A 255,032-nucleotide genomic window follows, 5' to 3' on the forward strand; every position below is an offset into this window, starting at 1 on the left:
GAAGTCACGCTTGGTCAGAGATAGAGCAGCAGCATCCCAAGCTTCTTTGATCCACTGGGCAATCAGCAAAAAAGCCTCTTCCCTTCTAGTTTGCCCGTTGGCGTAAACGCATGTGCTGCAGAGTTGAGTGACACGTTCCACTTTTAGTGCATCTACTGTTTAAATGGTGAGTTGCAGCTGGTGTTCATCATTTGCAATGGGCCTGTCATGCCCCCGGGAGTAATGACAAGATCTGTGTATTATCATCCAGGGTAGCCTCGATGCATGACATTCAGTGACACGAAAAAGCATCAACGACCAGCATATGATGTTCCTGAGAGACTCTAATTCTGTGCACCAGGGGTATTCATATTTCACTTTAGCAGGATTTAATATTGCTGTATTTTGATTGCAGGGCGAGGGAAAAAGAAAACTTTCATGCATTTCTTTGTGGTATAGGCACTGTCAAACCAGCAGCATCAACCGGAGAAAGAAAATAAATCAAATAAGAGAAGGGAAAAGACAAGGAGGGAAGGACAATTTTGACTAAAAATGTACAAAAAGCAACCTGCAGTGTTTTACATTTTATATTTCTCTATATATAGGTGCAAAAGCATTCTATGCTCATTTGGGATCAAACCCTTTAGTCGGCTTTACTCACCAGTTTTGTCAATAAAGGGTCCTTTTTAACCACAGCAATGCAGAAGCCTATGCTCATTTTATACAGGGTGATGAGGCAATTTTGACTTTTTGTATGGAAGTCTAGTTGCGTATTTTATTTGGGGGCATATATTTTGAAAATTACCGTATGCTAGGATTTAAATACCATTTTAAAGAACTGAAGAACAATTCAAGAGTACAATGATAATTGGAGTTCTGAGCAACACCACTTTCAGTGCTGCTGCTGAAATACTCCTCACCTGAATCCCTGTGATTAACACAAACTTCAACAGTTAAGTAAATTACATGATTCAAAATGAAAATGCTGCAAACACAATTAATGTAGCCTTTGATGCATTTTACCCACAACCTATGAACACACACTGTGGAATAATGCCTTGGAATTATCAATATACAAGGAACACTGGGATGTGAAATCTGTGTTACTGGCCTTAATTCATTTGGTGCAGGTCTTATTGGCTGAAATTGATAGGTTAAGTGAATTAAGGAATGGATGACTGACGTTACTAACATAGTGTATAATAATTTAATCACTTCTTTGAGGCAGAAAACTATTTATAAAATTAGATCGGCTTCATGTGGGCTAAATGATTAGCTGCAGAATACCATTTTTCCCTGTTAATAAGACTGTATAAAACATACATGGCTCGTGGATTCACAAATGACCGTCCCTCCATCATAAGGTCAGAAGTGGGGATGATCGTTGATGATTGGACAATGTTCAGTACTATTCATGAATCCTCACATAATGAAGCAGTCCATGCCCAAATGCAGCTACACCTGGAGAGTATCCAGCCTTGGGCTGACAAGTCACAAGTAACATTCGCTCCACACAAGTGCCAGGCAATGACCATCCCCAACGAGAGAATCCAACCATCACCCCTAGATATTCAATGGCATCACTATCGCTGAATCCCCCACTATCAACATCCTGAGGGTTACCATTGTCCAGAAACTGAACTGGACTAACCATATAAATACTGTGGCTACAAGAGCATGTCAAAGGCCAGGAATCCTGTGGCGAGTAACTCACCTCCTGACTCCCCAAAGCCTGTTCACCATCTACAAGGCACTAGTCAGGAGTGTGATGGAATAATCCCCACTTGCCTGGACGAATGCAGCTCCTACAACACTCAAGAAACTTGACACTGTCCAGGACAGAGCAGCCAGCTTGATTGGCACCCCATCCGCAAACATTCACTCTCTCCACCACGAATGCACAGTAGCAGCAATGTGTACCATCTACAAGATGCACTTCAAAAACTCACCAAGGCTCCTAAAACAGCACCTTCCAAACCCATGACCAACACCATCTAGAAGAACAAGGGCAGCAGACACATGGGAACACCACCACCTGGAAGGTACCCTCTAAGTCGCTCACCATCCTGACCTGGAAATGTAGCGCCATTTCTTCGCTGTCGCTGAGTCAAAATCCTGGAACTCCCTTTCTAACAGTACTGTGGGCGTACCTACATCACCAGGACTGCAGCGGTTCAAGAAGGCGATTCACCACCACCTTCTCAAGGGCAATTAGGGATGGGCAATAAATGCTGGCCTAACCAGCAAAGCCCATATCCCTTGAATGAATAAAAAAAATGTAAAAATCTTTCTCAGGAGTTTAATTCCATAGTTATTGACAGGATATTTATACCATAAGCCTCAAAATAAAAAAATAGAAGCATTGTGAGCTTCATTTCTCTGAGCAGTGGCCAAGGGTTATGTCACCACTAGCACAATATTTATTTTATGCTTATGCAGTTGTAATAAATCTGTGTTGTTGGTCGGGTGAGATTTACCTCTATCATAGACTCCTAGTAAAAAAGAGCTAGTTGAATCATGTTGAAATGGCTCTGGATATAGTACGAAAGAGATTGAGCAAAGTTTGTAGACTCAATGCTCAGTATGTTCAACTACTGCAGAGCAAAAATCAAGAAAGCCAAAAGAATCCTGAAATACACATTCATTCAAATGTATTTAAAGGCTTCCAACTATTTCACAAGGGAGCGCTAGCCATTTAAATTGAGGCTGCCTTGAAAATCACATTGGATGAGCCTTGGGGGACAAATCAGTGGTGATTTTGTAAAAAAAAAATTGTCTTGCTCTGTTCACACTAAGGTACTAAGATTAAAATAGCCCTATAAATCTTGAAAGGTGTGTTCTTGAAGAAACAAAAATAGAATTACCTGGAAAAACTCAGCAGGTCGGGCAGCATCGGCGGAGAACAAAAGAGTCGACATTTCGAGTCCTCATGACCCTTCAGCGGAACTGAGTAAAGTTAGGAGAGGGGTGAAATATAAGCTGGTTTAAGGTGGTGGTGGGGGGTCGTGGGTGGGGGGGGGGGGGAGGGGTGGAGAGAAGTTGGGGGAGGTGGTGGTTGTAGGGACAAGCAAGCAGTGATAGGAGCAGATAATCAAAAGATGTCACAGACAAAGGAACAAAGACGTGTAAAAGGTGATGACATTATCTAAGAGAATTTGCTAATTAAGAATGGATGGCAGGACACTCAAGGTACAGCTCTAGTGGGGGTGGGGTGGAAAGACTGACAGGGCATTACAGTTATAGATTTAAAAATAATGGAAATAGGTGGGAAAAGAAAAATCTATATAAATTATTGGAAAAAACAAAAGGGAGGGGGAAGAAACGGAAAGGGGGTGGGGATGGGGGAGGGAGTTCAAGATCTAAAGTTGTTGAATTCAATATTCAGTCCGGAAGGCTGTAAAGTGCCTAGTCGGAAGATGAGGTGCTGTTCCTCCAGTTTGTGTTGGGCTTCACTGGAACAATGCAGCAAGCCAAGGACAGATATATGGGCAAGAGAGCAGGGTGGAGTGTTAAAATGGCAAGCGACAGGGAGGTTTGGGTCTTTCTTGCGGACAGACCGCAGGTGTTCTGCAAAGCCGTTGCCCAGTTTACGTTTGGTCTCTCTAATGTAGAGGAGACCGCATTGGGAGCAACGAATGCAGTAGACTAATTTAGGGGAAATGCAAGTGAAATGCTGCTTCACTTGAAAGGAGTGTTTGGGCTCTTGGACGGTGAGGAGAGAGGAAGTGAAGGGGCAGGTGTTGCATCTTCTGCGTGGGCATGGGGAGGTGCTATAGGTGAGGGTTGAGGAGTAGGGGGTGATGGAGGAGTGGACCAGGATGTCCCGGAGGGGACGATCCCTACTGAATACCGCCACGGGGGATGAAGGGAAGATGTGTTTGGTGGTGGCATCATGCTGGAGTTGGCGGAAATGCCGGAGGATGATCCTTTGAATGCGGAGGCTGGTGGGGTGATAAGTGAGGACAAGGGGGACCCTATCATGTTTCTGGGAGGGAGGAGAAGGCATGAGAGCGGATGCACGGGCGATGGGCCAGACACGGTTGAGGGCCCTGTCAACGATCCACCCCCACTAGAGCTGTACCTTGAGTGTCCTGCCATCCATTCTTAATTAGCACATTCTCTTAGATAATATCACCACCTTTTACATGTCTTTGTTCCTTTGTCTGTGATATCTTTTGATTATCTGCTCCTATCACTGTTTGCTTGTCCCTACAACCACACCCCCCCAACCCCACCTTAAACCAGCTTATATTTCACCCCTCTCCTAACTTTACTCAGTTCTGCTGAAGGGTCATGAGGACTCGAAACGTCAACTTTTTTCTTCTCCGCCGATGCTGCCAGACCTGCTGAGTTTTTCCAGGTAATTCTGTGTTTGTTTTGGATTTCCAGCATCCGCAGTAGTTTTTGTTTTTATCTCTGTGCTCTTGAAGAACACTGCCAACAGAAACTATATGAATACAAGATCATAATGCATTGATTGGCCACAAGGGTACATGTATTGGAATTCTCTCTATTTATAACATTTGGATGTCCTGCATTGGTTTTCTGGAGAAGATCATTCATAATCATTGGATGTGTGGTTACATTGCAAGTGGATTTATGAACATCAAAAAGCTGTCATACTTCAAATACCTTGGGGCAAGGAGTTGTAGAGGAGGGACAGTTTGGAGGCATGGTGTCACTGCAGTTATTATCTTCCGTGTATTCAAATCATTATTATTGAGTAATGTAGAGGCATAAATTGCAGCATGTTAGACAACATATCACTGTCTTCTAATGAAAGTTCATTGACCTGAATCATTAACTCTGTTTCTCTCCATCGATGCTGCCTGACCTGCTGAGTATTTCCAGCTTTTTCTGTTTTTATTTCAGATTTCCAGCTACTGCAGTCTGTTAGAAGACATCCCATCCGGAAAATCTTGCAACATGTCTTCCTTTACTCTTTTTGAACTTCCCTAAGATAAATACCTAGGACATGTAGATTATGACTGGTCACTTCATTGTATATCACGTCATGCACTCCACCTGATGTAGGCAATCTCAGATTCAAAAATACTGTTTTGCATTCACCAGTTTGCTATATATCTTAGATACCTAGTTTATCTCAGAACAATGCAGAGATGACCCTAGTTCTGAATCAACAATGGTTTATTTACTGAACTTTAAAACATCTCAAAACTTACAGGAGGTTTGTACAAACATGCCTCTGCAGGGAACTGCAGTCTTTTCTGGAACATTCTCTGATTTCTTCACTCTCAAGCTCCACCTACAGTTTTAACCAATGAAGTACAGTTACAAGATCAGAGAACTGGTTAATATAATCAAACACAGATCAATCAAACGATTAAACATGACATATACCAGTGTAAATTGAATACTCTATAAATAGTAATTGATTTTCACTCTTGTATCTATCAATTGGTCTGAATTAGTGTCTCTTAATGAGGTTCAGAAAACCATATGATCCTGCCTCCAGTAGAGGGCAGTTAGTTGAACCCAGATAAAGTTTGATGCAATCTGTTTCAGCAGCGATTCACTTTTTGAGAGGTAGATTTATTCTTGTATTTTATGACCAGAGCCTTGGCGGTCATTGTTCTGCTTTTTTAATCCATTTCTTGTTTCTTCACTCTCTTTCTGTCCCTCTTCAATTCCATTCACACTCACTCTTATCTCCAGTTCCGCTTGCCTCTCTCTCTCTCTTTCTCTCTGTCTCTGTCTCTCTCTCTCTCCAGTTCCATTCCCCTCTCGATCATTATCAGTACCATTTCCTTCTCCCCTTTTTCCATTCCAACTCAAACACCACTCCCTCCTCTCCATCCAGCTCCACTCTCCCTTTCACTTTCCAGTTGCATTCACCTATCTCTCCAACTCCTTTCACTTTATTCCTTCTTTGCTCTTTCTCCTCTCCTCCCTCTCTTCTTCCTTCTCCAGTTCCTTTTCTCCATCTCTTCAAGTTCTCCATTCCTGTCCAGGGTTCCTGCTCCTACTCACTATCCACAGTTCCTGCTCATAGCCTGTAGCCAGTGTTTCTCCTCCCAGTCACTGTTCATATTACCTGCTCCAAATCTCTAACAATGGTTTCTGCCCCTGAATTCTATGCATAGTTCCTGGTCCTTGTTACTATCCACAGTTCCTGCTTCCGTTCACTATCTAGGGTTCTTGCTCCTGACTATTATCCGGGGTTTTATGTTCCCAGTCATCATCTAGTGAATTTTGCTGGGTATGTGAGCTGTGGGTCAGAAATAATTCAGAGTCAGCTGCAATGCCACCTGTGGTTGAATAGCCTGCTAATTCTTATCAATCCAACTTTAGATTTGCAAGGTCCCAACTGCAGAGCATAGATAACAAAAACCTGTTTCAAACATTAGATATAACAATATTCACAATGAGAATATGGGGATGGGAACATAAGATACATGATGAGATGGGTGTGTGCAGAATTAACTGTACTTAATAAACAGTAATTCTTCTTCTTAGGCAGATCCTTGGGATCGAGGATGACTCGCTTCCACTCCAGTTAAATGGGTCCTGAGATGGCTGATAAGTCCAATGTGTGATCAACAGACTCTGCCACATGTGGGACATGTAATAAGGGGCATTGCAGCACACCTTAGCTCCCCTGAGCTGGAAAAAGGAAGCATTGGCTTAGGTTCTTGTTGGTGATCACAATTCAATAGCTCTTGGTGGAATGAGCATGCACGTTGGGACTAGGGCAGGAAGTGGTTGGGCTTTGCTGCAATAAACTCCGTGATCAAACAACCTACCAACCAGCCAGGGAATAGCCAGAGCTTGTGGGCTGAAAGGAGAGAGGAAAGGAGTGGGAAAGAGTGAAAAACATGGTTCAGCAGTCACAGGGTTAACAGTGGTTGATTTATAAAGACAATACAGTGGTAGGAACTCCTGGAAACTGGCTGCTTATCTGAGTCACTGGTGCTGGCTCTAGAGTTTGTGAAACTCTTGATCCCAGCAAATCGCCCATGTGCTCAAGGGATCCCTGAGTAAGACTGTGGTTGGTAATTGTCTTGAACCCCGGCCTTCATCCTCACCTTGTTCTGGCCACTCACACCAGCACTGGTTAAAAATTATCAGAGCACAAAAGACCCAAAGCAGCCACATCTCACTGTTGGCATGCAGGCGGGGTAAGTGATAAACTGAGCAAGGTTCAAAGTGCAGATCTATCACTTCACACACAGTCACCAGGAGAAACCCGAGATGGTGGAGAAAGTCCCCTAACAAATCACTTGGTAATTCTTGTATTCAGAAACAAATTCCAACAGGGTCTGCATCAAATTAGTTAGCCTGAGGGACTTGTCACTTCCAGCTCAGCTTCAGCCAAATTACTGGGAATCCACTCAATGCGTGATATCTGTGTAAACCCACTGAGGCATTCAAAAGCAAATCCGCAACTACAATTGGCAGCAGAAAGCTTTTCTTTAATCCTCTTTTGAAAGCACCGACCGAGGTTGGAGGATAGGAGGCAATTCGACCTTGTGGAAGGGGCAGACTCAGAGAATCATGACCAAATCTGACCTTGGTTGGGGCAACCTTCATAACAATCAGGAGCAGGAACCACTGGTTGGTTTATCCCATTCCTAGCCTAGGGCTGCTGAAGTGAACTGGAGTGATCCAGCCAAGAGCAGCTAACACAAAAACAGGCTGCTGATCAAAGTTGGCACCTTCTTGGCTGTTAGACTCGATGTCACACCAGAGCTGTACCTACAGACACGGAAAGCTTTTTAAATAGTCGTTAATGTTGGATCTCTTTCTCATTCTGTGTGTACGAGGTATATATCAGAAACAACATTGTTTATGGCAAAACGTAACATCATTCTATTCATAACAAAAACAGAATAACCTGGAAAAACTCAGCAGGTCTGGCAGCATCGGTGGAGAAGAAAAAATTCTTCTATTCATCGCTGTCAGATGACACATTAAAATCATGGAAGTTAAACCCTGTGCTCCAGCCAGAAGTGGCACTCCAAGCTGTCATAGGAACAAGAATAGGCCATTCAGGCACTTGAGCCTCTTCCACCATTCAATTGGATCATGGCTGATCTGAACCTCCACTCAATCAACAGCCTTGGTTTCATAATCCTTAATACCATTACCCAATGAGAATATATCAATCAAGGTTAGAAATAACAGCTTTGTGGGGGAAATAGTTCCAGATTTCATCCCCAATCTCACCTAAGAAGGCTAGTTTGAGCGCCAAAGGCCCTGAACTGTGCAGGCAAGGGTGACTGGCTACAGATCAATGTAGTGGGTGTTAACCACAGGACCAAGGATTCTACCACCAAGAACACCTGCATTCCCTGATTCAGCGATGTTCTGTTGTGGCTGGTTTGAAGCTGACAGCTCAGCATAGCTGATGCATTCCATGCCTAGTGAGGTTGAGCACTTCAGCTCTTGTCTCCTGCTGTCTCCAGATAGGGGGAAGGGGTGGGTTGGGGGTGGTTGCTGGGAGGTTGTGTGGTGAACTCCTGAACACCAGTTAGAATGGAATTTGTTGGAAATGCTTCTGCAGTGATCCAGGCCTCCCTTGGTGCCTCTTCTGCTGTTTGTCCCTAAAACCCCATGCTGTTTCTGAAACATGGTTCTCCCTAGCTATCTGTCACCACAATGAAACTTTTAAGAATAAGACTTTCATTTCTTTAAACCTGCAATAATGAATACAGATTTGGATGAGTGGCCGAAAAATTCATCTTTAGTTACCATTTCCACCAACAGTGGGATTGTAACCTCTGTTCACAATAGATTCTTGATACAATGGGCGCTGCCAGAGCACGTGTGGCTCAGTAAGATGTTTCACTGCATTAAACATGCTATATAAATGCAATCTGATGCCGCTGTTGTCACAATTGCCACTGTACCTCCACTGTTGTTCATCCAGCTCCCTCATACTGTCACTCAGTGTGACCCCTCCCCACCACCCCAGTCAGCACTGTGAGACTCAGTGGCCGGGATTTTCACGATGACGTGAAACCAGTTCACAATCGTCCGCTCAGCCCACCGATGGCGGCCTGCGTTCTCTGCCATTGGACGTCAGAAATCTCACTGTAATACATCATATCATTATTAGGCCTGCCCACCGGAATCGTCCCCCTGCTCGCTGGACCATCCGCCCTCCCCACCCACATGTTTCACAACACCACAGAAGTGACGGGCACCTGGTGGGCTGTACTCGGGACTTCAATATTTGTTTTCCTACCTTCGAGCAGATGACTCGCAGTCATCAGCACCAGGCCTCACAGACAGCACCACATCACTTTTAGGGGGGTTCACATGCAGGTCTCTAACTACCAGAACAGCCATATGTGGGTGGCTTCTCAATGGCTGCAGGGCTAGGGCTTCCTTGGCGAAGGGGGAGGAGTGGCCTCAGGCAAGGGGAGAGGCTGCAGGACGAGAGCTGTACTGGGGAAGAGGGGTATCCCAGGGTGTGTGTGGGGGCACATGTTGGTCTGTGCTTGGCCTCAAGGTGTTGAGGGCTGAGGAGGCTGCCTCCAGAGGAGATGAGGCCAGATGGCGATGTGAGGGTGTGTGTGAGAGAGTGAGTGGTGATGTACCTTGATCTGGCAGTGAGTGAGATGCCAGTGAATATGTGATGGGTTTGAGTGTGTTAGTTTAGAGTGATGAGATGGTTGCCAGACCCTGTCTGCACGGATAAGATCATTCACCCTCTATCTGCATTGGATGGCCAACCTCTTCTGTGCAGCATTGGCACTGATCACCACTGCCACCGCCTCCTAAGTCTAGTTGGTCACACCGCTGACCATCGTGCGGCCAGAGCAGGGTAGAGGACATCAGGGTGGGCCTCCACGGCATCCAAAAGGCGTTCCAGTGATGCGTCACTAAACCTGGGGCTGCAGTCGTTTTGCCTTCATGGACATCTTCCCTGCAGAAGCCATGGGCTGGAAGCACTGAGATTTGTGCGCACAGCTGCACTTTAAATATGGCGCCTGGCGTGATGAAGCGGCGGGTTGATGGCGTGGCGGATGAATGAGAGCTCGCCCGCCATGGAAACGGCGTGTTTGCCAAGAATGCATAACTATGCGGTGAGTTTGGGATGATACGGCGTGAAAACCTACCAATGCAGCCGGCAGGTAAAATGGCATTTTACCTGCCCGCTACCGCACTTAGTGCCAATCTGAGACGATTCTGCCCAGTATCCCCTTTGAGGCAGTACTAATTCTGGGAATTGACAAGTCACCAGCTAGTAATTTTGCAGCCTGCTCACAATTCAAAGTATCTGAGCCATCTCAGCTGTTGCGATGCTTTTATTTACATTATGGGATGTCAGTTCAGGGTCATGCTTAACACACATTATTTAAAAAAGGCCCTATTTCTTTCAATCTTGTTTGAAGGCAAGATAACCTAGCATTGGCTTAATAGAAAGCCAGGGTTAACAGATAAAGTAATAAATGAAGCAGCAGTGATAGTGTTAAACCCATTAGGGATATGGCTGCAGACAGGATAGTTGGACTGAAGGGCTTACATGAGAGGCTTCTGATGTCTGAGATCTTTGCAATCAATGCTCATCCTTTCATTCCACTATTTTTTGTATCTAGTTGAAGCATGTTATTTGTTTTTTTTTTGGCAGGGAATGTAAACTCGTATTAAAATACAGATCACTGGTGCCCCGAAGGCTCAGTAGTGCCTCCAATTCTGGCCTCTTGCACATCCCAGATTTTAATCACCCCATCTTTGGCGGCCATACCCTCAACTCCCAAGAATCTAGGCTCTGAAATCCTCCCCCCTATACTTCGCCGCATTTTTACTTATTGTTCCACCTTCAAGATGCCCCTTAAAAGCTTCCTCCTTGTCCAAGTTTTTGGGAGCCTTTCCTAATACCTCCTCACATGGCTTGGTGTCAAATTTTATTTGATAATAGTTTCTGTGAGATACCTTGAGACATTTTATTGTGTTAAAGGAACTCCATAAATGCATATTGTTGTTGCTGTACATAAATGTATTGCTTGGTGTGACTCTGAGAGATGCAGATCAGCAGGTCCATAACATGGGCTCACAGCTGTGCTGAATTAGACTGTCTCAACCATGGCACGAGCTGGGATGCTAAAACTGGCCTTATTGTACCTTGGCTGAGAAAGGGAGAGATGTGCAGCCAAGGTTTCTGCTTCTGATCACTTTCCACTAACCAGTGTTGGAGTTATTGAGAGTGTCAGGTGATGGTAGGGTGGAGCTGACTATGACACTCCAGTGTTGAATAACTTACTGTCACTGCCCTGGCTGCTTGATTGAAGTTGTGAGGGCATGTTGGTAAAGGGAGAATCTGCATTTGTATAGTGCCTTGAATATACTCTGGATGTTCCAAAGCATTTCACAACCAATTAAGTAATTTTGAAGTGTACTCAGTGATTTAACACTGGGAAACACAGCAGCCAATTTCCATATAGCATGTCCCACAAACAGAACTGAGATAAATGGCTGGATCTTCTGTTTTACTAGTGTTGATTGTTGGATAAATATTGACTGGCATTCAAGGAAAACGCCCTGCTCTTTTTGGAACACTACCATGGGATCTTTTGCATCCATTGCAAGGATAGATGGGACTTTGGCTTAATATCTCATTTAAAAGACAGCACCTCCGGCAGTGCACAGTGCACACTCCAACCCTCAGCACTGTACTGGGAGTGCCAGCCTAGATTGTGTGCTTAAGTCTCTGGAGAGGGTTTTGAACCCACGGCATTCTAGCTCAGAGGCAAGAGTACTGCCATAGAGACAAATTTGGAACTGTACCATAGCAGGAGTCAGCACCTACATAAAAAGCTCGGCGAAAACAAGAGAAAAGATGGAGGATTGTAAAGTGCTTTGCATATAATACAGACTAAAAAATCACTTGCAGTGCTGCCATTGTCAGAAAGTGCATTATTTTATAAGACCAGGAATATTACATCATGTGTTTAACATAATTGACAAAAGAATCTAAGGGGAGGTAAGGAGAAATATTTTTATGCAGAGTTGCTATGACCTGGAGTGCACTGCCTGAAAGGGTGAAGAAAATAGATTTAATTATTATTTTAGAAAGAGAATTTAATAAACTTCAAATGGAAACGTTTGCAGGGCCAGTCGGAAAAGAGTGGGGGAGTGGGACTGATTTGCTAACTCAAAGAACTAAAGCAGGCACGACAGACAAAAGGTCTGCCCCCATTTTGTATCATTCTATGAAATGCAGTAGTCTCAATACTCTTAATATCCCCCTATTACTCGGTGCTGAGATGAAAAAAATAGATGCAGGCCAATAGGCCCACTTTGCCTTGGTTTAGCACTGCCTCACTGTTTCCCCTGGCTTTAAATCTGCGCTGTACCTGAACTTGACATCCTTATGCAATTAAGATTAAAGTTGCCCACTGAATAAACTGGAAGCCCCATACCTACTAGACATTTGAGGAATCCCCAATGTAAGCCTTGGAGCTGGCAGAGTTTGAGTCCATTCCCGTAGTCTCCTAGTGGACTTATGGTGAGAGCTGCTGGAAACGTTCATTCTTTCAAAGCCAGAATGTCTACCTGCTGTTAAATAAACATGGCTGAGTTGACTCAAAGGTGAATTACTAATCATACGGAAGACAGAACCCTTCTTTTGTTTGTGGGAAGGTGGATTCCGAAGGTGCAGCCATTACAGCTGTGGATGCCCTTCTGTTCTTGAGGAGTTTCCCTATAGGTTTCCAATGGCTTCATTTGTTCCTTCGTCATTCTTTTCAAGTGTGACTCAGGAGTTTGCATTAGACCGTGAATGATGCCTCGAGTGTGAAGGTGAATACATGCTTAGATTTTGCATAATAGTTATTTTATCAGGAATAAAATAACTCACCTTTTAACATAACACTGAAGCATACAGATTGCAGCTGCAGAAACTAATAACAAAGCTGATGGCTCTGGAATGGCTGCTGCCCTTTCTAATTCACTGTTATGTGTTGAGCAGCCTGGATGAGGGCCGAAGCCAACAGTGAAGGACACCTTCAATCACATGCACAATGGGCCAAATGGCCTGCTCTGTGCTGTAAGAATCTATGAAAAGAGCAATGGTGGGTAGGTGGGAGGAAAGATAAATCAAAAAGCATTGATTAAATAATAGTGTGTTAAGAGTGTTGTAGGGAGAAACAAGTCAACACAGTGAGGCTGCAGAGATGAGGAAGAATATGTCACTTGTAAACTTGAACTTAGGAGGAATGGTAAGAGAAGTTCAGAGGGGCCCAGATCATGGTGGTGTCAATAAAATGACGAGAGAAAGAAAGGCTGGAATACAGCAAAACCAAGAGAACTTGATGGCAAGAGGTGAAAGAAAGACTGCCCACAAAGTGATGTACTTTATCTTGATCCTTTCCAGAATTCCAGGAGGGCTTAGAGGACATGGGATTCAATTTTTAGTTGGGATTTAGAAGGATGCAAATGATTGTGACAAATGATACTATATGAACAGTTGACAAATTTAAAAATGAATAGGCTAACAGCATTCATACCGTAACAGCATTCCCAGTAATGTCAAGGGATAGACAAAGTAGCAGTAATGGCCAGGATACATACATGGCAAATGGGTTCACAGTAATGTGTAAGTTTTAGAGAAAATTAAGTGTAATATCTAGGATGTATTGAGAGTTAGGAGTTCATTGTAACATCCAGGCTATATGGAGAATTAATAGTAATGGTCAGGACATGGAGAGATCTAAAACCTTGCAGTAATGTTCATGATATATTGAGTTAGTTCACAGTGATATCTCAAATGTCAGTGTTGACCTTGCTGGCCTCCACCCTCCAGAAGCTCCAACTTGTCCATAACACAGCTGCCCATATCTTATCCTGCTGTAAATTCCATTCATCAATCACTCCATCTTCATGAACAAATATTGGATTCTCGCTCCCAATGCCTTACATTTTAAATCTTTATTCTTACTTCAAATCTCTCTGCAGTCTTACTTTGCCCTGCATCGATGATCTCCAGCTGTACACACAGGTGATCTGTTTCTGACTTATTGTACCTTCACTCCTTGAATTTCCTTGCCATTGGTGGTAAAGCTTTCAACTACCTCAGCTCTATTCTCTGGTGCTTCATCATTAATTCCCTCACCTCTCCACTTTCAAAAACCTTTTCCAAAGCTGTAATACCCACCAAGCTCTTCTGCCACCTTTCCTCATCCCCCCTTGGTTCAATGTTCATTCCCCTATTTACCTCTATTGTTATGCGCCTTGGGACATCTTTCTTTCAATACATTAAAGCTGCAAAATCCACACAAGTAGCTGTTGTTATTCAGATTTCCCACTCATATCTAGCCAATAGCCAATCTAGGAAAAATAATGTGACTGGCATAAATGAGGATGTCGAACTTCAAGGAGACTTCACCAATGGAGTCGTAAGCAATTTATCTAAGGCCAGAGGAAATCATGAAGCCAAGAATACCAATAGATGATGGAACCAGGATTGGTGCTATCTGTAGATGAAAGCTGAGAAGGTGTGAGAACAAAACTCCTTACATAACAGCTTCACACACAGACTGCAGTAGTTCAAGCAGATAGCTTGTTGCCAGCTTCTCAAGAGCAACTAGGTATGGACAATAAATGCTGGCCTTGCCAATAATGCCCACATCTCGAAAATAATTTTTTAAAGTTAAAAAAGCTCTTTGAAGGCATGACACATGGTTTTCTTCAAAGGACACGGATCAAGATGCTTTGATTCAGAACTTTGCTCTGTGAGAATTGGAGAGAATGAATGCTGAGTGTGTGTTCTGAAGCAATCTCAGATCTTAGAAAGGAACTTTTCCTAATTGACGCATTTGCTTTCTCTTCCTGGGCCTCATAGCCTTATGGATAAGGTTGCCCAAATCATGAGAAGCCTTTGTAACTTTGGAACTCTCTGCCTCAGAAGGCAGTGGAGACAGGGTCACTGAATATTTTTAAGGCGGAGGTGGATACATTCTTGTTAGGCAAGGGAATCAAAGGTTATCAGGGCTAGATGGGAATGTAGAACTCGAAACACAAAAAGATCAGCCATGATCTTATTGAATGGTGGAGCAGGTTCAAGAGGCCAAATGGCTACTTCTGCTCCTATTTTGTATGTTTGTATCTAAGCCCAAGGAAGGCAGCTATCTTGTGTCTAGATTTCTTGCTGACTGCCCTGAATCTGTTTGAATTTTGAGGTTTAAAAAAGCTATTTACAGTACAAATGAATGTATTTGTTTGTATCAGAACACCAACATCCACTCAGATTAGCAGGTTAAGATATATATAAATCAATCTGAATAGGGTTCAATATTACCTGTGTCTAGTGGATGTACTTCTGTGGCTTACAAAGATAAATAGCTTGGACGTACTTCTGCTGTAGGAGGTTTAGAACAGATCAGGCTGCAAACTTTTTTTGCAATTTATTCATTCATAGGATTCAGGCATCGCTGGATAGCCCAGCATTTATTGCCTCAAATTGCTCTCAAGAAGGGGGTGGTGAGCTGCCTTCTTGAACTGCCGCAGTCCATGTGGTGTAGGTACACCCACAGTGCTGTTAGGAAGGGAGTTCCAGGGTTTTGACCCAGCAACAGTAAAGCAACAGCGATATATTTCCAGGAACAATTATATCGTTCCAATCTCCTGACTAGTCTGCGGTGAGATATTTTCTGGCTTCACTGAGATGGAAACCATCCCACCAGCACCAATGGATTTATCTCTCTTTATCTCAAAATTGCAGTGTGTAACACTGTTCTTCCCCATTCCTTCAGTATGTCTATCCCCCCCCCACCCCCAATTCAATCCTTCAAATAGTCTATACTTCCCAATCTAATTCTTCAATATTTCTTTGCCTCCCAATTTGATCCTTCACTGTGTCAGTCCCTCCCAATACATTCCTTTAGTGTATCTATCTCTCCAAGTTCAATATTGCCATGTGTTTGTTCCCCTCGATTCAATCTTTCATTGTGCCTATCCTTCCATCTACTGCCCTTGAGTCATCTATTTCAGGTATTGGGGAAGAATATGTCACACTGGAACAGTAATGGATGTTCTAATGCAGCTTTATGAAAATGTCTGGGATATTTACTCTGTATCTAACCAGTGCTGACACCTGACCTGGGTGTACATCTCAGGACAGTGGAGAGGGAGCTTTGGTTTGCAACCCATGCAGTACCTGATCTGTTAGTACTTGACGGGGCAGATTTTTAAAATTCATTCATGTGGTGTGGGTGTTGCTGGCTAGGCCAGCATTTATTGCCTATCCCTAATTGCCCTTGAGAAGGCGGAGGTGGGCTGCCTTCTTGAGCCGCTGCAGTCCATGTGATGTAGGTACACCCACAGTGCTGTTAGGGAGAGAGTTCCAGGATTTTGACCCAATGACAATGAAGGAACGGCGACATGTTCCCAAGTCAGAATGGTGAGTGGAGGGGACCTGCCAGGTGGTGGTGTTCCCATGTGTCTGCTGCCCTTGTCCTTCCAGATGGTAGCAGTCATGGGTTTGGAAGGTGCTGCCTAAGGAACTTGGTGAGTTCCTGCTGTGCATCTCGCAGATGGTACACACTGCTGCCACTGTGCGTTGTGGTGGAGAGAGTGAATGTTTGTGGATGGGGTGCCAATCAAGCAGGCAAGTTATAGTGGGAGGTTTACTCTAAATGTAACCTGTGCTGTACCTGACCTGGGACCTATTGATCAAACAATATAAAAGGAAGCTTTATTATTGAGTAATCTTATTGAAATGTGTAAACTGTTAACTTTCCATTGTGCTGAATGTTGACCTTTGATGTATATTTTCTCTCTCGGAAATTATTTTTAATGAGGAAAGTGTTGGTTTGAAGTGTAACACTGCTGAGTGAACAGGGACTGCAACAATGACCAGTTACAGACTCGCCAGCTTGCAAAGTTCAGCTTTAAGAAGGAAAAGTTTTTCTCTCTCTTGTGGGGACAGAGTTGCTGAAGTTCAGGCTCGTTTCGCGGTGATTGGACAGCTGAGTGCCAGCCCCTCAGTTTTGATTGGGCGCCGGCTTGCCAGTCAGGCTGGGTGTCAGTTTCAGGAGGTGTCATTGGATGAAATCGTTCCGGGGGGATGGGGGGGGGGGGGCTCTCCCCCGCCCCCTCCTCCCCGGCCGCATTGTGGATGCCGGGACCCCCCGGTGCAACACACAAACTCTCCAGGTGACTCAGGCTGCCGGAGGTCTCTGGGACCGGGTGACTGCGGCAGGATGGAGCGGCGGCTCGGGGCACTGCTGGCGGCCGGGGTTGTGCTGGGGCTGCTGAAGGAGATCGCTGGCTTGGTCCCGCTGAGCGACTTTTACCCCTTCGGGCTGGAACACGGGGACACGGTCAATGCCAAAGTGGATGATGGAGGATCGGGGCTGGTGGAGATCTCGCTCAGATTTCCATTCTTCGGGGAGAGGCACTCCGGGCTTTACGTGAGTCTCACATGTTTCACTGCCAGCTTCTTAAGCCGCTCATTTCTCCACCTCTCTCCTTCAGTTATAACCCATGGCTGGCATACGATGCCAGTCCCTGCACCCCCTGGCACAATCCCTTCCCCGCAGGCAGCCAGCTGAGCTGTCAACCCAACCCTACCATCTATAGGCAAGTGTCCATCAACCCCCACAGCCCCTCTCCAAAGGACCCCATCAGTGTTCAGAATCTGCACCTCCCTGCCCTACTCTCCACACTCGATCATCCCTGGAGCCTGGGCACACTGCCTGCCCCTTTGCACACCAGTCCACTGTGCACATCGTTTGTCTTTCATTGCAGCACTCCTGTCTCTAGCTGTCCACTGGGCAGTCACCTGCCCTTTGCTGTGTGTGAAGCAATGCATAGACTCCAGCATAAACGAGGTGCTCCATCCACCAGTATTATGCACCAAACCATCTACCTGCCAGTTATTAGAGACTGGGCATCCTGTCTGCTCATTATTATGCACTGGATGCTCTATCTTTTACCCTAGTTACTCTTCCTACCCCTTACTATATTCTGGGCTTTTTGCCTTTTCACATTATTATACACTGGACATGCTACTTGCCCAATATTGTACACCAAGCACTCTGCAAAGTATTATACACTGTGTGCTCGACTTACCCATTCTTATATACTGAGCGTTCCACCAGCTCAACATACACTAGGCAATCTGCCTGTCCATTATTGTCTCCCGGGTACTCTAAATGATCATTATTATACATTGGGCATTTGGCCAATTATTATCAATTTGGTACTCTGCCTATTTGTTATTAAATACTAGATTCTCAGCTGTTCATCAGGTCTGCCTATTTGTATATATATCCTGGGGCACTTTACTTTCCCTGTATCATACACTGGACACACTGCCTGCTCATAATTACGCTCTGCCCTCCACTTGCCAATTATTTTATGCTGGGTTCTCTGCTGTTCATTATTATACCCTAAAAACCTCTTTCTCTCCTTTCCATCCTTTCCCTCAGTGCTTCACTAGCTACTGGTCAGTGTTATACTGTTAGGATTAGAATATGCTAAACTCTACGCTTGTATTGTAAGAACTCAATTCACAGGCCACTCAGGCTGTTTCTGTATATGCCAGAGTTAACCCATGGGTTGGGAATGTTCCTTCGAGGAACAGATAAGCGAATTAATGGACCACATGGATTTACAGACTGGAGGCGAGTGTATAACCATCCAGCCCAAAGCAAATGGTAGTAGAATGGTAATGTATTGCTAGCTTCAACAACAACTTGCATTTATATAGCACCATTAACATAGCAAAATATCCCAAGGTACTTAACAAGAACATTGTCAGTAATGTTTTATTTTTATCATCTGAGCCACACAAGGAGATAACCAAAATGGTCAAAAGAGGTAGATTTTACAGAACACCTTAAAGGAGAAGAGAGAGGTAGAGACAGAGAGGTTGAGGGAGGAAATTCCAGAGCATTTAAAAGCACAGCCACCAACGGTAAGTGAAAAAAATCCAGGATCCTCAAGATGCCCAAATTGGAGGAGCACAGGGATTTGAAAGCTTGCAGGGCTGGGAGATGTTGGAGATAGGGAGGGGGCAAGGTCATGTGTTGATCTGAAAACAAGGGACAAGGACTTTAAAATCGAGTGTTGTCAGACGGGAAGCCATTGTAAGTCAGCAAGCACAGGAGTGATGAGGGAGTAAGAATTGGTGCGAGTTAGGATACAGGCAGCAGAGTTTTGGATGAACACCAGTTTATTTCGGCTGGAAAATGGGAGGCTGGCCAGAGAGAATTGGAAGCATCAGTCTAGAGATAACAAAGACACAGCTGAGGTGTTCCAGCAACAGATGAGCTGAGTAGGGTCGGAGTGGGACAATGCTGTGGAGGTGAAGCAGGTGAGTGGTGATGAGACAAATATGTGATTTCAAGCTCTTCTTTGGAGTCATACACCAAAACCAAGGTTTCAAACAGTCTGGCTCAGTTTCAGACAGTTGCCAAAGAAAGGAATGGGGACAATGGTTCGGAATGGAGACAATGGCTCCAGCCTTTCCAATATTTAGTTGGAAAAAATTCCTGTTTATCCGACATTGGATGTTGGACAAATGGGGTGACCGATCAGAGTCAGTGGACAGATCCGGGAGCTGATGGTGAGGTAGAGCTGGGTGTCATCAGCACATGTGTGTAATCTAATGTGTTTTTGGATGATGCCACTGAGGGGCAGCGTGTGGATATGAAATAGAAGGGGTCATTGCAACATGCGTGTTTTTCAACTGTGTCCCATGACAGCACACGAGCTAGTAAATTAGTGGTTGCTCTGTTTCAGTGACTTGAGAATATATTTGATGTATTATGAATGTTTGCAATGGCAGAGAAATGCCTTTCACTTTTGTATGTATACTGGTTCCTGACTATTACTGGGAAATGGTTTTCCATATTGTGGGTGTTGCTGAGGCACAATGGTGACTAGAGAACATATTCCCTACCACGTGCACCCATTGTGTGATATCACAACTGGAGCTGGTGCTACGGAAGCTGGAGACGCTCTGAATGGGGCACGCGGTGCTACCAGGCACTACTGACATGGCAACCCTCACCGCGACAGGCATTCAGGCTGCCCTTCGGAGCGTGCAACAAAAGCATCCCAACTCGCCAGATTGTGATGTCAACAGCTGTTCTGGCTGATTTTATGCACATTTTCCAAACCTGGACCATGTAGGTCCACTGAATGCATTTGCATGTCACACAAAGCTGAACTTGCAGGACCGACGCCCCTCACGGGTGCCATTTATGCCCAACTTCCAGGTGAGGTGATATTGTAAGTTCTGCTTTTGGAAATCGAGTGGAGTGTTTTTGGAAGTGTTGGGATGAACATCTGGATTGGGCAGGAAATGTCGCTGCATCCTCTCAGGGAGGATAGAGGACTTGGCGAACTGTCCACACAAAGGCTGTAACAGGTATGAGAGCTGTCACTGCAGTGCATCTGGGTCTACAGCATGACAGGGAGATGGGTCAGAGACTGAGGAGAGGGGAAGCTCTGTATGGCAGGAGGAGGAAGAGGTGGAGGAGGAGCAGCATACAGGGCACCTCTGCTTCAGACGGGTTGTCTGTGAATGCTTACTGATACCTTAGTTCCCTTAGGGCAGCACCTATTTAACACCATTGCTCCACTATAGCCTACCTTTTCATTCATCTGCAATAGCAACACAGTGCCCTCTTCACCAGAATCATGCAATAAATGCCACCAATAGCCCCTTTTCCATAGCATCTTTATCAAACACACCGAATAATCCAGCAAAACATTTACTAATCATCCTTGTGCATTCCCTTAGCGCCTGTCTTGTAGGTGTCCTTGCCTGTCCTAGTGCTCCAGCACCCGTGACTGCAATATGGCTGGTGGGGAGACTGCTGACATTCATGAGGTGAGAAGGCAGATGGCCTTCATCTGTGGTCCTGGCTTAGAACTACGCCACCCCAGCAGGGGTGGCAGCACTCTGGGATGGCTGGCAGGCAACAGGTAGGGCACTGGCAGAGCAGCTGTGGTGGGAGCATGAATGCTGTTATCCTGGGAAAGGACTGCAGGTTCCTGTTCCACAAGTCACTGCCAATCCTCAGGGCTGACACCTCAACAATCCCTGGTAATCTGCTGAAAGACAGATTGTTGGATTGTTGCCTGCACACTCGTTTGAGCACTGACATCACAGCCATGATGACAGAAGGCTGAGCCTCCATGGCAACAAGCACGGATCTCATGACGTCAGCCTGAGCTTCCACTGCATCGACCACCAGAAGCTGCATCACAACTGGGTCCACAAGTTCGGTCAAGGAGTTGGCTACGCTGGAATGGATAGGCTTCAAGCTCTGCATCATGCCCTGTGCCATGTTGGAGCCAGACTCCTCCATGCTCTCACACAGTGACAGGGCACAGGCTGACCAATGCACCCAGCATCTTGGTGTGCATGTTCATCAGCGTTCTTCAATATACCGCTCCATCAAAGCCCTCAGCTGAGTGCCCTTCAGCAGAACTCATCTGTGACCTCTCCCTCTGGTGAGCTACCACTCAAATTAACCTACCTCCCACCACCCCCCCCCCCCCCCACCCCCCCGCGCAACCAAGTCTGGTTGCAGCCCACTCATTCAGATCCCAATTCTCCGCTGTCCTCTAAAGATTACAGGCTGCCAGCATCTGAGCTAGTGTCAGACCAAGTGACAGTGCTTCTTCATCAGTACTGCGGTGTTGCTCTCACTCTTCTCCCTGAGGCTGCTGGGGCTGGATAGATGGCAGCTCTTGGGTGTCTAAGAGCAGAAAATCAGAAGCGGAAGGTTTGAGTGAGGGAAGCGGAGTGGATTGGAAAGCAAGAGGTCCATTGTCATACTATCACCAGCTTGCATACGACATGCCATATAGCAGGGTGAGGCTAAGGTGGGAGCTGTGAAGAGGCATAATGTTCTCAGCAATGCCAGATGCTGCAGGCTCCGTCACAGCTTGCTCCGTGAAGTGGAGAACAGTCTTCCCTGTAGGAGATACAGGCATCCTTGTCCCAACCAGTTCTGCTCTGCTTCCATCTACTGTGTGCCACCTTGTTCTGTAATTGTTACACTGTGTTTGGATGATACACCTAAAGAGCTGAATGGCTGGAGGCTTGTGGAAGCAGTGGGAGGTGGGTGTGAGACTGGCATCATTAGAATGTGTGTGGATGTACATAGGTATGTAGATGGAGTTTTTGATGATTGCTTGGCCTGAGTCCTGTGTGCTAGGGGTTGCTAATGCTTGAGAGATGGGGGTGTGCTGAATTGAGGAGTGTGAGAGGTTGGGATTGCGGTGGATGGGTGATGTCATGTAAAGATACATTCACTGACCCTGACTAACTGTTTGAGGTCATTGAACTTCTTTCAGCACTGATCACAGATTCTTGGGATCAAACTCCAGACATTCACATCCGTAGCCACCTGATCCCTTTCCCTTGGGCGGGTGTTCCTTGAGGACCTTCTGCCCCCCACCACCCCCACCCCTCACTCCCCATCCCTGGCGGAAATACAACCTCTCTCCTCCTGCTGAACTCCACCACCAAGGCCTCCAAAGGCTCATCTGTGAACTTAGGAGTTCTCTCTCTTCCCTGGTGCTCTGTTTTGTACAGCACTTACTTGCATTCAGTGTCAATACAGCCAGCTGCAGCTCCCTTGCAATGAGGCATCTCCCCTTTAAGAAGGGACAGACTGCCTTTAACAGGAGTCGGCTGGCTGCCCCATGTGATTTCGGCTCTCTGCTGAGTGCACTGGTAACCAACTTTGTGGAGGCAGCTTGAGGCCACACTTCTATCATTTAAATGTGGAGGCTGTTCCAAGTTTGGGTGCTGCCTGTCTTAATGGGACCAGGTGTGGGCAGATTACAATTCGTAAGTCCTGCAACTGAACTTGGGCCTTAACCAGTTCTTATCCTAGGGTGTTTGCAGAGCCCAGCCAGTCTGCTTGTAGGGGAAGCCTGAAGTCACAAAATCAAAATAACACTCCATCAGCAGTCTGGATCCTTATTCCTTTAGGGAAGGAAATCTGCCATCCTTACCTGGTCTGGCCTACATATGACTCGAAATCCACAGCAACATGTTTGACTCTTAAATGCCCTCTGAAATGGCCTAGCAAGCCACTCAGTTCTCAAGGGCAATTAAGGATGGACAATAAATGCTGGCCTAGCCAGAGATGCCCATCTTTGAATAAAAAAATGTTGAAATTCATTTGCCAGTTATGTTCAAGTTTATTAATGTCTTCTTGTAATTTGTTGCAGCCCTCCTCAATGTTAACTGTCCCTCTGAATTTGGTGTCAGCCAGTAATTTAGAATTTGTGTTTTTGATTCCAAAGTCTAAATCTTTGATACAAATTGTGAACAGCAGGGGTCCCAGCAGTGATCCTTGTGGAAACCCACTTCCCGCCTTCCACAATTCTAAATACCCACTCTTTACCCCGACCAGGAATTTTTCACTCAGCGTACAGGAGCGTGAAATAGTGCACGATGGCGTCGGGTGAGTATCCCAACGTCATAGCGCACTCACACGATATTTCGGTCGGCGGGCACACACAAAAGTAGACAGTGCGCCCACTGACAATTTAGAGGGCTATTAAGGCCATTAATGGCGTAATTAGCTGGGATTTCTCACTGCCCGTTCAACTTTACGGTTGGTAGGTGGGCAAATCGGCCAGGCGACCTTTGCATTTTTCAGGAAACCTCATCCAAGGGCGGGATAAGGTTTCCGAGATTAATTTAAAAAAGATAAAAATGTTTGCACACAAATTTCAGCATCCATATGTTTAGGTGACTCGATCTGATGCATGGGCATTTTTTCCGGATTTTAAAATCTGTTTTTATTGCGTTTAAATTCTTCGTCTTCCTGAGGCAGCTCTCTGCCTTCAGGGAGCTTTCCTTCCGCGCTCCCCTGCGCCTGCCCTGACTTCAGCACTCGCCCACATCCCACCCCCACCCTGGCAGCGCTGAGCCTTTCAGCGCACCTTTCACGCTGGCCGGCAGTTAATTGGCCAGCCAGCGCCAAATCACGGTCGGGGGCCGATCGTGGGCGGCAGTCCTTTCCTCAGCCGCTCCCTCCAATCGTAGCTGCCCGCTGACCCGAAAATTCTGCCCCCAATTATCTTTCCATGTTGCAGCCAGCTAATTATCCAACCATTCTGCTAATTGTTTCCTCCTTCCATATGTTCTGAACTTATTCATTACACTAAAATACGTCACATTATCAAAGGCATTTTTGGAAATGTTTGGATTACATCTACTGAACTACAGTTGTCTACTCTCTCTGTTAGCTCTTCAAGGGATTCAATACAATTGGTCAAGCAAAACTTTCCCTTTGGAAATCCATGTTGACGAGGCATTATCATAATTTTGTTTTATACATGTTTTTCTATTTTCTTCTTTATTTTTTTTTTATTCGTTCATGGGATGTGGGCGTCACCGGCTAGGCCAGTGTTTATTGCCCATCCCGAATTGCCCTTCAGAAGGTGGTGGTGAGCTGCCTTCTTGAACCGCTGCTGTCCATGTGGTGTAGGTGCACCCAGAGTGCTGTTAGGGAGGGAGTTCCAGGATTTTGACCCAGCGACAGTGAAGGAACGGCGATATATTTCCAAGTCAGGATAGAGTGTGACTTGGAGGGAAACTTGCTGCCCTGTTCCTTCTAGGTGGTAGAGGTCACGCGTTTGGAAGGTGCTGTCGAAGGAGCCTTTGTGATTTGCTACAGCTCATCTTGTAGATGGTACACACTGCTGCCACTGCGCGTCGGTGGTGGAGGGAGTAAAAATTTGTGGATGAGGTGTCAATCAAGTGGGCTGCTTTTTCCTGGATCAAACTTCTTGAGCGGCACTCATCCAAGCAAGGGGGGAGTTTTCCATCATGCTCCTGACTTGAGCCTTGTAGATGGCTTTGGGGAGTCAGGAGGTGAGTTAGTAGGGACTGTATTATTTTTCCGATCACCGATGTTATACTGACTGGTCTACAGTTCCTTAGATATGCTCTTTCAAACTTCTCAAATATAGATATAGGGCAGAATCACCCGTGCCCTCTGGTGTCGGGTATGTTCGGCTGTGTGAGTGGGCAATATGGCGGAAAGGCTAAAAATCAATTTCACAGCATTCGTCCGCTCAGCTGGTCGATGGTGGGCCACATTCCCCCCATCGGGCATCGGGAGCCTCATTGTAATATATCAGCATATCATTATAAGGCCAACCTGCTGGAATCATCGACCCCCTGCTGGATCGTCCGCCCACGTTGGCGGGAAAACATGCCGGCGCAGAACACGTCTTGACAAATGTGGCGTGCAGAAGTCGGGACTTAGCGCCAGGGCCTTGCTCACATCGCGAATATCCGAGGAGCAGAAGATGCTGGAGCCCGACAGCAACTGGATAGTAGAGAAATGTTCATGCCATGTTGGGTGGATTCTCATGGTCGTGGCTCTGCTGTGAAGCAGCTCATGGAAGTTGGAAAGTCACCGTTGATGCTCACAACGGATGGTGGTCGAGGTGGTGGGAGAGGAAGGGCAAGGATTGGCTGGGAGAGAAAGGTGTTGGGGGGTGGTTGAAGTTGGGATGGGGGGAATGAAGGTGTTGGGCGGATGAGCTTGGAAGGGGGGGATTGAAGGTGTTGGAGAGAATTTGCGAGTGGGGGAAGGGAGTACAGGGGAGGAGAGGGTAATGGGGGAGAAGATGGCAACTGGGCAGGTAGGTGCAAGGTGGGGTGGAAGGTGTAAGGGAAGGAGTGAGGAGAGGGGATGGAGTCCAGAGGGAGGCAGGAGTGAGGAGAGGGGAGGGAATCTGGGGGGTGGAAGGAGAGCAGATAGGGGAGGGATTAAGGATGGAAAAAGAAGTAAGAGTGGAGGAAGGAGTCGGGAAGGGGAAAGGAGTAAAGCTGGAGGAAGAAGTGAGGCCGGATGAAGAGGTAAGGCTGGAGGAAGGAGTTGGGAGTGGGGAAGGACTAAGGGTTGTTGAAGAAGTAAGGGGAAGTAAGGGTGGAGGAAGGGGGAGGGACTAAGCGACAGGGGGATTCTGGGAGGGTGGCAGGACTAATTGTGGGGGAAGAGGATCCAGAGTGGAAGGGATCCTGAGGAGGGAAGGGGTCCAGAGTGGATGATGTGCAGGTGAATGTGCAAGAGAGGGGTCTCATAGGTCCAAATCTGCCTCCTGGGGAGCGAATTGAGGGTGGCTGTGGTATGAGGGAATGGTGAGAATGACCAAGGGCAGAGTGAGGTGGAAGGGTGAGGGTTCGATGGTAGCAGTAGAAGGGACGGCGATGGTGGTTGGTGGGGACTCGGAGGCAGACACGGGGGTGGGAAGGAGGAGATCTGGGAGGTGAATGTGGATGGGGGAGGGATTTTCGGGAAGGAAGGGAACATGCTCGTTCACCTGGACATCCCCAAAAGGAAAAGGGTTGTGGCTGGTAGGTCACGGAGGGGAGGTGGAAGGTGATGCCGGGAGGGGTCATCTGTGATGGGGGAAAGGAGATGGGTGACTGGGGGAGGGGAAAAGGCGGGGGAGCTGACGAGAAAGTGAATCCAGACCATGCTGCCCAAATCAAAAGTGAAATGAGAGTCATGGTGGGCGAGGCCAGTTGCTGTACGAGAGTGTGATCGTTGGGTGGACGGAGTTGCAGGTCAGCTCAGATGGACAAATGAATCTCAACAGACAGCATTCAAAATGCTCAGGAGGTGAGTGTGATAAGTGAAGGATCCGCGTGTGTGGCAGAGTGTTTGCACAAAGCTCCAAAAGGCCCTGCCACAAACACATTTTCCCCTCCAGAATCACTCGTTGACCAGCTGCTCCCTCTGCAGTGACAGAGGATGAGGTTGAGGGGGTCACAGGCAAAGGGGACTCGGAGGGAGAGGACAGCCTCTGAGATTCCTGACTGGACGATCCAGGGGTGTCCAGCTGCAGCTCCTCCTCCCTTTGGGTGCCCAAGGGAAAGAAGCACCTGAAGGAAAGTCGAGGTCCCCATTTCCCTCTCGTGTTGCCACTACAGGAACTCACCCATGGCTCCCACGATGGAGTGCAGGTCTGCACACATCTCTGCATTCTGATGGTCCATGGCATCTGCCATCTTTTCCATGGAGACCTCCGTACACGCACATGTCAGCACAACTGCATCAGAGAGCAGGCAGACGCACTCTTCTGACTTGTGATCCGCTCTGTTGAGGGCTTCCAACAGCTCTGCGTGATGTTCCCCCGCCTTGTGCTGACTCTCCAGGGTGAGTTGGAAGGCCAAATCCAGAGGTTCATCACAGATGCCTCTTCCCCAGCTGTCCTTCAAGTGCCAGGGATCTTGGTTGAACCTGCCTCCTCCCGCTGCGGACATATGTCCATGCGGTGACCACCAGATTGTGAACCTGAGCCTGTTCTAGATCTAGGTCCCACCCGGGTGTGTGTCTCTGCGCTGGTGGAGGGTGTGGGTAAGCGCTGTGACAGGTCTTCCGGGCTGCTTATTCCCAGCCCTTCGCTGGAGGAGGAGTCCTCTTGGCTGCAGATGAGGACATGGATGGAGCCAAGAGACTGGCTGGCCGAGGGTGTTAGTCGCTTGCAGAGCTCCCTGTGAACCAAAGTAGAGATAATGTGCAAGGCAGCAGAGTCAAAAGCAGGCGAGAGAGCACTCACAGTTGCGTTGAGAGAGGGATGATGTGGTCCAGGACCCTCACATGGGTGTTCGCCGCCAACCTCACAGTCATTGCAGGCTGTGTCCACATCCTCACCACTCAAAGTGAGTGAGAGGCCTAATGTGGGCCACTCCACCCCGGGTCCGGGACCTTTCCCTGCTGCTGTGAGCCAGCTTCTCCTGCATGGAAACAGATGGAGAGAGTGTGAGCAGGACACATGGCACTGCGTGGAATGTTTGTGTGGTGAGCGGAGCCATGGACGGGATGAGGATGTGAGCTCAAGAGGATATGAGCCTGATGGAGATGTGAGGGTGCGTGTGAGAGTTAGTGGTGTTGTCCCTTGAGGTGTGAGGTTCCTGTGGATGTGTGATGGGTTTGTGAGCTGAGAGCGATGAGAAGACTAAGTTACTCTGGCGGAACGGGCAAGACCATTCATCCTGCTGCGGCACTGGATGGCTGTCCTCTTTTACAGGGCATTGGCACTGCCACCTCATGCCTTGCTGCTGCCCGTCCTGCAGCCAGAGCAGGAGTAGAGAACATCGTGGTGGGCCTCCAAGGTGTCCAAAAGGCATTCCAGTGACGTGTCATTAAACCTGGGGGCTGCAGTCTTTTTGCCTTCATGGACATCTTCCCTGCATTAGTCATGGGCTGGAAGCACGGAGATGTGTGCACACCGCTGGACTTTAAATATGGCATCCGGTGTGATGAAGCAGTGAGGTGATGGCGTGACAAGTGAACTAGAGCCCGCCTGCCATGGGAATGGCATCTTTCCCGGGAATGCGGTGGACTTGGGATGATACAGCGTGAAAAGCTGCCATTGCGGTTGTTTTACCCACCCGCTACTGCACGTAGTACAAACCTGGGACGATTCCGCCCATAGTCTTAACTATCCACAGGTTGCCTAGTGCAAACCTGGGACGATTCCGCCCATAGTCTTAACTATCCACAGGTTGCCTGGTACTACACCTTTTCCTACAGAGTTATACGATCTGTGTAATACCGGCAGTCCTCAGATTTACCACACAACTGGTTCCTGAAAACAGCGTCGTAAGTTGAAACTTGGTAACCTGGAACCGATTTTCCCACAAGAACAATGTTATAAAGGAGGGATCACGTCCTGAACCAAGGCCCGATACCCGAGTTTCACCAAAATAACCCAGAACTTTGTACTCAATCAACTATAGACAAATAATAGAGAAACCAATTGGGTGCAGAATTTTTCGTCCCATGGGTGTGCGCACTCTCGACTTGATCGGGAGTAAAATAGTGCGCGATGAGGTTGGGTGAGCGTTCCGACGTTATTGCACACTCAGGCGATATTTCGCTCGGCGAGCGTGCGCGGGTGCCAGAGCGGCACCCACCATGAATTAAGCAGCCACTTCAGGCCCCTAACAGTCCAAATCACTGATTTTACGTTGCCCGTGTGATTTTTCTGCTCATTGCAAGGGCAAAACGGGCAGGCGGGCAGCCGACATTTTCACAAACCTCATCTAAGGGCAGGACAAAAAGGTTCAGCAGCATTGCCAGTGTGAGTAGTGAGGAGTTTTGGAGATAGTTTGCAGCTGGTTGCTTGCTGGTACTTGGCAGCTTCATCTCAGTTCGGGGCTTCATTCTTAGCATTGCCAGGCCTCATATTTCAGGACTCATTGCTGTCTGCCAAGCCCCCGGAGGATTCAGACTCTGTGGACCCTTCCCTTACCCTGGAAATGGGGATTATGGTCTCTGCTTGGAGAGGAGGCCTGGTGTCCCAGTGCAGTTTCCAGGGGAAGGGCCTGTGGGAGGAGAGGTGCAGGCACAAGGGGTGCAGGGCCAGCAGGTAGTCCAAGGTGGAAGGGACCGCAAAAGTCGCCACTATCTTGCTGCCAGGGTTTACAGGCGATGATGCAGCCACCTCAACATGTCTGAGGTGCAGTGCTGAAGGAGGCTCCGCCTCTCAAGGGAGAGCCTGACCTCCATTTGCCAGATGATTGGGCCTGAGATAAGCTCTGACTGTGTGGGTGGACACCCCATGCCAGTGGCTCTGAAGGTCAACAGTGGCCCTCAACTTCTATGCCTCTGGCTCTTTCCAAGGGTCAGTGGGGTATCTATGTGGATCCTCCCAATCAGCTGTCCACAGTTGCTTCAAGCTGGTGACAGAAGCTCTGTTCAGGTAGATTCTGACCTTTATTCTTTACCGGACAAGGCCCCCCAGACTGAGTGAGCCAGAGGCTTTGCAGCGATTGCTGGCTTCCTCCGCACCCTGGGTGCCATTGACTGCACACATGTGGCCATCAAGGCGCCAGCAGGTGAGCCCGGTGCCTTTGTCAACAGGAAGGGATTCTACTCCATGAACGTGCAGAAAGTGTGTGACCACAGGATGCAGATTCTGCAAGTTTGTGCAAGGTACCCAGGCAGCTCCCATGACATTTGTATCATGAGACACTCCCAGGTGCCAAGGCTTTTCAGTGCTCCAGCCCGACAGGATGGATGGCTGCTGGGCGACAAGGGCTATCCATTGAAGAGGTGACTCATGATGCCTCTCTGCCACCCAAGAACAGAGGCAGGGAAGCGTTACAATACGAGTCCTACCTCCACAAGGGCGGTGGTAGAGAGGTCTTCTCAAGATGCGCTCCCGATGCCTGGACCGTTCAAGGGGAGCGCTACAATACCCCCAGCAGGTGTCACTGATAGTGGTTGCATGCTGCACTCTCCACAATCTGGCACTAGCAAGGGAGGACACACTGGAGAAAGAGGATCTTGATGCAACTCCACAGGCCACAGATGATGAGTCCAGTAGTGAGTCCAAAGATGTTCAATGCAGTGTTCATGCTTCGCATGGACTCCTCCATCACGGAGACCATGGCACGCAGACCCTCATGGATCTCCGCCAGATCCTCCTGCACATCTCGCTGGACATCCAGCATCTGCTGCCTAATGGACAACTCCAGAGGCTCATCATCAGCCTTCAGACTGAGCATCGTCCTGCGACTGCCAGTGCCCTGGGCATTCTCTGCCTCCGCCTGCACCACAAGCGAGTGTGACATGCCCTCACCAATGTGCACCGAGATACTAGCCGCTGCTCTAATTCCCACGAGTTGTTGGTATCTGCTCTGGTGCCTGCTTCACAGAGCGAGTGTGACGTAGGTGCAAATGATGCCCGATGGTCCTCCGGTGCCAGGGGCGACCTTTCGGGTTCCAGAGAGTGAACGCCTGCTGGTGAACCTAAAAGGGAGAACAAGGACATGTCATTAGTTAAGTCATCACCCTGTCACTGTGCGTGCCAGACACCCTTGTGAGACAACGGAGACCTGCATCATGGTGCCCCTGTCTTCCGATGATCAATGGGGACCCCAGGTTTGAGGCTCCCATCAATGAAGAGACTACACTAGAATGGTTGCACAAGCTGAAGTTCTCACCTCTGTGTACGTCTGGCACCCTCGCCTCTCCACGCCCAGTTGCATGTGGGGCGTGCTGGCTCTCTAGCTCCAGAGCGTCTTGCTTATATCTCAAGAGGATTAGGGGGCTAGCAGGGCTCCGCCAGTCAGCAACCTTTCTATATTGTTGTGGGCCGTTTTCTCCTGAAACAACAGAGGAACATTGATTAGTCCACTCTGTACCTGCAGCTCCATTGCAGCTTGGCCAACCTCAACTGAAGAGCACCTGGTAGGGCACATCCAAGCCATGGCCCTCGAGCCACAAGGCACTCGGTCCAAGCAGCCAGGGCTCACCCCCTTGGCCACTCTGGCATCATTGACAGTTGGCACTCAGACTCTAACACCCCTGAGGTTCACGGGGGGGATGGCCAGACCTTAACACTTCAACACACTGACTCATGTCAATACGGTACTCACCATTCCTGAGCGCAGCAGGTCATTGAAGTGCTTCCGGCACTGCACCCAGGAGTGTTGACTGGCTGTTGACCAGTGCTTCCACCTCCCCCCTTGGTGACCTCCACCTTCCACACCTGGGGACAAGGGTGTCCCTCCTGGCAGCCATCTCCTCCAGGAGAACATCGTGGCACTTGTCAGAGAAGTGGGTGGGGCCGAGTGCCCACCCGACCTGCCCTCCCACCTGCCATGTCCAGCTGCACTCGGGCCCATAGTGTCAGCTCAGGCGACGTCCTCCATGGTAGCCTTCCAGGGGCTGCCTGGGCCACTTTTAAAAGGGCCGCTGGATCGCCATTGGACCCGGCGGCCGACAGGACCCTGTCCCCGTCCTGGCCAGTGCGGAGCCACATTTCACGCTGGGTGGGCCTTAACTGGCCCGCCAGCATGAAATCGCGGTTGGGGCCCGATTGCGGGCAGCTTTCCATTTCACGGCCGCTCCCGAGCCCGCCCGCCGTGCCTGCCCAACAAAGGGAAAATCCTGCCCTATGTTGTAAATAGCAATCATATCGACATAAAAAAATCACATAATCAGCTAAAAATACATATAGAAATATAGTATAGCACTGTAATAGTGACGTCCGAACAGCAACTGAGTATCTTGAGTCAGGGAGATGGCCGGCGCTGAACATCGGTGACATGTATGAACAATTGAACTTGTTTGCTGGTGTGGTGTCATAAAGTCGAAACCAATGTGGGAAAGTCAAAACAGTGTCAATTTATAAACATCGTAAGTGCCGTCCTTTGTAACTCGAGTGTCGTAAAGTCGAGGACTGCCTTTCGTATCTAAGCTGTCTCTTCCCTAGATTCTTTAAAAATGTGCAGATGTAATCTGCCTGGATGAGGAATTTTGTCCTCTTTTTAAAATATTTCTCTTTTTATTTTAAATGCGCTTATGTCATTTCTAATCCCATTTTCTGATATTATGTCCACCTGACATGTCTCCTGGTAAATACTAAAACAAACTAATTATTTTCTGCTATTGGTGCCTGTGGTTTTATCTTGATCATCCCTTACTGACCCTATTCCCATCACAGCCTTCCTTTTTTATTGATGTGCCTGCAAAATATTTCACTATTTTGTTTTATGTTCCTTTATAATTTAATTTCATAGTTCCTCTCTGCCTTTCTAATTTCTTGACTTTACTTCTGATCTCTTTGTATTCTCCCATGTTACGCTGTCCCCTGAAGCCTGTGTACTTAGTGTATGTCCTTTTCCTTACCCTCCATTTTTCCCTTGTGTCTCATTATTGCTTAGTTTGTTATTTTTTTTTAGCAGAGTATATTTTTCTTGGGCTATGTTGAACACCATTTTAAGCACTTCACTTTGCGGTTTGACATAATTGTTTGCCAATATTGTTGTCCATTTTATTTTCTACTCAGGTTCTGAAAATTGACTTTTCTCCAATATAATACTCTGGTTTTTGTCACACTTATATCCTTGCCCATTATCACTCAAACAGTAATATTTTATGCTCGCTGTTATCTAGATGTTCCCCTGCCTTTACCATTATCTGCTCTGGTCTATTCACTACTACTAGATCCAGTCGTGAATCCCCCCTTGTTGGGCTTCTCACATACTGGGTTGGAAAGGAGTCCTATACACATTGGAGGAACTCCATTCCCTTTCCCCTTTACTAACCCCTTCTGACCAATTAATTCCAGAGCAGCTGAAATCCTCCATAATTAGTATTCTGTTTGTTACTTGTTTTCCTAATTTGTTTGCCTAGTTCTTTTTCCACCTCCGTTCCATTATTAGATGGTCTGTAGCCTACACCTATTAATGTGATTGATCCTTTATTTTCTCTATCCACATGCATTCTATTTCTCTTCTAGTGATGGCTGCAATTAGTTTTTTATACTTATGTATAGTAAATACAGCTACTTATGTATAGTAAGTACGGTTGCTCCAACTCCCATTTTTCCCTCTCTATCTTTTCAAAATATGTTATACGGTGCAATGTTTAATTCCCAGTGCTGATTTTACAGTAACTTTGTATCAGTAACCCCAACTATATCTGGATTCATGCTATGAATTATCACCTCCCATTCCCCTGTTTTATTAAGTACAGTATACATTGCTGTACAGACAGGTTAACTCATTTTTAATAGCACTCACTTTACTTTAACCATCTTTTTAGATAATTGTCCTATAAATACTCTTTATTCCATAACAAAAACAGAATTACCTGGAAAAACTCAGCAGGTCTGGCAGCATCGGCGGAGAAGAAAAGAGTTGACGTTTCGAGTCCTCATGACCCTTCAGCAGAACTGAGTAAAGTTAGGAGAGGGGTGAAATATAAGCTGGTTTAAGGTGGGGGGGGGGGGAATTTGGGGTGGGGGGGGTGGTGGTAGTAGGGACAAGCAAGCAGTGATAGGAGCAGATAATCAAAAGATGTCACAGACACAAAGGAACAAAGACGTGTTAAAGGTGGTGATATTATCTAAAAGAATGTGCTAATTAAGAATGGATGGCAGGACACTCAAGGTACAGCTCTAGTGGGGGTGGGGTGGAAAGACTGACAGGGCATTACAAATTTAAAAATAATGGAAATAGGTGGGAAAAGAGAAATCTATATAAATTATTGGAAAAAACAAAAGGGAGGGGGAAGAAACGGAAAGGGGGTGGGGATGGGGGAGGGAGTTCAAGATCTAAAGTTGTTGAATTCAATATTCAGTCCGGAGGGCTGTAAAGTGCCTAGTCGGAAGATGAGGTGCTGTTCCTCCAGTTTGCTCCAGTTTATTCCATGGTGATTTATGTCCCACCTTAGTTTAGAATGTCAAAACTCCCCTTTCCTCTTTTGTTTTGATTCTTGTAGACCCCACCCCACTCCCCTCCCCCCATATTACTAGTTTAAAACCTTTGCAACCTTCCTATTTACCCTTTCCGCGAGGGCACTGTCCCAAACTGGGTAAGGTGGAGCCCGTCCCATTGATTGAGCTCCTTCCTCCACTGTACAGCTCATGTGTGACACAGCCAGTGATAGCTCAAGTCAAGATGCTCAAGTCATAATGTACCACACAGAAGTGAAACCCTCCCTTTTACCCAGTGTCTACAGTACCTGCTGAGGGTGAATGGGCTCACTTTATCTGGAGTTTACTGGGTGCTAAAACTCCATAATTGCTGTCTGATGTTTTAACTGTCCGAAAATGTTAAACATGTTCTTCCCAACCCCGTTGTCACATTTATTTTGCTGTCTATTGGCCACCTAACAGTCCAATCAGATTGCAGAAAAGTGACAGATGACCAATCAATTGTGCAGTAACGGCTGGGCGCTAAGCTCATTCTTCCTCTTTCTTACCCTTGAGGTGAGAAACCGCAAAGAATAATTTAAAAAATGCAGTAACAACAGAGTGGTTCAGTGTTACAGTGCCTGCCCAAGCACCAGCTGTGGTCCAGATACTGTCAGGAGTGAACCTTCCAACCTCCCCTTTCAGTCCAATTCCTGCCAGAACTTGTCTTTAGAACTATAAAAGTCTACAGTCAAAATCATTGTCATGTTTAGATTCAGAGTGTGGAGTTTCAATGAAGCTACAGAAAGTAATTTAGCGAAATTTAGCACATTCCAGTTGTGTAATGGGTGCAATTTTGCACCTAGTAACTGTTTAAAGGAAGACTTACCTCAGCTTAATTTATTTTTTTACAAAGAAAACTAATTTCTTGCATTGTCTGTGATGCCCGAACAAAGGATTACCGGACTTTGATTATCGACCAAAAACCTAAGTCTTGAAAGCTGCAATTTATCTAGTATCCAGTCATTTGGTGAGAGAATTCCAAAGTTCCACTATTCTTTGAGTGAATAAGTGCTCCCTGTTTTCTCTCCTCGACCTTGTTCTAAATTTAGGACTGTGCCTCCTTGTCCTGGATTTCTTAACTAATGGAAGTTGGTTCTCCGTATATACCCTATCAAATTGTTTTAATAGTCATTAGGTAGTACAGAACTTGAGTATTGCTGAAAAAAGAGACATGCTGTCAAAGCTTTTCACCTTGCACTCATCAGGACAGAATCACATGAATACTAAATCTCAAAGAGAACAACAAATTATTCTGCATGAGAAGAGGATGCTGATTGGTTGGCAAGTGGACCCTGATTGATAGAGGCATTGCCATGGAGAATGCACCAGGGAACAGTTAACTGCCAAGCTTTTGTTTAAGTTCAGACCGGGCAGGTTGGCTCTGATTGGAACCCTTTTAAACACCTTGAGCTCCTTTCCCATTTTCCCGTTCTCCAACTCCCCCAGGCATCATTCTCACAATCCCACTCCCCAGTCTTTCTCTCTTTAATCTCCTTAGTCTCCCAATCCTGTTCCCTAGTCTCCCTCTCCTCCCCACACCCTACCTCCCCCCTCCCAACACTCCCTAAGCCTCCATCCCCCAATTGCAGCCTTGTTCTCCTCTGACACCCAGTCCATCTCATCCACCCCAGTCCCAAGTCACTCACTCTTTCCCAGCCCCAGCCCCAATCCCCTATCTCCTAGTTCCTGTTCACCAACTTCCAACCAAACCCTTTGGGTGGAATCTTCCAGTCTGGAGTCTAAGTCCGGGAAGGTCGGCATGATTCCCACTGGGTAGCGGGACAGCTGAACATGTACGATTTTCCAGTGTCCTACTCATTAATTATGCATCCACGAGGAGCTCAGCAAATCTTGTGGCAGGACGTGCAGGGAGTCGCCAGCCCCACTTAAATCATGTGGCCCAAGGTCCTGGCTCCATATTTAAAGGGCACCCGGACAGCCATTCACTCACTGCAGGCCAGGAGCTCCACATTGCTCCTCCAGAGCCCTTGTGGCCTCAGCCTTTACTGGAGAAGTTGGACGATGTGAGCAACCACATCCCGGGACATATGAGGGGACCTCCGGCATTGCCTTTCACTCATCTCGCGATTAGAGCACTGCCCTGTTCAAGCCGATGCTTGCCATTGCAGTGCACCATGTTTGCCAGCATATTAACCTTGAGACCCCACTGATTCTTTCTGCTCAGGCCCTTGCTTCTCCTGGCCCCGTGCCAACTAGTGATGGGCCCTGCATCTCCTCATCTGAATGAGAGCCATTACCAAGGCAGGGCCTTAGTGGATGTGTGAGTGAATTGAAGTGAGATATTTAGTGAGCTTGTCTTTTACAGGTTTCCCTCCATCTCAAAGCCAGCAGGTCAGTTCTAAGCCTTTTGCTTGGCCTCCGTCTAGACATGTTATCCCCATTCTGCCCCATCCAGGTGAAGGAAAACCTGGAGGACCAGAGATGGGTGTTTCTCCTGTTCATACATGACTGCACATGGACACATTGTTCTTTGACCAGGGTGATGAGAGCCATGTGCGAGAAGTCTCCCTCTGACACTTTTCCGCTTGTCTCCACCACCTTCGAGACTCCATAGAGAGACCATTGCCTTGTAGCATGGACAGACTAACCACGTGAACCCTTGTCAGCCATTCATGCAGGAGTGATGGAGGTTTGGAGTCTCGAGTTGGCTCCACCAGCCGTGCCCCATCATCCCTGTCTTTGTTTGCAGCCGATGGCAAATGCCACAGAACGAACGTCAGCTCCACACCTTTCAGGGAACTTGAGGTTATGAGACCCAAGAGTTTAATATGGGCTTCACCATAGAGAGGAGACCACAACTGAGCATGCTGAACATCCAGTTGACTGTGATTGTTCCGTTCTATCACCAGTATCCTGAGTTCACCCTCCAGGACACCACTGTTAACACCACCGATTCTGGCCTCCAAGACACTCCACCCCTTCCCCTTCCCAGACACTGCCTCCCCTTCCCCAATAAGCTTGCATGCTCCCCCTCCACTCACCTCTGTCCCCCTACTGCAGCCTTCACTTGCCTCCCCTGCCCGGCCTTGGCACAGCTTTTGCTGCTGGCACTTAATATGAGTGAACTTATGTCAGGTCCCCAAGAAAGAGAAAGCAACATCTACAAACCTCAAAGTCGTGGATGAGGTGAGGCTCACCAGGTGCATGCCACTCATATACAGTCGTAAAGCTGAAAGTTTTCAATTCTTGCTGGTGGGGAACTTAATTTGGAGGGGGGAGCTTAATTCTGGCGAGGTGGCCTTTTAATGAGCATGCATGAGATGCTAATATATGCAAATGAGATTCCCGCCATTCTTTGTCAGGATGTCCCAACCGCCTTTAACCCGTCTTGAAAGTCAGGAGAACAAAATTCACACTGTTTAATCCTGCCCTCGGAAAACAGATTTTTTGTCTCCCACCAAATTCCTCCACCTGCCACAATTCCTGCTGCTGACCAATACCTCTGGCCCGCTCCCTCCTCCTCTTTCTCTCTCTCACTTTCTCTCTTTTTTCCCCCCTCTCTCTCTTTCTTTTTCTTCTCTCTTTCTCTTTCTCTCTCTCTCTATCTTCTTTCTCTCACCCTTCTCTACCCCCCAGCTCTCTCTGCACCATTCACTGCTATTTTTGGTCATTCCTAAGCAGGGATTGGGTCTCTGCAGTTGGTGGGGAAGGGGTGGGGTGGGAGGTAAAGCAGGGGGCGGGGTAGTGATGGTGGGGGGGTTTTGGCATCACTGAGCCTGAGACTTCTCCGTGGCGGTGGTCAGTGACATCACAGAATGGAGCGGGGGAAGGGGAATGGGATTACCGCTGCTGAAGTGAAGTAAAGGCTTAGCTCTTTGAGGCTGCAATCCACAGAGCCAACGAGATTCATACCCACTTCCTGGAGACCCCAGAGAGAACTGGCAACTCTGTCTATATTGAGTGAAGGCATCTTTAACAATGGTCCAAGATACTTTTCTGAATGCAGCAACATGACATCTGGACATTACTATTGTCCTCAGTTTATCAATCTGTATTGATGAAGAAAACCACAACCAGTTTGTCTGAAATTAGTTTCTTCTCAGAAATGCATGAGTGGTGCCATTGTAACCACTTACATGCTGATTCTAGCAATATAAAAATACAGTTCAATAAGCTGTTCAGCACACATCCATTTTGCCACAGATAATATGAGTGATGTTTTATAATTGGGACAGACAGTATAAATTGGAAATTATACTTGAGGATCGGCCGGTAAAGGAACAGGTGTCTTTGTTTAAGAAATGTAGCAGATACAAAGACCTGATTCTGATTGCTGGAAATCCTTGAAATTGGAAAGTTATTTAAAACTCTTGGCTGTCAGAGCCAAGGTTTAGAGATCCCAGGTGTGTGCAGGGTTATTGCTGGAGTTTAACCACCTAAAACCACACTGTTTGCTGGCTTTGAGCACTGGTAAACTTCCCACTGCTAGTTCACCCTACCCTTTATGTCAGTTAGCCTGGAGGGTTATCGGGAATCAAGTGGGATGAATCCCAGAATCAGTAGCAGATCCATTCATCCAAGTCTAATTAATGTTTGATCATCAGCAATGGCTGGTGTAAGGCAGACTTGCCTGGCCCATTTATCACGTTATGGTTGGCTGCCACATATGGTTGGCAATTTTGCAATGCTGGTGTTATCCTGGAGCCAACTGAAGCCCTACGAGAATTCAATTACCTTCTGCCTGTCAAAAATAAGAGTGTTCTTTCAGAAAAGGGAAAAGAGGGAGATGTACACACACGCACACATGCACACACAGACACACACACACAGAGACACGCACATACGCACACTCAGACACACATGCACACACACACACACAGACACACATACACACCGCACACACAGACACATGCACACATACATGCACATGCACACACACACAGACATGCGCACACATACACACACGCACACACAGACACACACACATACACGCACACACACACAGACACACGCACACAGAGACATGCACATACGCACATGCAGACACACATGCACACACAGACACATGCACACATAGACACACACGCACACACACACACAGACACATGCACACATACACACACGCACACACAGACACACACATACACGCACACACATGCACACACAGACACGCACACACAGACATGCATATACGCACACACAGACACACGTACACGCACACACGCACACACACGTACACAGGCACACGCACACAGAGACATGCACATACGCACACACAGACACACATACACGCACACGCGCACACACACATACACAGGCACACGCACACAGAGACATGCACATACGCACACACAGACACACATGCGCACACACACACACATGCACACATAGACACATGCACACATGCACGCACACGCACACACACACACAGACACATGCACAAGTGCGCACACACACACACCCCATGATGTGTGCGCAGGGAGGGAAAAGAGATCATGTCTGAGGGACTAGTGCTTTTTTCATTTTGAGCTCTCCGAGGGCCCATCAGTGAGAGGCCAGAGTAACAAGGACAGTTCCAGCTTTGAATTCTGACCCTTGCTACACTGGCTGATCACAGTGAAGTTGGCAGTAGGGTCATTAAAACAGAGGTGCTACCCTTGCTACTGTGGAAACAAAACACCATATGAGCCAGTTCCCTCAGAGGAGGAGAGAAAACTGTCACGGGAAATTTAAATAAAGCAATTGGATTTTCACATGCTGACCGACTGGTTTCCCAGAGGGCACAGCATTCTGTGTTACAAACACAATGGTCCCTCCCAGAGGTGGTGGGGCTGGTACCCAGGACTCCTTTTCACTTCAGAGGTCAGGGATCTCTAAGCAGTGAATGGAATGACAGATTTGAAATAGTTCAGCCAAATGGGATAGAATTAACCAGGTGCTGTATTCCATGAACCCTGCAACAGTAATCACTGGACTGAGGCCAAAGGCAGCATTTGCTTTCCAACGAAAACAATCATTGAAGAAATAAAGTGCTGACAAGTTGAGTTAGTGTTTTTTAAACATCCCTTTATATCTATGTGTCTCATTTATCAGTGTGAAATGTAAAGCATTTTATTTTAAACTTGTTGGTTTCCTGACAGAATGTCCCAACATTATCTGACTCTTTGGAATGGTGCAGTGTTATCAGTGCAGTGTCTTGAAGTGCTTAACAGGTAGCAGCACCAATTTATGATGCAGGTTTGAATTGCTCTTCACCAGTGTGCCAGGGCAGTGGAGGGACTTAGAGATAATGAGCCCTGCATTGCCCTTTGTGGCCCTACGGGTAGCTGGTTCAGAGTAGAGCCAGTGAATGAATCGGAGCAGGTTATCCAGTGCCCGCGTGTAGTTGGTGCATGATGTGGAGGAATCCAAGAATGAAGCCAGCTCAGAGCATTATCACAATGGGCACTGTCTTTAATTTGTTTCCTGGAAGGCAGGACTAATGAGTTGAAAATTAAGGACCCCTCACCACAAGATCCAATCCTGTGATAATGTCCAGGTTGTTCTCAGTATTGAAGGCAGTTTAATAAAATATGTTGGCAAGTTTTTTTGTGCAGCAAGGCCACAGAGGAATGTGAAAAGCCTGTTCAGCTTGCCCAAACCTATACATCTCTGTACACAGCCATTTCAGACTATTGCACTTCAATCTCTCTCATGGCATCAGCTCACCTGACTGAATCAGGAATCAGTCTGCATTTGTTATTGAGTGTTTCAGCCAAGTTTGCATTCCCTGCTTTAGTTACAGTTCAGTCCATGTTACTCGTTGCTCCTAAGCTTCCGTTTAACTCAAACCACCTGTTTCTCATTGTATTCCTTGGTCCCCAGTCTAGTTTGGTCCAATACTGCCCCATCAATCCCCTGCTGATTGTGAAATTGTGGTTTGTGTTCACAACATTCACAAGCAACTACAAAAATCAACTCATAGGCTTGTCATTGAAATAATTATGTCCCTAAACTGCGGGTCTCTGAAGCCTGATCCCTGGGGTTTGGGTGGGAATGGGGGTGCCAGCCTAATAGCAATGCAGGGAGAAGGAAGAGTGCATAGGATGGTACATCTGGAGGACAAGAGAAAACAAGAAGAAAGATCAGAAGAGCACTGATTCTAAAAGTAAAAACAAAATGCTGAAAAAACATTGTAAACAGAAAAGACAGATTAACACTGGATCCCCGGCATTCTGTGAGCACCAGTTCTAATTGTGATTTAAAATGGACAGAGTTACACAGATTTAAAAATTGTTGGTTCCCTGACAGAACATCCCATGATCAATTTAGCCTTTTGAATGGTGCAGTCATGCAGTGCATCGGGAGCAACCACGGCTTGGCATCACCATTTGTCAGTTGCAAAGAGGGGTTTGGAAGTGGAGTTGAAGGAGAGGGTGTGTGACTTTCACCATTCTAGTGACTTGATTGGCTACTATAATCTAATTTTTGGAACAAAAGCCATTTTAAAATTTCTACTATTATTGCCAATACTCATTTTCCCCTCAGTGTGGTAGCATAGTGGTTATGTTGCTGCTCTAATCAATTAGTGGCCTCGGACAATGAACTTGAGACATCAGTTCAAACCCCACTATGGTAGTGGGCAATTTAAATTCAGTTAATTAAATAAAACTGGTATGAAAAAGCTAGTGTCGACAGTGATGACCATTACGAGGTTGGATTGCTGTAAAGCCCGACCTGGTTCACTGATATCCTTTTGGAAAGAAAATCTGCTGTCCTTACCCAGTCTGACTTATACGTGACTCCAGGCCCACAGCAATGCGGAATAAAAACAGAAAATCCTGGAAATACTCAGCAAGCCAGACAGCATCTGTGGAGAGAGAAACAGAGTAATGTTTCAGGTCAATGAGCCTTCAGCAGTGCAGTTCACTCCACTTGCCTGTCCTTTGCAGTGGCGTAGCAAGTATTCAGTTGTATTCAAGAAGGCTGCTCACCACCAACTTCTCAAGGACAATTAAGGATGGGTAATAAATGCTAGCCTTGCCCGCCATGCCCACATCTACCAAAAAACTAGCTCTTGGTGCACTGAACCTCTCCTCATCCCTTTGTCAAGCCCATTAGGATGCTGCATTTATTTCTACCTATTATTTACTTTTTGCATATTTTCTTGCCCATGCTTTTCTTTAAATGTTTCCCTTTGACCTCTCTAATCCACCACCCCTGTCTCCATGAAATGTAGCTCTGGTATATCCTGGGTAATTTGCTTATGTGCTGGAGTGAGATTTGAACCCACAACCTTCTGACTCCAAGGGAAGATTGCTACTAAATGAGCCAAGGCTTCAAGTTAGTCTTTGAGCACATTAAAAGGATGCCAGTGTTGCAAACTATTTAAAAATAAATGTTTTGATGGGCTTAAAGCCTTATTCTCATCAAAAAATAGAGTTTTGTCCTTTCAGACATGTCCTGCAATGTTCCAACAGTACTGGAATCATTGTGTACCATAGGATCCCAGCAACAATGGAGCCATGTGGCCCATGGAATCCCAGCATCACATGTTTCACTGCCGACTACCGGCTACCAGCTCAACTACATCCATGTTTACCACCACCTGGAAGTCCCCTCCAAGTCACGCATCATCCCTGACTTGGAAATTCATCACTGTTCCTTCACTGTCGCTGGCTCAAAATCCTGGAACTCTCTTCCTAACAGCACTGTGGGTGTACCTACACCACATGGACTGCAGATATTCAAGAAGGCAGCTCACCGCCACCTTCTCAAGGGCAACTAGGGTTGGGCAATAAATGCTGGCCCAGCCAGCGATGCCCACACCCCATGAATGAATAGTTAAAAAATTCTTAACTAAATCCATGAACTCAATTTTCCATTCCGGGACTGAGTCCTGTGCCGGGGTGGGAATGGGGAGAATTTTCTGCTGTGGAGGCCGGTGGGAATTTGCAGCGTATCACACAATGCTGGCCTAATTAATTATGCAGTCAGGGGTTTCCTAAGGTTTTGCGCAGCAGGACAGGCTGGATGGCTCGCACCCCACCATCATATCCAGGCACCACATTTAGAAGGCTCTCAGGCATCAACTTACCCATCATTGAAGGAGAAGATGCACCTCCTGGAAGGTGCTGAAGTTAGAAGATCCAAGTCATAGATGTTCCACCCAGCCACTGCTGCACACCCACGGTCACTGGAGGCCTCCACCTTCCCTTCTAACCTCCGCATGCTGCTCCAGGCCTTCTTGCAGGTAAGTCCAATATTTGTATGCCATGTTGGTCCAGATGCATCCTGGACTGGCGTGGAAACCCACTTGATGATTGGGCGAGCTGGGGGGGGGGATGATTCCAGCTGGGCCTTCATCTGCCCTCCATTAACGGGATGAAAGATGGCTTCACACCGGCCTCTGGCCCTGACCCGCCGTGAGGGGTGGGGCACACGTTCCTGCCATCATTTTATGCTAGCAGGAAGCTGACTTTTCAGCTCCCCCGTCGCATTGTTTCCCCCCCCCACCGCCTGCGATCAAACCCACCGTGGCGGGGTTCTGGAAAATCCTACCCCATGTTTCTCCTGGGGGCAGGATGTTCGGGTCGTCGGACAGGTGGGCGGGCCCTGGGAGCGGTCAGGAAAGGGCCCACCGCCCGCGATCAGCCCCCCGACCGCGGCGTCATGCTGGCTGGCCAATGAACGGCCAGCCGGTGTGAAAGGTGCGCTGAGAAGCTCAGGGCTGCCGGGGTGGGGGTGGGAGAAGGGCGAGCGCTGAAGTCAGCGCGGGTGCGGGGGGAGTGCGCACTGAAAGCTCCCTGAAGGCAGGGAGCTGCCTCAGGGAGCTGAAGAAATTTAAAATCAGAAATAAAGATTTTGAGAATGTGAAAAACATGTCCCCACATAGGACTCACTCACATGAACAAGGACGTAGTCAAAATGCTGTCCAAACATTTTATTTTTTTTAATTAATGTTGGAAACCTCATTCCGCCTGTGGATGAGGTTTCCTAAAAAATCCAAAGGCCGCCTGGCTGTAAAAGCTTCAAAGTAATTGATTAATGGCCTTAATTAGGCCTCTTAATTGTCGGTGGACCCGTTGCCGACTCTTGCACGTGTCTGCCGATCGAAATATTGCGTGAGTGCGCGATGACGTCGGGACACTCGCCTGCCGTCATCGCTCGCTATTTTATACCTGATCGGGTTGGGCGCGCGCCCGCCCCGTGGGATGTAACATCCTGCCCATGAAGTAGTTCATCCAAATAGCACTAAATGTTAATGCTAGAATTTAGCCCATTTTCTGTTGCTCTATGTATCTTTATGTAATTTTACGCAGTGAGCGTTTAGGATCTGGGATGTATGGGAAAAACCAGTGAAGTGGGGTCAGCTGAGTTTCCCTTACAGAGAATCGGCGTGGGCATGGTGGGCTGAGTAACCCCCTTATGTTCAGTAACCATTCTTTGATTCTTTCATAAAAAGAGTTAAACTCGAAAATAAGATACTGCAGATGCTGGAAATCAGGTCTGGCAGCGTCTTGTGGAGAGAGAAACAGAGTTAACATTTTGAGTCCAATATGACTCTTCTTTGGAACTAGAGTTAAACTCTAGTCTGGCTAGAAACTTGTAACTTTGGTATTTGTCTCTTCCAGTCCAACCACAGAATATATTAAATAATTATTAGCTCCCCTATATTCCATATCCTCCAGTGTTTGATAGATGATAAGCATGTAATTTTTCAGTTCTTTTTTTCCTCAGTTTTTGAGTTTTCATGGCTGAAGACATCCTAATTGCCCTTCTCAGAACCTCTGCCAATACATTAATGCCCTTGAACAAAACACCACACCATATTCCAAATCTGGCATTAGTAATGTGTTGCTAACCATCAAGCACAAGGCTGTCTTTGAGATCAGTCCTGGTTTTTGGGAATATTTACTGGATTGCTTTCATGTTGGGATTGGGTATTGAATCATTCCCAAAGCTGCTCCACTTTCTGGCACATCTTCTCCTCCAGCAACATGGTGAACCAGTGCCACTGTTTAGCTGGTTGGACGGGATGTGGTGGTCGTGCTGTAGTAAATATTTGGTTCCAGTCCAGTTGGCGTCAGAACCTATTGACTGTTGGTAGGATGCCAGCCCAAGGTGCACAAGATCAGGAAACAAGTGAGGAGCGTAAAAAGGCCATTCAGCCCATAAAAGCACATCCCTGCCACACCCTAACTTATACATCGTGGCATCCAACTGCATTTTGAACCATGATACATTGTTTTAATTATTTCCCACAAGTTTTCTTGATATCTGTTTTAAATCAACTCTTCCCTGATTTCTATTTTGGTTCTATTCTCTTTGTTTACTTTGAAGTGATCATCTGTGTTTATCCCTGATTTTTTTTGTATTTTATGTGCACAGCCCATTCCTCTAAATATAGAATTGCTTAATTCAAATTATCGCAAGAATCATTATTTATTATTTCATTATGTATTTTTCTTGCAAAAAATGGCTTTGAATTGTCATAAATTTAATGACTTTGAATTAATAAGAGTGGATTGCACTCCAGTTAAGACCTACACTGTTCTAAATTTCTTCTACATTGTAGAGTTTAACCCCTAACTTTTTCAAAATGCTCATTCATTTTACCTTTGGGGAATTAGTTTTCCTGTCTTCTCTGCACCCTCTTCAGTGGGTTGACTAAAATGGAACACATCTTCGCCAGCCCATTGTGATGTTTTTGCGTAACCTCTGTAACTTGTACGTAAGTCCTAACCCGTGGGGGCACTCTTGTGCCTGAGTCAGAATATTGTGTGGTTCAGGTCCCCCTCCACAAACTTGAACACATAGGCCAGAAATTTCCCTGAATTGCACTGAGTGTAGTGGCAGACATGAAAAAAGACGTTTTACCTGCCGGCCGCAAGGGTGGGCTTTTGTGCCATATCGTCCGCTTCCTGCCTCATTAATTATACAGGCACAGCAAACACGCATATCACAGGCGGGCAGCCTCTGAATTGCCCGCCACACCGTTTCCTCACTCTGGGTGCCGTACCTAAACTGCAGCCACACACACACAGCTCCCAATGCTCGCAGCCCTGAACTGCTCTAGTGAAGAAATGGCCCTGAAAGCCAAGAAGAGTTCAGTGACCTGTCACTGTAATGCCCTTTGGAGGCCTGCGTGATGTCCTCCACCCCCGCTCTAGCTGCAGGTGGTCCAGCAATCTCACCACTCCGGCTTGGGAGGTGGTGGCAGTGGTGGTCAGTGCCAATGCTGCACAGAAGAGATTGGCCAGAGAGTGCAGGAAGAAGATGAATGACCTCATCCATGCTGCCAGGGTAAGTCAACCATCTCATCACTCTAAACTCGCATACCGACTGCTATGGCACAGCAGATGGTAAATGCTGAGCTGCTCAAATCCCAGAGGGAAACTTGAAACAGCTGCCACAACTGTTTTTGCAATTAATATTTTATTTCAAGATGCGTGCCTTTAATTCAGTAGTTATAAGTCCACCGACTCTTAGAGGTTTTTTTACAAAGCTAAATTAAACATTTATTAATAGAAGAAATGGTTTTAAGCACATACGTAGATCTACAAATTACTGCTATAATAACTCCTAAATCCCCTAATTAATCGGACTCCCAGTTACACCTCCATTAAGGCAACAGTAAAACCAAATAAATTTCAACAGGCCCAGGCAAAACACACAATACCCTGGACAGTGATATTCACAGTGAGTTTTCTGATCTTCGGTCCCTGTAGATAGCAACTTAATGCACAGAGGCTGGAAGCTTTTCACATTTGTTAGATCTTAGCATGCCTTCCTCCTTACACATAACTTCATCTCCTTTATACATGTTTCTCCCTTTTGAAGGTAAATCCCATTGTTCCAGTATGTCTTTGCAACTTTACTTTTCTCATAATGTAAATCTTTCATAGTACTCATATTATCAGTAACCTTTGGGAAACAATATGGCTAGGTGTAACATCTTGCCATCTCTTTGAAATTCAAACTAACCTAATGTATCTAAAAATGCAAATGTTCCTCACCCCTCACATTCTAAAACTTCAGCCATGTTTCTGTATTTAGCATTTCAAACCTTTTGATCACACAAAAGCTTCAGACCAGCTGCTTCCAATTCAATTAAATCCCCCACACATATCCACACAGAGAAACTAATCCAAACCCCACTATTAACCCACCTTTACAATAAATCACAATAATATTATTAAAATTATTATATTTTCATGGCACTCACAAGCCCATCACACATTCACTGGCATCTCACTCACTGCCAGCTCAAAGGACATCACCACCCACTCTCTCAAACATACCCTCACATCTCCACCTGACTTCATCTCCTCTGAAGACTGCCTTCTCGGCCCTCACCATCTTGAGGCCCCTTGCACAGATCAAAATTTGCCCCCACACACCCTGGCATACCCCCATTTCCCAGTACAATCCTCACCCTGCAGCCTCTTCCCTTGCCTGGGGCCACTTCTTCCCCTTCCCCAGCCAGCTGGAGGCCAGAGGCTCTGTTGGGCAGGAGGGATCATCCTAGGAGAGAGGCAACACTCTGATGCTGAAATATGGTGTAGCCACACGAGCTAGCAGCCTCTGTCCTCGCTCGAAAAATAACACCTAAAGTTGCTTATTCCTCCCGACCAACGATTTCAGTGAAATGTAACAGAAACTCTTCTCCAATGGAAAAAAAATGCATAAAAGTTTACAAAGAAAACATTAAGGAGCAGCTCATTGACATGTGCTATGCACTCTCCCAGCTGGTACAGCTTGTGGAGTAGATCCTCTGCCAAGAACCCATGTCCAATCTGCTCAGAACAGATGTGCAGTTGTTTTTGCATCGAGCTGTCAATGGATTTACCCGTTCCGGCTTTGCTTTTGGTGTGGTTATTGTGGTTGGGAAGCGGAGGAGATTTGTGTTTCCTGCATGCCAGTGCTGGCCAGCACTGCTCGTACCAACAGATCAAGGCGCACAATGCCATGGTTTACCCTGCTGGGATGTGGCACGGGGAGACACCGAGTCGTCTCTCTCTGAGGGCAATGCGGCACATTTGGAACACCGCCTCCGTTGCTAAACGACGGGAAAATTCCACCGACCAAACCTAATCTGCTTGCTGCAAGTTCTCCTAAGTGCAAAAGTTTAATATTTCTGTCATTAACTGGGGACTGCAAACCCCTGTAGGAATTCTTTGTCCTGCTCCAGGTTTTTCCTGTGCTTGTCCTGAGAGTGCTGTCTCTAGCTGAGTGGACGTCACTGCTTAGTGGCTGCTTTCATGCGTGGGGCAGGATTTGGGGGTGGGGGTGGGTGAAGGGGGATGCTGGAAAGACTGCATAAGAGCTGATAATCACACTCTCCAGTAGGAGGCACTAGACAAGGATGAGTAGGCACCTCAATTGATTTCTTCCCCCCTTCCTTTTTTTGTCTCACCCCCAGGTGCACCGAGGGAAAATACCGAATCCCTTTGTGCCACCCCAGCTAAGACTAAGTAACTCTGCATAGACCAGAGATCGAACATACTGCCTCAGTTCAGTTACCCACTGAGCCATTATGCTAGATGGATGGAGTGAGGGATGGATGGAGTCTATATTAAAAGATTGAAATGAATCTGTAACAATTTAGAAATCAGTGGGAGCAGGTTTGTATGTGAATGTCCCTCTCACTCATGTATGCACATGCTCTCTGTCTCCCTCCATCTCTCTCTCTCTCTCTCCCTCCCTCCCTTTTTCTCTCTCTCACACTCTCTGTGTCTTTGTATTTCACTCTCTCTCTCGTTGTCCCTGTCACACACTCTTGAACTTATTTTATCTTTTGTCTTGTCTCTTCTTCTGTCCCTCTCTCCAGTCTCTCTCACCATCTTGCTCGCACTCTGTCACTCCCTTGTCTATGTGATTGTGCCCACTATGAGTTCAGTTCTGTTCCTCTGCCAGTGCTGACCTTGGTGTTAAAGACAACTCATCTACTGAGATGTATGTGCCTTCTTCCTCATACCAATGCTATGTTAGCTCCACTGCAACTATTGCCAGGATAGTACTGTAGTGGCCATGATGGAGCAAGCAGTCCTGACAGCAGCTGGACTGGAAATCTGGCTCTCCTCTCATTTTCTAATTGTATAACACCTTTAGGCACCGAGTTATCATTAACGCTGGTTTTTATCCATGGTATAGGCTGCGCATGCTGTCTGTCCTCAACGGTTTTGTATCACAGCAGATCAGGGTTAAAGGTCAGCAGCAAAATGGCGGACTTGTGTGGGGCACATCTGTGACGTTTCATAAGTTCATTACGTGTTGCAGAAAAATAAAACAGGCTATCTTCGTTGTTGGAACAATAAAGTTCAGCATGGTTTATCTCAGCGACCAACTGATAAATGAAAGATGACAATTTGCTTCTAATCATTTCTGTGAGCTGAGGCATTCTCAAAAGCCACAGGACTTGTATTCATGGAAAAGTCCGGAAGGTGAAGCTGAATCTTCAGGAGAGGGGCTAGATGACAGTGAGATCAGCTGGTGAATCACAGACTGTACCCTGGAGGGGTGAGGGGTGGGGGGGTGGAGGGGGGAGGGGGGGTTAATCTTCCTTGATTTTTTTTTCATCGTGTCTACTAGGCGATGCACACTGAGAGAAAGTACACAAAATGGGAACTATGAGCGGCACCTTCTATGTTCGACAGGCCAGTAGACTGCCGTCCTATTGAAACAGGTTTTCACACTGGTGCCATGCTAGCCTATTTATACAGTGCAATATAGTGTTTTGCACTATTCCTGTCAGCTAATGTCTTCATACCATCTAGGAAAAGTCAATCCTGTCAGCTATCCTCGCTATATAATGAGACACGGTGTGTACTGGCTTTCACATTGTATGGTGAGAACATTGACTTTGGGCTAAGTCATAGTGCTAATTTCTGAGTAATAGTTACAGCAATATGTAGCTTTCAGTATTAGTACTGCCACTCAGGAATCATTCCCCCCAACACCTTGTCTTCCTGACTATACCCCTATCGACGTTAATCCAGCTCCCTCACACTGTCACTCAGTAACCCTCCCTCTGTCTGCTGTTGAATCCAGTAGCTTGTTAGAATTCATCTTGTTTTTATTCATTCATGGGATGTGGCTATCGCTGGCAAGCCCAGCATTTATTGCCCATCCCTAATTACTCTTGAGAAGAGGTGAGTAGTCTTCTTGACTTATTTAACTCTCTTAATTTAGAATTTGCACTCATTCCTGCTGTCAGGGCCACAAGACAGTGGCACTGAAAGAAGAAGAAAGGATTACATTGACTTTACACTTTTCATAACCCCAGGATGCTCCAAAGCACTTTGCAGCCAATGAAGTATTTTTGAAGTGTAGTCACTGTTGCGATGTAGGAAACACAGCAGCCAAATTGCAAATAGCAATGTGATAATGAGCAGATAATCTGATTTTTATTGAGGGATAACTACTGGGCAGGACACGAGGGAGATCTCAAATAAAAACAGATAATGCTGGAAAAACTCAGCAGATGTGGCAGCATCTGTGGAGAGAGAAATAGAGTTAATGTTTCAAGTCCAATATGATTCTTCTTCAGAGCTGGGGCGATCTCCCCTAATTTTCTTCAAGATTGTGCCATGGGATCTTTTTATCTTTACTTGCGAGGGCAGATGAAGCCTCGGTTTAACATCGCATCTGAAAGACAGCACCTCCAACAGTGTCACACTCCCTCAGGAATGCACTGGAGTGTCATCCTTGATTTTCATGCTCGAGTCTCTGGAATGAAACTTGAAGCCGCAACCTTCTGACTCAGAGGTTAGAGTGCTACCAACTGGCCCATGGCATATGCTAAAGGCACAGTTGACCCTGGGATGTTCATGGAAGCTGTTCCTCAGCTTGACCAGCAGAGTTGCCGCAATGTGTTGAAGCAGACGTTTGGCTAGGTAGACGGAGCTCCAGGCTATGGGTAAAAATGAGGTGATGGTGGTGGGGGGGAAGAAACAAAAACTCTCTGACGGAAGGAAGCGATTGTTTTCTGGCCTGCGATATGAGAGCAAATGCCTGACTATAAAGGTGGCCTGTCACTGTCCCTCCCTGTTCACAGTGTCCTGCTGTATTTGGTGTGTCTTGGCCCAGGCCCAGTCCTTCCCTCTTTCTCCTTCCTGCACATGTTTGAAGTGTTTTCAAGATGTGTTTTTACAAGCAGGGAATTAACATCTTTAAGGGAAGCTTTTCTTGGCTGCAGCAGGCGATTGGAGTTACTACATATTAAGCTTGGTTCAATGGTGTTAACCCTTTACTGGGCTCTATAATTTACTGCAGCACCTCCACAGTGACAGTTGCTCTAAAAATGGCCAGTCTTCCTGGCTGCCTGACTGGCTGCTTTCATTTTAAAATTTATTAAGGGGATGCCTTCCAATAGTCGCAGAGGCTCTGGTCAATAGTAGCAGGGGATGTGGTTAAAGTAGGCAAGGGACCTATGAAGTAAAAAGAGAAAATGCTGGAAATACTCAGCAGGTCAGGCAGCATCATCTGGGGAGAGAAAAACAGAGTTAACGTTTAAGGTCAATGACTTTTCATCAGAACTGAGAAAAGTTCGAAATGTAATAGATTTTGAGCTAGGCTTGTCAACCGTGATTAAATGTATCCCTGGAGGTTTTATCACATGACTTGCCCCCACGCTCCAACCATTGGTTGCCCAACACATCCACCCTTGTGACGTTCTGACTTCCTTTACTAATTGGACTCATTACCCAATTGGATGATGCTTGACTGTCAGCCAAACAGCCTTTCCTCCCCATTTTCAATATCTTTATATCTGGTAAAAAGAAATGTACAAAGAAAATGAAAGTGAAAAAACCCAATCTTTTTCAATGACCCGATGATTTTTCTCCAGGGTTGCTCACAGCAGTGCCCTGGAGATTGGTCTTCGATTCCTGGAGACTCCAGGCCAATCCTAGAGGGTTGGCAACCCTATTTTTAGCAATTGAGAGGGAGAAATGGAACAAAATAGAAGGTCTATAATAGAGGGAGAGCAGGAAAGATCAACTGACAAAAGGTTTCATGGCACCGCTCCCTTTGGCTTTGTACCATGAAACCTTCTGACAACATTTTTTGTTTTTATTTCAGGTTTCCAACATCTGCCGTATTTTGCTTTTACCTTTGGGAATCTACAGAGTTAGGTCACAGATCAGCCACGATCTCATGCAATGACAGGATAGGCTCAAAGAGCCAAATGGTCTACATCTGTTTATATATTCCTATCTAGTCAATGATAGCAGAGGATCTGGTAACTGTTAGCAGGGAATCAGGTCAAAGTAGGCAAGGAATCTGGTCACAAGTGGCAGTCATCTTATGATTGGCAGAAAGGAGGATGAATGCAGGCAAATACTGCTCAGAGAGACAGAGGGATATTGATTGGTGGGTGCAGCAAGTTATTAGTATGGGGGACTATTTATTAATCGGGGTAGGGGTGGTTTCTAGTTAATAGGACAATGAGTGAAATTGCTGAGTAATGGACAGATTCCTTAAAGGGTGTTCTGTGCATTTGTATTTCTTTTGATCACTTGGGGAGAGCAGTCTACTGGAGGATGACCCCATAGTAAGCTGAGTCCTGAGATACAGACTCTCTGTGAAAAACATTGAAAATGTTGGTGATGTTAGCACAGGTTAATGGCGAATTGAACTGTATTTAACTCCCAAGGGATGTGGATAACATCTCTGAGTACAAGCACAGATAAATAGTAGTGGAACAAAATATTAGTTAGGGTTGGATGTCATTCGTGACCTAGTTGCAATCCCAGTTAACACTTAATGCATTTCAGTCAAATGTCATGAGTAGGTTAACCAGAAGCCATCAGAGTCAAAGTCTTTCCCATTGCCAGCTCCGTCTGCTGTTGCCATTCTTCCCAACTCAGCTTTAGGCATCCAAATGGTCTTTTACCAGCTGGGCCCTGTTCTTGCTACTCCTAGTGGTTCTTCCCAAGTTAGTCTCCATTGCTCCTCTTTCTCCCCTCACTGAATCTTTGGTTAGGTGGCATGCACAAACTTTTCATTATGGCATTGCTTCACATTATTTCACAGTAGGTTATAATATTTGGGAAGACGATGGCCTAGTGGTAATTTCACTGGACTAGTAATATAGATGTCCAGGCTAATTCTCTGGGCACACATGGGCTTTGAATCCCACCACAGCATAATTTAAATTCAATTAATTAATAAATCTGACATTGAAAATTAGTATCAGTAATGGTGATAACAAAATTACCTTCGATTGTTGTAAAAACCCATCTGGTAAGAATGTGTGACAGAATGCATCTACAGATGCAGTGAAGATAAATTTGGTGATACTGTGGTTGAACAGCTTTTTTGGGCTCACACATGAAGAATGAGCATTGCTCCAAGGCATAGGAAGACTGATGGCAACTTACAGTTATGTCCCAGCGAGAGTATGTGGTTTCAGGAGAGAAGTGGGTAACAGGATATCGAAATTTATCATTATCCAGCTCAGGTGATGTCCTTTTGACGTTAGGAATGTCAAAATGAGAAGTCCTGCCATTGTCTTAATTTAATTTCAACGAAAAGTAATAACAAATGTTCAGGTGATTTTGTTAAATTGCAGGATAGATTCAGACTATATTAGACCCTCAATCCAGAATCCATGGCAGTTCCTGTTTTATTCCCGCACTACTGCCATCATCACAGGTTCCAGCTGTTGCACAAATAATGCCATTCGTCTACCTGGAAGTATAGTCAAAACATCCCCCTGCATCACTTTAACCCAGTGTCCCCATATCAGTTGAACCCAGTGTCCCTTGTATCAGTTTAACTCTGTGCCCCCTGTATCAGTTTAACCCTATGTCTCCCTGTATCAGTTTAACCCTGTGTCCCCCTGTATAAGTTTAACCCTTTGTCCTGCTGTGTCAGTTTAAACCTGTGTCCTGGTATCAGTTTAACCCCGTTTCACCCTGTATCAATTTAACCCCGTGTCTCCCTGTATCAGTTTAACCCTGTACCCCGTGTAACAGTTAAACCCTGTGTTCCCTGTATCAGCTTAACACTTTGCTCCCTTGTGTCAGTTTAACCCCGTGTCCTCCTGTATCATTTTAACCCTGTGTCCCCCGCATCAGTTTAACCCTGTGCCTCCCAGCATCAATTTAACCCTGTACCCCCTGTAACAGTTAAACCCTGTGTCCCCCTGTATCAGTTTAACACTGTGCCCCATTGTATCAGTTTAACCCCATGTCCTCCTGTATCATTTTAACCTTGTGTCCCCCGCACCAGTTTAACCCTGTGCCCCCTTTTATCAGTTTAACTCTGTGTCTCCCTGTATTAGTTTAACTGTTTTTCCCTCACTGCCAGTCTAACCCCGTGTCCCTTTGTAGCAGTCTAACCCCGTGTCCCTTTGTATCAGTCTAACCCCGTGTCCCTATGTATCAGTTTAACCCTATGTCCCTTTGTATCAGTTTAACGCTGTGTTCCTTTGTATCAGTTTAACGCTGTGTTCCTTTGTATCAGTTTAATGCTGTGTTCCTTTGTATCAGTTTAATGCTGTGTTCCTTTGTATCAGTTTAACGCTGTGTTCCTTTGTATCAGTTTAATGCTGTGTCTCCCTGCATCAGTTTAACCCTGTGTCTCCCTGTATCAGTTTAACCCTCTGCCCCCATATCAGGGTAGCTCTCTGCTCGCCAATATCAGTTGAACCCTGTGTCACCAGTATCAGTTGAACCCCGTATCTCTGTGTAAATGTTTAACCCTGTGTGCTCTAGCATCAGTTTACCCCTGTGTCCCTTTGTATCAGCTTAACCCTGTGTCCCCCTGTATCAGTTTAACCCTGTTTCCTGTATATCAGGTTAATCTTGCTTGCCCCTCTATCAGTTTAACCCTGTTTTCCCCTCTTTTAGTTTACCCCCATGTCCCCCTGTATCAGTTCAACCCGTGTCAGTTTAACCCATTGTGTCCCTGTATCAATTTAACCCTGTGTCCCCTGTATCAGTTTAAACCTGTGTTCCCCTGTATCAGTTTAACCCTGTGCACCCATATCAATTTAACCCTATGTCCTCTTGTATCATTTAACCCTGTGTCCCCTTGCATCAGTTTAACTTTGTGTCCCCCTACATCAATTTAACCCTGTGTCCAACTGTGTCAGTTTAAACCTGTGTCCCCTGTGTTACTTTAATCTTGTGTCCCCTGTATTTGTTCAACCCTGTATCTCCTTGTATTAGTATAACCCTGTGTCCCTTGTATCAGTTTAACCCTTTGTCCCCCTGTGTCGGTTTAACACATTGCCCCCGTATCAGCTTAACCCTGTGTCAGTTTAACGCTGCATCCCCTGTACTTGTTTGACCATGTGGCCCTGTATCAGTTTAACCCTGTGTCTCCCTGTATCAGTTTAACCAGCTTTCCCCCACTGCCAGTCTAACCCTGTGTCCCTTTGTATCAGTTTAACCCTCTGCCCCCATATCAGGGTAGCTCTCTGCCCGCCGGTATCAGTTGAACCTCGTATCTCTGTGTAAATGTTTAACCCTGTGTGCTCCAAAATCAGTTTACCCCAGTGTCCCTTTGTACTAGTTTAAGCCTGTGTCCCCTGTATCAGTTTAACACTGTGTCCACCTAGATCAGTTTAACCCTGTATCCCCTTGTAACAGTTTAACCCTGTGTCTGCCTGCATCAGTTTAACCCTGTGTCCCACTGTGTCAGTTTAAACCTGTGCCCCCATATCAATTTAACCCTGTGTCCCCCTGTATCAATTTAACTCTGTGTCCCCCTGTGTCAGTTTAACGCTGCATCCCCTGTACTTGTTTGACCATGTGGCCCTGTATCAGTTTAACCCTGTGTCTCCCTGTATCAGTTTAACCAGCTTTCCCCCACTGCCAGTCTAACCCTGTGTCCCTTTGTATCAGTTTAACCCTCTGCCCCCATATCAGGGTAGCTCTCTGCCCGCCGGTATCAGTTGAACCTCGTATCTCTGTGTAAATGTTTAACCCTGTGTGCTCCAAAATCAGTTTACCCCAGTGTCCCTTTGTACTAGTTTAAGCCTGTGTCCCCTGTATCAGTTTAACACTGTGTCCACCTAGATCAGTTTAACCCTGTATCCCCTTGTAACAGTTTAACCCTGTGTCTGTCTGCATCAGTTTAACCCTGTGTCCCACTGTGTCAGTTTAAACCTGTGCCCCCATATCAATTTAACCCTGTGTCCCCCTGTATCAATTTAACCCTGTGTCCTCCTGTATCAATTTAACCCTTTGTCCCCCTGTGTCAGTTTAACCCTTTGTCTCCCTGTGTCAGTTTAATGCTGTGTTTCCCTGTATCAGTTTAACCTTGTGTACCCTTGTATCAGTTTAACCCTTTGTCCCTTTGTATCAGTTTAATGCGTGTCTCCCTACATCAGTTTAACCCTGTATCCCGTGTAACAGTTAAACCCTGTGTCCCCCTGTATCAGCTTAACACTTTGCCCCCTTGTATCAGTTTAACCCCGTGTCCTCCTGTATCATTTTAACCCTGTGTCCCCCACATCAGTTTATCCCTGTGCCTCCCAGCATCAATTTAACCCTGTAGCCCCCGAAACAGTTAAACCCTGTGTCCCCCTGTATCAGTTTAACTCTGTGTCCTCCTGTATCATTTTAACTCTGTGTCCCCCTATATGAGTTTAACCTTTTGTCCCCCTGTGTCAGTTTAACCCTGTGTCCTCCTTGTATCAGTTTAACCATGTATCTCCTTCTATTAGTATAACCCTGTGTCCCTTGTATCAGTTTAACCCTTTGTCCCCCGTGTCGATTTAACACTTTGTCTCCTGTGTCAGCTTAACCCTGTGTCCCCCTGTATCAGTTTAACGATGCATCCTGTATTTGTTTGACCATGTGCCCCTGTATCAGTTTAACGCTGTGACTCCCTGCATCAGTTTAACCCCGTATCTCTGTGTAAATGTTTAACCCTGTGTGCTCCAAAATCAGATTACCCCTATGTCCCTTTGTATCAGTTTTACCCTGTGTCCCCCTGTATCAATTTAACCCTGTTTCCTGCATATCAGGTTAATCTTGCTTGCTCCTCTATCAGTTTAACCCTGTTTTCCCCTCTTTTAGTTTATCCCTGTGTCCCCCTGTATCAGTTCAACCCGGGTCAGTTTAACCCATTGTGTCCCTGTATCAGTTTAACCCTGTGTTCCCCTGTATCAGTTTAATCCTGTGTCTCCCTGTATCAGTTTAACCCTGTATTCTCCTGTATCAGTTTAACCTATGTCCTCCTGTGTCAGTTCAACCCTGTGCCCCCATATCAATTTAACCCTGTGTCTCCTTGCATCAGTTTAACCGTGTGTCCCCCTACATCAGTTTAACCGTGTGTCCCCCTACATCAGTTTAACACTGTGTCCTCCTCGATCAGTTTACCCATGTGTCCCCATGTAACAGCTTAACACTGTGTCTGCCCTCAATCAGTTCAACCATGTGCCCCCTGTATCAGTTTTACCCTGTGTCCTCTTGTATCATTTTAGCCCTATGCCCCCTTATATCAGTTTAATCCTGTATCCCCTGTATCAGTTTAACACTGTTTCCCCTCGATCAGTTTAACCATGTGTCCCCCTGTATCAGGTTAACCCTGTGCCCCTATATCAGTTTATCACTGTGGCTCCATATATCAGCTTAACAGAGTGTCTCCCTGCATCAGCTTAACCCAGTGTCCCCTGTAGTGCTTTAACCTTGTATCCCCTGTGTCAGTTTAACCCTGTGCCGCCCTGTATCAGTTTAAACCTGTGCCCCCTTTTATCAGTTTAACCCTGTGTCTGACTGTATCAGTTTAACCCTGTGTCCCCCTGTATCAGTTTAACCCTATGTCCCCATTTATCAGTTTAACCCTGTGTGCTGTCTGTCAGTTTAACCCTGAGTCTCCTTGTATCAGTTCATTTCTGTGGCCTCCTGTATCAGTTTAACCCTTTGTCCCCCTGTGTTAGTTCAACCCTGTGCCCCCTTTATCAATTTAACCCTGTGTCCTCTTGTATCATTTTATCCCTATGCCCCCTTGTATCAGTTCAATCCTGTGTCCCCCTGTATCAGTTTATCACTGTGGCCTCATGTATCAATTTAACCGAGTGTCTCCCTGCAACAGCTTAACAGAGTGTCCCCTGTATTACTTTAACCTTGTATCCCCTGTATCAGTATAACGCTTTTCCCACTGTGTCAGTTTAACTCTGTATCTCCCTCAATCAGTTTAACCCTTTATCCCCCCTATTTGTTTAACCCTGTATCTCCCGTATCAGTTTAATCCTGTGCCCCCCTGCATCAGTTTAAACCTGTGTCCCCATATCAGTTCAACTTTTTGTCCCTGTGTCAGTTTAATGCTGCATCCCCTGTATTTGTTTAGCCATGTGTCCCTGTATCAGTTTGACACTGTGTCTTCCTGTATCAGTTTAACCCTATGTCCCCCCGTGCCTGTTTATACCTGCGCCCCCTGTATCCGTTTTACCCGGTGCCCCCTGTATCAGTTTAACACTGTCTTCCCTAGTATTAGTTGAACTCTGTGTCCAACTGAATCAGTTTAACCCTGTGTCTCCCTGTATCAACCTAAACCTGCTTCCCCCTCTATCAGTCTAACCCTGTGTCCCTCTATTTCAGTTTAACCCTTTTTCCCCTGTGTCAGTTTAACCCTGTGTCCCCTGTATCAGTTTAACAATATGCCCCCTGCATCAGTTTAACCCTTTCTCCCCTTGTATTAGTGTACCCCTGTATCCCTTTGTGTCAGTTTAAACCTTTGTCCCCTCATATAAGTTGAACCCTGGGTCCCCTTGTATCGATTTAACCCTGTTTCCCCCATATCGGCTTAATCCTCTGTGCCCCGCTAACAGTTTAACCCCCCTGTCCTACGTATCAGTTTAACCCTGTGCCCGTGACCCCCCCACCCTGTATCAGTTTAACTTATTGTCTCCTGTATCAGGTTAACACTGTATCCTCCTGAGTAAGTTTAACCCTGTGTCCCCCTGTAAATGTTGAACCCTGTGCCTTCTTTTTTAAAATCATTTTTATCCTGTGTCCCCATATCAGTTTAAACCTATGGGCCCATTTCATTTTAAACCTGTGTCTCCCTGTATCAGTTTATCCATGTGCCCCCTGTATCAGTTAACCCTATGTCTCCCTTTATCAGTTTAACCCTATGTCTCCCTTTATCAGTTTAACCCTGTCTCCCTTTACCAGTTTAACCCTGTGTGCCCCTGATCATTTTATGCATATGCCCCCTGTATCAATTTAACCCTGTGCCTCCCTGTATCAGGTTAAGCCTGTATCCACCTGTATCAGTTTAACCCTGTGCCTCCCTGTATCAGGTTAACCTTGTATCCTCCTGTATCAGTTTAACCCTGTGTCTCCCTGAATCAGGTTAACCCTGTATCCCCCTGTATCAGTTTAACCCTATGCCCCCTATACCTAATTAGCCTTGTATCCCCCTCTATCAGTTTTACTTATAGTGAGAGATATTGGGTCTCTCGTATAAGTTTAACCCTTTGTCTCCCTGTATCATTTTAACCCTGTGTCCTCTTGTATTGGTTTAACCCTGTGTCTCCATTTATAAGTTTAACTCTGTGTCCCTCTGTATCAGTTTAACCCTGATTTTCCCTGTATCAGTTTACCCCTGTGTGCCCTGTATCAGTTAACACCTATGTGCATCCTATCAATTTAACCCATTGTCTCCCTGTATCAGTTTAACCCCATATCCCCTCCAACAGTTTATCCCTGTATCCTCCTGCATCAGTTCAACCCTGTGTCTCGTTGTATCAGCTTAACCCTGTGTCCCCCTGTAGCGTTTCAACCTGTGTCTTCCTGTATCAGTTTAACACTGTGCCCCCTGTATCAGATTAACCCTGCTCCCCCCGTATCAGTTTAACCCTGTGCCCAGTGTCCCCCTTGTCAGTTTATTCCTGTGCGTCCCATTCCAGTTAAAGCTAGTGTCTCCCTATATCAGTTTAACACTGTGTCCCTGGTAACAGTTTAAAACTGTTTCCCCTGCTATCAGTTTAACCCGATGTCACCCTATGTCAATTTATCCCTGTGTTTCCCTGTATCAGTTTAACCCTCTGTTCCCCATATCAGGGTAATCCTGTACCCACGAGTATCTGTTTAACACTGTGTCCCCCTGCATCAGTTTAACACTGTGTCCCCCTGTATCATTTTAACCCTGTGTCCCCCTGTATCATTTTAACCTTGTGTCTCGCTGTATCAGTTCAACCCTGAGTCTTGTTGTGTCAGTTGAACTCTTATCAGTGTAATGCTGTGTCCCCTCTTTCAGTTTGACCCTGTGTCCACTGTATCAATTTAATCCTGTTTCTCCCTGTAGCTGTTTAACCCTCTGTCACCCTGTATCAGTTTAACCCTCAGTTCCCCTCTATCGCTTTAATGCTGTGTCCCCTTGTATGAAATGAGCCCTGTGCCTCCCTGTATTGTGTGCCACAGAAGTGCCAGGCAATGACGACCTCCAACAAGGGGGAATCCAACTATCGCCCCTTGATGTTCAATGGCATTACCATCACTGAATCCCCCATTATCAACATCCTGGGTGTTACCATTGACCAGAAACTGAACTGGACTAGCCATATAAACGCTGTGGCTACAAGAGCTGGTCAGGGGCTAGGAATCCTGCGACGAGTAACTCACCTCCTGACTCCCTAGAGCCGGTCCACCATCTACAAGGCACAAGCCAGGAGTGTGATGGAATACTCCCCACTTGTTTGGATGAGTCCAGCTCCCACAACACTCAAGAAGTTTGACACCATATAGGACAAAGCAGCCCGCTTGATTGGCACCACGTACACAAACATTCACTTTCTCCACCACCAACGCACAGTAGTTGCAGTGTGTACCATCTACAAGGTGCACTGCATGAATTCACCAAGGCTCCTTCAACAGCACCTTCCAAACCCACAACCACTACCATCTAGAAGGACAAGGGCAGCAGAAAGATGCGAACACCACCACCTGGAATATCCCCTCCAAGTCACTCACCACCCTGACTTGGAAATATATCGCCATTCCTTCACTGTCACTGGGTCAAAATCCTGGAACTCCCTTCCTAACAGCACTGTGGGTGTACCTACACCACAATGACTGCAGCGGTTCAAGAAGGCAGCTCACCACCACCTTCTCAAGGGCAACTAGGGGTGGGCAATAAATGCTGGCCCAGCCAGCGAAGCCCATATCCCATGAATGAATATGAAAAAAAATTTTACCCTGTGCCCCTCTGTATCAGTTTAATGCTGTGTATCCTGTATCAGTTTAAATCTATGCGCCCTGTATCAGATTAACCCTGTGTCTCCCTGTATCAGTTGAACACTGTGCCCCTCTGTATCATTTTAACCCTGAGTCCCCCGTATCAGTTTAAACCTGTGTTCCCCTGTTTCAGTTTAGCCCCCTGCCCCCATCTCTGTTTAACCCTGTGTCCTCCTGTATCAGTTTAACCCTGTGACCCCTCTCTCAATTTATGCCTCTGCCCCCCTCTATCAGTTTAACCCCGTGTTCCCCGCTTTCAGTTTAACCTGTGTCCCCCTGTACCAGTTTAACCCTGTTTTCCCCGTATCAGTTTTTCCCTCTGTCTCCCTGTGTGATGTTCACCCTGTGTGACCCTGTATCAATTTAACCCTCTATCTCCCGGTATAAGTTTAACCCTGTGTCCCCTGTATCTATTTAACCCTGTGCGCCCCTGTATCAATTTAACCCTGTATCTCCCGGTATAAGTTTAACCCTGTGCGCCCCTGTATCAATTTAACCCTGTGATCCCTGTATCAATTTAACCCTGTGTCCCCTATATCAGTTTATCACTGTGCCCCCCCATATCAGGTTAACCCTGTGACCCCATGTTTCAGTTTAAACCTGATTCCCCTTCCATCAATTTAACCCTGTGCCCCCTGTATCAGTTTAACCCTGTGCCCCCTGTATCAGTTTAAGCCTATGTCCCCCTGTATCATTTTAACCCTGTCTTTCCCTGTATCAGCTTAACCTTATTTCCCCCCCCCTATCAGTTTAATCCTGTGTGCTCCCCGTATCAGTTTAACCCTCAGTCCCCCTTTATCAGTTTAACCCTGTGTTGCCTACATCAGTTTATCTGTGTGCCCCTGTATCAGTTTAACCCTATGTCTCCCTCTATCAGTTTAACCCTGTGTCTCCCTGTATAGATTTAACCTGGTGTCCACCTGTATCAGTTGAACCCTGTACCTCCCTGTATACATTTAACCCTGTGTCCCTCTGTATCAATTTAACCCCGTGTCCTCCTGTCTCAGTTAAACCCTGTCCCTCCCTGCATTTGTTTACCCCTGTGTCCCCCATCAGTTTAACCCTGTGTTCCCCTGCATCAGTTCAAGCCTGTGCCCCGTGTATTAGTTTAACACTATTTCCCCCATATCAGTTTAACCCTTTGACCCTCGTGTCAGTTTAACCCTCTGCTCCCCTCTATCAGTTCAACCCTTGTCAACCTGTATCAGTTTAACTTGTGTTGCCCTGAAGCACTTTACCCATGCCCCAGTGTATCAGTTTAACCCTGTGTCCCCCTGTATCACTTAATCCCTGTGTCCCCCGTATCAGTTTAACCCTGTGCCCCAGTACCAGTTTAACACTGTGTCTCCCTCTATCAGTTTAAGCTATTTTCCCCGTATCAGTTTGTCCGTTTAAACATATGTGCCCCAAAACAGTTTAACCATGTGTCTTCCTGTGTCAATTTAACCCTGTGTCCTCCTGTATCAGTTTAACTCTGTGTCCCCCTGCACCAGTTTTTCGCTGTGTCCCCATGTATCAGTTTACACCTGTATCCCCTTGTATTAGTTTAATCCTCTGTCCCCCATATCAGTTTAACCCTGTGTCCCCTATATCAGTTTATCCTTGTGCCCCCCATATCAGTTTAATCTAGCGTCTCACCGTAACAGTTTAACCCTGTGTACCCCTGCATCAGTTTACCCCTTTGTCTCGCTGTGTCAGTTTAGCTCCATGTCCCCCTCTAACAGTTTACCACTGTGTCCTCCTGAATCAGTTCAACCCTGTGTCTATTTGCATCAGCTTAACCCTGTGTTACCCTGTAGCATTTTAATCCTGTATCCCCTGTATCAGTTTAACCCTGTGTCCCCATTAACAGTTGAATCCTGTGTCCCCCTGTATCAGTTGAACCCTGTGTCCCCTCTATCAGTTTAACCCTATGTCAGACTATGTCAGTTTATCCCTGTGCTCCCCTGTGTCAGTTTAATCCAGTGTCTCCCTGCATCAGTTTAACTCTCTGCCGCCCATATCAGGGTAATCCTGTGCCCACTCGAATCTGTTTAACATTGTGTCCCCCTTCATCCGTTTAGCCCTGTGTACCCCTGCATCACTTTAATCCTGTGCCCCCCCTATCAGTTTAACCCAGTGGGCTGAATTTTCCCCCCATTAGGAGGGAAGTTGATGGGCAGGCGCATGCGGGCGTGCTTCTGATCGGTGCCCTCGATCAGAGGCGCAGTGCCATTTTACATGGGTGGGCCAATTAAGGCCCGCCCAGCGTGATGTCCACAGGGAAGCACTATGCGCTCCCTGTGCGAGAGGGGGGGATTCCTAAAATCGAGAGTGTGTTCTTTTGCACATGCGCACGAAAGAGCGCACTCATCTCCCTGAGGCTAAGTGCAGCCTCAGGGAGATCGACTCTAAATGTGAAAAAGCTCAAAATAGAAAAATAAAATTTCCCTGACATGTCCCCTCACGTGACAATGTCACATAAGTTGGGACATGTTCATAATTTCCAAAAAAACTTTATTAAAATTTTTCAAACCCTACATGAAACCTCATCCCGCCCGTGGATGAGGTTTCATGTTTTTTCTAGTTCCCACCGGGGCTCCTGGCCTGCCCACCAACCTCAAGGTTGGATGGGCAGGTCCACTAATCACTTTAATTGATCCTGTCAATGGCCTCAATTGGCCATTGGCAGGTCGGTGGGTGTGCAGCTGATTTTGCTGCGCCCCTGCCTTCCTGAAAATTTAAATGGGGCGCAGTGACGTCGGGAATCCTGCCTGACATCACCGCGCATCATTTTACACATCGGCGAGCGGACCCCACCCCCGCTCGCTGACAGTAAAGTCCAACCCTGTGTCTCGTTGTATCAGTTGAACCCTGTGCCCCCCTCTATCAGTTTAATGCTGTGTCCCCTGTGTCAGTTGAACCCTGTGTCAGTTTATCCTTGTGCCCACTGCATCAATTTAATCCAGCGTCTCACAGTATCACTTTAACCTGTGTGCCTCTGCATCAGTTTACTCCTGTGTCCACCTATATAGATTTAACCCAGTGTCCCCATGTATCAGTTTAACCCCATATCCCCCCCTAACAGTTTAACCCTGTATCCTCCTGCATCAGTTCAACCCTGTGGCTCGTTGTATCAACTTAACCCTGTGCCCAGTGCCCCCCTTGTCAGTTTATTCCTGTGCGTCCCATTCCAGTTAAAGCTAGTGTCTCCTTGTATCAGTTTAACACTGTGTCCCTGGTAACAGTTTAAAACTGTTTCCCCTGCTATCAGTTTAACCCGATGTCACCCTATGTCAGTTTATCCCTGTGCTCCCCTGTGTCAGTTAAACCCAGTGACTCCCTGTATCAGTTTAACCCTCTGTTCCCCTGCATCAGTTTAACCCTCTGCCCCCCATATCAGGGTAATCCTGTACCCGCACATATCTGTTTAACCCTGTGTCCCCCTGTATCATTTTAACCCTGTGTCTTGCTGTATCAGTTCAACCCTGTGCCTTGTTGTGTCAGTTGAATTCTGTGCCCTCTATCAGCGTAATGCTGTACTCCCTCTTTCAATTTGACCCTGTGTCCCTCTGTATCAGTTTGATCCTGTGACCCCCCTATATCAGTTTAACCCTGTGACCCCCTCTATCAGTTTATCCCTGTGCCCCCCCGCATCAGTTTATCCCTGTGCCCCACTGTGTCAGTTTAACCCTCTGTTCCCCTCTATCACTTTAACGCTGTGTCCCCTTGTATGAAATGAGCCCTGTGCCTCCCTGTATTGCGTGCCACAGAAGTGCCAGGCAATGATGACCTCCAACAAGGGGGAATCCAACTATCGCCCCTTGATGTTCAATGGCATTACCATCACTGAATCCCCCATTATCAACATCCTGGGGATTACCATTGACCAGAAACTGAACTGGACTAGCCATATAAATACTGTGGCTACAAGAGCAGGTCAGAGGCTAGGAATCGTGTGGCGAGTACCTCACCTCCTGACTCCCTAAAGCCTGTCCACCATCTACAAGGCACAAATCAGGGGTATGATGGAATATTCCCAATTGCTTGGATGAGTCCAGCTCCCACAACACCCAAGACGTTTGACACCATCCAGGACAAAGCAGCCCGCTTGATTGGCACCACGTACACGAACATTCACTTTCTCCACCACCAACGCACAGTAGCAACAGTGTGTAAGATCTACAAGATGCACTGCATGAATTCACCAAGGCTCCTTCAACAGCACCTTCCAAACCCACAACCACTACCACCTAGAAGGACAAGGGCAGCAGATATATGGGAACACCACCACCTGGAATATCCCCTCCAAGTCACTCACCACCCTGACTTGGAAATATATCGCCGTTCCTTCACTGTCGCTGGATCAAAATCCTGGAAAACCCTTCCTAACAGCACTGTGGGTGTACCTACACCACATTGACTGCAGCGGTTCAAGAAGGCAGCTCACCACCACCTTCTCAAGGGCAACTAGGGATGGGCAATAAATGCTGGCCCAGCCAGCGAAGCCCACATCCCATGAATGAATATGAAAAAAAATTACCCTGTGCCCCTCTGTATCAGTTTAATGCTGTGTACCCCATATCAGTTTAAAGCTATGCGCCCTATATCAGTTTAACCCTGTGTCTCCCAGTATCAGTTTGACCCCCTCTATCAGTTTAATCCTTTGTCCCCCTGTGTCTGTTGAACCCTGCGTCCCCCGCTTTCAGTTTAACCCTGTGTCCCCCTGTACCAGTTTAACCCTGTTTCCCCCGTATCAGTTTTTCCCTCTGTCTCCCTGTGTGATGTTAACCCTGTGTCCCCTGTATCAGTTTAGCCCTGTATCTCCTGGTATAAGTTTAACCCTGTGTCTCCCTGTATCAGTTTCACCCTGTGCCCCTCCGTATCAATTTAATCCTGTTTCTCTGCAGCTGTTTAACCCTGTGTCTGCCTGTATCAGTTTAACCATGTGACCCCATGTTCAAGACCATAAGACCGTAAGACATAGGAGCAGAAATTAGGCCATTCGGCCCATCGAGTCTGCTCCGCCATTCAATCATGGCTGATAAGTTTCTCAACCCCATTCTCCCGCCTTCACCCCGTAACCTTTGATCCCCTTACCAATCAAGAACCTATCTATCTCGGTCTTAAATACACTCAATGACCTGGCCTCCACAGCCTTCTGTGGCAATGAATTGCATAGATTCACCACTCTCTGGCTAAAGAAGTTTCTCCTCATCTCTGTTTTAAAAGGTCTTCCCTTTACTCTGAGGCTGTGCCCTCGGGTCCTAGTCTCTCCTACTAATGGAAACATCTTCCCCACATCCACTCTATCCAGGCCTTTCAGTATTCTGTAAGTTTCAATCAGATCCCCCCTCATCCTTCTAAACTCCATCGAGTATAGACCCAGAGTCCTCAAACGTTCCTCATATGTTAAGCCTTCCATTCCTGGGATCGTTCTCGTGAACCTCCTCTGGATCCTCTCCAGGGCCAGAACATCCTTCCTATGATGCAGGGCCCAAAATTGCTCACAATATTCTAAATGTGGTCTGACCAGAGCCTTATAAAGCCTCAGCAGCACATCCCTGCTTTTATATTCTAGTCCTCTCGAAATAAATGCCAACATTGCATTTGCCTTCCTAACTACCGACTCAACCTGCAAGTTAACCTTAAGAGAATCCTGGACTAGGACTCCCAAGTCCCTTTGCACTCCAGATTTCTGAATTCTCTCCCCATTTAGAAAATAGTCCATGCCTCTATTCTTCCTACCAAAGTGCATGACCTCACACTTCCCCACGTTTCAGTTTAAACCTGATTCCCCTTCCATCAGTTTAACCTTGTTTCCCCTGCATCAGCTTAACCCTGTGTCCCCCTGTACGAGTTGAGCCCTGTGCCCACTTCTATCAGTTTTACCCTCTGTCCCCCTGTATCAGTTTAACCCCGGGTGGAATTTCCCCATATTTGCAATAAGTGTGTTAGTGGGCAGGTAAAATGGGGTCCTACCCACAACGAAAATGGCGGGTTTTCACGCAGTATCATCCCCGAACCACCTCATCATTTATTCCCTCCCGCGTGTGGTCTCTCGTTCGCCTGCCCACCATCACCCCGCTGTTGCATCACACCAGCCGCTATCTTTAAAAGGCAGCCACCAGCAAAGCGCTCAATACTGGCAGGATGGCGGCCGCCATGGACATCTTGGTCCAGGACGTCACTCCGTGTGCACTGCGTGTGCTTAACTCCAGCGTTGATGCCATAGTTGGCCTCCAACAGTGTGTATGCGATAAGGGTGCTGGGCAGCTCAATCTCACTCCAGTTACCCCTTCGCCTCATGGAATCAGCCAGGGGCCCTCAGGCACCCAGAGGGAGGAGGATCAGCAGGTGTACTCTCTGGGGCCATCCACCCAGGTGACTCTGGGAGTGACCGGCCCATCCGAATCCCCTCTTCCTGTGACCTCCGCAGCTCCAGCTCCACAGGCCGAGGAGGCTGCCACTGCCACACAGCAGGACCCCGAAAGCAGGCCGGGGCTCTCCAAGTCTCAGCCCTCAGAGGACACCTGCCAAAGTCATCACAGACAGGGTGTCACAGTCAGCAGGCTGCCTCCATCTCTGCTGTGGATGTCCAGGGAGCACCAAGACCAAGTTAGTTTAAAGTAGTTGCACAGCCTGGGCCCGGGTGTTGATTAGTTGTACCTACTGTTCACTATTATTAATAAACTACCAAGAATGTCTCCCTGCCTGTGGTTCCTTGTTCTGATGAGCAGTGTTCGTGTCACTCAGATGTGAAACCTTTCTGCACAAGATAAAGGCAGGTGTCTCAGTCCAGGGCCTCTTCCCTGTGTCTGTGCAGCCTTCAGACCACAGTGATGGTCCAGCCTCACACTCCCTGGACACATTACTGATGCCTGCACCTCGATGGTGCTGGTCATTGCTGCCAGAATGTAGTGGGCAGGTGCCACAGAGTTCCCTCATTCTCTCTGTGTGCTCTCAGCACCTTTAAGGTGGGGCTGACCCCCATCACACCAGCATCTGTGACCAGTGATGCTGTGCACCAGCTCCTGAAGGGCTGAGGTGCTGAAGGCGGACACAACATCAGATGTGTCTAAAGTTTCATGGCTGCGTCTCTGAGCTGGCCCTGATCATGGAGCGCAAGCGAGCTGCCCTCGGCCAGACAGGAGTCAGACATTCTCAGAGAGCATGTGAAGATCTATGGAGTGTCCTCACTGCATGTTGTCATCATCCTCCTGTAATCGAGTGACTATTAGGGTCTCCACTGCACCTTCATGACAGGAGCATTATCACAGTGGGAATTGACGCTGCGATAAGCCAGACTGGAGTCAAACATTCACAACTGCGATGTGAGGATCTACGGGGACACCTCACTGCATGTCGTCAACATCCCCCACAGATCTGGCAGCTATGAGGGCCTCCTGAGTGCACCTGCCTTGTCTAGCCAGTGCGAGGGCCTCATCCCCGTCATTGTCACCATGTGTACCATGGAGAAGATGGCATCCGTGACCTCCTGGATACATTTGTGGGTGGCGGATTGTGAATCCCACAGAGGTCCCTGTGGAGCCCTGAAAGGAGCCACTGGCATAGAAACTGAGCATCGTGGCCACTTTCACAGCCACTGGCAGTGGATGCCCTCCATGCCCCCTTGGCGCCAAGTCCTGCAGTAAGTGGCAGATGTGAGCCACCAGGTCCCTAGACATGTGCAGTCGTCAGCGACACTGGTTCTCAGTCATCTGCAGGAATGGCAGGCGGCGAATATAGACCCTGGGTGTCGCTAGGCACTGACCAGCCACGGCTCACTGTCACTCCTGGGCAGTGTGTGTGGGAGCCCCTGCTGCCCCTTCTTCATGAGGTTGCTGCTCCTGCCTTTGCACGGCCAGGTGCCTCAGTCACTCTCTCCCCCGTCTTCCACGGTCTCTGTAGGCCATCAGGCAAACAGCTAGGTCACCAGGATCCATCATCCTGCAGCATGAAAGGGAGAGAGACGTGGTTATCATGGCTGTACTTAGCACCTTTCCTGGCCCTGTGTGACCGCCCCTTAATGCTTCCCAGAGAGTGCTGGTCACCCCTCGGATGGCCAGAGATGAGTGCGCTGCATGGCTGCCCTGTCAGCCTGTGACATGGGGGACACTGGTCCAGACCAGGATGCTGAGGTTGCAAAGGGCTGTGAGCACCTCCAGCAGTGACTGCTACATGGCCAGCGATAGCGAGGAGATTGTACAACGTGTGCAGTCCAACTGCTCCACGGTCCAATAAAGTGGTGGCGGACTCGAAGTCTGTGCCGGGAGGGTGGGGGGTTGTAGGGGGCTGGGGGGATGGTGTGGGTAAGGTGTGGAGCACTTGGTGGCCCTTTGGTGCCTCCGTGTTGCTTGCATGGGTGGGCAGGCTAGGAGCCCGACCCCAATCATATCACTGTGGCTGCGCCTGATCTGTCTCAGTTGCAGAGACATGGTCAGTTTATACAGTGTCCCTAATGTGTGGCCACTGCCCTCGCTTACCCTCCCCCCACCTCGATTGCCTGTGCGCGGGATGCAGCGCCAGGGCAGCACTTGACCCCCCACCCCACTGACAACAGTTGCCTCCGAGGCTGGTCAGCACTTGTCCCCAGACACCATCCACTCCCCCTCCTCAGCAGTCGCCTCTGGGGCCAGGTATCAGTTTCCACCCCCCTCCCCCACACCCGGTGTCCCTGAGGCCTGTAAATAACGGGTGAGCTGTGGTGAACGCTGCTGCCCCTTCACCTCAGTTCCCCCAGAGTGAAGGCCGCCAAGTGCGCGTTGCCTGCAAGTTGTTGTGAGACACGTCAGTGTTGCTGTCCCACTGATGTGGACAGACAATACCGTCGGGTTCCAAGAGCCTGGCGGGATGGCCCTTTAATTATATGCTAATGTTTTACAATTAGCACCTCGTCAACCGATGGCGGGAAACGCAGCCCTCCGTCAGCAGGCTGAGCGACCCATCGCGACCTGTCCTCACACCGCCGTGAAGCAGGTCGCGCCATATTTTCCGTGTTCACCACCTATCACGCCCGCCACCAGCTTCCCGTTTCCCCCTCTGTCAGTTTAACCCTGTGCCCCCTGTATCAGTTTAACCCTGTGCCCCCCCGTATCAGTTTAACCCTGTGCCCCCTGTATCAGTTTAACACTGTGCCCCCCCGTATCAGTTTAACCCTGTGCCCCCCGTATCAGTTTAACCCTGTGCCCCCTGTATCAGTTTAACCCTGTGCCCCCCCCGTATCAGTTTAACCCTGTGCCCCCCCCGTATCAGTTTAACCCTGTGCCCCCTGTATCAGTTTAACCCTGTGCCCCCTGTATCAGTTTAACCCTGTGCCCCCCGTATCAGTTTAACCCTGTGCCCCCTGTATCAGTTTAACCCTGTGCCCCCTGTATCAGTTTAACCCTGTGCCCCCCCCGTAACAGTTTAACACTGTGCCCCCCCCGTATCAGTTTAACCCTGTGCCCCCTGTATCAGTTTAACCCTGTGCCCCCTGTATCAGTTTAACCCTGTGCCCCCCCGTATCAGTTTAACACTGTGCCCCCCCCGTATCAGTTTAACCCTGTGCCCCCTGTATCAGTTTAACCCTGTGCCCCCTGTATCAGTTTAACCCTGTGCCCCCTGTATCAGTTTCACCCTGTGCCCCCTGTATCAGTTTAACCCTGTGCCCCCGTATCAGTTTAACCCTGTGCCCCCTGTATCAGTTTAACCCTGTGCCCCCTGTATCAGTTTCACCCTGTGCCCCCTGTATCAGTTTAACCCTGTGCCCCCTGTATCAGTTTAACCCTGTGCCCCCTGTATCAGTTTCACCCTGTGCCCCCTGTATCAGTTTAACCCTGTGCCCCCTGTATCAGTTTCACCCTGTGCCCCCTGTATCAGTTTAACCCTGTGCCCCCTGTATCAGTTTCACCCTGTGCCCCCTGTATCAGTTTAACCCTGTGCCCCCTGTATCAGTTTCACCCTGTGCCCCCTGTATCTGTTTAACCCTGTGCCCCTGTGTATCATTTTAAAACTGTGTCCCGGTTTCCTGTGTGTCAGTGTCTGTCTGTATAGCGCAATTCCTTTGTTGCTCCTGAGCTGACTCTGATGAATCCGTGTTTGGTTCCAGCCGGTAGTTTGCCGGTAGTTTGCCGGTTTACTTGGTCCCACACAGACTCCTTGCTTGGCCATTCAGTGCACAGCAAGCAGCCCTGGTGTTGCAGTGCCATCTGGTGGTGGCAGATCCATTCCTCGTACAAGAAAGACATTTTCATGATCACATTGCTGTTTGTGGGGTCTTGCTGTGTGCAAATTGGCTCCCGCATTTCTTACCATACAACAGTGACTGCTTTTCAAAAGTACTTCATTGGCTCTAAAGGGCTTTGCAACATCCCGAGGTCGTAAAAGGTGCTATGCAAATACAAGTCTTTCTTTCTTTTAACTGCCCCCTAGGGTCTGAATGATCCCTTATTCTGTGATGACCCGATGCAGAGACTAGAAACCATGAAGTCAGCAAGCTCGCCCTTTAACATGAACACATGAGAACTAGGAGTAGGCCATTCGGCCCCTCGATCCTGCTCTGCCATTCGGTAAGATCAAGGCTGATCCGAATGTGGTCTCAGCTCCACTTTCCTGTCTGCCCTGACTCCCTTGTTAATCATAAAACTATCTAACTCAGCCTTGAATGTATTGAATGACTCTGCTGCCTCTGCTCTCTAGGCAAGCAGATTCCAAAGACCAACGACACCCCAGAGAGAAAAAAAATCCCTCCTTATCTCAGTCTTAAATGGGAAACACCACATTTTTAAACTGTGTCCCTTAGTTCTGGATTCCCCCACAAGGGAAATGGCCTCTCAGCATCTACTCTGTCAAGTCCCTTCAGGATCTTACACATGTCAATAAGATCACCTCTCTTTCTGCTAACCTCCAATGTTCGGCCCAACTGCTCAACATTTCCTCATAAGCTAACTCCTTCATCCCGGGAATCAGTTGGTGAGCTGCTTCTAATGCAATATATCCTTTCTTAGGTACGGTGACCAAAACTGTACACAGAACTCCAGATGCAACCTCATTTAGGCTCTGTGCAGCTGTAACAACACTTGCCTACTTCCCTACATTCCCCGTGCAGAATAGGCTGAAACTCTGATCAGTGAAAGGTGACCTTCCCACTCTAGACGTTTGCTGGAAGTGATGGTTATGTTGAGAGCTATGATGCGTTTCAATGCTGCACTTACACTGATGGATCTCCTACAGTAATGATGAATTCTACAGTAGAACAATTGTTTAGATTGAAAGCAAGACTTCTTGACCCCCCGCCCCCAGTCCAGCTTCCGGCCCTCACCGCACAGGCTGAACTCTGATCGGAAGCTAGTCTCATACTTTCCTTCCAAGAACAGCAAGACTGACCACAGAAGGTTGTGCCCTTTTCTCAGCATCATTTCTTGACCTTCGCTTCAACTTGTCCATTGGTTGCCTTTTGAGTTTCTCTGAGGCAGCTCCCCATGCTGAACCCATCCAGGGGCTGTTAGCAAAGAAAGAGCTGTTGATAAACGGAAGTGGCAGGTCTGCAGATGTTTCTCTGAATTTGTTTCTTCCCCTCCCCCTCCCCCTCCCCCACCCCCACCGCCTCAACTCCCCTAACTCTATCATTGTTGAGGAGGAGCCTGGCCAGTACCTTGGCTTTAATCCAGAACTCTGAAGAATGCTGAGGCCACCCATAGAGGAAGCTGTTCAGCCAGAAAGTCAGCTCAGCTCCGGGGCCTGGACACTTCCAAGTCAGTTATGCCAGTGAGACCAGACGGACCGATGTTATTGGTGGGAGGCAATCTCTCATCTGAAAGGCTCACAAACTAAATTAAGATGTAATTCTCTCAAATCTTGCTGAACGTAAATTTATTAAATAATTTAATTCTGGTTTGTACTGACCCTGGAGTTACTGTCTCCTTTAGCACTCATTAAAGATTGAACATCCCTGATTTTAATTGCCCCACCATGGGTGGCCATGCCTTGAGCTGGTGGAGTTTAAATTCGATGAATTCATAAAAATGCGGAATTAAAAGCTAGTCTCAGTAATGGTAAGCATGATTGTTGTAAAAACCCACCTGGTTCACTAATGCCCTTTAGGGAAGGAAATCTGCCACCCTTCTCCAATCTGGCCTTAACTGCCTTGTGAAATGACCTAGCATGCCACTCAGCTCAAGGGCAATTAGGGATGGGCAACAAATGCTGGCCTTGCCAGTGACACCCACATCCCATAGATTAAAAAAATCCTCTCCATCTCTCTTTTTCTCTTTCCTCCTTTAGGATACTTCTTAAAACATACCTTTTTGACCAAGCTTTTAGTGATCTGCCTTAATATCTCCTTATCTGACTCGATGGTGCCGAATTTTGATTTTTATAGTGCTCGTGTGCAGCGCTTTGGGACATTTTACAATGTCAAAGGCCCTATATCAATACAAGTAGTTGTTGTTTTTGTGGACTGGCGTTGCTTCTTACTACCTGTGTTTGGTTTAGATTCAGGATGCTGAAGCCAGTACAATGGTGTGGTATGGCTTGCCATCAAAAAACTACCCCAAAAAATGTTGTACGAAGATTGTCCTTCTGAGACCCCACCAACTTGCTATAATACTCACCCAGACAGGCCATGTTAGTGTAGGTCGACAGGCTTGACCAACGGCTCCGTTCTGTTTTTGCTCCTACCGCTCTGAGCCCCACTCCAAATAAGTGGCAATAAGAACAACGCAGCAACACTCTGGAATCAAGTACTGCAGTGAAGAGGCCACCTTGGCTTTCCTGACTGACACTTCCTGATATTTGGCCTACACAGCAATCGTTAGTTGGTTCTTGCTCTGGAACTCCGATGAAAACTCCTGAAGGTATTGTGAGTTTTCAAGAAAGTACGTTTCTGAATTGTGACAATGGATTTCCTAATGGAAATGTCTCAATTGCTGTCTAGCTAGTCCCCACCACTTAAATGGAGGCCACTTAGCACAGGCAGCCATCTATATCAGATAAATGGTACTGACAGTTTGCTAATTAGCTAGTTACAAATGCAGTGCTGATAACATATTGCAATTTTGCAAGTTCAACAGTTATTTACTCATACCTACTGATTTAAAAATCTCTACTGATTTCACCCAAAGTTAGACCTTCAAAAAAAAGAAAGACTTGCACTTATTTAGTGCCTTTCAAGACCACAGGATGCCCCAAATCATTTTACAATGGAGTAATGTTGAAGTGTATTCATTGTTGTAATGCAGGAAATGCAGCAGCCAGTTTACACATAGCAATGTCCACAAACAACAACATGATACTGACCAGGTAATATTTTTATTTGTGATGTATATTAGCCAGGACACCAGGGAGAACTCCCCTGCTCTTCCTCAAAATTGTGCCAATGAATCTCTTATGTCTACCTGAGGGAGCAGACTCAGGAGTGAGAGTGCTACCAACTGAGTTATGGCTGATTGAAGCTATTCTATCAACCGTTCACATCTGGTTAACATGCGATTGCCACAAAAACAACAACTTGCATTTATATTGTGCTGTTACACATAAAATATTCCACAGCACTTTCCTTCGTGATGAGATTCTGGATGTAACCGTGAACAATGAGGAGAGCTGGTTGCTAAACAGCAATTTCCTTTTTTTAAATATATGTTGGTTACTTAGCTTTTTGATTTTTCTATCCAGCAAGCCAATCACAGTAACACCAGCAAGTCCATTAAAAGTGGTGAGTGTGGCACTCTGAAGTAGGGGGAGGATGAAGATACAGAAGAGTCTAGATTGACGGCTCCTGGAGTAAGACATCATAAAAGACGTTTGCTTCCTCGATATCAACACTTGGTCCACACAGTTTACAAATCTTAAAATCCTTAATTGTCAGGATCTCAGAGGCTGTGCATCCCCCTGGTGGCTAATGTGAAGCCAGCTATTAGCTGAAGTTCAATAGCCCACTTACACAAGTATTGTTCTAATGCAATGAAATTGATCAGTGCCTTGACTTTTCTTTGCCACTAGCTCTTTCCAGGCAGCCTCAAGTGACCTTATCACAATAGACACAAAGCAGCTCGCCATTGTATAAAGAGATCGGTGACAGTTTATCACCTACCCTGTGGAATTTGCAAAAGGGGAGATTAATTTGATTCTTCAGTTCATTATCCAGTTACTTAGTACAACAAATTTCCTGGAGGAAAATGAAATCGGTAAACCCTCATCAGTTAAGAGACTAAACGCTAAGAAGTCCCCCCGGGCCAAGCGACATTGCTTTGGGTATTGAAGGAAGACAGTGAGGATATTTTGTGGTGAATTTGCTGCAGTCATGAGCTGTACTAAGGACTAGGTCAGAGGAGTCCATGTGGATAGTTATATCTTATGAAGAAGTAATATTTTGGGGTTTAGGGAGTGATGGGCATCATCCTTGGAGGATGTTGCTAATAAAGTTGATAATATAACACTCTGTGAAGCTTGCTGAGGCTTTCTAATCACTTCCTCCTTTCTCCAGGAAGCTAAACATAATATTTCTTCCTCACACCAGGTGAATAATAATGGGATTATATCATTCCTGAAAGAAGTTTCCCAGTTCACTCCAGTGGCATTTCCAATCTCTAATGATCGACGAGTGGTGGCGGCGTTCTGGGCAGATGTGGACAACCGCCGGGCTGGTGACGTCTTCTACAGGGAGACTAAAGACCCTGCTATACTTCAGAGCACAACTGACGATATCAGGAGGTACTTCCCGGAGCTTGAGGAATTCAGCACCCAGTGGGCACTTGTGGCCACTTGGCATAAAGTGACGTTTTTTGGAGGAAGTTCGTTTTCACCGGTAGGGGTTGATCTATCTAGCCTTTGATAGCATATATGCTTTGAATTCTTTATTCATTATCTGTAGTGTGAGGTGCTGCTGCTAACCAACAGCATGGTTAGGTTACCTGTCTCAGAATCTTGCTCACGTACCTTCACCCACCTCCTCATGAGCACAATGCCTGACTAACCTTGTGTGAGTTGCCATGGCTCACCAATCGCCAACAGCCGATCCTCGTTTAGGAGTACCTGCCAATGACACACAAAGTCTTGACAGCAGCTTGTGACCTGTGGGATAGTGGTGTTCAGTGTCTAACTTTGTGGGATATCGACTTTCCCCGTGGGATATCGGTGTTCCCTGTGTGACCGTAAGTGATTTCGGTGTTCAGGCTGTGACCCTGTGGGATATCAGTGTTCAGTGCCTAACCCTGTGGGATATCGGTGTTCAGTGTGTGACCCTGTGGGATATCGGTGTTCCATGTGTGACCTTGTGGGACATTGGTGCTAGTGTGAGATCCTGTGGGATATCGATGTTCAGTGTCCAAACCTGTGCTATATCGATGTTCCCTGTGGGATATCGGTGTTCAGTGTGTGGCCCTGTGGGATATCGGTGTTCAGTGTCTGATCCTGTGGGATATTGGTGTTAGTGTGTGACCCTGTGGGATATTGGTGTTCAGCGTGTGACCCTGAGGGATATCAATGTTCAGTATGTGACTGTGGGATATTGGTGTTCAGCGTGTGACCCTGTGGGATATCAATGTTCAGTATGTGACTGTGTGATATTGGTGTTCAGTGTGTGACCCGTGGGATGTCGGTGTTAGTGTGTGACCCTGTGGGATATTGGCATTAGTGCGTGACGCTGTGGGATATCGGTGTTCCCTGATTGACCTTATGGGATATCAGTGTTCAGTGTGCGACCCTGTAGGTTATTGGTGTTAGTGTGTGATCATGCGGGATATCGATGTTCAGCATATCACCCTGTGGGATATTGGTGTTAGCGTGTGACCCTGTGGGATATTGGTGTTAGTGTGTGACCCTGTGGGATATCGATGTTCCCTGTGTGACCGTGTGGGATGTCGGTGTTCAGTGTCTGAACCTGTGGGATATCTGTGTTCCCTGTCTTACCCTGTGGGATATCAGTGTTCAGTGTGTGACCCTGTGGGTTATTGGTGTTAGTGTGTGAGCCTGTGGGATATTGGTGTTCAGGGTCCGATCTTGTGGGATTACGGTGTTCCCTGCATGACCCTGTTGGATCTCGGTGTTCCCTGTGTGACCCTGTGGGATATTGCTGTCACTGTGTGATGCTGTGGGGTAACGATATTCAGTGTCTTAGCCTGTGGTATATCGGTGTTTCCTGTGGGATATTGGTGTTCAGTGTGCAACCCTGTGTGATAACCGTTTTCAGTGTGTGAACCAGAGGGATGTCAGTGTTCAGTGTGTGAGACTGTGGGATATTGGTTTTCCCCTGTGTGACCCTGTGGGATATTGGTGTCCCTGTGTGATCCTGTGGGATATTGGTGGTCTCTGTGTGATACTGTGGGATATCAATGTTCCCTGTGTGACCCTTGGAATATTGGTGTTCAGTGTCTGACCCTGTGGGATGTCGTTGTTCAGTGTGTCACCCTGTGAGATCTCAGTATTCCCTGTGTGACCCTGTGGGATGTCGATGTTTAGTGTGTAACACTCTGGAATATTGGTTTTCAGTGTGTGACCCTGTGGGATGTCGGTGTTCCCTGGGTGACCTTATGGGATATCAGTGTTCAGTGTGCGACCCTGTGGGATATTAATATTAGTGTGTGATCACGTGGGATATCAGTGTTCAGTGTGTGACCCCGTGGGCTGTTGGTGTTAGTGTGTGACCCTGTAGGATATTGGTGTTCAGTGTGTGACTGTGGGATATTGGTCTTCAGTGCCTGGCCCTGTGGGCTATTAGTGTTTGTGTGTGATCCTGTGGGATATCGGTGTTCCCTGTGTGACCCTGTGGGATATCAGTGCTTGTGTGATCCTGTGGGATATTGGTATTAGTGTGTGACCCTGTGGGATATAGGTGTTCCCCGCCTGACCCTGTGGGATATTGGTTTTCAGTGTCTGACCCTGTGGGATATCAGTGTTCCCGGTGTGACCCTGTGGGATATCGGTGTTTAGCATGTGACGATGTGGGATATCAATGCTCAGTGTGGGACAGTGTGGGATATCGGTGCTATTGTGTGACTCTGTGGGATATTTGTGTTAGCGTGTAACACTGTGGAATATCCCTGTTCCCTGTGTGACCATGTGGGATATAGGTTTTCCCTGCGTGACCATGTGGGATATAGGTTTTCCCTGTGTGACACTGTGGGATATCAGTGTTCTCTGTGTGACCTTTGGGATATTGGTGTTCGGGGTCTGACCCTGTGGGATGTCGTTGTTCAGTGTGTCACCCTGTGGGATATTGGTGTTCGGTGTGTTAATATGGATATTGGTGTTCGACCATAAGACATAGGAGCAGAAATTAGGCCATTCGGCCCATCGAGTCTGCTCCGCCATTCAATCATGGCTGATAGGTTTCTCAACCCCATTCTCCCGCCTTCTTCCCGTAACCTTTGATCCCCTTACCAATCAAGAACCGATCGATCTCGGTCTTAAATACACTCAATGACCTGGCCTCCACAGCCTTCTGTGGCAATGAATTCCATAGATTCACCACTCTCTGGCTAAAGAAGTTTCTCCTCATCTCTGTTCTAAAAGGTCTTCCCTTTACTCTGAGGCTGTGCCCTCGGGTCCTAGTCTCTCCTACTAATGGAAACATCTTCCCCACGTCCACTCTATCCAGGCCTTTCAGTATTCTGTAAGTTTCAATCAGATCCCCCCTCATCCTTCTAAACTCCATCGAGTATAGACCCAGAGTCCTCAAACGTTCCTCATATGTTAAGCCTTTCATTCCTGGGATCATTCTCGTGAACCTCCTCTGGACCCTCTCCAGGGCCAGCACATCCTTCCTGAGATGCAGGGCCCAAAATTGCTCACAATATTCTAAATGTGGTCTGACCAGAGCCTTATAAAGCCTCAGCAGCACATCCCTGCTTTTATATTCTAGTCCTCTCGAAATAAATGCCAACATTGCATTTGCCTTCCTAACTACCGACTCAACCTGCAAGTTAACCTTAAGAGAATCCTGGACTAGGACTCCCATGTCCCTTTGCACTCCAGATTTCTGAATTCTCTCCCCATTTAGAAAATAGTCCATGCCTCTATTCTTCCTACCAAAGTGCATGACCTCACACTTCCCCATGTTGTATTCCATCTGCCACTTCTTTGCCCATTCTCCTAACCTGTCCAAATCCTTCTGCAGCCTCCCCGCCTCCTCAATACTACCTGTCCCTCCACCTATCTTTGTATCATCTGCAAACTTAACCAGGATGCCCTCAGTTCCTTCATCTAGATCATTAATGTATAAAGTGAAAAGTTGTGGTCCCAACACTGACCCCTGCGGAACTCCACTAGTCACCGGCCGCCATCCTGAGAAGGACCCCCTTACCCCTACTCTCTGCCTCCTGCCAGACAGCCAATCTTCTATCCATGCTAGTACCTTGCCTGTAACACCATGGGCTCTTTTCAGTTTGTGTTCAGTTTGTTTGTGGGATATCGATGTTCAGTGTGTGACCCTGTGGGATATCGGAGTTCAGTTCGTGACCCTGTGGGATATTGGTGTTGTGTGTGACCATGTGGAATATTGTTCTTAGTGTGCCACCCTGTGGGATATTGGTGTTCCCTGTGTGATCGTGGGAAATCGTTGTTCAGCATCTGATCCTGTGGGATGTCGGTGTTCAGTGTGTAACATGCTGGAACATTGGTGTTCAGTGTGTGACCCCGAGGGATAACGGTGTTCAGTGTGTGACTGTGGGATATTGGTGTTCAGTGTGTGACTGCGGGATATTGGTGTTCAGTGCCTGACCCTATGGGCTATTGGTGTTAGTGTATGATCCTGTGGGATATCGAGGTTCAGTGTCTGAGCCGGTGGGATATCAATGCTAGTGTGGTCCTGTGGGATATTGGTGTTAGTGTTTGACACTGTGGGATATCTGTGTTAGTGTGTGAACCTGTGGGATATCGGTGTTCAGTGCCTGACCCTGTTGAATATTGGTTTTCAGTGTATGACACTGTGGGACATCAGTGTTCCCTGTGTGATCCTGAGGGATATCAGTGTTAGTGTGTGACCCTGTGTGGCATTGGTGTTTAGCTTGTGACTATGTGGGATATCGGCATTTAGCGTGTAACTATGTGGGATATCGGTGTTCAGCATGGGACCCTGTGGGATATTGGTGCTAGTGTGTGATCCTGTGGGATATTTGTGTTAGTGTGTGACACTGTGGGATATCGGTGTTCCCTGTGTGACCGTGTGGGACATTGGTACTAGTGTGTAACCCTGAGGGATACATATGTTCAGTGTGTGACCCCGTGGGATGTCAGTGTTAGTGCATGACCCTGTGGGATATCGATGTTCCATGTGTGACCATGTGGGATACCGGTGTTCAGTGTCTGAACCTGTGGGATATCTGTGTTCCGTGTCTTACCCTGTGGGATATCAGTGTTCAGTGTGTGACCCTGTGGGTAATTGGTGTTAGTGTGTGAGCCTGTGGGATATTGGTTCTAGTGTGTGACACTGTGGGATATTGGCACTAGTGTGTGACCCTGTAGGATATTGGTGTTAGTGTGAACCTGTGGGATATCGATGTTCAGTGTGTGACCCCATGGGATGTCGTTGTTAGTGTGTGACCCTGTGGGATATTGATGTTCAGTGATGACCCTGTGGGATATTAGTGTTCTCTGTATGACCCTGTGGGATATTAGTGTTCTCTGTATGACCCTGTGGGATATTGGTGTTCTCTGTGTGACCCTGTGGGATATTGGTGTTCTCTGTGTGACCCTGTGGGATATTGGTGTTCTCTGTGTGACCCTGTGGGATATTGGTGTTCAGTGTCTGACCCTGTGGGATATTGGTGTTCAGGGCCTGATCTTGTGGGATAGCAGTGTTCCCTGCATGACCCTGTGGGATATCGGTATTCCCTGGGTGGCTCTGTGGGATATTGGTGTTCAGTGTCTCACCCTGTGGGATAACAGTGTTCCCTGTGTGACCCTGAGAGATATTGCAGTCAGTGTGTGATGCTGTGGAATATCGATGTTCAGTGTCTTAACCTGTGGTATATCGGTGTTTCCTTTGGGATATTGTTTTTTCGTGTGCGACCCTGTGCGATACGATTTTCAGTGTGTGAGCCAAAGGGATATCGGGGTTCAGTGTGTGACACTGTGGGATATTGGTGTTCCCTGTGTGACCTTGTGGGATATCGGTGTTCAGTGTGTGACCCTGTGGGATATTGGTTTTCCCTGTGTGACACTGTGGGATATTGGTGTTCCCTGTGTGACCTTGTGGGATATCGGTGTTCAGTGTGTGACCCTGTGGGATATTGGTTTTCCCTGTGTGACCCTGTGGGATAACAGTGTTCCAGGTGTGACACTGTGGGATATTGGTGTTCCTTGTATGACCCTTGGGATATTGGTGTTCAGTATCTGACCATGTGGGATATCGATGTTCAGTGTGTTAACATGAATATTGGTGTTCTGCTTGTGTTTGTGGGATATCGATGTTCAGTGTGTGACCGTGGGGTATCGGTGTTCCCTGTGTGACCCTGTGGGACGTTGATGTTTTGTGTGTGACCCTGTGCAATATCGGAGTTCAGTATATGACTGTGTGGGATATTGGTGTTATGTGTGACCGTGTGGAATATTGTTGTTAGTGTGTCACCCTATGGGATCTCGGTGTTCCCTGTGTAACCCTGTGGGATGTCAGTGTTCAGTGTCTGACCCTGTGGGATATCGGTGTTCAGTGTGTGACTGTGGGATATTGGTGTTCAGTGCCTGACCCTATGGGCTATTGGTTTTAGTGTGTGATCCTATGGGATATCAAGGTTCAATGTCTGACCCTGTGAGATATCGGTGTTCCCGTGTGACTCTGTGGGATATCAGTGCTAGTGTGATCCTGTGGGATATTGGTGTTAGTATTTGACACTATGGGATATCTGTGTTAGTGTGTGAACCTGTGGGATATCGGTGTTCAGTGCCTGACCCTGTTTAATATTGGTTTTCAGTGTATGACCCTAAGGGATATCAGTGTTGGTGTGTGACCCTGTGGGGCACTGGTGTTCAGTGTCTGACCCTGTTGAATATTGGTTTTCAGTGTATGACCCTGTAGGACATCAGTGTTCCCTGTGTGACCCTGTTGTATATTGGCGTTCGGCATGTGACTATGTGGGCTACCGGTGTTCAGTGTGTGACCCTGTTTAATATCGGTACTAGTATGTAACCCTGTGGGCTACCAGTGTTCAGTGTGTGACCCTGTTTAATATCGGTACTAGTATGTAACCCTGTGGGCTACCAGTGTTCAGTGTGTGACCCTGTTTGATATCGGTACTAGTGTGTAACCCTGTGGGATATCAGTGTTCCCTTTGTGACCTTGTGGGATATTGATGTTCCCTGTCTAATGCTGTGGGATATCAGGTTTTCCTGTGTGACCCTGTGGTATATCGGTGTTCCCTGTGAGATATCGGCGTTTAGCATATGACTACGTGGGATGCCGGTGTGATATTGGTACTAGTGTGTGACCCTGTGGGATATTAGTGTTCCCTGTGTGACCCTATGGGATATCAGTGTTCAGTATCTGGTCCTGTGGGATATCAACGTACATTGTCTGAACCTGTGGGATATCGGAGGACCCTGTGGGATATTGGTGTTAGTGTGTGACCCTGTGGGATATTGGTGTTAGTGTGTGACCCTGTGGGATATTGGTGTTAGTGTGTGACCCTGTGGGATATTGGTGTTAGTGTGTGACCCTGTGGGATATCGATGATCTATGTGTCCCTCTGGAGCATCTGTGTACACTGTGTGACTGTGGGGGATATCACTGTCCATTGTGAGATCGTGAATATTGCTGTTCATTGTGTGACTGTGGGATATCGGTGTTCCCTGTCTGACCCTGTGGGATAACGGTGTTTAGTGCCTAACTCTTTGGAATATCGGTGTCCAGTGTGTGGCCCTGTGGGACATCGATGATCCCTGTATGACCCTGTGGGATATCAGTGTTCAGTGTCTGACTGTGAGGGATATCGGTTTTCAGTGTATGACTGTGGGATATCGGTGTTCAATTTGTGACCCTGCTGGATATCAGTGTTCCCCGTGTGAACCTGTGGGATATCTGTGTTCATCATGTGGCCGTGTGGGTTATCATTGCTCATTGTGTGACCCTGTGGGATATTGGTGTTCAGTGCCTAACCCTGTGGGCCATTGGTGTTAGTGTGTATCCCTGTGGGATATCGGTGTTTAGTGTGTAACCCTGTGGGCCATTGGTGTTAGTGTGTGACCCTGTTGGATATCGGTATTCAGTGTGTGACCCTGTGAGACACCGGCGTTCAGTGAGTAACCATGTTGGATATCCGTGCTCAGTTTGGGACCCCATGGGATATCGGTGTTCAGTTTGTGACCCTGTGGGATATCAATGTTCCCTGCGTGACTCTGTGGGATATTGGTGCTAGTGTATGACCCTCTGCGATATTGGTGTACCCTGTGTGACCCTCTTGGATATCTGTGTTCAGTGTCTAACCCCCTGCGTGTTGGTGTTCAGTGTGTGACCCTGTGCGATAGTGGAGTTCACTGTGTGACCCTCTGGGATATTGGTGTTCAGTGTCTGATCCTCTGGGACGTCAGTGTTCTGTGTCTGACCCTGTGGATATCACTATTCAGTGCGTGACCATGTGGGGGTATCCGTGTTCAGTTTGTGACACTGTGGGATATCGGTGTTCAGTGTGTGATCCTGTGGGACATCGATGATCCCTGTATGACCCTGTGGAATATCAGTGTTCAGTGTCTGACCCTGTGGGACATCGATGATCCCTGTATGACCCTGTGGGATATCAGTGTTCAGTGTCTGACCACGTGGGATATTGGTGTTCAGTGTGTGTGACTGTGGGATATCAGTTTTCAGTGTGTGACTGTGGGATATCGGTGCTCAATTTGTGATCCTGTGGGATATCAGTGTTCTCCGTGTGAACCTGTGGGATATCTGTGTTCAGCACGTGACCGTGTGGGATATCATTGTTCATTGTGTGACTCTGTGGGATATTGGTGTTCAGTGCCTAACCCTGTGGGCCACCCTGTGGGCCATTGGTATTAGTGTATATCCCTATGGGATATTGGTGTTAGTATGTGACCCTGTTGGATATCGGTATTCAGTGTGTGACCCTGTGAGACACCGGCATTCAGTGTGTGACCGTGTTGGATATCCGTGCTCAGTTTGTGACCCTGTGGGGTATCGATATTCCCTGCGTGACCCTGTGGGTTATCGGTGTTCAGCGTGTGACCCTGTATGATTTTGGTGTTAGTGTGTGACCCTGTTGGATATCGGTGTACCCTGTGAAATGCTCCTGAACATCTGTGTTCAGTGTCCAACACTGTAGGATATCAGTGTTCAGTGTAGTGACCCTTTGTGATACCGGTGTTCAGTGTGTGACCGTGTGGGATATTGGTGTTGTATGTGACCCTCTGGGATGTCGGTGTTCAGTGTCTGACCCTGTGGGATATCAGTACTCTGTGCCTGACCCTGTGGATATCACTGGTCTGTGTGTAACCGTGTAGGATATCCGTGTTCGATGTGTGACCCTATGGTATATCAGTCTTCAGAGTCTGACCCTGTGGAATGTCCATGTTCAGTATGTGACCCTGTGGGATATTGGTATTAGTGTGTGACCCTGTTGGATATCGGTGCACCCTGTGTGACCCACTTGGATAACTGTGTTCAGTGTTTAACCCTGTGGAATAGCGGTGTTCAGTGTGTAACCATGCTTGATATCAGTGTTCAGTGTGTGACCCTGAGGGATATCAGTGTTCAGTGTCCGACCCTGCAGGATATCGGTGTTCCCTGTGTGACCCTGTGGGATATTGGTGTCCAGTGTATAGCCATGCTTGATATCGGTGCTCTGTGTCTGACCCTGTGGATATCACTATTCAGTGTGTGACCATGTGGGGGTATCCGTGTTCAGTTTGTGACACTGTGGGATATTGATGTTCAATGTGTGACCCTGTGGGACATCGATGATCCCTGTATGACCCTGTGGGATATCAGTGTTCAGTGTCTGACCACGTGGGATATTGGTGTTCAGTGTGTGAACGTGGGATATCAGTTTTCAGTGTGTGACTGTGGGATATCGGTGTTCAATTTGTGACCCTGTGGGATATCAGTGTTCCCCGTGTGAACCTGTGGGATATCTGTGTTCAGCACGTGACCGTGTGGGATATCATTGTTCATTGGGTGACTCTGTGGGATATTGGTGTTCAGTGCCTAACCCTGTGGGCCATTGGTGTTAGTGTGTATCCCTGTGGGATATTGGTGTTCAGTGTCTGACCCTGTTGGATATTGGTGCTAGTGTGTGATCTGTGGGATATCTGTGTTCACTGTGTGACCCTGTGGGTGAGCAGTGCTAGTGTGTGACCGTGTGGGATATTGGTGTTTTTGTATGCCCCTGTGGGTTAACAATGTTCACTGTGGAGCCCTGTGGGACATTGGTATAAGCGTGTGCCGCTCTGGGTTATCGGTATTCAGTATCTGACCCTGTAACACACGGGCGTTCAGTGTGTGACTGTGTGGGATATCCGTGCTCAGTTTGTGACCCTGTGGGATATTGATGTTCCCTGCGTGACCCTGTGGGATATTGGTGTTAGTGTGTGACCCTTTGGATATTGGTGCACCCTGTGTGACCCATTTGGATAACTGTGTTCAGTGTTTAACCCTGTGGGATAGCGCTGTTCAGTGTGTAACCATGCTTGATATCGGTGTTCAGTGTCCGACCCTGCAGGATATCGGTGTTCCCTGTGTGACCCTGTGGGATATTGGTGTCCAGTGTATAGCCATGCTTGATATCGGTGTTTTGTGTCTGACCCTGTGGATATCACTATTCAGTGTGTGACCGTGTATCTGTGTTCAGTTTGTGACACTGTGCAATATCGGTGTTCAGTGTATGACCCTGTGGGACATTGATGATCCCTGTATGACCCTGTGGGATATCAGTAACCATGTGGGACATTGGTGTAAGCGTGTGCTGCTCTGGGATACCGGTATTCAGTGTGTGACCCTGTGAGACACCGGCATTCAGTGTGTGACCGTGTGGGACATCCGTGCTCAGTTTGGGACCCTGTGGGATATCGATGTTTCCTGCGGGATATTGGTGTTCAGTTTGTTACGCTGTGGGATATCGATGTTCCCTTCATGACCCTGTGGGATATTGGTGTACCCTGTGTGACCCTCTTGGATATCAGTGTTCAGTGTCTGACTCTGTGGGACATCGGTGTTCTGTGTCTGTACCTGTGGATATCACTGTTCAGTGTGTGACTGTGTGGGATATTGGTGTTCAGCGTGTGACAGTGGGATAATGGTGTTCCGTGTTTGACCCTGTGGGATATCAGTGTTCCCTGTGTGATCCTGTGGGATATCAGTGTTCAGTGTTTGACTGTGTGGGTTATTGGTGTTCAGGGTGTGAACCTGAGGAATAATGATATTCAGTTCCTGACCCTATGGGGTATTGGTGTTAATGTGTGTGCCTGTGGGATACCTGTGTTCAGTGTCTGATCCTGTTGGATGTCAGTGCTAGCATGTGACCGTGTGGGATATCCATGTTCAGCTTGGGACCCTGTGGGATATCGATGTTCCCTGCGTGACCCTGTGTGATATCGGTGTTCAGCGTGTGACCCTGTGTGATTTTGGTGTTAGTGTGTGATCCTGTTGGATATCGGTGTTCAGTGTGTGACCATGTGTGATATCGGTGTTCAGTGTGTGACCCTGAGGGATATTGGTGTTCAGTGTCCGACCCTGTAGGATATCGGAGATCCTTGTGTGACCCTGTGGATATCACTGTTCAGCGTGTGACCGTGTGGGTATATCCATGTTCAGTTTGTGACCCTGTTGGATATCAGTGTTCCCTGTGTGGCTCCTGGGATATCGGTGTTCAGTGTCTGACCTGTGGGATATCGGTGTTCCCTGTGTGACCCTCTGGGATATTGGTGTTCTGTGTCTGACCCTGTGGATATCATTGTTCTGTGTGTGACTGTGTGGGATATTGGTGTTCAGCGTGTGACAGTGGGATATCGGTGTTCCATGTTTGACCCTGTGGGATATCAGTTGTCCCTGTGACCCTGTGGGATATCAGTGTTCAGAGTTTGACAGTGTGGGATATTGGTGTTCAGTGTGTGACCCTGAGGGATATCGGTGTTCAGTGTCTGACCCTGTGGGATATCAGTGTTCAGTGTCTGACTGTGAGGGATATTGGTGTTCAGTGTGTGACTGTGGGATATCGGTGCTCAATTTGTGACCCTGTGGGATATCAGTGTTCTCCGTGTGAACCTGTGGGATATCTGTGTTCAGCATGTGACCGTGTGGGATATTATTGTTCATTGTGTGACCTTGTGGGATATTGGTGTTCAGTGCCTAACCCTGTGGGCCACCCTGTGGGCCATTGGTGTTAGTGTATATCCCTATGGGATATTGGTGTTAGTATGTGACCCTGTTGGATATCGGTATTCAGTGTGTGACCCTGTGAGACACTGGCGTTCAGTGTGTGACCATGTTGGATATCCATGCTCAGTTTGTGAGCCTGTGGGATATCGATATTCCCTGCGTGACCCTGTGGGATATCAGTGTTCAGTTTGTGACCCTGTGGAATATCAATGTTCACTCCATGACCCTGTGGGGTATCGGTGTTCAGCCTGTGACCCTGTGGCACATCGATGTTCCCTGCGTGACCTGTGGGTTATCGGTGTTCAGCGTGTGACCCTGTATGATTTTGGTGTTAATGTGTGACCCTGTTGGATATTGGTGTTTAGTGTGTGACTCTGTGGGATATTGGTGTTAGTGTGTGACCCTGTTGGATATCGGTGTTCAGTGTGTGACCCTGTGGGATATCGTTGCTTAGTGTGTAACTCTGTGGGATATTGGAGTTAGTGTGTGACCCTGTTGGATATTGGTGATCAGTGTGTGACCCTGTGGGATATCGTTGCTTAGTGTGTGACCCTGTGGGATATTGGTTTTAGTGTGTGACCCTGTTGGATATCGGTGTACCCTGTGAAATGCTCCTGGACATCTGTGTTCAGTGTCCAACACTGTAGGATATTGGTGTTCAGTGTGTGACCGTGTGGGATATTGGTGTGTGTGACCCTCTGGGATGTCGGTGTTCAGTGTCTGACCCTGTGGGATATCAGTACTCTGTGCCTGACCCTGTGGATATCACTGGTCTGTGTGTGACCGTGTAGGATATCCGTGTTCAGTGTGTGACCCTATGGTATATCAGTCTTCAGAGTCTGACCCTGTGGAATGTCCATGTTCAGTGTGTGACCCTGTGGGATATTGGTGTTAGTGTGTGACCCTGTTGGATATCGGTGCACCCTGTGTGACCCACTTGGATAACTGTGTTCAGTGTTTAACCCTGTGGGATAGCGGTGTTCAGTGTGTAACCATGCTTGATATCAGTGTTCAGTGTCCGACCCTGCAGGATATCGGTGTTCCCTGTGTGACCCTGTGGGATATTGGTGTCCAGTGTATAGCCATGCTTGATATCGGTGCTCTGTGTCTGACCCTGTGGATATCACTATTCAGTGTGTGACCATGTGGGGGTATCCGTGTTCAGTTTGTGACACTGTGGGATATTAGTGTTCAATGTATGACCCTGTGGGACATCAATGATCCCTGTATGACCCTGTGGGATATCAGTGTTCAGTGTCTGACCACGTGGGATATTGGTGTTCAGTGTGTGAACGTGGGATATCAGTTTTCAGTGTGTGACTGTGGGATATCGGTGTTCAATTTGTGACCCTGTGGGAAATCAGTGTTCCCCGTGTGAACCTGTGGGATATCTGTGTTCAACACGTGACCGTGTGGGATATCATTGTTCATTGTGTGACCCTGTGGGATATTGGTGTTCAGTGCCTAACCCTGTGGGCCATTGGTGTTAGTGTGTATCCCTGTGGGATATTGGTGTTCAGTGTCTGACCCTGTTGGATATTGGTGCTAGTGTGTGATCTGTGGGATATCTGTGTTCACTGTGTGACCCTGTGGGTGAGCAGTGCTAGTGTGTGACCGTGTGGGATATTGGTGTTTTTGTGTGCCCCTGTGGGTTAACAATGTTCACTGTGGAGCCCTGTAGGACATTGGTGTAAGCATGTGCCGCTCTGGGTTATCGGTATTTAGTATGTGACCCTGTAACACACCGGCGTTCAGTGTGTGACCGTGTGGGATATCCGTGCTCAGTGTGTGACCCTGTGGGATATCAATGTTCCCTGCGTGACCCTGTGGGAAATTGGTGTTAGTGTGTGACCCTTTGGATATCGGTGTTTAGTGAGTGACTCTGTGGGATGTTTGTGTTAGTGTGTGACCCTGTTGGATATTGGTGCACCCTGTGTGACCCATTTGGATATCTGTGTTCAGTGTTTAACCCTGTAGGATAGCGGTGCTCAGTGTGTAACCATGCTTTATATCGGTGTTCAGTGCCCGACCCTGCAGGATATCGGTGTTCCCTGTGTGACCCTGTGGGATATTGGTGTCCAGTGTATAGCCATGCTATATATCGGTGTTTTGTGTCTGACCCTGTAGATATCACTATTCAGTGTGTGACACTGTGGGACATCGATGATCCCTGTATGACCCTGTGGGATATCAGTAACCATGTGGGACATTGGTGTAAGTGTGTGCTGCTCTGGGATACCGGTATTCAGTGTGTGACCCTGTGAGACACCGGCATTCAGTGTGTGACATCCATGCTCAGTTTGGGACCCTGTGGGATATCAATGTTTCCTGTGTGACCCTGCGGGATATCGGTGTTCAGTTTGTGACCCTGTGGGATATCGATGTTCCCTTCATGACCCTGTGGGATATTGGTGTACCCTGTGTGACCCTCTTGGATATCAGTGTTCAGTGTCTGACCCTGTGGGACATCGGTGTTCTGTGTCTGTACCTGTGGATATCACTGTTCAGTGTGTGACTGTGTGGGATATTGGTGTTCAGCGTGTGACAGTGGGATAATGGTGTTCCGTGTTTGACCCTGTGGGATATCAGTGTTCCCTGTGTGATCCTGTGGGATATCAGTGTTCAGTGTCTGACCCTGTGGGATATCGGTGTTCCGTGTGTGACCCTCTGGGATACAGGTGTTCTGTGTCTGACCCTGTGGATATCAGTGTTCATTGTGTGACCATGTGGGATATTGGTGTTCAGCGTATGAGTGTGGCATATTGGTGTTCAGTGTTTGACCCTGTGGGATATCAGTGTTCAGTGTCTGACCATCTAGGATACTGGTTTTCAGTATGTGACTGTGGGCTATCAGTTTTCAGTTTGTGACCCTGTGGAATATCAGTGTTCTCCGTGTGAACCTGTGGGATATCCCTGTTCAGCTGTGACTGTGTTGGATATCAGTGTTCAGTGTGTGACCGTGTGGGATATCCATGTTCAGTTTGGGACCCTGTGGGAAATTGTTGTGACCGTGTGGGATATCGATGTTCCCTATGTGACCCTGTGGGATATCGGTGTTCAGTGTATGACCCTGTGTGATATTGGTGCTTGTGTGTGCCCCTGTGGGATATTTGTGTAAGCGTGTGACCCTGTTGGATATCTGTGTTCAGTGTCTAACCCTCTGGGATGTTGGTGTTCAGTGTGTGACCATGTGTGATATCGGTGTTCAGTGTGAGACACTGAGGGATATCGGTGTTCAGTGTCGGACTCTGTAGGATATCGGAGTTCCCTGTGTGACCCTGTGGAATATTGGTATTCAGTGAGTGCCACTGTTGGATATTGGTGTTAGCGTGTAAACCTGTGGGATATCGGTGTTCTCTGTATGACCCTGTGGGATATCGATGTTCCCAGTGTGACCCTGTAGGATATTGGTGTTAGAGTGTGACTGTGTAGGATATCGTTGTTTAGTGTCTAACCCTGTGGGATATTGGTGTTAGTGTGTGACCGTTTGGGATATATGTATTCATGGCCTGACCTTGAGGGTTATTGATGCCAGTGTGAGACCATGGGATATCGGTGTTCCATGTGTGACCCTGTAGGATGTCAGTGTTCCCTGTGTGACCCTGTGGGATATGTTGTTAGTGTGTGATCCTACAGGATATTGTTGTTAGTGTGCGACCCAGAGAGATATCGGTGTTCAATGTGTGATTGTGTGGGTTATCAGTGTTCCTTGTGTCACCATAAGGGATATCGCTATTAAGAGTCTGACCTTGTAAGATATGGGTGTTAAGGCTTTTCACTGTGTGGGATATGGGTGTTCAGTGTGTGACTCTGGGATATTGATGTTCAGGGTGTGACCCTGTGGGTTATCAGTGTTCAATGTGTGACCCAGTGGGGTATCGGTGTTCAGTGTGTGACCCTGTGGGATATCAGTGTTCATTGTGTGAGCCAGTGGAATATCGGTGCTAGTATGTGACCTTGTGGGATATTGGTGTTCAGTGTGTGATTGTGTGGGATATTGGTGTTCAGTGTGTGATTGTGTGGGATATTGGTGTTCAGTGTGTGACCCTGTGGGATATCAGTGTTCCCTGTCTGACTGTGTGGATTATTGGTGTTCCTTGTGTCACCATGTGGGATATCGGTCTTCAGTGTTTGACCCTGTGGGATATCGATGTTAAGAGTCTCAGCTTGTAGGATATCGGTATTCAGAGTGTGACCGTGTAGGATATCGCTATTCCGTGTGTGCCCCCTGGATATTGGTGTTCAGTGTGTGACCCTGTGATTTAACGGTGTTCCCTGTGTGACCGTGTGGGATGTCGATGTTCCGTGTCTGACCGTGTGAGATATTGGTGCTTAGTGTCTGACGCTGCAGGATATCAGTGTTCCCTGTGTGACCATGTCGGTTATTCATCTCCCATGTTTGACCGTGTGGGATATTTGTCTTTAGTGTCTGACTCTGCAGACTGTCGGTGTTCAGTGTGTGACCCTGTGGGATATTGTTGTTCAGTGTCCTGCCCTGTGGGATATCAGTGTTCAACGTGTGACCATGTGGGATATCAGCATTCAGCGTGTGACTGTGGCCTATTTGTGTTCAGCGTGTGACCGTGGGATATCGCTGTTCAGTGTCCTGCTCTGTGGGATATCAGTGTTCAGTGTGTGAAAGAGGGATATTGTTTTTCAGTGTGTGACCTTCAGATATCGGTGTTCAGTTTCTGACCTTGTGGGATACCAGTGCTCTCCGTGTGACCCTTTGGGATATTGGTGTTCAGTCTGTGACGGTGGGATATCGATGTTCAGTGTCTGACACTGTGGGCTATTGGTGTTAGTGTGTGACTCTGTGGGATATCAGTGCTTGTGTGAGATGCTGTGAGATATCAATGTTCTATGTGTGACCCTGTGGGATATTGGAGTTAGTGTGTAACCCGGTGGGATATCAGTGTTCAGTCTGAGAACCTGTGGGATATCGATATTCCATCTTTGGCCTTGTGGGATATTGGTGTTAAAGTGTGACCCTGTGGTATATCTGTGTTGCCTGTTTGACCCTTTGGGATATCAATGTTCAGTGTGTGGCCCTGTGGGATATCAGCTGTCTGTGTCTATCCCTTGGATATCAATGTTCAGTGTGTGACCGTGTGGAATATTAGTGTTCAGCGTGTGACCATGGGATATCATTGTTCAGTGTCCTGGCCTGTGTGATATCAGTGCTCAGTGTTTGACCCTTTGGGATATCAATGTTCAGTGTGTGACTCTGTAGGATATTGGGTTCAGTGAGTAACCCTGTGGGATATCGGTGTTCCTTGTGAGAGCGTGTGGGATGTTGCTGTTCTGTGTCTGACCATGTGGGATATTGGTGTTAGCGTGTAATCCTGTGGGATATCGGTGTTCAGTGTCTGACCATGTGGGATATCGGTGTTCAGAGTGTGACCCTGGTATATTGGGGTTCACTGTGTGACTGCGGGATATGGATATTCAGTGCCTGACCCTATTGGCTATTGGTGTTTATGTGTGATCCTGTGGGATATTGTTGTTCAGTTTCTGCCCCTGGGGGATATCGGTGCTAGCTTGTGACCCTTTGAAATGTCAGTGTTCAGTGTGTGACCCTGTGGGATATCGGTGCCGGTGTGTGACCGTGTGGGATATTGGTGTTCATTGTCTGACACTGTGGGATATCAGCTGTCTGTGTCTATCCCTGTGGATATCAGTGCTTAGTGTGTAATGTGTGGGATGTTAGTGTTCAGTGTGTGACCGTGGCATATTGGTGTTCAGCGTGTGACCATGGGATATCGCTGTTTAGTGTCCTGGCCTTTGGGATATCAGTGCTCTCCATGTGACCCTGTGGGATATTGGTGTTCAGATGTGACCGTTTGAGATATCGGTGTTCAATGTGTGACCATGTGGAATATTGGTGTTCAGACCGTGACTGTGGGCTATCGATGTTCAGTGCCTGACACTGTGGTCTATTGGTGTTAGTGTGTGACCGTGTGGGATATCGGTGCTTGTGTGTGATGCTGTGAGATATTCATGTTCCTTGTGTAATGCAGTGGGATATTGGTATTAGTGGGTGAACCTGTGGGATATCGATATTCCATCTTTGGCCTTGTGGGATATTGGTGTTAATGTGCGACCCTGTGGTTTATCGATGTTTCCTGTGTGACCCTTTGGGATATCAATGTTCAGTGTGCAGCCCTGTGAGATATTGGTGTTCAGTGAGTGACCCTGTGGGTTATCAGTGTTCAGTGTGTCACCGTGTGTGATATATGTGTTCACTGTGTGGCCCTGTGGGTTATCGCTATTCAGTGTCTGGCCCCATGGGACCTTTGTTTTCAGTTTGTTACCATGAGATATTTGTGTTCAGTGTGTTACCGTGGGATATCGGTGCTCAGTGTGCGACCCTGTGGGATATTGGTGCTAGTGTGTGCCAGTGTGGGATATTGGTGTTAGTATGTGACACTGTGGTTTATCGGTGTTCATTGAGTGACCCGTGGAATACCGATGTTCAGTGTGTGACCCTGTGGGTTATCGATGTTCAGTGTGTGACCCTGTGGGTTATCGGTGTTCAGTGAGTGACCCTGTGGAATACCAATGTTCAGTTTGTGACCCTGTTGGATATCAATGTTCCATGTGTGACCTTGTGGGAAATTGTTGTTAATGTCAGAACCTGTGGTATATTGGTGCTTCCTGTGTGATCCTATGGGATATCAATGTTCAGTGTGTGACCCTGTAGGATATTGGGTTCAGTGAGTAACCCTGTGGGATATCGGTGTTCCTTGTGTGAGTGTGTGGGATTTTGCTGTTCTGTGTCTGACCATGTGGGATATTGGTGTTAGCGTGTAATACTGTGGGATATCGGTGTTCAGTGTCTGACCCTGTGGGATATCGGTGTTCAGAGTGTGACCCTGGGATATTGGGATTCATTGTGTGACTGCAGGATATCGGTATTCAGTGTCTGACCCTATTGGCTATTGGTGTTTACGTGTGACCCTGTGGGATATTGTTGTTCAGGTTCTGCCCCTGTAGGATATCGGTGCTAGTTTGTGACCCTTTGAAATGTCAGTGTTCAGTGTGTGACCCTGTGGCACATTGGTGCTAGTTTGTGACCATGTGGGATATTGGTGTTCAATGTCTGACCCTGTGGGATATCAGCTGTCTGTGTCTATCCCTGTGGATATCAGTGCTCAGTGTGTGACTGTGTGGGATGTTAGTGTTCAGTGTGTGACCGTGGCATATTGATGTTCAGCGTGTGACCATGGGATATCGCTGTTCAGTGTCCTGCCCTGTGGAATATAAGTACTCTCCGTGTGACTCTGTGGGCTATCGGTGTTCAGTGTGTGACACTGTGGGATACTGGTGTTCAGTATCTGCCCCTGTGGGATATCAGTTATCAGTGTGTTACCATGGGAAATTGGTGTTCAGTGTGCGACCCTGTGGGATATTGGTGCTAGTGTGTGCCAGTGTGGGATATTGCTGTTAGTGTGTGACCCTGTGGGTTATTGGTGTTCAGTGTGTGACCCTGTGGAATACCAATGTTCGGTGAGTAACCCTGTGGGATGCCAGTGTTCAGTGTGTGACCGTGTAGGATATCAGTGTTGAGTGTGTGACCATGTGGGATATTGGTATTCAGTTTTTGACCCTGTGAGATATCAATGTTCCCTGTATGACCCTGTGGGATATCAGTGGCCAGCGAGTGATGCTGTGGGATATCGGTGTTCAGTGTGTTACCCTGTGGGATATTAGTGTTTGTGTGTGACCCTGTGGGTTATCAGTGTTCATTGTGTGATGCTGTGGGATATTGGTGTTAGCATATAACCCTGTGGATATCGGTGTTCAGTGTATGATCGTGTGGGATATCCATGTTCAGTGTGTGACCCTGTGTAATGTCAGTTTTCAGTGTGTGACACTGTGGGATATCGGTGCTCACTGTGTGGCACTGTGGGATATCGGTGTTCACTGTCTGACCTCCTGGGATATCAGTTATCAGCGTGTTACTGTGGGATACTGGTGTTCACTGTCTGATCCTGTGGGATACCACTTGCAGGTGTTTATCCCTGTGGATGTCAGTGTTCAGTGCATGGCCTTCGGACATCAGTGTTCAGTTTCTGACATTGTGGGATATCAGTGCTCTCCGTGTGACTCTGGGGGATATTGGTGTTCAGCATATGACTGTGTGAGATATCAGTGTTCAGTGTGTGACCTTGTGGGAGATTGGTGTTCTGTGTGTGAATGTGGGCCATCAATGTTCAGTGCCAGACCCTGGTGGCTATTGGTGTTAGTGTGGGATATCGGTGCTAGTGTGTGACGCTGTGGGATATCGATGTTGTGTGTGACCCTGTGGGATATTGGTGTTAGCGTGTAACCCTGTGAGATATCGGTGTTCAGTGTCTGACCCTGTGGGATATCGATGTTCCATGTGTGGCCTTGTGGGATATTGGTTTTAATATGTGACCCTGTGGTATATTGGTGTTGCTGGTGTGACCTTTTGGGATATCAATTTTCATTGTGTGGCCCTGCGGGATATTGTGTTCACGGTGTGACACTGTGCGATTTCGATGTTCATTGTAGGACCATTTGGGATATCGGTTTTCAGTGTGTTACCATGGGATATTACTGTTCAGTATGTGACTGTGGGATATTGGTGTTCAGTGTGGGACCCTGTGGGAGATCAATATTCCCTGTGTGACCCTGTGGGATATTGATGTTCATTGTGTGCCCCAGTGGGATATCAGCATTCACTGTGTGACCCTGTGGGATATCGCTGTTCAGTGTCTGACCCCGTAAGATATTGGTTTTCAGAATGTTACCGTAGGATATTGGTGTTCAATGTGCGACCTTGGGATTACGGTGTTCAGTGTCTTACCCTGTGGGATATTGGTTGTCTGTGTCTGACCCTGTGGATATCAGTGTTCAGTGTGTGACCGTGTGTGATATCAGTGTTCAGTGTGTGACCGTGTGTGATATCAGTGTTCACTGTGTTACCATGGGACATTGGTGTTCAGTGTCTGACTCTGTGAGATATTAGTGCGCCCTGTGAGACCCTGTGGATATCAATGTTCAGTGTCTGACCGTGTGGGATATCGGTGTTTAGTGTGTGACCGTGTGCGATATCGGTGTTCATTGTGTGACCCTGTGGGATATTGGTGTTCATTGTGTGAAGCTGTGGGATATCGGTATTCTGTGTGTGTCCCTATGGGATATCAGGGCTACTGTGTGGCCATGTGGGATATTAGTGTTAGTGTGTGACTCTGTGGGAATATGGTGTTCAACGTGTGACCCTGTGGGATATCGGTTTTCAGTGTGTTACCATGGGGTGTTACCGTGGGATATTGGTGTTCAGTGTGCAAACGTGAGATATCAGCGTTCAGTGTCTGACCCTGTGGGATATCAGTATTCCCTGTGTGACCCTGAGGGATATCAGTGATCATTGTCTGACCATGTGTGTTATCAGTGTTTTGTGTCTGACTGTGTGGGAAACTGATGTTTAGTGTCTGACCCTGTAGAATATCGATGTTCAGTGTGTGATGCTGTGGGATATCAGTGTTCCCTGTGTGACCCTGTGGGATATCAGTGATCATTGTCTGACCATGTGGGAAATCAGTGTTCAGTGTGTGACCATGTGGGTTATCAGTGTTTTGTGTCTGACCGTGTAGGAAACTGATGTTTAGTGTCTGACCCTGTAGAATATCGATGTTCAGTGTGTGATGCTGTGGGATATTGGTGTTCAGTGTGTGACCATGTGGGATATCGGTGTTAAGTGTCTGACCTTTTGGAATATCGATGTTCAGTGTGTGATGCTGTGAGATATTGGTTTTCAGTGTTTGACATTGTGGGCTATCGGTGTTAAGTGTCTGACCTTGTAGGATATCGGTGTTCAGTGTGTGACCCTGTGGGTTATTGATGTTCCCTGTGTGACCCTCTGGGATCTCAGTGTTTATTGTATGACCCTGTGGTATGTCAGTACTAGTGTGTGACCTTTTGGGATGTTGGTGTTAGCGTATAACCCTGTGGGATATCAGTGGTCAGTGCCTGACCTTGTGGGATATTGGTATTCAGTGTGTGACCGTGGCATATCAGTGTTCAGTGGCTGACCCTGTGGGAAATTAGTGTTCTGTGTCTGACCCTGTGGATATCACTGTCCAGTGTGTGACCCTGTGGGAGATCGATATTCCCTGTGGGATATCAGTGATCAATTTCTGACCGTAAGGGAAATCGGTGTTCAATGTGTGACGGCGGGATATTGGTTTTCATTGTGTAACTGTGGGATATCAGTGTTCAGTTTCCGACCCTGTGGGATATCAGTGTTCTCCATGTGACCCCTTGTGATATTGGTGTTCAGCATGTGACCGTGTGGGATATTGGTGTTCAGTATGTGACTGTGGAATGTCGGTGCCAGTGTGTGACCATGTGGGATATTGATGTTAGTGTGTGAACCTGTGGGATATCAGTGTTCATTGTGTAACCCTGTGGGATATTGGTGTTCAGTGCCTGCCCCTCTGGGATATCAATTATCTGTGTGATACTGTGGGATATTGGTGTTCAGTGTGTGACCGTGGGATATCGGTGTTCAGTGTCTGACCCTGTGGGATATCGATGTTCCATGTGTGGCCTTGTGGGATAGTGGTTTCAATGTGTGATCCTGTGGTATATTGGTGTTGCTGGTATGACCCTTTGGGATATCAATGTTCAGTGTGTGGCCATCTGGGACATCAGTGTTCTGTGAGTGAACTGTGAGATATCGTTGTTCAGTGTGTGGCACTGTGGGATATCGATTTTCCCTGTGTGACCATGTGGGATGTTGGTGTTTTGTGTCTGACCGTGTGGGATATTGTTGCTTAAAGCCTGTCCCTGTGGGATATTGGTGTTCAGTGTGTGACCGTGTGGGATATCGGTATTAAGAGTCTGACCTTGTAGGATATCGGTGTTCACTGCCTGGCCCTGTGGGCTATTGATGTTAATGTGTGACCCTGTAGGATATCGGTGTTCAGTGTGTGACCTTGTGGGATATTGATGGTCCCTGTGTGACCCTGTGGGATATTAGTATTCAGTGTGTGGCCCAATGGAAGATCGCCGTTCAGCGTTTGACCATGTGGGATCTTGGAGTTCAGTGTGTAACCCTGTGGGGTATTGGTGTACAGTGTGTGACCCCATGGGGTATTGGTGTTCGCGTGTAACTCTGTGGGATATTGGTATTCCTTCTGTGACCCTGTGGGATATCGGTGTTCAGTGTGTTACCCTGTGGAATATCAGTGTTCAGTGTGTGACCCTGTGGGATATCTGTGTTCAGTGTGTGACCCTGTGGAATATTGGTGTTAGTGTGTGTCCCCATCGATATTGGTGTTCAGTGTCTGACCCTGTTGGATATCGGTGCTAGTGTGTGATCTGTGGGATATCTGTGTTCACTTTGTGTATCTGTGGGATATCGGTGCTCGTGTGTGACCGTGTGGGATATTGGTGTTAGTGTATGCCCATGTGTGATATCGGTGTTCAGTGTATGACCCTGAGGGATATCAGTGTTCCCTGTTTGACCCCGTGGGATATTGGTGTTAGCGTGTGACCCTTAGGGATATCGGTGTTCAGTGTGTGACCCTGTGGGATATTGGTGTTAATGTGTGTCCCCATGGATATTGGTGTTCATTGTCTGACCCTGTTGGATATCGGTGCTAGTGTGTGATCTGTGGGATATCTGTGTTCACTTTGTGTATCTGTGGGATATCGGTGCTTGTGTGTGACCGTGTGGGATATTGGTGTTAGTGTATGACCATGTGCGATATCGGTGTTCAGTGTGTGACTCTGAGGGATATCAGTGTTCCCTGTTTGACCCTGTGGGATATTAGTGTTAGCGTGTGACCCTGAGGGATATCGGTGTTCAGTGTGTGACCCTGGGATATTGCGGATATTGGTGTTAATGTGTGACCCTGTGCGATATTGCTGTTCAGTTTCTGACCCTGTGGGATATTGATGCTAGTGCGTGACCCTTTGGGAGATCAATGTTCAGTGTGTGACCCTGTGGAATATCAGTGTTCAGTGTGTGACCCTGTGGGATATCGATATTCAGTGCCTGACCCTGTGGGCTATTGGTGTTAATGTATGTCCCTGTGGATATTGGTGTTCAGTGTCTGACCCTGTTGGATATCGGTGCTAGTGTGTGATCTGTGGGATATCTGTGTTCACTTTGTGACCCTGTGTGATATTGGTGCCAGTGTGTGACCCTGTGTGATATTGGTGCCAGTGTGTGACCCTGTTGGACATCTGTGTTCAGTGTCTAACCCTGTGGGATGTTGGTGTTCAGCCTGTGACCCTTTGTGATATCGGTGTTCAGTGTGTGACCATGTGGGATATCGGTGATCAGGGTGTGACCTTGTGGATGTCAGTGTTCAGTGTGTGACTCTGTGGGATATTGGAGTTAGCGTGTAAACCTGTGGGATATCGGTGTTCCCTGTCCAACCCTGTGGGATATCGGTGTTCAGTGTGTGACCCTGTGCAATATCGGTACGAGTGTGTGACCATGTGGGATGTTGGTGTTATTGTGTGAGCCTCTGGGATATCGGTGTTCAATGTGTGACCCTGTGCAATATCGGTACGAGTGTGTGACCATGTGGGATGTTGGTGTTATTGTGTGAGCCTATGGGATATTGGTGTTCAATGTGTGACCCTGTGGGATGTTGGTGTTCACTGTGTAACCCTCTGGGATGTCGGTGTTCAGTGTCTGACCCTGTGGGAAATCGTTGTTCTGTGTCTTAACCTGTGGATGTCAGTGTTCAGTCTGTGTCCCTGTGGGAGATCGATAGTCCCTATGTGACCCTGTGGGATATCGCTTTTCACTGTGTGACCCCGTGGGACATTGGTGTTCAGTGTGTGACTGTGGGATATCGATCTTCCGTGTCTGACCCTGTGGGATATTGGTGTTCAGCCTGTGACCCTGTGGGATATTGATGTTCCATGTGTGACCTTGTAGGAAATTGGTGTTAATGTCAGACCCTGCGGTACGTCAGTGCTTCCTGTGTGACCCTATGAGATATCAATGTTCAGCGTGTGACCGTGGGACATCAGTGTTCCATTTCTGACCCTATGGGATATCTGTGTTCGGTGTGTGACCCTGTGGGATATCAATGTTCCCTGTTTGACCCTGTGTCATTTCGGTGTTCACTGTGTAACCCTTTTGGATATCGGTGTTCAGTGTCTGACCGTGTGGGATATCGGGGTTCAGTGTGTGACCCTGTGGGATGTCAGTGCTAGTGTGTGACCCTGTGGGATATCCATGTTCAGTGTCTGACCCTGTGGTGTATCAGTGTTCCCTGTGTGACCCTGTGGGATATCGGTGTCCAGTGTGTGGCTGTGGGATATCAGTGTTCAATGTCTGACCTTATGGGCTAATGGTGTTAGTGTGTGACACTTTGGGACATTGGTGTTCATTGTGTGACCCTGTGGGATATTGGTGTTAATGTGTGACCCTGTGGGATATCGGTGTCCAGTGTGTGGCTGTGGGATATCAGTGTTCAATGTCTGACCTTATGGGCTAATGGTGTTAGTGTGTGACACTTTGGGACATTGGTGTTCATTGTGTGACCCTGTGGGATATTGGTGTTAATGTGTGACCCTGTGGGATATCGGTGTTCAGTGTGTAACTGAATAGGATACCCGTGTTCATTTTGTGACCGTGTGGGATACCGGTGTTCAGTGTGTGACCCTGTGTGATATTGGTGTTAGTGTATGACCCTGTGGGATAATGATGTTAGTGTGTGACCCTACGGGATATTGGTGTTCCCTGTGTGACTCTGTGGGATATCGGTGTTCGGTATGTATCCCTGTGGGATACTGGTGTTTAGTTTGTGACCGTGGGCTATTGGGGTTCAGTGTGTGACTGTGGGATATCAGTGTTCAGTGCCTGACCCTATGATCTATTGGGGTTTGTGAATGACCATGTGGGATATTGGTGTTCAGTTTCTTACGCTGTAGGATAGCGGTGTTCACTGTGTGACTCTGTGGGTTATCGCAGCTAGTGTGTCACCATGTAGGATATGAGTGTTAGTGTCTGACGCTGTGGGATTTTGGTGTTCACTCTGTGGCCCTGTGGGACATCGGTGTTCAGGGTCTGACGCTGTGGGATATTGGTTTTCTGTGTGTTACTGTGGATTATCGGTGTTCAGTTTCTGACCCTATGTGATATACCACAGGGCCATACACTGAACACAGATATCCCACAGGGATATACATTAGTGTGGACCATGTGGGATATTGGTGTTATTGTGTGACCCAGTGTGATATTGGTGTTAGCATGTAATCCTGTTGCTATCGGTGTTCAGTGTGTGACCGTTTGGGATATCCATGTTCAGAGTGTGACTGTGGATATCAGTATTCAGTGTCTGACCCTGTGGGATATCATTGTTCTGTGCCTATCCCTGTGGATATCAGTGTTCCCTGTGTGACCCTGTGGGATATCAGTGTTCAGTGTCTAACCGTGCGGGAAATCATTGTTCAGTAGGTGACCATGGAATATTGGTTTTCAGTGTGTGACCATGCGATATCGGTGTTCAATTTCCGACCCTGTAGGATATCAGTGTTCTCCGTGTGACCCTGTGGGATAAAGGTGTTCAGAAAGTGACCATGTGGGATATCGATGTTCAGTGTGTTACCGTGGGATATTGGTGTTCAGTATGTGACCGTGGGATATTGGTGTTCAGTACAAGAACCTTTGCGATATCGGTGTTCAGTGTCTGACGCTGTGGAATATCTGTTTTCTGTGTGTTACTGTGGGATATCGGTGTGCAGTTTCTGACTCTATGTGATATTGGATGTCTGTGTCTGACCCTGTGGATGTCAGCGCTGAGTGTCTTACCATGTGAGATATCGGTGTTCAGTGAGTGACCATGGGATATTGATGCACGGTTTCTGACCTTGTGGGTGATCTGTGTTCTCCGTGTGATCCTGCGGGATATCGGTGTTCAACATGTGACCCTGTGGGATATCGGTGTTGAGCGTGTGAAACAGTGGGATATTGGTGTTCATTGTGTGACTGCAGGATATCGATGTCCAGTGCTTGACCCTGTGGGCTATTGACATTAGTGTGTGACCCTGTGGGATATTGGTGTTGGGTTGTGACAATGTGTGATATATGTGTTCAGTGCCTGACCCTGTGGGATATTAGTGTTCCCTGTGGGATATTTTGTTAGTGTGTCATCCTGTATGATATTGTTGTTTTTGTGTGACACTGTGGGATATCAGCGTTCAATGTGTGACCCTGTGGGATATCAGTGTGCAATCTGTGACCCTGTGGGATATCTGTGTTCAGTGGGTGACCATGTGCGATATCGGTGTTCAGTGGGTGAACGTGTGCGATATCGCTATTCAGTTTGTGACCCTGCGGGACATCAATGTTCAGTGTGTGATGCTGTGGGATATGGATGTTCCCTGTGTGACCCTGTGGGATATCGGTGTTCAGTGTATGACCCTGTGGAATATCGGTGCTAGTGTGGACCGTGTGGGATATTGGTGTTATTGTGTGACCCAGTGGGATACTGGTGTTCATTGTGTGACCCTGTGTGATATTGGTGTTAGCGTGTAATCCGGTTGATATTGTTCTTCAGTGTGTGACCGTGTGGAATACCCGTGTTCAGTGTGTGACCCTGTGGGATACCAGTTTTCATTTTGTGACACTGCGGGATATTGTTGTTCAGTGTGTGACCCAGTGTGATATTGGTGTTAGTGTGTGACCCTGTGGGATTTTGGGGTTCCCTGCGTGACCCTGTGGGGTATCGGTGTTCAGTGTATATCCATGTGGGATACTGGTGTTTAGTGTATGTCCCTGAGGAACATCGCTGTTCCCTGTCTGACCCTGTGGGATATCGGTGTTCAGTGTGTGACCCTGTGGGATACCCGTGTTCAGTGTGTGACCCTGTGGGATACCGGTGTTCATTTTGTGACCCTGTGGGATATCGTTGTTCCCTGTGTGACCCTGTGGAATACCTGTGTTCAGTGTGTGACCCTGTGGGATATCGGTGTTCCCTGTGTGACCGTGTGGAATACCCGTGTTCAGTGTGTGACCCTGTGGGATATCGTTGTTCAGTGTGTGACCCTGTGTGATATTGGTGTTAGTGTATGACCCTGTGGGATATTGGTGTTAGTGTGTGACCCTGTGGGTTATCAGTGTTTAGTGTGTATCCCTGTGGGATACTGGTGCTTAGCGTATGTCCCTGAGGGAAATTACTGTTCCCTGTCTGACCCTGTGAGATATTGGTGTTCAGTGTGTGACCCTGTGGGATATCGGTGTTCTCTGTGTGAGCGCTTGGGATATCACTCTTCCGTGTCTGACCGTGTGGGATATTGGTGCTTAGTGTCCAACCTTGTGGAGGATATCAGTGTTCAGTGTGTGACCGTGTGAGATATCAGTGTTCCCTGTGTGACTGTGTGGGTTATCGGTGTTCCCTGTTTGACCATATGGGATATTGGTGTTCAGCATGTGACCGTGTGGGATATTGGTGATCAGTGTCAGAACCTATGAGCCATTAGTGTTCATGTGTGATCCTGTGGGATGTCTTTGCTAGTCTGTGACCCTGTTTGATGTCGAGGTTCCGTGTGTGACCCAGTGGGATATTATTGTAAGAGTGTAACCCAGTGGGATATCAGTTTTCAGTCTGTGATCCTTTGTGATATTGATGTTCCATGTGTGACCTTGTGTGATATTCATGTTAATGTGTGACCCTGTAGTAAATTGATGCCACATGTGAGACCCTATGGAATAGCAATGTTCCCTGTGTGACACTGTGGGATATGGGTGCTCAGTATGTGACCCTCTGGATTATCGGTGCTTGTGTGTGACCATTTGGGACACCAATGTTCTCCGTGTGACCCTGTGGGATATTGGTGTTCTGTGTGTGACCATGGGATATTGGTGTTCAGTTTCCTACCCTGTGGGACACCAGTGTGCTCTGTGTGACCCTGTGGGATATCAGTGTTCTCCGTGTGACCCTGTGGGATATCGGTGTTCACTGTGTGACCCTGTGGGATATCAGTGTTCAGTGCCTGACCCTGTGTGATATCAGCTTTCAGTGTGTTACCGTGGGATATTGGCGTTCAGTGTGCGACCATGGGATATCATTATTCAGTGTCCGACCCTTTGGGATATTGGTGTTCTGATTCTGACCCTGAGGATATCAGTGTTCAGTGTGTGATCCTGTGGGAGAACGATGTTCACTGTGTGGCCCTGTGGGATATCAGTTCTCAGTGTATGACACTGTGCGATATCAGTTTTCAGTGAGTTACCTGGGGATATTGCTATTCGGCATGTGACTGTGGGATAACGGTGTTCAGTATCTGACCCTCGGGATATCAGTGTTCCCTGTGTGACTTTGTGGGATATCGGTGTTCAGTGTCTGACCCTGTAGGAGATCAGTGTTCTCCATGTGTTACCTGGGGATATTGGTGTTCAGCGTGTGACTGTGGAATATCGGTGTCCAGTATCTGACCCTCGGAATATCAGTGTTCCCTGTGTGGCCGTGTGGGATATCGATGTCCAGTGCCTGACCCTGTGGGCTATTGGTGTTAGTGTGTGACCTTGTGGGATATCAGTGCTTGTGTGAGACCCTGTGGGATATTGGCATTCAGTGTCTGACCCTGTGGGACATCGTGGTTCCCGTGTGACCCAGTGGGATATCGGTGTTCAGCGTGTGACTGTGTGGGATACCTGTGTTCAGTATGTGACCTTGTGTGATAATCGTGTTAATGTGCGACCCTGTAGTAAATTGGTGCTGCCTGTGAGATTCTATGGGATATCAATGTTCAGTGTGTGACCCTGTGGGATATCAATGTTCAGTGTGTGACCCTGTGGGATATCAATGTTCAGTGTGTGACCCTGTGGAATATCGATGTTCAGTGTGTGACCCTGCGGGATATCAGTGTTCAGTGTGTGACCTGTGGAATATCGGTCTTCAGTATGTGACCATGTGGAATATTGGTGTTCCATGTCTGACCGTGTGGATTATTGGTGTTCCATGTCTGACCGTGTGGATTATTGGTGTTCAGTGTGTGACTGTGGGATATTGGTTTACTGTGTGTGACTGTGGGATATTGGTGTTCAGTTTCAGACCTGTGGGGCATCAGTGTTCTGCGTGTGACCCTTTGGTATATCAGTGTTCTCCGTGTGACCCTGTGGGAGATCGATGTTCCCTGTATGATCCTATGGGATATCAGTGTTCAGTTTCTGACCCTGTCGGATATCGGTTTTTAATGTGTTACCATGGGATATTGGTGTTCAGCATGACAACGTGGGATATCAGTGTTCAGTGTCTGACCCTGTGGGATATCGGTGTTCTGTGCCTCACCCTGTGGGATACCAGTTTTCAGTGTGTGACTGTGGGATATTGCTGTTCACTGTGCCACCATGATATATTGCTGGTCAGTGTCTGACCCTGTGGGATATCAGTGTTCATTGTCTAACCATGTGGGAAATTGGTGTACAGTTTGTGACTGTGGGATATTGGTTTTCAGTTTCCGACCCTGTGGGATATCAGTTTTAAGCATGTGACCGTGTGGGATATCGGTGTTCAGTGTGTGACCCTGTGGGATATTGGTGTTCAGTGTGTGACTGTGGAATATCGATGTCAGCGTCTGACCCTCTGGGCTATTGGTGTTTGTGTGTTCCTGTGGGATAACTGTGCTGTGTGTAACCCTGTGGGATATTGGTGTTCAGTGTGTGACCCTGTGGCATATCGATGTTCCTTGTGGGATATTTGTGTTAATGTGTGACTCTTTGGTACATTGGTGCTGCCTGTGTGACCCCATGGGACATCAATGTTCATTGTGTGACCCTGTGGGATATCAGTTTTCAGTGTGTCACTGTGGGATATTGGTGTTCAGTGTGTGACTGTGGGATACCGGTGTTCAGTGTCAGACTCTGTGGGACATCGGTGTTCTGTGTCTAACCCTGTGGATACTGGCATTCAGTGTGAGACCCTGTGGGATATCATTGTTCACTGTGTGACGCTGTGGGATATCAGTGTTCAGAGTCTGACCGTGTGGGAAATCGGTGTTCAGTGTGTAATCCTGTGGGAGACCGGTGTTCAGTGCCTAACAATGTGCGATATCAGTTTTCAGTGTTTTACCGTCGGAAATTGGTGTTCAGCGTGCAACCATGGGATATCGGTGTTCAGTATCTGACCCTGTGGGATATCAGTGTTCCCTGTTTGACCACGTGGGATTTCTGTGTTCAGTGTCTGACCTTGTGGAAAATTGGTGTTCAGTATGTGACCATGTGATATTGGTGTTCAGTTGCTGACCCTTAGGAGATCAGTGTTCTCTGTGTGACCGTGTGGGATATCAATGTTTAGTGCCTGACCCTGCGGGCTGTTGCTGTTAGTATGTGACCCTATGGGAGATCAGTGTTCTCCGTGTGACCCTGTGGGATATTGGCATTCAGTGTCTGACCCTGTGAGACTTTGTGTTTCCCTTTGTGATCCTGTGGGATATCAGTGTTCAGTGTCTGACCGTGTGGGAAATCATTGTTCAGTAGGTGACTGTGGGATACTGGTTTTCAGTGTGTAACCATACGATATCGGTGTTCTGTGACTGACCCTGTGGATATCAGTGTGCAGTGTGTGACCCTGTGGGATATCGATGTTCCTGTGTGACTCTATGGGATATCAGTTTTCAGTGTGTTACCGTGGGATATTGGTGTTCAGTGTGTGACCGTGGGATATCAGTGTTCACTTAATGACCCTGTGGGATATCGGTGTTCTGTATCTGACACTGTGGGATATCGGTTTTCAGTGTGTTACCGTGGGATATTGCTGTTCAGTGTGCCAGCATGATATATCGCTGTTCAATGTCTGACCCTGTGGGATATCAGTGTTCCTTGCGTGACATTGCGGGATATCGGTGTTCAGTCTGCGACCCTGTGGCATATCGATGTTCCACTTGTGACCTTGTGGGATATTGGTGTTAATGTGTGACCCTGTGGTATATCGGTGCTGCCCGTGTGACCCCATGGGATATTAGTGTTCAGTGTGTGACCCTGTGGGATATTGGTGTTCAGTGCGTGACTGTGGAATATCAATGTTCAGTGTCTGGCCCTCTGGGATATTGGTGTTAGTGTGTGCCCCTGTGGGATAACTGTGCTAGTATGTGACCCTGTAGGATGTTGAACTTCCATGTGTGGCCCTGTGCAAAACTGTTGTTAGTGTGTATCCCTGTGGAATATCAATGTTCAGTCTTTGACCCTGTGGCATATCGATGTTCCACGTGTGACCTTGTGGGATATTGGTGTTAATGTGTGACCCTGTGGTATATCGATGCTGCCTGTGTGACCCCATGGAATATTAGTGTTCAGTGTGTGACTGTGGGATATCGGTGTTCCCTGTGTGACCGCTTGGGATATCGCTCTTCAATGTCAGACCGTGTAGGATATTGGTGCTTAGTGTCTGACCGTGTGGTAGATATCAGTGTTCAGTGTGTGACCGTGTGGGATATCAGTGTTCCCTCCGTGACCATGTGGGATATTGATGTTTAGTGTCTGACCCTGTGAAATATCTGTGTTCAGTGTGTGACCCTGTGGGATATCAGTGTTCAGTGTGTGACCTGTGGAATATTGGGGTTCAGTGTTTCACCCTGTGGGATATTGGTGTTCAGTGTTTCACCCTGTGTGATATTGAAGTTAAGCATCTGACCTTGTTGGAAATTGGTGTTCAGGGTGTGACAGTGTGGGAAATCGGTGTTCAGTGTTTGACTCTGGGATATCGGTGTGTCACCCTGTGTGATGTCAGTGTTCAGTGTGTGACCCTGTGGGATCTGGGTACTCAGTGTGTGACCCTCTGGAATATCGGTGCTAGTGTGTGACCATTTGGGATATTGATGTTCAGTGTGTGACTAGGATATTGGTATTCAGCTCCCGACCCTGTGGGACACCAGTGTTCTCCGTGTGACCCTGTGGGATATCAGAGTTCTCCATGTGTCCCTGTGGGATATCGGAGTTTACTGTGTGACCCTGTGGGATATCAGAGTTCTCCATGTGTCCCTGTGGGATATCGGAGTTTACTGTGTGACCCTGTGGGATATCAGTGTTCAGTGCCTGACCCTGTGCGATATCAGCTTTCAGTGTGTTACCGGGGGATATCGTTGTTCAGTGTCCAACCCTTTGGAATATCGGCGTTCTGCATCTGACCCTGTGGATATCAGTGTTCAGTGTGTGATCCTGTGGGAGATCGATGTTCCCTGTGTGGCCCTGTGTGACCCTGTGGGACATCAGTGATCACTATGTAACCCTGTGGGATAACGTTCTCAGTGCCTCACCCTGTGCGATATCGGTTTTCAGTGTGTTACCTGGGAATATTGCTATTCAGCGTGTGACCGTGGGATATCGGTGTTCAGTATCGGACCCTCGGGATATCAGTGTTCCCTGTGTAACCATGTGGGTTATCCGTGTCAGTGTCTGACCTTGTGGGAAATCGGTGGTCAGTGTGTGACCGTGGGGTATCGGTGTTCAGTATCTGACCCTTGGGATATCAGTGTTCCCTGTGGGTTATCCATGTTCAATGTGTGACCCTGTAGGAGATCAGTGTTCTCCGTGTGGCCGTGTGGGATATCAATGTTCAGTGCCTGACCCTGTGGGATATCAGTGTTCCTCGTGTGACCCTGCGGGATATTGGTGTGCAGTCTGTGACCCTGTGGCATATCGATGTTCCACGTGTGACCTTGTGGGATATTGGTGTTAATGTGTGACCCTGTGGTATATCGGTGCTGCCTGTGTGACCCCATGGGATATTGGTGTTCAGTGTGTGACCCTGTGGATTATCTGTGTTCAGTGTGTGACCGTGGGATATTGGTTTTCATTATGTGACTGTGGGATATCGGTGTTCAGTTTCCGACTCTGTGGGATATCAGTGTTCTGCGTGTGACCCTGTGGGATATCAGTGTTCACTGTGTGACTCTGTAGGATATTGGTGTTCAGTGTGTGACTGTGTGGGATATTGGTGTTCAGTGTGTGACCTTGTGGGACATCGATGTTCAATGTGTGACCCTGTGGCCTATCGATGTTCCACGTGTGACCTTGTGGGATATTGGTGTTAATGTGTGACCCTGTGGTATATCGGTGCTGCCTGTGTGACCCCATGGGATATTGGTGTTCAGTGTGTGAATGTGGGACACCGGTGTTCATCGTCAGACTCTGTGGGATATCGATGTTCAGTGTCTGACCCTGTGGGATATCAGTGTGCCCTGTGTGACCCTGTGGGATATCAGCATTCAGAGTCTGACCGTGTGGGAAATCGGTGTTCAGTGTGTGACCGTGGGATATTGGTTTTCAGTGTGTGACTGTGGGATATCGGTGTTCAGTTTCCAACCCTGTGGGATATCAGTGTTCTGCATGTGACCCTGTGGGATATCAATATTCTGCATGTGACCCTGTGGGATATCATTTTTCACTGTGTGACTCTGTAGGATATTGGTGTTCAGCGTGTGACTGTGTGGGATACCTGTGTTCAATGTGTGACCCTGTGGGATATCGGTGTTCAGTGTGTGACCCTGTGGGACATCGGTGTTCCCTGTGTGACCCCTTGGGATATCAGTGTTCCCCGTGTGACCCTGTGGGATATGGTGTTAATGTGTGACCCTATTGGATATTGGTGTTAGTGTGTGACCGTGTAGAATATCGCTCTTTAGTGTCTGACTCTGCTGGATATTGGTGTTCAGTGTCTACCTTGTGGGATATCAGTGTTCAATATCTGACCCTGTGGGATATTGATGTTAGTGTGTGACCTTTTGGGATATTGGTGTTTGGGGTCTGACCCTGTGGGATATCGGTGTTCCCTGGGTGACCCTGTGGGATATTGGTGTTCAGTGCCTGACCCTGTGGGATATCGGTGTTCCCTGGGTGACCCTGTGGGATATTGGTGTTCAGTGCCTGACCCTGTGGGATATTGGTGTTAGTGTATGACCTTGTGGGATATCGGTGTTTAGTGTGTGACTCTGTGGGATATTGGTGTTAGTCTGTGACCCTGTGGGATATCGGTGTTCAGTGTCTGACTCTGTGGAATATCAGTTTTAGTGTGTGTTGCAGGGTTGTCGAGTCGTACTGTTAATGATAGAGTTGATCTGCAAATACTTCTTAAGGGATGCATTATGTGTATTTACAATATACTCAGCAGCAACTAAACCTGTGCTTTCAACCCCAACTCCATGTCTACACTGGCTGTTGAGATAGCCCACACTACCTTCCTACTGGTTACTACAGATCATATGGTCTTTCATAACAAGTACTATTCTTAAAGGTACATCACACACTAAATAAAACCATAATTACACCTTCCTGCCCGTTTAGCTTGGCTATACATATTATATTTACAGGTACATATTTTTCATGACAACATGATGTTTACACTGTATAAGGAATTTACAAGTTCAGTCTTTCAGGTGGTTTCCTGGTACATATGGAATGTTGCAGCTCCACAGCTTCAGATTCTTTGTCAGGAACCTCCTTTTCTGGAGTTGCCTGAACATCAGGTGCTTCAGTGGGCACTTGCAGTTCTGTATCCTCAACTCTTACAGGAACATCAGACATGTCAGTCCTGGGTTGAGTATCCTCAACAGGAAATGCAGACCCGGTCATGGTCACTGGTGGAAACAAATCTTGGTGATTTGTCTCTCTCTCCCTTCCTTAAATGCTCCACATGTTTATGGATGATCGGGCGTTCCGCCTCCACGTGGTAAGATAGAGGTCCAGTCACCGCACTTTTTTCACCCGGTAATCACTTTGATCCTTCTCCAAAGTTCTTCATGTATACCGGCTCTCCCACGGTAAATTTCCTCTTGCGATTATGCCAGTCATGTCTAGTTTCCTGGCTTCCCTGACTCCTTTCCATCTTCCCATCCAAATCTGGCATTTTTAAGCTCAATCTCGTCCTTAGATGGCATTTCAACAATAACTCCGCAGGTGTGACACCTGGTGTTGTGTGAGGGGTAGTCCTGTAATGATAAAGAAAGTGTGCTAGCTTGGTTGCCAAGGAATCACTCGTTAGCTTTTACATGCCTGCCTTAAGCATTTGAACCATTCTTTCGGCCAGTCCATTTGAGGAAGGGTGGTACGGTGCAGTTTTTACGTGATTGATACCATTAAGGCTGATAAACCATTGAAACTCAGCACTCAAAAATGCCGTGCTGTTATTGGAAAAGACTACTTCTGGTAGTCCATGAATGGCAAAACTCTGATGCAGTTTCTCAATCGTAGCGGCCGACGTTGGTGACTTCACCTCATATACATCCAACCATTCTGAATGGACATCGACAATGAGCGGAAACATTGTTCCCAGGAAAGGTCCAATGTAGTCAATGTATAACCGCACCCACGGTCTACCTGGCCAGTCCCATGGGTGTAACTGAGCTGTCAATGGCAACTTTTGCAGTTGCTGACATTGCCCACAATGCTTTACCATACTCTCTATTTCGCCATCCATTCCTGGCCACCATAGATAGCTGTGTGCTATGACCTTCATTCGGGTAATTCCTGAATTGGAGCTGTGTAGTTCAACTAAAAGAGGCTCCCTTCCCTTTGGTGGAACTATCACTTGTGGACCCCATAATAAGATGCCATCCTGGCTGGTTATTTCATGTCTCCTGTTGAAGTACGGTTTCATTTCAGCAGATTCGGGCTCCTGTGACCGACCCTGCAGCACTTGTTCTCGTACTTGAGATAGGACTTTGCCCCGACTTGTCCAGTCTCTGATCTGTCGAGCATATACCGGCGAGGAATTTAATAAATTTAACAGTAAAACAAGTTCCTGTGGAACTGAGATGTGCTCATCATTTTCTTGTAAAGGCAAACGACTAAGGGCATCGATGTTTGCAATTTGATTGCCAGGCCTATGTAAGAAAGTGTATTTGCATGCTGCCGGAATTAAGGCTCATCGTTGTATTCTTGCTGAGGCTATGAGTGCAATAGCCTTACCCTCACTAAACAATCCTAGCAGTGGTTTGTGGTCTGAAACAATTGCAAAATGGCAGCCGTGTACGTACTGGTGAAATTTCTCGACACCAAAGATGATGGACAGGCTTTCTTTCTCTATCTGCGAGTTTCCCTTTTCCGCTGTGGTGAGCGTTCTTGGTGCATTACCTATTGGCTGTTCCGTGCCGTCATCCATCCGATGAGATAACACTGCACCCACTCCATAGGGAAAAGCATCCTGTCACGACTCACTGGGGATAGTGCGCTTTAATATCAAGTCCCATTGTTCCCTGAGCCATGACAAATGTGAAAAGTTTGACCAAACCACCATATTCCCCAATTCTACCTAACTGTTTAATTTAGGTTAACAGAATACGAGCACCAGATTTGTAAAGTTAATAAGTAAATAACAGTTTATTGAACAAACTGTCATTAACCAGTGACAAAAGAAAGAAATATGAACTGCTAATTTCTAACGCTATAATTTAAAACTCTATCCTCTTCTTAAATCCCTATACACACACATACAAGATACATAAAACACACAAAAACATGGATTTTAAGGGTGGGATTAAACAGGTCAATAGCATCAATTCCGGAGTACAGGAATTGATGCATTGATTTTCATTTCAGTTCTTTGTTGGTGACACGAGGTGGTCTTCCAGCGCATTCAGTCTTTAATTCACTGGTTGAGAACTTGCCTTTCAATATCTCTAACAGTGATTTTCCTCTTTGCCTTTTGACAGGGGGTTTCAGAGAGAGAGCAGGTTATAGAGATATGAGGGAAAAAAAGCCAGCTAGCTATTAATGTGGAATAACTGGAATCTTCCACACACAGGAGAAAGGGGCTTTAGGCCTTGTTCTTTTCAGTCTGGGAGCTATTCTGCTGCACTGCCCTCACACAAAATCTGGTCACCCGGTCAGGAGCCAATTAAAATGTTGTTGCCAGGCAGCTCCCTTAGACCTAGACTCCTTTCCGGCACCATCCTGTCTTTCATGGCACACTCTGTTCCAGGACTGCAACATCTCTCATCCTGTTCCAGTGGGCATATCTTTCAAACTGCAGCCATTGTAATTTTAATCCACAGTCCAACAGAAATAAAAAGATATGTCCCTTACAGTCACATCTCAGCACCAATTCTTTTGTCTGGTCAAAATGCACTAATAGATTGGACGAGTGCAACAATTGCTTCACCTTTATGAATTTTTCTTTCTGGGGCACCTCCCAAGACTAACGTTGGTTCTTTTTGAGGAGAGCGCAGGGGGGCCAGCACTGTAGACAAATTGGTTAAGAACTGACCCATAATAGTTGATCATTCCTAGGATTGATTTGAGCTCAGAGGCTCTTTGTTCTTTGATGCAGCTGCCTCTCTTATGGCTCTCACTTTCTCCTCAACCAGGTGGAGGCCCTGTGAATCTCCTGGTGACCCAAATACATTACCTCCCTCGCTTGGAACGTGTATTTTTCTTCTCTTAGATGCACTTTAGCTTCCAAGAAACGCTTTACGATTTCTTTTAAGTTTGCCAAATGCGCTTTTTCAGTGAATCCTGTCACCAATAGATCGTCTAACTAGACTACAACCTGGGGAAGTCCCTGCAGTAAGCTTTCCATTGTTCTCTGAAAGATGACACAAGCTGAGGAGACACCAAAAGGCAATTGTGCATATTGGTACAACCCTTTGTGGATATTAATTGTGACAAATTCCCGGGAGGTATTATCCAATTCTAGTTGCTGATAAGCATGACTCATGTCAAGCTTTGTGTACATTGCCTCTCCTGCCAGCTTGGCATACAGGTCTTCAGTTTTTGGAATGAGGTGGCTGTCTAGTTTAGCTACTTTATTAACCGTCAGTTTGTAATCTCCACAAATTAGGATGCTTTGGTCGGGTTTAAGGATGGGGAACAATGGGTGCTGCCCATTCTGAGAACTGAACAGCTTGAATAACACCCAGTTTCTCTAGTCTGTTCAGCTCAGTGTCGACTTTTTTTCACAGGGCATATGGCACTAGTCTCACCTTCGTGAAGTGTGGGGTTGCTTCCAGATCCACATGAGTCTTGGCCTACAGGCCCTGGATTTCCCCCAGTTCGTCCTTGAAGATGGTGACGTACTTTCTAAGTAACTCTGGTAGCCCACTTGCTCTCAACTGGAAAATTTCAGTCCATTCTAACTTAATCTCCTTTAACCAATTTTGCTGCAGGAGGCTTGGTCCCTCACCTGCTACCACCATCATGGTTAGCTTTGCCGATTGGCTTCCATAATGGACAGTTACTCTGCTTATGCCTTTTACTTGAATGTCTTCACCTGTATATGTTTTTAGCTGGGCAGCTGTTTGTTCTAAACTTAATTGATGTTCACCATTATTCAAATATCTGAAGATATGTTCCCCAATTACTGTAGCGGAAGCTCCCGTGTCCACTTCCATTCTAACAAGTTTGCCATTTACTTTCACAGTGACAAATATTGGCTCCGTCTTTCTAACTTTCAGATTAAACAACGAGTAAATGTCTGAATTTGTTGTTTCAGGCTGTTCTACATTGTAGATTTCATTGGGCTTCTTCTTTTGTTTACAAGCCTGCTTGAATCTTTCCTTGCACTGCCTCATCATATACCCATTTCTGTGACAATAGTAGTCTTTGATTTTTTTAAACTGCCAATCGCTAAGGTTGATTATTTCCCCCCCTATTAAAATTATTCTTCGATCTCGCTGCTAAGTCATTTTCCTTTATTCTTCCGCTGTTTCCCACTTCTCGGCAGAGTCTCGCTTTTATGTGCCACTTTCAGCTGGGGTTTCCCGCCCGATGTGGAGACAGCATCATTTTGCGCACCCTGTGTTGCTTTTGAATCTCTTACTGTGCTTTCCATGGCCATGGCCAGCACTATCTCTAGTGCCTTCTTGAAATCCAGATTCACTTTGGACAATAATCTTTTCTAAATAGTGTCCTCTTTCACACCACACACTAAACGATATCTAAACATGTCGCTCAGAGTCATACTGAACTCGCAATGTTCCATTAGCTGCTTGAAATTTGCTACATTGCATGTAATTGTCTCACCCGGTGCTCTATTTTGTGGATTAAACCTGAACCTCTGCATTGTGACTGAGGGCTTGTTTTGAAAGTGACCCTTCAAGAGGTCCACTAATTCATCAAAATTATTCGAAGGGGGTAATGGGTGCTGTCAAACTTTGAATCAAGCTGTAGGTTTTGCTCCCACAAGTACTCAAGAGGATTACTCACCTCTTCTCTTCCCCTGTAATCTCATTCACTTGAAAAATAACCTGAGGTGTTCTATATATTGAGACCAATTATCTGCGACTGGATTTTCTCAAATTGTGGCAGTTTGAGAGAGGATAACTCATTCAATTCTAATAGAGCTTGCTACTTACAATCACTGGGCGAGGTACAGTGCCGATTTCTTTCTAACTTGATTTCTTCTGTTCAATCCTGTTTTATCCTCATTGCCAGTTTGTTGTAGGGTGGCCGAGTTGTACTGTTAATGATAGAGTTGATCTGCAGGAACTTCTTAGGTGGAAATGTTAAGTTTATTTACAATATACTCAGCAGCAACTATACGTGTGCTTTCAACTCCAACTCTATCTTGATACTGACTGCTGAGGTAGCCCGTGCTTACTTTTCTATTAGTAATTACAGATCATGTGATCTTTCCTAACAAGTATTATTCATAAAGGTACATTACACACTGAATAAAACCATAATTATTACAATGTGTGACTCTGTGGGGTATTGGTGTTAATGTGTGATCATGTGGGATATCAGTGTTCAGTGTGGGATATTGGTGTTAGTGTGCGATCGTGTGAGATATCAGTGTTCAGTGTGGGACCCTGTGAGATATTGGTGTTAGTGTGCGATCGTGTGGGATATCAGTGTTCAGTGTGGGACCCTGTGGGATATTGGTGTTAGTGTGCGATCGTGTGGGATATCAGTGTTCAGTGTGGGACCCTGTGAGATATTGGTGTTAGTGTGCGATCGTGTGGGATATCAGTGTTCAGTGTGGGACCCTGTGGGATATTGGTGTTAGTGTGCGATCGTGTGGGATATCAGTGTTCAGTGTGGGACCCTGTGGGATATTGGTGTTAGTGTGCGATCGTGTGGGATATCAGTGTTCAGTGTGGGACCCTGTGGGATATTGGTGTTAGTGTGCGATCGTGTGGGATATCAGTGTTCAGTGTGGGACCCTGTGGGATATTGGTGTTAGTGTGCGATTGTGTGGGATATCAGTGTTCAGTGTGGGACCCTGTGGGATATTGGTGTTAGTGTGCGATCGTGTGGGATATCAGTGTTCAGTGTGGGACCCTGTGAGATATTGGTGTTAGTGTGCGATCGTGTGGGATATCAGTGTTCAGTGTGGGACCCTGTGGGATATTGGTGTTAGTGTGCGATCGTGTGAGATATCAGTGTTCAGTGTGGGACCCTGTGGGATATTGGTGTTAGTGTGCGATCGTGTGGGATATCAGTGTTCAGTGTGGGACCCTGTGAGATATTGGTGTTAGTGTGCGATCGTGTGGGATATCAGTGTTCAGTGTGGGACCCTGTGAGATATTGGTGTTAGTGTGCGATCGTGTGGGATATCAGTGTTCAGTGTGGGACCCTGTGAGATATTGGTGTTAGTGTGCGATCGTGTGGGATATCAGTGTTCAGTGTGGGACCCTGTGGGATATTGGTGTTAGTGTGCGATCGTGTGGGATATCAGTGTTCAGTGTGGGACCCTGTGGGATATTGGTGTTAGTGTGCGATCGTGTGGGATATCAGTGTTCAGTGTGGGACCCTGTGGGATATTGGTGTTAGTGTGCGATCGTGTGGGATATCAGTGTTCAGTGTGGGACCCTGTGAGATATTGGTGTTAGTGTGCGATCGTGTGGGATATCAGTGTTCAGTGTGGGACCCTGTGGGATATTGGTGTTAGTGTGCGATCGTGTGGGATATCAGTGTTCAGTGTGGGACCCTGTGGGATATTGGTGTTAGTGTGCGATCGTGTGGGATATCAGTGTTCAGTGTGGGACCCTGTGGGATATCAGTGTTCAGTGTGGGACCCTGTGGGATATCAGTGTTCAGTGTGGGACCCTGTGGGATATCAGTGTTCAGTGTGGGACCCTGTGGGATATCAGTGTTCAGTGTGGGACCCTGTGGGATATCAGTGTTCAGTGTGGGACCCTGTGGGATATCGGTGTTCAGTATGGGACCCTGTGGGATATTGGTGTTCAGTGTGGGACCCTGTGGGATATCGGTGTTCAGTGTGGGACCCTGTGGGATATCAGTGTTCAGTGTGGGACCCTGTGGGATATCAGTGTTCAGTGTGGGACCCTGTGGGATATCAGTGTTCAGTGTGGGACCCTGTGGGATATCAGTGTTCAGTGTGGGACCCTGTGGGATATCAGTGTTCAGTGTGGGACCCTGTGGGATATCAGTGTTCAGTGTGGGACCCTGTGGGATATCAGTGTTCAGTGTGGGACCCTGTGGGATATTGACACCCTGTCACATCCAGCTGCTTTGACAATGGCAAGGTCTTTTCTACTTTCTAGGTTAACACCTTCCAGATTGTCTTGGTCACAGATGGAGAGTTATCCTTCACCATCTTCAACTATGAAAATATCACCTGGACCACGGGGATGCATGCCAGCAGCGGAGGGGATTTTGCTGGCCTGGGTGGCATCGCTGCACAGGTAGAGCCAGTCTGATCACATATGACTTTGGCTAATTATCAATGTGTGTCCTTAGAGAGCTTCTGCTCTCAAGTAATGTTTTTTTTTCCCCAAACCATTTACAGTTAAAACCGGAGTCCAGTAATGGACAGCCACCATACTTACAGCAACAAGAAGATCGCACTTGTACTTGCTGAGTGTCAGACTGGGTAAATGTACCATATGGTGTGTCCCTGAATCAGGGAGAAGAAGAAGATCCCAGGATCAGTCCTTTGTTTGTGTTGAGTTAGCTAATCTCATCCAGTGTATCAATGCAGGGCTACAAATAGCCTCGGAGGAACTCAATCTAGTTAAGGAAGGACAACTCCTATCCACTAATTGTGAACTCCAGAATGCCTGTGGAGACTGGATGAAGATTGAGCTCAATTGCGATGCCTTGAACAATCAAGCAAATTGCAGACCCTCCTTTGAATACCAATATGTCTCAAGTGGTCTCTTCCACTTAAATACCCCTTTGTATATCCCATCTTGTTCCTTCCTCTGATACCCTTGTGTCTGTTGCATGTCCTCAGGCAGGTTTCAACGCTGGAGATGGTAAACGTTACTTCAATATTCCTGGATCACGCACAGACGACATTGTGGATGTCGAGATGACAACCAACGTCGGGATTCCTGGGCGCTGGGTATTCCGAATCCATGATGCACAAGTTGAAGTTGGCGGCTGCAATGATACAGGTAGGGTCACATCCAAATCCAGCATCACCATACCTGGGCAAGTAACAATAGGACAATATCTCCAACGATGGTTCAGCGGCAGCACTCGTGTCTCTGAATCAGAAGGTTGTAGGTTCAAGTTCTACTCCTGTTACTTAAGCACAGAATCTTACCTAACACTCCAGTGTGCTCCTGGCAGAACGTTGCGCTGTGGGAGCTGTTAATCCCGGGCCCCATCTGTATTTTCAAGTGGATGTTAAAGATGCCAGAGCACTATTTTAAGGAAGAGCAGAGAAGTTCTCTGAGGTGTTCAGGCCAATATTTATCCCTCGGCCAACACCATTGCAAACAGATTATCTGGTCACCGTCCCTTCTTGTTTGTTGAGCCTTGATGTGCGCAAATTGGCTGCTGCCTTTCCGACATTACCACAGTTACTTCACCTCAAAAGTCCATCATTGGCTGTGAAGCCTTTTGGGGTGTTTTGAGGTTGTGAAAGGTGCTATATAAATGTAAGTCTTTTTTTTAACCGTTGCTCCCTCCCTGCTCCTGTTTTCTGTCTTTTATACAGCTCCATATAGTGCCTCATGTGAGTGGTCATTCTTGTTGTGTGGGCCCAGGTCTTGGGTGTCACCAAGCGGTGGAAAATATTTGAGGTGACACTCTCAACGTTAGCACCTGATGCTCTCACACATGCGTTATTGGATAGTGACTCCTGGCTAATTCTCTCCATCACATTCCCTCCAACCCCTCCCAACCCAACTCCCCCACTCCACCCACACCTCCACACCCTACTCATGCCCCCACACCCCCAGCCCCCACACCCCCCACCCTGCCCCCACACCCCCTCAACCTCCACCCCCACCCCACACCCCCCACCCTGCCCCAACACACCCACATCACGACCTTACACCCCCCACCCCTACAGCCCCCACAACCACCGCCCACCCCCCCCGCCCCCACTAAACAATCAGCGACGAAGATCACTAAGGACAACTGCAGTTGTCCCCCAGATCTCTGTTTCCAGTGGGTATTATTGCTTTATTATCCTGAATTGGATTGTTTTGTGAGTCAGTTATAAACACCGGAGTTTCAGTCTGCAACACTGAAGTAGATTTATTTATTGTAAATCCCTCTAAGTATGTTATTAATTTAATTTAATTGGCCACTCTAAGCAGCAGTTCCATGACCAACAATGGTTACCTCGCATCCTGCTCGTCTGTAGCAGTATAACTGCTAGGTGCTCAGTGTCCCTGTCCAGAAGCGGGTGAGAATTTGTGAGCTTTGGCAGGTGGGGGCTGGTGATGCTCATGCCAACATGAGCTTCATTTTGCCAGTGCTCACCTTGGCACAAACAACACCAACAGAAGCTGAAATCCACCTCCTCGGGCACACAGTGCAAATGTCTGAGGTCTGGGAAGAGTTCCCTGCAGTCAGCATCATGGTGAAGCAGCCTGGGAAGAGTGCCCTGCAGTCAGCATCATGGTGAAGCAGCCTGGGAAGAGTGTCCTGCAGTCAGTTCTTGTTGAAAATAACAAGAGTGACATCACAAGACAGTGCGAGAGAACAGCGGAGAGAACAGAACCAGTGTGAGTGCGGGGAAGCTTCAAAAAGTGATGTCAGCACAAAGGTGAGAGCTGATTGGTGAGTAGTGGGTAAGTGCTTTTCTCCAGTTTTTCTCCAGTTTAAAATAGATTAAGCTAAGGAAAGGTAAGAGTTCTAGTTCTTATTTAAAGGACATAAATAATTTAATGTTTTTTTACTGTATTTAACTTAATGTAAGGGGTATTTTTTCAACTAGAGGCATGGCAGGGAAGCTCAGTCCCATGTTATGTACCGCCTGCAACATGTGGGAAGACTTAGATTCTCCTTGCGCTCTGACCGACCATGTGTGCAGGAAGTGCCACCAGCTGCAGCTACTTGAGCTCCGAGCTTTGGAGCTTGCGCAGAAGCTGGAGGCACTGAGGTGCATCCGCGAGGCTGAGAGTTTCGTGGATAGCACGTCTTTAGACGTGGTCACCCCACAGCTTACCGAAGTGCAGACGGGAGGGGAATGGGTGACCATCAGTTGCTTGAGAACTGTTTTTCTGTGTTGGAAAACGGTGAGAGTGACGGTTCCTCTGGGGAGTGCAGCCACGCTCATGGCACTGTGAGTGGCTCAGCAGAAGGGAGGGCTTTAGATTTCTGAGACTTTGGGACCATTTCTGGGGGTGGTGGGACCTGTACAAGGCTGACAGGTTGCACCTGAACCGGAATGGGACCAACATCCTTGTGGGGAGGTTTGCTAGTGCTGTTGGAGAGGATTTAAACTAACTTGGCAGGGGGATTGGATCCTAAGAGGAGGTTCAGCAGGGGAAGATGCACAGCCAAAATTAGAAGAGAGAGCAAGTGAATCTGGATGGCATAGAAATTATAGGCCAGTTACGGCACAAGGGAGTTTGGCAAGGTTGGATGGTATTTATTTTAATGCAAGGAGTCTGACGAATAAGGCAGATGAGTTGAGGGCACAAATTAACACATGGAAGTATGATGTCATTGCTGTCACAGAGACATGGCTGAGAGAGGGGCAGGATTGGCAGCTCAATATTCCAGGATATAGGGTCTTCAGGTGAGACAGGGAAGAAGGTAAAAGAGGAGGGGGTATCGCAATATTGATCAAGGAATCAATTACAACAGTAAGGAGGGATGACACCTGAGAAGGCTTCTCAAATGAAGCCATATGAGTAGAGCTTAAAAGCAAAAAAGGAGCAATCACTTTGCTGGGAGTTTACATGAGGCCCCCAAACAGTCAGAGAGAAATAGAAGAGGAGATATGTAGGCGAATTTCAGAGAAAATAATAGGGTAGCAATAGTGGGGGATTTCAACTTCCCCAACATTAACTGGGTTAGTCATAGTGAGATAAGTTTAGAGGGAGCGGAATTCTTAAAATGCATCCAGGAGAGCTTTTTAAATCAGTATGTAGAAGGTCCTGCAAGGGAGGGGGCGGTCCTGGACTAAATTTTAGGGAATGAAGCCGGGCAAGTGGTAGAGGTATCAGTGGGGGAGCATTTTGCAGATAGTGATCATAACTCTGTTAGATTCAAGGTTGTTATGGAAAAGGACAAGGATGAGCCAGAAATCAGAGTTCTAAATTGGGGGAAGGCCGATTTTAATAAGATCAGGTATCATTTGGCCAGAGTGGACTGAGAGCTGCTACCTTTAAACCTGTGTCAGAGCAGTGGGACTCATTCAAGAAGGAAATAGAGAGAGTACAGGGCCAACATATTCCAGTAAAGATAAAGGGCGGGCCCAACAAATCCAGGGAACCCTGGATGTCGAGGAATATACAGGATTGGATAAAGAGAAACAGGGAGGCTTATGGCAGATACCGAGGGCTCAAAGTAGTGGAAGCCCTAGAAGAGTATAGAATGTGTAGGGGGGAACTTAAAAAGGAAATTAGGAGAGCAAAAAGGGGGCATGCAAAAACATTGGCAGGTAAAATAAAGGAAAATCCAAAGTTATTTTCCAAGTGCATTAAAAGTAAGAGGATAACTAGGGAAAGAGTAGGGCCCATTAAGGACCATCGTGGTAATTTGTGTGTGGAGCTGGAAGGCGTAGGTAGGGTTCTAAATGAACACTTTGTGTTGGTGTTCACAAGTGAGAAGAACAACGTGGGTATGGAAATCAGGCAGAAGGACTGTGATATAATTGAAGAAATTAGCATAGAAAGGGAGGAGGTTCTAAGTGGTCTGGCAGGCTTAAAAGTAGATAAATCTCCAGGCCCAGATGAAATGTATCCCAGGCTGTTGAGTGAGGCAAGGGAGGAGATGCAGGGGCGCTGGTAATAATTATCAATACCTCTCTGGCCACAGGAGAAGTGCCAGAGGACTGGAGGACAGCCAATGTGGTACCGTTGTTCAAGAAGGGAGGAAAGGATAAACCAGGGAACTACAGGCCAGTCAGTCTAACCTCAGTGGTGGGAAAACTATTGGATGCAATTCTGAGGGTCAGAATTAATCTACACTTGGAGAGGCAGGGATTAATCAAGGACAGTCAGCGTGGTTTTGTTAAGGGGAGGTCATGTCTGACCAATTTGATTGAATTTTTCGAAGAGGTGACCAGGTGTGTAGATGAGGGCAATGCATTTGACATAGTCCACTTGGACTTCAGCAAGGATTTTGATAAGTTCCCACATAGGAGACTGATAACGAAGGTAAGAGCCCATGGGATCCAAGGCAATTTGGCAAATTGGATCCAGAATTGGCTGAGTGGCAGGAAGCAGAGGGTGATGGTCGAGGGGTGTATTTGTGACTGGATGCCTGTGTCCAGTGGGGTTCCGCAGGGTTCGGTGTTGGGTCCCTTGCTGTTTGTGGCATATATAAACGATTTAGACTTGAATGTAGGAGGGTTGATCAGTAAGTTCGCGAATGACACAAAAATTGGTGGGGTGGTAAATAGTGAGGAGGATAGCCTTAGATTACAGGAGGATATGGACGGGCTGGTCAGATGGGCTGATCAGTGGCAAATGGAATTTAATCCAGATAAGTGTGAGGTGATGCACTTGGGCAGGACAAACAAGGCATGGGAATACACGATGAATGGTAGGACCCTGGGAAGTACCGAGGACCAGAGAGACCTTGGTGTGCATGTCCACCGGTCCCTTAAGGTAGCGGGACAGGTAGATATGGTGGTTAAGAAGGCATATGGGATACTTGCCTTCATCAGCCGAGGCATAGAATATAAGAGCAGGGAGGTTATGCTAGAACTGTATAAAACGCTGGTTAGGCCACAGCCAGAGTACTGCGTCCGGTTCTGGAACCCGCATTATAGGAAGGATGTGATTGCACTACAGAGAGTGCAGAGGAGATTTACCAGGATGTTGCCTGGGCTGGGGAGTTTTAGTTATGAGGAGAGATTGGATAGACTGGGGTTATTTTCCTTGGAGCAGAGGAGATTGAGGGGGGACATGATTGAGGTGTATAAAATTGAGGGGCATAGATAGGATAGATAGGAAGGAACTTTTCCCCTTGGTGGAGGGATCAATAACCAGGGGCATAGATTTAAGGTAAGGGGCAGGAGGTTTAGAGGGGATGTGAGGAAGAATTTTTTCACCCAGAGGGTGGTAGGAATCTGGAACTCGCTGCCTGAAAGGATGGTAGAGGCAGAAACCCTCATAACATTTTAAGAAGTAAATACTTCTAAATAGATGTGCACTTGCGATGCCATGGCATACAAGGCTATGGGCCTAGTGCTGGAAAATGGGATTAGAATAGTTAGGTACCTGTTTGACTGGCGCAGACTCGATGGGTCAAAGGGCCTTTTTCTGTGCTGTAAACCTCTATGACTCTATGACTGTGCTGCGGTCAGATTCCCTGCCATCATTAGAAGAAGGGATTCTAATGCTGTGGGTGCTCTGGTAATATTTGAATGCTGTGTCTCATATTCTAGTGCTGTGGGTTCTCTGGTGCTGTTCTGGTACTGTTCTAACCTCAGTAACTAACCTTTGCACTCTAGCTCACAAAATTATGGGTTCTTGAAGGAGACTAGTTATTTGATTTGTAAATTCAAATCAGACAGCTATCAAAGAATGTGAGACAGCAGATATACAGTTTCCACTCGGGAAGAGCCCTTTAAATTCTGGTGGGGAAGGGAGACCTTCAGACCCCCATTTCAAGGGGTTGCATCTGGCCAGGTCCCAGGAAATTCCATCCATTCCACCATTGGGAAAAGCTTCAGCTGAATCTGCCAAAAGCTCCAGGCGTTTCTGAGGACAAGGTTTTCAATGTCACAGGGATCAATTGCCTTTGAAATGCCTGTATAATACTCCATCAGGATCAGAAAGTAAACCAACCAGCGGCATTCGGACAGCCCAGGAAGGGTTAGTAGTTCCCTTCTTGGAACAGTTTGGTATTGGTCATTGAAGTGACACCCTCCCCCCACCCCAGGATTTGCAATATTGTCGGCAACTTAACTTCCGGCAGCAGTGTAAGTCCAAATGAATTTCTAAATAATAGTCTTCATGTCAAATGGCCCAGCCAACATAAATAAACTTCTTGCTTGTCTTGAAGAGCGTCAATTGGATTCATGTGAGGCACAGGAAGATAAAGTTTGATTTGTTGCTCGTCAACTATTTCTGTATCTAGGATGTAGTATTGTGCCCTGCTATGGCTGTTAACAGTTCTACACTCATAGGCCTCTTAGTTTGAGGTTTCATGGACTGTTAAATTTCTGTTGAGCTCACTGATGAACAAAGGAGCACAGGTGTCACATGCAGGCATTGTGTCAGGAAGTTGTGCAGTTTATTGGATATTGCAGAAGGACAATTTCAGACTCCTGTCAGGTCCAAATCTTTGTTGCTTTAAATTATTTATTAGTTATTTTTTAATTATTTGCACTGTTAGTCTCTGTTTTCCGTCATTTCTATGTAATACTGATTCCTGCAATCACTCAATCAGTTCATATCCATGTGCAGCAAGACCTGGACAACATTCAGGCTTGGGCTGACAAGTGGTAAGTAACATTCATGCCACACAAGTGCCAGACAATGACCATCTCCAACAAAGGAGAATCTAACCATCGCCCCTTGACGTTCAAAGGCATAACCATCCCTGAATCACCCACTGTCAACATCCTGGGGTAACCATTGTCCAGAAACTGAACTAGACTAGCCATATAAATACTGTGGCTACAAGATGAGGCCAGAGGCTAGGAATCCTGCAGTGAGTAACTCACCTCCTGACTCCCCAAAGCCTGTCCACCATCAACAAGGCACAAGTCAGGAGTGTGATGGAATACTCCCCACTTGTCTGGATGGATGCAACTTCAACAACACTCAAGTAGCTCGACACCATCCAGGATAAAGCAGCCCACTTGATTAGTATCCCATCCACCACCTTAAAAGTTCGCTCCCTCCATCATCGATGCATAGTGGCAGCAAAATCCATCTGGTTTAAATATTGCAATGAAGTGAGCTCACTGATGAGTGATGCACTGCAGCAACTCACCAAGGCTTCTTCGACAGCACCGTCCAAACCCTTGACCTGTACCACATAGAAGGACAAGGGCAGCAGACACATGGGAACACCACCACCTGGAATTTCCCCTCCAAGCCACACATCATCCTGACTTGGAAATATGTCGCCGTTCCTTCACTGTTGCTGGGTCAAAATCCTGGAACTCCCTTCCTAACAGCACTATGGGTCTACCTACACCACAAGGACTGCAGCGTTTCAAGAAGGCAGCTCACCACCACCTTCTCAAGGGCAATCAGGAATGGGCAGCAAAACTTGGCCTTCCCAGCGACATCTGAATCTCGTGAAAGAATAAATAAAAATTCACTTGTACTTCTGGACACAGTATAACAAAATAATTACATTGCAGGCAAGGCAACCTGTGCAACTACTGCTGTCAAATACTCTGGTTAAAGAGTAGCCATTATCCTGTGGCACATGCTCCGAATCACAGCCTGTATAAACTTGTAAGTTTTGGATTACAGGGGGCATAGGCCCACTTATGGATCTTCACAGGAAGTTGAATAGGAAGAGTTGGGAGAGAGTTAGAATTTCAACATGAGTATGTCAGAGGAATGGCCCCACTCCATGGGCGGAATTTTCCCACAGCGGGATTTTACAATGCCGTGGAAGTCAATGGAGTTTAAAATTTCTCGCCGCATTTTACAACCCTGTGCTCGCCACGACAGGGCCACAAAATTCCGGCCAATAAGTTGCTAGCGATAGCTACTGTTGTTTCACCTCAAACCTGTCTTTCTACAGCCTTGGTGTGCTTGAATCTGCGGCCCTGTCTGAACGATGGAAGGTGCATTGATGATTGCATTACTGGAAATCCGTCTTATACGTGTTCATGTCGGGCAGGATTCACAGGCCGGAGGTGTCAGATAGGTAATGCATTTTGTTGGAGTGAATAAAGAGTCCCTCTTTTGGGAGGGACTTAGGGAACAGCATGTGGAAGTGTGGACAGATACATTTGGAAGAGTGTGATACAGGATGGGGGAAAAGCACTATGTGGGGAGAAAATGAATAGAACTTCAAGGGCATGACATGGGTTCACAAAATGGAAGATGTGGTGGGGGGGGTGCGAATTGAGATGAGGCTGGGATGGATGGGGTCAGGTGATGGGATGGATGGGGTCAGGTGATGGGATGGATGGGGTCAGGTGATGGGACGGGTGATCTAACAAAATCAGGCAAGTGAGGGGGGATGAGATGGGGTAGATGAGGAGATGAGATGGGGAGGTGGGGAAAATGAGATGGGGAGGTGGGGGAAATGAGCTGTGGGTGGGGAGGATGAGATGGGGGGTTGGGGGATAAGATGGGGAGGTGGGGGAGATGAGAAGTGGAGATGGGGGAAATGAGAAGGGAGGTGAGCGGGGTGAGATGAGGAAGTGGGGAATGAAATGTGGAGGTGGGGGAAATGAGATGGGGGTAGGGAGGATGAGATGGGGTTGGGGAGGATGAGATGGGGAGATGGGGGATGAGGTGGTAAGGTGGGGGGAATGAGGTGGGAAAGTTGGGGGGATGAGATAGGGAGGTGAGGGGAGTGAGATGGGGATGTGGGGAAATGAGATGTGGAGGCGGGGGAAATGAGATGGGGAGTGGGAGGATAAGATGGGGGGAGTGGGGAGATGAGATTGGGAGGTGGGGGGGATGAAATGGGAGGTGAGCGGGGTGAAATGAGGACGTGGGGAATGAGATGTGGAAGTGGGGGAACTGAGATGGGGGTAGGGAGGATGAGATGGGGGGATGAGGTGGGAAGGTGGGGGGAATGAGGTGGGAAAGTGGGGGGATGAGATGGGGAGGTTGGGGGGATCAGATAGGGGTGGATAGGATGAGATGGAAGGGTGGGGATGATGAGATGGGGTAGTGGGGAGATGAGGTGGGGGGGTGAGATGGGGAGGTGAGGGGGGTGAGATTGGGAGTTGGGGGATAAGATGGGGAGAAGGGGATAAGAGATGAGGAGCTGGGGGATGAGATGGGGAGGTGGGGGGATACGATAGGGGTGGATAGGATGAGATGGGAGAGTGGGGAGGATGAGATGGGGGAGTGGGGAGATGAGATGGGGGGTGAGATGGGGAGGTGAGGTGGGTGAGATGGGAAGGTGAAGGGGGGGAATGAAATGGGAGAGGTGAGGGGTATGAGATGGGGTCATGGGAGATAAGTTGGGGAGAAGGGGAGATGAGATGGGAGGTGGGTGGATGAGATGGGGGAGGTTGGGTGATGAGATTGGGTGGGTAGGATGAAATGGGGAGGTGGGGGATGAGAAGGGAAGTGGGAGGATGAAATGGGGGTGGGTAGGATGAGAAGGGGGTGGGTAGGATGAGATGGGAGGGTGGGGAGGTTGAGATGGGGGAGTGGGGAGATGAGGTGGAGGGGTGAGATGGGGGAGGTGGGGGGATGAGGTGGGGCATGGAGGGTAAGATGGGGAGAAGGTGATATGAGATGAGGAGGTGGGGGATGAGATGGGGATGTGGAGGGATAAGATAGGGGTGGATAGGATGAGATGGGAGAGCGGGGAGGATGAGATGGGGGAGTGGGGTGATGAGATGGGGGAGGTGTGAGATGGGGAGGTGAGGGGGGTGAGATGGGGGAGGTGGGGTAATGAGATGGGAGTGGTGAGGGGGATGAGATGGGGGCATGGGAGATAAGATGGGGAGATGAGATGGGAGGTGGGGAAGGTGAGATGGGAGGTGGGTGGATGAGATGGGGGATGTTGGGTGATGAGATGGGGTGTGGGGGGTTGAGATGGGAGCTGGGGGATGAAATGGGGAGGTGGGGATGAGATGAGAGGTGGGGGGATGAGATGGGGGTGGGGAGGATGAGATGGGGGTGGGGATGATGAGATGGGGAAGTGGGGGGATGAAGTGGGGAGGTGAGGGGAGTTAGATGGGCAGGTCGTGGGGTAAGATGGGGAGGTGGGGATGAGATGAGAGGTGGGGATGAGATGGGGAGGTTGGGTGATGAGATGGGGGTGGGGAGGTTGGGTGATGAGATGGGGTGTGGGGGGTTGAGATGGGAGGTGGGGGGAATGAGATGGGGAGGTGGGGTGATGAGGTGGGGAGGTGAGGGGGATTAGATGGGCAGGTCATGGGGTGAGATGGGTAGGTGGAGGGTTGAGGTGAGGAGTTGAGTTGGGTGGGTGAAATGGGCAGGTGGGGGGGTTGAGATGAGGGGGTGAGGAGGGGGTGAAGTGGGGAGGTGGGAGTGATGTGGGAGGTGGGGGGATGAGATGGAGTAGTGTGTATGAGGTGGGTGGGGAGGATGGGATGGGGGTTGGGGAGATGAGATGGGGGAGGTGGAGGGTGAGATGGGGGAGGTGGGGGGGTGAGATGGGGAGGTTGGGGGTGAGATGGGGAGGTTGGGGGCGAGATTGGGAGGTGGGGGCTGAAATGTGGGAGGTGGGGGGGATGAGATGTGGAGGTGGGGGTGAGGTGGGGTTGGGGGATGAGATGGGGGAAGGTGGATCAGGTGGGAAGGCAGGAAGAGATGGGGGAGGTTGGTGGATGAGATGGAGTGTGGGGGTTGAGATAGGAGGTGGGGGGATGATATGGGGAGGTGGGGTATGATATGGGGGGTGGGGAGAATGAGATGGGAGGTGGGGGGGATGATATGGGGAGGTGGGGTATGATATTGGGGGTGGGGTGGATGTGATGGGGTTGGGGGTTATGAGATGGGGGGATGAGATGAGGGACAGAGGGAGGGTGGGGAGGATGAGATGGCGAGGTGGGGGTGAGATTGGGAGGTGGGGGGTTTAGATGAGGGAGGTGTGGGGTTGAGATGGGGGTGGGGAGGATGAGACGGGGGTGGGGAGGATGAGACGGGGAGTGGGGGGATGAGGTGGGGGTGATGTGGGAAGGTGGAGGGGTGAGCTGGGAGGTGGGGGATGAGATGGAGGTGGGGAGGATGGGATGGGGGTTGGGGAGATGAGATGCGGAGGTGGGGGGTGAGATGGGGGAGGTGCAGGGGATGAGATGGGGGTGGAGAGGATGAGACAGGGGTGGGGAGGATGAGACGGGGGTGGGGAGGATGAGATGGGGTGGGGAGGATGAGACGGGGGTGGGGAGGATGAGACGGGGGTGGGGAGGATGAGACGGGGGTGGGGAGGATGAGACGGGGGTGGGGAGGATGAGATGGGGGTGGAGAGGATGAGACAGGGGTGGGGAGGATGAGACGGGGGTGGGGAGGATGAGACGGGGGTGGGGAGGATGAGATGGGGGTGGGGAGGATGAGATGGGGGTGGGGAGGATGAGATGGGAGTGGAGAGGATGAGACAGGGGTGGGGAGGATGAGACGGAGGTGGGGAGGATGGGATGGAGGTTGGGGAGATGAGATGCAGAGGTGGGGGGTGAGATGGGGAGGTTGGGGGATGAGATGAGGGAGCTGCGGGGGATGAGATGGGGGTGGGGAGGATGAGACGGGGTGGGGAGGATGAGACAGGGGTGGGGAGGATGAAACGGGGGTGGGGAGGATGAGACGGGGGTGGGGAGGATGAGATGGGGGTGGGGAGGATGAGACGGGGGTGGGGAGGATGAGACGGGGGTGGGGAGGATGAGATGGGGGTGGGGAGGATGAGATGGGGAGGTGGGGGGATGAGGTGGGGAGGTGAGGGGCTTAGATGGTCATGTCGTGGGGTGAGGTGGGGGGTGAGGTGGGGGGGCGGGTGAGGAGGGGGGATGAAGTTGGGAGGTGGGGATGATGTGGGAAGGTGGAGGGATGAGCTGGGGAGGTGGGGGGATGAGATGGAGGAAGGGGTATGAAATAGGGATGGGGAGGATGGGATGGGAGTTGGGGAGATGAGATGGGGGAGGTGGGGGGTGAGTTGCGGAGGTTGGGGGGTGAGATGGGGAGGTTGGGGGGTGTGATGTAGGAGGTGGGGGGGAGAGATTTGGGAGGTGGGGGGATGAGATTGGGAGGTGAGGTTGGAAGGTTGGGGGGTGAAATGTGGGTGGTGGGGGGAATGAGATGGGGAGATGGGGTGGTGAGATAGGATAAGGATGGATCAGGTGGGAAGATGGGGGAAGAGATGTGGGGGCGAGGGGATGAGATGCGGGCTGGGAGGATGAGATGGGGGCTGGGAGGATGAGATGGGGGCTGGGGGGATGAGATGGGGGCTGGGGGGATGAGATGGGGGCTGGGGGGATGAGATGTGGGGGTGAGGGGATGAGATGGGGGCTGGGGGGATGAGATGTGGGGGTGAGGGGATGAGATGGGGGGCTGGGGGATGAGGTGGGGATGTGGAAGGATGAGATGGGGGAGGTCGGGGCAAGATGAGATAGGGAGGTGTGAGGGGATGAGATGAAGAGGTGGGGGAAATGAGATGGGGAGGTGGAGAGATGAGGTGGGGGCAGTGGGGGGATGAGATGGGGGAGATGGGGAGGTGAGATGGGGGAGATGGGGAGGTGAGATGGGGGAGATGGGGAGGTGAGATGGGGGAGGTGGGGAGGTGAGATGGAGAATTGGGGGGTTGACATGGGGAGGCAGTGGGTGTGATGGGGAATTGGGGGGGATGAGATGGTGATGTGGGGAAGATATGATGGGCGAGGTGGGGAAATGAGATGGGGATGTGGGGGCGTGGTTGAGATGGGGAGATGGGGGGATATGGGGTGGGGAGATGAGATGGGGAGGTGGGGGGCGGCGTTGAGATGGGGAGATGGGGGGATATGGGGTGGGGAGATGAGATGGGGAGGTGTGGGGGGATGAGATGGGGATGAGTTTAACATTTGTTTTGGTGGGAGGCGGAGCTGATTGTGTTTGTCATATGAGGGAATCTGTCTGACCTGCGCCAAACCCTTGGATAGGGGTCGCCATGGCAGTCATGTTGCTGCACTAAGTCAGTGTTCACTTACTGAGAAGCACCTGTCCGATGCAGGTGAATGGGCTGCACAGCAGTCAATGGTCCCCTGACTTCTCATTTGTTTTCCAGATGTCGATGAATGCTCCTCGTATCCTTGTCGCAATGGGGGGACCTGCAGAGATGGACAGAATGCCTTCACTTGTCAGTGCCCTGCTGGGTTTACAGGAATGCTCTGTGAAACAGGTTCTGATTGGTTTTATATTCCTCTAGTTTGTCTAACACTGACCACATTGTACCAATGTCAGTTTAAAAGTTGAGCGCAACTCTGTTTAAGAATGCATGGGTTCTCCTGCAGTTACAGTGAGACTCATATGCTGATACCTCACTTAGACGGGCAATTATCCTTTTGAATACCAGTTGATTGACAGCCAAGTATTTAACAATGATTGCAGCATCCATCGCGCCAATAATCTGCTGCTCTTGTTGGTACCCATTTTAAAGGGAGCGAGTTTTATTGTTTTAATCTCTGAAGAGGGGTCAGTTGTCTTTTTTTAAAAAAAGAGACCTGTCATTCTAGAGTTAAACCCCCTTCATTGACACTGTTAGAGCTTTCTTTTCAGCCAGTGTCTGTCAAATGCTAGTCATGGGCACAGTTAACATCCAAATGCCCCATGAAATTATTGAGCTGTATGCAGAGATGGACATTGATTCAGTTGAAAGGAAGGATTGGGAAGGATGGCAACATGTTGAGTCTAGCCATAATTACATAGTGATAGGATGTGGGCAGTGCCTCAATGTTGTTACATGGTATATTGATAACCATTCCATTCTCTAATCACTCCATCTCAACACAACTGCTGGGAACAAACCAGATGCATCTCTGAACCCTCTACTACCTCTGTGTTGGCAGACTGCTTACTAACGATGAGCTGCTGTTTTATCCAACCAAATATTGGAAAGACCAGAGCCATCTTCTTTCTTCAACAAGCTCAGTACCCTGGCCAATGGCCACCCTTCTCCCAAGTCACTGTCTCAGGCTGAACCAGCCTGTTCACAAACTCAGCTTCCGATTCAACCCTGAGCTTCCAATCCCATTTCAGCTCCATCACAAAAACCATCTACTTCCACATCTACAACATCACCTATTTCCATCTCATCTGCGATTGAAACCCTCATCAATGCCTTTGCCACCTCCAAATTCATCCATTTCAATGATCCCCTGGTCCCATCTTCCATAAATAACAGCCTGACACTTTGCTGACCATGCCCTACCCTGCACCAATTCTCACTCATCACCCTTGTTCACTACCTTGCATTGGCTGGCAGTTCCCTTATGATCTCCTTCAGCCCTCCATCCTCCACCTTGAACTCTCTGACACTGATCCAGGAAAGTTATGCATCCTCCTTCCACTTTCACTCAACCAGTGGTGGATGTGCCTTCAGCCATCTTGAGCCTACAGTCTGGAGATACCTCTCTGCCTCTACACTCGCCTCCTTCTTTCAAACCTGTTTTAAATTCCATCTCTTTGACCAAGCTTTTGGCCCACCCCTTCTAATGCCTCCTTCTTTGACTTGGTGTCAATAAGTTAATGCTGTCTTTGGGAAGGGCAATGGGACATTTTTTGTGTGTTAAAGCTGCTATATAAGTGCAAGTTGCTCATGGTGGCTACAATACTGGAGCTTGTTTGTCCGACTTCCATCTCAACGGCGGCTGTACAGAAGCGAAAACAGAGAGAAAGTGGAGGAAATGATCAAGTTGGGCCTCTTGGTTGTTTATTCTCTTGTTGGTTTTCCCCAGTCTTTCTCTTCTCCTGCCCCTCTTCTGTCAGGCGTCGTATCCTCACTAATTTAAGAGGCAGGCTGCTAGATTGTCTGTAAATGTGGTCAACAGAGACACTGCCTCCAATTTCCTCCTGCCTACCATAAGTGGTGGGGATACGGCTGTGATTAATAATTTGGCCTTTGATGGCTGTGGAGCATCAAACATCCCACTCACTACAAAAATATTCATGGCTTTATTTTAATTGTGAAAGAGATAAGTTTGCCCCCCCCGTCTCCAGGGTAAACATCGTTAAAAAACGCATGCATGCCTCATCCTTGTTCTCTCTATTGTCCAGACATTGATGACTGTGTGCTGAATGAATGTCAGAACGAAGCCACCTGTATCGATGGGATTGATACATACAGCTGCGAGTGTGTTCTTGGGTTTATTGGAAAGCACTGTGAAATTGGTGAGTATTACAGAGTAACACTGAGGATGGGGGTCACAGAGTAACACTGAGGGCAGGGTCACAGAGTAACACTGAGGATGGGGGTCACAGAACAATACTGAAGTCAGGGGTCACAGAGTAGCACTGAGGATGGAGTCACAGAGTAACACTGAGGACGGGGTCACAGAGTAACACTGAGGGCAGGGTCACTGAGTAACACTGAGGATGGGGGCCACAGAACAATACTGAAGTCAGGGGTCACAGAGTAGCACTGAGGATGGAGTCACAGAGTAACACTGAGGACAGGGTCATAGAGTAACACTGAGGATGGCGGTCACAGGGTAACACTGAGGATAGGAGCCACAGAGTATCACTGAGGACGGGGTCACAGAGTAACACTGAAGTCAGGGGTCACAGAGTAACACTGAGGATGGGTTCACAGAGTAACACTGAGAATGGGGTCACAGAGTAACACTGAGGATAAGGGTCACAGAGTAACACTGAGGATAGGGGTCACAGAGTAACACTGAAGTCAGGGGTCACAGAGTAACGCTGAAGTCAGGGGTCACAGAGTAACACTGAGGATGGAGTCACAGAGTAACACTGAGGACGGGGTCACAGAGTAACACTGAGGGCAGGGTCACTGAATAACACTGAGGATGGGGGTCACAGAACAATACTGAAGTCAGGGGTCACAGAGTAGCACTGAGGATGGAGTCACAGAGTAACACTGAGGACGGGGTCATAGAGTAACACTGAGGATGGCGGTCACAGGGTAACACTGAGGATAGGAGCCACAGAGTATCACTGAGGACGGGGTCACAGAGTAACACTGAAGTCAGGGGTCACAGAGTAACACTGAGGATGGGGTCACAGAGTAACACTGAGAATGGGGTCACAGAGTAACACTGAGGATAAGGGTCACAGAGTAACACTGAGGATAGGGGTCACAGAGTAACACTGAAGTCAGGGGTCACAGAGTAACGCTGAAGTCAGGGGTCACAGAGTAACACTGAGGATGGGGTCACAGAGTAACACTGAGGATGGGGGTCCCAGAGTTACACTGAGGACAGATTTACAGAATAACAGTGAGAATGGGATCACAGAGTAACGCTGGCCAGTATATTTTGGAGTAATGTTGAACAGAATATTACCTGACTAAAACTGAGCACCAGGATCAGAGTGCTACAGAGTAGCAGTGAGCGGAATATTACTGACTAAAACTGAGCTGGTGGGTGGGGAGGGTGATCAGAGTTGGGGTAGGAGGTACTACAGAGTGTTACCCCAAGCAGAGGGTTAGACAGCAGAACTGTGAGTGGGGCCAGAGTGCTAGAAAGTAATGCGAAGGAGGGATCAGAATAACATTTAGGTGGATCACAGTATCGTAGAGTAATGTCATTAGATGGATCCAAACAGTAGAGAGTAATGCAGAGTTTGGTCATAGGATAATATTGAGATGGGGCAAATTAACAAAGGAATGGATCATGTAACACTGAGATGTGTAAGTCCATTGCAGAGTAAAACTGAAGTTGCACTCAGCGTTGACTAGGATGACCTGCTTTCTGCAGTGAGGTGTAATTGCTTTAACTACTGTTATGACTTCCAATTACAGCTGAGTCCTTATGTAAAACGAAAGAGTGTCTAAATGGTGGTGTGTGCGACACAGACAATGGAACTGCAGTGTGTATCTGTCAGAAGGGCTACACTGGGGATAACTGTGAAAATGGTAAGCTTCTCTCCCCTTGTCCTTCTCTGTTAAGATTTCTATTCTCAGTTATTTTTCTGTCTGTTCTCATTGTCAATTCTCTTTCAGTGGCTCTGCATCTTGAAAGAACAAAAATGCTTATATTTCTATTGTGCCTGTCACGATCTCAGAATATCTCAAAGCATTTTACAGCCAATGAAGAACTTTTGAAGCATTGTCAATGTTTAAAGTAGGACATGCGGCAGCCAATTTGAGCATAGCAAGTTCCCACAAACAGAAATGTGACAATGAGAGATCACCGTGTATGTGTGATAAATGTTAGCCAGGTTACCAGGGAAAACTTTCCTGCTTTTCTTCAAATACCGACCATTGTGATTTTTTTTTAGCATCCACCTGAAAGAACCGACAGGATTTTAGTTTAACATCTGATCACTTTTACCACCTACCGTGCAGCATCCCTCCGTACCACACAAGTGTGACAATCTAAGCATCTGGAGTGGAAGTTAATCCCAGAATCATCTGATTTAGAGATAAGAGTACTTCCACTGAGCTGACACTTTTCTGTTTGATCTCCCCCTCCCTTTCTCTCTGTCAGTGGCTTTATCTCATTGTCTATCTCAGGCTCAATCTTTCATTTGTTTTTTTTTGTGTGTGCCTATTTGCTTTGTTATCACAAAATTGTGGGGGGGTAATTCTTAACATCCTCACCCCCAGGCAATGACCAGACAGAACAGATTTCCCACTCAATGTAAAATCCACCAAATCTCTCCTTCATTGAAACCAATGAGATCAACACTTTACAGCCTTCTGGGCTGAATATTGAATTCAACAACTTTAGATCTTAAACTCCCCCTCCCCCCATCCCCACCCCGTTTCTTCCCCCTCCCCACCCGCCTTTTTTTTCAATAATTTATATAGATTCTTCTTTCCCCACCTATTTCCATTATTTTTAAATCTAAAACTAAAACCTTTAGTCTTTCCACCCCACCCCCACTAGAGCTGTACTTTGAATATCCTGTCTTGCATTCTTAATTAGCACTTTTCTCAGACAAAGACCACCACCTTCAACACCTCTTTGACCCTTTTGTCTCTGACATCTTTTGATTATCTGCTCACACCACACCCTCAATGTGTCTCTTCCCCCCCACCCACCTTAAACCAATTTATATTTCTCCCTTGTTGAAACTATGCTTCAGTTCTGCTGAAGGGCCATGAGGGCTCGAAACGTTGACTGATTTCTTCTCCACCGATGCTGCCAGACTTGCTGAGTTTTTCCAGGTAATTCTGTTTTTATTTTGTTTGAGATCAACATCAGTTGGTTCCATTAGTCACAGCCCAGGTGGCGAAGGTGAAAGTTACCCAAGCTTCCCATCTCTCTCTCTCTCTCTCTCTCTCCTCTTTCTCACTGTCAGTCTCTCCATTTATTTCTTTCTCACATGCTCTGTGTTATTTTTTTGTCTGTCAATGTAATTTTTTACTGCAAGTCTCTCTTCCACTGTTTCCTTGCAAAGGAATATTGCAAGCTTTCCACAGCTAAGCCAAAAGGCATTTGCCAGTCCCTTAAATTGTTTTGATATTGATATGGATCTGAGTGTTAGAAGCGTTTAGGAGGGATGCAAACTGCACTGTGCAGTGAAAGATACTCTGCTCAGAGCAGAAGCAAAGTCCATTTTCTGTCAAAGCCAAGTCCTGAGTTTAATTTTAGGAGTGATCTGAGGGGACAGTGCAGAGGGAACTGCACTCTGTATGTAACCCATGCTGTACCTGCTTGGAAAATGTTTGATGGGACATTGTAGAGGGAGCATTATTCTGTATATACCAAGTATTATACCAGCCCAGGAAGTGTTCGATGGGACAATGCAGAGGTATCTTTATTCTGTATTGGCCCATGACGTACTTGCTCTTGGAGCGTTTGCTGGGATAGTGTAGAGAGAGCTTTATTCTGTATTTAGCCTATGCTGTGACTTTGCTGGGAATGCTTGATGGAAAAACATAGAGGGAGCTTTATTCTGTATCTAACGCATGCTGTCCCTGCCCAGAGAATGTTTGATGGGACACAATAGAGGGAGCAGTATGCTGTATCCAACCCATGCTATAACTGCCCTGAGAGGGTTTGATGGAACAGTGTAGAGGGAATTTTACCTGATATCTAGCCCACGTTGACCCTAACCTGGGAGCGTTCAATGGGAGAGTGTAAATGGTGCTTTACTTTGTATCTAAGCCACACTGTACCTGCCCTGCGAGTGTTTAATGGATCAATGCAAAGAGAACCTTACTGTGTATCTGACCCACATTGTGGCTCTGCTCAGACTGTTTGTTGGGACAGCATAGAGAGAGATTTACTCTGTGCCTCACTCTCATTATTCCTGCCTTGGGAGCGTTTGAAGGACAGTGTAAAGGGAGGAACCTTCAGTCTGTATCTAACTAATTTTGTACTTGCCCTGGGAGTGCCTGAAGGACAGTGCAGCTCTGTGGAAACATACTCCTTTTCTAGGACTACCTTGTCCCTGGTAACACTAGCTCTCAGTTTCATTGACCATGAAGTAGACATGTGAGACTTTCTCTCTCAAAGTTAATTCCAGTTGTCCCAAGAGCCACTCTGAGATATTTCTCTTCCAACTAGACATTATAATATAGCCGGGGTGGGGGCCCAAGTGGATCTGCTGGCGCACAGCACAGACATTTGTCATGAATACGTATAGTTATGGAGTGGTTTTAATGCAAGGGGATCTTGCTGTTGAGATTCAGGTCCTTACGATGCTGTTTCCTCTATGCTAGAAACTAACAAGTGTGACTCCAGCCCATGCCTGAATGGAGGCGAGTGTATCGACCTGCTCAATAATTACACATGTCTGTGTCCTCAGTCATATACAGGAAAACACTGCGAAGCAGGTAAGAGAAAACATCTGATAGTGATATGGAATTCACTGTGGCAGTGGTTGGGCTTCAGTGGCTAGGTTTCTGATAGGCATCATGTGCCAAGTTTGTAGTCAATATCACTTGCCACCTAGCAACTACCCCTTAAATCTGGTTGCAGGTCTAACAATGCCAGGGGGTTTGCAAACTGGTTTCACACGTTGTTATGACACAGCAGTTGGTAAAGGCTGAGTTGTTTAAATCCCAGAGGGAAACTTGAACAACTGTTATAACCTATATTTTCAATTGGTATGTTTCAGATGCAGCTCTGAATCCAGAAATTGAACCACCAAGCCTAGAGGTTTTTTATGTAAACTAAATTAAACAAGAAATTAAACACATACACGTCTACAAATTACTACCATAATAACTTTTAAACAAATCCCCAAATTAATCACTCCCAGGTAAATCTTCACCAAGGCAACAATAACCCATAGGGCTTTAAACAGACACCAGGCAAAACACATTTTATCTCATGAATTTGAAATGAGGTCCCTTGCAATTTGGTTCCTTTGCAGTTATAGGGCTTACAAGCTGCTTAGATCTTACAAGCCTCTGACCTGCACATACAAAACTCCTTTCTGTTTATACCTAGCCTTCCCTTTGAACATAAGTTCTCATTGAATCACTAGGTCTTTTGAACTCCACCTCTTCTAACAATAAAACCCCTTTCATAGCGCCAACTCTATTAGTAATATAAACGCATTGCTTGGTGTCTCCTAGCTAGGTGCAAGATTTTACTCCCTTCTTTTGAATGGTTTATTCAACAAATGCAAATGCACTCTTTACCTCCTAAGCTTATATTTATCTACTTAACACCTCAAATTACTATACATCAAAGCACCCAAGACTAGCTGATTTTAATCTAATTAATCCACACACAGATCCCATTACAAGTCCAATTTAAAAATAATGTCCAATAACATTATACACATTAATATCTCTTCATGACAACATCATGAAGCCAATTTTTGGCCTTCGTGCCATATTGTCCACTCATGCCGCCGAACATGCCTAGCACCAGCGGGCACAGAAAGTTCCGCCCAATATCTTGTCACAACAGGGAAGCTTGTAACAGGCAATGTTCTGCCCAGTAGTCACAAAATCACAGAATTTTAATGGCACAGAAGGAGACCATTCATCCCATCGTGTCTGCAATGGCTCGCCAAATGAACATTATGACCTGGTGCCATTGCCCTGCCTTTTTCCCGTAGCCCTGCACATTATTTCTATTCAAATAATAATCTAGGCCCTCTTGAATGCTTGACTGAACCTGCCTCCATCGCATTTCCAGGCAGTGCATTCCAGACCTGCACAGCTTGTTGTGTGAAAAAGTTTTTCCTCACGTCACATTTACTTCTTTTGCAAATCACTTTAAATCTGTGCCCTCTCATTCTTGATCCTTTTACGAGCGGGAACAGCTTCTCCCTATCTACTCTGTCCAGTCCCTTCATGATTTTGAACATCTCTATCAAATCTCCTCTCAGCCTTCTTCTCTCCAAAGAGAACAGTCCCAACCTCTCCAATCTATTCTCATAGCTGAAGCTTCTCATCCCTGGAACCATTCTTGTAAACCTCTGCTGCACTCTCTGCAATATATTCACATCCTTCCTATAATATGGTGCCCAGAACTGTACACAGTATTCCAGCTGAGGTCTAACGAGTGTCTTATATAAATTCATCATAACCTCCCTGCTCTTGTACTCTATGCCCCTACTAATAAAGCCCAGGATACTATGTGCTTTATTAACTGCTCTCCATCTGTCCTGCCACCTTCAATGATTTATGCACATACATACACAGGTCTTTCTGTTCCTGCACCCCCTTCAAAATTTCACCCCTTATTTTATATTGTCTGCCCATGTTCTTCCCACCAAAATGCATCACCTCACACTTCTCTGCATTGAACTTCATCTGCCACCTACCTGCCCACTTGTCTATGTCATTTTGAAGTTTTACACTGTCCTTCTCGCAGTTCACAACACTCTCAAACTTCATATCATCTGCAAACTTTGAAATTGTCCCCTGCACACCAAGATCTAGATCATTAATATATATCAGGAAAAACAAGGGTCCCAATACCGACCCCTGGGGAACTCCACTACAAACCTTCCTCCAGCCCAAAAAATATCCATTGACCATTACTCTCTGCTTTTTATTTTTCAGTTAATTTTGTATCCATGTTGCTACTGTCCCTTTTATTCCATGGGCAATAACTTTCCTCACAAGCCTGTTGTGTGACACTGTGTCAAATGCCTTTTGAAAGTCCATGTACAGCATATCAACAGCATTACCCTCATCAACCTTTTCTGTTACCTCTTCAAAAAACTCTAGCAAGTTAGTTAAACGCGATTTCCCCTTTAGAAATCGATATGCAAAATAATATCCATCAGGATTTTATTCTGAACAACTGACACCCGGAATGTCATTCCCTATATTGTGCACAGAGATGTTATCCCCAATAGTATACATAAAGGCTGTTACTTGTTATTGCATGTTACTGGGGAGAGGTGATGGCACAGTGGTAATGTCATTGGGCTAGTAACCCAGAGACCTAGAGTAATGCTCTGGGGATTCGGGCGCGAACACCACCACAGCAGATGGTAGAATGTAAATTCAATAAAAATCTGGAATTGACCATTGTCAATTGTTGTAAAAACCTATCTGGTTCACTGATGTCCTTTAGAGAAGGAAATGTGGCGTCCTTGTCTGCTCTACATGTGACTCCAGACCTCACTATAATATACACAGGAACTGTTACTTACTAAAATATGCACAGAGGCTGCTCCTTTCTAGAACATATGCATGGATTGCTATTACCATCACCACCCAAATGTCACCATTGTATAGCCTTGTAGTATTATTTTTATTCATTCGTGGGATGTGTGCACCGCTGGCTAGGCCAGCATTTATTGCTCATCCCTTATGGATTGTGGTGAGCTGCCTTCTTGAACCACTGCAGTCCTTGCGGCATAGATACACCTATAGTGCTGTTAGGGAGCGAGTTCTAGGATTTTGACCCAGCGACAGTGAAGGAACCGCGATATATTTCCAAGTCAGGATGGTGAGTGGCTTGGAGGGGAACTTTCAGGTGGTGGTGTTCCAATGTATCTGCTGCCCTTGTCCTTCTAGATGGTAGCACCAGTGGATTTGAAAGGTGCTGCCTAAGGAGCCTTGGTATTCTGCAATGCATCTTGTAGGTGGTACACACTGCTGCCACTGTTCACCGGTGGTGGAGGGAGTGAATGTTTGTGGAAGGGGTGATAGTCAAGCGGGGCTGCTATATTCTGGATGGTGTCAAGCTTCTTGAGTGTTGTAAATAACAGCTTCTGTGTATATTATAGTAAATAACAGCCCTTGTGTATTTTATAGTAAATAACAACTGCTGTGTGCATTATAGTAAACGACAGCTCCTGTGTATATTATAGTAAACAACAGCTCTTGTGTACATTACAGAAAATAACAGCTATGTGTATATTATTGTGAATAACAGCCCCAGTGAATGGTATAGTGAATATACAGCCTTTGTGTATTATAGTGAATAACAGCCATGTGTATAGCGAGTAACAACTCTTGCATATATTAGAGTAAAGAACAGCTCATGTGTATTTTAGAGTTAATAACAGGCCCTGTGTATCTTAAAGTTAATAACAGCACTCCTTTGTATAATATAGTAAATAACAGCCCCTGTGTACATTATAGTAAATAACAGGCCCTGTGTATATTAAAGTTAATAACAGCACTCCTTTGTATAATATAGTAAATAACAGCCCCTGTGTACATTATAGTAAATAACAGGCCCTGTGTATATTAGAGTTAATAACAGCTCATGTATATGTTATAATAGATAACAGCCTCTGTGCATATTATAGTAAATAACAACTCCTGTATATATTATAGAGAATAACGGCCCCCTATGTGCATTATAGTAATTAACAGCCCCTGTGTGTAATATGCTGAGTAACAGTCCCTTTGAATATTATGATGAATAACAGCCACTGTGTATATTGTCATGAGTAATAGTCCCTGTGTACATGATGGTGAGTAATAGCCCCTGTGTATATTGTACAGTCCCTTTGAATATTATGATGTATAATAGCAGCTGTGTATGTTGTGCTGAGTAACAGTCCCTGTGTATTTTAGAGAGAATGGTATACATTTCATTCAGTGGCAAATCTTGTATATATGATACAGGATAGCAGCTTACAGATGTAGAATATGTTACTGTGCCTTTAAGGCTGTCCCATCTGTTGTAGTACTGATTGAGTTGTGCTGGTTAATGGGGCCTGGTTTTGTGGTCTCTTCCCATGTCCACTTATCAAAACCACTTGGAATAATACAGTTGGATTTGGTTCTAATTGGAAGATCCTGTTGCGTGACTTTTCTTTATGCTTTCTCCAAAGGTGGGCCCACAGTCCCAAGCGTCTGTCAGTCAAGTCCATGTCAGAATGGGGGAATGTGCAAAGAGAATAATGATGACTACCTCTGCGACTGTCCTGAAGGATTTACAGGCCGTGACTGTGAGAATGGTATGTGTGAACCTTTTCTTGTACTCACATGTGGTAAAAGAAGTCTGGGATTGCCTTTAATAAGATTGTATGTTCAGCTGTTTATGCTACTCACAGAGTGTATCTTGAAATTTCAGCTATTCTCAATGGATTTACATTGAGTAACCCCTTGAATCTGTAATTGAACCCAACTGCTCTACAGGAACACCCGTAGTGCAATTTTAATCAACGGGTGGGAATCGGAATGTTTTCCAATCAAATCTGAAGTCAGGCAAGGCTGGTCTTTCCCTAGTCCTGTTTCTGTGCTCAATCGGATCTTTTGCCGACTCCATCAGGAAGGATGTGGGCATAATAGGGATGAAAATCCAAGGCAGCGGAGGCCCTCACATCAAAGCCTGCCTGTACATGGATGACGTCGCCATCTTATGCTCAGATCCACTGTCAGTCAGCAGACTGATAAGCATCTGCGACCATTCAGGAGCCAGAGTAGATCGCAGCAAAAGCTAGGCCATGATCTTTGGGAACTGGGCTGATCGATCTTTGTCACCTTCGTGGTTGAGTCAGACTACCTGAAGGTTCTGGAGATGTGCTTTTTTTATATATTCATTTCCAGAATGTGGGTGTCGCTGGCTGGGCCAGTATTTATTGCCCACCTCTAATTGCCCTTGAGAAGGTGATGGTGAGCTGCCTTCTTGAACCGCTGCAGTCCATGTGGTGTAGGTACACCACAGTGCTGTTAGGAAGGGAGTTCCAGGATTTTGACCCAGCGACAGTGAAGGAACGGCGATATATTTTCAAGTCAGGATGGTGAGTGGCTTGGAGGGGAAATTCCAGGTGGTGGTGTATCAAGACCTCAGGATCATTTAGCTGGAGTTAAACAGAAATTGAACATGTGGGAGTGATGCTCCCTCTCCATTATGGGTAAGAATCTGGTCATCAGGTGTGAGGTGCCCTCGGTGCTGCTGTACGTGCCGCAGATCTTGGCCATATCCTGCTCCCCGCCACAGCAATCACCAGAAACATCTTCCTGCTTATCTAGGGATCTGTACCATGTCCGCAGGGACACACTGTTCAAATCTCCAGATAAAGGGTGGAAAAACATACCTTAATGTCACTATTAATCCGATGGCCACATTTGTGTGCAGATGTATCAAGCTTTGTGTAGCCCTTCAGTACGCAAAGACCAGGAGCTAGATTTTCTCATGGGCTTCAGGACCCTGATACCAAGACCAAATGGGGGTCTCGAGCCTGTACTTGTTGGAGGCACACCTTCTGGCATAATCTTCCTGGAGGCAGCCTGCTAATTGGCCACCATCATGGCCAATACGGTCAGCAGGAGGGGTCCTGATGATGCCAGCCCAATCAGAGAGCTAACAGCTCTGCAGCCTCAACAGCCCCAGTGGGAGAGGTGGGCGCTGCAGAGGAAGGTTGGAAACTGTGAGGGCACCTCAACACGGAGGCAACCTTGGAGGTGTGTATTTAAATAAAAAATTATGAAGGGCAAAATCATTAGGACCCTCGGAGAGGAGGGGAAATCACTCTGGGTGGATCACTTGAACCGTGAGTGTGGCCTGTGATACCCTCAGGCCCCTCTTTGGGATTTGGAGCCTCCAGCTCTGGCAGCCTACCTGGCTGCCATAAGGAGACCATCACCACTGAAAAGGCAGCCTCCACACACGGTGGGGGTGTCTCCACCAATGGCAAAATGTCAGCTAATTCGTCCCTGATTGGGGCCGATCATACACCCAGTCCACCTGTGGGAAAGTTCCCCAGTGGCAGAAATGCATTGGGGGAGCCACGCTGACACTGCCCCTCACCCTTTTCCTGCCTCCCCCCCACCCACCACCTCCCTACTCACCCACTGCCTCCAAACCCGCCATCAAAGGGCTGGAAAAATTCATCCCGAATTGTCACTACGTGCTGAGGTCCTGTCTGTCCCTAGTGATGTGGGGGATGGGTCTAATCACGATGCTGTGGAAGACTCCACTCAGTTAGAATGTACCATGCCACCTGTCCCTCGTGGGAAAATTTGCACACTAAGAAAAAGACCTTTGACTACAAGTCAAATCAGTACATTGTCTGCACGTAACTTTCTCGCAACTTATTAAAACATTTTCTCTTTCTTTGCCAACAGAGGTTCTCCAGCCCTGTAATGCCCACCATCAGTGCCCGCACGGGGCCTCCTGCACTGAATACGGAGGGACCTACCGCTGTATCTGCCCGCAAGGACCCAGTGGGAAAGACTGTGAGTCATGTACGATCTATTACACAGCTGAGAGAATTGGCAAATACACACAGCACTGAGTAATAGACCAGAGGGACAGGGAGAAGGGGACAATGACACCAATAATTGGATTAACATCAATTGGATTAACATCAATGCTGATACAGTCAGGGGTTACTGAATGATGAGGTGTCAGCTGTGGCTCAGTTCATAGCACCCTCACCTTTGAATCAGAAGGTTGTGGGTTCATGTCCCACTCCCGGAAACCAAGAACTGTGAATGTACTCGAAAGAGTTACATGCGATCTGTTGATAACTCGAAAGAGTTACTGAGTGATAGTGTGAGGGAGCTGGATTAAGACCAGTAGAGATACAGTCAGTAACACAGGGCACTAGGGAGAGGGGTTGCTGAGTGACTATGTGAGGGAATGGATTAACATCAAGAGATACCGTCAGCACAAAGTGCTGGGGAGGTGGGTTACCGAGTTATAGTGTGAGGGAGCTGGATTAGCATCAGTAGGCAACAGATACCTCACAGTTTGTCATGGCTACTTTGACAACGCCTTCCAAATCCACAGGCTCTACCACCCTTAAAGAATAAGGACATCAAGCATATGGGAACACCACCACCTGTAAGTTCCCCTCCAAGCCACTCACCATCCTGACATGGAAATATATCGCCGTTCCTTCACTGTCACTGGGTCAAAATCCTGGAACTGCCTACCTAACAGCACTGTGGGTGTACCTACAGGACATGGTGCAAGAAAGCAGCTCACTACCACCTTCTCAAGGGCAATCAGAGATGGGCAATAAATGCTGGCCTAGCCTGCGATGCCCACATCCCATGAAACCATTTTTAAAATTCAACTCTGTTAAATACAGCTCAGTAGCTTTTCCATTCACAATAATTAGTACAGTGTCCCAACTGCTTTAGAATTAAAACCATGCACTAACCCTACAATGTATTTACTTTCCAGTTCACATCTCTAAGTTGAGGTTTGAACTGAAGCAGGTTTATTACAAGTTAATGGAAAATGATACAGGTGCAGATTCTGACAAACCAGAAACACTTTCCACAGTCCGGCAATATTTCCTTCTTTTCTGAATATTTTCTCCTATTCCTGCCCAAGTACAGTTCATGGGCTGTGCAGCCCTGATGCCTTGCATTGCACCAGCCAGTTGCCAATTCTTTCTTATGCAAGCCTGGATTGTAACACCCTAAAACTTACGACACCGCTCCCAGCACGGAGTCTCAATGGTGCGAGTGCAGATCGGAGAATTGTTCATGGGGCAGTGATTCTATGGGAGAAAAATGGAACAGGAGAGGGGCTGTACAACAGCAGAAGGTCCATTTATTTTTAAATAGGATTTTCCTTACAGAATGAGAGGGTGGTGAATATTATATTCTTGTCCAAACAGGAAGAAATAGCTTCAGTAATTAGAAATCAGTTACCCATATGACAATAGCAATGCAGCTCTCAAGAACATAAGAAGGGATAAGGTTAAGGCAGTAATTAGACAGATAGCGGAGCGACTCAACATAGGTTTGTATGAAGGCAGGATTTAGTTTTAGTTTGACAAGCTTACATAGGAGAATAGCTGAAGATGTAAATTTCTGATATGTTACCAGTAGGTAACACGACTGAGTGGATGTCTCAAAGTGTTTTGCAATCAATGAAGTATTTTTTGAAGTATAGTAACTGTTGTAATGTAGGAAATGCAGCTGCTAATTTGCGCACAGCAAGCTCCCACAAACAGCAATGTGACCAGATAATCTGTTCTTTGTGATGTTGATTATGGGGTAAATATTGGCCACGCACCGGGGGTAACTCTCCTGCTCGTCTTCAAAATGGTGCCTTGGGATCCTTTACATTCACTGAAGCAGGCAGATAGGCCACCATTTAATATCTTTCTTTTTATTCATTCATGGGATGTGGGCATCGCTGGCCAGGCAAGCATTTATTACCCATCCCTAATTGCCCTTGAGAAGGTGGTGGTGAGCTGCCTTGAACTGCTGCAGTTCATGTGGTGTAGGTACACCCACAGTGCTGTTAGGGAGGGAGTTCCAGGATTTTGCCCCAGCGACAGTGAAGGAATGGTGATATATTTCCAAGTCAGGATGGCTTGGAGAGGAACTTCCAGTTGGTGGTGTTCCCATGTATCTGCTGCCCTTGTCGTTCTAGATGGTAGCAGTTGTGGGTTTGGAAGGTGCTGCCTAAGGAGCCTTGGTGAGCTCTTGTCGTGCATCTTGTAGATGGTACACGCTGCTGCTACTGTGCACCGGTGGTGGAGGGAGTGAATGATTGTGGATGGGGTGCCAGTCAAGCGGGCTGTTTTGTCCTGGACAGTGTCAAGCTTTTTGAGTGTTGTTGGAGCTGCACTCACCCAGGCAAGTGGAAAGTATTCAATCATACTCCTGACTTGTGCCTTGTAGATGGTGGACAGGCTTTGAGGAGTCAGGAGGTCAGTTACTCGCCACAGGACTCCTAGCTTCTGACCTGCTCTTGTAGTCACAGTATTTATATGGATATTCCAGTTCAGTTTCTGGTCAAAGGTAACCCCCAGGAGGTTGCTAGTGGGGGATTCAGCAGCGGTAACGCCATTGAATGTCATGGGGTGATGGTTAGGTTCTCTCTTGTTGGAGATGGTCATTGCCTGGCACTTGTGTGGTACGATTGTTACCTAACTCTAGTCAGCCCAAACCTGGATATTGTCCAGGTCTTGCCGCGTTTGGACATGGACTGCTTCAGTATCTGAAGAGTCGCGAATGGTTCTGAACGTTATGCAATCATCAGCGAACATCCCCACTTTTGACTTGATGAAGGAAGGAAGGTCATTGATGAAGCAGCTGAAGATGGTTGGGCCAAGGACACTATCCTGAGGAACTCCTGCAGTTATGTCTGGAACTGAGATGATTGACCTTCAACAACCATAACCATTTTCCTTTGTGCTAGGTATGACTCCAACCAGTGGAAAGTTTTGCTAGGGCTCCCTAATGCCACACTCAGTCAAATGCAGCCTTGATGTCAAGGTCAGTCACTCTCACCTCACCTCTGGAGTTCAACTCTTTTGTCCATGCTTGAAACAAGGCTGTAATGAGGTCAGGAGCTGAGCGACCCTGGTGGAACCCAAACTGAGCATCAATGAGCAGGTTATTGCTAAGCAAGTGCCAGTTAATAGTACTGTTGGTGATCCCTTCCATCCCTTTATTGATGATCGAGAGTAGATTGATGGGATGGTAATTAGCCGGGTTGGGTTTATCTTGCTTTTTTTTTTGTACAGGACATACCTGGGCAATTTTCCACATTGCTGGGTAGATGCCAGTGTTGTAGTTATGCTGGAATGGCTTGGCTTGGGGCATGGCAAATTCTGGAGCACAGATCTTCAGTACTTTGCTGGAATATTGTCAGGCCCCATAGCCTTTGCAGTATCCAGTGACTACAGCCATTTCTTGATATCATGTGGAGTGAATTGAACTGGCACCTGTGATGCTGGGGACTTCCGAAGGAGGCCAAGATGGATCATCCACTCGGCACTTCTGGCCGAAGGTTGTTGCAAATGCTTCAGCCTTATCTTGTGTGCTGGGCTCCCCCATCATTGAGGATGGGGATATTGTGGAGCATCCTCCTCCAGTGAGTTGTTTGATTCACGACTGGATTTTGCAGGACTGGAGAGCATAGATCTGATCCATTGGTTGCGGAATCGCTTAGCTCTGTCCATCTCTTGCTGCTTATGCTGTTTGGCATGTAAGTAGCCCTGTGTTATAGCTTCAGGTTGACCATTCACCATTTTTAGGTATGCCTGGTGTTGCTCCTGGCATGCCCTCCTGCACTCTTTACTGAACCAGGGTTGATCCCCTGGCTTAATGGTAATGGTAGAGTGGGGGATATGCTGGGCCATGAGGTTACAGATTGTGTTCGAATACAATTCTGCTGCTGCTGCTGCCCCACAGCGCCTCATAGATGCCCAGTCTTGAGTTGCTAGATCTGTTCAAAATCTATCCCATTTAGCGTGTGGTAGTGCCACACAACACAATGGAGGGTATCCTCAATGTGAAGACGGGACTTTGTCTCTGCAAGGATTTTGTGCTGGGCACTCCTACTGATACTTGTCATGGAGATGCATCTGCGGCAGGCAGGTTGGTGAGGATGAGGTCAGGTATGTTTTTCCCTTTTGTTGGTTCCCTCACTGCCTGCTACAGACCCAGTCTAGCAGCTATGTCCCTTAGAACTTGGCCAGCTCGGTCAGTAGTGGTGCTACTGACCCACTCATGGTGATGGGCATTGAAGTCCCCCACCCAGAGTACACTCCACACCCTTGCCACCCTCAGTGCTTCCTCCAAGTGGTGTTCAACATGGAGGAGCACTGATGCATCAGCTAAGGTGTGGGGTGGGGCATGTGGTAATCAGGAGGCTTCTTTGCCCATGTTTGATCTAGTCCCATGAGACCTCATGGGGTCCGGAATCAATGTTGAGAACTCTGAGGGCAACTGCCTCCCGACTGTATAACACTGTGCCGCCACTTCTGCTGGATATGCCCTGCCAGTGGGATGGAGGCATCTGCTGTGGTGGAATTCGAACCCGGGCCCCGAGCATTACCCTGGGTCTCTGGATTACTAGTCTAGTGACAATACCACTACGCCACTGCCTCCGGCAGTTCAGTGCTCCATCAGAACTGGCTGTACTTCAGGTTGAGTTCTTCCAACTCAGCTTTGATGCAAACATTTTCTGATTGTATCTCTGCTTTTTCTTGCTCCACCTAGCACAGGACTTTGTCGTTCACTACCAGTTCTGGAGACATGTCCACATCTTCAAAAAGGAAATCATTTGGGATTTCTGGCTCAGGCTTCCCATATAGATATACTACTGAGGCTTCTGAAGAGTTCTTTGCCTCTCTGGTGTCCTCATGTGGTTTGTTCAAGCGTTTTCTTTAGCCTTTTCATCATTTTGCTGGTGGGTTTTTATGCCTCTTCTTAAGCTCTGAACTCTCCTCAACTTGAAGATTAAAATATTCATCAAAGGCTATTAAAAGTTCCCCGAGCTGGTTTCAGATTCATCAATGCCTTGCATGAGGGCAAAGTGATTCGCAAGATCACCAAACCAGTTAAAAAAACACATTCATCTGATTTTCCTCTGATTTTTCACTGAGCCTGAGCTACACAATTAACGTGAGAAGTTGCTTCTCAGGAATGCCAAATGTCCTGTTGAATTTGGCCCTGGGGTTGTCCCAAATTGATCTGATGAGTTGGATTTTTGATCCATGTTGAAGACTTAAAAAATGTGGGTACAGCTTTAAGAGCTTAGAGGCTTCCAAGATGGCTTCACCGTTCACTGCAGAACAATGGATTGCCCACGCTTGCCGGTTTTGGCAGTGGCACGCGTCAGAAAGAAGAATTTTCAACAATGTCTGCCTATGTGCCGACTTGATTGAATCAGCGATGTAGCATTGTGAGTAATGAGACGGTTAAATAAACCGCAAGCTTGCTGTTCAAGGACCCGGACGGTCACAAGGTTCCCGAGAGTTGAGCAAGTTAATTATGAACTTGTTCTTTTCAATCCAGCTGGGAGGCCACATGTTGAGGCTCAGAGTCGGGGGTCGGGATTAGCGACAGGCTTTGTTCAAACAGCGCTTCTGACTGAATTAGTTAAAGGGCTTCTCAGGACAGGCTGCAGCCTGGAAGAGAAAAGGGCTTAGCTCATCCTTGCAGGCAATGAACTCTGCTTGCGGAAGCTGGGCTTCCAAGGAAGATTGTGTGGAGTCTTCTGAAGCAATAAAACTTCTGCCCTTAACTTCCAGGCCCTTCTCTCTGGAGTTTTATCGGGTGAATTTTCTCAGCAACTGTAGCTTCAGTTGGGAGCTTCTTTCAGTCCAGAATACGTTGAAAACATCCTTTTCCTTAGCCTTTCAGCATTTCTTAGAGGATGAGGGCTTTTGGACCAGAGCTGCCACCATGTTGGGATGGTGTTGGTTGCAGAATGTGTTTGTTAAAGTAATCTTCATAGTCCTCTAAATATTAACAGCAATTTCTTATTAACTACATGTACAACTATACATTAAAGGGTACAGGTATGGAGCTATCTCCACTCTAGGTCTTAACTCTGGCCAACACTACACTGTCCCTAGGTCTAGGTCATGTGCCTTCTTACATCAGTCTGTGGGTGGTACTGAAATCAGTCCCACATTAACCCTGTATGTACCAGACCCTTCTACTACATAACCCTCCAGGAATTTTCGTGTTCATCTATTTCTGGCTTTCTGAGCATCTCCGATTTGAATCACTCCTCCATTGGTGGCTGTGCCTTCAGCTGCCTAGACCCTAAGCTCTGGAATTCCCTTCCTAAACCTCTCTGACACTGTATCTCTCCTCCCCTTTAAGATGCTTCTTAAAATCTACCTCTTTGACCCAGCTTTTGGCCATCTGTCCTAAGATTGCCTTACGTCACTCAATTTCAAATATTGTTTCATAACACTTTAAAGGAGTCACATAAATGAAGTTGTTGTTGTTAACCCCTTGCCATTACTCCAGTGGAAGCTCAGCAGAAACTCTGGAAAAGACGCACAAGTTACAATGGAATTTGGGAAACCACCAAAGAAAAATCCAATTCTCTGATTTTTAACTGTTAATTAGGAATATTAAGTGTTGCTGAAAAAAGAGACAGCATCATGTCCTGATGAGTGCAAAACAAAAAGCTTCAACATTGCTGTAAGATGAGACATGTCAAAGCTTTTTGTTTTGTACTCAACAGAACCCTGACGATGTCTCTTTTTTCAGCAACAGGAATATTAAGTTAATTTTAACCTAGCAGGAAATACATGTGACTTCCAGCTTTTTGCAGAGTATAGGTTCTTGTATTCAAGACAGGAGGAGTAATGCAGGCATTACCCATTACATTATTAAGCAATCTTAGCGTAAAGAAGCACTGCGTGTGATTGAGTCAAACCTTTTCTATTGTCACAGAAGCATAGCAACAGAAAATAGACACGACAGCAGGAATTCTCAGTAATTTTAAAGTATTATGAGAGATTATGGTCTGAAGTTTATGTTGGTTGGACGGGTGTGATCGGGTGTGAAGTCGCACGAGATGACATTGGCCTGAAGTCATCCTGCGCTTGCGCGATATTTCGCTCGGTGGGCATGCTTCCAGGCCTGCTGACAATTAAGAGGGCAATTAAGCCCATTAATGGTGCAATTGTCTGTTACTTTTCGTAGCCTGTCCAACTTTACGGTTGGCGGACGGGCGAATCGGCCAGGCGGCCTTTACATTTTTCATCAAACTTCATCCAAGGGCGGGATGAGGTTTTCGTCGTTAAATAAAAGTAAAATAAAGATCTGTGGGCAGCATTTTTGAAATCTATATGTTCAGGTGCCTGATTGAGATGCGTGGGCGTTTTTATTTTCCCTGATTTTTGAAACTTTATTTCATGGTTTTCGGGCCTGCAGCTCCCTGGGGCAGCTCCCTGCCTTCAGGGAGCTTTCCCCCAGCGCCCCCGCCCCCGCCTGCATTGACGTCATCGCCCGCCCGCCCCCCCCGCCCCCACCCCGGCAGGGCTGAGCTTTTCGGCGCGCGCTTCATGCTGGCTGCCCATGAATTGGCCAGCCGGTTCGAAATCGCGGGCTGGAGGTCTGTTTCCCGGGTGATTCTGGGCCCTCCGGTCGCGCCCACCCGCTGTGCTGAAAATTCAGGCCATTGGAGGGAAATTTCCCCTCGTTCGGGGTGGGGGGGGGAGGGGGGGTCCGCGCTGCCATTTTACTTATCGCCCGAGGGAGATAAGTTTTAAGTTTTAAAACTTAACCTTAAGGTTGGGGATGGGCAGCTTTTTTCAATAGGTTTAGTTAGTTAATTAATGGCCTTAACAGGCCTTTGACAGCTGAGTCGGCTGCGCACCCGCTGAACTGAAAATCTAAATGACGCAAGGTGACGTCAGGACGCACGCTCGACGTCCACCCCCCCCCCCCACCCCACCCCCCCGTCATTTTATGCCTCGGCGAGCAGACCCCATCCCCACTCGCTGAGCCGAAGATTCAGCCCCACGTGTTTGGAATCTCCTGAAAATTCAATAAAAGGAATCACATAGCTGCACTACCCATGATATCCTCCTGGTGGCGATGCTGAGCTTCAGGAATCATCATGTTCAACAGTGCTGCCAACTGGTAAACTAGCGGTACTACAACTTCGAATGGAAATTTGCAGTTTGTAGCTATTTGATCTGTGAGAAATGACAGACTTGCATTCATATAGCACCTTTTATGACCTCAGGCCATCCCAAAGCACATTGCAGCCACTGAGGTACTTTTGAAGGTAGTCACTGGTGTAATGTAAGAAATGCAGCAGCCATTTGCAGACAAGCAAGTTCCCTCAAACACCAACGTGAAAGCAACCAGATAATATGTTTCAGTGATGCTGCATGAGGCATAAATCTGAGGCAGGAAATCAGGGAGAACGCCACTGCTGTTCTTTGGAATAATGCCGTGAGATTGTTTATGTCCATCTAAAAGCTCAGAAAGAACCTTGGTTTAACTCCTCCTCCAAAAGGCGGCATCTTTGACAATGCAGCACTCCCTCAGTGCAGCACTGAAGTGTCAGTCTCAATTATGTACTTAAATGGCCGTATTGGGACTTGAATCCATAACCTCCTGACTTAGAGGTGAGAGCGCTACTGTGCCATGGCTGTTGAGTATTTTACTTGTCTATTGTAATGTGAATGTGTATTTATTTTAAGTTCCAATCACTTGGCCCCATACTGTGGGATTCAGATGTAATGTTGGCACCATTAGTGTCTGTCACAGTCGCACGCACTGATTGGGGAAACCACCATCACACCCTATTCACACCAGGTCATGGGTACATCTTAATCTTCATCTCAGCATTCTGTTCACAGCAGAATCACTAAGGGTCTCTTTCTTGCTTCCAGTGATGCCGTCCCCCTGTGACTCGGACCCTTGTCAGAGAGGAGGGACTTGCAATGAACAGGATGGCTCCTACACCTGTCAGTGCCCACCGGGCTTCAGTGGGCAGCGCTGTGAAAAAGGTCTGTTTTTACTCATCTTTTCATCTCTTCCTGAAGCTACAGAGTAAACTGCAGCCCTTTCCCACTGCCATGCCCTGTATAAACCTGTCCGGTCACTCACACTCAGCCCTATACAGACTGTGGTCCACAATGTCCAATACATTAACCAGTTTTTATTCCAACACTACCTTCGTGGCAGTGTTCTTAAAATTTCTAGCAGGCACAGCTGAAAATAACCCAGAACTGGACAATAATTCAGCACTAAATTGATAACATTGGCAGAGAGAAGAGATAGATCATTGACATGGGACATCGCAGTTTTATACTGCGATAGTAAGGGCACTGTTCTGAGATAGAGATGTGGTCTGTCTCTGTGGCAACATAGAGGAACTTTTATTTTAGATTTTCTCTACACTTAGTTGGCCCTGGGAGTTCTCGATAGGTCAATGCAGAGAGATCTTTACCTTGCATACTGCATCTGACCTAGGAGAGATTTGATGGGATAATGCAGAAAAATATTATATTCTGTAGCTAACCCATGCAATATCTGGCCAGCAAACGCTTAAAGGGCAGTATAAAGCAAATTTTGTTCTGTACCTAACCCATATTGTATCTAAGCTGGGAGTGTTTGATGATACAGTGTAGTGGTAGTTTTACTCTGTTTCTAGCCCATGCTGTGCTTGTATGATGGGATAGTGTAGAGGGAAGTTTACTCTGTTCCTGACCCTTACTGTATCTGACCTAGGAATGTTTGATTGGTCAGTCAGGGAGAGTTCGACTCTGTTCCTGACTGTGCCTGACCTGGTAATGTTTGGGGTTGGCATTGGGAGCATTAGGAGAGGTTTATTTTACCCATTCAACTCAAGAACTCAACTGACAGGTACGATACATATCCCAAAGAACCAATTAAGTGAAAGGAAACAGTCCTGCTACTGTGAAAATCCATTTTATTTCCCTTTACACCCTGTGGAGAATCCCAGGCAGATCCCACCCACACACTGGCATGTTCGAAATGAGAGGAAGTCATCTGCAAATAAAATAATTTTTTTCTCCATTCTCTCAGAAAGACTCCGCTCCTGTGCGTCCAATCCATGTCGCAATGGTGGAACCTGCAAAGAAGCTCATGGAACTTACCAGTGCATCTGCCTGTATCGTTTCACTGGCAAGAACTGTGAGACTGGTATGTCCAGAAGACAATGTAAAGAGGGCCCAGTCGCCAGATGGGTATGCAGTAACATGGGCTTAAAGGGGTCCCATTGTGGAATATGTGCGCAGTAAAATAAAGAGAGCCCCACAGTGAAATGTATGTGAAGTAAAGGTTTGTCTTTCCAGGAGAATGGTACACTAGTGATACAATTTCAGAGGGTTTCTCTACCAAGACAGTCACAGCAGCTTCAGTTGGATATGGCTGGAATTTTCACTCTGAAATTAGTATGCCAGTAGAACTGGGTAATTCATTGATCGTTACATTCAACAACGCAATGAAACACTAAAAAAGGTGTGCATCATTGTAGGTTAATAACACTGGTATATGGAGGCTCTTACCCGATAATTGTGTCTGATTGTCTGTTTATTCCTGTCTGACTGTGACCGTTTTTCATCGGTTCGTTTGTAACAGAGTTTTGTCCTATTCTTCCCTGTGTAGGTAAGCCAGACCCATGTTCATCAAGCCCATGCCAGAACGGTGGCACCTGCTTCCATTATATTGGTAAATACAAGTGTGAATGCCCTAGAGGATTCACCGGACGGCACTGTGACACAGGTATACTGACCACAGTCAATGCAAAAGTACAGCAACACAATGCCCTGTAATGTAACATTTCCCATTATGCAGAATCTCGCTAGATCAACCCCATTGACTCCAATTGGATGGAATTCCACTTGGCCAAATCCCTTCCCATTTATTACTTTTGTACAGGATCCCATTCCAAAAATTCTAAATTAGGACTAAATTCCTTCCCACCGATTCATTGTTAGAATCCCAAAGGACCAAGGGCTGGATTTTACTTACTGCACATCCCTGGCCGCCTGTCAGAAAAGGCGGTCATGATATTACACTGGGGGTGGCCTCAACAAGCTCAGCGTGGGACTTCCGCCTGTCAATGGAAGGAAGTTCCACCATCAAGAGCTGCCAGCCAATCAGATTGGCTGGGAGCTCTACCCATCTCATCAGCGCCAGAACTCAGTAGTGGGCACTGCTGGGACTGCAGACAGGTCCACAAAGAAGACAGCAATGGATCCCAGGCTCAGGTAAGTCTGGGCTTTTTGGGTGGGGAGGGATCGGGCACCCTAGGAGAGGAGGGGGTTGGGGGCTCTGGATACCAGTGGGGGAGGCACAAAGGTGGGGTACTGTCTTGGGTGGGGTTGCCCCCAATGCTCACAGGGCACCCCCCCAAAGGCACCCCCTCCATCCTTCCTGCTTTTTCACTAGAGCTGGTAAAAAATACTAGCCTGCCCACTCTTGCCCGCCTTCATCTGCCAACTGCATTATGGCATGGGCAGCATAATACTCGTGTCAGTTGGCTCGTTAACAAGCTCAGTGGCCGGTTAATGAGTTTTTAAAGAAATGACAGGTGAGCTGCCAATTTCAATGCCCACCCGACTACCGTATCTTAGGAAACCTGCGTGTTGATGTTGGTTTCACGACCTGATGTCATCAGGCCAGATTTTACACATGTGCGAAATGCACATGACCAGCTGTCTCGATTTGCAAGTGCAAAAATCCTGGCTCAAATCTCTTCTAATTGACTCTCACTGTTAAAATTCCATAGACCAATCCTTTCCCATTGGCCCTCACTGTATAGTATCCCAGTAGACTAAATCCCTCCTTCTCGAGTGTTTTGTTTATAATTCCAATAGGCCAACCCTTCCCAGTCACTCTAAACCTATAGAATCCACTAGATTTTCCACTTAACTCTCATTGCATCAAATCTCAGGAGGCCAAACAATTAATTCACCATGTTTTTAGAGGCCAGACAAGAATATCATGTTGAAACATGAATTTAGTTAAAGTGCCACTTGTGGCTTACGCTTACCAGAAGTATTCCAAGGGCCCCACAGTCAAAATATGTCAGTCTTCATTATTAGTTAGATTCTACCCTTTGGATCCAGTGCAATTTTTGTACTTTGCTGCGGCAGATCTGCTCAGGGAGATTATCCTCCAGCACAATATCAGCCAGCACCAGAAAGGCAATAGCCATAGCCCTAATATCAGTGTGGTAGGTTTTATTTCTTCATGATGTTGCTGGAAGTTTCTGCTGGTGTCTCAGCAATGGGGGACTTGGGAATATTGGGCCGGATTTTGCGGTTAGTGACGAACTAAGAGCGTTCGCTGCTGACCATGAAGTCAGTCTCACTGAGAGGTCCAGTCACCTCCCTGGTAAGAACTTAGCTCTCTCACCGTGCAATGGTACTGCAAGGTGATTGCACTGTTTTACACTGAGAATTCACAATATGGAGCAATCAAGCACATTCAAGGGTTTTCAATCAGCCAACCAGGAAACAAAAAACACTAAAATGAAATCACTTAACAATTTTTCTTAGAGCAATTTAAAGATTGGGGCATCCACATGAGGCTGGATTTAACGCTGTCCCCGCCGACAGGGTTTGAAGGCTGGGGGGCTTGTTAAATCCAGCAGGCTGCCTGCCCGCTGCCTACCTGCCTGCCTCTGTCAAATGAGGCCCTTAAGTGAGCAATTAACGTCCACTTATGGGTCTTATCCTGCTGCCACCAGAATTTGATCGACAGCGGGTGGGACCCACATCAAATGCCAACTTAGGAGGTTTCCCTGCACTGGCTGGTAGCGGGCAGGGAGGGAGTCCCTCCTTAACAGGGCCCTTGGGCCCATTGGAGACCCCGCCCCACTCCAAGCTTTCCTTTCCCATGGCATCTCAAACTCCATGCCCCCAGCCCCCTTGCCCAGGCCTACCAGCTTGGCACTGACCAGACCCCAAACACTTACCTAAATCCTACCGCACGCCTCTGTCCTGAAGCGCTGGGGAGCTGCTGGCCTCTTGTCAGCCGGCAGCTCTCTGAGGAGGGACTTCTTGATACCAGAAGGGCTGAAGTCCCGCCTCCAGCCTATTAATGACCAACCGTCTGTGGGGCAGCTGCTGTTCCTCTTGGCGGGTTCACCCCCAGCTTTGTGGCTGGTGGGTGGGGAGCCTGGTATAATGCAGCCCATGCAGTGAAGATAGAAGCTAACTCATTCTGCCAAAACATTTTTGTTAAAAAATTCTTTGCTCAAAAAACCTACTAATGAGCACTAATGAATAATTTAGCCGAATTCTTTGGTTATAAAATGCTGAGATAATCCTCAGATATGTGGCCAGTTTCCACATGTACATTGATCAATTGCGTCAATTTACTTCAGCACCTCCTCTCTTCATTCCTTCACCACCTTTGTACCATCAAACCGCTCATCCAGGGGGGTAATTTTAACCTAACCATTGCCCCCATCCCCCAACGTTCACCCCCCACCGATGGGAAACTGACAAGATCGGATCAGACTGATTGTAAAACAGATCCAATCCTGTCAATTTCCCTCTGGCGGGGTTATGTTCTAACTTACCCAATCTCCAGCAGTAAATGAGCCATGGTTTTCTCCGGCTGATCATTGAGAAGACCAAGGGGAGGATTTTTCCCTCGGCGGGGGCAAGCGGGAGCGGCCGGGAAGCTGACCGCTGCCCGTGATCGGGGCCGGACCGCAATTTCACGCTGGTGCGCCAATTAAGGCTTGCCCAGTGTGAAACGTGTGCAGCTGCGCTCAGTGCTGTCTGTGTGGGGGGAGGAGAGTGAGCGCAAAATTCGCAGGTGCGCATTTGATAAGCTCCCTGAGGCACAGTGCTGCCTCTGGGAGATGAATATTTTGAAACATCAGAAATAAAGATTTAAAAAATGTTATAAAACATGTCCCCTCATGTGACTACATGAGCAGGGACATGTTATAAATGAAATTTAAAAATGGTTATTTTATTTTTATTTGCTGTTGGAAACCTCATCCTTGCCCGTGGATGAGGTTTCCTAAAAAATATAACAGTCACTTGGCCTTTTCGCCTGCCCACCAACTGGAAGGTTGGACGAGAAGCGAAAAGTTTCTTTCACTTATGACTTTAATGGCCTTAATAGGCCTTTTAATTGTCAGCGGGCGCGCTGCTGACCGAAATATCACGTGGGTATGCGATGACATCGGGACGCTCACCCGACATCATTTTACATTCAGTCGGGTTGGGCGCTTACCCCGACGGCCGAGCTAAATATTCTCCCCCAAACGTCGTGTCCTTTGGTCCCTGATGTAAACCATTGCCAACAACTCCATTATCTTCACAGGCTACTCTCTCAAGTTGGGACCTCAGCGTCCCATTAGATCCTGAACTCCCCCTCCCCTTCCATCAGAAAGACTGCCAACTTCTATTCCATTTCATCACCTGCCTTCAGCCCTTCCTCTGCCCATTTGAACTGAGACCCTCGTCTGTCACCTAAAGTCCTGTCCTCACTCTCCATCAAATTCATCTTATCGAAAATCGCTGCCCTTGTACCAGGACCAAGCCCTATTCGCCCCAGTCTACACTCCTCTCCTATGTTGGCTCTCACTCTCCTAAACCTCAAATTTTAAATTCTCATCTTGTGTTCAGATTTGTACGTGGCCCTCCCTATTTTTGTGCCGTGCTTGCAGACCTTCCCCTAGACTGAATAGTGACTTTATTGTCATGAAGTTGTTTCTGTCAGAGACCCAGCTCAGTGTTTGAAGGCCATATGCCCACTCCATTCACCTTTCTGCTTCAAAACCAGTGCATCCTGTCTCTTTAGAGGTGGACTGTGGGATCCCCAGTGAAGTGAAACACGCTGAGGTGCTCATCTCTTCGACCAAGTACGGCTCAGTCGCTCAGTACGTTTGTGAAGCTGGATACACAGTGCAGCCAAGTACAGGCGAGAGTACCTGTCGATTGGATGGAAGATGGAGTGAAGCACCAACCTGCGAGGGTGAGTGAAACAGACATACCACAGCCACGATGGGTATTCCCCCTGAAAATACATTCAGCTGTCCGGAAATTATGGAGTGGCAGATAGCTGGATGTGAGTTACAGGCTGCAATCGAATCGAGGGATTTGAATAGTTTATGCATTGAGTAAGGGATACCGGGGAGTAAGTTATGGGCTGGAATTAAATCCAGGAGTTCAGGTAGTTTAAATGTAGAATAATGGATGCCCGGGAGTGAGTTACAGGTTGAGATCTAACTGAGCGGCTCAGATGGCTTATATATGGAATACTGGATACCCAGGAGTGAATCTAATCATGGGGTCTTGATCTCTCCATCCCAATCCCTTGAGAATTTTGGACTTTCTGTTACAGGTGCCATGTACACATTACAGTCATTAGTTTTCTCAACTCCTGCTTTGCCCACCTCTACCTAAACAATTTCTAAACATACTAGGCAGTCATTTGTCAGCAGTGTCTACTGTCATATATTTTTGCCTATTTATACCTCTATTAAAGCAGCAATCTGACTTTGCCTACTTTTTACGTTACTGAAGAATGGATTTTCAAGAATTTTGACTTTGTTTGTGTCACCTTTTTCTTGCCCTTTTACCCTGACTCTTTACCCGCTTTCTTCATCTCTAGTACATTTACCAAAGTGATGGGGAGTTTACTGGGTTGTATGCCACCCATGCGTTTATCAGGCTCTGCAGGGCTCACATTAGTTTATTGGGCTTTACAGGGTTGACACGGCAGTACTGGGTCGAGGGGGTGCCCAAGAGTTCTTGGGTTTTGTGAGATGCAAGGGAAAGATTGGACATAAGAGCAGAGAAAATAGGAGAAGGAGTAGGCTATTCACCCGTCAAGCCTGCTTCACCATTCAGAAGAATCATACTGATCTTCTACCTCAACTCTACCTTCCTGCACTATCTTCATGTCCCCTGATTCCCTTTGTACCCAAAACTCTTTCACCCTCTGACTGGAATATAGTCAGCTGAGCAGCCAGAGCTCCCTGGGGTGGAGAATTCCAAAGATTCACAACCCTTTGAGTGAAGAAATTTCTGTTCATCTCAATCTCAAACGGCCGACCCCATAATCTGAGACTGTGAGCTTGTGTTCTAGATTCACCAGCTAGCAGAAGCATTTTCTCAGCGTCTACCCTGTCAAGTCCATTAAGAGTTTTAAATGTTTCAAATTGATCCCTATATATAAAGCCAAGTAAATTCAATCTCTTTATAGCAATCAACCTCGTGAACTTTTGCCACACTCCCTCTCAGGCAAGTGTATCCTCCCTTAAGGGAGAAGACCAAAACTCTAAACAGTATTCTAGGTCTGGTTTCAATAAGGCCCTATATCACTGTAGTAGGACTTCTTTACTTTTATACTCCAATCCTTTTCTAATAAAGGATGACATACCATTTGTCTTTCTAACTGCTTGCTGTACCTCTATGCTATATTTCTGTGATTTGTGTACGAGGACACTGAGATCCCTCTAAATATCAATGTTTGCCAGTCCCTCAAGATTTTAACAATACTCTACTTTTCTATTTTTTTCCTACTAAAGTGGATAACTTCACATTTCTCCACATGATATTCCATCTGCTACCTTGTTGCCTACGCATTTAACCTGTCTAAATGTTTTTGAAGCCTCGTTGCATCCTCTTCACAGCTTGTTTTCCCACCTAACTCTGTATCATCAGCATTGGATACCTCTCTTTAGGTCCCCTCACCTAATTCACTAATAAAGACTGTAAATAGTTGAGGCCAAAGCACTGATCCTTGAGGTACGAGGCTAGCTACAGCCCACCCGTGCAGAACTGACCTATTTATTCCTACCCTCTGTCTTTTATTCCTTAACCAATCCTCAATCCATGCTGATATATTATTCCCAATTCCATGAGCCCTAATTTGGTGTAATAAACTTTTTTGTGACAACTTACCAAATGATTTTTGAAAATGCAGGCATACCGCACCCATTTGTCAGCCCTCCCCTGCCCTGCTAGTTACAACTGAAAGGCCTGAATTTTTTTGTTCGTTGGACAAGCGGGCCTGGAAGCGGACGGGAAATGGGCTTCTGGCCACAATCGGCCCGGGACTGTGATTTCACGCTGGCTGGTCAGGCAACGTGAAACACGCACTGAAATGCTCAGCGCTGCTGGGGTGGGGACAGGAAGAGGGCGGATGCTGATGTAACTGAGGGTGCGGGTGAATGCTTTGAGAGAGTTCCCTGAAGGCAGGCAGCTGCCCCAGGGAGCTGCAGACCTCCACAGACTAAAGGACAGGACAAAAATGCTGCAAAATATGGCCAAGCAGCACAATCAAGCACCTGAAAGCATATCTCATACAAAACCAGTCCCCAGATATCTCTTTTTATTTTATTTCCCCACGGAGATTTGATCCGGCTCTGGACCGAGGAGGTTTGAACAAAAATGTGAATGCCGCCTGGGAGAATGGCCCCGTCCGCCAAGCGTAAATGTGGACGGGCCGCGTAAAATCTCTGTTGATTGCATCGTTAATGGGCTTAATTGCCCACTTAATTGTCGGCGGGCGCACTACCAACTGTGGCGCGTGCCCGCCGAGCAGAATAACACACGAGTGCGCGATGACATCGGGTCACTCGCCCAACATCACACTATTTCACAGCACTTCGGATTGGGTACGAGTCCACCCCCCGGGACATAAACTTCTGGCCAAAATATTCTAACGGGTTTTGGAAACATGATTTCCTTTTTCTATCAATCCATATTGATTCTGCCTAATCATTCTATAATTTTCTTGCCTATTCATACTATAATTTTCTAAGCGGCCTGTTACCACATGGCTAACAATAGATTTGAGCATTTTCCCTACTGCTGATGTCAGGTCAACTGGCCTTTGGTTCCTGTTTCCTCTCTCCTTGCTTTCTTGAATTTGAGGGAGATGGTGACATCGTGTAACGTCACTGGACTAGTAATTTGGGGTTATGGGTTCAAATCCCACCACAGTAGCTGGTGGAGTTTAAATTCAATTAATAAAAAACGAAAGTCTGGAATTGAAAGCTAGTCTCAATAATGGCGACTGTGAAACTATCGTTGATTGTCGTACAAACCCATCTGATTCACTAATGTCTCTTGTGGGAAGGAAATCTGCCCATCCTTACCTGACCTGACCTACAGGTGATTCCAGACCAACAGCCAAGTGGTTGACTCCCAACTGCCCTCTGAAATGACCAAGCAAGCCACTCAGTTCAAGGGCAATTAGGGATGGGCAACAAATGTTGGCCTTGCCAGTGACATCCACGCCCCATGAGCAAGTAAATTTTTTAAAAAGCATGGTCACATTTGCTACTTTTTAATCCACAAGGACTGTTTTAGGGAGTTCTGGAAGATCAAAACCACTATCTCTGCAGTCTTAAAACTGTAGCCCATCAAGTCCAGGGGATTTCTCAACCTTTACTCCTATTAATTTCTCCAGTACTATTTCTTTACTAATGCTAATTTCTTTGAGGTTCTCATTCTCACTAGATCCTTGTTTCCCCCACTACTTTTCGATTTTTTTTTTACTTTTACCGTGAAGACCCAAAGGCCTGAATTTTCGCTCCCATAACAGGAGCGCAGAGTCGAGAAAATCCCTGACCACACAAACTTCACTCAGGAGAAAGTGCCTCAGATGGTCAGATTTTCATTCCAGGGGGAGGGAAGATGTTAATGGGAGTTGGACCTACTGCCCCTGGAAACAGTGCGGAGGCAGCCACAGGGGCTGCAGTGTGTTGAGATGGGCTGTGCGAAAGGCCTGCCTCGGTGTTCTGGGACTTGTAAGATAAAGATTAAAACAAAAAACAACCCTCTAGCTCTCATCCCTGACACACTGTCACCACCTCACCTCCACCACACACACCCCATGCCCCGTCCATGTCAGCTCAAGCCTCCACCAACCCGTCATGGCTCTTCATACCCCTATGTCAATCTACCCGCCCCCTAGGCCCTTTATAGCTCCTATGCCAATTTAATGGCAGCTCATGCCAACCCATGCCCCCATCCACCACCCTTTTCCCTTACACCTTCCATGCCAACTCACCCAATATCTACCATGAGCAGACCTCAGAACTTTAATTTAGTTCATCTCAGCATGGGTCCAAATGCCTATAGATAACTTCACTCTCATGGATAAAAACTAACTCTCATTGATAATAATTCATTCAATACATTTAACTTCCTTCAACTAATGAATCTCTTATAAAAGCTAACATTTCATTCAAGTACTTAATCCCTTATAAAAACAAGCATTTATATTCATAGCTTCACATCAAAGACTTGGAACTGTAAATCAAGCTGTGAACTTTTTTTTTATTCATTACAAGATATTGGCTTCGCTGGCTACACCTCATGGTGATAAAGATAGGTTGTGAAATCAGTCATGCAGCACAAATCCTATATTGATAACCCTCAGGCTTAAGTCAACAGACAGAGTGAATTAAAAAGCACTTTTTTTAAACTGCAGTCTGTTTTCTTTTTCAAAATTTTAAAAGACAGGGGATTTAAATGCCTTGACTGCTTGACAGTTCCAATGAGTTTATCTACTTTTTACGCTCATTCATGCCAACTTTTAACAATCCCAAAGAGTACTTGACCTCTCCCAAAGGGTCCTGTTTCTCCCAAAGAAGTCCCTGGACCTAACAAAAAAGGTACCCTACCTCTCCAAAATTGTACCCTACCACTCCAAAGAACTTTGGTGGGTATCTACTTCAGGGGCAGGACTTCCAGATTCGAGGCTCCAGCACCATCTTGGCTATGCTGGAGATCCTCTCCGTTTTGCGAAAATTGAGGCCAAAGTATTTGTTAGTATCTGTGCCATTTCTTTATTCCCCATCATAATTTAACCTCTGCCTCTCCTGGATACACATTTACTTTCACTAATCTCTTCCTATTTAGATACCTGTAGAAACTTGTACAAGGTGGTTTTATGCCTCTTGCTCCTTTACTCACATATTCTCTTTTCTCTTTCCTTATTAATTTCTTGGTCCTCCTTTTGTTGAATTTTAAAATCCTCCCAATCTTCAAGCTTATTACTCTCCTTGACAACATCATAAGCATCTTCCTTTAATCTAACATAAACCTTAACTTCTCTTGTTAGTTATGGTTAGACCACTTTTCCCATGGAGTTTTTATTCCATAAGGGAATGTGTATTTGACATAAGTTATGACTTAATTCTTTAAATGTATGCCACTTCTACCATCATCATTTTAACAGTTCCCCAATTGACTTTAGCCATCTAGCCTCACGCCGACATTGTTCAAATTTAGGGGCTGGAATTCCGCCCCGCCCCCCACCCAGTGTGGCGGGTTTCCCCGAGGTGGGGCCAGCGAGCCATTGAAATCTCCGTTTTACATCAGCGGGACCGGAAGATTCCATCAGCGCGAGAAGAGCTGGAACATTCCAGCCAAAATCTTAGTTTCTGACTTTAGGAGATCACTTTCAAACTCATTGGGCTGTAACTTCCTCAGAGTGGCAATCAGCGTGGGATTGCCACTCCGTGCCCCATTACTTAGATTAAATTTATTTTGTGCCTGTCTCACTCGACCTTACAATTCAGGCTGAGTGAGATCCAGGCAACGCAATGGTCCCCGAGGCCCAGCACTGCAGCCCAGCAGAGTTGAATTGACGAAGGACACGCCCCCTTTTTTACAGCACTAGCTGCCATAAACCAGGTAAGTTACAAGGCCCATTGAAATTGACAGGCCAGGGAGAAAGTAAGTATGTAGGGTAAGTGGATAGGATTTGGGCAATGGGGGCGATTGGAGGTCCGGGGGAGGGGGGAATCGGCGGTCGGGGAGGTGGGAGTGGGGGGAATCGGCGGGCCGGTGGGGATCAGAGATCATCGGGGGTGGGATCAAAGGCTGGTGGGGGGATCGGCGGCCAGGGGGCGGTCGGGGTGGGTCGTACCTCGGGGTGGCGGAGGGGTGTCGGACCTTGGTGGGGAGTGAGGGGTATGACCTTGCGGGGGGGGTGGGGGTCAGACCGCAAAGGAGTTGGGGGTTCAGACCTGCAGGGGGTGGATCAGAACTTCGGGGGCGGTGGGTAGGAGAGGGGAGGGAGTCAGTCCTCGGGGGGGTAGTTGGGTGGGTTGGACTGGGGCGGCGGGGGGGGTGGTGGTGGCGGTGGTTGTTGGGTGAGGGGGTGGGGTGTTGGGGGAGTCTGACCTTGGCGGGGGAGGGAAGGGGGTTTCAGACCCCAGGGGTGGGGTGGAGGGGTTGGGGTGGGTGGCTGTTAGGAGGGTCGGAGGTTAGTGTGGGGTTCAGGCCTGGTCGGTTCAGAGGCCTGTGTGTGAGTGGGTATTGGGTCTGATTGGACCTTCACAGAGGCTCGGGGTGATGGTCAGACCTCATTGGGTAGAGGTGGGGAAAGGTTGGAGGTCAGGAGGATTGGGACGGTTTGGGGGTCTGGGGTGTTGTTGGGCCTGTGGGGGTGGGGTGTGTTCAGGTGAGGTCGGACCTGTGGGGGCTGGGGTCACGTCAGGCGGTTTGAGTCCAGTGGAGGGGGTTGTCGGGCCTGCAGAATGGGTAGGTTAGGTTGGGTAAGGGGCCTTGAGTCAGGTCAGGCATGTGGGGGGTTGGGTTGGGCGGGGGGGGGAGGTGGGAGTGGGGGAGTCCCATGCCCGTGGGTGAATTCCCTTGGGGGGGGTGGGTGGGGGGGTTCGGGGGTTGGGTTACGGTGTGGTTAGCTGGGGTTTGGGAGGAGTTCCCTGGCGAGGTCCGGGGCGTGGGAAGAGTCCCCTGGGGGGGTCGGGGATGTGGGGGTAGTCCTGTCGGGGTGGTGGTGGGAGGGGTGGGGGGTGCGGTCTGGGTCTTTACAATAGTTACCCAGAAGTTAGAAGAGGTTTTAATTCTTCTAACTTTCTCTGGGTAACTATTTGTGTAACACATCTGGAACCATTCGAAGTTTGCAATTTAAATCGCATTTTTCGGATCGTCCCCAGTGCAGGGCAGATGCCCCGAGGAAGTTGACGCTTCTGGGCAATTGCTGTGCAAACCTTACCTGAGAAGTTCCAAGAAGGTTTCCCCAGTGCATCTTTGGGGTAACCCCCCCCACCCCAGTTTGACGCTGGGGAGCTCTGAAGTTACAGCCCAATATAAAATTCTATCATATTATGTTCGCTCTTCCTTAAAATTATTAACTAACCCTTTCTCACTGCACAATATTAAATCTAGAATAGCCTGTCCCCTAGTTGATTCCTTGATTTACTGATCCAGAAAACTACCCCATACACATTCCACAAACTCATCTTCCACACGATTTCTGCAAATTTGGTTTGCCCAACCTATTTTGAGATTAAATTCGCCCATGTTTACTAGATTACTATTGTTACATACACCTCTAATTTCTTGACTTATACTCTTCCTGACATTACAGCTCCTTCCGCCTATGTTTTCTGCACCTTATTGACTCTTAGCTCTACCCAAACTGATTCTACAGCTTGATTCTCTGATTCGAATATAATGCCTTTAGCTTTAACTTTTTCCTATTTTTCCCTGATGTCGCCTTGGTCACTAATGCCTCTATTATCATTATTAAGCTCTGGGTCCTTCCTGACCCAATCTCCTTATTTTGACCCTAATCATGACTCTCTTCAACAGCCTTGACATTTCTCTGACTGCTTTTAATTTTACCCATACTCACACAGGCTGCACTTGCAGAGCCAGACCACTTGCACTGCCATTCCTATATAACCTTGTTTCATTTTTTCGATGTATTTAATCAATTTAACCAAGTGCAGTGATGCCCCAAACAGTCAAATAGCATATCAAAATCCATTGTTTGCACCACTCGGCTGAAATGCTGAAGGCAATCAGCATGACATAGTGGAATGCCAGCAACAGTCATGGTTTTCCAAAGAATGGAGAAGGTTGGAAAGTATAAATGCTGTTAACATTTAAGCTCTCCGGGCGGGATTTTCCAGCCCCACCCGCCGCCAGGATTGCCCAGCCCCGTCGAAAATCAATGGACTTTTGGCTGTCCCGCCGTCCCCCTTCCCTGCAGCCTGTCCCGCCATGGCGGGGCCGGAAATTCCCGGCCTCTGCCCTCAAATACCAATGAATGTTCCTCACACCCTGTTTGAGTGGCAGGGTGTGTAGGGGTGAGATTAACACCTTTGTGTGCAAGTGTCAGAAAGCGTACGCTGGATCAGTTTGTCAGTTAGACAAGAGGAGACAAGAGGCTGCAGTCAAAGAACCAAAGAATTGGCCAGCTTTCGGGTGATTAAAACACATCAATTCTGCTTGATAATCTTTTTTAACTATTTGCAATATTTCATGACAGGACCTGATGATGAAGTAAGTGAGACACAGGGTAAAGCCTTTTCTGCATTGTTTCAACAAGTATTACTGGGTAAATCATAATACAGGTTACGTACAGAATAAAACTCCCCCTACAGTGCCCCGCTGAACACTCAGAGGGTTAGACATAGCACACGTTAGATACAGAGTAAAACATCATCCACACTTCTGTAAACAGTGTTTCCGAGCATGGGGGTTAAATTTTATTATAATACATTGTAATTTGGGAGGAACCTATGATGTCAGTTTAATGTCAACTGAAAAATCAGATGGAGCACTAAATGAATAGAAATCTGGCATAATTTTCCCAATCAGCTACATTCATTCCTTTACCTTATCAGATCCAATTAGATTTTAATATGCAACCTATTGATTAATATTAGAATTACAAATCAGCACGATTCCATTTATATCTATGAGTTTGCAGTCTGCCTCACTCTATGTGATTGGAATTCACGCTTCACACATTTTCCCAGTGTGCCAGCACTGATAATGGTTAAGTAATGCTGTATTTCTCTGTGTTGTTCTGCCAGTTGTGAATCCCTGCCTTCTAAGCCCCTGTGGTGCTCGTGGTTTCTGTCGCACTGTAAATGAATCATACATCTGCACTTGCAAAGTCGGATACTCAGGAAAACACTGCGATGCAGGTAAGGGGAAAACACTCACCATAGAACCATTTAGACAGGTACAAGCCAAGCAGGAGTGTTAGAATGTTGGTACAAAGGAGTGGAGCTGGGAGTGATGGATAATCAGTACAGGAGTGAGAGGAGGTGGGAATGATAGACAATCAATACAGGGGTGAGAGGAGGTGGGAGTGACACACCATGAGTACAGGCATGAGAGGGGGTGGCAATGATAGACAATCAGTACAGACATGAGGGAAGATGGGAGTGATGGACAATCAGTACAGGCATGAGAGAAGATGGGAGTGACGGACAGCCAGTACAGGCGTGAGAGGCGGCAGTAGCGACAGGCAATGAGTACAAGCATGAGAGGAGCTGGCAGTGACAGACTTTATTGTAAAGCCAGGCAGGTCGAAGCATGAACTTGTCAAAGACCTGCCCAATTTTTTTCTTGAAATTTGCTGTGCCTGGATGATCCAGTACACCCGGCTGCAAACTGAGGCAAATCTTCTCCATTATCTCTTTCAAAAAGGAGCTGGATATAAATCTGATTGGGAGAGAATTACAGGCTATATGGATAGAGTAGTGTTCAGTCGGAATTGCTAACTAGCCACACATGAGGCTACGGTGACATCATTTTAGTCCCAGGCACTAATTTTAGTAGAAAATGCATCACACACACTTGCACAACACAGACATGTATAATGTGGATATTTATCTTACAAAAATCTACCAGCATTCAGTAACCAAAAGAAGTAAAGCATTCACAACAATCGAAAAATTTGCTGACTCAGCCTTTTACCCTATCAGATAACCAACAGGAGCATAAAAGGGTTAAAGTTCAAATACATAGGCCATGTGAATAGGAGCATTATAATCATGTGCCCAATCACCTCTCCATTATTATTTTTTCATTAATCATAAACGTAATTAGGCACATGTGTCTAGTGACTAAAGTATTGGACAACACTGGGACGCTGTGTGTGGAACATGTGGTGTTGTGGTTGGAGAGATGAAGGGTAGAACTGCAGCAGGCCAAGGTTGAATAGCGGAGAACGAACATGGATGAATGTTAAGAGCTTTGCTTAAATAGCTTTGGGAATCAGGAATAGTTATACAGCACACAGTGAAGCGATGCAGCTTGTAAGGAAGAACAAGGAGAGGATATATAAAATAAATGGGACAATGTTAAAGGTTGGAGGGAAGAAACAGAAAGAGAGAAAGACTAGAAAAGACCTCAGGATATCCTGAAATGCTTTACAGCCAATTAAGTACTTTTGAAATGTAGACAGCGTTGTAATGTAGGAAACGTGGCAGCCAATATGTGCACAGCAAGCTCCCAACGTCACCATTATGATAATTGCCAGACAATCTGTTTTTGTGATGTTGTTTGAGCATCCACACCCACTGTGCTGTTAGGGAGGGAGTTCCAGGATCTTGACCCAGCGGCAGTGAAGGAATGGTGATATATTTCCAAGCCAGGATGGTGAGTAGCTTGGAGGGGAACTTCCAGTTGGTGGTGTTCTCAGCTGTCTGCCGTTTTGTTAGAGAAAATAAGGAGAAACTGTTTCCATAGGCAGAAGGGTTGTTCAGGTCATTAACAAAAGAATTAAAGGAGAATCGAGGAGACCTGTTTTTAAACGCAGTTATGATCTGCAGTGGACTGCTTGAAAGGGTGATGGAAACATGTTCAAATTATAATTTTCAAAAAGGAATTGGATATATCCTCAAAAAGGAAAGAATTTGCAGGACTTGTGGGGAAAGAATAGGATGGCAGAACTAATTGGATAGCTCATTGAAACAGGCATGATGGGCTGAATGGTCTCCTGTGTTGTAAAATACTATGAACAATACCACAGGAAATTAAATGGGTGAGATAGAGCCCCTGGCGAGGTAGATTGCACACGGGCTTTGGAAAATTAAATACATGGTGCAATGTCTATGTTAGGGTAGAGCTGTGGATGGGCTGTGGAAGAAGGTTAAATGAGAAGGTCGAATCTATAATGGGGCAGATTGTACACGGCCTGTAAAAGGAGATTAAGTGGAAGGCAGGGCCTCTGTTGGGGTGGAGTGTGAATGGGCTGCAGAATAAATGGGGCTGTTACAACAAATCGCTTTTACTCCTTCAGTACTTTGCTCCCCTCTCGATGGAAGTGGCAGCAGGGTGCAGGTCACGGCAGAGCTGTAGAGGAAATGTAAATGAGTGACTGCTGTTGGCTTGTTCTCAGCGAGCACTGCCATTCTGCTCATCCCTCTTCCATTTTGTTTCCCAGAACTTGCTCCACCAGCAGCACTGAAGGTGGAAAAATCAGAAGGTACTGAGATTGAAATCTCGTGGCTTGCCCCCGGGATCGACAGTGCACAGGAGCTGATCGATGGCTTTGCGGTAACGTACACGTCCTACGATGGGAAAGTGCGCAAGACTGATTTTGTCGACAAAAGTAGATCACGGCACCAGCTGAGGCCATTATCCCCAGGCAGACTTTACAACATCTCTATTTTCTCAGTCAAACGTAACGCCAATCAGAATGACATCAGCAAGCCCGCTGTGCTCCTTGTGTGGACAAGTACGTATGGTTCATTCCACACTGTGTCTCCACATTCCTTCATTATTCCTCTTTCTCCCAACAAATCCAATCACTACCATTTTCACCCATTGGTAACTTCGGACAAACTTCTAGTTTGTCTTTCCTCTGGCCTGTCCCTTTAAGAGAATAGGCACAAGCCACAGGATGTTTTGCATTTTGCAAGCTCCTTTTATGTGCAATGGCATTTTGTAATTATATGTCAGATTGACACACACCATCCTTTTTCACAGGCTTCTGATACTGACTGGCTGGCTGACTTAGTACCTTTTATTGAAGAAAGAGTTTCATTCATGCTATGCCTTTCATGGCTTCAGAATACCCTGACGCGCTTTACAGCAGTGCTTTCGAATTGTAATCACTGTTTTAATATTTAAAAATTAATATTTAAAATTTAATATTTAATAACTGTTGCTGCCAAGTGGCTCACAGCAAGGTTCCACAAACTGAGACATGATGACCAGGTAGTCTGTTTCAATGATTTTGGTTGAGAGGTAAATATTACTCAGCACAATGGGGAGAACTGCTCTAATCTTCTTCAAAATCGTGCCATGGGATCATTTATTTGCAGGTAAATGGGAAGACTGGAGCTTGCATCTCTTACAAAAGCCGCACTTCTGACAGTGCAACATTTCCCCAGTGCTCAGCTTACACATTCAACTCTCTAGATTGGGACGTGAATCCATGGCCTCCCGCTTCAGAGGCAGAGTGCTACCAACTGAGCTGCAGCAAGTACATTCCAACCTGTAAAGTTCCCTAACAAAAAAAAAATTTTGATTTGACCTGAACCTACATTTACTTAACAAATAAACTTTTATGCCTTAAAGATACACTGTGTATTACATGATTTTGCATCCCTGTCCTGGTAAAACATATTTGACATAGCGGGCTCAATTTTTGTGGATTTGGGGCAACTCTGAAGACCTTTAAAAAAGATGGGTGGAACCCAGATGCAGAAGTCCTGCTCCCATTTCTGACAGATCCTATTTTTGCTGGCAGGGGTAAGGGGATGGAGCACGAATCACACAGAAGGGAAATAGGGACTCAACAGGGCCATTTGATCTTAGTGCAGAGTTCAAACATTGGCTGTTCCAAGCACCTTAACCTGCAGGGTAGAAGTCACAAATTGATGGAATAGACATGAACATTTTTGAAGGGCATTTAAGATCTGTTTAAGTGTCATGGTCTGAAGTTTTTTCAACCCTCTGGTCTTTAAATATGAAAAAAGGCTTAAACTGTCAGTTAGAGTTAAAAAAAAACCCTGTTTTGATTGACAGGCCATCTAGTGTAGGTCTGGTTAGAAGAAAGTATTAGCATCTGTTCATGAAGTTTCATGGAGGCCTTGTTTACATTTCCCAATGATAAGTATTTATGTCATTGTGAATGCTTGGTTGAATTTCAAAAGCTATTGTCATCTCAGCATGTGCTTCTGAGTTCATAGTTTGATTCACATTTTAAAGAGGCAATTAAAGGATTAAAAGCAAAAAACTGCGGATGCTGGAAATCCAAAACAAAAGCAAAAATACCTGGAAAAACTCAGCAGGTCTGGCAGCATCTGCGGAGAGGAACACAGTTAACGTTTCGAGTCCGAATGACTCTTCATCAGAACTAAGGAAAAATAGAAGAGAGGTGAAATATAAGCTGGTTTAAGGGGGGGTGGGACAAGTAGAGCTGGATAGAGGGCCAGTGATAGGTGGAGATAACCAAAAGATGTCACAGACAAAAGAACAAAGAGGTGTTGAAGGTGGTGATATTATCTAAGGAATGTGCTAATTAAGGGTAGAAAGCAGAACAAGCAAGGTACAGATAGCCCTAGTGGGGGTGGGGTGGGGTGAAGGAATCGAAAAAGGCTAAAAGGTAGAGATAAAACAATGGATGGAAATACATTTAAAAATAATGGAAATAGGTGGGGAAAAAAAAATCTATATAAATTATTGGGCAAAAAAGGGGGGCGGATCGGAAAGGGGGTGGGGATGGAGGAGAGAGTTCATGATCTAAAATTGTTGAACTCAATATTCAGTCCGGAAGGCTGTAAAGTGCCTAATCGGAAGATGAGGTGCTGTTCCTCCAGTTTGCGTTGAGCTTCACTGGAACAATGCAGCAAGCCAAGGACGGACATGTGGGCATGAGAGCAGGGTGGAGTGTTGAAATGGCAAGTGACAGGGAGGTCTGGGTCATGCTTGTGGACAGACCGAAGGTGTTCTGCAAAGCGGTCACCCAGTCTGCGTTTGGTCTCTCCAATGTAGAGGAAACCGCATTGGGAGCAACGAATACAGTAGACTAAATTAAGTGAAGTGTAGGTGAAATGCTGCTTCACTTGAAAGGAGTGTTTGGGCCCTTGGACGGTGAGGAGAGGGGAAGTAAAGGGGCAGGTGTTGCACCTTCTGCAGTTGCATGGGAAGGTGCCGTGGGAGGGGGTTGAGGTGTAGGGGGTGATGGAGGAGTGGACCAGGGTGTCCCGGAGGGAATGATCCCTGCGGAATGCCGCGGGGGTGGAGGGGGGCGGGGTGAAGGGAAGATGCATTTGGTAAAATTAAAGGATTAGTTGTCTTTGATGTTAATACTGCACAAATCAGATCCCAGAGTAAAACCTGGCTTGATAGATCCTAACTTTATTTTTTAGAAAACTGTGGAGGTCAGATACTGAACAAATTCTCAAGAGTCTGCTGGCGTACTTTTAACACAAGGAATAAAACTTTTATTAAACAAGAAAAATGAACTATATTACACTAGACAAAAAATATTGGAAAGATTTCAATACAAACACCAGAAAATGATTCAAACTCACATGATTCCTTTTATCCCAGCATTACCTTTACAGACACAAAACCCCAGTGAAGATTTACCACTATCTCAATGCCAAGACTTTTTGCTTGGGCTGGCCCAGTTGCAAACGGTTTTTCTTCTGGTAGACTTCTGAGCATTCATTAGATGCTTTTTCCTTAGCTTGTATCTCCCCCTGAGACACCCAAATACTGCTATTCAAAGTCATTATTAGTTCAACTTCAGAACAAACACATGAGTTCCTTAAACTCGGTTCCCCAGCAATCATGCATGGTTTCTTACTAGACAGCTTAGAACTTCTGCCTCCACTCTCTGACATACACACACTGACTGAAATGTCCTTTTGTCTTTCCCTGTGTCTCTGTGTGTTCCTGGACCCCAGTTGCTAGGCAACAGCACAGCTTTTTCTAAGTTAAACTTAAAGTTATACATTGTTCCTAACAATGTGTGGCTGAATAAAAGTTTGTTTTTATTAGAGATTAACCACTTGAGAAGATTTAAAAGCTTTGAATGGATTTCATGAATGGGAGCTTTTTTTTAATACCAAATGTGTATGAGGGAGTGCTGTATTAGATTGTTAGACTTTTTTTTCATCTCCATGTGGTGCCTGAGGTCTGCCCATGGTGAATAGGCTATGGAGGCAGCATGTAGGGTAAGAGGGGGTATGGGGAGTGCGTACATGGGGGCATGAGTTGACATGGAGGTGGCATGAGTTGGCATGAAGGGTCATGAGGGGTGGGAGGGGTGAGGGTTAGAGGGCCTAACAGCTTCTAAACCAAATGGGATGAAGCCCCTTGGAACAGAGGAGGGCCTTCTACCAGCCCGCCTTGGCACTCCCCCGCCCCCAAGGCCGCCTATGATCTGCTTCCGGGATCAACAGGCCCAGATCTATCTTGCCTGAGCCTCCCTGGAGTGAAAATTAAGTCCAACTGGGCCTTTTAAACTGAGCAAATCAGTAATGAAATTCTAGCCCCACGTGTGCAATGGCATGGGAGATCAGCCCAAGTATGCTTATAAAAACAATACATCTTCCACAGATTTGGTCCATCATATCCAGATGTCGCACTTTATTCATCAATATTAAAAGAGATGGAAAGCCAGTCATTTAATGCTGCCAGCCTCCGACCCAAAGCCTGAAACATACAAGTATTTTCCAATCTGCACAATACCACAAAACTAAACCCTAAAGCGCTGTTTACTTTAAAACAGTTATATTATTTGTGGCTTTCAATAGACGCAGCTTCACTGTAACAGAATATATTGTTCATTATATAATATAAACTGTTTCTATTAAATGACATATGATCCAACTGGCTGCAAGCTTCACCATGAGAGATTCACTAATGCATTTGTGTAATTGTGGTGCTGTGTCAGCTTGGGAGCAAGTTCAAGTCCATACCTGGAACACTGCCAAGGCCACAAATGATCAAATCTAAGCCTCATGTTTAATGGCAAATATTTGTCTGAAACTAATTTTCTCTGCTGTCTTAATGCATAACAGAATACACAAAATGCAGCTTGTCATGTTCATGGGACACACCCCTGTTAATTCAGTGAACATCCATCGGGCAAAGGAAGAAGCTGGAGCCAGTCTGTCTTCAACATAGGTTATTCACAAAACTCAGCAGAACAAAAGTCCAGACTACTTTTCCCTTCCACATAGGTTCCCCACACTGGTTCTCATCCATGTGCCCTAACCTTTCCTCAATTAATATCAATTGCTCTTAATCACAACCAGACCATGCACGCAATTGTCATCACATTTGCAACATTAGCACACCCTATGTTTCGATTCTAGGGGATTTTCTCAATATGTAAATGTAAATCATTAGGTATTGAGGAACATTATACTGAGGGCCAGTAAATATCTCTGTGGGATACTGGTTTCCTCAATTATTATGTTTTGCTGGGTATGTGTGTTCATGAGGGACAATCTTTGAAGGGTCTGTTTTATTCCCAAAGACAAAGTTGCTTTTAAAGTCGACAAATACAACCACAACAACTTGTATTTATAAAGTGCCTTTAACATAATAAAGAATCACAAGGCATTTAACTGGAGTGCTTTCCAACAAAATTTGACACTAAGCCACGTGAAATAATGAGGAGGTGGACCAAAGGCTTAGATAGCACAATAGATTTTAAGGAGCATCTTAAAGGAGAAAAGAAAGTCCGAGAGGTTTAGGAAGGCAATTCTAGAATTTAAGGCCTTGGCAGCTGAAGGCAAGGTCACCATTGGTGGAGTGATTCAAACCGGGTATGCTCATGAGGCCAGGATTGGAGGAGTGAAGGTATCTCGAGAGGCTGTGGGACTGGAGGAGCAAGGCCACGAAGAGATTTGAAATTAAGGATGGGAATTTTAAAGTTGAGGCATTGCTTAACCAGGAGCCGGTGTAGGTCAGTGAGCACAGAGGTGATAAGTGAACAGGATTTGGTGCAGGTTATGTCACAGGCAGAGTTTTGGTTGACCTCAAGTTTTGGAGGATAGAACATGAGAGGCTGGCCAGGAGTGAATTGGAATAGTCACTAACTCTAGTGCTAACAAAGGCATGGATGAGGTTTTCAGCAGACGATGAGCTGAAGCAGGGGCGGAGTTGGACAATTTTAGGAAATAGGCAGTCTTAGTGATGGCGTGAATATGTGGAAGAAAACTCATCTTATGGCATCAACATTGCATACCATCTGCTTCAGACTCGGACAGTTGCCAGGGAGGAGAATGGAGTTGGCGGTTAGGGAGTGGAGTTTCTGGCAGCGGACTGAAGGCAATGGCTTTGGTCTTCCCAATATTTAGTTGGTGGAAACTTCTGCTCATCCAGCATCAGATATCAGACAAGCACTGACACCTTTAGAGATGGTGAAGAGGTGATTGTGAGGAACAGCTGGATGTCATCAACATACATATGAAACTAATGCTGTGTTTTTAGATTATGTTGCCAAGGAACAGCATGTAGATGAGCAATTGGAGAGGGCCAAGGATTGATTCTTGGGGGACCCAAGAGGTAATGGTGCATCTCAGCAAGAGAAGCTTTAACTGGATAATAACGGAAGGAGACATGTGCAGCCACATACCTAGACCATGGTAGAGAGGCATTGGAGGAGGATGGCGCAATCGACCATGCCAAAGGCTGCAGACCAGTTGAGAAGGATGAGGAGGGATAGTTTACCTTTGTCACAGTCACATAGGATGACAATTGTATCCTTGATAAGAACCATTTTGGGCAGGGGTGGAAACCTGATTGGAGGAATTCAAGCGCAGAGTTCTGGGAAAGATGAGCACAGATTTTGGAGGGGACAACACATTCAAGGACTTTGGCCATGAAAGGGAGGTTGGATTTGGCTTGTTTGCAAGGATGGTGAGGTCAAGGGTTAGTTTTTGAAGAAAGGGCTAATGACAGCAGATCGGAAGCAGAAGCAGACGGTACCTGAGGAAAGAGAACGTTAACAATATCAGCCAGGAGGGGAAGTTTGGCAGTCAGCTGTTTAGTGGGAATAGGATCGATGGAGCAGGAGGTTGGTTTCATGGACAAGTTGAGTTCGGCAAGGGCATGAGGGGAGATAGGAGAGAAACTAGGCTTAAGGTCTAGGGTGGGAGAGAGCTTTAGATGGAATCTTGAAATCTTCTTTGGATTCTTTGACAAGCCTCTAAACAGAAGTTCACAATTTGGGGCTCTGTGATATTTGACCTCACATAATTTACTTTAAATGACTCACTCAAAAGCTAATGATAAGAACCACAGAGAACTCCCTTTTCTTGCCTCGTAGTTGTCTGTGCCTTTTTGTTTCTCATATTTGCCTACAGTTAAATCTGACCAAAGATTTTAACTTGTATGCATTGGTCTGGCTACTGTATGCCTTAAAATTTGATGGGAGGGAGTGGTGGACACCTCAATTAAAGAGACATTATTATTCCCACAATTAGAGGGAGAGCCAGTGTTGAGGCAAAACTGAAACCTTAAGCTCCATCTGTTGTTTCTCCCTTCTCCACCCCTCTTCTCACAGTTTGGGATTTCTGAGACCAATTTTTAAAATATTCTTTCATAGGATGTGAGTGTCGCTGGCGAGGTCAGTATTTGTTGTCCATCCCTGATTGCCCTTGAACTGAGTGGCTTGCCACACCATTTCACAGGGCAATTAAGAGTCAACCACATTGCTGTGAGTCTGGAGTCACATGTAGGTCAGATCAGGTAAGGTGAACAAATTTCCTTCCCTAAAGGACATTGGTAAACCAAATGAGTTTTTACACCAATTGATGGTAGTTTCGTGGTTACTATCACTGAGACCAATTTTCAATTCCAGATTTATTAATTGAATTTAAATTCCACCAGCTGCCGTGGTGGGATTTGAACCCTTGTCCCCAGTGCATTAGCCTGGGCCTCTGGATTACTACTCCAGTGAAATTGCTGTCATCGAATGCATGGTAGCCACGTTAACTGTTAACCTCTCTTTATCTTTCAGATGCTGACTGGCCCTGCTGTGTATCTCCATTTTTCTGTTTCTAATTCACTGTGATTCATTCCTACCTCCTGTGCTGCTCCATCCCATCAGTACCTCCACAGGGGTAGCCTGAATCGGGGTTGGGGGAGTGGGGGGTGGTGGGGTGGGGGGGGTGCGGCGTAATGCCCCTTATGGTGTAAGGCTCCAAGTGATGGTGATTTCTCTTCTTCCCTCCAGAACCTGGTCCTGTTGGAAACCTGTCAGTGGCAAATGTCACTGCCTCCAGCATATCCCTCAACTGGTCTTTGCACAGCTCAAAACATTCGATTATCAGCGCTATCCGGCTTTCTCTGAAGTCTCCTGACTTAGCTGGAGAAATGACAGTTCTGCTGGCTCCGAACCTCACGCACTACACCTTTCGGTAAGTAATGAACCTTCACTTCCCATCAACGTGTCCCTGCCCCACTAATTTCACCCGCCGCCCCCATAATCAGGCTGAGGGGAGTATTCACTGGTGTAATATTTCCCCCAGCTCCAGTTGTCAGTGAGGTATATTTCCACAAATGTAATCATAATTAACAAGCAACTACTGCCCAATGGGGACTCTCTTCATCAGCCTTAACCGGGACTAGGCTTTGGATTCTGCAGTTGAACACAGTGTCCCAGAGCTCTTGGTGGTTGGAGGTAGGGGGGGCAGTGGGGGTTTGTGAAGTGAGAGTATCAGTGGGATAGCAGGAGGGGGGAATTAGCCATGGTTCTCATTGCTGATTAATGTCCAGTGACGTTGGCTGGACACGAGGCTGGATTTTACCAGTCCTTTAGAGGTGAGCTGGGAGGCAGGGGGGGCTCACAAAATAGTGAAGCAAGGCAGGGGTGGGAGTGGCCATTATCTTCTTGCTGCCCTGGCATTCTGCCAGCAGCAGGGAAGCTGGAGCATGGCCCTTCCGCCCTGAAGCCAGCCATTTTAGTGTCCAGTTAGGGGCTTCTTCCCATTGGCAGTGGCATTTTATCAGTGGTGGGTAGCCCCTCCCCCAAATGGGAGACTGGCTGATGAACCCTGTCGGCCTGCCTGGGGGATGGGGAGGTCCTCCTAATTGGATACTCTGTGAACCCTATAGGGCTCCCCAGTGGCAATGGCTGCTCCTACAGCAACAGCCCACACCTACCCTCACCAATGCCACCTCCTCCCCCCCAACTCCCGCCACTCCACCTCACTGCCTGACTGGCCCTGTCAACCCTCATTCACCATGTTGCGAGGGCAGAGTCCTCTTGGCTGGGCGCAGTCCTCGCAGTGGCCACCTCTCCCAGTCAAGCTCCTGGCACTGAAGAGCTGCCCACACTCTGATTGGCCACAGCTCTTGGGGCAAGAACCTTTCAATGGGACGGGTGCCTCGATGGCAGCTAATTAGTTGCTGCTTGGGCCTAAAAGGCCTCTGAGTGCCCCCAACCAGCCATGGTGGGATTGCCTCCTGCTTTCGGGCCCATCATCAGGCCCCCTCCCCATTGCCCTGATAAAATCCAACCTATGTGAGGACGTGATTGTATTTTAACAGTGACGTGACCATAGTTGAGCGGCCCAACACAGGGCCAAGTGTGCAAACTGGCCGTTTGGACATGGTACCCTATGACCACTGTGCCTGTGCAACAGTATCCCAAAATTGCTCAGCACTCAAGATAGTTGGGGGGAGTGGTGGGCCAGGGGCATAGGGCAGTTGATGGTCAAACTGAAGTCTTTTAAAGTAATGGATTATTTGCTTTTCCTTCTTGTTTGCCTGCAGTGACCTTTCTCCAGGAGAACTTTATACAGTGGAAGCCATGCCACAGATGAGTTTTGAGGCTCAGGAGGGCCTTTTGGAGGGTCTCACAGCTCCACCCCTGCCTGTGTGGACACGTAGGTTCTGATCCTCTCTGAAGCATTGTATATAAGTTCACGCCTCATTGCATCTGCAGGAATCTAAGGGTCACAGCAGTTAGGCTTTGACAGCAGGTTAAGTGGGAAATCATTCATTAGGTAGCTGGATCCATTGCCCACTTGGATTAAATGGACAAATGTTTGTTGTGTGTCAGCCCTTTGTTGTCTTTTGTAAATGCTTCATAACTCCTCATGGAAGAGTATAAGCAATAAAAGCAGAGCTAGGCCGTAAGGCCCCTCTAGTCTGCTCCGCCATTCAGTAGGATCATGGCTGAACTTACACAGTTTTATGGCTAGTGCTTCATGCTAAAGGTTTTGTGCTTTTTTTATTCATTCATGGGATGTGAGAGTTGCTGCCAAGGCCAACATTTATTGCCCATCCCTATGATGGCGTACCTCCAAGTAAGAACAAACTGGTAAGATTTCCTTTGTCTTTCTGCATCAGGAAACCTTTTGGCCAAGAGCACAGTCCCCTGTGCATATTTTGCTTGTTGACTAAGCAAGGTGTGAGACCACCCAGTGGGAATTCTACTTCTGACTGTGTCCGATTTTTATCCCTCTACTGGCAGCTCTTCCCCCTCCCCCCCCACCTCCCCCCTGACATGTGATTGAGATCAGGGATGCACTGGGAGAAGTTTGATGAGTGAGAATTTGTTGTATTCCATCACACACTAGGAAGGCAGTCAATGCCTTGGAAGGCTTTAAGATCAGGTTTATGAGAATGATAGCTGGAGCACAGGAAAATCAGTTCTGCGGAATGACTAGAGAAGCTGGGATTGTTCTTATTAAGGCAGTGAAGGTTATGGGGAGACTGAATAGGTGTTTAAAATTCTGAAGGGATGTAATTAAATATTTAAGAAGAAGCTGTTTATGCTGATGGGAAGATCAATAACCAGAGGATACAGATTTATGATCATTGGCAGAGAAAAAAACAACAGGGAAGATGAGACATTTTTTATGTAGTGAGTCATGATGGCCTGGAATACTGCCTGAAGGAACGGCAGAAGCAGGTTCACTAAGAACATTTTAAAGGGAATTGGATATATATTTGAAAAGGAAGAGCGTAGAAAGCTATTGGGAACCAGCAAGGTGTGGGAATAATTGGAGAGCCAGCACAGTGGGCTGAATGGCCTTCTTCTGTGCTGCACAATTCTATATTACCCTGTGCTCCAGCTATTCCAGTGCATAGCCCCAAGCACTAGGATTCTTCTGCACAGATGGTCACACGAAGGCCTTGCACACTAGTGAGCTGTGTTGTTGGCTGTCTCCAATGCACTGGGGTTAATTGTATTTTGTATCCTGAAATTGAACACAATAGATATCGTTGGACCACACAAGGTTGAAAGTTTAAGCCCACTCTTGTACTTGAGCACATTATTCATGCTGACCCATCAGTGTAATACTAAGTGAGTGACGCATTGTCTTTGGATGCAACTTTAGACCAAGGCCTCATCCACTTTTTTGGGTAAACACTGAAGATCTCATAGAATGATTTGAAGAAATGCAGGACATTCTGATCAACATTTCTCAACTAATCACACCAAAAACACATTAATTGGTCATTCATCTTCCTTTTTTCTTGTGGTGCAAAATGGAGGTCACATTTGCTTTAACAGCAATTAATTAGTTTTACACATTTTGTAAATTTGTTTGAGACAATAAGGCAATGTATAAACCTAAGTCATTTATTTGCTTCATACATTAGGCAACTTGTGTCTTTCATTTCTTTTTTTTCCTTCCTTCTCTCCCTTGTCACCTTTTTCTTTTCCTTTCCTTTCAATTTGTGTTTGACAAATTCATTAGAGTTTTTCTGAGGATATAACTAGCAGCATAGATAAAGGGGAATCAGTTGATGTAGCATATTTGGATTTCCAAAAGGGATTCGATAAGGTGCCACACAAGAGGTACGATAAGGGCTCATGGAGTTGGGGGTAATATATTGGCATGGATAGAGAATTGGTTAACAGACAAGAAGCAAAGAGTAGGAATAAACAGGGAATTTTTCAAGTTGGCAGGCTGTGAATAATGGAGTACCGCAAGGATCAGTGCTGGGACCTCAGCGATTTACAATCTATATTAATAACTTAGATGAAGAGACAGAGAGTAGTGCATCTAAGTTTGCTGAATGCAAACTGTGAGGAGGACACAAAGAGGGTACAAAGAGATATAGACAGGTAAATGAGTGGGAAACAAATGGCAGATAGAGTGTGATGTGGAGAAGTGTGAAGTTATTCACTTTGGTAGTAAAGATAGATAAGAAGAATATTTTTTTAAAAGCATGAAACGTGTAAATGTTAATGTTCTGAGGGACTTGTGTGCACTCATACAAGGAACACTGAAAGCTAGTATGCTGGTACAGCAAGCAATTAGGAAGGCAAATGGTGTGTTGGCTTTTATTGCAAGAGGATTGGAGTACAAGAATAAAGAAGTCTTGTTATAATTGTAGGAGGCTTTAGTGAGACCACACTTGAATACTGTGTGCAGTTTTGGTCTCCATAGTTACTTGTATTGAAAGTGGCAGAGGGAAGGTTCACTGGGTTGATCCCTGGGATGGGAGGGTTGTCCTGTGATGAGAGGCTGAGTAAATTGGGTCTTTGCTCTCTGGAGTTTCGAAGAATGGGAGGTGATTTCATTGAAACCTACAAAATTCTGAAGGGACTTTACAGGGTAGATACTGAGAGGTTGTTTCCCCTGGCTGGGGAATCTAGAAAATGGGAGCACAGTCACAGGATAAGGGGTTGATCATTTAGGACCAAGCTGAGGAGAAATTTCTTCACTCAAAGGGTTGTGAATCTTTGGAATTCTGTACCCCAGAGAGTTGTGGATGCTCCATCATTCAATATATTTAAGGCTGAGATAGACAGATTTTCGGTCTCTCAGAGAATCAGGAGATATGGGGAGTGGGTGGGAAAGTGGACTTGAAGCTGAAGATCAGCCAAGATCATATAGAATGGCAGGGCAGACATGTCAGGTCTTATGGTCTTCTCCTGCTCCTATTTCTTGTGTTTGTATGTTCTTATTTTGTTTGTATGCTGTTTTGCTGCCTTTCATTCTATCTGTTATTTTGTTTGTCAGTCTCTCCCTCTATATTTCTCTGTCTGTCTCTCTGCCTCTATTTTTCTGTCTCTTTCTGCCTGTCTGTCTGTCTCTCACTCTTGCTCTCTCACTCTCATTCTGCCTCTGTGGCACAGCCAGAGAAAAGTCCTATGTCCTGGAGCCTTTCGGTTCCTCCTCCTTCCCAAGAAAGATGTAAACTTAAAAGCAAAATACTGCAATTGCTGAAAATCTGAAAGGAAAACAGAAAACGCTGGAATACGCAGCAGGTCAGACTGCATCTGTAGAGAGCAAACAGAGTTAACATGTGACCTTTCATCAGAACCGGGAGAAGTTAGAAATGTAGCAGGTTTTAATTAAATTTAATCAATTAAAATGAATCACTTAAGCAATCAAGTGGGGGAGGGCACGGTGATCGGGCAGAAGTTAGGAGACATTAAACGACAGAACAGTTTGTGGGGCAGAGCAAAGGAAACAAAATGGACTTAAGGCCTTTTGGACTCAAGCTTTGATCGCCAAACCCCACCCCCAGCCACCACCCCCCCTCCCCCCCGCCGAATTTTGTTTCCCTTTCTTTGCAAACCTTAATCTGGTCTTAATCTTAATCTTGTTTTTGCTTTCAGATGGCAGCTGTTCATTGTTCTACTATTCACACTTCCTGTGGACATTCCTTTTGTTTCGTGTCCCTTTAGTACTGTCTTTGGCTCTGCTCCACCAATTCCTTTGTCAGTTAACTTCCCCCGTCTCCTGCCCTATCACAGATCTACACTTTTGTTCTTTTTACACCCCCCCCCCACCCCCCATTTCACCTGCTCAAATGACATTTCTAACTTTCCCCAGTTCTGACGTAAGGGTGTTACGACCTGAAACGTTAATTCTGTTTTCTTCTCGCCACAGATATTTCCAAGATGTAAACTCAGGTGCGAGGTGATAGTCATGCTACGACTAGCAATGGAGCCTGATTTTCTGATTGTCAGTGGCAGGAATACAGCTCCCCATGGCTGGCTGTGTGCAGGCTAAAAAATGAGTGTTCTGGGAATAAAGAGCAGAATTTTACGTTCCCCCACTGGCAGGTTTGCCGACTGGGGGGGGGCCGGTAAGATTCCCCGGATGGCCTTCCTGCCAGGCTCCTGCCTGTGCCGACCTCTCCACAATTTTAATGTGCGACGGGAGAGGCCGAGAATGGCTTGCCCCACTTGTCCCTTTTGAGGCCCTTAAATGGCCGATTAATGACCACTTAAGGACCGTTTCCTGCCCAGCCTCAATTTTCAGGCCGGTGGGAGGAGTTCCATGTCATGGGGGAAGCCAAAAAAGGGACCCTGCTCAAGCCTTGGGCTGAAAGTTGGAGGCGGGGGGGCGGTGGGGGTGGGGGGGAGGGGGAGCGGTGTGGGGGGGTGTACAGTGCCTATGTCATCAACTTCCTTTCAACATCACCGCCACCACCTTCCCCGCCCCTTACAAAATATGCTTCCTGTGGGTTCTTGCTCCCCCACTGGCTTCCCCACTAACACCCCTAACCCCCTCCTGTCCACGCCACTCTGACCACAGCTCCCCCCCGACCCTGGGACCCCGACTCTTACCTGGTCCTGGACTCCCAGGACTTAGACTCTAGAGATTGCTTTCAGTCCCAGACCTGTCCACTGCAGGTCCTGGAGCTTGGCCGCCAGATCTCTGAGGGAGGACTTCCTCCCGAGTGAGGGGCAGAAATCCCATCTCCGTGCAATTAACGCTTAAATGGCTGCAGGGCAGCCAGTCTCAGCAGCTTTGCATGCTCCGCTCACTTTTCAGGTGGCAAACCCTGCTGTCTTATAAATCCTGGCCAAAGTAGCTAACGAAAAGCTCACTGTGTCTTTCTGCCACAGGACCACTGCCTCCTCAGAACCTTGTACTGGCTGCTGTCACAACAACTACAGCAAAGCTGCGCTGGGACAACCGCCTGACTGGCTCCAGCAATGGTTACGTCATCAATATCACAACCAGCCGTGACATGAAAAGCCGCTACATTCCCAATGGAAAGTTAAACGCGTACATGCTCCGTGACCTGGAGCCGGGGCGCAGGTACAAGCTGGCACTAATGGCAGTGCAGGATACGGAGAGAGGACAACTGGTTAGTGACCCTGCACATCTAACCATCAGCACTTGTAAGTATAAGGAGCCAGAATATGGGAGCGTTCAATGATTAAACAGAGGATGTAGTTACAAAGATACTAGCTAGGGAGGGGTGTTTGAGAGAGAGGACATGCTAGGGACAGGTGGCAACAGGAGGATATAGATTGAGGAGGGAGGTAGATAAAGAGGGGACATGAACTAGGGAGGGAGGTACAGGGGAATGAGTGGATATAGATTGGGGGAAGGGGAGGGCTGAGAATGGATATAAATCAGGGAATGCAGGAGTTAGAGAGTGGATACAGACTGGGAAAAGGAAGAGATAAAGAAAGGGTTCAGATCTGTGCAGGGAGATGGGGGTAAGGCAACATAGAGATGTGGGAGGTAAGGTGATAGAGGGAGGATAGAGGCTGGGAAAGGGAGATGCTGGAGAGGACATGCAAGCAGGGAGGGAGGTGATAGAAAGAGATACAGACTGGGGAGGGATAAGAGAGAATATACACCAAGAAGGAAGGCTGACGAGCAGATACATGCTGAGGAGTGGATGGGATAGAGACTGGCAGGTTTTGTAATATGTCTTTCAGGATATCAGCATGACATCACTGGAAGAGAAATCTGTCATTGATCCAGTCTGAGTTTCACTTTTGCTTTGAGCAGAACACAAACACAGCACTGATGTCTTCAAGCTTTATACCTATGATTAACTGTTCTCATGTGCCTATTCTTAATAAGTGAACCGACAACATGTTTACCAAATCCCAAATGAGCAATTAGCAATAAAAGCAGAATACTGCAGATGATGGAAATCTGAAATAAAAACAGAAAATGCTGGAAAAACTCAGCAGGTCTGACAACATCTGTGGAGAGAGAAACAGAGTTAACGTTTCGAGTCTGTATGACCCTTCTTCAGCTGAAGAAGGCTCATACAGACTTGAAACATTAGCTCTGTTTCTCTCTCCACAGATGTTGTCAGACCTGCTGAGTTTTTCCAGCATTTTCTGTTTTTATTTTATACTATATTAACAATTGGTGCCTTGTGTCTGTCGTGTTATTCTAATGATATAATACCTTGGGCTTGTTTATGTACAAGACACAAGGCACCAATCGCTCATAAGGGATTTGGGTAAACATGTTGTGGGTTCATTTATTAAGACTAGGCTCTTGAGAACAGTTCTACATAGGTATAAAGCTTGAAGGCATCAGAGCTGTGTGTGTGCTCTGCTCAAAGCAAAAGTGAAACAAAGACTGGATCACATGACATTTCTCTTCCTGTGATGTCAAGCTGATATCCCTTAAAGGCATATTACAACATCCCCCTTTCTTTTTAAAGATGCTTTCCCGCCTTTGAAAGAAGTATGACTATTCATAATATATGTTCATGTTTAGTTACCATTACATAAGTGCATAGAGCTGATGAATCTATGGGAAAAAATTTTCCTCCCATCGGTGGGGAGGGTGGGAAGTGCGGGAGTGGGCGCGGGCGCTCCAGTTGGCGCCCCCAATCGGAGGCGCGCCACCATTTTATGCGGGCAAGCCAATTAAGGCCCACCCGGCATGACGTCTGCCAGGAAGGATTCCCTCAGCCAAGAGTGCGCTCTTTCGCGCATGCGTGTGAAAGAGAGCAATCATCTCCCTGAGGCTAAGTGCTGCCTCAGCAAGATCGGCCCCGAAATAAAATTTGCAATAAAAGTGATAGAAAAATTTCCCTGACATGTCCCCTCATGTGACATTAATGATTTTAATTAGTTTCTCAATGGCCTCAATAGGCTGTTGACATGCTGGCGGGCACTCAGCTGACTCAGCTGCACCCCCGCCGACCTGAAAATGGAAATGACGCGGGGTGATGTCGGGTGGAACTCCCAACGTCTTCCCGCGTCGGCGAGCGGGCCCCACCCCCCGCTCACCGACCAGCAGATTCTGCCCTATGAGTCTCTGAAGCATAAAGGTAATCTGCTGTATGCCCAGCACTTGTGAAAGTAACCCTCTCTGGAGGTTTCTTTAATTGCTCACAGTGATCTGTGGGATTGTCATTCTTGGATGCTGTTGCAGGTTGCATTTGGGATCTTGTCCTAGATACAATAGAGCTGTATGGTGGTTGAGGAGCTGGAATTGTTCTGATTTGCCCTCAGTTACACTTTACTGACGTGCCTTTGTGTGTAGAATCTTTATAGGACCTTGGTTCTGAACGGACCCTTGTCAGCTTGGCCGGTTGCCAACTACCTTCTGTAGGATCCTGGATGCGAACTTGTTGCCCCAACTGTTATCCTGGCAATTCTGAACCTGCATTTTTATTGTGCACCTTGGTCATCTTCTCTTATAGTTTTAAAAGTTACTGTCTAGCTTCTGAGAGAGTAAAATGGGTAAGAGTAGGTAAGTTGTGTGCACTAGTCTGTCAAACATGACTTTGCCAGCGATGAAACAGCTGCACTTAAATGCAATGTGTGGATCTTGTTTGGTTGGTCTACATTTGAGGATTAGGGATTTCACCGTGTGAATCATTCGTTCAGTTAGGCCGTTAGATCTTTGATAATGAGGAGAAGAAGTAGTGTGATCGATATTCCACCTTTCGGACATATCCTGAAATGGCTTACCAATAAATTGTGGGCTGTTATCTAATGATTTCTCTCAGCATGCCAAATAGACTGAAAGTAGCACTTAGAGTCTGTGTGACAGTTGTACTTGACATATTATGCAATTGCCTCATAATGAGGCACTTGGTAAAGTAGTTGATGATGACAATGAAGTCAGTGCCATGGACATGAAAGAGGTCGGATGTGATTTTGGGCCACTGATGGGTAGGAACTTCATGTGGAATCAATGGTGTTTTGTGCTGACTTGGCATGTGGTCTTGACATACCTCACACTGCTTGACGACAGTGTCAATGTCATTGTTCTTACCCAGCCAATAGACTGTCTCGCTTGCGAGTCTTCTCATCCAATCTATGCCTATGTGTGAGTGATGAAGTTGTTGAAAAATATCAGCCCCAAAGGTTCCATATGATGACCTGCCTACCATTAAAAATGACTCACCAGACAATGCCTAGCTCATTTCAGTATTCCAAAATGGTTTCATGTGTTCGTGAACATGCTGAATTGAATGAGGCCATCCTTCGATAATGGTTTACCACAGTTTTGATAGCATAGAATCTTTCGCCATTTCTTCTTGTAGATGCTGGCATTTGCATTTCACAAAATGTACCAGATCAATTTGGAAAACATCTTCAAGTTCGATGTCAATGAGGTCAACTTGTAAATGTAAGGATATATCTTCTGTTTTCACTGGGTTAGGCAATCTGCTAGGCGTTTCAATGTGATCATCAAGTTATCTGGCTTGTACCTGATTTCACAGTCATAACCTTGAATCTTTACGAAGAGATGTTGCAATCTTGGTGGTGCACTGGGCAATGGATTTTGCCAAATCATCTCCAGTGGCTTATGGTCGGTCTCTATCACAAATCGTTTGCCAAAGAAATAGGTATGGAAATGCTGGTTTCCAGACATTAAAGCTAATGTTTTCCGTTCGATGCTGGAGCAGTTGGACTGTGTTACAGACAGAAATTTTGAAGCAACTGCAATCGGTTTGCCTTTCTGTAGTACGCATTCTCCCAGATTTTCCTCTGAGGCATCTATCTCCAGGGTAGTTCTGATAATGACTGCTTCAGAGCTTTGAAGAGGTATTTTGTAAGGACAGAAAGTTTCAAAGTAATGGGTTTCACCATGACCTTCCACATCTGTGGATACATGTCTTTTAGAATTCTCAGGGGTAGTATGTTGGCACTTGCCCTGTGTCAATAACAAACAGTTACCAACTTTCTGAGGGCAGATAATTTTAACCTTGGCAGACACTTTAGACAGTATGCTAGCATCATTGTTTTCCACGAGATTGAATGTGTGAAATGTGTCTACCTCTCATCGTCTCTTCGTGCACACCATCATCATTTCTGTTCTCTTCTTCTTCTGTCAATTGTAGCATGTTCAGCCTGCGTAGACCTTCAATCCCAATTGTTAGGTGAATTTATATGGCTTGCTTACCTGGTCCAGAATACTTTGACAAAATTGTGCTTAGCAGACCAGTGAGTACCAATTCACCTACTCTTACCATTCTACTCTCTCAGAAATTAGAGAGCAACTTTTAAAACTGCACAATAAAAATTCAGGTACAGAATTTGCCAAGTTTACAGTGGTGACAACAAGTTTGCATTCATGATCCCACAGAAGGTACGTCATGACGAGCCGAGGTGAAAAAGATTTGTTTAGAACCAAGATTCTATGAAGTCATTACATACAAAGGTGAGGTGTAACCAAGGACAAATCAGATCCCTTCCAGCTTCTGAACTACCATACAGCCCTATTGCATCTAGGACTAGATCCCAAATCCAACCAGGAACAACAGCCAAGAATGACAGTCCCATGGATCACCTTGAGCAATTAAAGAAACCTTCAGACAAGGTTACCATCATGACCTGGGCATACCAGCCGATTACCTTTACGCTTTAGAGACTCACAGATTCATCAGTTCTATGCACATATGTAATGGTAACTAAACATGAACGTGTATTATAAATAGTCATACTTCTTTGGAATGGGGGAAAGTGCCTTTAAAAAGAGAGGGGGGTGTTGTAATGTGCCTTTAAGGATATCAGCATGACGTCATTAGAAGGCATAAGTGTCATGTGATCCAGTCTTTGTTTCACTTTTGCTCTGAGCAGAACACACACAGCTCTGATATCTTCAAACTTTATACCAATGGATAACTGTTGTCATGTGCCTAGTCTTAGTGACAGGGTGGAGAAGTAGTGAGAGGGCAAAAATTGAGAGGATCGAGTAGAGGATACTGTGAGAAAACTGATTTGAGAGGGGGGGATAGAGAGAGAAGATTGGAAAAGGGAGAGGGCTACAGTGAAGATACATTAGAGGAGAGGTGGTGGAAACAAGAGGACACATTACTGTTGTATTAAGGAATGTCACTTCCCTTAAAGGTTCTGATTAGAATATTATGTTACTCAAGATCCTGCGTGCAGATCCATCTTATACCAAAATGTCTTTGTTTGTATTTAAACATTTTCCTGTATTTTGTCAAAAAGTATCTGGAGATGTTTTATTGCTAAATAACTTAATCAGCTCCAACATTCTAACAACAACATTCTAACACCTTGCATTTATATAGCACCTTTAAGAGAAGTAAATGACCCATGGTGTTTCACAGGAAACGGATACAGGTTTAAATCAGTGGTTTTGGACCTGGACTAGACCTGGGGTTCAAATTCAGCTCATGGTTGAACAGTACAAGATTGTAGATAGTCTGGTGCAGTGTGAGTGTATGGCCAGGGATGGAGAGGTGGTTGTGGTGGGAGCTGAAGACCGAGGCTTCGGTCATTCTGCTGTTGAACTGGGAGAAATTGTGGATATGCAAGGTTGGATAGATTGGCAGTTAAGTCGAGAGAAACAGTGGCAAGGTAGAGCTGGATATATCATCGGTGCGAAGGCTGAACCCCATGCCTCTGGGTGATGTTGCCAAAGGGCAGCGTTATGGCACAGCAGATGATGTGTGCCAGGAAGATCAAATCCGCAAGGGAAACCTGATCACATTATCACAACGGTTTTGCAATTTGTATTTATTTCGTGATGCGTGCCCTGAATTCAGAAGTGATAAGTCCACCAAGACTTCAAAACTAAATTAAACATTTATTAACAAAAGAAAAGATTTCAAACACATACATAGGTCTACAAATTACTATTATAATAACTCCTAAAACCCCTAATTAATCTGGCTTCCAGTTACACCCCCTTTAAGGCAACAGTAAAAAAAAAATGGATTTTAAACAGATCCAGGCAAGCCAACACAAAGCCCTAGACAGTAGAGTTCAAATTGGCTTTTCCCAGCTTTGGTTTCTGTAGACAGCAGGCTTAATGCACAAATGCTGGAGGTTTCTCACACTTCTGTTAGATCTTACAGTGCTTTCCCTGACACAGCCTCATTCTCCTTTATACATGTTTTCCCTTTTAATGTAAACCCCATTGTTCCCATATGCCTTTGGAACTTAATCTTTCTCAGAATATAAATCATTTCATGGTGCTAATATTGTCAGTAACCTTTGGGAAAAATAAACACACTGCTTGGCTAGGTGTAAACATCCTACCATCTTTTTGAAATTCAAACTGCCCTGATTTATCTAAAAATGCAAATTCTCCTCACCTCTCATTTTAAGATTTCAGCTATGTTTATGTATTTAGCATTTCAAACCTAGCTTATTTTGATGAGTCAAAGCTTCCAGACCAACTGTCTCCAATTCAATTAAATTCCACACGCAGACAGAGAGAACCTATCCAAGCCCCACTATTAACCTACTTTCTCAATAAATCGCAATAATATTTTCGTGACTGCAACATGTAGATAACAAATGAAGGGAACCGAGGGTAGCTCTTTGGGAGACCCCAGCGATGCAGCGCCAGATAAGAAAAATAAACCATCACTGGAAATACACCGCTGTTTTTAGATGGATTTGAATAGCAGCATGCCAGGTCAGTACCATGGAGTTGGGCATTGGATGATAATGGCATGGTTAACAGTCACGCAATAGGACAAGGCCACTTTCTCCTCTTAAAGCTATATTTCTAGTAGTTTGGTGAACTTTATTTTTGTCTTTTCGGTTTCCTTGTGGTTTTCTTTTGCACTTTAACCTCTCTGGTTGGATATGTATCCTGGTTGCTATTGTCGGTCGGGAAAATAAAGATTTGCATTTCTATAATGCCTTTCACAACCTGAGGAAGACCCGAAGCACTTTATAGTCAATGAAGTATTTTGAAGTGTAGTCAATGTTGTAATGTAGGGCAAGGAGGATTTGTAGGAGAATTCCAGAAGGATGCCTGCCCGCCCATATCCCCGTTGACCAAGCATGCATCTCCAGTGACATGTCAGAGGAGATCTGATATTGCCATTTATGCCTGTCGCAAGAGATCAAACTGCAGGTTAGGACCATGTCATTGGGGTGGTATCTTTCAAAATTCTTACACTTGTGTTCAGATCCCTCCCTGGCCTCGCTCCTGCTTATCTCTGTAACCTCCTCCAGCCCCTCAACCCTCCAAGAACTCTGTAATCCTCCAATTCTCACTTCGTAAGCATCCCCCACTTTTTTCACCCTGCTATTGGCAGCCTTGCCTTCACCTGCTTAGGCCCCAAGCTCTGATATTCCCTCATTAACTCTCTCCACCTCTCTCTCCTCCTTTATGCGATGCTGCTTAAAACCCACATCCTTGATTGAGCTTTTTGTCACCCGTCCTAATATTTCCTTCTTTGGTTTGGTGACAATTTTTGTCCGATAGTGCTCCTGTGGCATGCATTGGCAAGTTTTTACTATGTCAAAAGTGCTATGTAAATGCAAGGTTGTTGGCTCAGCAAAAAAGCCATTGTGAATAGTTGAAGGAGCACATGTGCAATGACAGACATATGCACAAGCCATACACCGGGTGTAAGGTTGATGACTGTGATCTTTCAACTAAGTTTTTTCACAATGACCTAAAGTCTTATGGCCTTGGAAGTTATGACGTAGTGAGGGTTTTCATTTTCATGTTTCATTTTGAAGACATCTTAACTTCTGCAAGTTTCATGAGTGGATAGGATATCACAGCTCCATCACTCTGTCCAACAGGGGGCTAAGAGCTGCAAGGATCAATGAAAAGTAATGACATTAAATATCTTGTGCCTTTTGTTAGTGCAAATTCAAAGTAGCACAAAGCAAGGGGAATCACAAGGAAACTCAAATGGCAAGACAGAGCCTGGGGATCGTGGTGCGTACAACAACCAGCTGCATATCACACTACAACCTGATGATGAGGTGGAAATTAACAACGGAAGCTACGAGGACAATTCCCAAGTCATAAAGTAGGTGAAATGCTTAATGCATTAAAAATGGATCTTCTCTTGAGTCCCTTGCACCCCCAATCCCAGGCTTTCCACCGCTGGTGCAAAGTTAGAAAATGACCCCTGAAGCGCAGCAGGATACCACCAAGATGCAAAAGATGTAGATGCAGGAGAAAAGATGTGGCAAAAAACACTAAGGGAAGTCAGGAGTTCCACAGATTTGACACCGACGTTCATCATTGTCCACGGGTCAGAGTTATTCATTGATAAGTGGCTGCACAGAGTAGGGTCCAGGTTCTAAAAATAGGGTAATGAAGGCGTGAAGAACTGTACAATTATCTGCTATTTTCCGCTGGGGACAGCCTTTTTGCATTTGTCATCAAATCGCAAGGCAAACAGTCTGGACCTGATGAGACACTTCACAGGTATAAACAAAAGTTAAACTGAGCCACAACCGATATTTCAATATTTTATATCCATGTGCTGACAGCCTCAGAAATTCATTTGTAAATAGATAACACACACACAAGTTAGAAATTCTGATTTAAAAAATAACTGGTTCATAGATCAAAGGTCACAAAAATCTCTATCACTGTGGAAAGTAGATTTTCCACATTACTGGAGTTGAAGATTCATCCAAAACTGGATTAAGTGTAGAGGGAGCTTTATTCTGATCCAACCTGACTTGAATGGAGTGGTGTAGAGAGATATTTATTCTGCTTTAAACTATACTGTACTCAAAATGGGAATGTTTAATAAAGCAGCATAAAGGGAGCTTCATTCTGTGTATAACAAGGTTGGCGTGACCTTTGAACTTTGATGGGGCAATGTACACAATGTACAGGGATTGCTTAGAGGATAAATGATAGCCCCTGAAAATGAGCCCGGGGAGCGCAATGCAGGATTGAACAGTTCCCATTACTTCTGGTGCAGACGATAAAGCATCTTTGTGCTGTCTGCTAATTTACATGATTGAAGCCAGCATTAACCATATTGTTGAGCGGTTGCATGTCTCAGCAAAGGGCTTAACATTGTGAGAGGTTAGTCCAGTTAGTACTAGCCTGCACTACTTAAATCCAGCCTGTACCTCTTAGAGGGGAGGTGCATTGTGGCTGGAGCAGGCGCTCAAAGCCATTCTACAACTGATATTGGCTTGGGAAAGACATAAGGATGGGAGAGAGTCGCACCAAGAATTTTCAGCACTGCACTGGAGGCCTTGGGCGAGGAGGTGCAATGGGGGAGAGATCTGTCTATCCACAAGAGGCCAGGTGGTCCTCCAGACAAGCTCTCAGATGGCAGTGGGAGCAGATCGCCAAGGTAGCCACTGCCAGGAGTCAAGGCTGATAACCTGACTGCAGTGCAAGAAGTTCAATGACATCCTGAGTGGTCAAGCTCCGTGATTATATCTTCAAATGTCATATCCCGCCAATGGCATGACTGGCCGCAGACGCTTCTCAGTGCAGCACACCCCCCATCACTCACCTACCAACAATCTCTATCAACCAGGAGTCATATCATAGCTTCACTTTGCTCTCACACATATAGCACTTCTACAACCTTCACATCCACATCACACAGCTTTCACACACTGCCATGACAGCCACATCACCCAGGTTGTACTACAGTCAATGCCACACTTCCCTTACTCTTGCAGGACAAGGTGGCTGACAAGCCAAGGTGAATCAATCAGAGGAGAATAGACACAGCTACATATCCTTGGTCTCATGGAAGAGACAGTGGTTGCTATCATTGGAGTGGCCATTGTGGAAGCCACAACCAATGGAGGAGCTGAAACAATAGATAAAGGTATCCTCATACCTAATCCTCCTCCTCGCATCCCACTTCCCCCTGATCCCACAATCTCTTCTGATTTTCAAGCTGCAATTGGTGTAAACATGCACCTCTTGCTTTCCACTTCTCCCCTCATCGCAACTCTACCTTTACGCATTTCTCCTTTCAGATTCCCAAGAACCCCAACCTGGTCAGGCAGTGGTGGAGGAGAAAGAGGCAGAAGAGCAGGAAGACAGTGAAGAAGAAGAAACACCATCACTCACTCTCGCACTCACAGCCACGGCTCGGATTCTGACACTGCATGTACTTTAGAGGACAGCTTAGAACCAGGGTCTGCACATGGCGAGACACCGAGCATGAGTGGCCTGCAGGGGTAGCATCATCTCGCAGTGGGGGAAGTTGCACATGAGTTCTGCTGCAGAAAACTTAGATGAGCTTTTCAGTGGGGCAGACTACCGACAAAAAGGATGACGGGTATTCACAATGAAATACTTGGTGCACTAGTAGATCTGACAGAAAGCCTATGTGTAATGTCAGGGAGCATAGAGGAGTTTGGCACCAACTTTGCCCAGGGTTTTGGGCAGAGCTTGAAGCCCATCCTTTCCGGCATCAAAGTGGTGTGCAACTCCATTCACAGACTTGCAACCCCAACCATGATGCAATGTGTGATGGCTGATGTCTCAGCTTCCACTGCAGCACAAGCAGGAGCCATTGAAGGACAGGGTGTGGCAGTGAAAGCTCAGACCTCTGTTGTCCAAGTTTAGCTGGTTATCATGAAGACTCTGACTACTGCCATCATGGTTGTGGATACCAGTGTTCAATGGGGCTTGCAGGGTGTCACAGCAGCCCAACAAACTGTCCGACAATGGATTACTAAGATTGCTGAGGCACCATCCCAGGTGAGTGGCAGGGGCTCCACAGAAGCCAGCTACTGTTCTCCCTCAAGGTGGCAACATCCGTTCTACCATCACTTACTCTTATGGTTGCCTGTTAGCCAGCCAGCCAAGACAGCTGCCACTCATGCCGAGATGATGTAATCCAAAACTGAGCTTGCTAGGCCCAAAGCCACTCAAAGCCGTCCTTCAAGCTCATCTGCAGAGTCCCTTACTGAAAGTCAGCAACCTTCCACAAGCCATGCTGCAGTCATTGGGCTGGCATGGTGTAGGAGCATTAGAGGAGGAGGGCATGTGGTGCAGTGGTAGAAGCGTTGCCTCTGGGCCAGATGCTCTGGTTTCAAGTCCCACTCCAGGACTTGATGACATTCATAATATGGCCAATCATGTTGAGTATCAACTTATAAATCCTTCCAACATGTGCCTGTGGCAGGCATGAGTGGGAGAGATTCCTGGTCAGCATCTGTAGAAGTCAATGGCAAACCACTGGAGTACCTTGCAAAGCATAACCATGGACCAACACATGGAAGTCTATGGTTGCCAACACCCTCTTAAGGTGAAGAGAGAGGAGCACTAGGCCAGCCAAAGGCATATGGAAAACAGACACTAATAGAAAGCACAGGAGTGAATAGTTGACTTTTGTCTGTAATATGCATGTTTGCTTTATAAATTTTGTTTAGATTGCTCATTTTGTGTTTGACTTTTATTTTTGCACTGTGGTAAAATGGGCATTGTAATGAGGGAAGGTGTAGGACTGTTGGTAAATGTTTGGGGTTGTGTTTACTGATATCACAGTTGGATGCATTGGCTAATGGACTGCCAACCAGAAAGGGGCTATCTAGGCTGTCCCCTCCATTCCTCCTCCTTCTCTTGCTCCTCAGTTCCCATCATGTCATTGGTGGAAAGACCTATGCCCACATAATAGTGAAGTTCTGAAGCATACAGCAGGCTATCACGATCCTTCATCGACGCTCTACCCGGCACTGCAGGGCTCCTCCAGAACAATCCAGGCTGCAGCGGGAGCATTGTTTCAGCATGCCAATGGTCTTCTCTATTACATTTCATTGGTAGCATGGCTTTCATTAGAGGCATGCTGCCCACATGTTCATGTGTTGCAGACCAAAGTCATTGATCTTCTACTCACTGGATATCACTTGTTGGCAGATAGCTATCTCTTGGTTTTGGAGATCAAGCACCAGATCAGCTGCACCAGGCCAGCCTTCTACAAACTACAGCAGTGAGTGTTTGACAACAAAGACCTCCCAAGTCAACAAAAACCTAATGTACAGACCAGTTGTTGTCACCACACGGACTGTGTATCAGCAACATATAAGAGAAATTCTAGAGAAGAAATGTCTCTGCTGCTTCCTCCAAATCCAATGGGATGTCCATCGAACAAACACTAGTGTCCTTCTTGAAGCCAGCTCCCCAAGCATTCAGACATAATGTCTGCAAAACCAACTTTGATAAAGCTAAATACTGTGTGCAGATGGACGGAAACCATCTCCGCTGCCAGGTCCTGCTTTCTCAAATGGCTAACACTCCAGGGGAGGACAAAGAAAATGTTTCAAAGACACTCTGAAGCTCTCCTCAATGTGTGGCAGCGTTGACATTAATGATTGGCAGGGGCTTGCCTCCAATCATTCAGAATGGCGACAATTTGTCCATTAAGCTGCATCATGCTTTGCATCACACCTTAATGATGAGGCAGAATGATGGCAGAGAAGGAAAGAAAAGGAAGGAACTGCTGCATTCCAGATCCCAGTACCTTATGGGACATGCAGCCCCATGTGCCCAAAGACCTATGGGTCGAGAATCCGCCTGATCAGTCAGATGAAGACCCATAGCAGAAACTTGCAAACCTGAGTAGACACCATCCCTGAAGCAAGAGAGGGCCAACGACGATTCTGGTGGGCTCAAATACTGATGGCAGACTGCTGCATATTGAACGCATCATGACTGCTGCCAGGATACTGTGTATTGACCTTCATGCTGTGCTGTGTATGGCCACACACCAGTTGGATGTTGAGGGAAAGGGATTCCTATTTTCCATCATGCATCTCAGAGTTGACACACGATGTCTGCACAGCGACATGCGTGCAGTAAACAGCATCAGGCATCACGGGGTTAGCCTGCAATCCTCGCGAAGCCGCTCTCATTTAGAGAAAATGAAACAGTGTCAGCTGTCTTTGAATAGAGAGCATCTGTGCCCTTCCTCATGCAATAGTGAGATGTTGCTTATTTCTCCAGCTCTCCTCCGGAAGGATCCAGATACACAAAAGTTTGTGGCCACGATCACCTTTGTAGTCACAGAACACGAATTTGGACTCTGTCTGGCCCCCCCCATAAAAAAGGTTCTATGCACCTGAATTTTGCACCATTTATCTGTATCTAAACCCATGTTGTGCCTGACCTGTCTGTTTGGTGGGACAGTTGTATAACCTGGTCAGGGTTGCTTTCAGTTCTGATGATTCTGTTAGAATTTGCAACTAGGAAAAATAGAGTAAATCAGTTTGAATTTAATTTTCAGATACTCGGAGATGCTGGATGGGAGAGGGCGAATCAGTGCCACATTTGCCAACCTGCAGCCAAAACCCATAACTCACCGAGCACGTAGGTACCAAAACCCAAATCAGCTTGCACAGTGTGGTGCATTTTAAAATTTCAGAAGACTAGATCCTTAATGGTACAACAGCAGCAGCAATTTGTATTTATGTTTATCTATCTCATCATGGAAAAGCATCCCAACCTCCTTCACAAATTTATAACCAAAAAAAATAGATGCCGAGCTAAACAGCGGGATATCTATTAGGAAGCAGTGACTAACAGCTTGGTCAAAGGGGCTAAGATTGTATTGAGTTAGTCTTGTCCTTTTATCTTTGAGACCTTGATTCAATTCTAGTCCAGACATTATCTGTTTACAAATACCTTGTTGATCTTTCACTAATTGGTCCACAAAGAACCATGCAAATCGCCTCGTAATTCTGCCATCATGTCAAATTCTGAATGGCACCCGAGAGCAAAAAACGTATGCGTTCCAGTTCATCTTCAGAAATTGCATGTCTCAGTATGACAGTTTTATAGGCTTCGTATCAGAATCAAAGCCTGAAAGAGAGAATGCAGCTGCTGTGAGCAACCTTAACATCGGCCACTTTGCAGGTTGTCACCCCAACCCTGGCTTCAGCAGCACTGCTCTGTGTCAACTTCCCACTTGTCGCTCAAATGATTCCAACTCCTCACACACCTTAACAATGATGATCAATACATCCAACTGTCCTTCATTCAGTCCATCCCTGGAAAGTGGAAATAGCTTGTAGCGAACCAGGCATGCCTAGATGGGTGTCACTGTCTTAACACAATGCTGTCGAGTTTTAATACTCATCTTAAACTACGGATGGTTGTGCATGTTTGATTTCCTGACTAGGCCCAGAGCCACCAATCAAACTGGAAAACTTGGAAGAATCGACCAATCGTATTAGCCTGGCATTGGAGATCCAAGAATCTGAGACCAATACTAAGCCAGGTAAGATTCCTGTGAAGTGCCTGGGGGCATCTCTTCATTTGGGGCTGGTGTGCGGTGAGAGATAGCAGTGAGAGCTATCTTAATCAAGGGATCATTTAACTAAGTGTTAAAGTAGCCATAAAACAAACCTGTGAGTTAATGCTGCCCAGTTAGAACTGAGCCACACAAACCAGGAGAGGCCCAGGTATGATTTTTAGTTTCTGAGCCTGGCAATGTTTCACATGCCCCTGGGTGAGGAAAAGAAGCAGCCAGTTAGGATTCCTGAGGACTTGCAGCTTTGGTTTCCCATTCCCATTCCAAGAATTCCAGATCTCCTGTGACCCAGAACCTTAACCAAGACTGGGCTGGGCTTGCAAGGCTCTTCGAGTATCTTTAGAATAGTTTCAAAAAGTCTTACAAGTTTTCAGGAATGTCAAGGCAGCTATCTATGTTCTTTTGGATAAGTGAATACAATAATGAGAAGAATCCTATATCCGGACATGCATTCCAGCCAGAGGGTCTGGACGTGAATGGTTTAGGGAGAGAACTTCAAAAAATAAGCTACGTTTTGATGATGGAGGAGCTGGTGTGAGAGTGGGATAGGCTGCGTGTGGATGATGGAGGAGCTGGTATCTGAGAATACGACAGGTTGTGTCTGGGTGATGGAGGAGCTGGTGTGAGAGTGGGACAGGTTGTATGTGGGTGATGGCGTTGCTGGTGTGAGAGTGGGACAGGTAGTGTGTGGGTGATGGAGGAGCTGGTGTGAGAGTGGGACAGGTTGTGTGTGGGTGATGGAGGAGCTGGTGTGAGAGTGGGACAGGTTGTGTGTGGGTGATGGAGGAGATGGTATCCGAGAGTGGGACAAGTTGTGTGTTGGTGATGGAGGAGCTGGTGTGAGTGGGACAGGTTGTGTGTGGATGATGGAGGAGATGGTATCCGAGAGTGGGACAGGTTGTGTGTGGGTGATGGAGGAGCTGGTGTGAGAATGGGACAGGTTGTGTGTGGGTGAAGGAGGAGCTGGTGTGAGAGTGGGATCGGTTGTGTGTGGATGATGGAGGAGCTGGTGTGAGAGTGGGACCGGTTGTGTGTGGATGATGGAGGAGCTGGTGTGAGTGGGACAGGTTGTGTGTGGGTGATGGAGGAGCTGGTGTGAGAGTGGGACCGGTTGTGTGTGGGTGATGGGGGAGCTGGTGTGAGAGTGGGACAGGTTGTGTGTGGGTGATGGAGGAGCTGGTGTGAGAGTGGGACAGGTAGTGTGTGGGTGATGGAGGAGCTGGTGTGAGAGTGGGACAGGTTGTGTGTGGGTGATGGAGGAGCTGGTGTGAGAGTGGGACAGGTTGTGTGTGGATGAAGGAGGAGCTGGTGTGAGAGTGGGACAGGTTGTGTGTGGGTGATGGAGGAGCTGGTGTGAGAATGGGACAGGTTGTGTGTGGGTGATGGAGGAGCTGGTGTGAGAGTGGGACAGGTTGTGTATGGGTGATGGAGGAGCTGGTGTGAGAGTGGGACAGGTTGTGTGTGGGTGATGGAGGAGCTGGTGTGAGAGTGGGACAGGTTGTGTGTGGGTGATGGAGGAGCTGGTGTGGGAGTGGGACAGGTTGTGTGTGGGTGATGGAGGAGCTGGTGTGAAAGTGGGACAGGTTGTGTGTGGGTGATGGAGGAGATGGTGTGAGAGTGGGACAAGTTGTGTGTGGATGATGGAGGAGCTGGTGTGAGAGTGGGACAGGTTGTGTGTGGGTGATGGAGGAGCTGGTATCTGTGAGTGGGACAGGCTGCCTCAGGATGAGGGAGGAGCTGGTATCTGAGAGCGGTTTGGGCTGTATGACAGTGGAGGGAGGAGCTGGTATCTGAGAGTGGGACAGGCTGCCTCAGGGTGAGGGAGGAGCTGGTATCTGAGAGTGGGACAGGCTGCCTCAGGGTGAGGGAGGAGCTGGTATCTGAGAGTGGTTTGGGCTGTGTGACAGTGAGTGAGGAGCTGGTATCTGAGAGTGGGTCGGGCTGTGACAGTGAGGGAGGAGCTGGTATCTGAGAGTGGGACAGGCTGCCTCAGGGTGAGGGAGGAGCTGGTATCTGAGAGTGGTTTGGGCTGTGTGTGTGTGATGGAGGAGCTGGTATCTGAGAGTGGGACAGACTGTGTGTGTGTGATGGAGGAGCTGGTATCTGAGAGCGGGACAGCCTGTATGAGGGTGTGAGAGGAGCTAGTATCTGACAGTGGACACTGTGTGTTTGTGGTGGAGGAGCCAGTATTTGAGAGTGGGTCAGGTTGGTGAGGGTGTTGGAGGAGTTGTATCTGAGAATGGGACAGAGTGTGCGTGGATGGAGGAGCTGCAATTAAGAGTGGGACAGGCTTATGTTTGATAGGCTGTGTACAACTACAGTGTGTATGATCTCCTAGTTGCAATACCTAGTATGTGCTGTGTCATGCCCTTTTCGTTTGCTAGCTGTCTGTATTATCATCTCCAATTGCTGTTTCTGTATTGCAGATGATCAGTGGGAATGTTCCTCAAACCCCTGTAAAAATGGAGGTACCTGCGTGAAGGGGATGGACTCATACATGTGTGATTGTGAAACAGGATTCAAGGGAAAAAACTGTGAATTATGTAAGAACAGATTACCAGGCACAAATCTATTAAGAGTGTGTACCATAGCTAAGAGCCTCACCAATGAGAGTAAGGTGGAACAGAGTGTGTGTAACAGACACTCATAACTGAGACATAATAATTAGGATGATGTGTAACATAAAAAAACATTGTAATTCACAACGAAGGTGATACATAACTCAGTAACCATATTAACTTAAAACAAGGGTGAGTCTGACATAGAATGATAACACAAAATAAAGTGTCTGACATTGTGAATGTTATAACCTACTTTGGGGATATTGTGTGACAGGGAGAGCGTTATAACTTACAGTGAGGGTGGGATGCAATAGACGGTGTGTTATAATGTAGCAAGGGTAGGGTATAACACAAAGTCTCTTTGTCTGATATGAATGGAAACTGGATAGAAAGATATGTTTGTTGCTGGGTTACGTTGTTAAAGTTGCTTTTATCTTGCCTTCAGTTTGTAAGAAGTTGCCTCACCCCTGCACACGCCTGTACTCTGAAACTAAATCCATTCCAGTGTGGGAGGACAGTGTCTTCCAGTTTAAGTAAGTTTCCTGCTCTCACTTTGGCCAGGAATCATTCTGGGAGTCAGTTTGTGAAACGATCAAATCCTGTAAACCGTAGAGAACATTATGATTATTGTGGCATTATGTTGAGAAAATAGAGTGCTTACTTCAAGCTGCATTAGTAAAGGGTTCCCTGTGGCCACAGGGAGAAAAGATGTGATGTGGCCTCAGGATACAAACTGGGACCTCTTGATGTTCATGTGAAGAAATTATTTGGGCGTTGACGAAGACAGGCGATCTTGAAGTTTGCTGATCAATGCATGTTAGAGGAAAGGGAAATATGAGGGGACAAAGCAGGAAATTTAATGAAGACTGGAGGAGAAGATAATAGTTTGGGCTCTCACTCTGCCTCTTCGTAGGAGTATAAATCTTATATTTCACTTATGTTTTTAAGGTATAAAAGAATTTATAAAGTTCATCAGGATACCTGCTACAAAGAAGTTTGTGAGCCCGTCGTACACAGAAAACCCAGTGAGTATTCACATGCAGAATAATTCACACCACACCCGGTAACGTCAGTGTCATGGGGAGGAGTGAGGAGTTTTACTTCTCAGGCATTCACCAGTTAAATGGTGGGACATCTGACATAGAGGGAAGCATGGCTGAAAGAATTGCAGACGTTATAAATGATTGTTTCCTTACATAACGTAATAGTGAAGAAATCAGAACTGATCAGGTACTAGATTTCGCTTCAATGCAGTATCAGACCTCTTTGTGGGGGAACATCTGAATAAAACTGGCCATAATATTACGAGCTTCAACTTGATCCACCAAACCAGCTTTGTTGAAAACTTAATGTTAGATCTGAATTTCTGGCAGTCTAGAGTTGCAGCAAGGGCTGAAAACTTGATTAGATGGGATAATATGAATACAGGAGGTCTTGTGGCACAGTGATTAGTATCCCTACCTCTGGGCTAGAAGCTCCAGGCTTAAGTACCGCTTCAGGACTTGATGGCCATGGAAGTTGTATTCATAACATGGCCAAACAGGTTGATTATCAGGTGGGAAATCCTTCTAATATGCTGATGGCAGGTGGTAAGAGTGGGAGAGTTTCCTGGTCAGCCATTCTGCAGAAGGCAATGGCATTCTGTAAGCCGTCACAGGGAACTCGGGTGAAGGGAGATTTAGAAACCCAAAGAGAAAGGTCGGGGTATCGGAACATAGTGATATGGGTAAAGACAAGCAGAATGGGGCAGGAAGGGACAGAGAGTTTAACAAAAAATGTACGTCAACAAATAAGGCCATTGCAGGGAATAGAAGTAAAAAATAAAATTAAATGTTCTTTATCTGAATGCATGAAGCATCTGCAATAAAATAAGTAAATTAGTGGCACAAACAGAGGTAAAAGGTTTAGATCTAATCACCATTACAGAAACATGGTTAAAAGGTGATCAAGGTTGGGAAATAAGTATTCCAGGATACAAAATATTTCAGAAAGACAAACAGAATGGCAAATGAGGTGGGGTATGACAAAAGGACATTGGTGAGCAAGGATTTGGCCTCTGAAGATCATGAAGTAGAATCAGTATGGGTGGAAATTAGCAATAGCAAGACTCCGAAAACACTGATGGGAGCAGTTTATTGGCCCCCTAACAGTAGTTATACCATTGGGCAGAGCATTAAACAAGAAATTATTGGCGCCTGTAACAAAGGAAATGTAATAATTGTGGGGGTATTTAATCTTCTTAGAGGCTGGGACAATCAAATTGGCAAAAATAATCTAGAAGGTGGGTTTGTAAATGTTTTTGTGACAGTTTCTTGGAGCAGTATGTAGTGGAACCTACTAGGGATAAAGCAATCTTAGATCTAGTTTTCTGTAATGAAGCAGAATTAATTAGTAATGTCATAGCAAAAGATCCACTGAGAAATAGTGACCATAATACCATTCAATTCCACGTTAAGTTTGAAAGTGATATATTCCAATTGCAAACAAAAATCTTAAACCTAATTACATAGGTATGAGGGAAGAACTGGCTAGGATTAATTGGTTGAATAGACTGAAAGATATGGAGGTAGGTGAACAGTAGTAAACATTTAAAGAAACAATTCAAAATGTTCAACAAAAACACACTCCATTGAAGAACAAAAACTCAGCAAGGAGGACCCATCTGTGTCTCACTCAGGAAGTTAAGGATACTATTAGATTAAAAGAAGAGGCTTACAATGTTGCAAAAAGCAGTAACATGTCTCAGGATTGGGAGTGTTATAGAAACCAGCAAAAGACCATCAAAAAGATGATAAAAGGGAAAAAATATCATTAGTAAAGGGTTGAAAGGTTATGGGGAGAGGGCGGGAAATTGGAGTTGAGGCCGAAATGAGATCAACCATGATCGTATTGAATGGTGGGGCAGGCTCGAGGGGCTGAATTGCCTACTCCTGCTCCTAATTCTTATGTTCTTATAATATGGGAGTAAACTAGTCAGAAATGTAAAAATAGATTGTAAGAGTTTTGATAAGTATATAAAAAGGAAGAGAGCAGCTAAAGTAAATGTTGGTCCCTTAGAAGCAGAAGCTAAATAAATTGGGCTCCTATTGTATGGAGTTTAGAAGGATGAGAGGTGATCTCATTGAAACCTACTAAATTCTGAAGAGGCTTGGTAGGATGGAAGCTGAGAGATTGTTTCTGTTGACCAGTGAATCTAAAACACAAAGGCACAGTCTCAGGATAAGGGGCCGATCGTTTAGGACTGAGATGAGGAGAAATTACTGCACTCGAAGGGTTGTGAATCTTTGGAATTCTCTACCTCAAGAGGTTGCAGATGCTCCACCGTTGAGCACATTTAACACTGAGATAGACAGATTTTTGGTCTCTTGGGGAATTAAGGGATATGGGGAGCGAGTGGGAAAATGGAGTTGAAGCCCAAGATCAGCCATGATTATTGAATGGCGAAGCAGGCTTGATGGACCATGTGGTCTATTCTTGTTCCTATTTCAGACCAATTAATATTCTTGCAATTAATATTCTTAATCCAATGGTTTTCCATGGTCGCTAAGGCCCTCTTAGGGCACGGTACCTGAAGAAGGAGTACATAGGAAAACCATCCTAATGCAAAACAAACCCAAGTTTGTCCCTAGCCTTAAACAAAAGGTACCTGATAAAACAACCAAAGGGACTAATGGGCGTGTGCAAGGAAAAATATTGACTTAAACCAGAAAGACTTAAGCTAGAACACTTTTACAGACTAAAAGAAAATAATTTTCAGGAGAACAGGAATAGGTATCAAGCTCAGCTAAAGGCAACAGAAGTTGATATCAGAGCAGCCATAAAGACATGAGGAGAGGATAATGGATAGCTATGGTAATAATAATATAATTGTTTCATCTACAGTAGGAGACAGGGGGCTATTAAGGACTGCACAGGGTTGTTGGGTATTTCCTCAGCGCAAATTCAGCCTGGCTTCCACAAAATGACCGAGGTATTCAATTCAATAGATGAAGCTCAGTTACTAGTAATAGATTGAACAATTGACTCTAAAGTTGTAAGCATCAAAGTGGATGCAGCGATAACTCTGCATTAAAGAACAGGTCTCAAATCAGATTGGCTTGCTCATGGTCAAGAATGTTCAAAGATATGGGAACTGTGCTCAGTGAGCCCCTTGATCATATTTTCACTAGTTCAGGATTGTTCCTATAGACTGGAGGGAGGCTGTTTTGATGGCAACATTCAACAAGGGCAATAACTCAAGATGAAATCTTTCCTGCTTCAGTGAAGTTCCTCCGTCAAATCCATAATCTTGACCAAGCCGTTGGTCACTCTCCTTGTTTGGCCTAGCATTCCCTTTCTGATTTATGACTTTGTGAAAATTTTGGGGATTTTTTTTTCTATATTGAAATGCTCTATAGAGGGAAGTTGTTATTATTTAACACCCAGACACCACCCATTATAACCCATATACTCTCCTCTAACATTCATACACACCCTGTAACACCCACACACCTTTTGTAACACCCATACACAGGGTAATGCAATCTGCTCACGTTACTGAGCATCCAACACTTTGTCCATTATAATCCTCAATATAGATCAAAACTCTCAGAGATGAAATTGGACAAGAGAGGGCTATTGAAGTCAATGGAACTGAATAGTGGGTGGTACCACCTATTTCGCACCCAACTCATGTCAAATTCAACTCCCCCCAAGCATTCTCCTACCTTGCTCCGAGCATGTTTGCCTATGGTTCAGGGAGTGGTCCCTAACCAAGCTGTCCCAGTACATCTACAATGCTGGCATCTACCCAACATTGTGGAAAATTGCCGAGGTATATCTTGTCCAAAATAAAGCAGGACAAATCAAATCTGACCAATTGGTGCTCCATCAGTCTACACTCAATCATCAGCAAAGTGATGGAACATGAAGTTGATAGTGCTATCGCGTGGCACTCACTCAGCAATAACCTGCTGACTGATGCTCAGCTTGGGCTCTGCCAGAACCACTCTGCTCCTGATCTCATTACAGCCTTGGTCCAAACATGGTCAAAAGAGCTGAACTCCAGAGGTGAGATGAGAGTGACTGCCCTTGACACCAAGACAGCATTTGACTGAGTATGGCATCAAGGAGCCCTAGCAAAACTGAACTCAATGTGAATCGGGTGAGAAACTCTCCAGTGGTTGGAGTCACACCCAGCACAAAGGAAGATGGTTGTGGTTATTGGAGACCAATCATCTCGGTCCCAGGACATCACTGCAGGAGTTCCTCAGGGTAATCCCTAGACCCAGCCATCTTCAATTGCTTCATCAATGACCTTTCCTCCATCACACATTAAGTGGGGATATTTGCTGATGATCGTACAGTGTGCAATAACATTTGCAAAATTTCAGCATTCCATGTGCAGCAAAGCCTGGGCAACATTCAGGCATGTGCTGATAGGTTGCAATTAATATTCATGCCACACAAGTGCCAGGTCAATGATGAACTTCAACAAGAGAGAAACTAACCATCTCCTCTTAGCATTCAATTGGTTTACCATCATTGAATCTCCCACTATCAACACCCTGGGGGTACCATTGACCAGAAACCGAACTGGACTAGCCATATAAATAGGTGGCTACAAGAGCAGGTCAGAGGCTGGGAATCCTGCAGGGAGCATCCTGATTCCTCAAAGCCTGTCCACCATCTGCAAGGCACAAGTCAGGAGTGTGATGGAATTGATGGAGCATCCTCCACTTGCCTGGATGAGCGCAGTCCCAACAACACTGAAGAATGTCAACATCACCCAGGACAAAATAGCCCGCCTGATCGCCACCTGATCCATCACCTTTAACATTCACTCCCTCCACCACCGATGCACAGTGGCAGCAGTGTGTACCACCTATAAGATGCACTGCAGCAACTCACCAAGGCTCCTTCAATAGTACCTTCCAAACCCGTGACCGTTACCACCTAGAAGTGCAAGGGCAGCAGACATATGGGAACACCACCACCTGTAAGTTCCCCTTCAAGCTACCCACCATCCTGACTTGGAAATATATTGCTGTTCTTTCACTGTCGCTGGGTCAAAATCCTGGAACTCCTTCCCTAACAGGACTACCACACGGTACCACACTATACCACATGGCCTGCAGCAGCTCAAGAAGGTGGCTCACTACCACTTTCTCAAGCGCAACTAGGGATGAGCAACAAATCTAGGCCTTGCTCGTGACACTCATATCCCATGAATGAATAAAAAAAATGAGTTCTGCAAGACAGCAAGCTCATGGCCTTCTCTCTTTTAATTCACGCCAGGATGTCAACTCAGTAATGTGGAGATGGAATGTTTAACACCCCACCCAGTGCCACAATGCCAGACAGCAGTGCCAAGAGCATACACCACCATACTCTCCCACTGTTTTGATATTATAATGAAATAAGATGTAGGATTTGGTCATAGCCAGCTCCTGGAGGTGATATGGTTATAGATATTCAACATTGATGTGATTTGATGCTGTTCAAGGGTAGCAGGCAGCTTGTTAACACTCCAATTGTTATTAAAATAACCTTTCTCTCTTCTCCAGGAAACAGAAGGTTGTTCAGACATTAACTAATTACTGGTAAGTTTGTCTCATGGATAAACTAGTTTCATTTACATGTGCTTACATTTGTGTATGTTTGTAGTTGTGTGTCACAGTATATGTGTCCTGTACATACGTGTTACATCATATCAATGTACGTGTTACATCACTTGTAACGTGTGATTGTGATATTATGTGTATTGTAAAATAACAAAGTTTTTTTGTGATAGGAAACAGAATGGATGCCCTCTTCTATTGCAAAGTGTCCACATGGTTTTGTACACGTCAAGTGTACATGTCTAGTGTCATGTATATAATATGCATGTGTGTGATACTGCATATAAAATATGTCTACTATCAGTTGTGCTTCTATATCACAATTAATGTGTGAATACTTTCGTATGTTTAAAATCTCACACAGTCTCATACGTATGTGCATAATATCACAGTGTGATATGTATGTAGTCTCAGTGTATTGTGTATAGATTTCCACACTATGTATGTATAGTTTTCCACTGTGATCTGTACATATGTAATATTCAGATAGTGTAATGGATGTGGGATAATTGTGCATCTTCTTTATGCGTGAAAGCTCTCCCAGGATGTTCTCACTGTTTTGATCAGATAAAGGCCCAGATCTTCCTATCCCAGTAGCAGTGTGGAAAGACATTCGCTGCTATTGAGGGCTGCGATGGCATCGAACGTTTCAGGGAAATGGTTTATTCCAGAACCAGGAACTTCCGCATCTCAGAAATGGCTCCTCACTCATGGTCCTCTAAATATAAATTTGGTCTGTTTGCCCGAATACTTACATTGTTTTTTACACTGATTTACTTAGAACTATTCCTAACAGGCCTAAAGCAGCAAGTAAATCAGTGTCAAAGTACTGTAGCACCCACCGCAATGCTGACACAGCTCACCCAATCTCCTGAAACCCTTGACAATGCACACTCCCAACAGCGCTCAACCCCCAGCACCCCAACAGCGCTCAACCCCAGCACCCCGACAATGCACACCCCCTATCTCCCTGACAATACTCACCCCCTGCAGTGCCCCCGACAATGGTCACCCCGCCCAGCTCCCCCAGCAACTTCCCCCCCTCCCCTCCCAGCACCCTGAAAATGGTTACCCCCCAGCACCCGGCAACACTCATCCTCCCAAGCACCCCAACAATGCTCACCCCCTCTCCTCCCCAACAAAGCTCATCCACCCCAGCACCCCGACAACACTCACCACCCCAGCAGCCCAACAATGCTCACCCCTCCAGTATTCTCCAATAATGCTCACTCCCACTCCCTGCAACACCAGCATTGCTTGCCCTCCTCCTGCAAGGGTGGTGATCATTGTCCCGTGTGCAAGGGGTGCGCACTGTCATGGGAGTAAGCTGTGCAGTGTCCGGAATGTGGGGTTGAGAAGGGGATTCTTAAAAGGACGGGTCCATTTAAAAACAGAGCAAATCAAGGATCTGATGACAAGACTTTAAGGGACATGTCTTCAGGACAAAAAGGGGAGCTCAGCTCCGCTGTAGTTACACTTCACCACTAGGATGCCCCACTCTTATTGCCGATAGATTCAAGCTGGAACCAGGAGCAGAAGGTTTAAAAGCTCCAGTGTAAAAAGGTAAGGGCATTGTTTGAAATGGGGTCAACAACGTGCACTCCCACTCCAGTGCTGACTAAAAGATCTGGGCCAAAATCTTGTTTATTTTTAAAAATTTTTTCACTGATTCTGTTTCTTAACGTCCCTTACAAGTCAGTCTTGAAGACTTCCAACTATTGTTAGCTCCCTCGGTCATCTCTTAAATCTCTCAGCCTCAGTGTCTCCTCTGATCTTAAATGGTGTTCCCACATTCTGCAGTGTGATGTATGCTAGCAAGAAGCATTACTTGTGCCAAAGTCTTCTTAACTTCTTCAGAATGTGATAACGCCTATCTGAGGGTGGAGACAACACCTTTTCACCTTTTCACTTTTGAACAAGACACACATAGTACTTGTCATTTGACGGTTGTTTCTATGCTTGTGTCTAACTTCCAAACTCTCTCTCTCTCCCTCTCCTTATCACAGCCTTTGTTGTCTTCTTCTATTTCATTGATATTTCTATGGCCATTTCTTCTTTGAAATTTCCTCTCTTCAACTATTGGTCTACATACTGTACCTCCTATCAGCATCTTCACTGGTTTAAATCAAGACATATTGCATTGCCTCCTATTCTACACCATTTTTTTTCCCAGTAACTCAAGTCTGCCTTCCACAATCTTCTCATCCTCATGTAACACATTAAGACTTTTAAAACTCACGCTGGATGCCATATAGTCATTACTTTGTAATTCTACTCCCTTTCTACTTTTTTCAATCTTGGTGCTGCCTGTTCTGTGGGCCTCAAGCTTATTGCTTAGGTTTCTCAATAAACCAAAACATTGTTTCCCACCTTGAGCAATTTTAAGGTATTAGGAAGATTCTTGAAGCGCTGGAATCTCCCTTCATTCACACTGAGATATTCTTTATGTTTTAGGGCCTTCTAGCTGATGTGTGTAAGGAGATCACAAATCTGAAGACATCAGAAGAATGGGTGCTAGTTAATCAAACCCACCACAAGTTAACGCATTGTAAAGACGAGGCCACCCATTGAAGAGCCAGCCAAAATGTCTTAGTATCACTGTGTTCAATTTGGGGATGTCAGAGTCCAAAAAACCAGGACAGTTGAAATTTGATCAACACATAACTAACTGAAGAAGAATGAGTGTGTGGAAGGGAGGGAGGGGAGAGCAGGTGCACACACTCTTACTTGTCTTTGTGTTCGAGGAGAGAGGTGAGTGGGTGAATGAATGCTTGTGGTACATGGGTGCATTTGAGTGTGAATATGTCTGTTTATTCACTTCAGTGTGTCTGCTGTGTTTAAATTCTTCAAGCTGAGAGACGAGGCTGCTGGGAATTTGAATTGCATTGTCGTAGTGGTAGCATTGTGCAGACTTCAATCAAATAAGTGTGGCTCCAATATATTGTGTATAGTACAGAGCCCCTTAGACTGCCTGACAGTGTGCTTAACCCTACCTCCCTTGCTGTACCATTTTGGTATTTCCATTCATGTTAAGCTTGTGCTAGTTAGAAATTAAAATATTACAACAGTTCTGCGGCATGCACTTATCACTTATTTGCTGAGACCTTGGTCGAGATTGCCCTGACTGTCTTCAATTAAGACCCATGGAACATGGATCTTAAGGGCCAAGAGAACTTTTAGACCCCTCTCTCTCAGTTGGATGATGCTAACCACTCTTCATCAGAAAGAGGATACCTTCATCTCATCTGTCTGAGCTGAATTTGAACCATCGCTCCAGAATTGATAGTACAATGCCTAACTGAATACACTTACTAGTCTCCATTAGAGAAAGGACCTACCATTGAATCATAGCTGTTTACAGGATAGAAAGTGACCATCATGTCTGTGCCGACTGTTTGCTAGAACAATCTAAAACTAATTCCACGGTCCACCTCTCTACATAACCCTGCATCTTTCTCCGCTTCCTTCAGAAGATGCAACAATCTCTCACGGTGTACTCATAACAGCTCTCTATATGAAGACGCTTCTCCTAATCTCTCTGCCCATTCAGTTAGTGACAGTTTTAAATTGAAGACCCCTTGTTACTGACTCCCCAGCCATCTTTCCTTATTCACTGTTAAAACCATTCATAATTGTAAAAAACCCCAATTAAATCTACTCTTAGCCTTTCCTACTCCAGTGGGAATAGTCTCATGTCCTACCAATAGCAGCTGGACTTGAACCTGGTCCATGCATGGAGTGGCAGTTTCCACTGTGCCCAGCTCTGCCCTCATCCCCCCCTCCATTAAAAAGACTTATTGATCCCTGGGTTTCGCTACCAAAGGTAGGCTTTTTTATGGCATCATCACCTCCTCGGCTACATCTGCTTAACCTTTGACATTGCAACACTTTATTACAACAAAACCAGAACCAGGCTTTCTATTACTGTATTTTCTCATGTTATTGAGATGAGTGTCTGACTATGTGCCGTGTACTAATTGTTGGAAATTGTGTGCCTGGATGAAGATTGTATGTTCCCCTGGTTCCTGACTGTAGAATGTAAGGGGATGCTCAGAATTTAATTACAGTGGCATTTTATGCTTATAAGTTTGTCAGGATTCAGCTGGAAATCCCTGACACTTGACAATTCCTGAGCAGTCACAGCTTATATGATTTGGTATTATATGGCAGTTTGTAAAAACAAGTGGGTAGAATTTCAACTTGTTGCCAGGTATAAAACTGGCATGCAGATCGGCTGCCCTGTATGGAAGCTGCCTGATTTTCATTTCCATTGATCTCAAGAAACTGAATTTTACAGTATTTTGACACTGATAAACAGTGTTGGCACGGTGAACTTTGACAATGGTGCTTTTCTTCCCCCAAACCCCACCACGGAATATAAAGTGGCATATTACAAACTCTGAAAAACTGTACCATTATCACCATGGCACTACCACTATTCCACATTTAACATAAAGATAACATATTCATCTGAGTCTTTCATGATCTTTGGACCATCCGTGTTTTTTCTTAATTGCTGGCTGTTCTTCTTGTCTGTTGCCCTCAAATAAACCTTGTATGTATTCAGTCCATCTTGCAAGCACTTGGCCACTTTCCATGATAACTTACCCACGTTTCCCTTTGATGCATCCACCAGATGTACAGCAAACTTTTCCTGTGATTTATCTAATATCTTTATGCATTGTTCTTGAGACTGTATTTTGACCCTTTTCTATTCCTTCACATTTTTTGTTCAGCCACTTTTCCTTCTCTTCAACACATTTTTTTTTTGATCCTTTAATTCAATTCCTGATATTTCTATTGATCTATTTGCTTTACCTTACTTCTGTCCTCCATCATGTCCAATATTCCACTTGTCATCCATTTTTATTTCTTTCTCTTTTCCTTAATTGGAATGGTGTTTGATGATTCTAACGTTGATACTTTGAATATTCCTCATGTTGAATGGCTTCCTTGGCCTTCAAGCTGTTTGAACTTTAAATTTTTCTTTAACTGTGCTCTCTGTATTGAGTAGTTCATAATCTAGACTCTTTAATGCCCCTGATTAATTCTACTTCCTCAGCTTTATTTTGATGGTACAAACTACAGGTACATGGTCACCTCCACAGTCGACATCCGGGGATGGGCCTTTGCTTGTGGAACTGAGTTTTGGAATCTACAGTTTATTGTCACACAGTCAGTTTCATTTCCGATCATGTCACCTGGACTTTTCCATGTTTGTTTTCTTCTGAGATGCTCCTTGAACCAGATATTTAGCCCCAGATGAAATAGTCACCAAACAAATTAAAATTTTAGAAGACCTTGGAATAGACAAACTGACTCTCATCTTTAATGATGTTTATGGCATGGGAGAAATCCCAGGAGACTTGAGTAAACCAATATTTATTGCACTCCCTAAAAATCCCAAAGCAATTGAATGTGAACTCCATCGACTATCAGTCTGATGAGTCACATTACTAAGATCCTTCTTCGAGTACTGATGAGTAAGGCCAGGAGCAAGATAAAGCCAGAAATTTCAGTTCTTCAGTGTGGTATTGTAGAAGATGAAGGAATGAGAAATGTTGTCTTTATGGTGCGCACCTATCAGAAAGAGCCATAGAGATGACAAAAGGTATATTCATGTGTTTTATTGATTACAGTCAGGCATTTGATAAGGTGAAACATGAAGAACTGATGAGCATGTTAGAGTCTATTGACCTTGCTGGCAAAGATCTTAAGAGTAATAAGAAATCTATATTGGGAACTATCTGCGGCCATAAAAATTGAAAATGATCTAAGTGATTTTGTGAAGATTAAAAGAGGGGTCAGTGTGTATTTTGCTCCCCAGATTTAGTCAGTTTATATAGTGCAAATATTCTTAGAGAGATTGAAGACCTTCCTGGATTATTAGTTGGAGGTTACAACCTTAATAATATAAGGTAGGCTGATGACACCATTCTTATTGCTGACCTGAAGAGATACTGCACAAGATTTTGGACAGAGTAGTGAGTGAAAGGGAGAAGAAAGGGCTGAGCATAAGTTGTAAGAAAACAAAATGTCCAAAAAGAAAGTCACACCAGAATGGAAGATCACAGTGAAGAATGAAAAGATCAAACAGGTAGCCAAATTTTGTTACCCAGGAAATATGTTAACTTCGGACAGAAAATGCAACCAAAAAAAAGACGAAGTATTGGGATTGCCAAAGATGCATTTCAAAAAATAAAAAAGATTGTGATCAACTCAAAATTAGCCACGAAGACAAAGCTGAGAACCCTGGAATGCTCCATCACACCAATTTTGACATACAGAAGCAAGTGTTGGGCAATCAATGAGGCAATGTAGAGAAGAATTGAGGCTCCAGAGTGGAGTTTTTTGAGGCAAATAATGAAGATATCTTGGACAAGTCACACTACCAATGAAGAGGTGCGAGTAAAACCTGAGACCAAAAGAATTCTGCTGACCAAGGTCAGGAAGAGACAGTTGGAATTTCTTGGGCACAAAATCATGATTTAGAAAGTCTGAAGCTGATGGGGAAGATCGATGGTAAAAGAGATCGAGGTAGACAAAGAATGTAATTTTTAAAGAGCCCTGCAAACTGGATGAATTTACCATCAAAGAAGATGATCCACGCCTCCAGAGCAAGATTAACATGGAGGCCCAAGGTTGCCAATGCCCTCTTAGGGCATGGTACCTGAAGAAAGAGAGAGATTGATCTGAGTCAGCATCTGGGAATGCTCCAATACTTGTTAAAGAACTATCCTTCTTCAACCTCCTTAACCCTCAGAAGCCCCTCCCGCAATATGCCCAAGATCTGTCTCCCGCAATCGAGTGCAAAATGAACTAGAATTCATCAGGATTAATGATGGAATATCATTCCACCAGAGAGGGTGCCTTCTTTGAGTAGTGTAAGTTGGGCTCTTGTTGTCATAACGATGCAATACATCATTCCGGCATCTTGTAGCTTGAATTGTATCTTCACTTGCTCCACACTTCACACATTCATACTATTCACAGCCTCTCAGTGAGACCAATGATGACAGTGATATGTTTGAGCTCGTGTTACTATTCCCTGGGATTTTTCATAACTACTTCCACACAGTAGCTCCAAGTATTCCACACTGGTGAATTGCACTGAAGTTGTACCAATGGAAACTGGATTGGACTTCCACTCACCTGGAGAGATGTTTACACCAGAGTTTCATGGGTCATCTTATTTATATATCCATTGAAGCAGTGATAGTGTCATAGGGTCATTATGGCACAGAAGGAGGCCATTCGGCCCATCGAGTCCATGTAGGCTCTCTGTGGAAATATCCAGTCACTCCCATTCCATTTGTGTAAAATAACTGCTGGAGGAGCCTTTGAAGAAGCAAATTCTCATTGAAGATTGCAGCAGGAGGCTGGGGGAAGCAAATTCTCATTGAAGATTGCAGCAGGAGGCTGGGGAAGCAACAGGGACGATGCTTGGCTCACTCAGTTGACTGTCAGCTGGCTTGACTGGATATCTCATGATTTGTTTTTTTTTGCCATTTTGCAAGAATGTTTAACACAGGGGGAGCTGGCAGAGGCAATCAACAAAGGGTCAAGGGATGGCATAGAGACCAGGATGAAGATGCCACAGTTTCATAGAGTCTGATTTGCAAAACCTCCTTCATGAAGTAGAACAGAAGGACAGGCAGTGCTGGATGTCCATAGCAGGGAGGTGGTATTGGCATAGAGTGCTGTCTTCCTCATACCCAGGACTCCACAACACCAGCAATGTACAATTTCAAAGACATGATCAGGTTAAGCAAGGGTACATACCTTTCATTCTCACCTTTCTAGTGCAACAGCATGCTCTTCACCTACAAAGTAACAGCTGTACAACTAAGCCTTCACAATACATTCTTGACAGCTATGCCTCTTGAGTCTGCATCTATTATTTGTGGTATCAGGGAAGCTTCCTCTTCATTGTAATCTGCAGCTGACCCCCCACCTAAGAAGCAGTGAGAAGCCAGATGGGTCCATCAGCTCCACAGAAGGAGAGACTGCAGGTGGGGTGACAACAGGGAATCAACTCAACATTATCCTGTAGATAAAATCAAAATACTGCAGATCCTGGAAATCTGAAATAAAAGCAGAAAATGCTAGTAAAATTCAGGCCTGGCAGCATCTGTGGAGAGAGAAACAGAATTAATATTTTGAGTCCGTATGACTCTTCTTCAGCTCTGTTAATTCTGTTTCTTTCTCCACAGATGCTGCCAGAGCTGCTGAGTTTTACTAGCATTTTCTGTTTTTATTTATTATCCTGTAGACATTGGTTTGTACATCATGGCAGCTCTGCTCTGTTTTTCATTCCACTGATCAAGGTGGACACAGATCTAAGGCCCAGTGGAATAGCAATTTGCGCTGCCTGTCACTGTCTCTTAGGAATGCGGTGGGTGTCAGGTTACCAGCCTTCCCCCTTAGTGTATCACACCAGTGGAATGTAGGAGGTGACACCGGGCTGTCCAAGAACAAGCTCCAGAGATGCATCCAGAAGCGGTTCCCTGTCAGGAACCCACTGCCCTGAGAGGAAGGCCACCTTGGTCCCGTGACCTTTTTGTAGAACATGGATAATCAATCATCTCCCATGATCCCTACTTTCAGATTGCACCTCAGAATAGTGGTTGAAAGAATGGCACAATGTGAGGAAAGAGTAGGTTGGCTTGTGTTCACTTTAGGCTCTGTTATAATAACGGGAACTGGCACTTATGGGTGTTTTGCTACTCTTGCTGGTTAGAGTCCTAGAGAAAGGAAAACACTTATTGGGTATTGAGTTATTCAATCTGATAATGATTATTGGCACGGTCATTTCAAGGCAGAGAGTCGATGTGTTGTGCTGCTCTGAGATTGAAGGAATATTCCTTTATTTGGAAGTGGGAGGGAAGAAATGAGATACCATCGTTAAAGGCAGACTGCATTAATTCAAAGTGTTTTCAGTAACAGGATGTGCTCCAATGCCCCTCACAGCAGCCACTGGAGAAGTCTGCAGTGAAGGTCACTGTGATGCTTTCCTTCATGTCATTCTCCCTCCAGAAAGGCTAGGGCCACTTCTCCAGCAATGGCCAAGTACAGACTTTTTTGCATGGACGCAACAGGCTGCAACTGTGATTGACACGAGACAGAGCAACCTATAGAGCCCCATTTCATCAGTCAAGGCAGTGATGGGTCTTTTAATGGCAACTCCTGCGCCTTTGGTGAAACATGCTCTTGTGCACATCTCTTTACTCTGATCCTCATGACCTCTACTGCCTGTGTATTCTAAGGAGTAAGAACAATGTCTGTTGGAACCTATCCTCCTTAAATCTTCCTGATACACTCCATCCTGTGGCCCTCCTCAATTATAATAAAATACAAGAATATGGCCATAGGGAATGATTTCTCCTCAGAAGCCTTCATTCTGGACGGAATTTGAAGGTGGGGGAGGGATCGCAAATCTCCGAGTGGACTCACACTGTCAGAGACAGTGAGAGACAAGTCCAGGTCTGCCGAGGCGGAATGCTGAAGAACCCAAAACATCATTGCTAGTTGCAGAACATCTCCACACACTTCAACCTCTCATACACCTCACTTCCGCATGCCTTAGTTGACTTTCGCAACAGCTGCATCTCATAGAATGTCGGTCTAACTTACCTAGAGCGTAAAAGCAGGAGCCTCTCAGGCAGCGCTGCTGGCCCTCAATAAATGTAAATGTGCTCAGTCACCACACAATGGACTATGGGAACATAGCAACAGGAGTAGGCCATTCAGCCCCTTCCGCCTGTTCCACCATTATTGATCAAAGCTGATTTATACCTCAAATCCATACCCTTTAACATCCAGAATCACAGAATTGTTATGGTGCAAAAGGAGTCCATTCTGCCCATCATGTCTGCACCAGCTCTCCAAATGAGCATTATAACTTAGTGCCATTCTCCTGCCTTTTCCCCGTAACCCTGCATATTGTTTCTATTTAAATAATCATCTAATGCCTTCTTGAGTACCTCAGTTGAACCTGCCTCCACCACAGTTCCAGGCAGTGCATTCCAGACTCAAACCACTCGCTGTGTGAAAAAGTTTTTTTTTCTTCTTTTGCAAAACACTCCAAATCTGTGCCCTCTCCTTCTTGATCCTTTTATGAGCGGGAACAGCCTCTCTCTATCTACTCTATCCAGTCCCCTCTTGATTTCGAACACCTCTATTGAATCTCCTCTTAGTCTTCTCCTCTCCAAGGAGAACAGTCCCAACCTCTCCAATCTATCTTCATAACTGAAGTTTCTCATCCCTGGAACCGTCCTTTTAATCATCTTCAGCACTCTCTCTAATGCGTTCCCATCTTTCCTATAGTGTGGCACCCTGAACTGTACACAATACTCCAGCTGAGTTCTAACTAGCACCGAGAATGGAGAATGAGCAAAGAAGTGGCAGATGGAATACAACGTGGGGAAGTGTGAGGTCATGCACTTTGGTAGGAAGAATAGAGGCGTAGACTATTTGCTAAATGGGGAGAGAATTCAGAAATCTGGAGTGCAAAGGGACTTGGGAGTCCTAGTCCAGGATTCTCTTAAGGTTAACTTGCAGGTTGAATCGGTGGTTAGGAAGGCAAATGCAATGTTGGCATTTATTTCGAGAGGACTGGAATATAAAAGCAGGGATGTGCTGCTGAGGCTTTATAAGGCTCTGGTCAGACCACATTTAGAATATTGTGAGCAATTTTGGGCCCCGTATCTCAGGAAGGATGTTCTGGCCCTGGAGAGGGTCCAGAGGAGGTTCACGAGAATGATCCCAGGAATGAAAGGCTTAACATATGAGGAACGTTTGAGGACTCTGGGTCTATACTCGATGGAGTTTAGAAGGATGAGGGGAGATCTGATTGAAATTTACAGAATACTAAAAGGCCTGGATAAAGTGGACGTGGGGAAGATGTTTCCATTAGTAGGAGAGACTAGGACCCGAGGGCACAGCCTCAGAGTAAAGGAAAGACCTTTTAGAACAGAGATGAGGAGAAACTTCTTTAGCCAGAGAGTGGTGAATCTATGGAATTCATTGCCACAGAAGGCTGTGGAGGCCAGGTCATTGAGTATTTAAGACTGAGATAGATAGGTTCTTGATTGGTAAGGGGATCAAAGGTTACGGGGAGAAGGCGGGAGAATAGGGTTGAGAAACTTATCAGCCATGATTGAATGGCGGAGCAGACTCGATGGGCCGAATGGCCTAATTTCTGCTCCTATGTCTTATGGTCTTATGGTCTTATATAAACTCAGCAAAACCTCCTTGCTCTTGTATTCTACGCCCCTATTAATAAAGCCCAATATGCTGTAAACTTTATTAGCTGCTCTCTCCACCTGTCCTGTAACCTTAAATGATGAATGCATATATACACCCAGGTACCTCTGCTCCTGCACCCCCTTAAGAATTGTACCCCTTTTTTATATTGTGTCTCCATGTTCTTCCTACCAAAATGCATCATCTCACACTTCTCCACATTGAAATTCATCTGCCATCTATCTGCCCATTCCACCAACTTGTCCATGTCCTTTTGAAGTTCTACTCTGTCCTCCTTACAGTTTGCAATGCTTCCAAGTTTCGTATCATCTGCGAACTTTGCTATTGTCCCCTGAGCACCAAGATCTAGATCACTAATATATATCAGGAAAAACAAGGGCCCCAACACCAAGCCCTGGGGAACTCCACTACAAACCTTCCTCCAGCCCGAAAAATATCCATTGACCTTAATGCTGTGTTTTCTATTACTTACCAATTTTGTATCCATGTTGCTACTGTCCCTTTTATTCCATGAGTTGTAATTTTTCTCACAAGTCTGTTGTGTGGCAATGTATTGAATACCTTTTGAAAGTTCAAGTACACCACATCAGCAGCATTACCCTCACCAACCCTCTCTGTCACCTCTTCAAAAAAACCCCAGCAAGTTAGCTAAGCACGATTCCCCCTTTAGAAATCCATGCTGGCTCTTCCTAATCAACCCACATTTTTCCATGTGGCTATGAATTCTATCTCGAATAATTGTTTCTAGAAACTTCCCCTTCTGATCTGTAATTGCTGGCTTATCCTTACAAACCTTTTTGAACATGGGTGTAATGTTTGCAATTCTCCAGTCCACTGGCACCTCCCCTGAGTCTAGGGAAGACTGAAAGATTATGGCCACTGCCCCTGCAATTTCCACCCTTACTTCCTTCAATATCCTTGGTTGCATCTCATCCGGTCTCAGTGCCTTGTCAACTTTAAAGTACCGACAGTTTATCCAATACTTCCTCCTTATCAATTTTGAACCCCTTCTGGTGACAGAGTTTCCTCACCATGGCCTGGGCAGCATCTGCTTCCTTGGTAAAGACAGATACAAAGTATTCAATTCAATGCCCCTACCTCCATGTGTAAATCCCCTTTTTAATCCCTAATCAGCCCTACTCCTCCTTTTACCAACCTTTTACTATTTATGCGCCGATAGAAGACTATGGGATTCTCCTTTATGTTGGCTGCCAGTCTTTTCTCATGAACCCTCTGTGCTTCTCTTATTGGCTTTTTCACCTCCCCTTGGAACCTTCTGTATTCCATTTGGTTCTCAGTTGTATTTTCTACCTGACACCTGTCATAAGCATACGTGTTCTTCTTTATCTTAATTTCTATCTCCATTTTCATTCAGGGAGCTCTGTTATTGTCACATTATATTTCCACATGGCAATCTGCGCCTGTAACTCCCCAATCTTATTTACTATACTCCGTGCATTCACACACATGCACAGTCACCCTGATTTAGACTTCATGACTTTCTCCCTCACTCTGACTCTGCTTATTAATTTACGATTCCCTATATTGTGCTTTCTTTCTCTCCCAGTATTTTGTGAACCCTGGTATTCCTCTCTAATATTCTTTCCTGGTTCCCACACCCATGACGAGTTCATTTAAAGCCCTCCCAACAGCACTAGTAAAACGCCCCGCAAGGAATTCAGCCTGGGCTCTGTTCAGGTGCAACCCATCCAGCTTGTAAAGGTGCAATGTTCCCCAGAGCCAGTCCCAGGAATCTAAAGCCCTCCCTCCTGCACCATCCTTCCAGCCACACATTCATCTGCTTTATCCTCCTATTTCTGTACTAACTTGCATGTGGTACTGGGAGTAATCTGGATTACTATATTTGAGGTCCTGATTGCTAATTTTCTACCTAGCTCCCTAAATTCTGATCGCAGGACCACATCTCCCTTCCTACCTAAGTCATTGGTACCAATGTGGACCATAACCTCTAGCTGATCACCCTCCCTTAGAAGAATGTCCTACCGCTGCTCAGTGACATCCTTAACATTGGCACCAGGGTGGTAACATACCGTCCAGGAGTAATGTATACAGCATGTTCCCCTGACTAATGACTCCCCTACCACTATTGCCCTAGCCAAGCCACTTGTGGTGCCACAAACTTGGCTCTGACTGCACTCTTCTGAGGAACCAGCGCCCTCACCAGCTTCCAAAATGGAAAACTGATTTCTGAGCGGGACCCTAGGGAACTCCTGCACTACCTGCCTAGTTCTCTTGGACTACCCATTGGTCACCCATTCCCTTTCTGCCTCAAGGTTCCTAAGCTGCGGTATGACCACCTCTCCGAATGTGCTATCCACGTAGCTCTCAGCCTTGCAGATGTGCCACAGTGACTTCAGCCACTGCTCGAGCTCTGAAACCCAGAGCTCAAGTTTCTGCAGCTGGCAGCACTTCCTGCACACGTCATCTAGGAAACCAGTAGCATCCATGACTTCCCACATATTACAGGACACGCATTCCACTCGACCAAGTTGTCCTGCCATGTCTTAACTTTATTTTACTTTGGTTCACTTATATTACTTTATTATTCTGGCCCTGACTTTCCCTTATTCCTGGTGTTTCTCACTTAAATCCAAGTACAGCTGCTTCTTTAAAAATAATGTGCTTTTCTAATTTACAGCAATTTAAAGACAGTCCCTAACTGCAGTTTCTTACCCTTACTTACCGATAAACCTAAATCTCCATTTTGAATTGTTTAATTGACCCAGCCCCAACAGCTTTTTGAAGGAGGGAGGGCTAATGTGTGAGGGAAATAAAGAGGGTTGATTTTGGATAAATGGTGAATTTTGTAACACTGCAAAAAAAAGTTTATTGTCCTGTTTTCACAATATAAGGGTATGGAATTTTGAGGTCAATGTATTTAAGAGCCCATCACTTCCCTTGTAAAAGCCACTGGGGAAAACATGGCAACATTTGTGGTTTCAATTTTTTGCCGAACCTGTATTGAACATTGCTTAGATCATACTTTGGCTACTTGGTCACCATATTCTGAAAAGATATTAGGGCACTGCAGAGGGTGAAAAGAACATTTACAAGAATGATACCTGAAATGCTTGGGTATACATATCAGGAAAGGTCTCTTTTCTCTTGAAAAAAGAAGGATGAGGGATGACCTAATACAGGTCATTGAAATTATGAAAAATTTTGATAGCGTGCTTATAGGGAGAATGTTTCCTCTTGTGGGCAAGAGTAGAGGCCATCAATATAAGATAGTCCCAAGAAATCTAATAGGGAATTCAGAAGAAACTGCACCCAAAGAGTGGTGTGAATGTGCAACTCACTACCACAGGGTTGAAGCGAATATTATAGATGCAATTAAGGGGAAGCTAGACAAACATGTGAGGAAGAAGAGAATAGGTGGTTACGATGGTAGATTTAGATGTGAATGATGGAGGAGATTTGAGTGGAGCATAAACTCTGGCATGGACTAGCTGAATGGCCTGTCTAATGTAATCCCATGTAATCCTTTTGTTGACCATATGGTACAAGGCGTGCCATCTTTAGATTTATTCTTCTCCCTTTTATTATTTGTCCATCTTACACAGACTGAGGATAGAAAAGACTGTGAGCTTTGTAAGGAATGGGAGTGTGAATGAAGAATGTGTAATGTGACCATCCACTTGTTGCCTGAGTGTGGCTCACCCAGTAAACCCACCACCACTGAACAAAAAATTCCCCAGTGGAGAAGGTAACTCCTTTCTCTGATAACCCACTTAGGTTTGGTCTCTAACCCGGGGACGAATTACCAGTGATCCTTTGCTTCACTATCTATGGTACATCATGGAAAAATAGCAGCAACGTCACAGCTTGTCTTAATTTGTAAATTGAGCATAGGAGTTGCTAGATGAAATTTGATCAAAGTACATGTAGTTCACCTCCTGGTAGTCACACAATATAATGATAATTACCAATATAGCAAATATTCCCAATCAATAGTTGATAACTGACTGAACATGGGGCAGGGAAGGGATGGACAGTTTTGGAAAGCATAGGTTCAAAGTCATCTACTCCCCCTAAGCATGCTACACTTACCACAATCCATGTCCCAAAGTACACACATTGCTCGCAAGCACTTTATAAATGCAACACTGGTGGTGCTGATGGTGAGTTCCAGGTGACTGTGGATTGGCTTACTCTCTGACCTTGTTCTCAGCTGTTCAGAGACCCCAATCCAGCTCATAGTTAATAGTAATCCGCCATGCTTGACATAGGAGCTTATTTGTATTCTGTAACTTGCTTCCCTGCCCCTTTGCTGGAGTGAATTACCCTTGTTGGGGTGCAGTTCCACACAGGCTGGCTTTGCCACCTTGCCTACATGACCATCCCTTTCATGTACACCTAGGTCATGTTGAGCTAGTCCTAATCCTGTCCTCGCTAAACATTGACATGTGAATATTTTCCAGGATGACTCACTGGATGGTGATTAGGCTGATGTTCTCACCTCCACTCACTTTAATTCTGGGAACAAGTGTGCCTGGCTTTTGGTACAGGTCATCATTATCATTGACAAATCTGAAGTTCCCCAGACTAAGTAGGATCGAAGAGGTGCATGGACATGAGTGCAGGGCTTTTTCCTGTACTGTAGGGACATCTGTGAGTTGAACTGGTGTCAGAAAACTGAGATAATTGGATCTCTATTTGTGCCTTCCTGCCACTAAATAGGGGAGCATTCTAGAAATCCGGGGGGAAGCATATTCGAGGTTAAAGCCAAATCTTTTCTGATTAAATGCACCATTTGATTTATGGCCTTTCAGAATATTCTGTGACTCTATGTACCAGCAGAGTAGAGTGATCTAATGCCCACATTGTGAAATCTTTCTAAACCTGTTTTAGACGAAGCAACATTTCCCCCTTCCTGAAGTGTGTGAATGGTCAGGCGCGTGAATATCAAGTCTTGTGAACAGTTTAGTTGCTGCCTCTTAGGCTGTGAGAAACTAGAAAGCGGGTAGCCAGATTGGTTCAGAATGGTGAGCTTTACAGAGCTGACGTTTGCACTCCAATCCTTTGCCCCTTTCCCTGGAACCCAAGCTCAGTCCTTCTAGTTCCTTTTTGCAATAATTTGTTCGTTCCCTAGGCACTGACGTCCTCCCAGGAGGCCAAGTACATCCTAGCTTGAGTGATTTGGACCCATGGGTTGGAGACGCATTGCACTGGGCTCTCTGCAAGTCTTCCTCGTGATTTGCTACTAGTTTGTGTTTACAGTTTTAAGCCGTCTTATTTCAGAATTTTGTTAAAGCTTGCCTCTTCATTTGGAGAGACGTTCTGACACTTGCTCCTCACCTTGTTGTCAGTTTGTGGACAGAGTGGATAATTATTCCCTGTTGCTGCACATTTCCTTCAATCTGTGAAGATCCTTTCTATGTACTACATTAAATGTTGTGAGTGTCGCATTGTAGTTCAATGTATCGACTAGTTTTATTGAAAATAAATCCTTTGTGTGAATATCCAACCAGGAACACGGTGTTTGTTTTCATTAGTCACATTTTCCTGTGTACTTTATGCTTATCAAGCTGATGGATCTTTTTGCTGCAGTATAGAACACTTCCTATGTCAGATCATCAAGCATATATTAGACGTAAAATGCTTGTTCCACATGCCCCCATCAGACACTCCCAGGCCAGATCAGATACAGAGCAAAGCTCCTCTACACTGTTATATTGAGCATATCTGTAACAGTGCAGATTATATACTGAGTAAAAACCCTTCTCTAAATTGTCCTATCAAGTGCTCTTGGGTCAAGTACAGCATGCATTAGATAGAGTAAAACTCTCCCTACGCTGACATGGACAATATACCTTGTCCCCAACCTTAGAAATTGCATCAGCCACCCGCAACCTCTCTGAATGATGCTTTGAACCAGCACAGATTCGGAGCAGTTTGTGTTGAGGGCCATTGCCCCTCCAGAACTGGGTTGAACCCGCTCAAACATAAATAGAGGAGATTTAAAACAAAGCACATGGCAATGAGAAGGAAGGACATAGAGGCACCATGTAGTGTATGGATACCTCCCTGAGGGAGTAGCTCTAATCAGTGCACAAGCATAAAAGGCGACTAAGAATGAAAAGCCGACCAACAGCTTCAAAACAGCTGACATTCACCAAAGAAAGAAAATATTTGTATTTGCATAGCACCTTTCACTTTTCCAGATGTGTCACAGCCATTGAGTTACTTTTGTGGAGTTGCTATTGGTTGCATGGATCACTTGAATTATACAATTGCTTTATACACACTTTAGCACAGCCCTAAAAACAGCGTAAGAGACAAATGACCAGTTAATTTGTTTTAGTGTAGTTGGTAGAGGATTAATGTCGGAAAAGACACCTGCAGGATTCCATTACTCTTTTTTGAAGAGAGCCATGGGATCTTTATTATCCACCTAAGCAGGTTAGTGTTAAACCAATTGCAGGACTCCTGACAGTGTAGCACTCCTTCTGACCTATCTTGAAGTGTCAGCATAGATTGGAGCCTCCACTCCAGTCCTGGAACTTGAACTCACAACCTTCTGATTCAGAGTGGAATGTGTGACCACCAAGTGAAGATGACATTGAGCTATTTGCACACTGATATTAAAACTGAGAAACCACTCAATGTGCACATAACTACCTGAGGAAGAGAGACTGAGAAACACCAGCCACTGTGCACATGCTGAAGCCAGGGAGACAGACTGACAGACGACAGCCATTATCACATCTCTGTTGAAAGGAGTGGCTGGAATGCATAGTCAATATAGTTATATTACCCTGAGGCAAAAAACTGAGGAACAAAGAGTCACGTTCTCATGGGTCTCATGTACCTTCTGATTAGGTTTATGCGTTCTATACTACTTCATGGTTTGGTTGTTTAAGGTCTTGTGTTTTCTCACTCTGAGGGTTTGGTTGTTTAGCATTGTGTCCTTTCTGTTCTACTGGCTAATTGAGTTTTGTGCTCTGTGATATGGGTTGTGTATTCAGTAATCTGTCATCTGTTTTGAGTAATGTACTCTAATTTTGATGAGTATACTCTCTGATCTGTCAGCTGTTCAGAGTCAACCCCTTTCTTCCCTCAACCTGTCACAGTATTACTCTTGGTGTCAAGCTGCTCAACTGTCCCCTTGCCCTTCTCATTCCCACCAAATCCTACCCCTGCCATTCTCCTCGGCATCAAATTCTCCTTCAGGAGCATCCTGGAGAGCAACCTCAACCCATTGGAGGAGAGCACAGTTGACGTTTCGAGTCCTCATGACCCTTCAACAGAACTAAGTAAAAATAGGAAAGGGGTGAAATATAAGCTGGTTTAAAGGCGGTGGGGGGGTGGGAGGGGAGGGGGGGGTGCGGCGTTTGTTAGGACGAGCAGCCAGTAATAGGTGGAGATAACCAAAAGCTGTCACAAACAAAAGAACAAAGAGGTGTTGAAGGTGGTGATATTATCAAAAGGAATGTGCTAATTAAGAGTAGAAGACAGGACAGATAAGATACAGATAGCTCTAGTGGGGGTGGGGGTATACTAAAAGGTAGAAATAAACAATGGGTGGAAATACATTTAAAAATAATGGAAATAGGTGGGAAAAGAAAAATCTATATAAATTATTGGAAAAAACAAAAAGGAGGGGGAAGAAACGGGAGGGGGGTGGAGAAGAGAGTTCAAGAACTAAAATTGTTGAACTCAATATTCAGTCTGGAAGGCTGTAAAGTGCCTAGTCGGAAGATGAGGTGCTGTTCCTCCAGTTTGCGTTGAGCTTCACTGGAACAATGCAGCAAGCCAAGGACAGACATGTGGGCAAGAGAGCAGGGTGGAGTGTTGAAATGGCAAGCGACAGGGAGGTCTGGGTAATGCTTGCGGACAGACCAAAGGTGTTCTGCAAAGCAGTCACCCAGTCTGCGTTTGGTCTCTCCGAAACCGTTTCCTCTACATTGGAGGGTTGAATGGCCTACTGTCATGAAGCTATTAATGTATATAATGTTATTGGAAATTGTGTTTTAAAATAGAGGTTTAGTCTGTGTTAACTGGATTAAAGTCAGCTAGTCTGGGTGCTTTGGTGTATTGTAGTTATTATACTATAGTTATATAGTAGTTATAAACAGAGAGGTAAAGAGTACATTTGCATTTTGTTGAATATAGCATTCAAGAGCGGTGGTGAAATCTTGCACCTAGCTAGGAGACACCAAGCAATGTTTATATTGCTAATAAAATTGGTACTATGAAAGGGGTTTTATTGTTAGAAGAGGTGGAGTTCAACGGACCTGGAGATACAATGAGAATTTGCATTCAAAGGACAGGCTGGATATAACCTGAGAGGAGTTTGTGTGTGAAAGACAGAGGCATGTAAGATCAAAACCTGTAGGCCTACAACTGTCTGCAGAGGAACTAACTTGAAAGGAACCTCATTTTGAATTTGTAAAGTGAAAATGCTTTGGTTTCTGGTTAAGTCTATTGGTTAGTGTTGCCTTAGTGGAGATTAATTTGGGAATGCATTAAAAGTCATGATAGTAGTAATTTGTAGCTAGGTGTATGTGTTTAATCTGTTGTAAGTTAATAAATGTTGCATTTAGTTTGATATAAAAACCTCTCAAGAACTGGTGGTCTTATTCCTGAACTTAGAGCTGCACTCCTAACATACGGATTGAAAATATAGGTTATGACAGTTGTTTAAAGTTTCCCCCTGGGATTTTAAATAACTCAGGCTTTCCAAATTGCTGGGTCATACCAATGCCCCTGCTCCTATTCCTTATCTCTAAGACTATCTATACAGCAGCCAATCCTTTGACCTTCTCTCATTTGCCACTCAACCTCTTACCCCATCACCTTGATCTGCAATTCCCCTCCAGTTTGGCCCCGCTCTCTATTAGCCCGGTTCTTCCGTGAGACCCACTGCGAAGAAAATAAGTTTGGATGTCCCTCCACCCATTTACATCTCAAAAATTTCAATGGACTCAATATTCACGACCTTTTCTGGAAGAGAGTATATGCCAGAAACATTGGTTTGTTGACATGAGTGTGACACGACCTCCTCTGAGACTTTCTTCCTGGTCCTTGAATTGGAAGTATGATGGAAGGAAATTAACTGCAGAAACAATTTGGTAGCATGCATGACCATGACGATTTACCCATGCAGCTCGGCTGCTTCTTCAGTAAACACGTATTTTTTTATGATCTAGGGGCATCCGATCACACAGTTAGCATTGCTGCCTGTTTAACTCAACTTCACCTCGATGTATTGGTGGGATTAGTACAGTTCTTACTGGGCCTGATAATGGAGCATGATCAGTTTGAAGTTACCACCACAAGCCTGGGTAAAATGTCAGCAGAGATGGTAGCTTCCTTGTCATGCACACTGTACATCTTTGCAAAAGGGAGATGGGATATGGTGCTGGTTTAACCATTATCACCGTGTTGTGAGTACACCATGATGATACAGAATCACTCCAACTGTGCCTGTAATTCACAAGAACTTTGTCCAAGTAGCCAATGGAGTGAGAAACAGACTGCTATCTGACTACAGATGGCATCACAGCCTAGCCCGAACTTGCCCGCACCCAGGCTGATAATTCTTCTACTCACCCTGGCCCAGTGGCACTGAAAAAGGAGCAACACTCCAACAGTCTACTCATGGTCTACTTTTTAATGTGAGGCTACTTTGAATATAAACAGATTATTTAGTCATTAACGGCAATGATCTGCATCAGACAGTGGTTTTGAAGCTTTGTTGATTATGTTGAATGCAAAGGCCGTGCGCTCAATAGCCTTATGTTCAGACATCTTGGCATTGGTGTGAAAAATGTACTTTTTAAATTATTTGTACACCCTGCATGGAATACAAGCTGGTATATCACCTCGAGAAATGCACAAGGAGCCAGGCACATTTGCACTGCACAGGCAGCTCAGTGACAAGGTTGGGGGTCAGGGAATCGGAACAATTTCAAAAGACGTCCTGTTGAATTGCGCTACCTACTGCTGGTAGGAGCGAAGCAATTCACATTCCTGCTGCGCTGGTTGAACTCTCGCTACCATCGACAATGTTTATATATCGAGTGAGAGAAACAAGCCCCGGAATATCGAGTGAGCACCATGTCGTGCACTGGATCAGTGTTGTCACATGGCAACCCCTTCAGGAACATATGGGTAAGGTAAAAGATGAACAATCAACAGAAGGGAGAAGGAACTCGCTTTTGTAAAGGGATTTTCACAGCCTCAGGACATCCCAAAACTCTTTACAGTCAAGAAGTACCTTTGAAATATAATCACTGTTGTAGAAATTGTAACAACTAACAAGAGTATACAAAGAACCCACAAACACAAGTGACCAGGTAAACTGATCTGACGAAGAGTCATTCGGACTCGAAACGTTAACTGTGTTCCTCTCTGTGGATGCTGTCAGACCTGCTGAGTTTTTCCAGGTATTTGTGTTTTTGTTCTAGATTTCCAGCGTCTGCAGTATTTTGCTTTTATCTGAGTTATGAGATGTTGGTTGAGGGATAATTGTTGGCCAAGGTACCAGGAGGGAGTCCCTTGCCCTCCTTCAAAGTAGTGATTATGGGATATGAAATCTTTTGCGTCCACCTGGGAGGGCAGATGGGGAGTCAGATTAACATCGCATCCAAAAAGACAGCATAGTAGACTGGAGAGCCGGCCTAGATTTTATGCTCAAGTCTCTGGAGTGGGTCTTGAATCTCTGCAACCTTCTGACTCAGGGATAAGAGTGTCACCACTGAACCATAACTGGTGTGTGCTATTAATGGCATCACCAAGTGTCAAATGGGAAGTAGGCACTGTTTTATTCTTTTCCAGTTTTATTTCCCTTTCCCTGTTTCTCCCCTGTCGGTTCGGCTCCTGGGGCAGAACCAGCTACTTACCAACTGAGTCTTCAGGGCAGAGCACAGAGTAAAGGGAATAGAGTTGGCAAAGGGTAACCCAATGTGTATTCGTGTCAGCTGCTGCTGAGTCAGCATCACTGTGGTTAGTAAAACTTCTTCTACCCTGTCTCATTAAACACTCCCGTGTCATGTACAGCAAGTTAGATAGAGTAAAGCTCCCTCAATACTGTCCCATCAAACACTCCCAGGACAGATACAGCACAGATTAGATACAGAATAAACCTCCTTCTTCACTGCCCCGTTAAACACTCTCAGGCAGGGCCAAGAATTCTATGCTCTATTATTCTATGAATGACCAAGACATTCAAAAGCAGAGATCCAGAGTTATACTACACAAGGAAGGAGATTATGGCCTGGATTTTACTTTTGGCGGGCGCGCACGATTGGTGGGCCCGGGAGTAGTCGGGAAACAGACCCCCTACTGCGATGGGCAGCGTGAAACGCGCGATGTGAAGCTCATCACTGCTGGGGTGGGGGATGGGAAGAGGGCGGGTGATGACGTTTCCCCGGGTGTGGGTGAACGCTGTGAGAAAGCTCCCTGAAGACAGGCAGCTGCCTCCGGGGGCTGCAGACCCGAAAATGATCAAATAAAGGTTTAAAAAGCTGCAAAAACAACATCCATGCATCGCAATCAATCACCTGAAAATATAGCTAATAGAAATGCTGTCCCGCAGATATTTGTTTTTATTTTATTTCATAACGGAAATTTCATCCCGGCCTTGGATGAGGATGGTTGAAAAATGTAAAGGCCGCCTGGCCGATTCACTTGTCTGTCAACCGTAAGGTTGGACGGGCCGTGAAAAATCAGAGACAACTGCGCTGTTGATGAGCTTACTTGCCCTCTTAATTGTCAATGGGCGCACTTCCGACTTTTACGCGTGCCCGCCAAGCAAAATATCGCACGAGTGCGCGATGAGGTTGGGACGCTCGCCCGACGTCTTCACATGCAATTTTACGCCTGATCAGGTCAGGTACATATTCGCCCATGGACGTAGAATTCAGCACTATAAGTGAAATGGTCCTATTACAAGAAAAAACACACATACACACACACACTATCATGGATTAGGCAAGATCGTTGAGAGGAATGGATGACTTGAGAGTTAGCAACATTTTCTATAACTTCAGAGAGTAGAGATTTCAGGACAACCGACCCTGACAAGTTACCAAAACTATCTTTCTCCGGGATGGAGGGAACATGGGTCCAATTTCCAGGAAGTAAAGATGCAACGGAAGTAGGAAAGGTTGAAGAGAAAGCGTTGGAAAGCAATTGCCTTATATACACACATCATGAAGACAATAGCGGGGAGACCAACTGGAGGCTTCACTGAAGTTCAGGGAATGGAAGATTTGACAAATCGAAAAAGGAATTCTGGGCCTCACTGCTGTTGTGTTCAATGATGATTGATTTAACATTTCAAACTGCTACATATAATCATTAGAGACTGATGCAATACACAAGCAGGCCCATTTACACTACTGTACATAGCCACAACCACGTATGCACTCCTTCTTTATGATAGCCCTGTTTATATGCGTGTTTTGTCTATTTTGGCATCTATGGATTGCACCATTTTCCAATGGAGAGGGTGGTCCAATGCTTTGTCCCCATCCTTGGGCCATGTTGTCCTTAAGCTAGATGTTTGCAGGAGTACAAGAGCGGTGTCCAATGACTTTACCACGAATTGTGTTTCTAAGCCCATGGGATGAAAAGGGACCTGCACCTCAGCCCTTCCTTCTAGCAACACCATATGATAAAGAACTCAAATGTGTGGAAAACTGCAAAGCATGAACTTCATCGAATCCTGGAATTGATCACTTCTGTATTTCTAGGAGTAAAAATAATAACACAATTTAAGTCAACTTGTGTTTCACTTCTGACAATAAAAAGAACTCCTTTCATCCCTTTATCTGAAAAAGTGTTTATACTCTTCTCCACTGGGGCCCTGCCATGTACAACAAGCCAAAACAGACACTCAGTTCCTGCAAACACTTTTAGCTGAAGTAACACTATAAATTATTGCAACATTAACCAACAGAGAGGGTCTACATTGTTCAATATACTGACCAGAGATTAGATGTTGAGCATTACAAACCTGTGGCTCTGGGTAAGTGGGACCTTGCTGTACAGCATGTCAATATTCTTTCACACTGTCACCTCTGTGATTGGGGTTTGAATCCAACTTACTCCAATGGAATGAAAGTCAACTCTGTCTGACAACTACAAAAGTCTTTTAGCACAACACACAGTAAAGCAAATTCTTCAGTGTCCCATCAAACCCTCCTCAGGTACAGCATGGGTAAGGTACAACAACAACATGCATTTATCTTCTTCTTGGGTTCTCTGCCTGAAGGCAGGTCCAACCCACAGTCTCCACCACAGGCAGGGCAAGGAGGCAGGTCCCGAATCCACCCCAGCCGGAACGGGGATTGAACGCCATGCTGTTGGCATCAATCTGATCCCCACCAGCTGTCTGGTCAACTGCCCTCTACGCGCACCCCACCCCTCCTCACCACCCCCCCCCCCACCCCCCTCCCCCCCACCTCCCCAAAACTCCACCACACCCCAGGTTCGAATCCCACCATGGCAGTAATTTTTAAAATTCAATGAATAAATCTGGAATTAAAAGCTAATCTAATGGTGACCACAAAACCATTGTCAATTGCCATAAATACCCATCTGATTCACTATGCCCTTTAGGGAAGGAAATCTGCCAGCTTTACCTGGCCTGGCTTATATGTGACTCCAGACCCACAGCATTGTGGTTGACTCCTAACAAGCTACTCAGTTGTATCAAACCACTACGAAGTCTAAAAGGAATGAAACCAGACAGACCACCCGGCATCGACCCAGGCAATGGAAATGACAACGACAAACTCAGCCCTGTCAGCCCTGCAAAGACCCCCATATGGGGTCTTGTATCAAAATTGGGAGAGCTGTCTCACAGACAGTCAAGCAACAGCCTGACATAGTGACACTCACAGAACCATGCCTTACAGGCAACGTCCCAGACACCACCATCACCATCCCTGGGTATGTCCTGTCCCACCCAGGACCAACCCAGCAGAGGGGGTAGCACGGTGGTATACAGTCAGGAGGGAATTACCCTGGGAGCCCTCAACATCAACTCCAGACCCCGTAAAATCTTATGTTATCAGGACGAACATGGGCAAGGAAATCTCCTGATGATTACCACCTACTGCTTCCCCTCAGCTGGTGAATCAGTACTTCCCCCATATTGAGCCCTAATGGGAAGAAGTACCGAGGGTGGAAAGGGCATAGAATGTACTCTGGGTGGGGACTTCAGTGTCCATTGGTAGCATCACTACTGACCGAGCTGGCCAGGTCCAAAAGGACATAGAGTGAGCCCTCAAAGTTGTGTTTGCATTTCTGAAAATCGTGACTTGAGGTGAATTTCCAGAATAAGCTTTCTAAGGAATTTTGGAAAATTAAGCAGCCACTTCTTTTAAGGCCCTAGGATGAAGTGCATCAGGATCTGGGGATTTCTCAGCTTTTGATTCTAATCATTTTCTCAGAGCTCTTACCCTGGTGATTATAACTGTTTTAAGTTCCTCCTTCACCTCCTGATTCACAATTATCTCTGGAGTGCTATTTGCAACCTCCACGGTGAGGATAGGTGGAAATTACCCCTTCAATTCATCCACCATTTCCTTACCTTCCATTAATAGTCCCCCTGACTGACTCTGTAGAGGGCCTATGCTCACTTTAATTACTCTTTTCCTTTTTATATGCTGTAGACACTCTATCTGTATTTCTACCCGGCTTTCTCTTGAACTTCAATTTCTCCCTCATTATCTTGTTAGTCATTGTGTACCTGCAGTGACTAACTTCTCCCACTAGATGGAGCCCAGGTGCTTCAGTTCAGAACAGGAGTGAAGCAAACAGAGAAACACAGTGCAGAGGAGGCCCTTCGGCCCATCGAGTCTGCATCGACACGTGAGAATCACCTGACCTACCTACCTAACCATTTACCAGCGCTTGGCCCATAGCCTTGAATGTTATGACGTGCCAAGTGCTCATCCAGGTACTTTTTAAAGGATGTGAGGCAACCCACCTCCACCACCCTCCCAGGCAGCGCATTCCAGACCGGCACCAGCCTCTGGGTAAAAAAGTTTTTCCTCACATACCCCCTAAACCTCCTGCCCCTCACCTTGAACTTATGTCCCCTTGTGACTGACCCTTCAACTAAGGGGAACAGCTGCTCCCTATCCACCCTGTCCATGCCCCTCATCATCTTGTACACCTCGATCAGGTCGCCTCTCAGTCTTCTCTGCTCCAATGAAAACAACCCAAGTCTATCCAACCTCTCTTCATAACTTAAATGTTTCACCCCAGGAAACATCCTGGTGAATCTCCTCTGCACCCCATCCAGTGCAATCACATCCTTCCTATAATGTGGCGACCAGAACTGCACACGGTACTCCAGCTGTGGCCTCACCAAGGTTCTATACAACTCCAACATGGCCTCCCTACTTTTGTAATCTATGCCTCGATTGATAAAGGCAAGTGTCCCATATGCCTTTTTCACCACCCCACTAACATTCCCCTCCGCCTTCAGAGATCTATGGACACACACGCCAAGGTCCCTTTGTTCCTCAGAACTTCCTAGTGTCATGCTGTTCATTGAATACTTCCTAGTCAAATTACTCCTTCCAAAGTGTATCACCTCACACTTTTCAGGGTTAAATTCCATCTACCACTTATCTGCCCATTTGACCATCCCATCTATACCTTCCTGTAGCCCAAGACACTCAACCTCACTGTTAACCACCCGGCCAATCTTTGTGTCATCCGCAAACTTACTAACCCTATCCCCCACATAGTCATCTATGTTGTTTATATAAATGACAAATAATAGGGGACCCAGCACAGATCCCTGTGGTACGCCACTGGACACTGGCTTCCAGTCACTAAAGCATTCTTCTGTCATCACCCTCTGTCTCCTACAACTGAGCCAATTTTGTATCCACCTTATCAAATTACCCTGGATCCCATGTGCATTTGCCTTCTTTATAAGTCTCCCATGTGGGACCTTGTCAAAGTCTTTGCTGAAATCCATATAAACTACATCAACTGCACTACCCTCATCTACACACCTGGTCACCTCCTCAAAAAATTCAATCAAATTTGCTAGGCATGGCTTCCCTCTGACAAAGCCATGCTGACTATCCCTGATCAAACCTTACCTCTCCAAGTGGAGATAGATTCTCTCCTTCAGAATTTTCTCCAATAGTTTCCCTACCACTGACGTGAGACTCACTGGCCTGTAGTTCCCAAGAAGTGGCTGAAAATAGACCCTGTGAAGAACAGAGGGCGAGGGGTGAATGTGGGAGGCAACGTCACTGGGGCACTGTGGGGGTGGGGTGGTGAGTGGGAAGGTAGGCCAGAGAGCGATGTCAGGGGGAGGGAAGCCAGAGAATAATGTCAGGAGGCAAGGGCAGCAACAATGGTGCGGATAAGAGTGTGTGGGGGAGGAGGGAAGGACTGAGGGAAAGAGCGGGGGCTCTGCAAGAAAGGCCTTGTGCACAGGTAGGCCACAGAAGAGTAAGCCTGTCGCAAATGACTTGAAAGTGAAACTGACAACATTAAACAGACGTACTGTCACTACTTTATTCACAACATTAAAGTGAAACAACATTAAGTGAGTTGATGTTAAGCCAGGAATTACTGTATCCTCTATACTGGGCCTGCAGCAGGTAGTGAGGGGATGAACCTATTCTTGTCCTTACCAACCTCACTGCCGCAGATGCATCTGTCCATGACGGAATTGGCAGGAGTGACCATCACACAGTCCTTGTGGAGATGAAGTCCCGTCTTCAAATTGAGGATACCCTCCATCGTGTTGTGTGACATAACCACCGTGCTAAATGGGATAGATTTCAAACAGAGCAACTTAAAACTGGGCGCTGTGGGCCACCAGCTGTGGCAGAATTGTACTCAACCACAATCTGTAACCTCATGGCCCGGCATATCCCCCACGCTACCATTACCACCAAGACAGGGCATCAACCCTGGTTCAATGAAGAGTGCAGGGGGGCATGCCAGGAGCAGCACCAGGCATACTGAAAAATAAAGTGTCAACCTGGTGAAGCTATAACACGGGACTACGTGTGTGCCAAACAGCATAAGCAGCAAGTGATAGACAGAGCTAAGTGATTCCACAACCAACAGATCAGGCCTAAGCTCTGGAGTCCAGCCACATCCAGCTGTGAATGGTGGTGGACAATTAAACAACTAACCAGAGAAGGGGTCTCCACCAATATTCGCATCCTCAATGATGGGGGAGCCCAGCACATCAGTGCAAAAGACAAGCCTGAAGTATTTGCAATCATCTTCAGCCAGAAGTGCCGAGTGGATGACCCATCTCGGCCTCCTCAGAAGGGCCCCAGCATCACAGGTGCCAGTCTTCAGCCAATTCGATTCATTCCACGTGATATCAAGAAACGGCTGAAGGCACTGGATACTGCAAAGGCTATGGGCCCTGACAATATTCTAGCAATAATACTGAAGGCTTTTGCTCCAGAACTTGCCGCACCCCTAGCCAAGCTGTTCCAGTACAGCTACATCACCGACATCTACCCAGCTATGTGGAAGATTGCCCAAGCATGTCCTGTCCACAAAAAGCAGGACAAAGTCAACCCAGCCAATTACCGCCCCATCATCGATTCTTAGTCATCAGCAAAGACTATACTCTTAAGACTATACCCCTAGGGATCATTCCTATAGATTTTTTTCTAGAGAGATGTGTTTCCAGAGTGTTTGGTCTCACAAACCACAAGGAGGATTTATAGTGTTCTCTTCTGAGCAGGAAGCAGATTTTGAGTGTTGCTTTTAGCAGCTGCTCTCTGTCATTGATGAGTGTTCCCTCTCTCTCTTGTAGAGAGCTGGAGGAAGAGAACACAGTGAGAATTATTTTTTTTTTAGGGGAGCTAGTGGCATAGTGGTAATGACACTGGGCTGGTAATCCAGTGATGCAGGCTCATGCTCTGGAGACCTGGGTTCAAATCTCACCATGGTATCAATTCAATGAATATCTGGAATTAAACATCTGATGATGACCATGAAACCATTATCAATTGTTGTAAAAACCCAATGCCCTTTAGGGAAGTAAATCTGCTGTCCTTACCAGGCCTGGTCTACATGTGACTCCAGACACACAGCAATGTGGTTGACTCTTAAAAATGCCCTCTGAATTAGGGATGGGCAACAAATACTGGCCTTGCCAGTGACACCCATGTGTCATGAGCAAATAAAAAGATGTGATGGAAGGTGTCATCACCAGTGCTTACTCAGCAATAACCTGATCACTGATGCTTAGTTTGGGTTCTGCCAGGGCCTCTCAGTTCCTGATCTCATTACAGTCTTGGTTCAAACATGGGGAGAAAAGAGGTGAAGTGAGAATGACTGCCCTTGACATCAAGGCAGCATTTGACCAAGTGTGGCATCAAGGAGCAGCTCTAGTGATACTTCTGCAATTTTAATAGGGCTTGACAATCTCCTTCAGGTACCTGATGCAACCAGTTAATTATTGGGTCTATAGCATACATCGCAGTCATAGCCATGTGTTAACAGTTTCACCAAACTATTTTGAACGGTTCTGGTCAGTCTCCACCATAAATTTCTTCCCAAGTAGGTAGGTATGGAATCGCATGATCCCAGTCATGAGATCTAACCTCTCCTGCCCCATGCTGGAGTGGTTTGATTGGGACCGAATGGAACTGGCTTTCCCTTTTGAAGTTTGCAGGCCCCTCGTCCCTTTTGAGACGTGGCTCAAGGTGGCTTCTTCTCTGGGATCATAGAATTGTAGCAAGGATGTTTTCCTTGGATAATGAATTCTTGAGCTCATTGAACAAATGTTGGGGGTCTTCATGCATAGGCAAGACACTTCTTTCTTGAGTGATAATGCTTTCTGTGCACAATGGGGAATATATGGAGAAAGAAAGTTGAACAGCCACAGGCAGCATTGGAGATCCTCCTTATCTTTTGGAGTTGGCATTGCATGCATATCCTCCAACTTAGCTGGGTCTAGACAGACATCACTACTTGAGTGAATTGAGCCAAAAAAAGTTGATTTGTTGAACATTGACTTCACACTTGCAACTATTAAAGACAAGTCCCTCTCTATGCATTGCTTCCATCAATAGATGTAGGTTGCGATCGTGTTCCTTCTTTGTCTTACCAAGAACAGCGATGTCACCTTCTATACAGATACACCCTGGTACTTCACAAGTGACCTTGTCTATATGTTGTTGAAAGAGGTCTTGGCTGATAGACAGACTAAAAGGGAATTATTGAAAGCAATAATGCGTGAATGGAATCCCCAAGGTAGTCCATGCTTGTGAATTCTTCGTTAACTGTCCAGTAGCTGACCAGTTTCAGAAAAGCTTTTGCCCCTGCAGACTGATGTGGGCAGTGCTTTAATGCTCTATTCAAACGCCTAGGGTCTAAGCGTACTCTGATTGACCTACCTTTAATGACAACACGTTATGAAGCTGCACTATCCGTCTGGCCCTGAATTTTGCGAATGATCCCGGGCAGAATCGTCCCAGGTTTGCACTAAGTACAAAAGCGTGCGGCACAAAGTGCGTTTTATCCCATGGCCGCAATGGTGGCTTTTCACACTGTATCGTCCCAATCCCACCTCATTAATCATGCATTCCCAGGAAACACGCCGTGTCGATGGTGGGCGGCCTCCAGTTCGACCATCACGCCATCACCCCGCCGTTGCATCACGCCGGCCGCCATGTTGAAAAGGCACAGGGCTCATCGCCACCAGCTCACCACCGCTGCCCGGGAGACATGGCCAGCAAAAACAAAAAGACTGCAGTTGCCGTGGAGGCCCACCGGGATGTCCTGTACGCCCGATGTCACCAACCTGGCTTGGGAGGCGGGGGCAGCAGTGGTCAGCGCAAACGCCTTGCAGAGGAGGACAGCCACCCAGTGGAGCAAAAGGATGAATGATCTCCTCCATTCCGCCAGGGTAAGTCACTCTTTTCATCACTCCCACTCACACACTCACAAACCCATCACACACCCACAGGGCCCTCACTCACTGCCAGTTCGAGGGTCATCACCATTCACTCTCTCGCACACACTGTCATTGTCCTCATCCCATCCATGGGACCACTCACCACCCACACAGGCCAGGCATACTTATCATCTGGCCCGGCCGGCGTCCTGATACACTCTCTGCATCTCTATCCATGCAGGACAAACTGGCTCACAGCAGGAGGGAAAGGTCACAGACAGGTGGAGGGATGCCAGAGTTCAAGATCATTACAGAATTTGAAAACACAGCCATCCAGCTGGCCGGAGATGACCAGGACCGGTCCTGTGCTGACGGTGAGGTCAATGCTGCTCTGCCAAGTGAGGATCTAGCAGTGCAACATCCATCAGATAACCAGGCTGTGAGTGATGTGTCCTCTTTCACAGGCCACTGCCAAGCACTAATTATCTCCCCTTGCTTTCACAGGCACATCTGCCAAACAGCCGACAGAGTCCAAGACCCAGGGCCTCCAAGCCAATTCGGAAGGGACATCCGAAGGAGAACTGGAATGCACACCTCTACAAGTTCCATCACAGCGCTCACCCACACCCTCCACCAGCACAGAGACACACACCTCGGTGGGACCTAGCTTTAGAATAGCCTCGGGATCACAATCTGGTGAGCACATCGCACTTTCTGATCTACAGCAGGTGGAGGCAGGGACTTCCCAGGTCCCCGGCACTTGGAGGATTGTGGGAGGCCAGAACGTTGCTGAGTCCAAGTCAGATGAGGAGCCTCTGGACTCGGTCATGTCACAGTTGCTGGAGCTGCAAAGGCAAGCTCGGGAACATCAGGAAGAGATGCCCACTGCACTCCTCAGATTGCAAGGCACAATGGAGGAGTCTGTCCGTCTTCAGGCTGAGGTGATAGCGCCGGCATTGCAACACACTGAGGGCAACACTGGCAGGATGGCGATCGCCATAGAGACCTTGGTCCAGGACGTCGCTCTGTATGCACTGCGTGTGCTTAACTCCATCGTTGATGCCGTAGTTGGCCTCCAACAGTGTGTATGTGAGAAGGGTGCTGAGCAACTCAATCTCACTCCAGCTTCCCCTTCCGCTCATGGAGTCAGCCAGGGGTCCTCAGGTGCCCAGAGGGAGGAGGATCAGCAGGTGTACTCTCCGGGACCATCCACCCAGGTGACTCTGGGAGTGACCGGCCCAGCCAAATCCCCTCTTCCTGTGACCTCCGCAGCTCCAGCTCCACAGGCTGAGGAGGCTGCCACTGCCACACAGCAGGACCCCGAAAGCAGGCCGGGGCTCTCCAAGTCTCGGCCCTCCAGAGGACACCCGCCAAAGTCATCACAGACAGGGCGTCACAGTCAGCAGGCTGCCTCCACCTCTGCTGTGGATGTCCAGGGAGCACCAAGACATAGCGGCAGGGTTAGGAAAGTTAGTTAAAAGTAGTTGCACAGCCTGGGCACGGGTGTTGATTAGTTGTACCTACTATTCACTATTGTCAATAAACTCCTAAGAATGTCTCCCTGCCTGAGGCTCCTTGTTCTGATGAGCCGTGTTCGTGTCACTCAGATGTGAAACCTTTCTGCACAAGATAAAGGCAGGTGTCTCAGTCCAGGGCCTCTTCCCTGTGCTCTGTGCAGCCTTCAGACCACAGTGATGGTCCAGCCTCACACTCCCTGGACACATTACTGATGCCTGCACCTCGATGGTGCTGGTCATTGCTGCCAGAATGTAGTGGGCAGGCACCACAGAGTTCCTTCATTCTCTCTGTGTGCTCTCAGCACCTTTAAGGTGGGGCTGGCCCCCATCACACCAGCATCTGTGACCAGTGATGCTGTTCACCAGCTCCTGAAGGGCTGAGGTGTTGAAGGCGGACACAGCATCAGATGTATCTAAAGTTTCATGGCTGCATCTCTGAGATGGCCCTGATCATGGAGCATAAGCGAGCTGCCCTCGGCCAGACAGGAGTCAGACATTCTCAGAGGCTATGTGAAGATCTATGGAGTGTCCTCACTGCATGTTGTCATCATCCTCCTGCGATAGAGTGACTATTAGGGTCTCCACTGCACCTTCATGACAGGAGCATTCTCACAGAGGGTATCGGCGCTGAGATAAGCCAGACTGGAGTCAACATTCACAACTGCGATGTGAGGATCTATGGTGGCACCTCACTGCATGTCATCATCATCCTCCAAAAGTTTTGCTGCTGTGAGAGCCTCCCAAGCGCGCCTGCCTTGTCTAGCCAGTGTGAGAGCCTCGTCCCCATCATTGTCACCACCAAGAACCTCCTTACCCTAATCCCTGCTGCCGAAAGCCTCATCTGAGGAGGCCTCCAGCTCCTCCATCTCCTCCTCAGCCAGCTCCTCCCCCGGTTGCAGTGCCAGGTTGTAATGAGCGCAGCAGACAATGATGATGTGTGACAACCTCTGTGGACTGTATTGCAGGGCTCCACCAGACCGGTCCAGGCACCAGAACCTCATTTTCAGCATCCTGATGGTCTGCTCCACCAAGTTGTGAGCTGCTGCATCAGCCTCATTATAGCGTCGCTCTGCTGCAGTCTGAGGCCGCCACACGGGTGTCATCAGCCACGGCCTCTGCGGGTAGCCCTTGTCCCCAAGGAGCCAACCCTGCAGCCTGAGTATGTAGGTGTCATGCACACTCCCTGGAAACCGTGCGCATACCTGCAGGATGCGTTTCTGGTGGTCACATACTAGCTGCACATTCAGTGAGTGGAAGCCCTCGCGATTTATGAAGTCCACCGAGTGTAGCGATGGAGATCTGAGCGCCACATGAGTGCAGTCAATCACACCCTGTACCTGTGGGAATCCCGAGGTCAGGGCGAATCCAATGGCCCTTGCATCCTGGCTGTCCCGGTCCCGGGCGAAATGCACAAAGTTGTGTGCCATGGAGAAGATGGCATCTGTGACCTCATGGATGTATTTGTGGGTGGCGGATTGTGAAATCCCACAGAGGTCTCTGTGAAGCCCTGAAAGGAGCCACTGGCATAGAAACTGAGCACCGCTGTCACTTTCACAGCCACTGGCAGTGGATGCCCTCCATGTCCCCTTGGCGCTAAGTCCTGCAGTAAGTGGCAGATGTGAGCCACCAGGTCCCTAGACATGCACAATTCTCAGTCACCTGCAGGAATGGTAGGCGGTGTCTATAGACCCTGGGTGTCGCTAGGCACCGACCAGCCACGGCTCACTGTCACTCCCGGGCAGCGTGTGTGGGAGCGCCTTCTTCATGAGGTTGCTGCTCCTGCTTTTGTACAGCCAGGTACCTCAGTCACTCTCTCCTCCGTCTTCTACGGTCTCTGTAGGCCACCAGGCAGACAGCTAGGTCACCAGGATCCATGATCCTGCAGCATGAAAGAGAGAGAGACGTGGTTACCATGGCTGTACTTAGTACCTTCCCTGGCCCTGTGTGACCGCCCCTTAATGCTTCCCGGAGAGTGCTGGTCACCCCTCGGATGGCCAGAGGTCAGTGCGCTGCATGGCTGCCCTGTCAGCCTGCGACATGGGGGACACTGGTCCTAACCAGGATGCTGAGATTGCAAAGGGCTGTGAGCACCTCCAGCAGTGACTGCTACATGGCCAGCGATAGCGAGGAGATTGTACAACGTGTGCAGTCCAACTGCTCCACGGTCCAATAAAGTGGTGGTGGACTCGAAGTCTGTGCCGGGAGGGGTGGGGGGTTGTGCGGGGCTGGGGGGATGGTGTGGGTAAGGTGTGGAGCGCTTGGTGGCCCTTTGGTGCCTCCGTGTTGCTTGCATGGGTGGGCAGGCTAGGAGCCCGACCCCAGTCATATCACAGATAAAAGCAAAATACTGCAGATGCTGGAAACCTGAAACAAAAACTAAAATAGCTGAAAAACTCAGCAGGTCTGACAGCATCTGCGGAGAGGAATACAGTTAACGTTTCGAATCCGTATGTTCTGATGAAGAGTCATACGGACTCAAAACGTTAGCTGTGTTCCTCTCCGCAGATGCTGTCAGACCTGCTGAGTTTTTCCAGCTATTTTTGTTTCTGTCCCAATCATATCCCTGTGGCTGTGCCTGATCTGTCTCAGTTGCAGAGGCCTGGTCAGTTTATACAGGTGTCCCTAATGTGTGGCCACTGCCCTCGTTTACCCTCCCCCCACCTGGGTTGGTTTGTGCGTGGGATCCAATGCCAGGGAAGCAGTTGCCCCCGGACACCCCTCCCCCCGACCCCGCACCACCACCTCCCCCCCGACCACAGCCACCTCCGGGCCCGGGCGGCACTTCACCCAGGCCCCCCTGGTGCCCGTGAAGCCCACAGGGCAACAGGTGACCCTGGCGAGTTGAGGAAAACGCTGCTGCTCACTCAACTCAGTTCCCCCAAAGCGAAGGCCGCCAAGTGCACGTCGCCTGTGTACTATTGTCAGACACATTGACCTGCTTTCCCGCTGATGTGGATGGATGATCCTGCGGGGGTCCGGAGCCTGGCAGGATGGCCTTTTAATGAGATGCTGATGTATTACAATGAGCTCCCCACTGACCGATGGCGGGAAACACAGCAGAACGCCATTACGCCAAAGGGCACCTTTGCTCTTGCAGCACAGAGTCACCAACCTTCGGCTGCCGTCTCGGGTACCTGAAACTGTCTTCTGGGGCCTGTTTCTGCCCCACTCGTTGCTTTGGGAATTTCTTCTTTGTTTGGGACCTTCCCCCTGCCCCTCACCCCACCTCTTGCTCCCTGGGACACCTTCCCTCCGATGGCGCTCCTCTTCAGATCACCTGACCTCCAGTTTCACGCCGTTCCATTTATTCCTCTTTATCTTGGCTGATATGCGCAGGGCCCATTCCCGGCCTGAAGGTGTGAAAATGGAGGAACTGCACGTGTGCGGCCCTTTCCTGTTTGAAACATGCTTGAAATCAATGAACTGCACGTGTGCGGCCCTTTCCTGTTTGAAACATGCTTGAAATCAATGAACTGCACGTGTGCGGCCCTTTCCTGTTTGAAACATGCTTGAAATCAATGAACTGCACGTGTGTGGCCATTCCCCGGCTTGTACATGTGCAGGGAGGCCCGAGCCCTGCTGAGAACTGCAGCTCCTGAGCTCCAAACTCCCGAATTACATAAATATTTTCGGGGTTTCTAACAATGTACATTTGAGGAGAGCTCTTGATAACGCATCTTACTTGGCTGGCTTCACACTTAACATGTGGTATATTACATCATTTCCTACCTGGCGAGGCACATAGATCATAGCCACAACACAGTGGAAAGTCAGTGTTGGCTGCAGGTGGTAGGAATTATGAGAAGTAGCCTGGTTTGGTAGGATGGGTGATACTGAGTAGACAGTGGCAGTAACAATCCAGAGTAGAGACAAACTTGGCTAGCACAGTGGAAGCATTCTGTTTGAGTGTCCTCTTTGATATGGAACTTGTATGTGCAGAGGAAGGGTGGGCGAGAGGCACTGAGAAGTGAGGGTAGTAAAATGCTATAGGCCTTATTCACTCATACTTTGGGACCTCCAGCAGGGAGGAGCATCAGAAAGGGAGAGTGCAACAGCCACTGAGAGAGTGAGCACCAAAGGGGCATCAGGATCATACATCTGGAAGGGGGCACATAAAAAGGCACACTACCAGCCTCTTGTGTGCAGGTGGCACTTCCCACCAGAGGGGGGCTCTACAGTCAGTGGCTCAGCTTCCTGTAAATGTTAGAGCAGCAGTGTTGCATGTATTTCCAGTCTGCTGGACCTGGCTCTCCATGAGAATTGCCAACTCGCATTGGAGGGGAGCTGAGCACACAGACAAGAGGGAGATCACAGCACTCCTGAGAAAATACACCCTACTCCACGAAAATAATGGGGTTTAAAAATGTCCACTCGCCCTGCCCTGTGCCCCTCCCTGCCACACACACACACACACACCCCACACACACCCCCTGGGTGAACTCTTCCACTATCTGAGCCAGGGCACCGATATCCTCTGGAATCTCTGCTAGATTTTCACAAAACTCATGCCGGAGTTCCAGAATCTTCTGTCTCCAGAGGCTTGTCATCAGCATGGAGATTAGTGTTTTAAGAGACACTAATATTTTAACCGAAATTTGTAGTTGAGACTTGCAAGTCTATCCAACATAGGAACATTGAGAGTTTAAATACAGGAAGCTATGCTGTATGCAGTCTGCGGCAGCTACAGCATGGTTTTGTTCCTCACTGAATACAAAGGCAGTGGGTTATAACACATAAGTTCTATGGAATGTTTTTCCACAAGAATAAAAATTTGTAAAATTTATCAAAACTAATAAGCAAGAATGTTTAAGACCTATGCTTCACTTTGATGTCAAGCGAGAACTTAAGAGAAGTTTTACATCTATAAAAAGCTAGAGGCATTGGGCCAGATTTTCATTCCTAGGGAGGGAATCGCAAGTCAAGCCATGTCCCAAAGTTGAGACCCCGCCTCCTGGCCGCCTCTGCCCACCCACGCTATTGTTATCATGTGGTGTCAGGTATGGGCGCAAGCTGGAGCTGGCAGGTTTGAAGGCCCACCTCTGTTTACTCGGACAACGGCCCAGTTCTGTAAATGAATGATAGGCATGCAGGATATCACCCCTCACCCACCTCTGGCTCACCAGATGGCTGACTTCTTTAATTGACAGACTGGCCAACTGTTAAGCCTGCTTCAAAGTTTTCAATGTATTCAGTTTTAGAACCTTTGTTGACACAGCTATACAATGAAATCACAATATGAATGCTTGGATGAGTTCCAAAACCCACTAATGGATTCTGCTCTGTGGGTTTTTTTTTACACCGTTGTAAAGGGGACTTTTAGCTATGTTTGATTGACATTTTTATGAGCTGATGGGATTATGTTGCTTCAAAGCCATTTTTGATTGCCTGTTTTAGTATTGTATAGCTTTATGAGCAATTGATAGGATTATGCCAAGTTTCAAGGGGAGTTTGAATGGAAGCTTATTTATTTTGACAGTTTCATGAGCATTTCAAAGTCTTCCCAGCCTTATTATATGGCTCATTAGTTCTGCCCAAGCCATAACCAATTGGAGAGGTCATGGACAGGCGGAGGCTCGCCCAACCTGCTGCTGCTGCTCACCTGGTTCGAGCAGGTCATCCTTGAGCTGGAGAGCCTGCACGCTCCACGTGCAACCAGGCATGGAGAGGTGAGGGTGCCTGACGAAGGCAAGAGTGCCGTGCACAGTGGTGAGAGTTTTGGGTTGTGCAATGTTCTAGTGTAGTCTCTTCATTGATGGGAATTTCAAACCTGGAGTCCTCATTGATCATTGAAAGATGAATGATGCACCGTGATGCAGATACCCATTGTCTCACAGGGTGCCTGGCAAGCACAGTGACAGAGTGATGACTTTAACTAATGACATGTCCTTGTTGTCCCTTCGATTCACCAGTCACTCTCTGGACCCTGAAGGGCCACCCCTAACAATGGAGAACTACCAGGCTTCATTTGCACCTGCGTCACCCTCTCTCTGAACCAGGCACCAGCGCAGATACCAGCACCTCAGTGGGCATTAGATTGGTGGCTAGAATGTTGGTGCATATTGGTGAGGACACTTCACATTCATTTGAGGTGCAGGCAGAGGCAGAGAGTGCCCAGGGCGCCGGGAGTCAGAGGGCCGCTGGGGACCAGGACAATGCTCAGTCGAAGGCAGATGATGAGCCTCTGGAATTGTCCATTAGGCGGCAGATGCTGGATGTCCATTAGATATGTGAGAGGATCTAGCGGAGATCCATGAGGGTCTGTGTGCCAAGGTCTCCATTGTGGAGGCATCCATGCAGAGCATCAGCACTGCGTTGACCCTCATAGCCAAGTGCACTGCCTCCTCCATTGAGAGAGTGGCAACTCTCACGGAGAGGCAGCTCCAGGGATAGAATCAGGGGTTCCTGGGGTTGTGCTCGGACCTGTAAGCCCCACCACAGGCACTGACCTCAGGTGGTCAGTGTCAGTGTGGGAGATGGATGAGTCACCCAGTAGCCCAGCTAGTTGCCCATCCATCAATGGTGAGCAAGGAGGTTGTTGTCTCTGCGGGCTCCGCTCAGACACTCTGGATGATGGCAGCAGCTCCTCCCCCAGTGACCATGGCACCTGATGAGGTGAGCAGCTCCGTGGCACTGGCTGCTCCCTTCCAGGCGGGGCCAGCACAGGCCAGAGGACAACTGCCAAGGTCACCAAGGCCAACAAGACAGCAGAGTCAGTAGGCTGCCTCCAATGCCGGTGCCAGCGAGGAGGGATTGGGCGGAGGGGGGAATGCACCAAGATATAGCACTCAGAAACATAAGTTAAAGGCGCCATGAGCACAAGGGGGACATTTCACAGGTTATTTTCTGTTCATTTATGCTTGGTTTATATGTCTGCTGGTATGGACAACAACACCAATTATGGTAATGCCATTATGCTCTTAATGTGACAATAACATTAAATTTGTTTTGGTTGTGGATGTCTGAGTATGCTTCATCATTTTTCTTTCTGGTGTAGGGTATGCCAGTATGTAATGCTGGACATGAGTGGCTGGATACAGAGGCATCAAGTGGACATTGGGTGCAAATGAAAGGGTAATTTCAGATACCTGGGATGGAGGTGGCAACCCTGGCATGAGTTGGAAGCAAATCTTTGGTAGCCTAGTCGAAGAAGCGTTTTGGATCGAAGCGCTCCTGCCTCTCTGGAGGTTACTGAGGTCTGCCTCCACGCTCTCAGCGTTCTCCTCACCGTGGTCCTCTGCTGACTCACTGCTGGACTCATCACCTGGCCTGTGCAATTGCGTCAAGATCCTTTTCTTCCAGTGTGTCCCCCCCCCTTGCCAGTGCCAGAATGTGGAGAGTGCAGCATGCAACCACTATCAGTGACACCCATTCTCGGGGGTATTGTATTACACCCCCTGAGCGATCCAGGCATTGGGAGCTTGACTTGAGAAGACCTATGGTCTTCTCTACTGCCGCCCTGGTGGAGGCATGTCTCCTATTGTAACGCTTCTCTGCCTCTGTTCTTGGGTGGCGGAGTGGCATCATGAGCCACCTTTTCAATGGAGAGCCCTTGTCACCCAGCAGCCATCCATCCAGTCAGGCTGGAGCACTGAAGAGTCTCAGCACCTGGGAGTGTCTGAGGATGTAGGCGTCATGGGAGCTGCCTGGGTACCTTGCACAGACTTGTAGAATCAGCATCCTGTGGTCACACACTATCTGCATGTTCATGGAGTGGAAGCCCTTCCTGTTGACGAAGACACCGGGCTCACCCACTGGCACTTTGATGGCCACATGTGTACAGTCTATAGCACCCTGGACGCGGGGAAACCCAACAATCGCTGCAAAGCCTCTGGCTCGCTCAGCCTGGCTGGCCTCATCCATACAGTAAAGAATAAAGGTCAGAACCCAACTAAACAGAGCTTCTGTCACTAACTTGATGCAACTATGGACAGCTGGTTGGAAGACTCCACACAGATCCCCCACTGAACCCTGGAAAGAGCCGGAGACATAGAAGTTGAGGGTCACTGTGATCTTCTAAAAGTCACTGGCATGGGGTGTCCACCCACACATTCGGAACTGATCTCAGGCCCAATCATCTGGCAAATGGAGGTCTCTGTCTCTCTTGAAAGGTGGAGTCTCCTTCGGCATTGCACCTCAGACTTATTGAGGTAGCTGCATCGCTGCCTGTAAACCCTGGCAGCAGGATAGTGGCATTCTCTGCAGCACCTTCTGCCTTGGACTACCTGCTGGCCCTGCACCCCTTGTGCCTGCGCCTCTCCTCCCACAGGTCCCTCTGCTGGAAGCTGCATAGGGACACCCGGCCTCCTCTCCCTTCTGCTCCTCTCTTCCTCCTCAGCGGAGGTGCCCCAGTGGAGACCACAATCCCCATCACCAGGGTAACGGAAGGCTGTCTGATACCTGGAAGGGTCCACATGTTTGAATCCTCTAGGGGCCTTGGAGACACCAATGAGACCTGAAATGAAGCCTGGAACTGCTAAGACTGAAGCCCCAAACAGAGGTGAAAATGCCAAGTACCAATAAGCAACCAGCAGCAAACTACCTCCGAAATTCCTCACTACTCACACTGGCAATGCTGCTGACCCTTTTTATCCCGCCCTTGGATGAGATTTTTGAAACTGTTGGCAGCCTGCCTGCCCATTTTGCCCATGTGATGAGCTCGAAATTACATGGGCAATGCAAAACACAGCTTAATTGTCTTTTTAATGGTCTTAATTGGCCTCGTAATTGATGGTGCGCATGGCTGCAACTCGTGCTCGTGCCTGCTGAGTAAAATTTTGCGCAAGTGCATGATGACTTCGGGACGTTCGCCCAACGCCATCACACATTATTTTACACTCGAGCGTGTACGCCCGCATGCCGAACGAAAATTTCCAGCCTAAGTTTTGAGTTTTGCAAGCATGGACTGGTTGGATACGACTTTTGCTTGCATAGTTGCTTAATTCCTCCCTAATTGACTTAGATGGGAGGAAGAGACCAGCCATCCCAACTAAACCAGTATGGTTGGAAGTTGCAGAGGATGGAGGCTGTCAGCTACAGGAGTGTGGTGTCCAGGACCTCAATACAGTGTCAGAAATGGTTTAATGATCTCATTTGGCCAGGTGAGTAAAGGTGAGTGTCATACCAATTTCAGGTAGCATTCATCACTGTCTGACTTCCTCAGGATTCTCCTGTTGAGCAGGCCTCTGACTGACACACTGTGCAGTTCCATGCATTCCTTTCTCTCCAGCCACCTCCTCAAGTCTCCATCTGAACAGCTAACACTCAGACTCACCATTAACATTCTCATCACACACAGCCACTCACTACAAATAGGGTCATAGCGTGATAGGCCTCAATATTCTCAGAGGTTTAGAGATGGGCTAAAAAGCAGCTGGTGGGGTAAGATGGCAGCAAATTGTGTTGAGATGGAACCTTGATGTGCTTACATCACAAAGGGATATTACCAGAGATGGCTGGGATAGCAGGAAGGTCATGTTTGAAGGGGACGGGATGGTAATTAAACCTGTTAAACAGGCAGCTAATGGTGGTACAAATGTGGAGTATTACAAGATGTTTATGTTTTAAAGTGTCTCTTTTAACTTAAGGTAAAACAGAATGTCCTGGGAGGGTTCAGGGGGTTGAGTGGGATTTAAACTAAATCTGCCCAGAGACAGGACCATGTGATCCAAACTGAAATCTACTGAAAATTAGGTGACAGTTTTCACACCTTGACACAGAAAGAGGGAGAGTTGATTTTGGGACACAGAGGCACAGAGGCAGACACACAGGTTGGGAGAGAGAGAGCGACAAAGGATTTACTGCTATGAGGGGAGAAGCAGCAACTGCTGCTGTAAAGAAAGGGCCAACAGTTCTTCTGTTAACAACTAAACTGAATGCTTGTAAAAGTTGGTTTTCTCTTCGAAAGGAAGGGAACAGGACTGGTGGGAATTTTCGAGATGTAAGGAACAAGGGTTCGCGGAGGCTGGCTTTGCAGGTGGAAGTCTGTTCTGAATGGTCAACCTAAGTAGAATGATTTTCAAAGGACATCAGAAGATTTGACCTGGTGTGGCAGGGAGAAGTAAGCCTGTTGGAAGCTGTGAGTGCCTTGAGACTTAATCTTTAATGCCACACATCTGCTAGAAGTATGATGTAACGTTAAAACACGTCATAAGGCCTAGTTCGATTGAGTTAATTAGGCAATGCAAAACTACCTTTTCTTTAATGTGGTGTATTAGTTGCCTGTTAAGTATTATTTGATCCATGTTGATATTAGTTTGTTTGTTACAGTAGAAGTCTTAAAACGTCAAATCTTGTCCTTCCGTAATTTCTGTCAGTCAGTGGGAAATTTATTCTTTTTTAAAATGTTACTGGTCTCTATGAAAATGGTAACAAAGGTGGTTAGACCAGCTTTTTTTTCACTTTAGGAGGGGCTCACAAGAACAATAGATCTTCAGAACCCCACCAACTATGACAAGGCAGAAACTCAGGGGAAAGTCAGTGTTGGCTGCAGGCGGCAGGCAATCCAAAAGGTAGCCTGGTTTGGTAGGATGGGTGATACTGAGTAGACAGTGGAGTAAAAACAAACTTGGACACCACAGTGAAGGGATTCTCGTTGCTAAGCGATGAGTACCTGCAAACCTCTGATTAGCCGGTAGCGCGTGGTGGTGGGACTTCCATTGCCAGGGACCTTAGTTGCGGGGAAGGCCCAATTAAGCCGATTAAGTGCCTGAAGGGCACTTGCTTCCACCGGGCCTGGAATTGATGGGCTTTCGTTCCCAATTCTCCGACCAGTGGGTCAGCCCCACACGATCCTGCCCTGATGTGAAAATTTTCAAGGAGCTCTGTCATCTTATTTTTAATTAGCAATTTCCCAACAACAGCTTTTAGACTTGTCCCTGGATTTTTTCTGTCACCTTTCTTCAACAATGGAGTGACATTTGCAATTTTCCAATTTAAAGGAATGGTTCCTGAATTGAAATATTTTTGGAAAGGAATGTAGAATTATAAAGAGAGGATTGCAGGGTTAGGGGAAGCTGCAGAGATAAGGAAGAGTGAAGCCATGGGCAGCACAGTGATGATGGGTGAATGGGACTTGGTGCAGGTAGGATATGGATAGCAAAGAGTTGATGGGTGAGCAGAATGGAATAGGCAGGATTTGGGCCACAGAGAGATAATGGCTGAGCGAGACTAGGTGCGGGATAGGATATGAGCAACAAACATTTGAATGACAAAAGCAAAATACTACAGATGCAGGAAATCTGAAATAAAAACAGAAAATGCTGGAAATGCTCAGCCAGTCAGGCAGCATCTGTGGAGAGAGAAATAGAGTTAATGGGCGGAATTTTGCGTCCCTTCCCACCTGCAGGATTTGCCGAAGTCAGTGGACTTTTGAATGGCTCGCGGCATTTTCCGGTCCCGATGTGTGGGGGGGGGGCAGTAAAATTCCAGCCAAAGTTTCAGGCCAATCAATAAAATTTCATCAGAATTGGATAAAGCTAAAAGCAAGTACAGAGGCAGGAAAGCAGGAGGAGATAAAGTACAAAAGGCAAGGACTGTAATAGGCAGGAAGACAGGAGGGATTAAATTACAAAAGGGGTAGTGGTGTGAGGGAAAAGCAGGTATATTGCAGATTAGGCACATTATAGCCTTCCGGATTGAACACTTAGTTCAACTCTTTCAGATCATAATGAGTTGCTATTTTTTCTAAACATAATCAAGTATGGATTGACAGTTGTTTTATACATTAGAGGCTTATTCAATCTCTTATAGAGCTCTTTACAAAAACAACATCACTGCATCCCAAAAGCTTTAGAAGAAACTTTTTTTTAAAATCCTGCCTGTTATCACCATTTAGATCTATCTGAGTTTAAGGTTACAATGACAATGATTGCGATGACACTTGCTGGAGCATTGTGTATTTAACAATTTCCAGTAGCTTGTCGAAAGGTTCATTGCAGGCCGAACCATTTTTTTATTGTAACAAGTGCAGCAGTGAAAACTTTTTGGACCAGAAAGTAGTTTTGTTTCTCTGCACTGGGGAGAAAGCATACCCTACATTAGCCTGATCACAAGGGAGATTTAGGCCTGTTTTAGCATGCGTTGGTCCGTCTCAGGATAGTAGTCAGCAGAAGCTTTTATTTATGCAGTGTCTCTCCAGTCAGAAAATTCTTTTGCAATGTTTGAGTGCGGAAATATCAGCTTCACCAATTGTATGAAGTGGTCAGCAAATGCAATGAGTAATTTATATTCTGCAATGGCTTTTCAAAAAAGCACATCAGCATTTGTAATCTTCTGACCTGAAGTCTGCTGAGCCGGGCTTAAAAAGCCTGTTATCGGCTGTTACATCTTCAGGCCCAATTTACATGTTTGAACGTTTCCAGGTGTTTTCCTGAGGGTTGCTTTTTTTTTTCCAGAATTCCCAATGATGATATCCTTAGAACAAGCAAGATGAAACGGGTGCTTATCTGAAAGCCTGGTGGTTTTTTTTACTAGGTACGCACTGCTTCAGCCTGCATTGTATCTGCACCTGTCATGATGCCACTTACTTTGATTTTCCTTTTCTGACAACAATAACAAAATGCCCCAAGGCACTTCACAGGAATATTATAAAACAAAGTGCGTCACTAAGCGATATAAGGAGATATTAAGTAAGATGACCAAAATCTTGGACGAAGAGGTAGGTTTTAAGGAGTGTCTTAAAGGAGGAAATGGAGGTAGAAGAATATTCCAGAGGTTAGGAAGAATATTCCAGAGCTTGGGGCCTAGGTAAATGACAGTGCGGCCACCAATGTTGGAGCAATTAAAATTGGGGAGATTCATGTGAATCATGCCAGTAGCAAAAGAAAGCTCTGCAATTTGAAAGCCTTACCTCAAGATCATGAGTGAGGCTGATCTTACAGTCAATTTTATTGCCAATCATTCATCCCAGTAGACAACCACCCATAGGGGAAAGATTGGGAAGCCTATCTGGAATTATAGGTTTGTTAACATTTATCTGAATATTTTTGATCCATTGCTTTAATGAAATTTTTGTTTTCCAAGATAACAGTTGGAACAAAATTAAAAATTAAAAATGTCACATATTTCACAATCAACGATTCAACTCAGCCATTGAACTGTCTTTTGGACCTTTCACTACCTC

The 255,032-nt window shown here is 46.5% G+C and overlaps 1 protein-coding gene and 1 non-coding gene across 3 annotated transcripts; both read left to right on the forward strand.

Annotated features, from left to right (window-relative positions):
* The first annotated feature begins 16,861 nt into the window (after positions 1-16,861).
* On the forward strand, positions 16,862-212,321 carry sned1 (sushi, nidogen and EGF-like domains 1). Of its 2 annotated transcripts, none has more exons than XM_078563454.1 (28): positions 16,862-17,357; positions 75,778-76,065; positions 118,018-118,158; positions 118,710-118,872; positions 126,602-126,727; positions 131,765-131,878; positions 133,753-133,866; positions 135,458-135,571; positions 138,329-138,442; positions 142,870-142,995; positions 145,109-145,219; positions 154,111-154,227; positions 155,270-155,386; positions 155,852-155,968; positions 160,016-160,189; positions 169,029-169,142; positions 171,392-171,685; positions 179,156-179,339; positions 180,697-180,809; positions 185,747-186,025; positions 193,704-193,872; positions 199,066-199,148; positions 199,960-200,058; positions 202,518-202,634; positions 203,098-203,185; positions 203,601-203,677; positions 209,198-209,233; positions 211,706-212,321. In XM_078563454.1, the coding sequence occupies exons 1-27, from the start codon at positions 17,148-17,150 to the stop codon at positions 209,221-209,223; spliced, it is 3,789 nt and encodes a 1,262-aa protein (XP_078419580.1). In that variant the 5' UTR covers positions 16,862-17,147; the 3' UTR covers positions 209,224-209,233; positions 211,706-212,321. The 2 variants fall into 2 exon arrangements, with proteins under 2 accessions (XP_078419580.1, XP_078419579.1); XM_078563453.1 differs by lacking the exon at positions 211,706-212,321 and adding an exon at positions 209,425-210,137 and having other exon boundaries at positions 16,982-17,357.
* A 25,801-nt stretch (positions 212,322-238,122) lies between these two features.
* LOC144694319 (small nucleolar RNA U3) lies at positions 238,123-238,334 on the forward strand. Its single transcript, XR_013579706.1, has one exon. It is a non-coding gene; the product is annotated as a small nucleolar RNA U3 (small nucleolar RNA).
* The last annotated feature ends 16,698 nt before the right edge of the window (positions 238,335-255,032 follow it).

This window comes from Cetorhinus maximus, chromosome 19 (assembly GCF_964194155.1).
Source record: "Cetorhinus maximus chromosome 19, sCetMax3.hap1.1, whole genome shotgun sequence".
In the NCBI taxonomy this organism is placed as follows: Eukaryota; Metazoa; Chordata; class Chondrichthyes; order Lamniformes; family Cetorhinidae; genus Cetorhinus; species Cetorhinus maximus.

Excerpts from the sequence above, each read along its gene's own strand:
- sned1 (XM_078563454.1), top strand. The coding sequence starts at position 17,148 with ATGGAGCGGCGGCTCGGGGCACTGCTGGCGGCCGGGGTTGTGCTGGGG. Across the intron at positions 169,143-171,391 it reads AGGAAAACACTGCGATGCAG|AACTTGCTCCACCAGCAGCA; the intron begins GTAAGGGGAAAA and ends TTTGTTTCCCAG. Across the intron at positions 186,026-193,703 it reads ACATCTAACCATCAGCACTT|TGCAAATTCAAAGTAGCACA; the intron begins GTAAGTATAAGG and ends GCCTTTTGTTAG.